Source organism: Colius striatus, chromosome 1, assembly GCF_028858725.1.
Source record: "Colius striatus isolate bColStr4 chromosome 1, bColStr4.1.hap1, whole genome shotgun sequence".
NCBI lineage: Eukaryota > Metazoa > Chordata > Aves > Coliiformes > Coliidae > Colius > Colius striatus.
The window spans coordinates 13,236,588-13,524,945 of NC_084759.1; the positions used below are offsets into that span (position 1 = coordinate 13,236,588).

At 37.9% G+C, this 288,358-nt stretch overlaps 2 protein-coding genes across 2 annotated transcripts; one reads left to right on the plus strand and one right to left on the minus strand.

Moving 5' to 3' along the window:
• The first annotated feature begins 12,804 nt into the window (after positions 1–12,804).
• On the plus strand, positions 12,805–167,686 carry ARHGAP42 (Rho GTPase activating protein 42). The gene is made up of 24 exons (XM_061991652.1): positions 12,805–13,329; positions 47,494–47,589; positions 64,572–64,633; positions 94,048–94,119; positions 110,351–110,452; positions 115,282–115,392; positions 122,627–122,731; positions 126,934–127,063; positions 131,041–131,141; positions 133,145–133,254; positions 136,857–136,935; positions 137,713–137,752; positions 139,371–139,433; positions 141,037–141,111; positions 141,691–141,775; positions 142,962–143,020; positions 143,809–143,914; positions 149,537–149,696; positions 152,494–152,638; positions 153,569–153,949; positions 154,508–154,664; positions 155,386–155,448; positions 162,192–162,271; positions 162,497–167,686. The coding sequence occupies exons 1-24, from the start codon at positions 13,176–13,178 to the stop codon at positions 162,583–162,585; spliced, it is 2,625 nt and encodes an 874-aa protein (XP_061847636.1). The 5' UTR covers positions 12,805–13,175; the 3' UTR covers positions 162,586–167,686.
• An 11,958-nt stretch (positions 167,687–179,644) lies between these two features.
• On the minus strand, positions 179,645–214,396 carry PGR (progesterone receptor). Its single transcript, XM_062020387.1, has 8 exons — positions 213,086–214,396; positions 211,728–211,879; positions 200,218–200,334; positions 192,472–192,774; positions 190,965–191,109; positions 187,701–187,831; positions 184,038–184,195; positions 179,645–181,878 (listed from the first exon to the last, which is right to left on the minus strand). Exons 1-8 carry the CDS (start codon positions 214,261–214,263, stop codon positions 181,723–181,725), a joined length of 2,340 nt encoding a protein of 779 aa, XP_061876371.1. The 5' UTR covers positions 214,264–214,396; the 3' UTR covers positions 179,645–181,722.
• Between the last annotated feature and the right edge of the window lie 73,962 nt (positions 214,397–288,358).

Genomic DNA, 288,358 nt, shown 5'->3' on the forward strand with positions numbered 1-288,358 from the left:
CTAGAAAGCAAGAGCAGGTGTGTGAAGATGCTGCTGACTCAGCATTCTGCTCTCCCCACGTTCCAATCCAGGCAATGAATCCTAACAAAATCCATAACATGACAGACATCATATCTAAGGTGAAGATGTTTAAGTACAACAAAAATAGCTGTCATGAGAGGGGAGAGGAAGAAAAATTTCCACAATGAAGCAATTTACTTTTAATGGCTTTTCTGTTTAATAGATAAATTATAGGATCTACTTTTGCCTACAAAGTTCCCAATCAACATTTTCTGTTCCACATCACATAGCAAAAGACACCAAGTCCAGAGCATGTACTTACTTTTAGAACCCACAGGCAGGCCTCCTCTTTGGACTAAGTGAGGAAGACAGCCTGTTCGCAGAAACATTGCAGATTGGCACATTTCCTCTTTGTTTTTGAATGAAAAATACTGTTGCTTTGGCATATGTCCACCTCTGGTTGTGTTTGGCCTCTATCCTGTTTCTCTGCCTCAGCAATCTGAAGCCTTAAGACTACACTTGCTTTTAAGAAAGGGTAAATTATGTGGTTGGAATATTATGCTACTGCCTGGAGGATGTTGCTTCATCATGGGCATTGCTGTTTCACTCAGACTTCAAACTGGTTTTCCATGTTTCTGTTATCACAACATTGTATGATTATTTCATTTTCTTTGTGCAATCATGGTTTTCATAAAATAAAACTCATTCTCCTTTAAGATGGAATTACATCAGTTTATTTAAGCAGATGAGTGATAATTTTACAATTTATCCCTAATACTAATCTCTTAACACAGAACTATGTTCACACAATCACTAACTTTACGGAACTGACCATCAGAACAACAGAAAAATAACAATTGTGAAGCTGTAGCTCTAAATCTGAACTTAAAAGACGTGAGTTAGCTCCATGCTCTATCCCAAGCTTACAGTGAGACCTTGAACACGGCATATAAGTCACTCACCTCTGCTCTCTTTCAGAAGGTTACCTTACTGTCTCGTAGCACAGATAAGACAAAGCTGTGTCTGTGTAGGCTGACTACCTACTACAGTCACTCTGCTTTTTTTCTAATATCCTGCATGACAGTTATTATCAAAGCACAGCAGTCTGTCCAGCTTTCAAAATAGAAGCTCTAAAACTGTGTGATCTTCATAAAAGACACCTGAACTTATTATATAGTAGCTTCTTAGAGATTTCCAGGTATGACCCTAGGATAAAAGAGCCATTAAAAGTATTTCTGTTGCATAAGTGAAAGACAAACTGGTGATTACACTACAAGCTTGCAAGTGTACAGGGTAAAAAATAAATAAATTACTAAAACTATTAAAAACTTTACTATTGAAAACATGCACAACAGGGAAGAGTTCAGTTACAAATGTGATTGTAGTTTTATAATTTCCCAGTCTTTGAAATACATAGATACTGGTAATGCTTCAAAATATTTTCTTGAAAAGACAGACATAATTTGCTATTGTGAAACTCCCTAGCTGCATGAAATCCTACCATTCTTTTCATGAGCTGTGAACACAACTTAAAGCTCAGCAGAATTTCTTCCAAATCAGGGTTCTTTCTCCTTTGCATCAGATTAAGACGTAGAAACTGAAAGAGAAAAAATTGAACTGTGATTTTTTTCAGCATTCTGCGTTCACTCTTTGAAGTGGCAAGGGTGTAGGAAGAGGAAACATACTTGTCCCCCAAGGAGCTATCAGTAGGAGAGAAAATGGGACAATTCAGAGACACGATGTAATCCAGGGATATCATAACCTGAAAAACAGGAGCTAGGCAGAACTTTGAGAGACTTCCAATTTTTCACACAATCGATATTACTTAGGGATGAGGATAGACTAAACAATTTTCCATGAAAAATGCAAATGCTCTATTACTTACAGCTTTTAAGAATAAATAAGACCATTCCAACATTTAAGTATCCTTATCACTAGCTATTTTCCTAGTCTAACCTGAATCTGCAATTTATATGAATTATTTTTTGTCCACCTAAACTGAGCATGTAAAACAGATACTCCTTTTTCGAGAAATCACTCCTTAGTATTCTCTCTGTGTACAACACACTGCCATCTTCTTTTGATTCATAGATCTCTGGTCATTATCATTGCTCCCTGCTTATCCCTCTCTACCTAGTCCACATCCTTCCTGAAACAGAAGAGGACAAAGCAGACCAGCCAAGACATTACCGTTATAATGGACCTGTTAGAAAATGTGCCTTTTCACAATGACATAAATTGTTAATTAAAGTTCATCCTGTGATTCTGCTATAACCTCAAGATTTATGTAAGACTTCTATTTGAAACAGTTGGTCCTTATCCTGTATTTGTTCATAAGTGTAGAATACTATACCTATTTTTATTGAATAAATACCTTTCTTTAGGCCTTTTTTTCTACAGGCCACTTCTTCATTGAAAATACAGACCAGTTTCATCCACAAGTTTAATAGAAATATTTTTTTCTTAAAAGAGCACTTAAAAAGTCGGTTATTTTTGTAAACTGGATGATAAATCTGTTAATTCTTTTGAATACATAAATGTCACATTTTCTTTTAGAGAGTAAGCTCATCTTTCATAGCACTATCTCTTTCAGATACAGTTCTGGCTCTTAGGAAAGAATAAAGAATTCTCTTCAGAGGGTGATCATTAAAGGACAAATGTTATTATTGCAATGAAACAAAGATTGCAAAAGCAGTTGAACAGGACAAAATTATTCAGAAAATCAGATTTTGGCAAACAAGGAAAAGGTAAATAAATTCACATTCTGAAAGTAAACCAAACTATTTCACAGCAAAAGACATTAGTAGGAGTAGCAGAAACTAGTATAAAGGCATCGAGGGCTATTCAAGAACTCGAAATAGTGAAGAATGAATCATACAAATCCTGAAAGCCATGATGAACATAAGAGATCAAAGACACATCTATAAAAGCTGTTAGGAGACCTAATGTGGCATAAAGTGTTATTATATTAAAAAGTTTTAGAAGAAGTAATGGGAAGACAAAGGGAATAGTCAGAATACTATTGAGGAAAAAAAAAAGCCAAGAAAATTAAAATATCTATAAGATTAAATACTAAATAACTGGCATTGGATTTGCCAAGTACAGAAGATATTTAGTTTGCTTAGTTTTCTCTTTCAATAGCATAACTGGTATAGTAAATACCAAGGTGCAATAAACTTTGACATTAGCATAATTTTTAAATATTGGCCTGCACACGGCTAATGTGTCTCAGCATTGGAAGGGTATATATGCAGTTAGAAAATGCACTTTCAAACAGGTAGTTTGCAGTAGCACTCTGTCATGCTGGGAAAAAATTGCACAACTCCCAGAGAGATCTTTCTAAATTCCAGCTTTCATTTATAGAAACCAGTAATGATGAAACAGAAAATGCTGTTGGTGAAAGGATCAGAATTTAAAATGATTCTGACAACTTAATAAGATAGCTAGCTTCATCTTACTGGGTTTCAATCAAATACAAAAACCCCAAATGACACATAATTGTGAGAAAATAAAATACAGAATGAGAAGCATTTAGCCAGATGGTGGGGACAGAAACAGGCTAGGATTACACCAGTTTACACAGCAATGTCCTTCCAAAAATCCATCTCTTTCTAGGATGCAATAATGGGAATGATAACTAATCCTAAAAATTCCACTTTGGTAAATCTTTGATAAGAAAAGAGCAAGAGTTTTAGAAGGATCAATTTTTGAATAAAGAACAAAAAGCAGTGAGTTTGTTTGGTCTAGAAAGGAAGATGGAGGAAGTATTGAAAAAATGTCAGAAAAAAATACTGTAATCAACTGTATTCATGTCCAACAGAGAAGAAAAAGAATAAATACTATTGACAACAACTATTAAGGTTGGAGAAGCTTTTCAGCAGGGTGGTGAAACATCACAAAATACTATCTGAAGAAACTAAGAAAACACCCCTATTGAGAACATTAATAGGCAGTTGAGTTCTCAGAGATGGTTTAGGTACACTTGACTGAGCTTTGGAGAAGAAATTGATACTGTATGTTCCCTTTGATCTTCTCTAGCCTTAGACTTCTTATATATTTACAGGAAAACATACTATTTTAAAAATGCGAAAAAGAAGAGGAAGAAAGCAAGTATCATTTGTATAACGGCAACGCTAGACAAGAACCACATGCAAGCGACACTACATTGAATAACAAAATAGAAAAAGCAGCAACTTAAATCTCAGTTTCTCATAGCTCTGAGTAACATCAGATAGCTTTGTGGGTCTTGTGTGCAATAGGTTGAGGAAATTTTAACAGGTATCTTCCCTCCCTCTCCTCACAAATATGAGTTTATCATTGAGTAATGTTTCGTTTTAAATTACCAGTATGAAAAAACAGTAGGACATCTAGATTGCTTTACACCACAACAAACTTAATTTCAATGCTTCCACACTATTCTCCATTCTGAGTCTTTCTCTACCATATGAAGAATTACCTAGGCTAGCTATAACAGTCTAATTTAATAGATCTTACATGTGTGACTTCTTTATTTTTAAACAGATTTGTAATATATTTGATACGACTATCAATATATTTCAGGTTACATTCTAAGGAAAAAAATGTGTAGTGGTTTTTTTTTTTTGAGAAATGCAAACCCAACAGGATTTTAACTCAAACAAAACAATCTTACCCTGTAGATTTTGGTGCAAGGAAACATAGCTATTTCATTATCTACAGGAGGGCTACCCTGTTGTTCTCTTAATGTAATGAAAACATTATAAATTACACAAAAAATGAAACAGTGATGAGAAGAGGACAGAGTTCAAAGAAAGTGCACACTTCCCTTGTTCACATGAAGATCTATTGTGCATTCATAAATGGAGCCATGAAAAACAGGCTTCACTTAGTATTTAATTTGGTTTTATATTAAAACAAGAAGCACTTTCCTACTTCAGTAGTAAACACTTCAATGTCTTGGAAATTATAAAGTAACTGTCATATTTCAGATGAAGAAGGGAAAAATCCACATCATAGCAGTTATCAATTATACAGTAAATGGAAAAAAAATGTTAAAAACAGAGCTCCTATATAAATAAAGAATATGTTTAGCTAAAATATTCTTGGGAAGTTTAATGTTGCACTAGATCTTTTATGCATTTTGAGATTTACTGAAGTAGTTATCCCTAATTTATTCTAGTGCAATCATTTTGCTGTAAATCCTCAAGGGGATACTGCTATTCTACAATAGGTATTTTAGTAAACTTCCAAGTTTAGACAAGTTTATGGAAGTAACTTATTTCTGGCCCATTAATCTGTCTCAGTTTCCCTATCTATAGCAAGAAAAATATATTCTACTATATGTATTTTGTTCTAAACCCGACCCTAGACACTCAGAGTCATAGTCTGTGTCTTTTACCCTAGGACTGCTACTCAATGGCTTTCACATAAATTGCTTGACTAGTTTTTAGAGAAGAGAGGGAGTAGAACACATCCTTGTAGGCTTTAATCACTAGGCACAGAAATCATTCTGCCCTTATTTGCCATAAATAATACTTTTTTCCTGGTTTCAAGCAGAACTCATAAACTCAAAACCACTTAGCCCTATCAAGACCTAGGCACTTCTGCACATGCACAGAAGGCAGAGCTTTAGGTAACACAGAGAGTTACAAAGGCATTCAGGTAAACAAATTACTGATTTAGTTTCTGTTTTATCTACCTCTGTAAACACATATTTAGATAAATGAAAACATTCTTAAAGATTTACTTAAAAATGGCATTTGTCAGACATTTTCTCAATCTTAAATTGCATTACTTTCTAAGTAAACTTCTCTAATTAAAGTCAGCTTTCAGGGGAGAGATCACTTTTGGTAAACCAGTAGTTGATGTGTCACCCAACATTTCTATCACAGTGTTTCACTTGGCCAAGTCCAGATTTATCTTTTGGAACTGAATCCAGTCTTTTACTTGGCAAAATGCTTTCACTGCTTAATGACTGCCAAGAAGCTTGTAAGACGTGCCCTTTGGCTGGGCATTTCAACTGCGTCCCGCTCACGTGGGGAGCTATTAGCAATAGGCCTACCCTCCTTTTTACAAACCAAGCTCTTTTTCCACTGAGTTTCATGGAATATAAGTTACAATTACTACTTAAAATTTACACATCGTGAGGTATAAAGATTAGTCAGACATTAACAAAAACCTTTCCTTTAAAAATCTTACATATCTGCAAATTATACTTTGAAATCACTATGTGGGGAAAATTATGCCATCTCATTGCTGAGTATTCATAGCTCTGATTCTGCTCCTGAAAACTAAGAGGCACAGCAAAGACCTTATGGATGATCTTCTACCATCTCCTGATGTCTGTTACCACCACACAGTATGGGTGCAATTGCTACCCATCTAGTTTTCATAAAGTGGAGGGACACACAATAAAGATGGCAGATGTCAGTCCACTTTCCCTCTCTTGCTAAACTTTTTGTGGCATCGTTTCTACCATGATCTTCCAAAGTGACTGAGCTTCCTTCACGTATCTTCTGTTATTCCTGTCTCTCAATGCCTATACAGTCTGTAGGAACCAAAGAAATCCACTTTGACCCAAACACTGTGTAAAGGTGTTAGTATAGGGCTGAGCTCAATACATTTTGCCTCTTAGCTCACCTAATATGACATGTTGTAGAGGTTTTGCCTGGGCCAGGTTTTTGGTAGGGGAGGGGGCTACAGGGGTTGCTTCTTTAAACAAATTGCTGCCGAAGCTTCCCCTGTAGCTGATAGGGCTAATGCCAGTCAATTCTAAGATGGACCTGTTGCTGACCAAGGCCTGGCCAATTAGTGACTTAGGTAACACCTCTGTGAATAACGTATTTGAGAAGGAGAAGAAGTTGCTGCACGGTTGATAAATTGCAGAAGCTTCAGGGAGTGAGAATGTGAAAACATTTCTGCAGAAATCAAGGTCACTAGAGAAGGAGTGGGAGGAGGTGCTTCGAATGGGAGGGTGCTGAAAGACTCCCCTGTGACCTGTGGTGAAGACCATGGTGAGGCAGCTGTGCGCATGCAGTCCATTGAAGCCACCTGTGAGCAGAGATCCATTTGCAGTCTGTGGAGGACCCCACGCCGGAGTGGGTGGATGTCTGAAGGAGGCTGTGACTCCTTGGGAAGCCCACCTTGGACCAAGTTCCTGGCAGGACCTGGGAGCTCATGGGAAGAGAGGAGCCCACACCAGAGCAGGTTTGCTGTCAGGACTTGCGATCCCGTGAGAGACTCAGGCTGGAGCGGTCGGTACCTGAAGGACTGTTCTCCCTGTGGGTGACCCACGTTGGGGCAAGGTGTGAGGAGCTGCCCCCATGGCAGGCCCCATGCTGGAGCAGTTTGTAAGGAACTGTAGCCCATGGGAAGGACCCATGTTGGAGAAGTTAGTGAAGGACTGTCTCCCGTGGGAGGAACACTGTAGCGGTGGGAAGTGTGATGAGGCCTTCCCCTGAGAAGAAGCAGTGGCAAAGTCCATCTGTAATGAACTCACTGCAACCCCCATCCCCATACCCTGCACTGCTGGGAGGCAAGGAAGGAGAGTCGTGGGAAGAGGAAGGGGTGGGGGGAGGTGTTTTAAGAGTCGGTTTTATTTTCCCTGTTCTTATAAGTTATTAATAAATCAAGCCCTTTTCTCCCCAAGTTGAGTCTGTTTTGCCCATGACATTAACTGCTGAGTGATCTCCCTGTCCTTATCTCGACAAACAAACTGCTCATTATATTTTTTTTCTATCCCCTGTCCAATTTAGGAGGAGGAGTGATATTACGATTTGGTGGGCACCTGGCACCTAGCCACGGCCAAACCACAACACATGCTCACCTAGTTCTTATCTGGTGCAGCCAGCTGAGTAGGGCAGGACCAAAATTTGCTTACTAATAATTTGGTTACAGCCTGTTTATTTCATGTCCAAAGTGAAACAAATGACAAGGCTAGTAAGGATGGCATCTACTTATGGAACCAGACTCTGGATGTGAAAGAGTAATTTTGGATACTAATATTAAAACTGAGTTTCGTGCTTTTCACCTTGATGATAATTTTTAGAGTTTGCTAACTTATATCCAATAATTTAAGTTACTTACAAGATAATACAGACAAGAGGCTAGAACAGAATGCCAGAATACGTGAATCAAATTGTAAGTTAAAATGTTATCTAACTACCTCTTAGCTGCTTTGCTTCCAGAGTGAAAAGTAAAGCATGGTAGTACTTCTCTACAGCACAGACAAAAGCAAGAATGATCCAAAGACTTTTTGTGCTTGAGTGGCAATCAAGTGGAGTCTTTATGAAAGACAGGTCATGTTTCACCAATCTGATCTATATTTGACTAATCTGATCTATGACAAGGTGACACGCTTAGTGGATGGAGAGAAAGGCTGTGGATGTGGTCTTTCTGAACTTGAGTAAAGCCTTCGACATAGTCTTCCACAGCATCCTCCTGAAGAAATTGCCTGCTCACAGCTTGGATGGACCTACTCTGAGATGGGTGGAAAACTGACTGCATGGCTGAGCCCAGATAGTCATAGTGCATGGAGTTAAATTCAGCTGCAGCTGGTCACCAGTGGTGTGAGGTTAGTGAGTCTTTTCCAACTGTAATGATTCTGTGGCTCTGTGTGGAATCAGTCAAGCAGAAATGTGAGGCAAAACACTGTTCGAAGTTTCATGCTTCTAGAGATGGACACTGTGAATCAAGACTGCAGGTACCTAACATCTAACTTTCCCACTTTGTAGGCAAATACTTTAGCTACTAAGATACATACGTGAAACTGGCAGTTCTTGTTACCTTGCTGTGATCATTAAGCTGCCGTACCTACTGCTTTATGTAGAATGCTGAGTAGTCTTCATCTGCTCAGTCACTTGTACTGAATCAGTCCCATCTAGGATTTTGGAGCTGCTTGTCTGTCTGTAACTCACATGATTTTAGGTACCTGTTGGACTAGATGATCGCTAAAGGTCTCTTCCAACCCCTACCATTCTACCTGCTTCTTCAGGTAAACATTATTTTCAGCATACCAGAAGGCAGAACCACAGCCAGTTAGGGATTATTCAGATTCAACAGAGAAGTACCCAGGAGGCTTAATCAAACATAGCATAAGAGTTACTAAACATGATTTTTAATTTCAGCTTTGAACTTCACTGTTTGATGCTTCTCCAAACCACATGGAGCTAGCTCATGTATTAAAAAGGCTACAGGGTTTTCTTTTCAGGAAATATTATTAATCTGTAATTATTGATTACAATCTGAAATACTGACAGGAATGCACATGTGAGTAGACCTTTGTGAACAGACACAAATACCACAAGATAACATGATCTGTACTTACTAAATTACATGGTTTGGCTTCTGAACTATGATTTTGGCCAGCTACTGTCCTCCTCTGACAATGTTAATGTGCAGTAAAAAAAACACAAAACAACAAAACAACCAGAACCCATCGACAGCTATATAATTTGACAACCAGTTAACAACACAGTGTATTCCAGACAGAGTAGTATCACTTTCATTTTATACACAAAAACAACTATCAAGCTGATACTTACTTCCCTCGTTTTTTTTTTTTATCACTGCTAGCCAGTATAAACTTAACAAGTAGCACTTTAATAAGGAGAAACAGAAAACTTTTAATAGCATTTATCATGACAAGTTACTGGGAATCTTGACAATTCCCACACAGAAACCAATGGGAAACTTAGATTTTTTTTAAAAAAAGGCCAAAGAGAAGCCAAAACAATTTCAAATATTCTGTAAATAACTGTCTGAGTGAAGTTTTCTACTCTATTAATATTTTCTGTGCTATATAGGCACAGAGCTAATCTTATACCCTTCAGCAGTTCAAATGGACTTGCAAGCATCAGTGTCCTTGCATTCTTTTGCCTACAATTCCACACTTCTCAAGGGAAAGCAGAAGTTTTCAGAAGAGAAAGCAATGTAAGCTTTGTAAGTAATTTTCCCATAATTGTGTACATTGAGGCAGAAGAAATAATACGGAATTTGGCAGAGTCTCTGTTCTAAAATTTTCCCCTCTAGGTAAGGGGACACTCATGGTCCGTCTCTGCTTTAACTGCTATCTACTTTAACAGCATCTAACAGAGCTACATAGAACCGTAACGCTGCTGACTGTACATGTAGCCTCACTGTATGAGTAGGGGACATTTGCTGCAGTAAGCAGGACCAATGCATACCCCTCCCTTCCTCTTCCCCAGCAACCAATCTAATAAGACCATAGTATAAGAATTTGCCCCAAGTATCTAGTATCAGATAGGGCCATTGATTGGAAATTATAGTTCAGTGTTCACATGTAAGATGAAGGAGAAATCTACAATAATTGATCTGACCTCACTGACGTTTACAATTTTAGGATAAGCTTAGAGTAACAAACACAGAAATGGATGAAACAGGATAAAGCTCCCCAGGGTGCAGAAAAAAAATGCTCATTAAGCTCACAGGTTAACTATAGACCTTTTATCCGCCAGTGAAAGATAAATGTAGGATTGCGTGTACAGCTCATCACATTTTGCTTTATAAAGCAGAGATCATTCTCAACAATTCTTTTCTTTAAAAAAAAAAAGCTTTTTGCGAGAAAATGGAATGGCAGTACATGTGGACTAGTAGGATTTTTACATGATAATTGATACATTACATGTTGGGAAATTCTCAGTCCAGCTAAGAAAGATATAGATTATTCAGAGCAACATACATAACCAGTTAAATGGATCATGGTAAGTTACTTAGAGGGAGGATGTCAGTCTTGAGGGAAGTTCTTAGTAAATGTTGCCAAGTACATTATTAGTATTGCTGTCATTAATATTTCCATTCATGATCTGATACCAAAAGCAGTAATGTGGTTACGTAACTTCCAAAGATGAGAACGTTACATAATAAGAAATTAGCCATCTTGATTATGGGAATAATTGCTCTGAACTAAAATGCTAAGTACATGCTCTTGCAACAAATGAAGATTTCTGCCCTAACTTTGGAATCTGATGGTGGAAAACAGAAGAAATACAATATCTAAATGACTTAGGGAAGCCACAGAAATAATTTCACCATGAAATAGACAAATACAATCTTTATCAATGGTGTTCAGTGCAGTAGTGTAGTCATTAATGTGGCTGAAAAACCTCTTGTGTATAATTTCAGTAATGATCAAGACTAAATCAAACTTAAAGAGATCTACACGTGAACTAGGAGAGTAAGGAAGGGAATTAAAATCTTATGACAAACAGCTTTGATTTATTTAGCTGTCATTTGAAATGCTTAGAGGCAATATTACTGCATTCTAGAACTACATCAAAGGATGATGCTGAAGGAAGAATAAGTATGCCTAAAATCACTCCGTGAATATATGTAGGCCAAAAATTAGGTCTATAATAATCAGAAAAATTCAATTTGGAACATCCTTCCAACTGGATTTGAAATGAGGTTTATTAGTTTACAAGTGAGATTACATGCTACTGCCTGAAAAGGCAAGAAACTTAACCCAACAGTCCTTTCCATTCTTACTAGAAAAAGTATTTGTCTTAGGCAACACAATGAGCAGAATTTTTAAATTATTGGGAATTCAAAGTGTCTTCAATGGGCCTACCAATACCAACATTGACAGATAGCTCAGAGGCTGTCCTGTGGGCAGAAAGTCTCAGTCTTGTAAAACCAAAGAATTACTAGTTTTTTAAAAAAAATGTGCCGGCCATATGGTTAGAAATTGCAGCCTTTCCTGTATTTCTGACACAAAAAATATATTAAGAATATGAAGGTGTGAGTGTAAGGAGCACAAATTGTGCCAAGGAACTACTACAACACACAGCAGCTTTGAGCCTCCCCCCACTTTCATGTTAAACTGTGTAAATATGGAGACTGTGAACAATTTGGTAGGAGCGTGCATGTCTAACAGAGAAGTATCACTGCCTCCTTGAAAGCTATTTTTGGCAAATGGTGGGCTGTTCTGATGTACAATTATTTTTATGGCCAGTCTCTAATGAAGTTATGGCTGACTTGAAAGTGTGTTTACACAGAGCTCTCCTCAAATCCAGTACCTATATTTTGCATACTGACATAATGCATCTGGAAAAACCACTACAGACAACATACAAGAATCATCCCAAATGCTTCTGTTTACTGAGATAAGCCAACTCATGTATTTAGAAAAGCACAACTTTGCTGTAGTAACTGGACATGCAGTTTCTTGATGCTCCTCTTTAAGATGGATTTGCCTCAGCTATATCCCCTCATTTAATGCCATGACAGAATGTGGCTGTTCCTACCTTTTGTAATTCCCTGGTCTCCATCTCCCTCTCTCCTCCTCCTTTTGTGCTGGTCTTTTCTCTCACTATCCACCTCCCACAGGCAGGCCAAGCAGGTTGACCTGAGCTTTGCTGGGCTGTCATGGAAGAGGCCTGGCAGAGCCGGCATACTTGGGCTGTCTCCCTCAGGCCCAAGCTCCCGCTGCTCCGCCAGCGGTGGCAGGAAGCACCTAACTGGCAATTATCTTACCCAGCAAAGGTGGGCTGCTCAACTTCACATCAGCCTCAGACATAAACCGGCCTTCTCCAAGAGCATGGTTTTAAAATACCCTTAAGCCTAACTGCTCCTGAGGTAGAGGCTCCTTCCCTGTCTTTTTCTGGGCCTCGCAATGCCCCTGGTAAAGAAGTAGCCGAGCACTGGCCCTCACTGTGTGCGTGCTCCTTCACCGCTGCCAGACATAAGCCAGGCCACCCTGAGGTCGCCGTCGTTGTGCCCGCGCCGCCGCTTGAAGGCCGGAGCGCGGAGGGGGCGGTGGCGAGCGAGGGGCGGGCACTACCGGGGCCGCATCCCCGGCGTGAGCATGCCGCGCCGGAGGAGGGCTTCCTCGGCCGGGCCGGGGGAGGTTCACAGTGGAGTTGGGGCCGGGGAGGAAGAAGGAGCGCTGCCGGAAGCGGTGGAGTGGTGGCGGCGCTGGAGCCCGCGGAGCACCGCGGGCAGCATGTAGCTGGGTGACAGCCGCCGGAGCGCGCCGCCGACGGCCGTCTGCCTCGCCCCCGGTGCGACAGCCGCTGAGGGGGCCGGTGCGACGGGTCGGGAGCCTCTCTGGGCAGGCGGAGGGGGCGGCAGCCGCGCCTCGCTTGTCCTCTTCCACACTTTCGCCTCTGCCCTCAGCGCCGTCTCTCGGCGCGGCCCGCCCTCAGCCGCCCGCCGGGGCCGCCGCAGCGGCTGCTGCCATGGGGCTGCCCACGCTGGAGTTCAGCGACTCCTACTTGGACAGCCCAGATTTCAGGGAGCGCCTGAAGTGTCACGAGATTGAGCTGGAGAGGACGAACAAGTTCATCAAGGAGCTGATTAAGGACGGCAGCCTTCTCATCGGAGCCTTGCGGAGTGAGTGGGGTGGGACAGCCGGGGCGCGGGGGAGCCGGGGGCGGCGGGCAGGGGCAGGGGCTTCTTTTGTTTGAATGGGCGCCGGGAGCGAGCTCCCCTGCCGGCAGTCGCTGAAAAACGCCTCCTAAACTTTCTACCCCACTCCCCCACCCCTCCGCCGCTTCCCTTCGCCTCGGCTGCGGCGGGGCTGGGTGGGTGTCCCGGGGGAGCGGGGGCGGCGCGGGGCCCTGCCCCGGCCCGCGGGCCCGGCCGCGCCCTCCCCAGCGGGGGCGGCGGGAGGCGCTGGGGCGCCGGTACCGCTGGGGGAGAGGGCAGGGCTGGGCCGGCCGGGTGGTCCCGACTTGGGATGGAGGGAAGAGCCCAACTTTGGGGTTAAGGGCTGGAAGCCCCGCTGTAGTTCGATGTATGGACCAGACGTGTAGTGCTGACCCAAGTCATCTCGTTCTGGGACATTGGCTTCTGGTATCTTTAGATAATGGAGGTATTCGTAATACGTAAAGCAAGACACTGAAGTGAATTTAGGTGAAGAGAATGCGTGTCTCTGTGTGTGTCCCCGGCCTAGTCTTCATGTAGCAGATTAACTTTTATGTATTTTGAAAGACTGGGGGAAAAAAAGAGAGAAGGATGAACAGTTTCATGTTCTTAAAGCTCCAGGAGCTGAGCACTGACAGCTTCCCAGGGCATAAAACGGCCCTCACACTTTGAAAAGGATGAAATGAAAGCTAGGAATTGCCATGATCATTACTAGACTCGGCTTGTCCTCTCCTCTTAACTCCTTGCCATCTACACTTGTCTTTAAGCAGCTCTGGATCTCTCTTACCTGTTGCCCAGAGTTTTCTTTTAGGTAGAGCGGAAAAGTAACAGCTTCTTGTGCTGCAACGTGGGATGTTCAAGGAAAAGGATCCCTTTAAAGGATTAAAGATATCTGTGGTATGCTAGTTTTTGTAGAGTGAATGGTAGCAGTATTGCTCTTTGTGGAACAGGTGTTACTATGACTTCCTTAGCTCAAAAGAAACCTAAGAGGTGCTGAGGCCTAAACCCAAAGTTGTTTCTCTACCTGGGATAGGAGGTCAAGTTATGAAGATTTTGTTTGGCTAACAGTAGGATTCAATGTTAATAGCACTTGTTCATATATCAATTGCATATAGTTTATTTACAGCATTGCATTTATGTGAAGCAACTATGCTGTCTTTTTGAGACTTTTTTTATACGAGCACGTGTATTTCTACACACATTTCTGTTTAGTGAAAAGCTGGATGCAAAGCTAGCATATTACATGAATTTGTATTAAATTCAGTAAATTCCTGTACTCATGCCCATGGCATATGAGATGATAGAATATATAAGAAATGTGGATGTATATACATAGCTAAAACCTCAATGGTATGTTGATTTGATTTCTTTTTTTTTTTCCAGAGCAAAAAGTTTGGGTTTTCATTATGCTTTTAAGTCTTTATCTTTGCTGAAAACATTTCTCCTTAAAAATAGGAAGTTTGGGCTTTTCTTAGAAAAAACGTGTTAATAAAACTTACTGTTACCAACCTGGTCCTATAAGATGGTGTGCATGTATTAGTAATAGTAATGACAAGTTAGAATACCAAATGAGTACTTTTTTGACCTGGACTAGCACTGGAAAGTGTCTGCATTTTGTTCCAGATCAAATACGAATAAATACAACTTTCTTCTTAAGTTGTCAAAGACAGACTGCTGCAGGAGGAATATTATTCTTGAGAAGTAACTTAGACTTTGATTCCGAAGTGAGTAATCCCTTTTTTTCTTTTCTTTTTTTTTTTTTTTATGAAGAATACTAGTGAGTCCTTGCTGGATTTAGCCACTATTTCTGCATGTTTAACAGTTCTCTTCCTCTTCAAGGAGAAACAATATTTCTATCTCAAGTAAAGATGGCTTGCAAGTTCTCCTCATTTTTAAAAAACTTTTTAGTTCAAGTGTTATTGTGTCTGACACAATGCTTATTGTATTCTACATGCAACTGTAAAATGCTGTGTGCTATAGTGTGTTTTAGCCTTGGGAAACTAAGGTCTGGTGTAGTACGGAATATTTTAAAATATTCTTTTGTTCATTTTGAATCCCATAGTTACAACTGGAGAAGTGTTTAGACTTTTCTCACTAGAATAGGAATCATGGCTTTCTACTGTACAGGCTCTGATGTGTATACTGCAAAGACAGTGTACCTTTTATGTCAGATAGCAGTATTGGATATTTCCTAGAGTAGAGAACTTACAACTTGTTGAAGCCCATTAGCTATTCCCTCTCAGCTTTAAAATCAGCGGTATGTATTGTGCAAGGCTTTTTAAAAATGTTTTTTTAATGTCTTTGAAAATCTAAGCAAACAATGGTGTGAGTAGCTGATTTCAGTGATGAACACTTACAATTTGATCTTTGAATATTTAATAGTCTAAAAGCCTCAGAGAACAACAGACAGTATTTACCATGTTTTATCTCTTAGTTAATCTAGGATTTTTCATTTGGAGGATCAGTTTGGTTGGGAAAAATCCAGACTATGCTGCAGAACTTCAGTGGAAATGAGTTTTGGAACATGTCCTTCCTAGCCGTGTTTAGAGAGGAGACCGTGAAGGTGTTTTAATGAAGTTAGACAATACCATAACCTTTTACATTGTCTAAATAGAAGACATTATCTGGCACTAGAGCATGTGCACATTTTTTTGAGGTGGAATTAAACTATGACATTGTAAAAGTTCCAAAGTATTCATTTTTGCACAATCCAGTATTTAAGATGTTAATGTGAAAATGCAATGTTTATAAATGCCTGACAAGAGGTTCCACATAAATTGAAGGTAGAACAAATATGCTTAATGTAGTATGCAAACATTTTGCATTTTAATTGGAGTAGCCCCAAGTTAAGGTCAGACTTGACTTTAATGTGGTTTTGCTGCATTCATTCTGGAAAGTATTGCTTTCCAAAGTAGTGTGCAAAGCTGTAATATTGTGCTCCATGAAGCAGCAGTTGGCTACTGTGAATGCATTGAGAGCCTATAATGCTAGAAGGGATACCAAATCCTCAGCCGTCTTTTCCTAGCATGGAGTTGATGGGATTTTTTTTCATCATAGTTCCCTTCTCTTTAGGAGAAAGTCTTTTTAGGCATTAGCACCACATTTGGAGGACCATCTTGCCTGTTTCAGCCTTGTCCTACAATTAGTATTTGCAGTGAGAAACAATTTCTTTTTCAAATCAAGTGAGATACTAAAATTATTATCTATTGAAAGGCTTAATAATAGGTGTCCTTATTACGTTAAAAATTAGAGATTTAACTCTGTGTTTAAGCACAATGAAGTGGCAGCATATAGTTTTCTTTGGTGTACCTGGGGGAAGGTTTCTTTGTTGTCAACCTAGGAAAAAAACCCCCATTTTAAAAATATCCCTCATCTGTTTCAACTGTCTTTCTTGATTATTAGGTAGTTGATGATTTTATAACTTCTTCAGGCACCTAATAGATCTTTCAGATGCATGTTTAAAGTACATCTGCTTAAATGCTTCATTTAGTGAGGTTCAGTTTGGACTCCTGAAGCAGAATTGAAATTTTTCCTTCTCATTGATTCCAGCTTTTTTTCAGTTAAAACATCAAGTCTATTTTTCCTGTATTTTTTTGCCAGTACTGTACTTCGTAATTTCTTTGTAGTTGCCTTGTGAAAAAGGAACCTGGTCTAGAGTCTGTCATATAGATTAGATAGGAAATATCATTATAGAAATATTTCTTTGCTTCCATAATAGGCCTAGTGTTCTGTTAATGGATATTGTATTAAACAATCAGAAAAAGTAACATGCATCTTGGACAGGTGATCTCACAGCATATTGCTGTGCAGAAACCTAAAGTTTTTCCCTCTGTTTTTTGAGGTTTTCTCTTTCCATTAAAGTTCTACGTAAGCAACAAGTCCATGTACTCAAAGATGAGAACTACATAAGTTTTGGTTTAAGTGGTTGAAAGATCAGGGGATTTGTGTCTGTTTTAAGTAACACTATACCTTTAAAAGTGTTTTAATATGATGCAGTAATGCAAAACTGTGGTGTCCTATAAATAAGATTTAACAGAGATCTTTAGTAATTTGTAATTTAGTAGCAATATTTAACATATTTTTAACACCTGGAGAACCAGAGAAACAGGTACATGTAAATACCATATTTTACTGAAGGTGTGAAGAGGTATTTTTTTAACCAGATTTTTTATGGAAATTCTACACAGAAAAGACTGTCATGAAACTGTTTTAACAAACAGTTTCCAGGGATGATATTCTTCTCTGATAAACCTAATTACAAAAATACAGTGATGAAACTGTCCGTATATATATATATATATATACGGAAATTTTGAGGGTTAGCAGACATGCTAAAAAAAAGGAAAAATTACACCGTAAGAACTTATGCTCTTGTTATCTCTCTTGGCTTCTTTTATTTTCTTCTTTTATTTTTAATGTAAAAAACATCCTTTTTATCTCTCTAGAGATGCATTTTCTAAGAGATCTTGGAATCACATTTTTTTCACGAGATTATATCTTTACAATGTCTCTTCCAGCTTCTAACTGAAGCAGGACTGAGCTCATTGAATAACAATGGCTGAAGTTTGATAGCAGTCTTTTATTAATTTAGATTCTAAATCAAATAACTGATTCTTCATATTCTTTATGTGATACTGTAATGGCGAACATGGAATTATGGAAGTATAGCTTACTAGGAAGAATTTCAGAAATACCCCACATTGCCTTTGAAAATTGATTGCTTTTAGTTGTTTTAGTCATATAGTACAAAAACGTATAACTCACATTTCATGTTAGGTTGAGTGAGAAGCAGGACATTACAACAGGTTACATTTCTTAGTCTCTAAATACATGGTTCCTTTACCAGTTGACAAGCTTCCCACTGAAGGAAAGTTTCAAAGTGGTAATTGGAATATTTCGAAGTCATCTGCTCCCTTGCTGTTTTTCTAATAGGCATTTATACTGTTCTGCTCAACTTCTTCCAGTAATCAGTGGATTATGGATGAAACTTTCAAAGCCAATTCCAGCAGTGTTTAGCCTTTCATGCAAAGATACCAATGATAAGCAGGTTCCTGTCTAGGGAAGGAGCTTAGTTGCAGTCTGTATCATATTATCTTTAGCCAAATATACATGGGAAAAAAAATACTAGTATGTAGTGGGCTATTACGGAGTGTGGTATTTTCTATCCATCACATGATGATTCCTTTTGAACCAAGAATCCCCACAAGTGAATTCCCATACTGTCAGTAATGACTACTGGTCAAAAACTGGTTTATGTCAGCCTACCAAAGGAGTGGGTCTGAATTTCAAAAGCCATATGAAATGCTATCTCTGCTTTAAGAAAATGTGCAGCTTTTTAAATTAGGATTTTCAAATGTATAAAATGATTTCTGAAAAGGTCAAATTGAATCTGTTTTTTAATGGACTAGTTGATTTCTTGTCTGTTATATTCCTCATTTGCTATGAATAAATGAATTCTATTAATAAGAGCCCAGCTTGTTTGTGAATATTGTCTTCACTACAATGGAAAATATGATGCTGTGGTCAGTGAACTTGTACAAACCTCTTGGGTTTTTGTGGGCAGAAGTGCTACAGCAATTTGTAGTTTCCTGTAATAGTAAATAACTTTATATTCATCCTGTATGAAAAATACAAAGGAGAATACATTCCTTGTTTATACTGAATGATATGTAAAGCAGTGCTATATCTTCGTTTTTCTGTTTTTCCCTATAATCTCAAAACTGTAATTATAAATACATTTTGAATATACAAGAACTTAGTATAATAGATTTCCTTTGTTAAATCAAACCTCCTAGTGTTACACATGTAATCTGTACTTGTCAAGCTCCATCTTAAAAACAGTTTTATTCTTAGTATTTGAATTTCTACAAGAAGGCCATTCTAGGATGTTGTTACTCTCAGGGTCAAAAAACTCATTAAAAATAAATTTAATCTGGAAATTCATACTCGTTTAAGCTCATTTTCCTTTCACTCAACATTTCTGCACTGTTGTTTACTGGGATTTGCTTAGGGAATAATCACATTCTTTTGCTAGACTTGAACAAGCTGTTCTCATCCTCTCGAGCTTCTCTGGTTTCTTGGTCATTTTAGTAGCTCTTTTCTATGTCTTGTTGAATTCACGTCTAAGGATTCAAGATATTAGAAGTAAAAGTGTTTTGCGGGAAGAGTAGCATAATAACGTTCACAAGTTTGATCTTCGCTCTTTGTATTCTGAGAGACCATCAATTGTTAAATGAAATCAATGTTTATGATCTTTTGACTATGGGGTGCTATGGATTCCTCAAGTGTGTGGAAAAAGTCTTGGGATGTTACAAACAGTAGCAATGAAGTAAATATTAAACTGAAGAAAAACACCTTGACATTTTCCTGTATTAATATGAGATTCAAATGTTTTTGGGCAGGAATCTAACCTCCCATCAGCACCCTGTGAAGTGAAAATAACTTGAAAGATAATATATTTCGCAGCACATTATGAACTCTGGGCTATGTTACACTATAATTTTTTAGATCAGTTGCAAGTTATCAACTTAAACTGCTTCCCTGTTCTGAATTACATTTCACAGGACACCAGGAGTTTAAACAATGTGGTTTTGCAATAGTGTTTAGTATAATTCAGGCATGTGAAAATAGAATTCTGTGTATCTTGAAGTCTTTTCTTTTTACTTTATATTCAGAGCAGGATGCAGGGTGCTGCAGTGCCTAGGTCATATGGTTGGTTCTACTACTGATGTTGCTTGAACAGAGGTTTACGTGTCAGATATGCATTGTCGTGTCTGTTTGCAAAGATACTCTTGTTCACTGAAAAATGTTATGTAAGTGAAAGTAGGTAGCACCAATAGGATTATTTTTCTTCTGTAAAGAACCTTCAAATCAAATAAACATCATGAAAAATAAAATGGTAACAACATGAAGAATTCATTTGCATTTTTGCCAAGAAAGGTTGGACAAGGTGATCCTTGAGGTCTCGTCTAGAGGTTGGACAAGATGATCCTTGAGATCTCGTCTAACCTGGTATTCTATGATTCTGTGATTTGGTCTTGTAGAATTGCAAGAACAAATAAGCCAGTAATTTAAATTAATTTTTGTTCTTTATGCCTTGGGAAAATCTTTCTTTCTTCCTTTGGTTTCCTGTAGGTGAGGACACCTGAATTTTTTTTTTCTCCTTTTTTTTTTTTTTTTTTTCTTTTCCCTCTTTTCCAGCTTTTCATAGATGAGAGTCCAGTGTTCTGTCATTAATGCCTCCTTGCTCTGTGGTAGCAACCAAGCTCTCTCAAAGTGTGTGTGAAAATGTTCAATCACAGTGACCTCACTATCAGTCCTTGATTAATATTATACAATGACATTCTTTTTTTAGGGTGGTATTTGCAACACAGCCTTTTTCCCAGTTGCTTTTTATCCATATCTGTTTGATCTAAGGTCTTATCTTCAGTGCTGCAATGATTAAACTACCATTGCAGCTTGATATCATGTGCTTTACTGGTGACTAGTTGATTAGATCTGTTGTGGCTTTAGGTTTTTTTGTTTTGTCTTTTTAAATAAAATAATTTTTTGCCTTGTTTAAAAGAGATACCCATTGATCTCATGCAGTTTACTGTTGATAAATTTGTATTGCCTTTTACCCTGTTTTCTATCAATTTCTAAGCTTTTAATTGTTATTTCCTTCAGACAGTGTTCTAAATAATTGCTTGATTTTAAGGCCAACCTAATGGAGCATTCATATTGGATCATTATCTTTTGTTTCTTAAGAATATGCCTATATTTGCTGTGTTATGAGAGTTGACTCCTTGATTCCATGAGTTTAAAAATCTTGGGTACCAATTCCTGTGTTTCCATGTGTTCAAGTTTTAGTGTTAAATAGTATCTGTCCTGATACTTGTTTCAGTTTATGGATCTCTTTCATATTTGTGTAATAGTGTGATAATTTTGTATTTTTAGTGTACTCATTGATATGATTTTTTCCTGTTGTTTTTACAGTGGTAGCATTGTGTAAAACTGAGATTGAATATTAATTTTAGCTTGGATCATACTTCAATCTTAAGGCTCTGTCTATTTATGTCGTCTTTACTGTGCACTGGACTTCTTTGCTCTTGACTCCCTTTTGACTTTTATGTATTAAAAAGCTATTTCTCCTTTGTAAACTCTATATTGATATTTCTTTGCCCAAAATGATGGTTCTCTAAGTATTAATGTGTTTATGAAAATACTCTGAATTAGACTGAAACTGCTCAGTGTGAGATGAAGTGTAGGCTTTACCCACAGCTGCAGGAGTACCACAGCACTAGGCTGGTAGCTGACTTAGCTCTTGTACTGTTGGAATTCCACTGTTCTCTGGTACCAAACCTGGTTATCTTATCTCCATATTGTATTTTGAGAAGTTATAGTTGAATATTGATTCCACATGCTCCCTCCATCACCTCCCATCAAGTCCACAATCCTCTGCTTGTATCTCTGTATAATTTCATCACTTAACTCTGATTTAGTTGTGGTTTATGCAGTTGTTATTCTTGCAACATGCTTGAATTGCATGTTAATTACACCTCTGCAGTTTCTCCATATATAGTCACAGCTAAATTCAGGTTCACTTAATTACTCAGATCTCGGTTTTCTGAAATGTAGAACTTGTTACAGGCATGTTTATTTCTCTTATTCTGCTATTTAAACAGAATGAGCGTGTGTTTACTTCGGTTATTTTGTCAGACAGGATTTTGTGAAGTCGTGTATTCATGAAATTTACCACAGTCTAGGTCAGTCCCTCATTAAAGTTGTGTAGGAAGAAAGGCTAATGCACAATTGGGATGTGAATTTGCTTTTTTCTCCCCTCTACTTCAGAATTGTGGTCATAGTCTGACATCTAGTAGACAAAACCTAATTGTGCAGTAATTTTGAATTCTTGTATCTCCTGTTCTAGCACCTTCATCTCTGCCCTCTCCTCTGAAGAGTGGTTGAGCTATCCAGTAGTTCTCCCAGAATTTCTGACCAAAGGAGATTGCTGGAAAGTGTCTATCTGAAGCTGCATTTTGCTGTGTAGTTTTAAGCCAACTCTTTTGCTAAACAAACAGAAAACCTCCAGACCATGCTCATTCCTTTTGTTTTCCTACTCTCAGGCCTTTTTTCCTCCCCTTTGTCCTGTAAGTGGTTCCTGAGCGTTACTATTTACTCAGCTCTGTGCTCTACCAGTTCAGGGAGCTAAACTAACTGCTAATATTTGCTGAACACTATTCCATGTGCGCCAGTTTCTTGTTCGGTTTCTTATAAAGCTGTGAAAGTGTTCATCCTGACAAAGCACAGAGGAACCTTGGAATGGAAGAAATTGTGGAAGGTGGGTAGGGGGAAGAATAGAGACAGGACATGAGATTATTGTTTGACAGCAGTGATAACTTGATTGCACATTGAAATATAGCCCAATTGGCTGTACAAGTTTCCAGTGACAGCTGAGTCACGTTTGTCTTGTCTTCTGTAATAACCTTATTCTTTGGGAACTAAAGAGATGTGACTTCTTAGCTGTGCTCTTGTGGTGAGTTGACCTTGGCTGCTGTCAGGTCCCTAACTCAGACACTCACTGCTGTTCCTCAGCAGGTCAGAGGAGAAAAAAAGATGAAAAGCTCATGAGCAGAGATAAAGGCACTTAGCAATTACTGTTGCAGGTGAACCAGACTAGGCTTGGGGAGAAAAATTTATTGCCGATTAACATCACAGTAGATAATGAAAAGTAAACACACAACTAAAACCATGTTAACTTCACCTTGCCTTTCTTACCAGGCTCAACTACACTCCTAGCTCCTTTACCTCCTTCCCCTGAGCAATGCAGGGACATAGGGAATGAAGATTGCATTGCAGTCAGTCCATAACACTTCATTTATGCCACTCCTCTCTCTTCACATTCTTCCACAGCTACAGCATGGGGTCCCTCCCTCAGGGTACAGTACTGCAGGAGCAGACTGCTCTTATGTGAGTTCCCTACACACTACAGCTTCTGCCAGAAAAGTTGTTCCTGCATGTGCTTCTCTCCGTAGGCCACAGTTTCTGCCAGGAGCCTGCTTCCTGCGTAGGCTGTCGACATGCTGCATCTTTCTTCAGGGCATATCCATGTGATATGGTGTAGGGTCCTCCATGAGCTGCAATGTGGGCTTTTGCTCCAGCATAGTCTTCCACAGGCTGCACATGGACAACCTGCTTCCCATGGTCCCCACAGGCTTGCGGGGGAATGTCTGCTTCAGTGCCTGGAGCACCTCCTCCCCTTCTTTTCTGACCTTGGCATCTTCAGGGCTCTGTTTTTCTTATTTTCTCACTTTTCTTTCATAGCTGCTGCACAGTGTTTTTGAACCTTTCTTAAATAAGTTATTACAGAGGTGCCACTCATTTCATTGATGGACTCAACTTTGGACAGTGACAGGTCTGGCTTGGAGCTGGTTGGAACTGTCTGACATGGGATCAGCTTCTGGTGTGTTCTCACAGAAGCCACCCCTGCATCCTCCTTCTTCCGCTACCAAAACCTTGCTATATAAAGCCAATACAGCTCTTTTTCAAGTACTTTCATTACTTGCATCTTTCAAAGACATAGTTTTTGATTCTTCTGACAAGCAACTGCCATCCAGGCCTTTGATGACAGCATTGTTTCTTTGTTGTTGATAGGGAGAAGTTAATTTATGAAAGGAGAGGAACAGAAGAATGAATTATTTAAAAACTGCTAAGGCCTTTAACTCATTATAAATCTTGCATGAGGTGGGTACTCAATGGACCTATTTTCTATTAAGGATATATTTTTTTAATGATAAACTTGTCCTGCTTTCTGCAGAAAACATCAGGGCAAGAACCTGTTTGCTTCTAGAAAGTACTCAAGTGTAAAAATCTTCTTAATTCTTCACTAAATTGTCACCTTTGCCCCTGTCTAACTGACTTGTGAAGAGCACAAATTCTGGCTTAAACAAGCAATACATAAGGTTGGGTTTCATAGTTAATACACTTAGCTTTTGACTAAGTTCTTTGTGAATTGGAAGTGCCCAGAAAGAGAACTGGATGAGTTTTAACCTTTTTTTTTTTTTTTTTTTGTCCTGCTGTAGTAGTTTGATTCATTTCAAGAGGTAGACAAATGTCAATGTAAACATATGTGAATCAGTTTTTAAAAGCTGAAGTTCTTAGAAGTGCAGGTCATTTAAATGAAGAACAGAGGTACAATGTTGTGGTGGTATTCAAAAGCCTTCCTAGGTTAGCAGTGAAATCAAGGCCTTAGGAACAATGAGGCTGTGCTGTTTCCCTTTAAATCCATTCCTTACATCTTTTCACCTTTTTCTATCCTACCTTTTTTGTCTTTCATATTTAGTTTACAAATGATGAGGAGGAGTGGAGAGAGGGAGGGAGAGCATGAGAACTCAGCTTTCTTGGGATGTACTTTTTGTGTAAACTGTTATTTTAAATCTGTGAATATTGTAGAGGGGTAGTTATTTTCCCTCTAAGGCTAAAATGACTTAAAAGTTGCAGGAAGCTTTCAGGAACTTGCTGCTTTATAAAAGATTGCTTCAAGCCTCAGGTTATCAATTAAAAAAAAAAAAGTTCCTTTATTGAACCTTTTATGTCCGTCACTGCCACTACCATTAAAATAAGCTGGATACTGAGGAAAAATTTAAATACCTTTCCTTGCCACTCTTGTGAATTACTTGTTTGTCCACATACACAGGGAAGCTAGAGAGTTAACTTCTGGGAAATTTTGAAATAAGTAAGTCTTGAGTTTTACTGTAGGAGAGATAAAATCCCCTTATTCTAGGGAAAAGCAGAAATTGCAAGAACATTTGAGAGTCTGCTACCGCTAAAACCAAAACGTGTGGAAATACATGCCTTCGTAAAGTATTGTAAAATATTTTACCTTCTAATAATAACAACTATAGCAACTTGCATACTTCTATAAAGAATCTAGTTTAGCGTAGATGAAGAAAAATGATCTAATGGCTACTTAATAAAAATTACAGTTAGCATATAATAAAAACTTTAGCTCTGTGTACCCAGAGATGCTTTTGTGAATCTTGTCCAGTAGTGTGAGCTATTCATCTAAAAGGTTATTAATAGCTGTCAGTCAATGCCTTCAATAGTCAGGGATTGGCATTTTGCAATATCTTACTGGTTGTATTCTTCATCTGAGTTGGGCTTTGAGGAGCCAGACAGTGGAGACCAGGCAAATGTCCAGTAGTTCAAAACAGACTTGAGGAAAAGAATTGCTGCCTTCCATTGGTAACAGATCTGATTAAACAGGACTTAGTTTAAGCCACAACAAAGTATGCAGGATTAAAATAATCTTTGGAAATATTATTTTATTAACCATGTGCACATACTTTGCTGAAATGTAATATGGCTAGTATAAATTTTTTTTTGTGTCATGGTTTAGCAAGGAGCCGCTTTTGGTTGGTAACAGGGGGAGTGGGTTGCAGTGAAGACCTGGCAAAGAGTTCTTGGACTTTCTCCTGGCTCTTGGGTTCAGATGCACTTCCACCCCAACTGGGCCAATCTGGCACCTCTGTGATCACTATTTAAGGATGGAAATTTGAAGTGCTGGTAGGAGGTTTAAGAGTGATACAAGATGGAGGCAACCACGCGGACCCCACAGTCAGAGGAGGAAAGAAGGAAGGAAGGAGGAGCACCAGACCAGTGCGGCCAGATGGGCGAGAGACTGTGAGGAGGCAGCCATGGTGCAGGCCATGCTGGAGAGCCTACACGCCGCAGAGCAGCCCCACGCGAGAGGCAGAGAGGAGCTGCAGCCTTTGGGATGAACAGACGTTGGAACTGCCCATACAGAGCTGCTGGGTGTGTGAGGTACCCCATGGAGGTGCAGGGAGGAGTGGTACAGAGCCCACCTGCCCTGAAGAGAGACAAACTGCAGAAGCCATTGAGAACAGACTGACTGAAAACCCCATTCCTTGCCCCCCTGAGCCATTCAGCAGGGGAGGAGATAAAGACACCAGGATCAGAGCTCTGAGCCTGAGAAGAGAGGGGAAGGGTAGGGAGAACATGGTCTTAAAATGCTGGTTGTACTCTTTGTCGTGGTACCACTCTGTATTGTTTTGTGTTTGCTATGTTTTGGGGTTTTATGGTTATGCTTTAGTTGATGTTGGATTAAATGATTTTCTGTTTTCTTCCCCAAGCCAAGTAGCCTCTTTTGTCCTGGATCATAAGCGGCAATTAAGCCCTCCCTGCTCTTTGGCAATTCTCAGGTCTTTGGTACTTGAAGCTAATCGTGGTCTTTTGTTCCCTGATGGACCTAAACCATGAAATTTTGTTACTCCTCACACTTCTTCCCCCCCCCCCCCCCCCCCCCCGTTTCCATTTTCAGCATAATATTGTCCAAGCCTGCTGGTAAAACTAGGGAAAAAACAGTGCAGTTTTGTAAGCGTCATGAATGCCTGAAGAGATGTTTTTTGACTGGTATATCTCTGTTTAGGAATTACTAACTGGGTATATTGTACAGATAAGCTTTTAGGGAATACTACCCTAATTTCATAAATTTGATGTAACTCAGTACAACTGAAGTAGCAGGGAAGTGAATGCACTTAAGTTTCTTAACATAGTTTTTCCTTTATAGCTGCTAATGCTTTGCTGTAGTTTTTAGAGGGAATTATCTTGCTGCTGCTTTTTGCTTTTAGAAAGTATGGTGAGACCTCTGTGTTGGAGAGCTTGCTTTTCTCATTTGAGTGTTGAAAATAAAATTACTAGAATCACAGCAAGTGTCACTCTATTGTCCTTGCATAATCTGTTTGATGATATTTTCAACAAGTCAAGTAGCAAATGTTCATGCCTACAGGGCAGTTAACACTGTCTATAAAGACTGATTTGTTGCTGGAGGAGGAAGATGACTACTTTTAATAAGCTGAACATGTGCTTGTGGACTGAAAGATGCGAGAAATACATTATTTTTGGAAGTGTAAGTTGAAGGGGTTTATGGATTTTGGCTGTATTTGTTGCATTTATGGGTGCTGAGTCTGTTCCTGCTGCTTGTTTTTAGGGGAATGGTGAAAAATTTTGAATGGTCAGAGAAGACTCTTTGAACATGCGAAGAGCACATAAAAGTGCTCAAGCTCCCTGGAAACCACAAACACTATAAAGCATGTGTTTTTTGCAATTGCTTAATCTTAAGGGAAAGTTTAAATATTTATTTATATCACATTGAAGAATCTTGATGGAAAGTTTCTCTAACAGACCAAGTCATACGAAGATCCAAGTATGGGTAGAAGCTGTACAGATTAACTAATAGCAACTATAGCCTTAAGACTGTGATGGACTTTTTATTGCTAGAAACTCTTGGATTTTTATATGCAGTCTCATTTACTTAACATCTTGGATTTGAAATATTAAGTCCTGAAACTCCTGTTCAGCAGTAGCTGGGCTTATCGAGTGCATCAGTTCCCTCTCACCTTAGAAAGAAATGTTTTCTGTCTACTTTGAAGTCTTCAAGTGTACATTACATATGTATATGTAACTTTGAGATTGGGTAAGAATACATCCTTAGGACATGGTGTGATGGTTGTCGTGTTTCAAAATGTTTTCATGTGAGGCCTCGTGGTTCCTTTCAGTACTGTCTTTCTTTTGGTGTCGTGATTATGATTTGAAATAGAGGTGTTATGTTGTAATAACCATCTTTGGGGTGTTTTTTGTGTGTGTGGATTTTTTTTTTCTTCTTTTCCCTGTTAAGTTTTGAATACTAGACTGGATGGATTATTTTAGTGTTTATACATGCATGTGCAAATACATATTGATATAAAACTGAACATACACTAAATAAATATCTTCAGTTCAAGTCACTATGGTATAAGCATGTAAAAATAGCAAACCTGACATTTTTGGAAGATACTTGTTGAAATGTCGATTGTCTAAAGTACTTCAAACATCTTAAAATTCTCATAGTTCTTGTATACACATTGTTTTGTCATCAGCTACCTTGACTGTTTTAATCAGAAAATAGACACACTGGTTTAAAATCACAGAAGTGTGTCTTCAAGCAAATTCCTATAAGCGTAAATATAAGGCCTGACAATAGATTTCATTAAGTTTTCTCACAAATACAATGGTTATGGTTAGCTTTTTGCTATGTGAACTTATAGCTGCTGCATCTTCGTGCTGTTTGGGAGCTGAAGGTCAAATGTGAAATCCAAAATATTTGATTTTATGAAGAGTTGTGTAGTCACAGCAGTACACTTCCTGTTTACATAACCAAATCTTCTTTCTAACTGAGAGATTTCCTCGTACACTCACGCAGAATTTTTGAGTGGTTTGCACTTCAGGCTGTAACTTTTGTTCCTAGCCATCATCAGCATCTTAGGCAATATGACACAAGTCATTGCCCAGTGGAGAAGGGAACTGAGATAATGTTTACCTGAGTCCTACCACCTTTTGTTTATCCCTAGATTGCAGGATTGAAGATTCAGACATTAAGGCTGTGTTTAATCATTTTTAAGCACTTCTTTTTTCATGTTTCATTGGGAAGTGAAACAGGTAGAATTTTTTTTTGCCCTGTACTGCAAGAGACAGATTGATTTCTGATCTAAGTAAATTTAACCCACGAATTTACAGTATACACTTCCTTTGGTTCTGTGAAATCAGAAGTTCTGTAGTTTGTTATATTATTGGACAGTAATGATAGCTGTACATAATGCTAATTGTTCTGTTTGGTACCTTCTCTATTTAGTTGAAATGCAGCGAATTAAAAATGTGATTATTCTTATTTACATTATGATAATGTAATTCTTTGGTTTGTTGATTTAATTTTTTAGTTTTGTCTCAATGCAACATATCCTAGATCTCCTTGGGAGTGGCAATAATCTTAAATTTATGAAAATAACATTACATATCACATCTCTTTTTCCACTAGTTGTCTGACAGTTTCCAATTAATTTGTAGGTAAAATATGCATCATGCTAACTGTCACAATTCCTATGGTCATTGGCACTCCAGAGACTCCTTGATTTGTCTTCTGTGAGAAGGTATAGCTTTCAATACACCTTGAGACTTTAAGATGATTTTATAGTAAAAACTCACTTTCATGCCATTTCTGTCACTTGTTTTGAGTTGTTTTGAAGCAGAGTGCTGTGTTGCTGGATTAAGCATCAATCTTGCAATGTTATCTTGAACGTTTAATGTAGCCAAAGGATTTTCATGGTAATTTGACAAACAATTCTCTTGTCCTTTTGTAAATTACAATGTCACTTAAACAATTATATATTCGTAACAACTGAATGAAATACAAGACAATGGTGTTACTGTAACTACTGAACACTAGTGGTTTGGGGAGTGATGTGTTAATGGCTTGATTTTGTTTGTTTTTAAATTTGTTTAGTATTGATTCAGATTTTTTTGTCTATGAGGTTTTGGGGTTTTTTTTCCCCTCTTTGTGGGTTATGTAGGAGGGACTGAGTGCAGTAAATAGGGACAGGGACTGTGATATGCATATCCCATGTCTGTATTCTTGGCAGATAAAAAAATTAGACCACTTGAATGTCCAATTCTTGGTTTCTTTTTGTCTCGGTTGTCTTGCGGTAAAATAAAACCTGTAGTTTTGGGGAATTTATCTTCTTTAACTTCTGCTCATCTTTGTATAGGTAGTAATTTTGTATGACCTGTCTTTTACTATGTATATGCAGATGTTGTGTAATTTAAGTGTCAATTAAGTATTATGCAGAATTTCTCTTCTGTTTCAGTTTTTAGATATAGCTTCATTTTAAAATAAAGAAACAGTATCTGTAAATGTGTTGAATACTGGTGTTTGAATTTTGTTTGAGTACTTCTAAAAGGGCATTTTTAGTGTAGGGGGATCTTAAAACAGATTCTTAGCTGTTTTTAGATAAAATAGCATAGAAGTTCAGCAGTTTTATTCTGAAGATGCACAAATTATTAATATGGTACTTAGTCCACTTTAACTTGTCATACTTCCGTATGTCATATTGTCCAGTAGAAATTTTGTCACGCTGCTTTTCAGAAATGGCTTTATCTAACCTAGGTTTGAATCCAGGTGTCCTGTTAGGCTTCACAACAGCTTGTCCCAGTAAGCAAGAAGTTTCATCATTTCACTACAGGGTCAAAAGTTCTTCCTTTGTTTATGCCTGCTATTTGGTCATTTTATCTATTCATGGCAATTTTGCACTAGGAGAATTACAAACTGTAGCCTATATGTGTTGCCTATAAAATGTCTGTGGGTTTGAATTTTTTTTTTTTCAGATCCTCCTTTCTTCTTCATTGCAGATTTTGTTCCCCAGTTACACTCCAAAGTTCTAGTCGAATCAGATTCTGCTTTTAAATATCAAAATATGTCCCTCTGATTGTCCTTTGTCAACACTTTTCATGTAAACTTTGCACATTCTGAGATGAGTTGCAGGAAACTTCATGGATTATTCAAGGTGTGAATGCATCAGATAATGATATTTTCTGCTTTGTGATTTCTTTCTTTACTAGACCTTGATATTTTTGACTGATGCTCATAACAGAGTTCATATTGTGGGACAACTATCTACAGTGATACCAAGATATTTCCAAAGTATGAAAACTAATGTCCCATCACTATGTGGATGTAACTTTTTTTCTATGTGCTTCCTAAATTTTATTTTTGCTCTATCTTCTTATTTCCCTGACATTTAAGTTTGTGACATCCTTCTGCTGCTTTTCAAGAAAAAAAAGAAAGCTGGTTATAAACATCTATATCAGCCGCAAAATATGTTTCTCGGCATGAACACCTTTTTTCCAATCTGACTATAATAAATAGTAAGGCTCCTTTGAGATTCAGAAAGCAATTATTTGATAGGAAAGAGAAATGTCAACAGTGATAATACAGAAAATCTACCAAAGTTTGATTCTGTTATAAGAAGCTGCAACTCAGATAAGTATTTGTTGCTGCCTTCCTGTATTGGCAGTTGTGAAACCAGTTCGGTAGATCTATCCTGTGAGATTCCGAATCATTGAGTATTTTACTTGCTTAAAGTCCACATCCTCTTGTGTCTCTGAGATGAGTTCTCACACTCAGATGAAATATGCTCTTTGCTGTGTTCAGTACTTAGTGAAACCGGATCTTTAAGAGATGAGCCTTCTGCTACCCTTCCTACATCTCTATTGCTGCCTTATCTTTTCTTAAATGAAAAGATTTTTTTTGGGTTGTAAGGTATTATGAGGATTATGTGGGTTGCTAATGAAATTTTCAAGAGTGTTGAAGAACAAGAGCTAAAAGCTCTTGAATTCTCACTGATTTGGGGCTTTTCAGTCTTCACTCAAAAAGCTGTTGTGAAGGCATCCCTTAGTATTCCTTTTTATCTGGTTGGTTGGTTACTTTGTTTTTCATTCAGGTGAATTATGTCCATGTCAGGAATATGTCTTTGCTAATGTCTCCTGGTTTCTGTCTATCACTCTTTTATGCAGACAATATACTGCATCTTTAGTATTTTCAAGTTGTTACAGCAATCTTCATTCTGTGCATTGTTTCCAGGTAATGCTTGGTCAATTATTCTGTTACTATACAATTCTTATTGAAAGAAAAAACTACCTTGTATTTTTAAAGAAATCTTTTTCCATAGCCTTCTGCAATTGGTTTTAAAATAATTTGTGTCTGGTTTTATCAGGAAGAGTTCGACTAGGCCCTGCTGCAGTCATGTGAACAATAGATATAAGGAAGTATTCAGGTAACTGTACTGTTTCAGATTATTGCAGTAAATGTATTATTTTTTTTTTTTCTTGCAATATTTTGCACATACACTTGAAAGTTATCAGAGCTTCAACCTGTAAGTCTTAAGAATCCAAAATTCTCTCAAGCGCTGCTTTGCTTATCTGGGGGGAGATGATGAAAACCAGAATCTGACTGTTATTCACACCCAGAAATATGTTCTGATTTTTCATTCTATAGTAAAAAACCATGAATTTTAAATTTAGTTTTGTTAGATATATTTTGGGAAGCTATGCACCAAGTAGTAAAGTTAGCAGCTGCATAGTCTGTTAACTGCTGGAAAATTCAATTCAAGAAGACTTATTAAGCTGAAATTATACTAAATTTTGCTGCTGAAGATGAAATTCGTGGTTTAATACTGGATTTTGGTTTTCTTTTGAGGGAAGAGAAATTTCATTTTTCATTTTAGAATAGAAGGAGGAAAAAAAAAAGGCAACCTGGGTGTCATTACTGGGAAATGTACTAGAAGTCCTAGGTTTTGTTTGGCTTAGTTGGTGCTCTTTTTCCTAGTAATTGTGTATGCATTTTGCTAGCTTCTAAAACCAATAGGAAGATAATACTCAATGAGGGTATTTATGTGAAATGTCATATTAATTATCCATTTTATTTATGATTAGAGTCTCCCAAGGTAATTTAAACACTATCTTTACCTAGTTTGCAATTAATATCCCACAGTGAATTTTTTTCATTTTCTCTTACAGCCATTACACAAGATTAATTTATATATTTAGCTTGAAGGTATGATATCAAATTTAAAGTTATTAGTTGTTTTGCATGAGCATGACCAGCTTATATCGAGATATCTCCGACTATGTCAGTGTTCTGGATTCTTGTCTGTGCAGAGTGGATCCTAGGAGCATTGTTTTGTATTGAAAGGTAATTGTAAAAGTGTTTAACAACCGTGTCTTTGTGAATAATTGGCTTGATAAAAGGTACATTGTATGTTTAGGGAGTTGGAGAATCAGTTCTTCATAGGAGAGCTATTAAAACAGTGAGCAGGAGTCTTCATGATCTCTCTTGACAATGTGTAGATTAGGAGTCCTTTTCAGAAACAGTTAACAAGTCACAGTTGATTTGTTGGGAGAAACTGTATTGTCCTGCATGTTAAATCCAAAAATAGCTTTAAAAGCATCTGCTTATTGGATGCTATAACTTTAAATAAAAGAATTAAAAGTAATTTTAAAAAAACGACCTTTTTACTGCTGTTTTTTTCTCCTTCTACAGAAAATATTTTAATATGCTGTGTTTGCTTATGTCAAGGAAGCTAACATTAATGTTTCAGGAAGAAGGTGTTTTACTTGGCTACTTATGCCGTCTCTTGAGTAATTCAAAGATAATAGACTGTTCATTGATTCGTATTTACTAACGTGTTCAACTGGATATGAAAGAGGATTACAGTCAATGCACATTGAACTCTGAAAGGACTATCCATGGCAGTTAAACATTTTACATGTATGAAAATTAAAAATACTACGTTTGGAAAGCAATATCTAGAATCCTGACTACCATGTTTGTGTTCTGTCTATTTTGTTCATGCTGCTCATTGTAAACAGTAAATATTGCCTAGACTAGCTGAAACTTTTTTCCTACAGAGAATTCCATTTCTATTCTAAAAAGTATTGATGATTTCAAAATTGCATTCAGTTACAGAACTTGTTTGGTTTTAATCTTGCTAAGGTTTCCTGTGTTTTTAAGAAAAGTATAACTTCATGGAAACATTCCCACTTGTATTAAATGGAGAGTAGAGAGACCAATCCCTTAACTGCTGCTGGGATTTTGAAATGAAATCTACAACTCCTTTAAGCCACTTTTCATTGAGAAAAGGGAGAGGAGGATATGTTGGAATGGAATAGAGCCAGACAACAAACTGTGAGTCATGCAAAGCTCCAAGTGCAACTTCTTATGGCATACTGGAGGGACAATGGTATTATCATGATGTCAGGGGCATTCTGCAGTCAGGCATTGGATAAAAATACAGTCCTACACTAAATTTTGCCTTATGAATACCTTATTAACAAACCGGTTCAGGCTCAGAGCATTTCTGTTTTTTTTCTTCAGCTTCTAAGTGAATTATTGACTTACTGACTTTTCCACAGTGTGTGGAAACCAAGAAGAGTTGATATTTTCCAAAAGCATTGTTATCAGCTGTTCCTATGTTGTTTTGTATCTTTCAAAAACTAATTTTTCCCATTTCTCCTGAAGGCGACTTGTCTGGGCTTCCTCTAGAACTTCTGTGCAAGCAAAGAAAGCTATTTTATTTCTCTCTAATATTCCCGTCAATATTGATTCTTGAGATTGATCTGTGATGAGGTCAGATTAATTCGAACTAAGATTTCGGTCTTAGTCTGTGAATTAACCTGATTTTGTGAATGAGAAATACAATTCTGCAGCACCTGAAAACTAATGGAAACGTTTTATATGTAAAACTTCTGTATTAAAGTTTGTAAACTGTTCTGATTGAGAAACATCAGAGTTTAATTGTGCAAACCTTAATTCTTCTGGTTTTGTTTCAGTATTCTTCTGTTATTTTTGTTTTGGGTTTTCTTTTGTAAAGATGCTTTAACTAAAGTTTAGCAAGTGACTGTTAAGTAAGCAAGCATATTTGTGTGTGGTGTGTTCCTCATTTTTGTGGAGACTGGCTTGGAACAGACACAGAGCACTAAGTGCTGTGGCAGAAGTAACTGTTGCTTCTTTTTCGTTCTTTCTTTTTTAAGGAAATTGGGGTTTTCTTATCTCCTTTTAAGAGAAAACTTTATTTTTTAAAATTATGCCCCTTTGGAAGAAAAGAAGTTCAAGCTTTTATAGGGACAGGAAAGTGTAAGAAGCTGCATTCTTTCCAGCTCTGGTTAGCATCTTCTGGTATAAAGGAATGGCATCTAGAATAACAGGCATGAAACAGGGAACAACAAGAGCCTGCCTAATCACAGATTTGGTGTGTGACCTTAGGCAGTCTTACTTTCAGCATCTCCATTTGTCAAATAGGGTAATGGTGCTGCATGTGAAATAGTAAAAAAACAAAAGATTTTTCTTTCTAGACTTAGCTTGCATGAAGGCTGAGGTAATTCTGTGTCCATTACAGGACTTGGATGGTATGCAATAAGCAACAGTGGGAAGAAAAGAGAAAGCCATACTGAACCCTAAGGAAAAGAATAAGTATTAAATAGCTGTCTGTGTAGTGACCATTCTCATGCTAAGAGATAAATTTGGAAAAGTTTTGAAGGAACAAGGTGAAGATAATATGTTTGTGCAAGCAAAGAGTGTGAAAGGAGTAAAACTATATAATTAGTCTTCATTGAAGTCATTTGAGTGTGGTAGCCCAAGTCAACTTTTGTCAGTTGTTTACTAATGCAGTTATTTTTACTAGTAAAAGGACTTAGTATACCTCGGTACAAATCACTAAACAAGAACTTGCTGGAAGAATTACAGCATTATAATGTAACTAAAGGTTTAGTGGTCAACCTTGTCTGGCTCTGGAGCAGTTAAAGATAATACAGCTTCTGTCTACCCAGCATTACTCATCTCCTGGAGAATATCTCCCTTGGATAATCTAGCAAGACGGAACATCTTCATGGTCCTAAATTTTACAGAATTAACTCAATTTCTCCTCCTTTGTTGATAAAATAGATGACCCTAAAGAGATGGCTAAAGAGTGCTTATCTGTGCTGGTGTACTGTCTCATCCATGATCAACTAATGGTGTTGAGTCATTCAAACTATTGCAAAACATCCATGTCCAAATATTCCTACAAAGAGAACAACTGTGCTGGGTCAGACCTGAGGCTTATCTGGTGTTATATCCTGTCTCTAGATAGGAGTGAATGCTGTGCTCTGAGTTGTGTTTTTCTCTCATGGGCAATGCTGACTGCCTACAGTAGTGAATAAGAACAGGCAGAATGTAATGATGCTTCCGCTGCCTCTGGTGGTTTTGGGTTTGAAGATTTCCTGAGCAAAGGCTTATGTCTGTAATAGCTCTCAGTGGATTTTTCTTCTGTGAATTTGTCTAGTCCTTTCTTGAACTCACATAAATTTTTGATACCCACAGCATCTGGTGGCAGGGAGCTTCACAATTTAACTACACATTTTGAGAAAAAGTATCTTCTTTCTTTGCTTTGAGCTTGCTTCTTGCTATGTTCAATAGCCTTTTGTTTTCACTTTGGAAGAGACAGCCATCATTTCTGTACTGTGTGTGATTTTTGTAGAACTCTTATGGCTCCCCAGTTGTCTTTTTCAGGCCGATGACCATGAATGGATTTCTTTAAACAAGATGTTCTTACCATTTTTTAACATTTACCTTTTCCTCATTTCCCTGTACTTTTCCCAGGTACTTTGGGACAGTATCAAGGAGCAAGACAAAATCTGTACATAATGTTTAAACGCATGGATTGATGGAGTGGTGTTGATGATGTTTCTGTTCCTTTTCCAGATATCAAATAATGAGTAATATTTCATTTGTTTCTTGACCAGACCTGAATGTAGAATAATGAAACAACATAGTTATTATTTATCTGTTTTAATGACAAGGTCTCATTCATGAGTGATAATATTTAGTTCAGAACTCATTACACATGCCATAATATAAACAGTACCAGTACTAATGGATGATAAGATTATTAATTAAAGGATACCACTCTGCCAGGAAGATAACATGAGGATGTTGTTTTATGTTCCCAATGACAGGAAAATAGGACAAAATTCCAGATAATTAAAAGTTGAAAAAAACAGTAGATGAAATATGTAGGAGCCTGGTTGGTCTTTCTTATGGGTTGTTTTTTTTCAGAAAAAAACTAGGCAGACTTCAGCAGAAGATCTCTTGAAGTTCCTTTTTTTGTCTCAAAAGTTAATTAAGAGTTAAGGAAATGGAATGTGAGGGATATTCCTCTTTCCTACAAAAAAAAGAAAAGCCTATTATTTGAAATAGTTTTATACCTGGAGAGAAACTTCCTACAATTTTTGCTTTTTACAGACTTTATTTTGTTCCCTCTATGACTGCAGTAAAACTGGAAAGTATGTAGGATACAAAAACTATTTCATAGCTGTGAAGGAAATACACACATGCAAATTGGAGTTAACTCTAAACTCCTTGGGAATACTTGATTCTTGAGCTGTACAAACAGGAACTCACCTGGTGAAAAATATTTTCAGTTGTGCACATCTTTATTTAATGAAACATATTTTGTTTGGCTGGTTTTTTCTCCATTATTAAGATGTAGATAATTTGATAACAGATTTTTTATAGTTTGGGATACTGCAAGTATTCTGTTTAAAAGCCTTAAAGATACATTTTTGAGGGTTTATGTGCTTTCATGGCTCTCATCTCTGCATTTTCTGAATTCATTTAGATTTTAAAGGTAAAATAGGGTCTAACTAGAATGTTTAAGCTTGTTTGCTATATAAAACAGATTTGTTTGGTGTCCTTCCTCACTACATATCAAGAAGTAGCTATGTAGCAAATGAGCTCTGGTAGACTGAGTACGAGAAAGTACTTCAGGCCAAATTTGGTAAAGACATTTAGCATCATTTAACATCACTGGACAAAATCCATGGTTTGGGGTCTCAGTTCTGTCCTCCGTGTCTGGAAGTGCGTATCTGACTCTCTAAACAAACATTACTTACATCCGTTTGATTGTCTGTCTGTGTTAGGAAAAAAAATCCCACACAACCCTGTTAACGTGAAATACTGAAGTTCATGTGGCCGTGATATTAGTTGTCTGATCAAAGGAATCTAATTGAAATTTGTATTCCTGTGCTCTAAGAGTCTGAAAGAATTTCATATAGAAAGTGTTTCATTTCCTTTAAAGCAAAGTTGTAGTTTTTTGGGATTTTTTTAATTATTTTTTTTAATGAGATAAATGTGTATATTATAATTTTTTCCCCCTTTTCTCCTCCTTCTCTTCTTACGAAACACTTTACTTTGTTGCCCAAGTGCAAAAAACTTTGCCAGGAAGAAGGGTGAGCAAAGCTTCTGTTTCCCATGACCCTCAACTCTAATGTTGTTCCAAGAGCTCAGTACTTACAAATGCCTTGATAACTGCTTTCATTCCTTTTCTCCCTCCCCCGCCATCCAGCACAGGCCAATGTGACAGATCCTTCTTTGAACAGCTCTCTTTTCTGAACAGGGGAATATACTTAATGTAAAAATCATGGCACATAAAAGCATTTAAAGATATATTGCAGAAATTTTACAGCTGAAGATCTACATGATGTTTGGTCCAGTGATTTATTCTTGATTTTCCTAGAAGCAGTTTCTTAGTAGCTCCCTGTTCATACCAGAACCAGATGACCCTATTTCTTTTTTCCCCCATTTGGGTATTTGGGTAGGGGTAATAGTTGGAAAATTGCATCTCCTCCTACACGCATGTATGCGGCACGGAGGTGGCAGAACGGATCTTGCCCAAATAGTCAGAACTGTGGCTCCTTACAAATGCATTACAACTTCAATTACATCGTGAAATTCTTGTATCTCATATTGCTTTGTTTCATTGACTGTAATGCATTTTGAAAAATTCTCTGGATGCTTTGTAAGATTAAGAACGAATGGAGGAAAATATTTCAAAATACTACCAAGGGACCACTAATACCTTAATGTTGCATTGGAAACCTGGGAATCCCCATGTTTTCTTTCTGGCAATTCCTTGTTTGCCAGACAAGAAGTCACTCTCTGCTTTTACAACCTCTGGCAGCATCTGCTCTTAGTTTCTCTGTCCCCTTTTTGTGGTGCTTCTCTGCCTGCTTGCTGTTTGTTGTCTCTGGGATGTGCCAGGAAGGGTATGAAATGATGCAGCAACCGTGATAAACTAGTTTCAATGAAAGAGAGTAGGGAGGACTGGGCTGTGGACCCAGCTACCTGGAAAAGGCTGACACTGTCTGGGAAATATAAACATCCATGGGGTGGGGGAAAAATGTGAAAGATCATGAAAGAGCATTTCAAATCCCCAGAAGGTGCACGAGAAAGTATGTTAAGGGTGAAAGAAAATCTGCAGGGAAGAAAGTTTAGGAGCTGAGTATGGATAATGAAGTGTTAGAAAACTATGCAGAAATTAAAGTAAAATGATATAGAAGAAGATGAAAATCTAACCCCAGAAAAATCGCAAACCTGTAAAGGAAAAACATTAATATTTTATTTTTTTCCAGTTCTTTAACATTTTTTATATAGTCTTACATTAAGAGTGCTGCTTTTGGTTGTTTCACTTCAAGTGACTGTCAGAAGAAATCTGAAATTGTATTTGAAAAAGGGAGGAAAACTGGCAGTGCTCGATGTTGGCCAGAGAGTTCCACAGAGCTGCCTGTCCTTGCATTGGATACCTCAGTATGCTATCTACATTAGTACTACAGATGTGGGAAAGATGTGCACCTGCATCTGAGACTTCAGAGTAGCATTGAGTTACACCAATGACGTATTGCACAACACTTTCACCATTAATAATGTGTTTTGTAGTGTGAGGATTAGTGTATAACAAAGGCTACAAGAACAGAAGATTCATATGTGACTCCCCTACAACATGTTGTGTGCCACCATGACCCAGACTCCTGGTGTACATTCTAAGTTGGACACCAGCAAACTGCATATTTCTGGAAAGTACAGCAAAATGTATTGGAAGGCAGTAGATTTAGGAAAAAAAGTGATATGCAGCCCTCAACTGAAGCAAGCAACATGAATGTCAGTTATATCTTTAAACAAGGAGAACAGTAAAGAGTGATTATTTGCCATATATCAGATGTAATTGTAGTTGCTACTTGTCAGGTATGTTCCGTGTACTGTACTGAGTGGTTAAAAAGTTAGACTACACAGCTGAGGTCTTGCTTATACAGAACTTTAGGACAGTTTTATCAATGGACACAGGGAACATATTGGAAGAGTGCAGGTGGCTGAGTACTGATTTGTAGTTAGCTGAGAATGGGGGAAAAGCAGGTAAATCTGCTTGTTCTCAAGGATTTATTCTTTTCTAAAAGAGAAGAAATGTTGGAATATTCCAGTATTGAAAATACTGGAATCCTTACTATGGATCTTGACCAAAAACCTGACATGAAAATAAACATATCCGCAAAACTAGCATTGTATAGAAATTCTTTTGGTTGAGTGTAATTTAGAAAAATATAATAATATGATAGAAGTAGTACTAACTTATACCCTACAGACAATCTTTATAATTTCAACAGTAAAATGAAACCAAATGCTTTCTGCAACTTTTACCCATCTTTGTGTAAAACAGTCACAAAATTGCGATTGGTAGCAAAGGAAAATTGGTGGATTCAGTGCTTAATCATAGAGAAGTACTAAGAATATCCAAAATACTGTATAAGTTTTTAACACAAGGAAGTTGAGACTAAAAATGTTAGTGAGTAACTATGAAGTGGGAATTTTGTTGCATTTGATTGAGGGGATTTCTCAGTGCTTATTAGAATGAGAAAGTAAATGGTCTGCTTTTCTCATGGAAATAGTCTGGAGTAAGAAAACAACACTGAAAAATTTCAAACTGCTATAGTGCCTTATTTAACCCCAGAGGAATGCAGCAATGCATGGGCTACATGTTGACATAATCTACTGATGTCCTATCCCTGGAGACTGAGAAAGAAATTAGTTTCCCTGAAATTAAGAGCAAAACATTGAGCCTAAGGTGGAAAGCTAATGTAGATTTGTTGGGGTAGAGGGTTGTTCATTTTAGTTGGTGCTTGTTGTTCCATGAATAGCAAATTGGCAAAGAATATGCAGCAGTGAAGCTAGCAAATAAAGGGGATAAGGAGTTCATTGAGAGCAACAATGAAAGACTATGTCAATACAGAGCAATGGGCCTTGTGCTGCAAAATCTTTGGCACTGGGTACTGGATTCTGTATTCCCTTGTGGTCTTTTCTTGTGGCTTCTTTAGAATGCATTATGGCAAGTGGCCAGAATTAGCTCTGTCTTCCCCTGCAGATAGCCTCTTCTCTGTGCCAACTTGCTCTGGATTTTGCCAAATTAAATTATTCTGCAGAAATTTGGAAAAAATGTGATTGCTTCTAAGAACAGAGCGTTTGTTTGGCCTCTTTTTGTTGTTGTCGTTGCCTTTTTTTTTTTCCTGTGACAATTAGAAAAGTTAACTTTATCCACAAATTAATGCAATGGAGAAATAAAGAATAACAAGTGTGCACGGATGTAAATAACTTCATCCAATAGACTTCTGAAAATAGAAAAGGACAATAGTCCTTGCAGAGGTATGGGTTGTGTACCTAAGCATGGTAGGAAAGACTCTAGTATTGAAAGCCACTTGAAACTGAAGATGGCAGAATCTGTATCGGATCGCTATACAGATTTTTGTGAATGTATAAAAGGCACGTGTCACCATGGTGATGGTTTATTAAGCTGGGGTTACCTAACAGCAAAACTTCGAATTCTTTTCATGTCCAGTTGAGGGAATTAATTGCAGTACTGAGGTATGTGCCAACATCCGCATGCTTTAGTCTAATTTTAAAGTCTGACTTGCTGTCATATTCTTGATGAAACCGGAAGATTTTCTATTTGCAACAGTTACCTACTGCCATTGAGTTTCATTTATATTTTCATTTTAAAGCAGTAGTGTATGATGAAGAGTGAAAAGAGATGAAAATTGTATAGAAACCACATTTTGGTGCTGTTTTCTGAATTAAGACCAACGACTGTGAAGCTGAGATTTTTAATGAGAATGCTTAAGACGAGGAGAAGTTTGAAATATAGTAGTGATATATGCAGTCTTCTATGATTGCTGCCTTTAACTGCTTCATCATTCATACTGCCTAAATATAATTGCACTGCTAGCTGTTGTGTTTACAGTCTATGATGTGTAAAAAGATGTCCTACTGTGACATGTTCTAGTTACAATCAAATTATCTGTAGCAAACACAGAAGCTGTTGAAGTTCAGTGCTTCTCAGTGGGGTGTTCTTGTTCCTCTAGCTTATTTCTGGCTGTTGATATAGCTTGCCTTCATGAACCCTGTTCTCATATAAAATAACAAAACTGAGGCAGTTCCCCATTCGACTTCACAGTAAAGGAGCGTGTCATGAAGTATTTAAGGAGACGTGTATCTCGAGTATTTTTCTGGAAAAATAGTGTTTTACAGATTTGTAATACTGAAAGCCTTTTTTTCACTTGTATGAGTTTTTAAACACTTGTTTCGGTAATTTGTTTCAGTAAGAATGCTCCAATGCATGCTGCTGTTTCACAATAATTATGTCTGTTATAAATCTACTTTTCCAAGTGTTTAGGTAACTTAGCCAGAAAAAAAATGTTTATAGGATGAAAGTTGCTTATGTAATAAATCAAGAAAATAAATGTATTTGTAAAGCAATTTAAAAAAACCTGAGGACCCCAATAGTTTTAATGAAGCTAGATGTCAGTGTGTCACCAAATGAAATAGCTCATCAGGCATGGCACTGCAATGCATCTAATCTGGTAGCAGAATCAAACTGCCCAAAGGTTTGAAACACTAAAGGTGACTGTACGTAGTCTCCTTTCCGGTCTTCAACTGTCCTGAAATTCAATGGACAGCAGAGTTGCCTCTAATGTCCTGCCAGCTCAGCCGGTGCCCCTCTGCTTCTGCTGTCTTTGAAGCCACACTGTAATAACTAGCTTTGTGTCAGATCACCAGATATGTTGCTGTTTGTATTTTAGCCAGAGCGTCTGTTGTTTGAAGTCCCACTTACTGCATTCCAGCTGGTGCTCAGGAGTTCTTTTAGGGATGTTTAATCTTTTCACTAGGTTTCAACGCTATTTTTCTTTATTAACCCAGTGAATGATACCAAGCTTTTCCAGAATGATTGACATCATTCAGGAAGAGTCTTGGTTATTGGAACTCCATTTGCTAATGAAGTAATCATTGTAAGCAAACAAGTGGAAAGACTTTGGCTTTGATGTATTTGCTGAAAACAGTTTCTTGTGGGCTGTTACTTAGGGTAGGGATATGGGTCCTTTGCAACTGTATAAAGTTGCTGCTTTTGGAGCTTAAGTCCTGTTAAAAGCCTTGACTTTTTTCTGTTCTTCCAGCAATCAGACTGGCAAAACCAATGAAAAAACCACCTTCTCACCCCAAACAAATAATTATTTGTGCTTACCACCTTGTAGAAATCAAGTTTCCTTATCTCTAGAACTTGATCCTTTTTGTGAAGGGCTGTGCCAAAACTAATACACTTGTTCTTTTGTCCTTCAGGTAATAACATCCATTGTTTCATAGCTTTGTTGCAAAGTATTGTTCTTTTCTCCTCTTTAAGGCTCTATATAAGAATATATTTTATGATCTGTTTAACAAATCTAGGGCAAGAAAGTTGAAGAACAATACAAAGAAACTGCATCATCCTATATCCAGCGTGAAAGGCTCTACCTGAATATATTACAGTTCAAATTAAATCCTCCTTTTTGGCAATTTGAAACAAAGTGAATCTTAAACCTGGGTTCTAGAGTAGTACCAAGTCTTTTTTTCCATATTTTTATTGGGTGAATATCAGTGAATAAGCAGATTGATCAAAAGTATAAACCCTCAGGAAGAAGTACAGTAGAGTAACGTGTTTCCTGATTTCTCTGTGACTTTTCTGAATTGATGATGTCTTCTGTTAATCTTCATTAGTTTTATGATACTGATAGTTGGTGTGACATGTATTCGTATTTAATATTGGTGTTATATTACTTTCTTGTGGCTAAGCTGCAATTATCCTTTCATTGTTTCTGGTCACACTGTAGTATGCTTTTTTTCCTATTTCCTCTGTCAGAATTCAACCAAAAAAAAACCAAAAAAACCCCTTGCTCTTGCTGGCCAATTGACTTGCTTTGACCTTTACTAGAACAGGCAACTCTTTCTCAGTTATATCCTTTTCCTGACTCTAAGTAGCACGTAGATGACCACTGTTGACCATATGCCTCACTGCAAAACTGAAGTGAATCATACTTTAGAGTTGGGGGAGAATGAAAACCAAAAGGTGCAGATGAATACTGAATACTAACCAAATTGCCAGTTACAAATTCTCTGGCAACAGATGGATAATAAGGTGCGTTTTCACTCTCTCACTGGCACCCAAAGAGATTACTCTAAGTGCCTCCAGAAGAGCAGGGACAACAACATTTATGGTAGCATTGAGACTGCTGAGCAGGTACCCTTCCCTGGATGGTAGTCTTTTGCTATCAGTCAGTAAAGCTGATAAGGCTTTTATAGTAACTTCGAAGATCAGTTGACTCTACTTGAAAAAGAATTTCTGGGCTGGGCTAAGTGAAATATTCTGGTTCATGTGGACCCCACAAGAAGCTGACAAGGAGTGATGCTTGTAATGCCACTTCTCTGGCAGATGAGAAAAAGGTGATATGTTTAGTGTCATGATCTACCTTCCTATGTCTAGAAGGAGGAGAATGTATTGAGGACTCTCAGTGACATTAAGACTCTGGGATATACAGTGATAAATAATGTCTGGTAAAGCTGAACAAGGTCTCTGCTCTTTTCATTTTTTGTCCAGATGGGATAAGATGGTAATGATCTCATTTACCTTTTCTTGATGGAAGAGGCAGTTGGTCTCAAGTCTGATTTAATTCATTTTGAATCTTCATACCTCTTAAAGGAAAGTACATCTTAAGAATGTACTTATTGCACAACCAATCCTTTCTGTGACTAGGTAAATTTTATAGTGAGGCGTTGTGATGGCCCTAAGAAATAAATTGATGAATGTAACTAATTGCACTTTGTACCATGTTGGTGTTTACTCTGCAATGTTGAGCTTTGACCTCTTACAGAGTAAATCCTATTAAATTCTCTAGGAAACTGTCCAAGTAAGCTGGAATTATCTGTAGAATATTTGTTAGTTTTTCAGGTAAAATTAACTTTGTCTGTATATTAGTGTCACGGGAAACATCTGTCCTTGGAACTTCATTTTTTTCCTTGCTACACTGAAGCTTTAACCTTAATGTACTGTCTTCTAACTATAGAATGGTTTGGTTTGGAAAGAACCTGAAAGATATCTACTTCCAGTCCCCTTGCTGTGGGGGATTTGGTCGACCATGTTGCACAAAGCTCCATCCAATCTGGCTTTCAAGACTTCCAGGGATGGGGCATATGCATCCTGTTCCAGTGCCTCACCAACCTCACAGCAAAGAACTTCTTCCTATCTAGTCTAAATCTCCCCTTTCTCAGTTTAAAGCCATTTCTCCTTGTCTATCACTACCTACCCTTGTAAAAAGTCCCTCTCCAGCTTTCTTACAGGCTCCTTTAGATACTGGAAGGCTGCTCTAAGGTCTCCTCAGAGTCTTCTGTAGGCTGAACCATTGCAACTCTTAACCTGTTTTCATACTTTGAAGCAATTACAATAGGTCTCATAGGGGCAGAAATCTTCAAATGGTATGATTCTGGGTAATTTTATCAGGTTATATAATGAGCTCTAACTTTTACTACATTCTTCATACCCATTCTTGTGAAGTTAGGTTAAACATGCCTCCTTCAGGTTCAAAACGTATAAACTATCTGATTTGCTGACACAGTGGAAGATGAATCAACATCTCCGAATGACTAGTCCACGATATAAAATGAAGACTCCACCTTGGGTATTTTTATCATTTGTTTTCCTTTCCTTTGACATTTGTTCCTCTCAATGCTGCAGATGTGAATGAGTGATAGGGGAGAGACCATGATCTCTCATTTCCTTTAACATTCACAGACATGCTGGTCATCTTGGGCAGATACTAGATTGTCTAGAGGAAATAAATCTGCATTTCTGTTAGTGATAGTTAATTTTTACATTTCAGTGTACTTGCATCTTTTTCATTTGGTTACCTTAAGGCCATACTACTCCTTTTGACATCAGTTGATATGCAACATTTTTATAGAAGAATTTAGGACTCGGTATGGTAACTTTGGGTCAAAGAGCCAGGAATACAACTCCATTTCTTTTCAAAGAATCCTGCTGTGAACAAATTCAAATTGAACTTCTTTCTAACAGCTGTAGAACAGTCATTAATTATATATCAAAGATGCTGTGTTTGTACTTCAGCTTATCTATTTTGTTTTCATTCATACAAGCAGTAGGAAACACTTGATTCTTAGCATCTAATTTGTTAATACATTTAATACATATAATCTTCATGTACAGCACAGTAGGAAATGTTCAGCAAGGATACAGTAATTGAGGAACATTCTTTCCTGTTTTCTATGATTTTTACCAAAAAGGTACAGAATTTGTTTACCTAGTTCTTTATACCCTATAGTTAAGCATATGGAATTCATTATTAATACAAGAAGAAAATCTTTCATATCTGTATCGTCTATAGATTGCTTGTTCTTTTGTTGGACTTATGTACTTTATAGGTACATGTAAAAATAGGAAGAGTAGATACAGGGGTAGGACAACATCCTGTGGTGGGGATTCAATCATTTGATAGTGGTTACCTTTAATGAAAACAAATAAATTTCAGTCCTCTCACTGTGTGGATTCTTATTTGGAGATGTTTGAAAGATTTTCAGCGTATTTGATTTAGGATTAATAGTTCTTAGTGTTGGAGACTTCTTAAAATTTAAATGATGGGTTTTTTTGCGTGTGAGTCAATTTAGGACATTAGGCCAATTTGTCTGGTTTTATGCATTTATTAATCAATATGCGTATTAAGCACTATTAGTCAGTAGCTTCAAAGTAGAAACAATATATATGTCTTCTAGGACACAGAGAATTATTGCTTGCTTGCTTGACTTATCTGAACTGGTAGGGTTTTTAACTTTTTACTGAGTTCCCACAAATCTCTCCATTTGCTATTAGTATACCTCAAAAAGAAAATAACAGATATATGTGATTCTATTGATGTTCTCTATTTATGAACTCTTTTTTTGAGTGTATGCAGTTCTAATTAATTGTTATGCCATGAAGTTTTACTTTGCCATTGCTTTGGTCTGAAGATCCACTGTATTTCAGTGAAAGTAGGAGTCATAATCCATGGACAGCTTAATTGACTGGGAAGCACTCGTGTTTTATTTTTTCTCTTCAATATCTTTTAAAAAAGCTTTTATGTTATACTGTATAAGATTTTAATGTGCTAAAATAGTTAAAATGTAATTCTCTTAGTGATGTTTACAAAAGAAACTGTCATGAGCTTTATTTTAATCTGTGAACTAATCTTTCAGTATTTTAAACAGCGGTGGTCTACTTACACAATCTATCACTAGACATTAATTTCTGACAGTAATTTCTTCTTTTTCAAGAACTATATCAGTTTTTCAATTACCAACATAATACCTGTGTTACTGTACGTTTGAAATCTGAAATCAGCATGTTTCATAGATTTATGGAGTATCTGAGGTAGTTTGATTTTTGAAATGGTGATGGGGATTTTTGAATGAAGTTACTGTCCAAAAAAGGTGCTAGAACGGAAACTTTGAAAAAAGAAAAATTATTTCATACAGAAATGCATGGAACCTTGCTCCAGTGAAGTTGTAGTGGAATAATTCCAATTTCCTTTCTTTTTTTCCTTGGATTTTAGATTTATCCATGGCAGTGCAAAAATTTTCACAGTCTTTGCAAGATTTCCAGTTTGAATGCATTGGAGATGCTGAAACTGATGATGAAATTAATATTGGTAAGTACATTCTGTGCTCTGATTACAGTAATTTTTTTTAATTGTTTCATATATATTTAATATGATTTCACAAATCTAGTGGGACAGTTAACAGGGATTTTTTTAATAGAGCATATTACAAAAATAGAAAAATTTCAATACATAGAATTCATGTAAGACTTAAAAATCATGTCAAAAAGCTATGTCTTCTTGACATAACCTGGCTCATTGTAGAGGGAACCATTTATTAGTACTTTGTCAACTAAGTTTTCAAAAATGTGCTGCTATTTTTATTTTGGAGCCAGTTTTAACTGGGACACTAAGTAACATAGGTCTGCAAAAAAATATTTAAGTGCCTAGTAAGACACAGGAAGTATTTTAAGGGTTTAAAACCAAGAATATGTTCTTTACAACTTCTGCATTCCTAAGTATATAGTTGTCTGAACTCTTGCCAGTAAAATTTATTAGCCGCTTAATGTTCTGTGTCTGCGCACACCCAGAAATCTGCATTCGCAGAGCTAAACAACTCAGCTTTTCTTCAACGTAAGCTTCTTTAATATCATCAAAATAGTCCTCCTCTGCAGGCTAATCTTGGAAACAATTCCAGGATTCAGAAATTCAACCACTCTTTACTGTAAGGCATCGCTGTGGTTGCAGTGATGGTTTTGGGCAGTAGGACAGCAGCTGGAATGTTCTATCTCCCGTTGGTGAGAAACTTGGATTATAATCCATCTTCAGAAAGGCTAAATTCAGTGTCATGAGTCTTAAATACCACATGGCCCCCATGTCTTTCCCAAAACATCTGAGAGGAAGGAAGATAGTTGTCAGAGAGTAGTTGCTTCTAAAAATAAATAATTTGGCAGTACAAAAGGGAACGTAGGACTTGTTAGCATTTTTTTTAAAAGATCTATGTAATGCAGAGAGGAAACTCAGATTTAGGCTTTTCCAAGTCTATCTCTCATTGCAACCTAACTTCAAGTTTCCTCTCCCTTCCATATTTCCTTTTCACAATGGAGTTACTAATAATTGGACATGAGATTTGAGCTGCTTACTTTTACTGGCAAGGTTTGCCTCATCCTCACCCTCCAACAACTAGGATATTCATCAAAGATGGGTAGTATTTAGTCATAGCCATAGTCTTCCACTAACCTTTGGCAAGGGGAAAGAGAGGAGGTTTAGTTTTACTGTTATATAAGAGAGTGAAACCACTGAGGTGCTTCTGTTCAGATATAAAACTTAATAGATTCTTCAGATCTATCAAGCTTGTAAAGAGACAAAAAATAAGTGGTTTGTTTGTACTCTTTGGCATCCTACATATTTCTTGGCTGTTAAAATTAGCTTCTACATATTTTACTCATTTAAACTAAATCTCAATGTCTCAGTTAAATGTTTTAAATTTGCTCCATCACTTTTTAAAGGAAATATGATTTTACATTAAAAATTAAGTTGCTGAGAATAATTATAACTTTCATTTTACTGTAATCTAAATGTGGCAAAGACTAGACGTTTTATTGTTTGGACATTAAACAGGTATTTAAAACTACTTAGAAAAAATGGAGTTCATGGAGCTTGACAGCTGCTTTATTTCATTTGGAGCTTCAAAGAAGGGATTTCTAGTTTCTAAAGGACCTATTGCCTGATGGATTGTCATGTACATCAAAGAAGCTTATGAGGGTATAAAGGTAAACTGACAGGAATCAAATTCAAGTCTAAGAGAGCTTGAATGATACTATGTGCTTTTACTGAGTAAGGCTCAATTTTTGATCTCCCTAGAGCAGGGATCTAGAAGTCATCCATGCCTTTAACATGCCCCAACAAGCTAGATGTTTGCTTATCATCAAAGACAACTTTGCATAGATGAATCCTGCTCTCTGACTCCTGCCTTCACCTCCTTTTTTTTTTTTTTTAACAATATCTATGATGTATCTTGTGTAGGCTACTGGGAAGTTTTACTTCAGTCTGCAGTGGTACTCTCTCTTGATATGGTTTTGTATAAAACCACTGTGTACATAGGCACTTAATACAGGGACTATATTCTGAAGATTTTAAAATACATTTCTATTTCAAGCTTAGCACACTACTCCACCTTAGCATTGAAAATTCACTCCCTGAATGGGGCTGCTTCTGTCAGAATATGATTAGTGCTGTTAAAAAGTTTCAACTTCTTTCAATATAGATTTTTTTTTTTCCCCTTACTAGTAATAAGTATTTGGAACAAATTAATTTGTGTTTGTTGTTTTTTTTTTTTTTTAAACAGTGTTAGAATTTAAAGGTCTCTCTTCAGTAACTAAGAACAACATTTTCTGGTTTTTTGTTTGCTTTTTTTTTTCCAAACTATAAGCACTAACGTCATTAATTTTAGTTGGGTTTCCTGTAATCTGTGTGTTCTTAGATCCTCTCTTTATGCAACTCATCTATTCCAATAAACCTATTATGCAGAATACCTGAGAAGTAGTTTTAGTTAAGCTCCATGACAATTCAGTACGAACAGAATTATGATGCTGTTCTCTACACATATTTTAATCCATTTGTTATTTAATCCAGTGATTTATTTGTTTTTGTTCTCTTTACTTCCTATCTTTGACTTTTAATTGTTGTGAATTCTTGTTATTTACAAATGTTTAATTCTTCCATAGAAGTATTATTCTTTGACAGAAAAGTCTGTGTCTTTTTGTGTCTGTAGAATGTGTTTTAAGTAATCTTTCCGTGTTGTTGCAAATTTCCCAAATTTATCTACATAGCCACTTTTATTTAAAGCAGTTCAGAGTCAGATATTTAGTGCCTGGGTTGTAAGCTATTCCCCTGACGTGCCTAAAAAAGCAGATTGGCTTGTTCTCTTTTTTTTATTTTTTTTTTTTTCTTTGAATGTGAACATCAAAGGATTCGTGCTATAAAAACCTTTTTCAAATTTTCAGACATTTTCAGCAAATTGGGTTTGGGAAGCAGAGCTTCCTAGCTTTACTAGCTTCTCTCATTAAAAAATAAACAGCTAGGAACAATTGTTAGTGTTGTGTCTTCCTCTGTTTTGAAATGCATGTGACAGCATGTGATCTGCAGGCTATAATATTTGATAGGGCCATACTAAATGATAGTAGAACATGGATATTAGCTGCAGTTGCATGTGATTCAGCCAAGCTGTAATTCCTTTGAAAAGTCAATCAAACTGGCATCTTTAGTACAAAAATAACATCATGAATTACAGGGAATCATTAATATAAAAAGGCATAGAATCATAGAATGGTAGGGGTTGGAAGGGACCTTTAGAGATCATCTAGTCCAACTGCCCTGCAGAAGCAGGTTCACAGCATAGTCATAAAGTTTTTTGGTGTAACTTACCCTTAATCTTAGGGTGTTACTTCTGCATTTTACTAACAACTGTGCTTTCCTCAATCTGAAATAGCTACAATCTGACAATGCTTGCCCATCCACACGTTTAGACATATCAACCTGTTCGGTTACTCTCTGACCCCTTTGCAATTAATATTTTAAGCAAAAATTAGTTCTTTTAGTTGAGAGTCAATTAATTTAAAGGTGAGTTGTTTGTCATGCCTTGTGAGAGCTTTATGCAAAATAGGTGAATGATTTTTGCATGTTTCAAACTTTATGGGTAGCATAGAATGTTAGAGAGATGGCATAGGTGCAAAAACCAATGTTTTCAATTGACAAGTGTCTTTTTCCTTACTTGGCACTGTACAGATATAAATTTTGCAAGTAAATTTTCCCAGCTTCTCCTATCCTAGTATTAGCACCTTGTGTCACCTGATTCCTTCCTCAAGAAGCTCCCTATTTTTATTCTTTTTTATCTGTTTATGTTGCCTAGACTGTGGCTGATAGACCAGAAAATAATAAACATTATTTAACTCAATGGAATTCTGTCCTGTTTCTTTAATAAGTTCTTGTCTATTCTGTGTTTTGGCTAATTATAGATCAGTGAGACTTTACATCAGCAGTATAAGACCGTGTTCTTCAGAATTAAAAGAAATTAAGACACATTAATATATTCTGGTATTGTGGGATTTTACTTCAGTATCTGTTTTTTATTAGTGTGTACTCTTTAGTAAGAAACACTGGAAGTTTCCTTCTCTTCATCCCTTATAACAATGTAAAAGGTTAACTAACATTAAGAAGTGCCAATTTCCAGGTTTGTAATGATAAAAACTACACATACAATGCTCTATTAAAATTAAAGCAACAAAGAAGATAATTTTAGCAGCTTTATGCCTGCTTAAAGTGCTTGAAGGCAAATCTTGACAAATCAACTGGGACACTACAGTCTGCAAGTTAGGAGGTTCTCACTTGGTGCCACTTGGAGGGTCCGTGAGAACTTTAGGTGGCAGGCTAGTTAGGATTTCAAGCCACTGTATTTGTATTGTTTGTTGTGTACTTCTTGAATTTGTCTGGCTGTTTTGGAATTATTTATTAGATGCCATTGAGCTACCTACAGTCTGAATCACTTGGATATCTTATAGGTCATCTCCTTAATCACTTGAGGTTAGCTTTGATGTTCAAGAAAATTCTTTTTAGGGTTAATGTTTTACCTACTTTGTACTGAATTCCTATACATAATCAGATTTCTGAATGGAATTACCCAATGCCAAATAAGTCTAAGTGAATTCCAGCAGCAAAGGTCTACTAGCTCCCTATCCAAACCAAAGAAAGAGAAGGATCTTGCCACCACCTTTAGGATAGAGTCTCGGGGGTAGATTTCATTTTTAGTGTAGTCATCATCCTAGTAACGTTTGTAGTGCTTGAGTTGGTTGACCTTGTGCAACATATTAGAGACAAGCATGTTTACAGAAGGCGGTTGTGTTTTTTAGTTGGGTGGGGAAGGGTTGAGTCCTGAATTAACATAGAAAACTATTTGCAACAGAGAGTGAATTTGCATAGGAAGATTGTATACTGTTTTTCCACAGTAATTACCTGCCTAGATTTGGCAGCTGTTTTTCTCCTTCAGTTGGAAGAATGAATTTTATGATTCAGTTTAAGTGACCTTTGTAACTTTGTACAAACACCATGTAATATCTGAAAATCAGGACAACATTCTTTGGTGCTCCTGTAGGACTATTTTAAGTACAAAAGTTAAACAGTAACACATTATGGGAGGAACTCAGCACAGTCAGGGTGTGAAATGCCTGAAATATTTGTTTAAAATCTGTTAAATTTGTTCCTATCATTGTTTTGAGTCCCTGTTGCATATTTAAACAAATGCCACCTGTTTCCAGAATGCTATTGTTTCCTGACTCCCAAGAAATGAGTGATTTTTATGCTAGTGATAGAATCCCGTAGAGGCTTCAAAACAGCGTCTGCACCAGAAGGAGAAGATTGTCTTCTCCATGTTATGGAAAGTCAAATGAGATTGACAAAGCAGGAAATAAAGTAATGTTGCAATAGACCTCTGTCTGTGTAGAAGGAAAAGATAAAATAAGATCAGCAGAGGCCTTGTTTTTTCTTCTCCAAGATACATGTCAGAAGGTTGTTACAATTGTCATGCTCTGTTGCCTGTTAAGGTGCATATTCAAATAAAAAAAATAGTTTGGAGTTACTCATGCAGTTACTGCCCTTCCTGTCTGTGGTACCCTTCTTCTGTGGCAGGAGTAGATGGATGGGAAGTAGGAGATCTCCTGAGTTCCTGCAGATTTCATTCTGGTTTGCTAAGAGAGCCTAAAATTCATGCTAGTTCGTTTTATTTTATTGGACTGCAAACTGTGGTGTCTCAGACTCCCAATTCTCCTGGAGCTCATGCTGTTTTACAGAAAGAGATTGCGGCAAGCAAAGGACAATAATAGCGTTGGTTGTCCTGGTGCGTTCTACTGAGGAGGCTAAATAAGTCTGAATAGCTGAGCAAACAGGTAGATAAGTTTTTGCCACTCATGGAGCAAGATGAAATCTCTTTTGCGTCCCACATGAAAAGTTTGGACTCCTTTGGACTCTTGTGGATGCAGTCTACTTTATTATCCTCATTTCATGTCTTCAACATACCTCTTCTTCCCTCTTTCATCATTTAGCTTTGATATTTCTAGAGTTAGACATTCCAGTGGAAGTATGAATGCCTGTGGGGAAACAATCTGAGGACTAGAGAATTGCCTTACTGGGTTGGTTTGAAAGTAATTATTACGTACTGTTTGTGCTTTATGTCTAGTAAAAAGTCATAACACTAGAGTTCTCAAGTTAGTATACTTCCTGAGCAACAAGCTTTCATTTTCAAAAACAGGTAGTGGTTTGATCAATTCAGTCTTGAGATACTAAGCTTCAGGTTTGAACAAATAAGATGAAGGATTTGTATTTTCTGAAATAAAAATCCTTAATAAAGATTGGAGTTTTAAACACAGGAATTTCTTGATCCCTTTGTAGGCCTAAATTCTATAAAGAAATTACATCAAACCTAACATTTATTGACGTATTTGGTCATATTTTTTCTAATTAAAGTGTTTCTCTATTCAAGTAATGCACTGAATGTTATCAATCTGAAAAATAGTATTAATGATTCTCAGCTGCATTCTAAATATGTTGCTTTTTCCATTACTTCCCATATTTCAGCACCTGCAAAGAGCCACACACAAATAAGGTTTGTACAGCTGGAAAGACTGAAATATCAGTTTTTTTTCCCCTTCATTTAAAGTATGGATGTGCCTCTGAAGAATCTGGGATTGCAAGCTGGAAATGTAGTCATATTTACTTTTAACTCCTTTGTTTATGGAGTGTTAGGATTGAATATTACTTTTGCAACTTAATATTTTCTATGCTGCCCAGTGGTTTTTTGCCACATTGTCTTGTTATTCAGCTGTTTAAAAAACTTGAGCATGAAGTAGCAATTGTTTTCTTAGAGTGAATTATTTGTATTCATAGTGAATTTCTGTTCTTTCTAATGGATTTATGGTAGTGGTAGGCAAAGGACAGCAGGAGAGTATTAGAAGAATCTGTGACTTAACCAGAGTCGAACTTTGATATAATCTGTTTTTGAACATTTTGTGGTTTTAAATGGTGTTCATCCTCTCACAGTCTGTGGATATCAGTCTGCTCTGGAGAAGTCAGATCTGCTCAAGTCAGAGGTTAAAGGTGAATTTAGTTAAGGTAAAGATTAATTTGATAAAAGGATTTTTACAGTACGGGAAGTTAATTTCAATGGACACCAATTCAAGTTGTCAGATTTTAAAGTACATCTCCAGAAACACTATAAGATCACTTCATACCTTTTGGAGAAAAGATGAAGTATTGGATATTGCTCTCCACATGTTACTGAGCTATGGAGCTCAGCCTTATGCTGTTCATGTGGCTCCATCAGCTGGAAACGGAGGCTGGTTAATCTTTGGTAGATACAATAATTTAAACTCTATTTTGTAGTGGCATAGAGATACAGTATTTCTTGATGCACACTTTTCTGAAATTTACCTCTTTATTCTGTGAGAACATGGTAAAAATAGATGATTTGTTGTCCCAACAGTCTCCACTGATTCACAGAAGTGTAGAAGGAAGGGGAGGGGCAAGAAAAGGGATTGATTAACTTGTGGAAGTATTTTCGCGTAGTGTGAGCTAGTATCTGCCCGGGTGACCTGTTCAGTCCAGTATTTGATAATCTAAAATGTTCTGCTGTCAATTCAGGATACAGCTTTTTGGGAGAGGTGCTATACACATAGTCTCGACTGAGCTTTTTCTTCTGTGCTAGTGTTGCATTGAAAAACTGTTGTGTTTAAGAATTTGAGCTGCAGAAGACAGGCAAATTTCAATATAGGAATATTTTCAAAATATTTGCTAGTTTTATAGTGAGAGTAGAACACTAATACAGGGTACATACATTGGAGCTGGTTTTTTTTAAATAAAGTATTAAAAATTTGGTGGTGTTATTTGAATTGTTGTTTAATGTGGGTTTGTTTTGGTTTTTACTGATACACTGTGAGATAGTCATTATAAACTTGAAAAACATTTCAGGACTCTAGGAAACATTTTTCCCATGTTTTATGCGTTTACAGTTTTCTACTTGTGTTTGGTTTATGAAGTTCTGCACAAGTAGGGCATGACAATTTACTGATATTAAATATTTGGGTTTATTTAAATTATGTAACATTGCATGTCTTAAGGTTATCTCTCCAAGTATTGTGATTGACAAGTGATGACAGTGGATCTAGAAATTCTAGATAGTCTGACTTTCTTGTAAGTCATCTTTTTGGTGTTTTGACTCTGGCTGGATGCCAGATGCTCACTACACTGCTCTATCACCTACATCCTCAGCAAGCCAGTGATGGGAGCAAAATAAGATGAGGGTCTCGTGGGTTGAGATAAAAGAAGATTAATAGAGAAGCAGCAAAGCTGCACGTTTGAGAAGCAAAAGCAAATAAAGATGTTACTCTGTACTTCCCATCAGCGGTGAAGTCCAGCCACCTTCCAAGAAGCAGGACTTCAATACGTGTAATGGTTACTTTTGGAAAGCCAAAAATGGATCTTGCCCCCTCCCCTGCTTCCTGCTCCTCTCCCCCAGTTTATATTACTGAGCTGATATGGAATATCTCCTTGGTCAGCCATCCTGGCCTTAGTCCCTCCCAAGATCGTGCCCACCCACAGCTATTGGTGAAGATGGGGGAAAGAATGCTGGAGAGACAGCCCTGATGCTGTGCAAGCAGTAGTCTTAACATTGATGTGCTATCAATACTAACAGTAAGCACAGCACTGCAAGAGCTGCTGTGGAAAATCACTACCATCCCAGACCCACTACATCTGTATATACAAGTGTAGCTTTTTTTTTTAATTGGCTTTTGTCAAAAAGGAGTGGAAAGTGTAAATGGCATGGCTCAAAGCATAGTTTTAACTTTTGTACCCAGCTTATATTTGTTTAAATATTTGCAACACAATAGCTACTTTTAATAACAAAGAATTCTTGAGTCTGATACTGTTTGTAATTTGATTTAGGTAGTTATGCTGACAAAGTTATGCTTCAATAAAATTCTGTAATAGGGAAAAAAGATTCTTACTTGTATCAGTGGCTCTACATTTTATGCTTTACATATGTTTAGAAAAAACCTTTTTAGAATACCTTGCTATATTTACTCATTAAGTTTTGCAAGATGAAAATACTTTTGAGTTAAAATTCCAGTTGCCTAATATGGTGTGTACATATTGTACTGTAGTTGCAAACACATCTTGCAAAGCTTTGGGCTTTGATTAAGCTTAAATCTTGAATTTTTGCCTTATGTTGTTCACATTCATCTGCACTTTGAAGCACATGTGTATTGCGGTCAGACAGGAGGTTCCATAGTTACTGTGAAACTTACTGGCCTCTTCCCCTGGTGTCTTGCCTTTTAAAGTGTGTCAAAACCCGGAAGACTGGGCAGGGAAGATGCTTGTGCCTCAGATCTAGCCAGCAATGGAAAGACTTTCAAACATCTGTTCATGGGGAACACTCCCTAAAACACATATAGGAATTGAATACCATAAACCAAAGGAGGTCAAGTAGGGAGATCGTAACCAAATCAGTGCTAGTTTTGTTGCTGATTTTGTCTTCATGGGGAATTTGGAACACTTATTACCATCTCTCAGTCTTAATAATTGGTAAAGTATGCTCTAAATTACGATGTAGAGGACAAAATATCACCACACTTACTCTATGTTCACTGTGCTTTAACTCAAAAGAAGTAGAGAAAAACCTTGTGTTTTTTGTTTACTTTTAGTGAGACTGATTTCAGTACCTGTGTTCTGATCAAGTTCTCTGCTTACCAGTATATAGTGGAAGATAAGATCATAGAATCATTATGGTTAAAAAAGACCTTGGAGATTATCAAGTCCAACCACTAACCTCACACTGCCAAGATGGTCACTAAACTAAACCATATACCTCAGTACTTCATCTACATGTTTTTTAATATCTCTGGAGATGGTAACTCCACCACCTCCCTGGGCAGCCTGTTCAACAATATGTAGTCTCTGAAGCATAAATTTTAGCATAAAAGTCTTAATTTTGTAATTTTTCTTGCTTTTTCGTTTGTTTAACTTCTTTGCAGGGGTTCTAAATCACACATTTTTCATCTCTTGCGTCTATTTATCTCTTAGCATACATGTCATTCCTGATGTATCATGGATTTTTTGGTAAGTTTTGCACCCTGAGAGGATCTAACTCTTAACAGCAATATGTGTTTTTCTTATGGGCAAGTCTGTGTTACGTCATTCTTGAAATTGGATGGCATTTCATCTATTTGTTTATTACTTTGAGTGAAAGCTCAAAGTCTGGATTAGGTAGCAATTGCTTCAAAATCTGTCAGGTTGTGGTATTAATTGATAAAAAGCTCTTGCAGAGTTTGCTTACCAGATTAACTGTGGAGGAGATAGCAGGAATGGTCACTTATTGAATGTGAAATTACTTCACTTTGCGCTGAATATGTGTTGTTTCACAGGAGCATTACAGACCAGAAAGAATTGCCTTTACCTTTGTGTACCTTCCCAGGATGGAAGTTGTGAAGGAAATTTGTGGTTAAAGGGCTGTGAAGCTGTGAATTTCAGCACTGTCTACTGGCAGAACTTGCTGTTGATTGGAGAGTGTCTGTCAGGGTAGTTTTGTGTGATTTTAATAACATGTGCCTGTGAATCTTTGTTTCAGTCAGTATCTTTTGCTACCAGAAGTACATTTTGTTGGATTATAGGAAGGTACAAATAGTTTTTTTACTCTGTTCTTATGGAGGTTGTGAACACAGACTGAAGGAATGCATGAGATCTTTATTGCAAATCCATAAAATCTGATACCCAGATTAGGGAAGTAAAAGAAGCCAAATGGAGGATAAGGCAGCTCATCCAATATTAATTTTCCAAATGTAGACAAGATTGAACGCCCATGAAAAAAAATGAACCATTATCTCCCTATTTTGTCTTTGCTTTCCCCAGTGGAATCTTCAAACATAATTAATCTTTTCACACCAATACTCAGCTTAAAGTTAAAGCACATCTGATGTGCCGTTAGCTTACAAATGGGAATTTACATATAATACCTAAGCAATATTTCCTTAAACTTAAACAAAAGATAGTAGTTACTCTATTTCCTCTAATATCTTGGGAGTGAAACCCAAAAGAGAACTAAATTGGTAAGAAAAACAACAGTTTCATATCCTGCACTCCACTTCTTACGTTTTCTCTTCTGCTTTCCCAGTAAATATTACTTAGGGTACTGAGCTCGGTCTTCCAAACCGAAGATTCGCTAAAAGTGTTGCCGCATGGAAGATGAGAGAAGCAGTCCTAGGGCAGAGGAAGTAGCAACAGTCAGTGAAAAATGGAGACCTCAGCAGTAATTGGGAAGATTTAACAGATGTACTTGTCCAAATATAGCTTTTCTGAATATCTGCTAAAAAAAACCCAAAACATGAAATAGTGAGTTCTGCAGGAATATGTTACAATTGTCTTATGCTACTGTTTTTAAAATTATAGCAATACTCCAGCCCAGTCAACATTGCTTGTGAAATATTTATAAATTGCATAAATTATTCCTTATTTTCAGTTTGCAGACTAAAGTGTTAATCCTGCATCTTGTTCTCTTTGGACTAAATTGTATATACATTTAAAGCTCTGGATAATTGTGCACTTTTAATGATTTGTAGAACTTTTTTCAGCTTTTATTAAAAAAGGGGGGAAAACCCAACAAATCAGTTCAGGTTGTGACGATGATAAAGGAAATCTCTATTATATAATGCTGTATTTAATACAGTAGGCAACATATTGAAAGACAAAGAGAATGGGAGACTTTAGGAGCTTTATTTCAAGACAGTCCTTTGAATTTACATTTTGGAGTGTTGAAAACTTCTGTGAGCTCAGAGCATGCAATAGAATGTCTGTGCTAGATATGACCCATGCTGGAGAGAGGATGTACTTGACTGACCTTCCTGCCCAAGTGTGTCAGGAGCAACATACAGCACAGTCCTGGCATTTCCCCAGTCTGATCAGGAAGATATAAGCCTGACAGGCTTGCACATTTTTGCCTCTTATACAACAAGCTGTCATAAGAACAAATGACCTCTGTACGTATATTTTTTTCATGCTGGCATTCATGTATCTGAAAATAGTGGTGATATGTGCTTAGAATACTATGAATGTCTGGTGTAATTTAGGGTATTTAAAAATAGCCTATGCATTGTTCAAGACTGCATGTTTAAGTATGAGTTGAACTAACAGTCAATTTCACTGAAAATAGCGTTAGTTTCATGTGGTCTTCCACATACATTCTATTCTGTTTCAAGTTGAATGTTACCTTCCAAATTTGGCTTTGTCTTTGAATTCAGTATCGATCATATAAAACTACTGGGTTTCATATACATTGATTTCCTTTTCTCATTAAATATAGATGACATCATACCTACTCTGCAATATTAAGCTAATTGCTAGAGGAGCTTCTATACTGTCCATAGGCATGCTGTTTTAAGGTGATAAAATCCTCTGTACAGGTATATAATAAAACTTCATACAGCTTTTTAAATAAATTTTTCCTCATATTAGCCACTGGTCTCATGTTAATGAAAAAAAAAATAGGATTCTGGAGTGTATATGAAGTGTATTTTTAATAACACATTCTTTAAGTTCAGGTCCATCTTAATCCTTTTTCATTTTTCCTTCCTTCACTTAATCCTACACTAAGCTTCTATTCTCTCTTGACTATGCAAGTATAGTTGTTTGTGGAGCCATACCGTATGTTTGAAGTGATAGGGATAAGAACGAAATTAAACATAAACATCTTGTGGAAAAAAGGATATCTACATTACTAAGATTTAAGCTGTTGGTAATTTTGGTTTGCTTCCTGATGAAGCAAGTGAATTGAAAGACTTTTCATTTAAAAGTAAAGACAGTTGTGGTTTGGGTTGTTGTTTTTTTTTTTTTTTAAAGGAAGTAATGGGAGCTATTTCTCCTGAACAAGGGAAATTTTGCAGCAAATTATTGCTGGGTTGGGAACACTTCAGAGAAAACAGCTGGTGACCTGTTTTAATTGGGATGAACAAGAGCACAAGTGTACAGCTGGGTGTATATACAATTGTTTTAACTTGTTGGGCATTGTTTTTTAGAGGCATCATTTCCGTCCTGATGCCAAGTGTATCTTAGAAGTCCTTTGAATAGCCGTTAATGTAAGTCAGGTTACATATTGTACGTTATGTTGTTGATATATTTTCAGAATTTATTTTTTATCAGCACAGTCCCGTGATATTTTATCTTATAAAATACTTGACTCTTCTTCCACCCACCTCTTTTTGTATTTTCAAACTTCACTTCTTCTATGCCTACTTTAAAGAGTTGCAACATTAGTAAGAGAATATTGTGAGTGCTACGTGCAATTCCCAGTCATCCTGACAGACAACGGTGAGCCACATCTGACACAAACGATTCTGATTTTAAAATCTTCTGGTTTTTAGTTGTACAAAAGCACCTCAGTTTATTATTATTGCTGAAATATTTGTTGGCTTCCTGTTGAGGTCTGGGAATCTAGAATTAGGTGTGTGCAACCTGTGCCTCCAGTTCCTGCTGAATTCCCGAGAGGGGCCTGGTTGGAGAGGGACCCAATGCCTCTGCTCAAGTCTAGGGCGATTTCCAGCAGCCTTGGGGACAAGCCAGTCTGGGGCAGCCAAGTGCCCCACAAATGTTTTATGCCTCTGTGTTTTATGTCTCTCCCCTACCCAACCCTGTACCCAAGTGAGATGGAGCTGTTGCCTGTCTGCAACCAGAGGGCGCTGTGGGGAAGGAGGGAAGGAAGAAGAGAAAAGTGTGCACTAGAAGAAGAGTAGTGAGGGCTGTCATGACTTCTCTTTAACTACCTCCTCCTGCAGCTTCCAGCACAGATGAAATTCTCTGTGGACAGACCCTGGCTGTTAATGAGGTCAGACTGAGTGGGGGTTGTATGGGAATAAGGTTAAAAACTTCTCAGGTACTGTGATACCCATAGGTACTGTATGAGTGCTGGCAGTAGTTGCAGCCTTTTTTGAGTCATTGCAAGGGCAGAGGAACCCATGGGGTTACAAGAGATGCCCACGTTGCTGAGACACCTCTGTGTACTGGGTGTGCATCTTGGTCTGAATTACATGATGCATTTGTTCTTCTCCATGTGTACCTCCTGAGCTGGGAAAGGACACTCTGTGGCTTCGTGGGTATGGACCCTCACCAAAAGGATGTTCTGAGTTGAGGAATGCACACTTACTTACAGAGCACAGTTTTATAGCTTTTTGTGTGTCATGGTTTTATTTTAATATGAAGCAAAAATTTCTAGTAGAAAACCTGGATTGGGTTTTTTTCCTCTCTACTTTTTTCAGTCATCTTTCTGCCCAGTTTCTGCTTCCTACTCTTCTTCCTTTACTCCCTTTTTGCTCCTAAAATGTTCAATTTTGCCTGACTAGGGCCGATTTTTGTTTTTTCATCGTGACTGCATTGCTTTTAGCTGTCTGTTCTCCACCCTTTCTATTTTATTTAAATAAAATTCTACCCATAGGAATAAAGTGTTTAGCTTCTCATAGCACACACGAAAAAAAAAAATGCAAGCTTGTATTATATTAAGGATGACTTTAATGATATGGGTAGGGAAAATTTATATTTCAGTAGATTTTGGATCAACAGGCCTCACAAAGATACAGTGCTTTGTATGATCATTTCTATTTGAAATAGTTCTGCTATTGTGAGTGACTCCACAGTAAAAAAGTGGGGGGAAAAAAAAAGGAGGAATGAAATTTTGATATGTGACTGCAGTAAAACATTATCTTTTGCTTACAAATCACCAATTATTTCATAATGTGGAAATTATTTATTTTGCTGGCTTTACTAGAAAGTCAACTGTTTTCTGAAGTGCATCCTAATTTGCTGAACAGGTAATAAAATTCAAACAAATAGTTTAAGTGAAAATATGTTGGTTTTTTTTTTTTACTGAGTAAAGAATCACATATGCAAAAGATGAACTGTCTCTGTGCTGTGTTCTACAGGCAAGGATAGTTTCTTTTTAAATTTGGGAGGATATGATTTGAAACTAAGAAATAGGATGTCCCTGTGTTTGACTCATTATTTTTTTAGTTTATAGGGTTTTGTAATGGATACCTGTATTTTCTTCAATATAACACCGTATTTCATATAAGATAACCTGTCAGGTTGTCATCGATACTTGATTTTTACAAATTGGATATATCAAGCCTACTCTAAGAGAATGAGTTAATTCAGTGGATAACAAACTAAGTTCTTGATGTCAGGATTTAAATGTGATAAAGACTGGTAAGTAACTCAAATTCAGTAACTGAAAAACTCAGCTAGTAAGCCTGTCAAAGAGTTGAGGAGTTTGTGCTGGAGGCCTAGAGTTTCTTTCACTTAAAAGGTAGCAAAATTTTCTGGTGTTTGTGCTCTTGGGGTGGGAGAAATATTACAGGAAACAGCTCAAGATCCACTGGATGTACGTTTAACTTATATGTATTTATTTGGTCTAAACAAAGACCTCATGGGCAATAATAGAGGAAAAAAGAGTTTATCAGCAGAGAATGACTTAGAAATCAAGATATACAGGCGTAGCATTAATAGTTGCAAGAAACAGATGATGTAAGGTCTTGCAGAAGAAATTGGAACAAACAGTGAAGTGTTCTTAAGCCATAAAAGTTAAAAGAGAGCAAGAAGAATGCAAGGATGACCTCTGCAAGGTCCTGTTAGGATAAAAGATAAAAATTATTTGAGTATGGCCCAAAAACCAAGTAGCAATTCATGAATTCTGACAAGGTAGTTAAGTCAGGCTACATACTGATTTCCTGTTAGAAGGTCCTGGAACACGGCAGATCATCCAGAAAACATGCTTAATTCCTTAAATCTTTCAAGGATGTTGAGAGAGGATGAAGTGATATTATTTGAGACTGACACATTTTAACAAACATAAGACAGATAATAGCTAAGAGAACAAGAGTTCTGTTAGCATGCCCGCAGCAGTGGTTAACAGTGGTTGTTGGTTAACTGAAGACTTTTAAAAGCCTGTTCTTTTGAGAAATTATACAGATTTACTTTCCTTGTTGGTTTTTTTTCCTTTTTAAAGATGTTTTAGATTCCATCAAGTTTGTTGCAAGAAGCTGTAGAATTTATCAGTCTGTGTTCTGAGCTTTAAAGTGTAAAACTTAGCCTTCTGTCATTGGCAGCAATTACTGCTAGATGCATCAGGAGAAAGTAAAAAGAGCTACTTGGCTCTCTTCACGTGATTCTTCCGGGCATTTTTTTGTCTGTGGAACCGTGATGCTGAAGTCTGAATAACTCATATGCCCTTGAGAAAGGAATATAGATGGAAAGATAGGTTTTTATAGAGAGATTTACACCACTTGCTTATATGAGAATGAAGCCTTAAGAGTTTTTGGAATGTTTTCCCTTTTGTTGCCCTCTTTTTATGGGTTAATACTTTTATTATGTTTCTGCTGACAGCTGCTGTAGCCCTTTGACTTCCAAGGCAGTTTTGAGCAAAGACTCTCTCACAGTTATAACAATTCAAAGATTGCTTATAAATCAGTCATCTGTTCTTGTCACCTGAGAGTTTGTCCTTGAAAACACAAAGCCAAAGAGCTGCTAAACCTAAACAGTTGGCATAAGTAACACATTTCTTCTAAAATGCTGACTTTCAGATTTTTACCTGAACATTTTTTTTGTGGTTCTTGGAAATATTTATTGCTGCACTTTAATAGGAGAAACTCAATATTTTTTCCTTGTGGTTTCTTTCTGTTTCTAGTGTGCTAAAGTAAATTTTGTGGACAATTGTAAAACTCTGCTTTGCAACTGATCTTTGTATGTTCCAGGAAAATCAGTTTGACATATTACATTAAAAAAATTATGTTTTAAATATACATTAGTCTTAAGTTATTTTGCTTTGTTTTTTACCTACTCTTGATCTGCTGTGTACTTTAGTCTGTCCCTCATTTAATAAGTACTGATTTCAGAGAAGTACTATATAAAACCAGTATCTTATTACTACAACTTTAATCCAGATAAGAAACTTATCTGGTCGAAAAATGGAATTTTGACCAAGACATTCTTTTTCTTTATTTTCTTTTCAGCCCAGTCACTAAAAGAGTTTGCTCGGCTCTTGATTGCTGTTGAGGAGGAGAGGAGACGACTGGTAAGTTTGCAGGAAATAGTATGTTGTGTTGGGCATTTTGTATAAAATAGCACACTCCTGTCCTATTCTTCCTGAAGTGCTATTTTTATATTTTAAAAAATGTTTAGTAGATGTTAACATCATTTGAAATTCTCCAAAAGCAGAAGTGTCCTAGAACAGACTGCAGCAATTCTTAATAGAGTATTCAGATAAATACATTTTCTTTTAAAAAATTATTCCCCACCTTGTCTCACTAGTCACAAGGAACAGCAATTAAGTGAACTCTGAATGCTTACAGTGGAAATGTATATCAGTAGTTATATTTAATGAAATACTTTGAGTGCTATCCAGTGAATGTATACTAGTAATCCAAGAAATATGATAAATAAGTGGTAAGAAAAGAAACCAAGTTCATGACCCCAAATAAAATCTTTCCAAATACATTATAGATCAGACTCGTCAGATTTGTCATGTGTTACAATATTATTCATAGAATCATAGTATCTTTCAACTGGAAGAGACCTTTAAAATCAAGTCCAGCCTTTGTTCTAGCCCTGTCAATCACTAATCTACAATGTGCTTTCATTTATCTTTTTATTCAGATACACCTTTGTTAAAGAAATTTAAAGTGTATTCTTGTACAAGTATTTTCTAAAAAAATCCATCCAAGCAATGACGTTATTTCTTTTTTTTCCTTGGAAGTCAATCATAAATAAAGAAGGTAAGGATTAACCTCACTAGGGGAATTTTTAAATCCAATGACTGTGTCTGTCGTGGTTTTCATTCCTCTTATGAGTACTTAGGGAGGTGACCGAAAGGATTTTCTGACTCAGATTGGAGCAAAGTTATTCATCCGGGAAGAATCTTACATAGAACTCTTTTATTTCTAGGAATAAGTCACTGTTGAATTGGTCTCCCACTATTGCTGTTTACATGAATATTTGGAAGTGACAAAATCATAAACATTTGAATGGTACAGTTAGTTAACATCATTTAAACCTATAAAGGTACAAAAGTTTGGCTTTATACTAAATACTTTTTCATGAGTAGTTGGAAAAGTGAGGTGACTGCTTGGTACTTCTGACCTTAAAAGACATTTAGCAGAACACTTATTAATTGCTTAGTTAAACAGTGTTTCAAATAAATAAGTTTCCAGTTAAGGTTAAAGTTATTTTAAGTTAACTATTAGAAAAAGGCAAAGGAATGAATAGGTTAATGTTTTATTTCTCTAACTAGTTAGTCTTTTATAACATGTATAAATAATTTCCCTTTATTGTATCTTTCTTTTTTTTGGTCAGAGGAGTCACTCCCTTCCTTGCCTTCAGAAGTTTCTGGCCTCTCTGTGATTTACAATTGGATCTTTCTGTGTAACATTTTCCTTTGTATATCACAGAGTAAAAGGTGGAAAAAATACTAAGTATGTTAAGTGAAGAAGGACTACTGAGAGATAGCTTTTGCTTGTTTCAGTATAATTTCACTGGAAATGCATGAATTGTATAGCTGAGGGGCTGCATGCCAGTGCAGGGTCAGAGACTTGGTTGAGATTTCAGTCTCATGGAAAAATATTTTACAAATGGCAGTAAATTTAGTAGAATGCAATAATCAAATCATTATAAACAAAGCAGCAAATTGTATTAATCTGTGGATAAGCTCTGTTTGATGGGAAATCATTTGCATCCAACTTTTCACTGAGTTTGAAATTACTCCATTCTGTTCATTATTCAAACTGAATGCTCATGCTGAGAGCATCAATGATACACAAATATCATGGCAGTGATATTTTAAGAGAAAAATTCACCAAACTTAGAATTTTGATGTTTTTAAAAACATTGATCTGCCTGTTGGTGTAATTTAATTGTTATTGGAATTAAACTTCTAAACTTCACCGTTGTCAAATGTGTTTGTTTTTTAGTCTTGAGTTCTCTTACTGCAATTTTCTGCGTGCCATCATAGAATCCAGAGGTCCCTTTGAGGATCAGCGGCCCATGCTGAGTAGATCTCTAGTAATAAGAGCTTTCTACTTGACAAACTTGAGACTTGAGACTGGGAAATTCTTAAAAAAAAAATTCTTATTTCTGAGGAAGTATGGAGCATTATTTGTACTCTTCGATTCCCCTTCTGGAAACATGTCAAGCCAGACAATTTGGAGATTGGTGAGGATTTTAGAAATTCTCATCTGACTGGAAAGCTTGAGACAAGACATGCTGATCTTTAAGTATTTAATTTCTTTCTGCACAGAAAGATAAAACATGCAGAAGTATTTGGTTTCTTTTTTTTTAAAAAAAAAAAACCTTGTTCTTTTTCCTATTTTGTGGAAAACTGGAAGAGAAAAAGCTAGTCAGTGTTGAGACTATGGGTATACTTCTTACAATTTACAAGTTAAATCTTGAAGTGTGTGGCTTTAAAAGACATTATATTACATCAGCAAATACTAGATGTATGGGAGTATGGAAAAGCAGATGTTAATTTTGCTTACTAGCTAACTATTTTGTTTCCTGGCCTTAAATTATATACAGGGGAGTTGGACTAGATGATCTCTAAAGGTCCCTTCCAACCCTACCATTCTGTGATTATTATCACTAATATAATAGTATACATACTGAATATATACTGAGTGTGTGTATAATATATATACTGAATATATACTGAAGTGTAAGGTTAAAGAAAACTGGGTATCACATAGATATTCTATTGTCTAAAGCTTTGGTGCCATTATTATTGGCAGCAGTAATAAAATGATGGTTATTATAAGTCAGATTCTTTTATCTTCATCTTTTTTTTCATGATGCTAAAAATTGACTAGTAGTCTTAGGAAAAACAGAGATCGTGCACCAAACCTTTCCCATTAAGAAGCAATTAAAGGAAAAAGCAACTCATGTTTTGATATACGGTCTGATGTTTGATATCTGCCATTTTGTGGTGGTACTAATTTAATGATGCTGTTGGTAAATGGTGCATTAAAAAACCTCAATCAAACAGCTTTGACTCTTGGGTTCTACAAGTAGTATAAATAGGATAAAGAGTTCAGTTCATCCCCACAGCCTTTCCAATGACTTCAGCAACAAGCCACCAGAGAATATAAAATAATGACCTCTATTTCCCAGGGTTATTAGGGAACAATAGAGATGCTAAAGCTTAATTTTATATGAATATTTGGATCTATATCAAGGGAACTTACTTAAAATAATTTCCTTCCTCTCTTGCTGAGTTTGCATTGTTTCTGGTAAATAAATGATGTGCTGCTTTTATTTTACAGATTCATGCATTAATTGTATTTCCTATTAATTTGATGTTGGTAAACTTTATAACAAACAGAAATGTACTCAGAGTAATTAAAAAATGCTAATTCCCTTTGCTTTCACAGGATTATGCTGTGTTGACATAAGAATGGATTAATTGGTTCATGCTACTGATTTCTTCTTCTGTGAGGTCCTCTATCACTTTGAAGCACTGAATGTGTTCTCAAGTGTTACATTATCTTGAATGTAACTCCCTGATTATTTATCAAGTTTTACTAAATACTAAACTGAAACAGACTTCTTAAGTGTTACATTCCTTGCTAGGAATGTGACCAATTTTGGGGGGATTCCTGTCAAGTGATGGATGGTCCTGGAGCTTTTCTCTTAGACATTGTGAATCAATGAGATGTGTGTGATGACTATGAATTCCTGACCAATATTAAATACTTCAGACGACAGCACAAAACATCTCAAGCAGATAGTTTTATACTTTACTTGAGTAATATTTTTCTTTCTAACATCTGTCTCTTTGTATCTCATAGTCTCTGTGCTTCAGAGAGTATCTTATTGTTGTGGGCTTTTTTCGCTTTTGTTTTTGATTCGCTGGATGTTCTCATTGAGAATCTTGTATTTGCCCTCATATAAGAGGTCCAATGCTATGTGCTTCCAGGAAAAGCACTAAGATATTTAGTTTCAAAACAGCACTTGAAGAAAAATAAATGAACAACAGAACCAGCTATCCATGGAATGATACATAAAATCAGATACTGAACAACACAGCATGCTATTGAGCACAATTAACCTTTTCCCTACAATGTGAAGGGTGTTGTAGATTCCATCAAAAGAATAAGCAGTCTTCTATCTGTAGGTGCTGCTTACTTCTCAGTTTATAAAGGAAGAAATCATGAAATCACATATACTAATACCCCGAGACTATAAAGTGTACAATATTAGTTCACATGAGCTCTCTTAAAATGACAAAAAAATAGCATATGATGGTGTTTTCACAAAGGGTAATGGAAAAAAGCTGGAACACAAAAAGTTCCATTTAAACATAAGGAAAAACTATTTTACTATTCAAGTGAGGGAGTCCTGGCACAGGCTGCCCAGGGAGGGTGTGGAGTCTTCTCTGGAGGTTTTCCAAACCTGCCTGGACCCATTCCTGTGTGCCCCGATCTAGGCGATCCTGCTTCTGCAGGATGATTGGACTTAGATGATGTTTAGAGGTCCCTTCCAACTTTTACCATTTTATGATTCTGTAATATGCTTGGTAATTGTTTTCAGTTCATCTCTCACACCAGTTTTGGTATTTAAATTAATTTTTTGGTAGGAACCTGTCTACAGGAGATTGATGCATATTACTGCAAGGAACAACAGGACAAATAAGAGGATTTCTTCTGTTTGCAATTAGCACTGGGTTTTTGTTTGGATTAGTTTGTTTGTTTTCTTACCTTGCCTCCTATTTTTTTCTGTTTCAAACTAATAAAAAAACACAGATTATTTTTCTGACTTTGAGGTTTTTTCTTACACCTAAGATGGCCTGTGCAAATCCTATTGAGCAATTAAGGTAGCTGAGCTTTATACTGAAGAGGGAACAGTAAATAAGCATGGAATTGTTTTATGTTGTTAGAAAAAGTATTTTTACTTATATTTTTTTCCCCTTTTCTTCCTGCTACTTTAGAAATAATGGGAAAACACTGTTTTGTATGGTTTTTTGGTTTTTTTTGTTTAAGTAGAATCATTGTTGAACCTCATGAGGTTCCTCTCTACCCAACTCTCAAGCCGGTCAAGATCCCGCTGAATGGCAGCACAGCCTTCTGGGGAATCAGCCAGTCCTCCCAGTTTGGTGTCATCAGCCAACTTGCTGAGGGTACACTCTGTCCCCTCATCCAGGTCATTGATGAAAATGTTGAACAAGACTGACCCCAGAACTGATTGCTGTGGAACCACACTGTCCACAGGCCTCCAACTTGACATGACTCCCTTGATCAGGATCCTCTGGGCTCTATCGTTCAGCCAACTCACAATCTACCTCACTGTCCACTCATAGAACCCTCGCTGCCTGAGTTTTTCAGTGAGCATGTACTGGGAGACAGTGTCAAAAGCCTTGTTGAAGTCAGGGTAGATGACATCCACTGCTCTCCTGTCACCTAGCCAGCCAGTCATGCCCTCATAGATGGCTATCTGGTTGGTCAAGCAGCATTTCTCTTTGCTGAATCTGTGTTGAATCTCCTTGAAAACCATCTTTTCCATATTATGTTTTGAAATGGCAACCAGGATGAGTTGTTCCCTCACCTTTTGGTTTTTTTAATTTTTTTTTTTTTTTTTGGGAACTCCCATTTTAAATACCTGAAATATGCCATTCTGTTCAGAAAGTATTATGTAGATCATAAAAGTTGCAGAGATAGGCAAGAATGAAGACTAGTCTTCTGAAAAGCTCAGGATGAGAAGAAACTGTCTTCTAGGAGGACCCTTTGAGGAGCTTTAGTTCATATAAAGTGTATCTATGTCATTCAGTGGCTTTCAATAATTGCAATTGACATATATTGCCACCCTTAACATTTTTTGCAAATCAGACCTACTAGTCCTCAGCAACAAATTAACACTTCAGCCCTTGAAATGAGACTTTTCTCTGTTGGTTTTTTTTTTTTTTTTTTTTTTTTGGTGATACAATTATCAACATTACTTCCTAACAAGTGACCAGAGCAAGCATTGCAAGTCTTACTTCAGATATAACTAAATATTTCTGTCATTATAACCCTGTTTGCTATCCAGTTCTGCCATTTGTCTTATATCAGAAAATCTTCATCTTCAAGTCCTGATCTGAGTCATTTGCAGATACCATGAGAAATTAGTGAAAAAGTCAAAATAAACACCATGTCCTTTATTCCTCTGTTGTTGAGTACATCATTAGGGAATTTATTCTGTATGCAGGGTAGAGGTATCAGTGCCACATCTATCTCTTCCCACCAGCGTAAGTTTTTCAAGCCTAAGGTGGACAGGAAAAGTCAGAGTAGAGCAATGAATCAGTAGATTATGTCCTATTCCTCTTTTACATTCTAGGCAAGGAAAGCTGGGAATCTAAAGGACTAGTCTGGGGAAAGATCTGCTTCTAAGACTCAAGAGTAGTTGCTTTGCTAGAAGAAAACCGAATCTACGTTTAAGGTCTGCTGTGCCTCAGAATGTAGAGATTGATGGTTGGTGTTTCATTTCCTTTTAGTGAAGATTACTCCTGGAGGTCTTTGGACAAGACATGGATACTTCCTAGTGTTGGAGATGTTAATAGAGTATCTTCACCCTAACTGTCTTTCTGTTTCCTTTTCATCTTCCTGGAATCTTTTTCCCAGATCCCTAACTGTGAGAAGAGTAAGTTTTGTCTATACAGGTGAAATTTGCTTAATATATGACTGCATGTATGTTGTGGTTGTCTACAGTTTTTCCAGTGTAAACTTACAATATCTAACCTGTGGAGAGAAATGGGAATTTTTCAGATATTGTCAACCTTAAGCACATGCTTGAAAAGTATTTTACTGACTGTATGTGTGAATGTTTTTCTTCGGGATGTGTGTGGTATTCTGGGCTTTTTTTATCTTCTAGGTTATTATTTTGGATGAATCTTCAATTTTGGTGGAAGATGCTAATTTATTCTATTTGTTTAAATGTATAGCATAATTTTTGCTTATGTTTTTCATTTTATCTCTTAGAGAAAAAACGTGCTTTGTCATGACCTTACACAATATATTCTCATTTTAAAAATGCATAATACTATTTTGTTGAAGCTTTGGCTTGTTAGCCTTGGAAACTATTGAAGAAGAGAGAAGATGTAGTCAGCAGCAATTTTTGGTTATGTGTTTTGATCTGTGAAATTATTAGAGGTACTGTGCTACAGGAACCTACCAAATGTTTTTTTATAACCAACTTCCTGCCCCAAATCTGAGTCAGCTCTGTGTCACAACTGCTGTCAAGGTAAAAACTGGGAGATAACCGAAGTAGAATTCAGCAACAACTAGAAGAATATTTTTATATTCATATTAATTGCATATTTTGGAGTATTTCTTGGACTTTCAATGTCCAGTGTTCCCTGTTGTGTTGGTACAAGTGTATATGTGACTGTGTAGTGAATATAATTGGAGAGGCAACACAGCTGGAAAAATAATTCCTTTGGCCCTGACTTTCTGTCAGCTTCTTCCTCTCACAAGGAGAATTACATACTATCAAGAAGGTAGTAATTTCTTTGATAGAATTGCTGTCAAATACCTATAACTGCAGTTGCCTACAGGTGTTGTGACCACTATAACTGATAAATGAAATGAAGAAGTGATAGGCTTATTTCTCTCATGCAGGCTTTTTAGAGAGCAGATCTGTAATGTGATCTTTTGGTGTGTTCTTGTTGAGGGAGAACTCTCAATGCAGCTTTCCCCCTTGCTGTGTCTTGGGTTAGAAGGAATCCTGTTTGCTATCCTTCTCTGCACCGCTCAAGTACAAAAATATACATGTTCACTGAATGTTTCTTAGCATTTGTGCTCATTTTAAAAAAAAAGTAAACAGCTCAGGTTCTCTTACCATTAATGTAGTTTAACATCTGACATATGTTTGTATGCACAGACATTTCTGAATTTCCTTCAAATAAAAAACACATATTAGGCCAGACAATTTGGAGTTAAAATTATGATTGCTCTTAGTACAGAGCATTTACTAGCTCTCCTGGATGTCGGTATGTCAACGTCCATAATTTTCACAAATAATGATGTATAGGAATGCATATGGAGCTCTTAGTGTTACTTTTCACTTTTATGCTTTATACATTCCTAATTTGTTCAAAGTATAGTTCTAATTTGTATAGCAATTTTCATTGTTTAAAATGATTTATTTTGTGGAAAAGAAGAAAAAAAACAAAGTCATTCTGTGACATTTGATTATAGTGGTATGTAAAAGGTGAAACTGATCTCACAAGAAACTAGTCCCTCTCATATCCAGGTTACCACACATCTGTTGGTGTCTGAGATTGAAAATATAGGTCTGTGTTTACTTTGCAGAAAATACTTCTAGAAGTATTTTCTATGACATGCCATTTACACAAATTTTGCAGTTTGCTAATGATGAAGTCAGTAGAGAACCTTACTCTTACACTGTGTCTCTGCAGCTTTCTCTTTTTTTCTTTTTCTTTTGAAGACGTTGGTTGTTTCCTGTTGATATGTTGATATGAATGTCCACAGTGAAGAATCATAGCATGTGCAAAGCCTTTTGCGCTTTGTACCACTGAACTTGGTCTAGATAATTCGGTTGTCTATTGAACCTACCAGTTGAGGGAGAAAGCAGTCTGACAATTTTGGACAAAGACTGCTGTTTTCCAAGGTAGTTGTCATAGAATTGAGTTGTGACATAATTATTTTTTTTATGGTAAACATCTTTTTGTCCAAGGTGTGAAAGTGTAGGAAAGTGTAGGTTGATTTCTGCAGATTTGTGTTTCATGATTAGCTGACATCAAGCAAAGAACACTGGTCTGTCTTGATGGGGCGAGGAGTATAAGTAGGGCCTGGAATGATTGTTCAAGAGGATAGGAAAGGGGAATGGAGATAAGGGGCTTCATTAGCTCTGGTCCATGTTTTACAACACTTCTCAACATTCATGGACCTATAAAATTTTGTGCAAATGGTATACAAAGCCTCAGTAAGAAGGCTTTGATAATTAATGTCCTTAGAGTATTTACTCTTTTTCAGTTTTCTGGAGAGAATGGAAATAAAGAAAACCTATTTACTTTTAAAATACAATGTGTGTTGCAGGAGTGCTATGCTGTAGATTAATGTAATGAGTTCAGTTAACTGTTACAGTTTGTTTTATAGTTCTATATTAGGAGTGCTGGTATTTTCATTTACCTTGCTACTGCATATCTGACTAGAAAGGTGCTAGAATGATTGCTCCTTATTACAGTAGAAAATGATTAAAGGGAGTCTTTAATCTTTGGTCTATGAAGCATTTTATTAAAAGATTTAACAGCTTGCTGTAAACAGTCCCATGACTTTTACGATGCCCTCATGAGTTGGCTTGGTGCCTTAGAAATGTTGTTTCTTAATTGATTAATCAACAGTGAATGCAATAAGAGTAGGAAGTGATTATTGAAAACCAGTCAGTAAAATAGTAACACATGACCAAGTTTATGAACATTTCTTGTTTACTTTGCAGCATTTTTCAGTTAGAAAATGAAGTAGGTTTCCATTCCCAATTTTGAGGAGTATCATTGAGAGACAGAGAGATGAAATCATCTCTTCTGTAAAAGTGCAAAATGAGAGGATAGTTGGAAAGCCACTTGCTACTTCCTATTTTATAAATTTGTTTTGTTCTCAATTTCATACACTTGTTCTGTGTTCTGTTTTGATGCATGTAATCTTACATTACAGGACAGTAACTTGCCAAAGTGTTTTGAGGCATTCACTGAGCAGTGTGGTTGGAAAGTTTAATGCCTTTTTAGTCTTAACAGAAATGTAGATAGTTGCTGTTTCATCTTGCAGATACTTTGGCTTTCAACACAATCACTGATCAGGTACCTTCTCAATTGACTGTTGGCAGAGAAAAGATAAAGATGTTTGCACTTGTAAATGATTATTTTTAAGGAACCTGAATTTTGTTGGCTCAGCCAACCTTATAGCCTCAGAGTTGGTCAGAGAGTATTAGCTGTACCAGCTACTAGCCTTTAATAATGTCAGAACCTGCTGTTACCTGGTAATCTACCACTTTCTTAATGAATTTTGAGTATATCTTCACTTCTCTCGGTAGTATGAGGAAAAGGTACTTAATTCCTACAAACAATTTCTTTTTGAATTTGTCTTCATTTAGTCTGATGTCCAGAATAGTTTGCAACTCTTACATTTGTTTTTCTTATTCAGTGTCCCAGAAAATGTAATGAAAATTGGATAACTACACAACTACTTTATGTACCATAGGATATATAGAAACAAAGATGCCTTTATTTGAAACAAACACCACCAACCCCACACACAGCGCATTTTCACAAAGAAGCAAGGTGTCCTCCTTGGGGAACCCATGTAATCTGTATGGGCAGTGTTGCATACAAAAATGGTTTATTTGAAGTGTTCCCATTAGGAGGTTGTCTTAAAGTTTGCAGAGCAGTTAAATTGTTTTCATTATTCTTTTCAAATGTCTGTAGGAGTAATTATTGTTACTTGTAATAATATACTTTGTAATATATATTATGTAATAATACTTTGTAGTAATTATTGTTGCTTTGACAAATTTTCTCAAATGGGTCTCACTGAGCAAGTGCTTTTACTAAGTGCTTTTTGAACTGAAACAGAATAGAAGTTTTGTCTGTTTCTTTGGCAGCAGTGCCAGTTTATTGTTCCCAATTCAGAAAATTGACCTGGCTAAAATAAACCAAAACAAACAAAAATTTTTCCTGGTTATTTTTCAACCACGTTGCCACAGACTGTCTCATCATCACAACAATAAAGGAAGAAGTCAAAGTGAGCTTGAAGAAGCAGTGCAAATTCAGCAAACTTTTCTTAAGTTGGCATCACTGCAAAAATGCCTGAAAATCTGTCTCTTGGTGCAATGTTTGATATAGGGCTGCTATTACAGCTAGCTGTGGTCAAGGAAAGGGATTATTTTTCTGGAAAAGGAAAATAAAGCAGAAATCTGGGAACTATGTCACAAGGTCCTGCAGAAAGTTTCAAATGATGGAGTCACAGACCCTTAAAGAGCCTTAAAGATGAACGTACCTGAGAGCTGCTTCTTTGGATACCTGTCCTTCAGAAGAGGGCTACTGTAAAAGAAAGCATGTGAGAGCTTTGTAAATTAATTGATGCTATATTAGTCATATTTACATGAGAGCAGAAAAAGAGACTAAGAAACCTATATCTGATACTGTTTCCTGTCCTTTGCTCTAAATGTCTTGTCACGACTCATGTTATGCCATGTCCAGCATCTCATTCTTAATTTTGTGTGCTTTTCCCAACATGCTTATATTGAACTTTCACCAGTGACAATTTGCAGAACCATCTCAATTGTAATTCATCAGCATTTGAGGCTTAAATAACCTCAGAACTTTTTTCTGTGATGGCAGCCATCAGTAAATCTTTGTGTTAATGCAGCTACAAAATTGTATTTCAAAGTATGAAATCAATCTACATTTTTTTGTAACTTCATATATTGTATTTAAGTATTGGCTTATTTATTGTTATACCTGGTTTATAAGGAACATCATAACCTATTCCTGTGGTTATGAGGAATTAGCCTGAACAGCTACATTACATGTTTCTAATTTACTCTTTAAATTTCAATTGGGACACCAGAACACTGTACATATAGTTAGTACTGTCAATAGCACGGGCATATAGAAAGATTTTCTATGAATCCTGTACCTATAAAGTGAATTTATCTCTGAATAGTTCAAATCTATGGCTAACTTGCATTTTTTCAGAAAATATTTCAAGTGTTCATACACGTGCTTTTGTTTCCTGAAAGGATACATACTTCCAATCTTGGAGTTAACAGTTCCTGGGCATAATACCATTACAAACAGCTCAGCTGACTTTGGCTTTATGCCTGGACATGTTCATTCATGAAATAGTTATTAAAACAAGATGCAATTTCCAATTACATTCATCTCGTTGAGTAGCTGTTTTCCTCAGCACAAACTTTTTGTTTTGGGAATTTTGTTTGTTTTTTTTTTTTTTTTTTAAATTACTTTGAGGGGTTGTCTTTGGTGGTACTGGAGAGATATTGAATAATAGATTGTTTGGATACAGCCGTGGATGTTGTATTGAGAATGAGGTATGGCACAGAAGCAAAGCATTTTCTGTGTTTTATTTCACAGGAGCTGCACAGTAAAATGCAAAGTGATTCCAAATAGTAATAGATAGTAGAGATTGGTAGCTATTTAACCCTGGTGTTGCAGCTACTGGAATTGACCCATGGAGACCTGCAGCATCTGTGAAGATGAAAGCTCGTTTTCATACTGGAAGGTAGCACAGATTGGTCACAAATAGTGAATGCAGGGACAGCTGTACTCCCAGCAAATCTGACCTAGCTGCTTAATCAATTATCAGCTTTATATTATGGCAGGTATATTATCTGACTGGTAGTACACTGGTGCATACATAGTTACTTAGTCCCCATAGCCACCACTTAACCACTGATAAAGCATTTTTACCTCTCAAAGAAATGATTGTATGGACTGCTAAAAAAGTAAGAAGTTAGATCAATGGTTAAGACCACTTGCCTTCTGCACATTCAGCTTGCTTGCCAAGGTATCATTCTTTAAATTCAAATGGAGCTCAATAATTAGGAGTTCCAAAATAAATAAGAAAGCAAAGGGGGATAATGTTGAAATTGTTGATGAGTGCATAGACCCACGTAGCTTTGCGTTGTACTCAGTTGTGTATGAGTCTGTTTTTACCTCACCATATTTGGCAACCAATTTTGTAACCAGCACAAATTCCACTTAAAGCACTTGAGATATGTGGTCAAATCATCTTTAAAAAAGGTAGTCACTTCTTAGAGCTCTGGCATGTCTGTAGATTGGTGTGTGTTAACCAAATACATATTCAGGTACATCCAGATTGTAAGCAACAGTAGTAACTTTCCATGTAATCCAGGTGAGACTTCTATTAAGGGACAGGTGAAATGAATTTCATGGGTCTACATTAGATATTTCTTTCTAAGGTGCTTGTTCCCAAAATGACAAACCAAGAACAACGTGTATTATGATAATGAGCATCATGAAAAGGAATAGAGTTTCCAGATGTTTTCATGTTTTTTAAATGATTAGAGGATACAGTTGTCATTATCTTTAACATGATAGCAAAAGTTATATTTGCAGCCCAGCTGCTAAGAGAAAACTTCAGTAAAGATTAGTCTAGCACAGTATCCTAAAAATGGGAAAAGCTGCTACAGGACCATCAATCCCAGGAATATGGGCCTTTTCAAAGTTGTAGGTACCTAAGCATATGTATAGATAATGTATGTACAACTTACCTCCTTTTTGTGTCTTTATATTTATCCTCGTGCTATTACTTCTGCATTTTTAGAGCTTGTTGAATGTGAAAAGCAATGAGATGATAAAAGAATGAGCTCACGATCTGGTACAGGTTTTTTTTCCGATGGTCCCATCCACATTTTTTCTGAATGAGTTCCTGAAAAGAGGGAATTTTCATGTCTCTGTCTTATACGTAATTAGCAGAGTTTTTTTTTTCTTTCTATGTGAAATGTTACATCATCTAGATAAGAAGAGATAATCATGTAACAGGAAGAAATTGAGGGAGAATTTAGAATGGATGTCAGGAAAACTACATTGTGAAATACTTTGCCAAGTAAAATAGAAGTGTCTAAGACACAAACTGAAGTTGAGCCAAGTGTTGGAAAATGTAATGTAAAAACAGAGTAAGTATATTTTGTAGTATTCAGTAACCATGCTTCCTTCTTAGCCTGAACCATGCTTAATCAGATTGTCCTTAATGAATTGTGTAGTAACTTATTTCAAAGATGCTTATCGTGATAATGGGCTAAGAATATGTTGTATGTCTCAAAAATGAGGTAGGGGTTATGGGGAAAATGGGAAACATTTGGAAGCTGGACAACCTCTATATGAATATCTCGTTTTCCAGGTGAATTTAAGAGTAGCATCATTTGCCCACACTCTAAATAGATTGATCTTAGTATTAGGAACCTTTCATTTCTATAGAGTTCTGTAAGTGGTCATTTTTTGCTCCTTTAAAGAAAAGGTAGGAATCATTATGTAAAATATAACCATTTCTGTCAAAATGGAAAATTTAAAACAAAATCCTAGCTCTAGTGAACACTTCTGCTAACATCTTGGCTCCTTTATTGAGTTATCCATTTGAGTATTTTTATTTCTCACTGTTAAACTTTCATTTAGGGTCTTTGTTTTATTTGAAGTTGTGAGGTGTTCATCTTTTATATTCGTAACAAGTTGCTGATGACACTTGGGCACTCAAGCTCTTAATCTCTTTTGGAATTCTTTTGCTAAAGAACAACTTGTCTGTCTGCCTTGATGTCTCTAGTTCTGTCTAGGAAGAGGGAACGTGCACTTTGGCTTTCCTGTTTTTTTCTTTTTTTTTTTTAATTTCCCTTTCCCTTTTCCTTGGAAAACATATTTAAATGTAGTTTCAGAAATGGTGACAAATGAAGCTTTTAAAAATAAATGCTGTGGTCAGTCTTGACAGCTCAGCTTCCCCTAAGGGATAATGTGTGCTTATTACATTTTTTTTTTCCTTTTTACTTTTCATAGTAAGTCAAAACATTCTTACTTTGATTAGCTAAGTGTTTATTTATTGTTATATCGATTTCTAGCCTTCCTTTTACATCGTAATGGACCTCACAAGGAGACCTCTTTGGAGTGCATCTACTTCCCTCTGGAGTAGATGTTGAAGTTTTGTTGACATCTGCACAGTGAGTGAAACAGACCTGGCCGTGAAAGTTGCAGATCAGGATTTGGAAAAGCACAGAGACAAAGTAATTAACAGAACTGGTTCAAGGTGACTCTTAAGTGGGTCTTATGGCCAGAGTGAAAGTGTCTGGGAAGGTTTAGAATAAGGACCTTGTAAGATAAGTTTTGTTGCTGACTTGCTAAGATCAGATAATTAATCTGGTTAATCAGATACTTTTTATAACTGTTGATGTGTTGGATTGTTTTAAAAAGTAAAAAGCACAAATTCTCCACTATTTCTTCCTGGGAAAAAAATATTTTCCGTGACATAAATGTTTATGAAGTAAAAGATATTTGTAACATAGCAAAAGATCTACATTTTCCAAGGTACTCAATAGAATAATTTGCCATTAAAAATGTTGTAGCATGGATATATTTGAATTCTGAATCTATTTTTTCTTAATTAGATCTGTGCTCCAATTATGCTGTTTCCTGTGTTTATGTAGCCATTTCCCCCTTGATAATATGTAATGTAAACAGTCAAGCTGAGGATTTTTTTTATTGCTTGTTTGGAAAGCCATAAAGGCAAGAAAAAACAGAAAAGTTTTCTTCTGCTGACTATCAGAATTGACATTCTCGAGCTCTCTTCTGCTTTCATTATGATTTGAACTCTTAGTCTAGTCAAGAGATATGCACTGTTTGCATTAATGGTAGTGATAAAAAGATAAATACCCAAACTTGTAAGTACAGAAGTGAACTATTTTTCCTTCATTGTGGTTGTGCTTGCGATTACTTTCTTGTTCACAGTTTTTGCTTGGTTATAGGCCATGGCCTAGGCCATAAAAAGAAATTGCATCTCTTACCAGATAATTAACTACCATGAACATGTCCATTGCTGATTTATGTCTGTCTTCTAAACATTTTCAGGAATTACCAAGGAAAAAAAAGAAAAAAGGGAATGGGGGGGAAAGACAAACTGGGTTTTTGTTTGTTTCTATGGGGTTTTTTTGTGTTGAGTTGCTGTGGGGTTGTTTTGTTTTAACAACAGATAGTTCTTTTTCCTCAGGTGATCTAAATAGTGCCAATATAGCGCAGATGGAATACATGCAGCAAAGGATTTGTCAAGTTAAAATTGTCCAAAATGCTCCATTCAAGTTGTTTTCTGCCATTCACCTCTGGATATGGATTAGTTGTTTTTGTCCAACACAATTTGTTGACAGACAGAAACTGATAATTTTGGTGAAAACCAATAGGATGAAAAGACTGTAGCTCTTTTAATTTCTTCATAGAATCAGAGAATGGTAGGGGTTGGAGGGACCTTTAGAGATCATCTAGTCCAACCCCCCTGCAGAAGCAGGGTCACCTAGATCAGGTCACATAGGAACACATCCAAGTGGGTCTTGAAGATCTCCAAGGAAGGAGACTCCACAACCTCCCTGGGCAGAAATAGACCTTCTGATTCATATACTAGAAGAGTTAAATGCATTCTTTAACACTGAACACTCGCCTACCGAAGGGAAAACAGAAATACAAGATGCAGAAAAATCAGAAGTTCTTTGAAGTGTGCCCTTGTAAAGTGAAGGATTTTTAGGGGTCGGGGGGGAATCACTAGCATGAACAAAAGCACAGGAGATAGGAAAATGTAGCCTCAGATGTATGCAGCACACTTGTAAGTCAGTTATGGTTTTCCCCTTTTCCTTTTAACTTATTTGCCATTAAATTCTGTTAATGTTTTTAAAGCTCCTACAGGATGTAAGGTGTGAATATTTTTCACATAAATAGAAGATAGTGGGGAAGAGAAAACCTTAATGCACAGTGCTTTCTGCATTTGAATTTTACTTTACAATGGTCAATGCTTGTAGTGTTGAGATACTCATAAGCAACTGAGTTCTTTACAGTATGTCCTTACAGTTCGTGCCCTTTCAGTGAAGCTCCTGGGTATCAATGTGCTCAGCACTTCAGTGTTCTTCACTGCTTGTTCAGGAATATGTGTTTGCTAACAGTTAACAGTGTATTATAATAAATCTGTCTATTTAAAGCCACAAGCTAAGGAAGCAAGTGAAGAAGAACCAGTTCATGCCTTTTGACATCTAATTTCTGAGCGTGCTGAAGCTGAGACACTTCAATGCCTCATTAGACTTTTATTATCAGTACCTAGGATAAGAATCTCCTTAAACATGTTCAGGTGAGAGTTTTCTAGGGGATTAATGCATCTTAGAGTTTGACTGTAAATGTATTTTACCTTCCTGTTGGCCAAGAACTGTTTTCAGGTTGTTGCTTCCATCTGTGAATTACGTGTAACTATATTAGACTCACTCTTCCCCATTAATCAGAGACAGAGTTAAACATCTTGCCGTTCAGATTCCTGACATTAACTCTGTAGCTGAGCCAAAGGAGTGATCACAAGTCACTCTGTAGGAACTCCCCAGGCACATTTGGTATTTTCATAATGAATTCACACACCATAGGTTCTGTGTTATTTTTTAATGTTAGCAGTCTTGAGTTCAGCTTTTTGCCTCTAGCCCACAACAGTAACCATGTTAGTTACAAGAAGAGTAGTCTGTGCTGTATGAACCCTCAGGCTGTTAAGGAATACTGACTCATGGAGACAGGTTTGTAGTTTTTCTTTTTAAGACTCAGTTTTTAGAACTTCTATAATAAAATTTCCTCAAATGGAACTAGATGTCCTATTTTAGATGTACAGCTCTCACCTCAGAACCTGAATTAAAGGTGGCTTAATAAATGTAGTATTAGAGGAACTTGGTTCACAGTTCTAATGATCCATAAGTTCCTTGAAGTAGATATGACATGCTTTGGTTTCAGATTGGTTCAGTAGTACTGTCAGTAGTAAAACAAATGTTTTATACTGTCACTAAGGTAGTAGTCCTCAGAATACCAGCAGGGAGGTTTCTGAACATCCCTGCCTGTAACCATTACACTCAGGAATCGGCAACACCTTAAATTTTGCTCAGAAGCTAACAGGGAGCATGTAAAAAAAGTTTGAACATGAAAACTCATTGCCTAATTCTATTAGCCTTCATGTGGCATCTCCTAGAGCACATTACAGAGCCTAGCTAGGAATTGAGAAGGTCTGAATAGCCATTGTAAGCTCCTCAATTGGTAGAGAAGGCTGATATATCCTAGGCTTTCATATCAGTGTATAGATGCTACAGATTTATTCCTCTGGTGTTATTTAAGAAACTGGGAGCAGCAGCTGACTCAGTAGGACTGGCAGACTGGGGCTGGCTTGCAGGCATGATTAGCAGTTCAACAAAGTACTTTTCCTTTGCTTCAGCAATGCAGAGTTCAAGCAGCACTTCCACCCTTCAAAGTTTTATTGCTGGTAAGAGCCCTTTATTCAAATTAGTTTCTTGGCAAGACACACTATGAGATGAATTAAGTCAATTTTGTTAGAAGTTACTGTGGGAGAGCAGTAAGAGCATTGTTAAAACCCGTGTCTGAATAATTCCCTTGATACCATTCTTTGCATCCTAATTTCCTTGTGAAACCCAATTAACAGTGTGTCAATGTTTCCATCTTTGTTCAGTACTTGTAATACTTGGGATAGTGTTTGACATTTGGAATAGAGACTTGACGTATGAGAAGACCTGTGTATTTCACTCACACTACCAAGGAGGAAGGGGGGAAATAAATGAAAATATTTGGGAGAAGTTGAATTTTGAAATAAATCATGTTCATAGGATATTATTTTTTAATTTTTTTCCCTTTACCACTCCAACTGCATTGTAAATCATAACCGATGTGAATTTATATTTTGTACACAGAAGTTTCGTCTGGTGCGTATATAATGTTTGAACAAACACGGGAAACCTTTGCCAGTCTGTATATTGTGAATGGGAGAGGAGAGAGAGGTTACATGCTCACTCTACAAACACTTTCAAGTCTAAGATCTGATTTCCTTCAATTTAACACATGTAATAGTGTGTGTTTATGAATGGTCATAAAACTAGCCATGTCCTTTGATAATTCCCTGTATTTTTTTTGTCTTGGTACCAACATCTGGCATGCAGTTTCTTGAGATAATTATGTATTACTATCACATTCATTTTTATTTCTTAGAATTCTTATCAACTGCTGTTTCTCATTTCTCCATTTCCTTGCTTATCTTGTAAAATGTGTTATCTTTCAAGAAGGTTGTTTTCATATGTATTATTTGCAGATAACAGCTAAGAGTATACATTTCATTATGTAATCTCTTATTTTAAAAGATGTTTTAAGTACATTTTTGTGTAATAATTTTATAAAAGATAAATATATTTTCAAAGTCTGTGGTAAAAGCGAGGATATTTTTTAAGGTTAGCTTCACATGGTTTTCTTGTTATAATCTGAGATTATAAAGTACGGTTGTTTATCTTGGTAGCAGGAAAACATGATTTGATGTTATTTGGGTCAATTATTTGAGGTATTTAACCTGTGTCTTCATTCATCTATCTAAAAAAATAAAGTCTAGCAGTTTTTTGGTATTTACAGTAAAAGAATTGTCAGCAATAAGATAATCATAGAATCAATAGAATGGTAGGGCTTGGAAGGGACCTTTAGAGATCTAGTCTAACCCCCCTTCAGAAGCAGTTTCACCTAGATAGCTTCATACACATATCCATATATCCATACACAAGTGTAGGGAACATGTCTATTTTCAGTAATCTGTTTTCTTAAGACTTTGTTCTGTGCATCTTGAAGATGTAAAATAAGCAACATCAAGGTGTTTGTAGCAATTTCACTTCAGCAGTTCAGAGTGCTTGAAAGGCATGTATTATTATTCCAAGAACAAATCTGCTTTCTCTACACAGATGGCATTGTATTATGTGGTGTAAACAATTTTTAAGACTGTTCATAAAACCCGTTAGACATCTCATTGCCAATACATGTTATCAGAAACATTTTTTTCACTGGATATGTGGTGAGTTTGTAGCCTCTGATTTCACTGCTTGTTGGACTTACTGATATGTACCTGCCGCACTGTGTCAAGTCAGCAGGACAGTTTGAGCATCAGCTATTAAAATGTCTTAAACAATAAATTTGATTTGTTAAACCATACCATTTAATAGAAGATGGACTGTTCCACATAGAAAGAGTGGGAACTGAGTAGCTTTTTGGAGCTGTTTAAAGTTGTGCTTGAAGTATTAGTGAACTGACAATGCTCAAGAATCTTATGGATTTGACTAAAATAGATTAACATGCAAACATTAAAACGTAAATACTATAAAACAACAAAAATTCTGGGACTTTTAATCTAATGACATTTTCTCTTTAAAAGTTTATACGGCAACAAAGACATTTTAAGCTTACTGCAAATTCCCAAGTGTGGAATTTAAAACAGATGGAGTGTATATTTAGCTTTTCTCTCCAGAGACATCACAAGCAATGAATGCATTGAGTGAAATGAGATAGTTAAAGGGAAATAGCATTAAAAAGAACTGTTAAATGAATGAGTTAATGTGTTGGAGGCCACAGAAACACCTGTAAATGGTCATGTGAGGGTCAGGACTTCTTCCCGTCAAAAGGGGGCCAAATCAATAACCCATCTGAAGTGCATCTACACCAATGCATGCAGAATAGGCAACAAACAGGAAGAGCTGGAAGCTGTTGTGTACCAAGGGAAGTCTGACATCGTTGCTATTATGGAAACATGGTGGGATGAGTCTCATGACTGGAGTGCTGCATTGGATGGCTACAAACTCTTCAGAAGGGATATGCAAGGCAGGAGAGGTGGAGGGGTAACTCTCTGTGTTAGGGAGTGTCTTGATTGTTTAGAGGTCAGTGATTGGAAAGGATGGGATCAAGTTTTTATGGGTAAGAATCAGAGTAAAGGACAATAAGGTTGATATCCTGGTAGGAGTCTGTTATAGACTGCCCAGCCAGTAAGAGGAGGTAGACAAAATGTTTTTTAGGTAGGAAAAGTGTTGAGATTACTGGTTCTCATTGTCACGAGGACTTTAACTTACCAGGTGTCTACTGCGAATACAACACAGCAGAGAAGAAACAGTCCAGGAGGTTTCTGGAGTGTGTGGAAGACAACCTCCTCATGCAGCTGATAAGAGAGCCACTGAGGGAAGGTGCCTTGCTCTCAGAGATGGAAGGTGGGGATAGGGGACAGATTGAAGCTGCCTTAGTGCAAGGGGAAATGATGTGTGACCTGCTGCTGTGACCAGAAGTGGCTCAATGCAAATAAGTTGATGGGGCCAGATGCGATCCAGTCAAGGGTGCTGAGGGAGCTGGTGAAGTGCTCACCAGGCCACTCTCTATCATCTACCAGCAGTCCTAGCTCACTGGGAAGGTTCCAGCAGATTGGAGGATGGCAAATGTGACCCCCATATACAGGAAAAGCTAGAAGGAGGATCCTGGGAACGACAGGCCTGTCAGCCTGACTGCAGTGCCAAGGAAGGTTATGGAGCAAATCCCAAGACATATACAGGACAACCAAAGGGTTCAGGCCTAGTCAACATAGTTTTGTAAAAGACAGGTCCTGTTTGACCAATCTGATCTCCCTCTATGACAGTGTGATGAGGATGAGTGGATGAGGACAAAGGCTGTGGATGTGGTCTTCCTGGACTTGAGTAAAGCTTTCAACACAGTCTCCCACAGCATCCTCCTGGAGAAACTGACTCCCCATGGCTTGGATGGACCTAATCTGAGATGGGTGGAAAACTGAGATGGGTGGAAAACTCTGGGCACAGAGAATGGTAGTGAATGGGATTACATCCAGTTGGTGGCTGGTAACCAGTGGTGTTCCCCAAGGCTCAGTGCTGGGGCCTGTTTAACATCTTTTATCAGTGATCTAGGTGAGAGGATTGAGTGCACCCTCAACAAATTTGCTGATGACACCAAGCTGAGTTGGTGCGTAGATCTGCTTGAGGATAGGAAGGCTCCTCAGAGGAACTTGGACAGGCTGGAGCAAGGGGCTAAGGCCAGTTGTATGAGGTTTAACAAGGCCAAGTGCTGGGTCCTGCACTTGGACCACAACAACCCCATGCAACACTATAGGCTTGGGGCACAGTGACTGGAAAGCCATTGGACAGAAAAAGAAAAGGACCTGGGGATATCCTCATCTGTGCTGGTGAGGCCACATTTCAAATGCTGTGTTCAATTTTGGGCCTGTCACTACAAAAATTACATTGAGGTGCTGGAGCTTGTCCAGAGACAGGCAAAGAAGCTGGTGAATGGGCTGTAGAACAAGTCTTACGAGGAATGGCTGAGAGAATTGGGATTGTTTAGCCTGGAGAAGTCTGAGGGGACACGACACGATCACTCTCTCTATCAACTTCCTGAAAGGGAATTGTAGAGATGTGGGGGTCGATCTCCCCAGTAATGAATGATAGGACAAGAGGAAATGGCCTGAATTTATATCAGGAAAGGTTTAGATTGAATATTAGGAAGTATTGAATATGAGAGTTGTTAAGCATTGGAACAGGCTGCTCAGGAAAGTGGTGGAGTTTCCATGCCAAGTGATATTTAAAAGATGCATAGATGAGGTGCTAAGGGACATCATTTAGTGTTGGGCTTGGCAGTGTCAGGCTAGTGGTTGGACTCAATGATCTTTAAGGTCTTTTCCAACTGTAATTAGAAGCTACTTTGCCCAGTCCCGGATTTCTTTGAATTATTCCATAAAAACTTCAAATGGTTTTGCAGTATCCCTGAGTGAGAGCCCAGTGGCCCAGACAGTGGTTTGCTTTATTCTGGAAACTTTTGAAGTACATTTTATTTAGGCTTTTTACATGTCAATCAGTTTTGTGGAAGCTGAACGGCAGATTTGAGTTTGATTACAGAGAACCTGTGAATTTCATGATGTGCATCTTGTCTGGAAGGTGTCCAAACAGGTCACAGGAATTGTGTGCTTATTTCTTCCCATTGAATGGGAAAGGAGGCTTATATGCAGAGACTGTGGCAACTGAGTTAATTACCTAAGTTCTTGAGACTCTTTCTATTCCTATCTTAACTGATGTGGTAGTGTCCTCTGTCAGATCTTGCTATTGTCAGTGCATGGACTGATTGGTTAGAGGATACTTCAAGTTCCCTGGTTTTGTGGAAGAGCTATTAGTTGAACTCAAAACTTCTTTTTTTCTTTCTCTATCCCTAGATTTCATATTTCTTTGTTGTTATTTGGCCCAAAGAAAGTTAACAAGTGTTGGTACAGCGTGGTTTCAAAAGTCCAGGGTTTCAGCATGATAAGACAAGTCTGGTTTTCTGGGAGGAAGAAAGGAGTTTCTGCTTCACCGTCATTGCACACATGGAAGATACTGGTCACCTTATGGAAGGTTGTAGTGGTCCTTGGAATCTTTGAGTACCATATGAGTACTGTAAATATTGTAGTTATCCATAGAGATGGATGTACCAGAAAAAAAGGCATTATGTGTGAGAGTGGCTGGGCTGTATTTGATAGATATTCATTCATCTTGAACCCTCATCTGAGATGGAAGAGGTCATATTCACCTCATTTAGCTCAGAAAGCATATGCCTCAACTTTGAGACTGTGGGGTGTAAATTGAATGAAGTGTGGTTTATATAAGCACTTTATTTTCATTACATCAGTACATGGATCATTAATATTTTGCACTGAATTATTTTTAACTACATACTGTGCTTAATAAGATAGTGGGTACTTTAAAAATAGAAATAGAAGAAAACTAGTATGATGGGGGAGTATTCCTAAAATTATGTGTACTCCTACTAAATTATGTGTATTCCTACTAATGAGCTCACTAATGTATTGACTGCAAATTGTAACATTTTATTGCTTGCCTGATACTTGAGAGGAACAAAGGAAACTACCAAAAAAAAAAAAGAGAACCTGAGAGGACCTTCCTCAGCTTACAAGATGAGGTCACATCTGGTTAGTGATCACAAAGATAACTACAGTACTCTCTGCAAGTTTTGCTTGTTTTTATACCGTGCTTAACAATTTTCTTAGCATGAGTGGGATTGTTTGTTCTCTGATTTTTAATTCTTTTTTTTTTTCCCTCCCCTTTCAAGTGCAGTCCTGGGAGTAATCCTTGGTTTGGCTTCTATCAGCAAGGTCCTTGGGTTTTCTTTGTTTCATTAGTACACAAAATGTTACAAGTAGAGTCCTGGTGCTTACTGTGCTTTCAATAATGACAAATTTCAAATAATGCAATTTCTTTCTCTTAGCACTACTCTCAGTTACAATTGGTGTGATAACTCTATACCTAACTTGCCCTGTAGCTTACCTTAACTGGAGATGGAGTTAAAGTTAACATTAGTAGGATAATAAGTTTGTGAAGGGTCTTAATCTGTTTGGAAGAGAGGAAAAGTGTTTTTTCATAAAAAGAAGTGAAAAAAGGTTATAAATATATGGGATCTCTTTGTATGGAAGAGCATTATCATTACCTTGATGTTTGTGAAAGATGTTTCATCTTGCAGCATGCACAGTGATATAGATTTCTACAGGAGCTTGCTCAAACTGGAAAATTTAACAGAACTGAATCTCTGAAATGAAAAAAATAGCTTTTTTTTTTTTTTCATTTCTCCTTCAATCTCTGGTTCAATGGAATGTACCTCTTGGAACCTTTGGTTTCTTTTTCCTTTTAAATTCCTGCAGTGTCACCATGGTTAAGCATTGAGTCACAGGAAGGGCAGCAGGTCAGATTGAATACTTGGCTAATTGTTGTGGGATTTGATTATATCAGGGAAATTAAGTGTGGAGTTGTAAGTCTCCTGCTTGCATGGAATTTAAGGTGTAAAAAGGAGGAAAGCCGCATGTGTGGAGGAGAAGAATCAAGGCTGTTTGAGGGCAGGAATGATGAGTCAGTACCTCCAGCACAGACCCACCTGCATGAGTAGAGTTAAGGCAAAACTGACTATGAAAGTGGAGAGCTCCAACAATGTTGGGATCACTCTTTTGTGCAGTCTCTACAATTTTTCCCTACTTGAAAGATTTGAGCTTTGCAGTATAATCTGGTTTTGGTTAAGATATGGATTTGTCAAAAGTCCATCAAAATATAGTAAACTGTCTCAGTTTTTAAAGTCTCAACAAATGATCTGCTTTCCAAGTATATATGCCAAGTATATCTAGTGGCACTTGCCTCTGCCTCAGAATCACTCAAAATATTGGATATGCCACAAGTTTCTCTTCAGATGAATCGTAAAGGATATAACTTCCCATATGAAGTTCAGAAAGAGGCATTGGTCAGAGCAGAACAGGAATCAATTTCCAAGTGTACCAAGTACCACAGGGTCACTAGAGGACAGAGATAAAAGACTGTTCTTTCTGTAGGACATTTCTCTATGAAATACAGATACTTCCAACAAAACTCTGATCTTACTTCATCTCTCTGGAAATCAGTATTTCTAGACTAGTAAATACTATTGAAAGTGATAAAAAACCCAGGATAGAATCTGATGACAAGTACTTGAAAGATAAGCTTTCAAACCTAGTTTATCCACTCACTCATAACTAGATGTCCTCAGGAACATCATCTATCAAGAAGCCTTATTTTACCGAGTAACTGCAAAGTGAAGACACACAAAACCTGAAATTATTATTGTAATATTAAGTTTAAAATATTTTGTGTGTATACCATATTATATCTTTCTGAGTATATATACACACCTCATATCAAGGTGTGCTTTTTAGAATAAAAACGTTTAGGTTACAAAGTTGATGGTAGAATCTGAGGTACGAATATTCTTCTGTTTACTCTGTAATCAGTTCAAAGCTTGTAAAGTGCTTCAGGGCTTAAAATTTCTTTGTCTATATTGTTAGCATTTAATAATGAGTATGTAGCATAAACAGTGGTTTAGTTAAATTTCTTTTTGTATCCACTAGTCCTACCTAAGTAAAAGAAGATGAAGAATAATATCTGCATATCATACACTATCCCAAATTCAGGGCTAGAAAACTCATTCAAAAAATTATCAATGACTTAAATTTAAGAAAATCTAGAAATGGTAATGTTCAGATGTATTCTTCCCTTTCTAACATAGTGTAACAATTGACTCTCGTAAGGTTATGTTCTTGATGTTGAATTTTTTCTTAAATCTACTGTTGTTTAAAACTTTGAGTAAAAAAGAGAAGTTTAAGAGATGGTAAAAACTGCCTCCAACTATAGATGCAGAGTTTCTCTGTGATGTGTGAAAAACAACTTTATCTTATTATTGGTACATTAATTCAATTTCACAGATAATTTCTGGAAGGAAGGAGAGTGAGTTGGAAAGGTGGAAGATGATGAATCAGAAGAGACAACTTAAGGTGTTTCACTGTGTTGGCTCAAAAGGTTGTTAGAGTATATTGAAATATTGCAGTTATGTAAGCAGAGAATGACCTTATAAGTTGTCAGAGCTGGCTCTGAAAAAATATTTTCAAATTTTATATGTTTCTTTTTTCAAGTTTTTTTTACAAATTCAGTGTGTCTTTAGTGGTACTTCTTTTAATGAGATTTTTATCCATAATGCTGAAGAGAGAGTTATACATAACAAAGTTAGAAAGTTCTTTGGTTTAGAAAAATCTGTTTCTTTTTTACTAGATCTAATTTAACTCGGTAAAGTGTTTTTCTGCTATGTCTGCCTAATATTTGTCTAACATCCTAATTAAAAAAAAAGACTGATGAACTGACACTAAGTTAAAACTGCCTGATTCAGTTTTTCTGGAGGAAGACCAGTGCTTTTGCCAAACAAGAGCAACAATCACATTTTTTTGATTGACTGCCACATATTAACGATGCTGGGAGCTATGTAGCATTCAATAACTATTGGATCAAGAAAGTATAACTTCTCCTAAAGATGTGACTAATCTGAGTAAAATTTTAAGGGAACATAACATAGATTTCTGAACTTGCTAGTTACAGAAACTGTTATAGTCTTTTTGACATTGTTCGCCTATTCCAAGTGTCTTTGATTTCAACCTAGAACAATAACTAGGAGAGATTATTTCTTGGCAGGAAGAAAATTATTTTATTATGACCACACATTGAAAATTTCAGATTATGTAAAGCAATCAAGTTTCTATAGAAATGGCTGTGGGAGGACTAGTTTCCTACTTTGGTGGCGAGGCTGTAGACTAATTTGTAACTCTTAATAAGGAAACTATAACATAAAGTATTTGCAGTGATAGGAATTGCTGATGAAAGGAAATGAATGTTCTTCTTTATAATTTTCAGTTACCAAAAGCTAGGCACAGACTGATAGAAACCAATAGGAGTCTTAACTGTGAAGCATTTGGCATCTTGTAATACCTTAATATCTTGAAATGCCTTTGCTGCAATTCTCTCTGGTATTTTGCTGGTGTGTTCTTCCTTCCCAAAGCCAGTTACTTACCTAGCTCCTAATTTTGCTGGAAGGTGAATTACCACATCAGGGCTCTCATCACTAGGAGCTTTCAGCCTCAGGGATGAGCTTGCAGGTTGTGGAGGCACAGACCCTGTCTAGACAAAGTGTGTGACATCTTTTAATTAGCCATGCAAATTCCCACCATCCATTCCTAGTTGCATATGTAACTGTGGGAGTAGTACTGTGCTTCAGCTGAGCAAAACCACTGACTTCCCAGATGACTTCTGTCAGTGCCATATGCTTCCTATGAATATCTTCTTCCACAGTGTTTGAAGCAGGATTCTTTTTCTCCAAGATACTCTGTTTGCTTTGCAGCATTGAGTGAGACAGATAGCAGTTTTAGTAACTTTCAGGCTGTCAAGAGGGCAATATATGAAGTGAGGTCTCCTGGTGTGCTGTGAAGGCTGCCTAAACATGATAGCATTGAGCAAAGAGCCATATTCGGCTCCATATGAAGTTAGTTTGACTGGCAGTGACTAGCAACAGGACTAACAGCAATTGCTGCATCAGTAATAACTACTTCAATAATATGAATGTCCCTCTTAATTGAATGTGATATATTAAATATGTTATTAATCTATATAGCAATGAATCTAAAAGGCAGAGAGAAAAAAACCTTACTTTTATACAAGAAAAAGAAAGAAAAAATGCATCCACACTTCTGTACCAGTGACCCCAACAAGTTTTTGTGATTTCTTTATGTGCCAGAAGCCATGTACATACTCTTAAATGTTGCTTCCAACTTCCAGTGGCTGCTTCCAGATGTTTGTACTGCAACTCTGCCTGACTGTCGGCAAGTCATTTAACGGTTTTATACCACTGTTAATTTTAATATGCTGTACTTAGTGATCCTTGGGACAGAGAATATCTTTTGTTAAGTGCACGTCTTTTGCCTTGTAGAAAGTGTTGAGTCTCATTTAGATTGCTAGATGATGCCTGAAAATCTAGATAGATTTTAAAGAAAGGACAACATAACTTTGTTCTGGCAAGACTGATCGAGGATGTAGAATGCAGTGAAAGTTCAGGGAATGCAGTGCAAACATTCCTTCTCATTCTCTGTGCTGCTTGAATTTTAGTTTTCAATGTAGCACATTTTGATCACTGTGTCATCGGACGTGCAAAGTGTGACTTTTGTAGTATTGTACTTGGTTACATGAGGATGTCAAAGAGAGTCTCAGCTTTTCCTGAAACATTGTCCCACTGAGAGATGTGATTCTGTGGTCTTTGAAATTGTAATGTTAGGTTTGGAAGGAAAGAAAATATCTTTGTGTTTCAATGTGGGTTTTTTTCTATATGTTTATTATTACAGCCTTTTGGGAAGTTTTTGTGCTTAGCTGACAATGTAACTTATCAATAATTGTTATGGAAGAGTCACAAGAGCTGTATTCATTTGCATTTGGCTTAGGTTTGTGGTAGCTTTGCCCAGACCTCCAAACCTGCCAAAGCCCAAACGTGGAATGTGATGAGTATGGTAAAGACTGGACTAGTGAGGAGAGAAAAAATAACTTTAATGCAGAAAACCTAAAATTTTACTTTTAATGAGAATATTGTAATGCGCTTTATCATTATTTATTTCTGATGTGTTGGCAGTTTTTCGTTTCTTCTGATTTTTCTCCAGTAAAGTCACTTTAGTTGTTTTTCTGTCTGTCCCTAAAAAGTACTTGGTGAAATCATGCTATCTTTTTGTTTTGTTTTGTTTTGATGAGTGGCACAGTGGCAAGCCTGGCATTTGTATTTTACTGTATATGTGTTTCAAGCCCAAATGACTTGGGAGTACTTTAGGTGGTCGCTGCTAAGAATGGTTTTCAGAGAGGGATTCACAGGATTAGATTTACACTAAATGAGCAGAGGCCGTGAGGGGAAAATTGTGATTCATTAGGAACCCTGGTTTAGGTTCAAGTGATAAAAATAGCTGCAGGACATCTTAAATTATTTTGGAAACTAGAAAAGTGAAGGGATTCAATCTAGAATGTTTTGTAAGTTATCTACTTTTATACAGTTTTCTGCATTACTCTCCTCTCTTCAGTATATCTAGGTATGTCTTCCAAAGAGAAAGCCAGAAAGATTACTCTGTCAAAGATTCAGCTTCTGTAAGCACAAGCTTTTTTAGGGAGAGCTGTCAGTACTACTCAAATGTTTATCTTGTCTGTTCTGCCAAAACATGTTCCTGGAAATTTCCATTTTCAATTCTGGTTTTAGGCAAGATGAAAGAAATGGAAGCAAAATACCAGAAAACCATTCTGTATAGTTCAGATAAAGTTACTACATCATTCGTTACAATCACTGTAATTATTCATGGAAATGTTCCATAATAGGTTGGTGAACATGCGTGTTCTATGTTTTATCAAAAGAAGATGTAATTATCTGACTCCTGCCATTATGCTCTTACCAGACATGAATTTTTCAGTCTCGCACACTGCCGGAGTTATGACTCCACTTTCTCTAAATATTCTATTTTTGAAAGACATGCTTTATGTTTGATTTTGCAGATCCAGAATGCTAATGATGTGCTAATAGCACCGCTGGAGAAGTTTCGTAAAGAGCAAATAGGAGCAGCAAAAGTAAGTGGCTGTGGAAACACATTTCATATTTATTTGAGTTTATCAGTGTGTTTTGAGGCTGGACTGAAAACTGGCCATCTTCATTAATGTGTTAGTAAATTATGCTGAATTCTTAGCTTCAGAGGAGGAGATGACTTAGAAATTGAGTTTAAAGACTGATTATATGCATAGACTACATCACTTGCTACTGATGCACATGGGGAGTTCTGTTCATTTTGTGATGTCTGCATTTGTGTTAGGTTGTATCTTGTGTTAACTCAGAACCACATAGACATTTGAACAGCTTGTACTGGTGCAGTGACCTTTGAGTGGTTATTGTAGAAAGCCTGAAAGACGTCCATATGCTTTTAGCAGACACTCTTTTCATCTCTGCTTTCGCTCTCTACTTTGCATGACTGATGCAGTGCAGTGACGCATATTCACTTTGTCAGAGTATTCATTTTCATATTTTCCCAGAGGTTTTCCTGTGGTAGGAAGGGCTCCAGTTGGTGATTTACACCAGTTGCTTGGTATTGTTGCATCTGTATTAGAGAAACAGTGCAGGTTGTCTATATCAGGGTTCAGTAGCCAGCCCAGGAAATGAGATATATTGGGGAAAAAGATGTTGGAATGAACTGTTAGTCCGGAAAAGCTATTTTTAGTCTGATCCAGGAGTCTCAAGTGGTTATCAGTGATTGCTTTGATCACAATCTCAGAGAGATGCATAACGGCTGCGGTAGTCAATTAGAGGTATGGTTAGTAACCATTCCTTCGAACTACATAAATATGCTAGTTCTGAAGCATTTTGCATCTTGCATTAGCGCTCATAAAATTTTCTGGGAAATCTTCCATTTGTAAGGTTAAACGGGTATGAAAAAAAGTCTCTCTTTGATGTTGTAGCAAAGGTTACACTTGTGTTGTACTCAAACAACCTCAGAAGAAGAACAGAGATACTGGAAAGGCAGACCAAAGATTTATATTTTTTTACTACTATTGTGACTATGTAGCAAACAGATGAGACTACTTACACACAGGAACTAAGTAACTGCTTGACAAGAATTTTTACTGTGAACTTGAGGTCAGATTTCTCTGAAATGGATGTTCTTTACCCTCTTACTGGATATGTCTTTGTGTACAACTGCATTCTTCTCTTGTCCCACCCCTCTGCTGCTGTGAGATGCAGGGCCAGGAGTTTATTTACCATGCTGCAGAAGTCTGAATTAAATCCCAGCACAAAATCGAGTTTACTTTTCTTTAGATTTTAGTTGCATTGTTCAGTTCTTTGTGTTACCATTTCATTTCATATTCCTATCGTTTAAAGGATATAATTCTTCTCTGCAGACCTGTTTGAAAGCCTAACCTATGTACTATTAACTGTCCTGGTACATCAGAGAGATGATCCACAGGCATTTCAAAGGACTTTCTGCAGAGTTGTATAAGACACTCATGTCTCCTTTGAATATATGGCTTGAGAGATGTCAACACATATTTAAGGGTCTAATTGAAGATGACTGCTTTGTGGGTTTTTTTTAATCAGCAACATAATTTGACAATATTTATTTAACATTAAAGGCAGGGCACTACAGGAAGGGTTGAGTGCTCTCTGATTGGTATACCACAACAGGTTTTTTTCCATAACTCTTCCAGATAAAATATGAGCATTTGCCAATTTAACATAATTTGTGGAGACATTGAATCATTTTTACTTGTCTGTCTTCACGCAACAGTGTACTCAATGAGTTCAGGGGAGAACCTGGCTCAGCTAACTTTTAATCCAGTGTCTAATGCACTTTATTATGTATTGCTACGTGTGTTTTGGACAGTCCGCGATACTAGTTGACACATTGATACCATATAGAGACCTCTGCCAGCTCATTGTATTATAAAATGTCAAATAAACCTGCATAACCCAGATTGTGGTGCAAACATTTGCCTCTACATTGATTTTTATCAGCGGAAACAGTTACAGTTGGCCTTTAACTAAATGCAATAAACACAAAGAAGTGAGAGATTAGTTACATTTAATACTGTTTTGCTGGTAATTACAAAATAGCAACATGTGATCTAGGGATAATAAGACCAGTATGAAATAGAATACAAATTTGGTCTTTTTGAAACTCATTGTTAGTACAGAACATGGTCAGATTGCTTACTTCCACTTGCATTTGCTGGACTCAGCCCTTGAGCATTTATGAACTCTCACAGATATAGGATAGGTTTAGCTTGCTAGTTATTGATTTGTAGTTAATGAAGCATTTGCACAGAGGATTGAATCTTTGAACTCCTCTGGGCTGATCTGAACTGGCAGCCAAACAAAAAATATAGACGCTTTCTTTTTACTTGGATTTCAGCAGCAAGTTTCACAGAACGCTGAGAATGTCACTTTTATTTGAGATTTTCTGTAAACATATCAACTGTATGGACCACGTATCAACCACTACATTTTCCTCTGAAATATCATGCTTGAGCTGTTTTTCCTTTAGTATTAACTTACAAAGGTATGTAGGATTGTATTCATATCAAGCCCAAAATTGCTTCTTTTTCTCTGTCATCCTTCTCCCTCTAAAATCCCAAGACGTATCTGTCTCTGTGTTCCTCTTCAAAGAGAGGCAGACTCCACAGCATCGCTGAGAGTTATGTCGTATTATGTATTTTTATAACTGTGAATTAATTTGCATCATAGCATCTTATTGACCAACGTTTGAAGAGATAAGGTATAGCAGTATAGTTAATTGTATATGCCTTTTGGCATGAGCAATTTCAGCAGCAGTGAGAGATGCAATCAGTTAGTGTTTGTGATCAACCTTACACTGTGAGAGCATATTTTAAAAGCAGTGGTGAGTGGTGGATTCTCTCTCTTCTAATTGGGCTTTGAAATTATTGATTTTAGTACCCGATTGAGCTGTGTCTCCTGTTTTTTTTAAGGGGTAAAAAAGGTTTGATAGTTGTGTTATTATTTCATGTTATGTATATTGGTACTAGGAACTACTGTCAGGTTTCAGTAACGGGAAGATTGTCACTTTAAAGAAAAAAGCCCAGTTATCATTTTTTTTTTTTAACACCAGATAAAATTCATCTGGAGACAAAAACAAGCAGTCCCCAGCACTGCCACACACATATAGAGAAAATTCTGGTTTTCACTCTAACAATCAGCATTTTATTTTAATAAGTAACTTGAAGATTTTTACTACCATGATGAACTATGTAGGAATATTCTTCTGCATCAATCCCATATAGAGAATGAGAGTACTTTATTCTTTCTTCAAAAATTTATTAAATTTAGGCAAAAAAAATTACAGAAATCGAAGAGAATGTAGAGGATAATGTATATCCCATTGATGTTACAAAACTATATTTCAAATACAAGGACAGCATAAACTCAGAGTGCAAAGTTCAAGTGTTTTTGGAACATCATAAGAATAATACTATAGACAATTCTTCACATGCACTTCAAAAATCTGAAAGCACCCAACAAATTGGTGAAACATTTCCCATAAAACATTAGTGTTTGTAGCCAAACTTGCAGTACACAAATCTGCATAACTCAGTCTTCTCAATTTATACTACTTGCTCTTCTGTTTTTATTGCACATATTTCAGTTCTTCCTTTTCTATGCACACTCAGTTTAAATAAAGCTGAGTTCTCTCCAGAGACTACACAAACCCAGCTTTGCATTGGATAGCCTGTTGATTTACTCCATCTGAGTTTAAAAAAAAAAAAATGACCTCTGCAATTATTGTAGAAACGCGAGCAAAAGCCGGGTGAGGTAACTGGGAAAGGATTTCAGGCACGAAACATTTTGCCTTATTTGGTAAATGTGGTTTGCAAGTCCCCAGCTGGTAACTTTGGTGAGATCACTGTGTGATGTGTTATGTACAATAAGGCCAAACTTTCATGTGTCTTTTTATCCATTGAGTACAGTATTTAACAATATTTGTTCCAATGTTCATTGACCTTTAGTACAACTTAGATCAAAGACAACAGAAGCAATTCTGGTTTTAAGACTTAAAAGGAGATATTTGTTTCCTCCTTAAAATTCCATCTGTTTGTTTCATAAAATTATTTATTTTGGCCAGAACGATTATTTTTTATTATTATTTACTTTCATTCATTCAAAGCTGTGAATTCCTGTCTACTTGGGAAACAAATCCCTGTTCACTACTGGCATCTACGTCCACATCTATACTCACATGATGTAGGCATGCAGGAGCTGACATGCTCTCTCTCTGTTTTAGTTGTGTTCTGTCAAAGTTGAGAAGCATAAAACAAACCATAAAAACCTCATTTTTTAAAAGTCTGTCAGAAAGCTGCCAAACCAGAGTTATCGTTAGGTATCTAAGATTAGTTAGAAATACCAGAATGCCCATTTTGTGAACAGATTTCCTTGGTGTCTAATGAAATTATAGCATTGTTGTCTGTCAACTAAGAAAAAAAAATGAATGACCTGACTCTAGTAGGTATGGTGGAAGGTGTTTCGTTATGACTAGCATCTATTACTCAAGGTTTGTTACTTGCATCCACTAGTTCGACTAGATGATCTCTAAAGGTCCCTTCCAACCCCTACCATTCTATGACTCTATGATTTTAATGTCAGTCAGAACTATAGGGGGATGAAGGAAGGAGGCAGAAATAGAGGCCAGGACAGGATAATTGATGTCCAAATGTTTTGAGTTAAAATGCACCAGTTTCCTCAAAAAAATTCTTACTATCAGAGTTACCTGATAGGTTTTTTGAGAAGACAACTTACTCTCTAGGCAAGAAAATGTAGCAAATCAAACCTACTTTGATTTCAGCAAGGCCTTGAAAGGATTCTACAGTAGACATTATAATTTTGTTTAGATATGGGTTAGTATGAGAACCTGATCTGTCTGGGGAACTGGCTAATGGGGAAAGGGCGATGGTATGGGATTGTTTATGGGAAAGGTTATCTGGTTAGAGAGAAATTGCTAACAACAAGATACCAAGGGCCAATTTAAGGCAGATCTATTGTTTTATTTTTAGTAATGGTCAGGTGAAAAAAAATCTGGTGTTGCTGACATATCTTGTGATTGCTGTACATTGGGGATATTGCCAAGATAGAAAACTAGAGGATTTCAGAAGACAATGTAAGAAGAAATGACTGAGCATGAGGAACTGAGGCTACTCAGTGGTCCCAACACAGCTGCAAATCAAAGAATATGCTGTACCTCTAAAAAGCTCAAGTGACAATGTCTTCAGATAGCATAGGCTTTTAGGGATCTATCTCTGGTAGATAGGAGAAGTACAGATTTTCTGTAGGTTTTCTCTTATATAAATCCTCCAGTTTTGCATTAAGTTTGTGAACTATAAAAGAGTTGTAAATTGCATTTATTGAAACATTTAATTCAAAAGTGTTGATCCTAGATAATTTTAATATGAAAAATAATTCAGAATATATTTTCTAATTTGATATCTTATTCAAACTAATATTGGCAAATGGAAGAGCTGAGGAATTAGGAGGCTAAACAGAAAGAAAATATTGGTTTTATAATAGTAAATTTTGTTTGTGACAATTGTAATAAAAGCTGAAAAATTGAAAAATTCTTCAGATTAAATATTGTTAAAAATGTTTGTTATTTCATCTCAATTTTTGCTATTTCCCTCTGGATTTCAGTGGCTATGGATAAAGCTTTCTATGAGTTGACAAAGACTCTACAATCTGAAGTAGCTAGATCGTTGCTTTATCCAGCTACAGCTATCTACATTTCACTTTGTAACTTGCACTTAATGAAAATGTGTAGTATAAAAATTATTTTTAAAATAGATCAAATGTATTTTTACTTCAAAATAGATCTATTCAAATAAATTTATGGAAGTAGGAAGCTGTGAAAGGCCTGCATCAATTTGGTAATTTCTATTCATTTACTTTCTTTTAAATAGAAAATAATTGTAGTGCTGTGGTATGACTGGTCACTGCTACTTTTACGCTTCTTTATGTGAATTTTCTGGGAAGTTTCAAAAATACTAGTGAAGAGCCCAGTATGCACACATTTCATCTTTTCAGGCAGTCTCATTTTCCTCAGCAGAAAACCAAAACATTAAGCTGAGAGATATCTCTGACTGAGCCTGGACCCAGAGGATTTTTGAAGCAACTAATCTACTTGGGATAGCTCTTGTCATTCTGCAAATGCAGCAAAATTATTTCCTTATTGCAGTTTACTGCAGTTCGATAACCATTTTATTCAAAGTTCAGAAACTTCTAGGAAGTGAATAGAAAAAAAGTGAACAATCCTAAAAGCTTGTTTCCCTTCTAGTTTATTATTTTAAAAAGCAAGAGGAAAAACTGGAATCTTATAACTAAAAGATTTTGGACTCTGTAACTGCAGATATCTATTAGTAAACCTGTTAATATTATGTGTAAAGTCTGGTTTAGTAAGTTCTGTTAAATGCATTCTTCCTGTTAAAAGTTAGTATGATAACTATCTGAATAAAACCAGTTTCTGAAGCTATTTTATTCTGCACTCCAATAAAATTCTAATATGCATCAAAAAGAAAACAGATACCACAAATGTACCAAACATTTAACAATTAAATCATGAGGCTTTGTACATGGTTATAAATTAACCTGTTAATTTTAATTGTCACGTGTTGGGATTTTCTCCAGCACTCTGGGGAAAAAATAGGATCTTTTTCTCCATTGCTTACCCTTAATAGGTGGTATACTGAAAACAGCAACATAAAAATGTATGTGTTCTATGTGGACACTACTCTGGTTATGTTGAGTCTATGGGTCTTTATTCCACACCTGTGATGGAGTTGCATTTCCATTCTAAATAGAAAATAATTTGACTTTAACTCTTGACTGTATTGCTGTAGATTTCTCTTCATCCAGTATTTTGCTCTGTTTGCATTGGGTTCTGCAGAAGCCTGGGAGTATACAATCTTGCACTCTCTTACCATTGTAGCAATTTTGCTTTTAGCAAAGGGAGTATAAAATAGCTGTATTACAAAATGGAGTGGTTGACAATAGCTCAGGGATATCACTTCTGTACTGTAACAAAAGATGGGCATCATTAGTTGAAGCTTTAGTGTGTCTTAGTGTAGATACAGGAGCACCAAGGGCTCTGTCTTTCTGCCAAATAAACCAGCTTCATTATTTCAGGCTACAGTAGCTACCACAGAACCATTTGTTTCTGTGGAGCTTGCCAGGAAGGGGTGGTCTGAGATGGTTGTTTTGATGAGAAGATCATCCCTCCCTGAGAAGTAAACTGAGAGCACTGGCTGAGCTTAGCAATGCCATTGAGGAGACATGACTCTTCACCCCAAAGTGATAGTTTGTGTTCCTTTATCAGTGTTGTAAGAGGGACTCTGAAAATAGATGCTTTCAAAGCAAAACAAAATCACTTCTGACATTAACCCTGGACTGATTTTTTTTTTTCTGTCTATAAACAGCACATCTTCCAGTTTGGTGTGTATTAATCCAAAAATATAATGTGCCTCGAGTTCTTCCTCAGATGAACATTGTGGTCCCATTGCAGTGACGTGGAAGGTGGCACGGGACCCTGAGCTGTGCTGAACATGCTGCTGGCAAGCTTAGATCAGTGATGTCAGTGGATTGGTTGGCATAGACTGGAGAGAGATTCCCAAAGACTGTTTAAAAAAAGAAATTACTACTTAAGAAAGATATTTTTGTCTTCTGTTTTTAAAATAAAGCAATGAGTGTGACATTGTAAGCTAGTGTGTCAGAATTGCTGAATTTGAATGACATTTTGTTCTTTGCAGCTTTTTTTCATTTTCTTTGCTTTAAGTGCACAAAGGAAGGAAGATAGTTTCTAATTGTGCAGATGCCTTGGCCACCTCATACACGTTCTAGTTTACTACAGGGAGGAAGACAAGTGAGGAAGGGAGCAACATCAGGTGCAGGATTGACAGCAAGGCAGCTGCTCCAGGAATGGGTGATGACCACTTAGGGAGATGGAGGAAGAGACAAAGAGAAGCAGCAATGGCAGGAAAAGGGCAGTGGTGCAGACCAAGGGAAGTTATTGATTAATGTAATACAGTTTTTAAAAAAATAGATATTCTTTTTGTAGTTGAGAAGTTCACCACTTTCACAGATGCCTGGAATCAAACACAAAATGGTAAGGATTGGAAGAGACAGCTAAAGATCATCTAGTCCAACTCCCTCCTAAAGCAGGTCCAGCTTTGACTATTATGATGAAAGTGCAAAGATCATGCTGCAAAAGCTGTTACGCCTGTAGCAACCCTGTGCTGTGCTCCATGCAGCTGGATACCATATCTTTAACATTTTTGTGTGCTCAGTTAGTTGCAATAGAGCCAACACTGTCTTCTCTGTCCTTAGTATGAGAGCTAGAGAATCAAGAAAAATGAACCTTTTTTGCTATTGGCACAGCAGTGGATGACAAGTTGGTATGGCTACTGAGCAAGAAAGGCCAGTTTCTATCTGTCTAAATAAGAGTGAAGCTGAGAGATTTATCATTGCTTAGTTCAAGTGCTGCTATGGAAGCTTAGGCAAAAATAGGAGCTGATTGTTCTCCATGAAGAAGGCCAGTAAGATCCATTACTTTTCTTCTGTCTGTGTCATCCTTGTGTGGCTTTGTTTGCATTGAAGAGTTGACTACAGCACACCGGACCTATGCAATGGTGGTGTTTTTTTCTGCTCTTCTGTTTGTCCCTCTTTGTCATCTGATCTGAACTGAATTTGGTGTTTATGTAAATGAAGAATGTTGGCTTTTTTTTAATGAACTCTAGGAAACTCTGTAAGTTCATAAAAAATACAGCTACTTTCTGCTTTTGTACAGAAGGTCTCCTCTCCGGTTTGATTTTGTAATTGTTAGTGTTAACAGGTTTTTGTAGATAGTGTTGCCAGTTCAGTGACTTCAGCATTTTGAATATGCTAAATCAAAACATGTGTTATTGCCAATAGACTTCTTTATTTTTCAAAAACAGCATGTCTCAAAGCTGTTCTGGCTTCTTCCCTTTTATCATGGAAGCAATGACTTAAGATTGGATTGTATCTTCAGTTGTCGTTTACTTTCTACTCAACATTTGTAACTATATTGAATTTTAAGAAATGTCTGCATTGATTATGACATGAGCAGTTTATTCTGTGTGACTTCTGATGAGGTATACAGTTAATTCAAGCTTCTTCCTGAATTCCTAAAGAGCATGAGTAACTTTCTTTTTTAAATTGATTGAAGTCACAAACTTTTCTAAAGGAACAGGAGACCCTCTTAATGTTATGATAAAACATTTTCCACATCAGAAAGCTATTCTAAATCTGCTTCAGAGAAGAGTCTTAACTGTGTTTCTGCTATTCTAGGGAGCTTCTTATTATTTAAGCAGTAACATGCTAATATCCTGAGTAAGATATTCCAGCAAAAATACTTCATTTTTAGTAGACAGTAAAAACAATGAAACTAGATTACGTGTGTAGACTTACCAGTCCTGCTGTTTGGGCAGGGATTTAACAGATTCCCAGACATCTAGCAGCTACTCCTGGAATCAGCAAATGCCAAATAAACTCAAGACAATCCTGCAGCTGAGTAACAGGGAGTCTAATGTGTCCTGCTTTGTGACCTGCCAATATTGGCATGTTTTCATGTCTTTTCACAGCAGTGCTGGGAACTTCTAATATTTTCTTCCATTTCAAGACAGAATTTTCTGGAGCAAAACAAATTGCATCCTTCAAACATGTTTATTCATTTAATAATAATTAATAATCATTACTTTTTCATGCCATTTTTAAAATTTTTGTTTATTTCCACTGGCAGGTACCTTCTGTCTGCACATGTCTGATTGAATTACATAGGGAAGTAATAGGAAATGTCTGTAGAATTTTTCTCTTCCAGGAAACACTTTTGAAAATACCTCATATTTGTCTGTCTCAAGGTATTACAGAGGGAAAAAAATTTTCTTCAGAAGTTTATGAAGCTGAAAGTAAATTATCTCTTGCAGGGTTATTCAATATTTTAGACAGATGTGAACTCTATCCTAAACTTAAATTAGTTTTGGATTGTTTAATGTATGTTTTAGTTTTATGCATATCCTACCTATTTTTTAAACTGCCAGTTTTTAATATCTGTCTTCATAGCTTTAATACTGCTAAACACTCTTGTACTCCCAGGTTATTGCCTTATTATATTTCATAGTTGCAATATGTTCTTTTTATTATAATTATTTGTGTGTTAAAACAATCTTTTCTGGATATTCATGGTTTTCATACAGTTGTTCTTTTTTAGTAAAGAATTGATTTAAAGATTTATAGTTGTTAGGACATTTAATTTTCTACATTATGAATTCAACTTCAATTTGGAAGTGTTTTCACTAGCAGTTACGAGTAACATAAATCATAATTTATCACTGTGTTAACCCTGTTTTATATTGAGCAGCAATCATTTCTTTATAAACTACAATATAACTTTGTTCCACTTCATATTATTTCCTAACAATATATGCCCTTTCATCTCCTAGCTTTCTTGGAGACTTGGAGAAACCCTATAGCCCCATGACACTAGTTGGGCAGATGAGGAAGAGGGAAGTAGTTTTTTATCCCCTTGTCACTTTTCCTTTTGGAAAATCTCCTCCAGCATTATCTTGGAAGTGTGAGCATTCACATAAAAAATCAAAATATCTACCAAAAAGAAATCCTTCCCTCCAAGATATCTATGAAAAAGTGCAGTCTGTGGTCTCAGATGCTTAGGATAATTTCAACTTTACTAAAAACAAACGAAAACCACCCCCCACCCCACCAGCCACCTCCCTGAGAATGCTAAGCAAAACTTCAGACAAAATACAATGGAAGGGGAATTTGTTTCTTTTCTCCTCAGAAGTTGGGAGACTCTGAGATCTCACATTTTCCAGGAAATCCATGGGATCTAAGCTCAAATCAGTCTTCCCAAGACTAAGTTTAGTTTATTTTCTAGCTTATAGTTCTGCTTTTCTTTGTCCTGCTACTTAGTAAGAGATGATTGCACAAATATGAAACTCCAAACAGAATTCCAATAACTTAGTAGAAATACATTTTGAATTTTTGTTGGAAGGTAATAAAAAAGATGGCTTTGAAAAATGTATTTAAAGTGTAAAATTCCAGCAATGGACTGTCTCCCGTGTGTTCTTATATGGGCACTTTTGCATTTGTTGTCAAGGAGAAAGAAAGGGGATGTGGCTTTATTGATCTCAATGGAGTTTACCATTGCCTTTAGTTTCTTCCACTGACAAATGTGTCTGACTTGATCTATATTCAAGTCTTACTATTGCATTTCTGTATCAGTTTATTTTCTGTATGAGTAAGATATGTAATAATTTTGGATGGAGAGAAGAAAAAACAACCAGTTGTGTCTCACAATGTTCACTTATTTCCTAATTAAGAGATTCTCATGGATTTCTTTTTCTCCAAATAGTTTCTTTGCAATATTTTCTATTTTCATTTCCTTTCTTGATCCTTTTAAAATCACCTCTACAAAACATGTTTATTTTACAGTTGCACAAGAATATTGTTGTTGAAAATGAAGCTGAACTAAATGTTCAGGATATTTGTGTTAAAGTTTAAATATTAATTGTATGACAAAGAGTAAAAATTCTGTTTAGGAAGGGATGTAAGCTTTAGCTAAGACGCTAATAGATAAGCATAGCAACAGAAGTGGTTGCAACTGGAAAAAATGGAAAGAAATGAGAAGTTTGATAAAGACTCTTTATGAAAATTAGAGGAATAATTTATATAATAATTTTCAAGACATATACAACAATTTTGATTTAAAATACTGCATGAAAAGTAGTGGCAAACAATTTTTAAGAACACAATTTCTCCATGTACCCATTGAAAAGATAAGTGAGCTTCAAAATAAATTAATTCTTGTTTATATTAAAAAATACAGCTTGTGGTTAAAATTTATTGGAAACGAAATCTTGCTGAACAGGAAAAAAATTACCTGACTCAATTGAGTCACCTTTTTACTTTACTAACGTTTGATGTTTTCACAGCCATAGATGTCTATTAAACAAAAGGAACAGGAGAACATAATTTGAGTTAACTTCTAAGTGACATGTCTATAATTAGTGGTATCTTGAGCAGAACTTATTTCTGAAAGTTTACTCTTTTGGGGGATTGTCTAATTAGTTTTGCAATATAATTATGGAGGAAAACTAAGCAGAGAGACAAAAAGCAGGAATTAAACCTGGATCTGGTATTTCGTAACTTCACTCTATCATGAGGATGCTGGATATTAACAAAGCTCCATTACATGCAAGAAGCTGAGTGTTTGGTTAAGGGCTTTCGTAATGGGGTTCTTAGAAATTTCAAGTATTTAAAACTGTAAATATTTTTTAACTGATTTAAGGCTTAGTGGTCTGATACACCTGAATGGTTAAATGACTATAGAGAGACATATACAGTGCTCAGAATTGTGCAGAACTTGGTCTATACAAAGAATGACTTATACATCAATGTAAAATACATAAAAAAATTAGTGTTTAGTAATTTCTACTTTTCTATTTATTTTTTTTATTGCACCCTCTTAATTATCTCAAATGGGTTTTTATGTTTTTGCCAATATTTTGACAGAAATTATTAGTAAGTTTCTAGGGCAAAGAAGAGGGATGAAGATTACTTGCAGGAAGTATATGCAAGGAAGAAAGGTAGCTGGAGGATGAAGGGAATAAGAGGCATAGTGCCAAGGTCAGAAACAGCATCTTCCTAATAGCCACATACCTTATGTTTTGTGTCATGGCTGGTGCTGTCTTTAACAGTACAATACAACTGTTCTTATACAACTATACTAGGGTTTGATCCACTGTGGAATCTAGAGACAGAAGCAATCTTCTCTCTCATAAGCTTTGAGGAGATAGTTTTGCATGGAAACTTTCATTGTAAACCTCCTGGCCTATGGAAAAGGAGGGTTCTCAGTCTCAACAGTTACAGATTACTGGGACCAGGATTCAGATGATTAATTTGGGCAGCAGCTGTGTATAAGAGAGTGTTTTGCAGAAAAGTCTAAAGCTGGAATGAGATAAGTCTGTGACTCCACTTAGGATGTGTCTGTGCTCTGTGAGTCACCGGCTGAGTCTGCGAGGTGAGAGTTATCTTGGCATAAACTGAAGTGTTCTCTTCCAGAAAATGAATCACCTGTTTCTGAATGTATCTTTTTTAGTTAATTTTTATGAAGTAAACAGTTTTCACAGGCTTCAGTACAGTCAAATATGTGTGTTTTACTGGCATAGCAGAGGACCTTTCAAGCAAAGGGAGCTCACTCACCTGTTGGGGCCAATATTTTTTAGACTTTTCCGAGCAATTTGTCTGAGTGATCAGTACAGTGCCAGAAACACTGTCCTGCTGGCACTGCAGACTTATTCCCAAATGTATCCCCAAGTAGGGACACTAAGAGAACTAAATCAGATCTGCCAAATGATCTTTATTCTCAGCCTACTTCTGTTTATTCTCCTTACTTTGTCCCCTTCTAGCTTTGAAGTGAGAAATTTTGTTGTGTTAAAACCTGGTGGGGGGAAAGAAAGAATAAGCTTTTAGGATGTGCTGTCCGTGGAAACACTGTTTGGACCAGAAGTTGTCCTGGTATCGAGGAAGCTCCATGTTACTAGTTTTCTTTTTAGCTTAACTAGTGTAAACACTATGAAGATAGTGGTTGAGCAGATCAGTTAGAGCAGAGAAGTCCAGTTGGCGAGGGAGCTGGCAAGAGATCAGCAGAGCCTTCAAATTCTGCGTGCCCTCATGAATGGTGCCACAGATATCTTCATGAAGCTTCACATGAGATACAAGATGCTTTGCAACCACACTTAGGGGTCTTGTTCTTCAGGGAGTTTTATCTGTTTAGATGTGGTCATCTACTTTCTGTTTTCCTTTTTAAATGCAAAGGTAATAGATACCATGACACATAATTCAGAGGTTTTGTTGCAGATGTTAGTACAAAATACAAGTGATTGGATTTGGTGCATTGAGAACCAACATTAGATTTGTAAATGTATCCCTCTTGGCATTGGCATACATTAGACATGCTATATTATAGGAGACACTTCAGATGGCCAAGTCACATTTACATACCTTTCTCTTTGACTCTCACCAAGCAGCTTAGACTTCTACTCTTCCAGCTCTTGTTAGAGTTAGGTTAACGTGAGCTCATGTGGCTGGTCAGACTTCGGGTCATCCATTACCTGTACATCAGCTTCAATCTGAGACAAATAGTTCACAAGACAAGAGGAATTTGTGTCATAATTCTTACAGAGAAGGAGTTGTTGCTGACCCAGCTGAGCTGATTGGGTCCCTGTCTGACACAGGTAATCCTGCAGGAGCTCCACCCGTGGCTCCACATCTCATTCCTTTGGTACATCCTCCGAGGCAAAGGCAAACACAATGTCAGGCCTAGTTGTGCAGCATTTGACATCTGCATCCAGGCCTCATTGTCAAAGCCTGTGGCAAGTTCCTTCTGAAGTAGATGGCCTGCTATGTAGGGTATCCCCTACTGAACCTCCTCTGGTTGGCAACAAAAACCTGGCGCTTAAATGTTCACCAATAAAACTGTGGCTGTGGAACTGACCTTTAATTTCAGTCCCACAAAAGTTGATTTTATGATTAGTCATGTGGTGAGTCCTGCCTTCCCTCTTTCTTTTAAGAATATTTTTGGGAATGATTTTGTAAGATAATTTGTATAGCTTCTTTTCCCTTGCTAGGCAAAAATACAAGCTTTTATTTTTTCATTTCTCCCTTTTGCCTTTTTTTTCCTCACGTCTTCATAGCTGCAATTCAATATAGAAGGCATGGGGAATTTTTACATATTTTTAGTTGATATTTTGTTGGGTCAAGTGCCTTTTTTTTTCTTACAATGTTTTTTGAAGATGTTTCTGTTGTGAGATGAGAACATTAAATTGTGTATATTTTTTCAAACTAAATATATTTGAACTTTTCACAGGATAGAAAGTATATTATGTGTTTTAGATTCTAGTATAATTACCATTATGAACTTTAGTCACTGGAGCTAATCAGTGAGTGGTTTGTTGTTACAACTGGTTGCTAGGTTTTTATTCATGGTAGTAAATTTCTTCTGTTCCTTATTTCTCTGACTGACCTGAATTTCTCATGATATGTCAAAGGAAAACAGGGTGGTGCTGCAGTACAGGCTAGTTATTTGTTTTTGTATACAACAATTTCTAGGGAGAAAAGTGTCAGGAATCACTGCAGTTCTGAACATGACCTGATGTTACTGCTGTATGTCCAGTAATTAGTTTTTCCACCATTAGTGGCTTTTACACATGTGTAAGTAAGACTGATTAACTTGAATTTTGTTTTGGCAAAGTAGTCAACTTATAATTGTAAAGAATCAACAGGACTTAAGATTGTAAAAGTCACTATCAGAGAGTTGCTCATAATTAGAGTACATGTAAATTTATAATTAATTATATTTGTATCATTAATAATACTCTGATGGGGTATCTAAGTTCTATTTCTTGTCATTTGATAGTTCTTTAATGATGGAAAAACTTTTGAGAAAACTTTCTTTTAAAAAAATTACATTTCAAAATAGTCATTTTAAATTTTGAAACTTAAAATATAAATTAGATTACAGAAAATAAGATGTTTCTTAATTTACCCACAGGTTTCTTTTGTATTATCTATTAAAGTAGTCTTATGGCTTGTCTGCATGTGATGAGAAAAACTTGAGTGGGAAAAGAAAAAGATAGAATAAGTCTTTTAAATGAGACAAGCTTAAATATTCAGACACATCAAAACATTATTGGAAACAGAGATTTGGACAAATTTCCTCTTGCAACCACATATGTACTTTTCCGTCATCCTCATATTTTAAGAGTGTGGGTGGAAAATAAGCATATTAGTCTCAAATGCAAAGGATATGCCTATATCATCATCAAATTTGTTATACTCACCTACCTTTTCCACAATGTGTTTATTCAGCAAAGATAGTGTGACAGGTAGGTACATTCATAAATCTAGGAGAAGGTTATTTTTCATTAAATATCTGCTTAGCAAGATAACCACTTGCATAAAACCTCATGTGTATTTATTATGGGAAACTGTGTGAGTGTGTTGTATAACTTTATTATTTATGGAGAAAATTCAGCTTAATATTTGATTTAATAATTGAATCAACCCTCCTAGTATCTTGAAGCCCAGTTCAGAACTAAGCCATAAAAACATCAGAACCAACAGAAATGTGTTTATAATCAGGCATATTTTGGCACTTGTTCTTCTATTTTAAATTAACTATGGTATTTAGTCAAATACTTTACTTGGCAATGTTTTGTTTTTCAGGATGGCAAGAAGAAGTTTGACAAGGAAAGTGAGAAATATTATTCCATCCTAGACAAGCACTTAAATTTATCAGCAAAGAAGAAAGAATCTCATTTGCAAGACGTAAGCACTAAACAAATTCTTACCCAATTTCACATTTGCATAGAGATTGTGATAGCAAAATTGTTCTTCTCAAGACATACTGTATTTTGGTAATGCAAAACCGTGGTGGTACTTTGTAATCATGCTTATTGTGAATATAATTTCTTGAGTGGGATTAATATGACCCTAATACTAGTTAAATATTTTAACAAGACAATGTTCTACATGTCCACCTTTGTGTATTTCAAGTACAACTAATGTTTATTAGTTCCAACAACAGAATACTGCAATAAAAATGTGGCTTTTATAACTTACTTGTGAAATATTTGAAGGTCAAATAATTAGTTACTTTTTTGCTATTCAGTTTATTACTTGATGAAATTATGCTTCTGTTTAGCATAAATTTTAATATGGGAGGGTGAACTGAGATCACTTTAACAATGCTTTTCTTTATGCTTCTTTTTTCCTCTTTTCTCACCTTATTCTGAGATTGCAGCATCAAACTGTATGCACAAATTTAGCTTGGAAGAGTCTGTATGGCTAATTCCTTTCTGTGAAACTAGAAGTCTTCATAGTTTAGGGTTCTTTTAAGAGAAGGATTCCAGGGCTTTTCAGTATGCTAGTAGAAATGACTATGATTTGTCTTTGAGGCAAATTACAGTAAAACTAGCAATTTGATATCAATGACACTTTGGGATGTCTGCCAAAAGCAGTTAAAAATTATTTTCATGGGATTACTCTTGTCATGGTGGCCCTTAAGTCATGGGGATTAATTTGCAGATGTTTTTGCAGAAGATGTGAGCATCACTCGGTCACAAACTGTAGGGGGCTTTTTTCATGTTTACCAATAACATGAATATATATAATTCGACTTAAATGAGACTTAGCACTTAGAAATTTGTAATTATTTACAAATATGTTTATACTTCTGAATTGCCATTGCTGCCTATATAAATATCAGTCTAGATGAAACGTTACTTCATAGAATTGTTAACGTTTGGAAAAGACCTTTAAGATTATTGAGTCCAACTACTAACCTCACACTGCCAAGCCCATCACTAAACTAAACCATATTCCTCAGCACCTCAAATATGGGTCTTTTATCTATAGGGATATGACTCCACCGTCTCCCTGGGCAGCCTGTTCCAATGCTTAATAATGCTCTCATTGAACAAGTTTTTTCTAATGTCCAGTCTAAACCTCCCCTGGTGCAACTTAACCCATTTCCTTGTGTTCTGTCGTTCATTACTGGAGAGAAGAGATCGCCCCTGACTCACTACAACTCCCCTTCAGATAGTTGTAGAGAGTGACCATGTCTCCTCTCAGCCTCCTCTTCTCTAGGCTAAACATCCCTACCTCTCGTGGTCACTTGGCATAAGACCTGTTCTCTAGACCCTTCCCCAGCTTTTTTGCCTGTCTCTGGACACACTCCAGCACCTCAGTGTCCTTGTAGTGGGGGGCCCAGAACTGAACACAGTATTCAAGATGTGGACATGGTATTCAAGGTGTGGATTTATGTAGGATTGATTAACTGTTCCACTTTTACGTCTAAGTTGTATATGTACATCTTTTACTTTTCCTAAATATCCTGTGAACTGATGGAGCATTTCTGTTAGAGGCTAAGCACAAGCTGAGAAGGAAAGAAAACAAAAATTTTATGTCAAAATATGAAAAAGTGAACTTCTCTAGAATAAGAATAAAATAAATATAACAAAATATTTTACTCTTGAGACATGATAATAATTACAGCCTAAAAAAAGCAGCTGTAGTGAAAAATAACAACTATGAATCTAATAAACCGTGGTGGAGTAACAATGGATTTGGCTTAAGTATATAAACTAATGGAAAACCAGAATAAATTTTTCCACTGTGTCCTGAAGTGACATCTCTGTGTTTAAAAACCTTGTAACTGAGGCTGAGGTTTTTCTAAATTCCTCACTTGTAAAGCATCTACAGCATAACTACCGTAAGTAGAAAGTGCAATAACAAATCACTACCAAAAATGTTAACCAGTGAGACTTTGGCGTCTATCTGTATTGTAAATAAAAGGAAGCCAAACACCAATTCTTTGCCTGAAATCCAGGTGGTAGCTTTTGCAGCACATACAGAGTGGTTTCAGTGAGCCTGATTTATGGCTCCTGCGAGCAGGAGAGTTTATTGGAGCAGCCCTTAGAACAGCCAGGTTAGGAGCAGAGAACCAAACAATGCTGGTGGCTGAAGCTTTGACCGAGTGAGCCATACTGGTGACTGGGCTCAATGCAAGTGAAGGGAAGTCCTTGCTTCAAGCCAATGTCATCCAATCAGTGAAATGGGAATACTAGCTTTTGATTGCTACTGTCACACTGAAAAATACTTCTTTAACTCAATATTTCTTTAATTGTTGAAGTTTGTTGGTACCTCATTGCATTGTGTGATTTTAAAGAGGACTGGAATAAGCAAAGAGTAGTTCTTGTACTGTATTGGGCTCTTTTAGATATCTCATAAGTCCAATTGAGAGCACCTTAATTAGACATCTAGAGTTTTATAGTTGAAAATATTCTATAGAGTGTGTATATTCATCTAGTTAAGATGTACTGGGTATTTTAAGAGCCTGCAAGACTGCTTATGTAGTTTACATAGATGATTAGACTTTTTTTTTTCCTTTAGCATCAACTTAATACTGTCTTTTCATTGTCTGTGGAAGTCCACAGTGCAGCAGATAATGGTCAGAATTCACTGATGTGAAAAAACTCCTGATTTTTTTTCTCAAAAACCTGTTTCAGACTTAGGCATAAATATTAGAGGAAAGGCTTCAATCTCCAAGCTTATGTTATGGTATGCATTTTAGCGGTATCCTACGCCAATGAAAATATCATTCACTCTAAACAGATATCATACAAGTAGAGACTCAGAACCACATCCATCAAATTTTTTTATTTTTCTTACATGCAGTTTGAATCCATAGAAAAATGTGGAAAGTCCTTTCAGTTTTCAAAACTTTTAAATCACGTACAAAGTGTGTCTCACAAATTTGAATCCTCTGTGTTCACACAAATTTATACATAAAATTATACAGAAAATCCATTTTGGAAATTATGGTTTAGTCTCCATATACTAGTGGTGATTATGGCCTTAATTTAGGAACCCATCCCTATTTGAGATGGCACTTGGTTGTCATATCATTACAACTACAGTCTGTTTAAATGTGTTCAGAAGAGATATGGATTTAATTAGGTATTTAAATATTTTTTCTGAGTCAAAGCCTGAAAGACCTCATTTCTAAAACTAGATTCTCTTATTTGCACACAATTAAATGGGAGAACTGAAATCCGTCTCAGGTGCTCATTGATGGCACTTCTGTGAGTGAGGACTGCCAGATGGTGTCTCAAAGTGGTGGCGCTTGGTTCTGTTCAACTTGGTAGCATTACCTTTGTGATATATTTTTTGTGAAATAATATTAACAGAGTATCAAAGAAAACCATAGCCAAATGCATTATAAGAATGGCACATGGCAGTTAATTTCATGATACTTCATTGCTGGAGTTTGAGTGCTTGATTTCTGCTTTATAAGGTTAGTTTCTGTATGTAATTTCCTGATTAGTTCCTTACAGGCATGGGAAAGAAATGCTAGTACTGAATCTTTTGCAATTGTTGTTGAGGTCCATGCTTTGAAGTAATGTTAGAGCACTGTGATAGGGAAAGTGGATCAATATTGTTAAGTCTGCAGCTAGGTCAACGATAGCAGCATGTCCTTGCCTAAAGAAGCAATGTGAATTATATATGGTGTTACTGAAGACCCAAGTTCTGTCTGAAGGAAAGAACTGACCTTTTACGTTTTTTAATGTTAAAAGTACTAAACTTCTTTTATGATGTGTTTGCTGGTTTAACATTTACTGTCAAAGGAAGGCAATGTCGAGCTTTTCCAGTTTTCCCATATATGTTATTTTTAACTAGAGGATATATGGAAGTATACTGCTATAGTTTAACTGGTATACATCAAAAATAGCTGAACCACTCTTCCTCAGGTTGTCAATACTTGATAAAATTTCTCTTAGACCTAAAACCAAAACCTAACTAATGCGTTTCACAGGGATTTGCTTGAGAAAAAGATTCATTACAAAGAAGGATGAATTAAAATGGAATCTGCATCTCTTCAAGAATTATTCATATACTACATTGATTGTCTGTTAAGTCCTCCTCCCAAGGCTTGTTTAAATTGAGGATAAAAGCCTATTACTCTTTATCAACTGATAAGAGTTAATTCTTCAGCTGTTCAGTCAGAAGACGATGTTTTGGTACTTGATCTTCATGTCGGATGGTATTATTCAGGCACTTCTGACAAGTATTACCTTGCAGTTCTGATGTTTGAAAATTAAAACATGAAGAATAGTTGATTTATGAGGTTAAGGACTTAAATATGTTTATATTCCAAGAGCATGTTACTTGTACTATGGAATAATGTTGCAAAATGTCATTGTTAAGGAGTCCATTTAAGAAAGTAAATACCTTCCCGGGACACTATTTGAAGCTGAGAAATAGATGCAATTTCATTGCATGTGATACTCAAACATTTCAATAGAAATTGCTATCTTTTTGTCTCTCCTTAGTTCCTATCCTACTCTCTTCTGTTTCTTTTTCTAAGCTTTTCATACACCAGGGACAGAGTTCCTGCTATCACTTTTCTTTGATTCCCTCTAAGCTCTCCTAAAATCTAGTATATTAAAGTGTAAACAGGAAGAGGAAACAAAAAAAAGAGGGAGGAAGAGACATGAGGTTAAAATATGTAATGTTAGCTTTGTTAGTGAAAAAAGCTGTTTTTAAAGCAATCATGAGAGTAATTAATATTGTCTGTACTTCATTTTGTCTTCCAGGCAGATACACAAATTGACAGAGAACATCAAAACTTTTATGAAGCATCGTTAGAATACGTTTTTAAAATTCAAGAAGTGCAAGAGAAAAAGAAATTTGAATTTGTAGAACCTGTAAGTTTCATGCTTTATTTTCTTTAGAATGTATTCATTTAAAACTGAAAATTTAATTTAAAATATCTTTTTTACACCCTTTTAAAGTAGTGGTTGGAGACTGTATATAGACAGACATTAAGATCTTGACTTGTGTTCTTTCTATATTTATTAAAGGATTACGTAAGAGTATCATATCTACTGTGAAGTGAAATGTCTGGTGACTTTGGAGTGTGCATAACATTTTAACGGGGCAACATGTGATGTTGTGTCTGTGCAACACATAATGGATATTTCCTAATACCATGATTTCATGGTTGAAATTTTAAGTACTCTGTTTTGGCAGTGTACACGTTTTTCTAAGTTATATATGAAATAAAGTGAAAAAAAACAGTTTCTCTGTAGGATAGGTAAGTGTATTTTTTTCTTGCAGTCATCTGTCTTTTGTTTACTTTGCATATAAAAAAGCAAAATGACATAAAAGAGGAAGATAATGTTATATGTCCAAGTCCATATTTACATCTGGGATTTTCTCCTTCACATTGTTTGTCCCCCCCTCACTAACCAATCTTCTGGGTCAGTCAATACTGAATGCTGGCTCAGTGTGATGTGCTAGCATATTTCTGTGCCACAGCAGTAGCATTACCACTATTTATGTCGTACAGGACTAGCTTGCCAGTTGCCTTGTTTAGTTGGTATTGGTAGCCCTTGACAGAGAACTTCCAATGTCATCTGTTCCTTCCCATTAGGCACATGGAGCATTGCAGAGCATCATTTATGAAAAAGAAACATGACAAGTGTAACTTTTTCTCTCTCTCGCTCCACACTATCTTCCTGCTTCCTTGTAACTAACCAAAGCAGCACTCTTGACTGTGAAGCAAGTGAATTACATCTCTAACACCCAATGTCAACCAAGAAGAGCTTTTCAATGCCTCCCTTCTGTGAGATGAGAATGCATTGTATAGTGAATGTTTGACATTGATGCAAACTAATGAACCTGGATTCAGCAAGCAGTACTTAGAGAAATCCTATCTTTATGGCATACAGCTGCCAAATCTTAGAGACTAAAACTTTACTCAGGTTCCTAAATAAGAACATTTTTCTACCTGTCAAAGATTAATCCAGAGTGTCTCTCTCTGTCTACTTCTGCAAAACTCTCATATATTGGAAAATCTAGCAATCTTGACCTCACTCTGACCCTGGTATAGGAGACTTTATGCTCATTTAAAGGAATACAAACTTTCTGTATTAAGAAGACTTTGTACATTGGGAAATACTGTGCAATTGCATTTAGTTAATATAGGCTATCTTTCATCCTGTGTGCTAGACAGAGAGGAAAATAAATTTAATTGTATATATTTTAGCTGGAGTGACAGGGATTTATCCTTTTGACCATGAGCTGTCCTCATACTCTGTCAGCCATCGCAACAGCAGCTATGAATTACTAAAATTAAAGAGCAATTTAATCTATTCATCAGTGCTGATACTGAGCAAGCACTCAGGAGAGGTTACTGGTAAGCTCAGTCCTTTGGACCCGGGTGTCTGTCACCAAGTGTACATGTCCAGTAGGTAAAATTTACTTTTTAGTGGATGAGTTGCCATCCTGTTGCCGTCCAGTATGCATTTTTGCCTAGTATGCTGTTTGCTGTACACAGGTCACAGAGGAAAGTAGAAGTAGTACTCTAGTAACTGGGTAATGATAGCAGTTGCAAGCAGTGACTTCTGGTTCTAGGTGTGAACTTCTTATAATCAATCTGAATATAAATAGAGCATAAATTATAGCATCAGTTAGAACATTTTTAACCTTCAAAATTCTTATTTTTTGGTTTCCAGTCCATTGCATACAACATGCTGGAATAAAAGCATTTACTAAACTCATGAGGCAAAGTATGTCAAGGTTAATACACATCATCAGTACCATGAGACAAGGAAAAAAACCTTTTTAAAACAGGCGTTCTAAAAATGCATTGTTCATGTAAGTGACATTGGAAGTATGAGCATACACTCCTAGGTGCAAGTAGGTAAGGACAAGGCATAGCACTGCAAAATCAGACACCAAAAGAACTACCATGTTACTCATTTTCCTCTGTGTGTTCTATGGATGTTCAGATGCTAGAAGATGCCTGGTGGTATATCTATATAGATATTCCTTATTAGGAGCTCTGCTGGTTGTTGGGTATTCTGGTGTGTGTGCTGTTTATGTCTGATTTATCAGCTCAGTGTCATGTCTCCATATAATTCTCAGTCTGATGTGTTACTAATAGACTCTTTGAAGGACAGTTTAGCAAAATAAAAGCTGTTAGTGCAGTAAAGGAGTAAGTATGATGCCTATGTGGAAGAAGGATAAGTTCATGACTTATGGGGATAAAACTTGAAAAGCAAAAGGTCTGCTGGAGCTTCTTCCAAATTTGTCTGTGCCAAAAAAAAAGGATTCTCTGGGAAACAGAGATTGCCAGGGTGGGTTACACCTAGGACAGTAGGACACTGGAAGAGTGGAGTATGTTCCTTCCTGGAGCAGAGTGGTGAGAGGTTTTAAGGTACAAAATGCTAGACACACAAACTCTGAATAAAAGATGTTAATATTTAGAGTAGAGTTTTCCAATTGCTCCTCAGGTCTGGATTTCTCTGCTTCTCTGTCTGTATCTGACAGGTGCCTATTTGTGATCCTCCTAGCTCTTCTTGTTTTTTCCAATGGGAAAAAAACCCAACAAACCAAACAAAAACCCTAAAGTTTTTCATACAGATCATTAATATAAACTTTTTCTCCAGGACAAATTAGTGTTAGAATTTACTTTATTAGAGCAAGTTAAAAACAAAGCAAAGTACGTGACAATAATCTCTCATCCTTACCTTGTTCTTGTGGGCCCAGAGAAGCTAGGCCAAACCAACATTGCTTTCTGAGGAGGTTATGCTTCTTAGGAGAAATACAGATGCCTTCCTAGAGCTCCAATTTGTCCATCAGCAATGCCAGGACTTACTTGGCCTGTAGAAATCCGAGCACAGAGTTCATAAGCAGTAAACCATTGGAAATGTGAGGGGTGGTCCCTTAAATGTCACAAAGGCCCACAAGTGTTTGTTGTTAAAACACAAACCCAATATGAAACAAACAGCAAACCTTGCCTGTACTTACACAGAGTTCCATGTGACTTCACTGTAGATGTTAAACTCAATTTTCCCTTTCCTGAATTTTCTACATTATTAACTACATTCATTTTAATCTTACGAATAAGTGCTATCTACTTATAAATAAAGTGAAACCAGGGAGACAGGGACTTCTGGCTGATGTGCTGTAGGCCAAAGGTTAAATTCCTTCTCTATTCGAAACCTAAGTACAGTCTTCTTCCTGTGAGAATGAAATGACCAAGCAGTCTTGAGGTCACCAGCTCTACATAAAAATAAATAAAGTCTCAAGATGTAGTTGTATTTTGTTTCAGGTTCTGTGTTGAAATCCTTGCAGCACTGGGATAGTCAGTAGCATTGTATTACAGAGTTCAGACCTCTCTCTTTATTGATGTGACTGATTAGATACTCAGAATGTGAGGTAGTTACAAGTCACTTCTTGAAATTAAAAATTGTTGATATGAACACATGGAATAAAAGAATGGTAGGGAATGGAAGGAACCTCTAAAGATCATCTTAGTCCAACGCCCCTGCTCAAGCAGGTCTGCCTAGATCTGGTCCCTCAGGAACGCATCCAGGCGGGTTTTGAAGACTTCCAGAGGAGACTCCACACCCTCCCTAGGCAACCTGTGCCAGGGCTCCATCACCCTTACAGTAGAGAAGTTTTTCCTTAAGTTTAAGTGGAATTTTTTGTGTTACAGCTTTTGTCCATTAACCATTGTCCTATCACTGGACACTACAGAATAAAGTGTTGCCCCATCCGCTGGACAGACACTTTTTAAATACTTCTTAAGTATTGATGAGATCCCTCCTTAGTCTCCTTCAGGCTGAACAGTCTCAGATCCCACAGCCTTTCCTTGTAAGAAAGATGCTCCAGTCCCCTGATCATCTTGGTGGCCCTAAACATTGTGTATAATGTTTGGTGAAACAAAACACCTTTTTTCATGTGAAGACCACTTCAAAACACATCCTGAAAATCTTATTTGAAAGAAAAAAGTCTAGTTTTCTTTTCTTTCTTATTTGATATAGAATAAAATTTTAAATTATAAGCTTGTTTTTAGCAGCAGTGCCACTTCTACCAATAACAAGAAAATCCCTCTGTGAGCATAAGCCTAGGGCAAATGTCCTTGACTTTTATATCTCTTTCATGCAATGCTATGGTTGTACCTGTCCTGATGGAGGTAGTTATGAAGATGCCTTAACAGCACAAACCCACTGGGTACAGAGCGTTTTCTAATCCCTGTTCTTCAACCACTAGTGAGACATACATAGAAGCAAATACCATCCCTCAGTTGTTTCAGCACAGAATTTGAATAAGCTAGTTTAGGTCTAGCATAAAATAAGCATATTTTTACTTTTATTTTGTTCCTATTTCTCTAAAGAGCTCAGAGTATTTGATGAAGAGAACCTCAAGGCCAGCTCCTCTGTAATGCACAACTGCCAGAATACCTGAAGAGTGTTTTAACTAAAATGCATTCAGATATCTCTGAGGTTTTTTGCTGCTTTTTTTTTTTTTTTTGCTTTGTGATAAATTCAACTTTGCTGCCATCTTGTGTTAAATGTTTTCATGCTCAGTATTTTTCCATAACCGTGTTGGAGCTGAAATTTAAACAGTTTGTAGTTCATTCTTCTGACATGTCCTTTAACCTGATTTTTCAAATTCAAGCATAAACCAACATGCTGATATTTCTCCTAGTAGTTCTTTTATTGTCATTTTGGTGTGTTCCAACTTTTTGGTCTGGTTGCAGTTCTACTGAGCACTCGCATTACTCCTACAGTGTGTCTCTAGCTGAAACCAGTGAGTTTAGCATCAGGCTCCTAATTACAAGTTGAGTTAATCTATGTCCTTTTGACTGCACCAAGTCAGAGTAAGCACAGGAGTTACGCTACTGTATTTGAAGGAGCTGCAATTGAGAACACTGATGAGTAACTGGATCTCAACTGGACATTTGATTTGCATATCTGGAGCTAGAGTAGAGTCTTAACTATAATTTACTTTTATACTTTACATACATATATATCTATAAATTTTATACTTAATTCCTAAAACCAAAATATTAGTTTCCTTTCTTTTGTGTAGTTCTTTCTAGAATTACATTCTAAAACCTAAAATTATGGAACTCTTGTTATCCATTTATGTAGTTAGAGCTTTTTAAGATAAATTGTTGTATTTGGACCTTCCTCAGAATCACTTGAATAACCAGTAAGAGACTTTCAGAGTCAGGTCTCTAGCTGAGATGATGATTTCAGATGAATGGAGAGCCAAACTGAGACAAGATGTGGAGCCCTTCACTTGACTATATTGCCTTCATTATTTCTTTGGTGGTGGAATTCACACCCATTGTAGAGGCCCCACAAAAAGTGGCTTTTATGCCCAAGGATCTTCTTAGCTCTTCAGGCTTCATGACTGACTTATAGGTGAAGTCCTTCTCCAAGCCATTCCTTCATGCTTCTATTTGTGTCAGTGCTGATGGTCTGTAAACCTCAAGCCGTCTTAACTATGCAGCAAAACAACAAGCTTCCAGAGGCAGAAATGCTCAGTGATAGCAGTGTTGTCACAAGGATCCTTAAGGTGCATGACAAAACTGAATGGGGAAAGAGAGCATGAATGAGAAGGGGAGAGCAAGACTTCGGTCTGGTAGCAGCAAGTCATGTTAAGTCCTCTGTCCACAGTACTGTGTTCTTGATCTCTCATCTGTCAAGCCAAGGACATTTGGTTGTTAAAGGGTGTGCAGTGTCTTGCAGTGGTGGAATGAATGGGGCTCTAAAAGTGCAAAATGCCATTTTAGCTAGTCCCCTGAAAGATATGTGTTACCTTAGTGCAGCAGTCTTGTAGTGAACAATAAGAAAGAGCGAAGGAGAACAATTTAACTACATTTCTTCAAGTGGGACTGAGTGTAAATGTAAAGAAAATATAAACACTGTAAAAGCTACATTTTTAAGCTGCTTCACGAGAATTATCTATGACAGGGGTAACACAAAGAAAAGTGCATTAAATATGATTGATGGTATTTTTGTTGCCCAAGTCTAGGCTACTTCAGTAGTCAATGGAGAGAGATAAATGTTTTTATTGGCTCATTCATCCCATCCTGAGAAAGAAGTCTGAAAAAGGAAAAAGAATTCTGCTCTTGAATACCTGTGGGTTTTTTACTGAATTAGGAGGCAGCCTGGACAGCCAGTCCCTTTTAGCCTAGATGATTAGTTTTTCAATGACTGTAATATACTGAGATAAATCTTTCCTACCATTATAGCTTTTGTTGTTGTACATCCATTGTACATTTTATTTGTTTTCTTTATGTGGTTCTTTTAAGAAGCTAAATTATCTATACAAAGAAAATAGTCCATAATAAAAAGTGGTTATTATTTAATAACCAGTAAGACAGCTTATTAAAATGTCAAAACATTTTTAAAATCTTGAACAGAATGAGTTAGAAGAGTTTTAAAACTAATAGGTGATATTCAACAGCTAAAATTAAGTTGTACTTTTTACTGCTTTAAAGCAAACTTTAAAAAGAATTTTCAACTGGATACATACAGACTTCAATTATTCTGTTGGAGGCAGTCACAGATGTACCAGATAGAGTTTGCATTTTGTCTAGAGCAGGAAGAAATAGCCTGGATTTCTTGTGTTATATTAAGCTGTCCAAAACATACTTTCAAGAGTCTTGTTTGTAGAAAATAGGTATTAGCCCAAGCATTTACTATGAAGACTTTGAAAGTATGAACTTGGAAAATGCAGCTGAAATACTTGATAAAACGACTAGGACAATGAATTAAGTGATTATGGAAGTGACAACTTCATGATGCAGAAACCTGTTTAACATTTCTCTTTCTTGAAACCTGACAATGGATTCCTTGCTCAGCAAAGCTTTGCAAATGAAAGCCTAGAATGTTCCAAGAGCTAAGACCCAGAATGTTTTTTTGCTGATGATTTCCTATATTTTGATGCCAAAAACTGTCCTTAGTTTTGGTTTTCTAATATTCACCTGAATAGAAAGAACATATAGCAGTTGAAAAGAACTACTTTTCCACTATCTCAGGCAATACCTAAGTGTATGTTCTGTTATCTTTGCATTATATAGCATTAAGAATGCATGTTAAAAATATATAATGCTTCTCAATTTTACCTTTTCAGCTCCTGGCCTTTCTTCAAGGATTATTTACGTTTTATCATGAAGGATATGAACTGGCACAGGAGTTTGCACCATACAAACAACAACTGCAGTTCAATTTACAGAACGTAAGGATGATTTGTGTTTACAGCATTTTGTTTGCTAATTTAATTTCAAGGTACTAAAATAGACTCATAGCACGTTATTAGAACCCTAAATCTTGTAATGTTTTAGTAAGAACGAAACCAAATTAATACATGAATAAGTGAAAGTTATTTTTTGGAAGGTTAGTCGAATTAAGATTCCTGTCAACAAGTAACTTTGAAAAAAATTAATCTGCAGATAGTTAATTTGTAATTTTCAGGTCAAAGTTTTAGGAGCAAGAACCAGAAAAGCAGGGCAGCAGGCAAGCTGTGATTAGAAAACACAGTAGTCCTGATAGGTTTAAACGTGTAAAATCCTTTCTTGAGAGTGGGACCTTTCTTCTGGAGTAAGTGACTGTCCCAAAACAGCAACTGGTGTGAAATGATGCAGTTTGTTTCCTTAAGATTGCTACAAAAAACTTGTTCTGCTTTCTGCTGGCTTCCCACTATATGTAAAGCATACTTGGGGAGCCATTCTCTGGCCAGTTTCTGGAGAATCAACTGTTGAAGCTATCTTCCATGACAAGCATCCCTCATGAGCATTAAGTTCCACCACAAGAACAGAACTATTATTTGTGTAGAGAGTTGCTTTCAACTGATCAGATGTTTCTGTTAGTCTGAATTTGGTAACTAACCGTGCCCAAAAAATCCATAGCATTGAGAAATAATAAAAATGCATTTAATCAACATATTTTTCAGTATTTAACTGCTGCATAAAAGTGTATATTTATTTCACTGTGTAACTCAGATGTTACACTTCCAAAGATGTACAAATAAGTAGATACAAAACATCTTTCCATCAATGTGCACTAGAACTAGAAATAGTTAACTTCAACATGTTAATATTGGGCCAACATTGCATTTTTCATAACAAGTAACATCAAAGTACAGAAAATATCTAAATGATGAATGTCAGGAAGTTGGGACATTGCTTTTTTCTGTTGTATCTGATGTCAGGACAAGGGGTAATGGAAAGAAGCTGGAACACAAAAAGTTCCTTTTAAACATAAGGAAACCTTCTTTCCTGTGAGGATGACTGAGTACTGGAACAGGCTGCCCAGGGAGGGTGTGATCTTCTTCTCTGGAGGTCTTCAAAACTCACCTGTTGGTGTGTGACCTAATCTAGGTTGACCTGCTTTAGCAGGGGGATTGGACTAGATGATCTCTAAAGGTCCCTTCCAACCCCTACCATTCTATGATTCTATGAACACATTTTTGAACAGTGAAGGAATTCTATCATTCTGTCATTTACTCCAAGCCCTGTCTCTTTGGGGTGATTCCATTTCTTTTCCATTTCATTCTTTCAAGAAAAGATACTCAATATTTTTTTTTTTTATCTCTACTGGAGTCAAAGCTACAACATTTCAGAAGATCTAACATCATTTTTTGTGGATAGTACCTTGGCCACAGAACTTAGAGAATATGAACAAGACCTGGGAGTACAAGAGCTCCTTACTGTGCTCAAATGTTATTCCCTCTGTTATTCCCCTTACTTGAAAATAAAATTCTGGCGTTTTCCCTGTAGCATCGTGCTGTTAGAGATATGTACGTTGGCTCAGAGCTGGAAGACAGACGTGTCTCAACACTGTTCACATATTCTGAATTCTAAGAATCTGCATTCTTAAGAGCACTGTATGTTTCCAGGTTTTACTGCAATTAAATATGTGCAGCACACCTCCCCTTTTATGTCTGCTGCTCATATCTAGGCAGTGATCCTACTTAAAATACTGCTTGGGAAAATAAGGCAAAAACTCATAGAGGATTAAACTTTTGCTTTTTGATCCAAATGCTAATATTCTTCGTTGATAGGGCATCTCAGCCCTGTGAACTTTTGAATTGTAGGTTTTCTTTTAGTTTGCTACTAAGACTCTCAGATAAAAGCACAAGGGGTCAGTGTTGTTGCACAGCACAGTTTCAGTGAAAGGGTAAAAAATGTGCTTCAGTCCAGAGGTTTATTTACTTCAGTATGGCAAGTACTGAGAGGAACATGAGCTCATGGCACAGACCAAAAGTGGCATTTTAAGTCAGAATATGCAACTGTCTTCTGTGAGCATATCTATGGAAACACAATTGTTAAAGATCTTTTTTTTTAATTTCTACCTTAATTAAGAAGTAGTTAAATATAATCTCTTCTTAAATGTTATATAATTACAGCTTGAACTTGTAAATAGATACAGAGGTAGAAGCAGATGTGAAGTTAGGCAGAAAAAAATGTATTGTGATATGTTTATATGTTTATTACTAAATTATGTTATATCATTATATATTTATATTATATTATTGTTTTTAATATTATATTTCTATAGCAGAGAAGCATATAGTGGGATACTGTACATCATTCACTGATCTTATGCAGATGTTTGAATTCTGATTCCAGATTTAGATCCACAGCTTCCTTTTACTAGCTGGGCTATCTACTGACTTGTCACTCAAAGCATCACCCAACCTCAGATTTGAAGTGAAATAATTTATATATAGAAAAACAAACTGAGAATGGTGTTCAGGGAAAATTATGTTCAGCCTGTCTGTTGTAGCTGTCAGAAGTACTCTTCTGCATTGAAATGTGTGTTAAAGTCTTGGAGAAAGTTTGGTCTGAACTGCTGTTTCTTAAAATTGTGCTACAGGTTAGAGTAGGAGCAGAAACAGCAGTATGAGTACCAAAGTAGTGGCAAACCAACAAGCTCTTAACAGGTGACCATGTCCTGACATGACCTCTTGTCACTTTCACTGTTTCAGGTGGCCAATGGTGTACTTTGTATGTCCATTTGGATTTGTTTCCTATAATTTGATTAAAAGTCCTGGCTGCTTAAAAGTAGTAATTAAAACTTAATAGACAGAGATAAGCTACCAATGGGGACATTCCTCTCTTCAATGGCACATCTCCCTTGAAGGTCTCAAAGTGACCTCTGTTAAGTTTGGTCTGACCTTATACTTTATCATAAGGTTATAATCTGAATAGTTCAGGGAAGAATTTTACCTCCCTCTCTAATACCAATATTTGTCTTCAAGAAGAAGATTTAACGTGTAGTATTTTGCTACTGTGCAACTCCATGAATGGCTCACAGAGAAGAGAAAGTATTCACCAGTGTGTAAAGTTCTGAGTGTATCTTTCTGACTAGTCAGAATTATTAAAGTCCATAAGATGACTTTGCAGAAACATTTTAAAAGCCTTCATTCTTTCTTATTACATACAGGAACAAAGTATTCAACATCTGATATACTAGTAACAACCTATGAAATCTCTGGCACCTCAAAATAACACTCCTCTAATAATTCTTCATGCTAGGTATGTGGGGGGGAACCCTGGCCTCACTGAATTTGGTAGGAAAAAGTGCCCATTTACATGCATATAGATATTAGCCAATATGAATAACTCACCTTTGTACCCAGTTGTTTGCTTGGCGAAATGCCTGGTTACACACATGATACTTAGAACAGACACAGTACTTCCATGCTTTTGCCACAGTTCTGCCACTTATGATATGTTTTTTACCTACCATATTTATGCTGAACTGTGATGTTTGCATAGTCCTATCAAAAAATGCTCATGACAATGCCAGTAACCTGACTATCCTGAGTATCAGCAGCTGTGATACTACCACAGATATGGATACACAGGTACATTTGTCTCTAGATCATACACAGGTACATCTCACTCTCTCTGGACCATAGCTATCTAGAGACATGAAAATGCCATTAACCCAAACTTTTCTGCACTGTACTTCAAGTAGTTCAGTGGGACTTTCTACTTGAGATTTGGGGCTATATTATCAGCAGCTTCTAGCTTAGACTGGTTTCTGCCTGTGTATCCTAGAGTACACAGAGAGAGAGCCCACATCTGTCTGCATTATACTATGTAAACATACCTAAAGTTATGAAACGGCTTCCTTTCTGAGCTTAGTGACTCTGGGGAAAAAAAAAAGTTATTTTCAACTATGTTTCCTTCACACTTCTGTAGTTAAGTTGAATTCTTCATTACTATATTATTCCTAGGCTTCTAGGACAATGAAGAGTAGTGTTCTTTGTTACCTTTATTTTTTCTTGTGGATGTTTGTGTCTCTGGCAAATGCTTCTGTTGGTCTCCAATACAATCTCCTTGACATTCTTAGTAATTAATTCTTCATTATTGTTTTAGAACTTGTATGAGATAATGTGGGGTTTTGTTTGTTTCCTTTTCTTGGTATTAGACACGGAATAACTTTGAAAGCACTAGGCAGGAAGTGGAGAGACTCATGCAAAGAATGAAATCAGCCAACCAGGATTACAGACCACCGAGTCAATGGACAATGGAAGGCTATCTCTATGTGCAAGAGAAACGTGAGTAAAACAGATGTACCTTTTAATTTTATTTGAAAGACACAGCAACAATAGTAAGGACAAGGAAATTGTTTAGTTGTCAGGACAACACAACAGCTTCATGTCTGAATGTGTGCAGGTTTCTGAGGTTTCTTTTCAAATTATTTCTTTTCAAAAGAAAAATAAGTGTTTGACTTCAGAGTAGCTATGGTCAGATGGAATAGTGATCAAAACACTTGTAAGCAACTCAGCTTCTGCTACCTAGGTCCTCATGAGTAGGTCTCTGCTGTTGGCCACCACAATGACCGACTGGTAGCAAGCTCTGCACTAGTTGCCTGCCTTACACTGCAGAAGCTCCCAGAACTCTGTGGTGGGCTATGCTTGCCAAACCCTGCTGTCTCCTGTACTTTACCTGCCTGAACAGAACAACTTCCACCTTGTACCAGAGATGTCTGCTGAACCAGACACCTTAAGAGTAAAACATGCATATAACAGAAAACAAAGGCATAAGAAGAAAAGTCATCTAAATGCAGTCTGTCAGCTTCAAAATAGCTGTAAATCTGTTCCGGTGGTCTATTCACTTGATGAGACATGAATGATGAATTAAATGAAAGAGCAGAACTAAACTTCTCTTAAGTTGTCAGAAACTACTTGAAAGAGCTTAGCAATACCTCATGTTATAAATGAAAACAGAACCATGAAATATGTGAAAAGTCAAATGAGAGAATTAAAAACTCTACGTCACCTGAAAAATCAGCTGCCACTGTTTTACACTCTAACCAGTATAGACAGCAAAGGCAAACTATCTGTGTTAGGCAGGATCAGGTGAAACTCACAGTAAGAATACTTTCCATTGCATTAAGTAAATAGATTTATATCTTTTATTTGGTTTTCTGTTTGCTGTGGAATCAGCCTGATGCTAGAAAAGCGTATAGCAGTGTTTTGAGATAGTTTGTGCAAGATAGCTTGTGCAAGTTTGAAGTTCACACAAAAATTATTAAATACAACTTTGCACCTCATCTGTCAATCTGAAAATAAATAGAAAGCATCTGGATATAAGATTCCTGTATCAGACCTGAGCTCGTTTTTAAGGATACCTTCTTCACTGCTTTTCTTTTAGATGATGATTGAAGAGACTGCACGGAGTTATAAATAATCGATTACATTAATCCTTATTCCATATGTAAGCTGAAAGAAAGAAACCTCAGTGCTTATCATCATTACTCTCAGACACTTTTACCCTCGGTAGCACTGAAAGTTTTAATAAGGCCTTCTATGTTTTGATTGAGTAATAATGATAAAAGAAACCTATGTTAAGTGGAAATTACACTGAGCCCTGCTAATAGGGGAGAGAGATAAGGAATGAAGCAATGGGCACTTGCTGTACTTCATTAAATAGTGAGAGGCCAACTTGACATCCTCTCACTGAAAGGAAATTTGTTCATTAGTTTATTCTGGAGGAAGAGTAACAAGATGTGTAATATCAGTGTCAGTGGGGAAGGTACTAGTTATATATTTCTCTGTCATGCAGGTTTACTCTGCTACAACCATCATTCCATAGGCTTTTGTCAAATTATGGTCAACTGGGTTAAATGTTATTCTCGAGAGTAAATACTGTATATATTTATTACTTGTATGCATGGTAGTAAATACACTTTTTTTTAAAAGGCAGTAGAACTTAAATTGTTTTCATTTAGGTGGACAGTCATGAGTAACAAAGTTATAATGTAGATGTCTAGCTACAACTCTTTAGTGAAAAACAGATGACTTCTAAACTCAACTAAAACTGCTTTGAGAGTGTTCGTCTTTCTTATATATGCTGTAAGAATTAGTAAAATGCCATCAGAGGAAAACTTAGTTTAGAATAATTATTTGTTTTGCTAAGTGAGAATAAGTTAAAACAGGAACAGAACAGCTAGCTTCTGAGGGTGAATAACCAGTTGACTTCCCAATTCATGATGTTACTTTTCTGCAAAATGTCATCAGTGGAAGAACTTTCTCCCAGTCAACATAGCAGACAGTGTAAATTTCCACATCTACATTTCTGGATTGTCAGACATTTGCCTTAAATGACAGATGCAGTCTTTCATATATACGACTTTTGTGGAATGTTACATTTAGAAGTCAACTATTTGGTATTGTAACTATAGCAAAACTGCTGGGTTTAGTTTTAACACCTTCCATTTTAACACCTTTCTATTTACGTGTTAATTTTTTTTAATGAAAACCACAAAACCTGTAAAATACTTTTTTTTTCACTCTGAGCTCTTTCATTTTAAAAACAATTAAAAGGTCCAGATATAGTGCACTTGGAAAAAAATCAATATCATATTTTTTCCATTAGTAACTTCTATTGAAATGAACTGAAAAATCACATCTGGGTTGAAAGTATCATCTGATCCTTTCCTACTCTGAATTTAGGCAGTAGTTACAGTGCTGCATGTTGTAGATTAGAGATGATAGAGACAGAGACATGATAGAGGTAGATATAGATATAGATATAGATATAGATATAGATATAGATATAGATATAGATATAGATATACCTTGCTTTAGTGCCTACATTTGTAGTGTCTCAGCAGGGAAGGGCCTTTCTTGAATGCCAGACTCTGAACCAAAGTGCTGTCCATAGAGATAATTTTCCTTCTTGGTACGTCTTCACACACACAGCTGTTGTGTTTGGCCTTTGCATCTGAGTACCCAGAAGCTATGTCAATGTGACACTGCAAAAACCTGAATTATCTTGTCCTCTGCAGTGCACCACCCTTCCAGATGTACCTGTTAAAACCCAGGAACTAGTTCTCTGTGCTACAGTAAACATTTTTTTTTTTTCCAGAAAACTGTGGGAGATCTTAGCTGTACATCTTGGATGCAGAGAGAATTATGGAAATAGTGTGAGGATTTACTCCATGTGCTCATAGCAAAGAGCACATTATAAACACCTGTACCTAAGCTGGGTTAGTAGGTGAAGTTTAAAATATCATTGAGTTCAAGCTTAAGAGGGTTTTGTGTTTAGATTTGCTAAAAGTTCACAGCAATGCCTAAACAAAGCTCTGAGTAATCCAGGAGTGAAAACATCTTCTGCATCAGAGATCTTATACTTTACAGTAGGATTAAGAAGTACTGTGGTGTGACCTCTCCAGGATAAGGCATACATCCACTTCGAGTTTGCCCAGATTTCATGTAAAGCTATCTAAGTGGAAGACTAGTGAATCCCTAACTACATTATACTTTCTCACTGTCTGTGTGCACAATTGTCTGTTTGTGGATAGTCAGTTGTGCACCACTGTTGGAGCCACCTCTTTCCCAGCAGGACCCCATACAAGGAATAAAAGGCCGCTGTTTGGTGCTGAAGAGCCACCTCTGCCAGCCAGCTTTTTATCCCTCATCTCTAACCACTCTTGTTTTATAGTGCACTGTTCCCTTCATTCCTTTCCTTTCACCTAATGAAATCACTCATGGGTGTTAATGGCATAAGGTTAAATCTGTCTCTAAGCCAATTGCATTTTAATCCCTTAAGGTAGCACACAGAGTAGCCTACCTGTGATACTACCAGAAGCATTTGTTGACTTTAACAAGAACTCTGAAAGGAAAGGGAAATGCACTCTGACTTCAGCACTTCATCCATTTCTGTGTCTAGTATCAGACTTCAAAGTTTCCCCCAGAGAAAGGATCCAACTCTCAATCCTTGTGCTTCACATGGGTTCCTATCTTCATCTTATTTCCTAGTCAGAAAAATCCTCAAGATCTTGCCTGTCTCCTGCCTGTTTACCCTTAGTAAAATGCTGTTACTCATTCTGTGCCAAGGAAAATCAATCTGCTGGAACTTTGGACAATCTTATCAAGCTGCAATATTTCAGAATTATACCTGAAAAAAAATAGAGCAGTTCATTATTTTGTGGGTTCTATGTAGATGCTGTTATGTTTCCTTTATTCCAACTAAAACAGTCATAGAATGTCAAAATAATTACTTTTAAACCTATCTCTCTCTAATCTAGGACCTCTTGGATTTACATGGATAAAACATTACTGCACTTACGATAAAGGAACAAAAACATTTACAATGAGTATAGCTGAAACAAAATCTGGTGGAAAAGTGGTGAGTTGCATATACATGAGCACATATATGAACTGTACATTCTGTCTTTCATATTAAACATTCAGGAACTGATAAAAGAAAAAAATGTGGTGAACAAAGATAAAGCTGTTTCCATACATGAAGCAGTGCATGTCTTATATTACATAGACAAATTAAGTGTTTACATAAAAATCTTTCTTTTAAAATGTATGTTTAAAATTAGATATCTGCAAGGATGGAGACCCCACAGCCTCTATGGACCGTTTCGGTGTTTGACCGTCGTAAAAAAGCTTTTTGTTAAGTTTGCATAGACTTGGCTATATTTCAGTTTGTGCCTACGGTCTTTTGGCCTTTCACTGGACACCACTGAGAAGAATCTGATTCAGTGTCCTTTCACAGAATCACAGAACAGTAGTCCCTTACTCCTTCCCATCAGGTATTTATAGATGAATCACTGAAACAATCCTCCTTCTTGAGACTGAACTGTCCAGCTCTCTCAGTCTCAACTCATACGACAGGTACTTCAAAACCTTAGTCACCCTGGTAGCCATAGCTGGAGTACTATACTGTGCTTAAGGTGGGATTATTCATCCTTAATCTGGAGGTCATCTCTGGTCTAACCTCTCTGCTCAGGCAGGGCCACCTAGGGCCAGTTGCCAGAATCATGTCCAGGTAGCACTTGAATATCTCCAGGGCTGGAGATTACACCACTTTCCTGGGCAACCTGTGCCAGTGCTTGGTCACTCTCACAGTAAAAAAATGTTTATTGATGTTCAGAGGGAACCTCTTGTTATTGCCTCTTGTCCCATCACTGGGAACTTTTCTAGGCTAAACAGCCCCTGGTCTCACAGCCTTTCCTCATAGGAGAAATGTTCCAGTCTCCTGAGACAGTCCATCAGTCCAGTTGTTCCAGTTGTCTGATCCAGTGTCCATGATTCCCCAGTCCACCTCACCATCTATATATCTAGCTTCTACTGTGCCAGTTTGTCTGTGAGGATGTAACAGAAACATCCTACTGTAATAAGATGTAGTATCAAAAGCCTGGCTGAAGTTGAGATAAACTATATTCTTTGTTCTTCTGTCATCCACTGACCCATCTGTCACATTGTAGAGGGCTGTCAAGTTGATCCTGCATGATTTCAATTTCATTAAATTGATGTTGACTACTTCCAGTAACCTTTCTGTCCTTAATATGTTTATAAATGCTTTGCAGGATTATTCACTTCACCTCCCCTAGGATCAAGGTGAAGCAGATTAGCCTGTAGTTCCCCAATAGGATGAGAAAAAAAGGCCTGAAATTGTACCAGGAGATGTTTAGATTGGATATTACAAAAAATTTCTTCACCAAAAGGACTGTCAAGCATTGGAACAGGCTGCCCAGGCAGGTGGTACAGTCACCATCCCAGGAGATATTTAAAAGACATGTAGAGGTGACACTTACGGGTATGGTTTAGTGGTGGCTGTGGCAGTACTGGATTAATGATTGAACTGGATGATCTTAAAGGTTTTTTCCAACCTACGTGATTCTGTGATGCTGTATCTTTCTCCTTGTTTTTCTTGAAGACAGCAGTGGCATTTACTTTCTCCTGTTCCTCAGAAACTCCCATGATTGCATCAGCCTGTCCATCATTATAGACAGTAGGCTCACAAGTATGGTGCCCAGAACTGGGACTTAAGTCTGTTCTATTCTTTAGAAATTATTTTATGATTTTACATGTAAGAACTGACAGAATTACATGATATTCATTCTAACATGTAATCATGTTATACATGCAGGTGCTTGTAAAGTTTTGAATTTAAGGAGTTATCTGAAACATAATGAGTAAATAACAAATATGTGACAACTATTATTGTAATCTTACTTTTTACATACAGAGAGATTATTGTATGTGTTCCTAAATAATTTTAATCTCTTTCTTAAAATATGTACTTTGGAGTGATTAAACAGTTAAATTTAAGATGTGAAGCCAAGGTATAGCAGCATTCTACTAGTGCTAATCTTGGTTTTGTGGTTTTTTTTATAGAATGGCCTTGTCACAAGCTCACCTGAAATATTCAAGCTGAAATCTTGCATCAGGAGAAAGACAGATTCAATTGACAAACGGTTCTGCTTTGATATTGAAGTATTTGAGAGGTTTGGTTTTTTAAATTGTCTTTATAAACTCAAAATAATTAAAAAGTAGAAGCACTTGCAACCAATATATAACAATGACTCCTCTAATACAAACACATATTTCTCCATATACTTGTATCCTGTACTTTATATCCTATACATGACAAACTAGGCTTTCAAGACTTAGTACCTATTTATTCAAACTTGTTTTTCTAACAAAATTCACTATATAGCTTCGATGTTGTCTAAATTACATTATATTTGCATGCTGATACAAGATGGATTCTTATAGAACCTGTAACACAACTACTACCCTCTTTTAAGAAGAGATCATAAATATGATAAAAAAACCTTGTATTAGTATGCATATTCTATAGCAAGCTGTTTCTTTCAGAAATGTAAAATAGCACATTCTTTTTCTTTTTTGAAAATCACTTCTACAATGTTTTTCACCTAGTCCTGGATAATTATATAAGACAGAGTAAAACAACTTTTCTGAGCTTAAAATACACGTACATTCGACTTCATAAAAGGGTTTTTTTCAGGCTTTGTAATATTGAGAAATATTTAATTACTTTTTCTCATTAAAAATGATAAATATACTAACTTTCATACTTATTCTCTTAAGAAATATTTTATGACTGTTACTGTCATTTAAAATTCCATTCAGAATTACTGTTTTTACATGTTAATTTAGAAGCTCCTTTACTACTTAAATATGATACATTATTTTCTAAAGTTGGCTTTTGAGTGAGTTCAGGTTGAAGAAACAGAAATTTGCTGTGAACAAGTGTAGAGGCTGATCAATCTCTTCAAAGCTTTAAGCTTGAAGTGATTAAGTTTGAAATTGGTAGTTGTTTCTTTCGAAGTAGAGTTACATTAATTAGACACATCTGTGGCAATATTGTATTCACAAGTGAATGTTCTCCCTTCTCTCTCCCTCTACACCACTTGGATGTCCACAGTTAAGCAAAACTGCACAGAACAGTTAGTTCCATATGGACATCTTCAGGTTCTCGTTAAAGACAAAGTTATAGGCACTTTTTACATGTTATTGATTCCTTTTTCACAGGCTGGTAGTAAGTGCACTTTTCCAATTGATGCAGTAGTCATCAGGGAAGTAGTGAGGGTTTTTTAGAAATGAGAGAGGAGATAAGTAGACAACAAAATACACAGAAGTATTTGGTGGGAGTTTACCTACAAAGGCAGTGTTCATCTCTTCTGGATGTTGTGTTGGTAAAACTTGGGCTTCCCCTAAGGAAGAAAATGCAGTGGCCATTACTGATAACAGTAATGATTAAGAATGTGACTGATTTCATATAAACACAGTACTGGAAGACTGTGCTAATGATTACATTTAAACTAATTTAAGCTAATTTAAAATTGAAGACTTAATATTATTTACTTGGACACCACCTACAAATACAGAAAAAAGAAGTTAAAGTCATTGACATCACTAAAATACAAGATTCCTTAGTTATGTGAGGATATAACTTTTCATTATGAAAGAGGATTTTTAAAAATGTGTAGCTACACTCATCTTCAAAATTTTGTTGAAGATTTTGTCTCCAAACACTTTATTCCACAGAGCTAATTACCTTCCTGCATTATTATATGCAGCATTGAATGAAAAGTTATATGTAGTATTATTTTATTAAAACATTGAAAACTGCAGACTGATATGCACATCTCATTTTATGAAAGCCATGTTAACTGAGAGAAACCCTTGTGAACAACTAATGGAGGAGACACACTGTGAAACTTCCTAAATGACATAATTAATTAAAATTTACTTTGGTGTTTTTCACACCTACATTCAGCTCAGACCTCTTGTAAAAACTGTATAAGAGGTGACACCATCTTATTTCTACTGGAGCTATATAATAAGTTAACATCAAGAAACGTGTTTCATCTTGAATGTAGTTTTAATTTCTGAGAAATGATTAACTATTTCAGAAGCTAGTTAGTCTCAGAACATATTGGAGTTGGTTTGGGGTTTGTTTTTAGATTTTGTTATTTAGGGGGTTTTTGAGGAAGCTAATATTCAGGGATTATAGTTTTAGATATTTTGTATGTGCAAGCTTCACCAACAGCTTAAGTTAGAAACCCAGAGCTAAACGCAGATATCACTACGGTTGAAGTAAAATGACACTCGGAAGGTTCTATTCTTTCTGTACATGCTGACCAAGGGACTAGAAGTATAAATAATAATCTCAGACTGAAGTGTTAAGCAGTAGCCACAATAGAAAGACAAACAAATAATCAGTTTCTATTTCTAAAATGTTTGTATGATAAGATTTCATAGGTAAGAAATTATGGGTAGGTAGCAAGATAGCATATAAAAATGGAAAGAAATTTAAGACTGCAAGATAATAGAAAAAAATTATACCTCTTATTCTGGATTAACTCTATCTTTTTTTACTTGTGATAGTAGATAGCAAACAAGATACTCAGCTTGGCATTTTTACATGTAAGGCTTGTTCTTCCTTGAATGGTTTGGTGTTTGTGTGTGAGCCCACATTTTGATATTTTATATTGTCCAGTTGCTTTTTTACATGCTTTTTAAATGCAAGGTGACAGTGTAGGTCTTTTGGAGGAAGAGGGAAATGATGCTAGGGTTTTTATTATTTCTTTTTATGGTGGAAGATGAATACCTAGTAAAAACAATAGTGTCCTTAATTTGTGAACCTACCATGGGAAAAATAGTTTTGGACAATCCTCTGAAAGTTTTGAGCAGAGATACAATACACTGATGTGGGAGCGGGACTTTTTAAAATGGACTATCTCAAGGACATTCTATGTTGGTACATCAGTGAATTAACGTCAAAGCATTTCTTAAAGAATTCATTCACCCATGATCACAAATAGAGACTACTTCTTTCTGTTTTTACTTCTGTTCATATAATTATTCCAGGAACAAAGATCAAAATTGGTTCCCTCATTCCTTCACAGGTCCCCTTGATGCTCTTTCTATGCAATGTCAAAGCTTCATCAACAGATAAAATATACCACTTTTTCAGCTTCTCTCATGGCAATTAGAGCACAGCAAGCAGAAAAATCTTTCTTTTGTATACTTTCAAGTAAAAAAATCTTGCACCATATCAGTACTGAGGCTTTCCATCTCCAGACTTGGGATACTATCTCAAAGTGCTCTTTTGAGGCAACCATTTAATGGCTCATTTCTTTTCACTGACTTTGGATGGCTGTTTTGAGATATGATGACATCTGAATTAAAGTACCTGCTTCACTTTGTTTGATATGAAAGATAGATAACCAACTCAGGCATAGACATATTTAGTCAAATTGAGCTCATATATATTGTCCTTAAGTTTTCCACCCTAAGAATCTTGCCACTGAATAATGGGTGTGTGGCATCCCGTTTGCAAGTTTATCTTAGAATATGAAGATGTGAAAATTTACATGTTGCAGTACCAAACTTTTAAAAACAGACCTGTTCTTAAATCTAGATCAAAGTTACTGTGTTATGTCAGAGGCTATCAACTTTCTTTAACTTCTCCCTGTCTTTTATGTATTCACTTCATGTCAATATACATTTGGATTCAGATTTTGGATACTATTTCAGAAACTTTAGTGTAACTTTAGTGTATCTATGTTTTTGACAGACCTGGAATCATCACACTGCAAGCTTTTTCAGAATCCAACAGAAAACTTTGGCTGGAAGCCATGGATGGAAAGGAACCAGTATGGATGTTTTTTCGTTGTCTTTTCTTTCTACAGTCTTGTGGCACACATATTAAGGAAAGAAGCTAGTATGCAGTTCAGATATGCTGTTGCAGTAAGACAAATACAGTTCTGTTCTTTGTGAGACATTATTACAAGTACACAGTGGAGGCAGGAATTTAAGCCTTTTCTTTGTTAGACTAAGTAAAATGATAGCACATTGTCTAATGACATTCCTGATTCAGATAATATTTCTGAAGTGGTAGTTCCTGCACTGTGAAAGACAAACAGTATTTTGAGCAGTGTAATAGAGTAATCGTGTAGCACCATATTGAAGGGCACTGCAGAGTGCCTAAAAATATGTCAAACGCTACTAAAAGTTAGACTTGTCTGGGATTTCTTCCCACCTTTAATCTACTCTTAAAATAGTCATTGAATGAGGATAGTGCCAGACCTGTATCCCAGGGGGGAAAAATGGTTGATTCATTTTATGAGATAGATGAGTGTTTTTAAAGCTTCTTGCTTGACTGAAGCCGTAAAGAAAGTAGATCAGTAGTTGTATCGAAATTTAACCCATTTGGAGTCTGTAAATCTTGACTTTTATCACATTTAAGTGCCTATCCTGGCACTGTTAACCTGGATGAATGCTGTGAGGGTAAAGGTTAAGAGAAGGTGAAAAACAAAGATAGCTCACCCCTTAGAGCAGGCTAATATACAGCATGTTGCAACTACCAACAAACCTGGCGATAAAGAATTTAAAGCACAAATACTAACCTGTTTGGGTGGGGTTTTTTACAGATCTACACATTGCCAGCCATTATTAGCAAGAAGGAAGAAAGTAAGTTCTTTCTTTATGTAGAGCTATCAAATACTGATAGATTTCTGTAATGTCCAGTTTTCTAGTTGCATGTGTGAGAGAGAGATGATTTTATTTTTTATTTCTACTTTTTCAGTTTCTTTCTAACTGTTCATTGGATTATATGATTGGTTACACAAAAGCACATCCTGAGCTATGTAAACTGTGAGAAAGCCTTCAATTTTGTATTACTATTAAACATAATTTGGGAGAAAATGTTATTGGCTCCAAAGTCACAATATATGTAACCAATCAGTAAAATTTCTGTCAGTAGTCTGTATACGTAAATGTAAATACATGACAGTGCATTGAAATAATGCCCCTATCACAGAATCATTTAAGTTGGAAAAGACTTTTAAGATTGTTGAGTCCAACCATTAACCCAGCACTGTCATATCCATCAGTAAGCCGTGTCCCTAAGCACCTTATCAACACATCTTTTAAACACCACCAGGGATGGTGACTTCATCACTTTCCTGGGCAGCCTGTCCCAGTGCTTAACAACACTTTGGTGAAGAAATTTTTCTTGATATCCAATCTAAACCTTCCCTGGCACAAACTGAGGACATTTCCTCATGCCTGTCACTTCCTATTTGGGAGAAGTGACCAACCCCCACCTTGCTACAACCTCCTTTCAGGGAGTTACAGAGAGTGACCATGTCTCTTCCCCTCAGCCTCCTTTTCTTCAGGCTGAACAACCCCAGTTCTTTCATCGGCTCGTTATAGGACTCTTCCCCTGCCCTGTACCAGTGCATGGGATTGTTGTGACCCAAGTGCAGGACCAACCTTCTAGCCTTCCTTAGTCTCATGCAATTGGCCTCAGCTCATCACATCTTTTTGTGTATTAGGTGTATATGCATCTGTTACACACACGCACTTTTTATTACTGAGTGTATTTAAAGATACTATGACATCTGTATGCATAATTGTATGTTGTTCACATAAAATTGTATTAACTTAAATGCGTGTATGTGTCTCAGAGAGATGTCTCAGATATGGACATACGTGTTCATAGAAGGTATATTTGATACTGGAAATCTAAAATTCAGGCCCCTACCTCTGTTTTTTATACAATGGTGGTAAATGTGCTGCATTAAGATAGTCTTTACTGAGCTCGTTAGGGCAGTGAGTATTGAAGATACAAAAGTAAATGTTACATTTGTTTGAAATGAGCTTCACTAATTGAAGTCAATAACAAAGATTATTTTCCTGTGTTACCATTTTATGAGCATTTATGTTCATATGCAAGGGGAAAGAATGTTGTTTTATTAAAACCAATGAATATATTGTGTTTATGATACATTTTCCTCAGCAGCGGGGAGGGAGTACAGTAATCTTTTAAAGCATCAAGCTTTCAGCTGTTTATGTATAGAGGGGCTACTGATATATGAGAATGATGGTAGAATATTCTGCTCCTAATGATTAGAAAGTTGAATTTTGAGTGATAAATATATATATATATATATATGCAAAAATACTATTATAGAATGAGTATCATAATCTTGTGAATCAAAGCTTCTTGACTAACATGTGAATAGAGCTAAACACAGATTCTGTGCATTGATAAGAGAGAAAATAGTTACCATTTTTCTCTTTTTAGTGTTCTTAAACGAAGCAGGTTTCAACTTCGTGAGGAAATGTATTCATGCTGTAGAAACAAGAGGTGTGTATTAAATCACAAATTATGTATTGTTGTATTTTTTCTCAAATATTACTTCAATTAATTCTACAAGTTTTGCAGTTGTGCTTTGGAGTGTGTCCATCATCTGATTTGCACTTTCCACCTTTTATCTGTGTGCTTTACACTTAAAACTGTTAATACAAGTTCCAGCAACAGTTCTTGACATTTCATTTCAGTGGTTTTTAAAATAAAATCTGTAATTTCATGTTATTTTGACGTCTTAATACACAGTTGCACACAGATTTAGGCTATTATTTAGTCTATTTAGTCACTTGTGCTTTCTTATGGTAAAACTGGAGAATCAGCTCCTATTGTTTGTTTCTTTGTGAAACCTGAAGACGAGAAAGTGGCATGAATATTGATGGAACATCTTTACAAAGTGTAACTCCTGTCTTTTTATTAACTCATTTTCCATGTGATATATCCATTTTTTTAAATGTTTATACACTCATTTTTGGTAATGGAAATACACAAATATAAAATTAATCATCACTCTACTGATGAAATGATATCTTGCAACTCACAGCAAGTTTTTAATTACCCCCTTCCAAATTAAGAGATATGGCTGTATTGTCTGCCATAAAAAGAGATAACCTTACTTTTCCTGACCGTGTCCTGAAGTGTCAATGTGAAACTCTTTTCTAAACTGAAAGCTGTGTGGTCTACATGTGCAACATTGCACTCAATATGAATTCAGTTGTTCACATAATTATGTTATGTAGCTTTTGAGCCCTTGCTGTTTCAAATCTTGCATTTTTTGCTGAGGGGAAAAAAAGAAAGAGGAGAGTTCAAAACAAACCAGCAAGATTATCTAAGCAAGATCAGACTTTGGAAAGTTGTTTTCTAAGAAAAAGTGGACAATTTTAAGTCATGAGACCTGAAGTGGGGAAAAGGGAAGACTTAAGTCCTGCTGATTTTAAAAGGCAATTAAACCCCCAAAAATTACAGAAATCCTGTGTTGAGGATGTCACGCTTGAAGCACTAGTTGTTATTAGTATCTGTGCTATTAAATAAACCACAACAGTTGAGAACTGAGTAAACTGGGACTTGACTTGTCTCTATTTTGCATGGGGATCCATGCATAACATACATTCTCAGCTGCAATGTTGCAACAGTATAGAGTATATGTCTTTAGTTTGAGTACAATTAATTCTCCTATAAGTGTCCATCAAATCTTAATTGGAAGCAATGGTGGTCTAAGCAAATATATACACATAGTAATTACACTGAAGCACAGATGAGATAAACTTGTTGCTATATAATGTGTTTTAGGACTGCTTTTGGATCTTTTTTTTCACTTTTGCCAGCCATCTGTTTGTTTGCTAATGTGAGTCACTTCCAGTCAAAAGGGTTTTGTTAATGTAAAATTGTGATTAATGTGTAGTATGGTGTGGATTCAATAGAATGCATTTGTTAATATCCCCTAAGAGAATTCAGTAGGGTAAAGCAATACTCAGCAATGTAATTGTACAATTTTCCATAAATACATTTAGATGTTTTGAAAACATGCACCAAAGATGCATCAGTGTATATTGAAATAACTGTATTTTCATTATTTTCATTGTACTTGTTTTTCCCAATGTAGGTATTACAATCCTGGGGCTCTACAGAATAGGTGGTGTAAACTCCAAGGTACAAAAGCTGATGAATACCATATTTTGTAAGTACCTGAAGTGAACCTTTGTAAGCGTGCAGTGTGTGCACTGTGGTCACTTTTGCCTTAACTGCTATGCTCAGGAGAGTGTGTTACAGCATTTACAACATTCAATTGTTGCATGTAATCATTCATATATATGAGCAAATTACTAATAAAATGCATTTCTTCTTTCAGCTTTAAAGTTCCGTTTATTAATATCTATTTGGTGTGTTTCATAAGTGTTCCAAAGCTTAGTTCTACAGCAAAGCATAACACAGTTTAATAGACAGTTGTTCTAGCCTTTCACTTTTCTTGCTAATTAGGCTCTCTGATACCTGTGAATGTCTAAGCCAAATACATTAATAATTTTCTTTTTCATTTAGCCTTACTTTACACTTTGATACAGTGCATATAGTTAATGTTTAGAAGTACTAAATATGAGTGCTAAACTCATTTTTGTAATACTTTGGCAGAAATTAAAAGATTCAATTTGATCAGATAGGTAGTTAATTTGACTAATAAGTAATCATATGAGCTAGTTGACTGATCTATTAGTTTCTGTTTTACTGCCTATAACACAATCATAATTCAAATTTCTACTAGCCCCTAAATCTCCTCCTGATATGGATATTGATATGGAACTTTGGGACAATAAAACAATAACAAGTGGACTAAAAAACTACCTCAGGTAAGTATGATGCTACACAAATCTCAGTATTCCTTTTCTGTCCCATTTATTTTTGCTTATTAAAATCATGTTACATTTCTCGTACCCATTAGCATGGTAATAATTGAGTATATTATTATCTTTCCTAATATCCTTGCAGTTAGGTGTAATAATAAATCTAAAATTTATCACATGCTTTCTGTCTTATTAGGATAGTAACTTCTTATGTAGCCTTAAGTTTGATAGAAGTTAATTAATTGAATGTTAACAGAGCATGTTGTACTCAGTCTTCCTTTTCTTAATCTCTTAAGCTGTCTACCATGAGGTTTCATAGTATCATTGTTAGAGGTTTTTATCCTATGCTGTTGGTGTCTTCACAAACACAATAGCCTCCCACACTCTCATTTTCTCTTAAAATTTTTCTAATACAAGGCAGAATTTTCAAGAATTATGGTACTTCCAAGATAAATCTTTTTTGGGTATCAATATTTAACATTGAAAAGAAACATAATAAAAAGCATTGAATCCAGATGGTGGGTGATCTATACTTCTAAAAATCTAGATTTGTTAAACCAGTCATTTAAGAAAAGGCAGCATAAGAAATCCTTATTCATTCTGGGAACTACGCCTAAGATTTATAGTGGAATACTCATGTACACTTCATTGAAAAGACTGTCTTTGGTTGAAGAAATTTATAGTACATCTTCAGAAACATAAATCATTGTAGCTACTGTGTTTGGAAAATTAGAAGTTGAGCTAGCAGTAGCTGTGTATTTGTCTGTAAGTCACTTCACAGTCTGCCTTTCAGAGGATGACTCTTCTAAGATGTCTCAGATCAGAAGCTCAGTCCCAAATTTCATCATATTTTTCCCTTGGTCAAAAAGATTGCTTTTGCAGCATACAGTACCGTGTTCTATAGCTGTATTTATCACCATTCTACAGTATGGAATACAGAAAACTGTCTCTGTGCTGAAGTCAGCACTTGATAGTATTTCTTATTACTTACATGGTGACACTAAACTCAAAGAGATTTTCAGACTATATGTATGAGTTGCATACTAGTTGGATCAGTCATCACTGAATTGGGTTTCCTGGGACGTACACATTGTGCAGATGTTGAGGGCCATCATAATCACACCCATAAAACTTGAAAAGGCTTTAGTAATGCTTTTGTTTAAATTTCCTTTTAATATTTTTTTACAACCAGGTGTCTTTCAGAACCACTGATGACTTTCAAGCTGCACAAAGATTTCATTGTTGCAGTTAGTAAGTAATTAAATACACTTTTGTGAAAGTAGTGTTGTTTTTAACCCTTCATCTCTTCCATTACTGTCCTTACTTTTCTCCATGATCTGTTATTCAGTGATCTAGCCATGGATCTGAGTTCTTCCATGTCACTGTATGTAGCAGTACAGTGCCACATGAAAACCCTCAAAACTGAGAAGTCACACTGGATGAAGCTATTCTGTAGTTTGTTCTCATCTTTATAGAGGGTCTGTGTGACTGCTTTCTACATGAAATTTTGAACCTCAATTTATACGTTTGTTTGTTTTGTATGGACTGATAGTTCATTTAAATCATTTGTTTATGTCTTTCATCCAGGGACCCGTTTTTTTCCCATCTTGCCTTGAGAAATTTGAGAGGGTGATAATTATCTCTTCTTCTCAAAGGGAGTAAACGGAGATACTAAGATTATTGTTCTAATGACTCCAGATAAGAATTTGAAGTTATTTCCCCAATTCCTATTGCCTTGAATAAAAGACACTCAAGATTTCATATATTTGAATTTCACTGAAGTGGCACATCAGGTCAACTTTGCCACTAATTATAGCAATGACAATTTTGATTCCAGTATTGGTGGTAACTGCTTCTGGCAAATTACCTGAAATACAGATTTCAGAATATTGTGATAAATATGATCAAATTGGCCTCATCATTGTAAAGGTTCATTGGGTTTTGATCCTTGTAATGTGTGTGTGTTAGTGTACAGGCATTGGTGCCATTTCTAATCACATCTTAGTGCATGTTAATAGTATTTGTTTTCTGTTTAATAGAGTCAGATGATCAGAACTACCGAGTTGAGGCAGTGCATGCACTTGTGCATAAGTTACCAGAGAAGAACAGAGAGATGCTGGACATCCTTATCAAGCACTTGGTCAAGTAATTCTTATTGATTTTTCTCTCCAGTATCGTTATAAGATGTGAATGTTTTCTGTTTTGTCAGTTTCTAAATCCATTCCCTGTATTGAAAGAGTGTCACTTGAAATGATTCTAGAATGTTCTTCTGATTATAGCTGAAGAATACTCACTGTAGAAACAAAATCAAAAATAACACCATGAAGAGTCACCAAGATGACCACCAATACATTTGTAAAATAAACTCACTTAAATAATTTCATTCATACTTGTACTTAGTACAAGATTTGCCACTAATTAAAACTTTGCTAAGGTTGATACATTGTTTTGAGTCTGACTGGAGGCCCCATGCTGTTTCAGAAATGGAGAGTAGACTCATGTGATAATATCTGTCCATGTTTGATCTTGTTTTTCTGTCTTAGTAGCTCTGAAGTGTAATATTGTTTGAAAACACTAATTGAAAATATTATTAATTGTATTTTTGATATCTATATAAATGTCTAAACCCAATCCTGAGTCTTCCTTGTTTCATTAGTTTCTCTGAGTACTAATTAAATAGCAGATGGAAAAGGTTTTTCATTTCTTTGAATGATGATCTTTTGTCTTCATTGAATTACACTTAGCACATGCTGTGAGATAGAAACGACATGAGCTTTTTCTGTCTCTATCACTAGCTGTGGTTACATACCATTATTACATTACAATTTATCCTATTTCTGCATTAAAGACTAGTCATGTAAGTTTTAATGAATCTTTGATCAATTGATATTTTCCAAATACTCTGTAATATGTATTATTCTTTTCATTTAGGATGCCATATACTTTTAGTAAATTTTTCAGTGACCTGGGAAGGTAAATACTGAAACAGCAGTTGTCCGAGCTTTTTTGCTTTTTTGATCACACCTTGAGCCACAGCCTGCAGTAAGCTGTCTACAGTGACGCCTAATGCAGTTTTACTTCCTCTTGGAAGGAAACATTGGAACTTTGAAAATTTCTTTAACAAAAAAGTGTTTAGCCTTAAAAAAATATTTTTAACCCTTTATCATTAGCCACTGGGAATCTAACATGACACCAAGCTGCTGTGAGTGCTTCCATTGCAAAAACTAATTAGGCAGACCTTGTGTCTTGTAGCTCTTGGAACCAGGTGAAAACGAGGATTTATCTTTACATTTATATTTTAAATTATATATAAAATACAGTGTTCATCAATATCATATATTACATTAATATAAATATTATATGGTTATTATATTTCTTAATTATACATAGATATAAATTATGTCATAGTATTATTGCTATATGTATAAATTATATATATTTACATTTATATTTACAGAGTTGTTTGTTTGTGTATCTAAAAATTATAGCTACAGCTTTCTAACCCTCTAAAAAGTGAATACATTTAATTAAGCATTAATGTTTTTATAAGAGCTACTAGTCTGGAAACCTCAAATTCAGAAATACTGCATAGGAACTGATAAATTTATAAGCAGAATGAGTTATAAGCAAGCATTTCCTTCTTGACCTCTTTTTGTGGCCTTTATTTTTCCTCCATGTGACCTCAAACTCATTTCCAAAGAAAAGCACACCTGCAATACTCCCTGTTTTAATTGTTCTCTTTAATTTTTGTCTGTCTCATCTTTGATATGATTTTTGGTTTTGAGAAATGTAATCTTATTGTTCTGTATTGAAAACTTACAGTTCTTTTCATTCCAGCATTTGTTTACCCTTTCTCATTTGTCATATAATTTGCCAGCTGTTGTTTATGCTAGCAGTTCTAATGAGACTGAGTTCAAAATCAGCCTCTTGAGTGTACTAGCTATCTTCCTTCCTCATCTTTTTCTTACTGTATTTGGAGATTTTTCAAGAAACAAATGACAGATAAAGTGCCTGATTTTATGAAAATGAGAAAATATGAAAAAAACCTCAACCAACCTCCTGTTTCTTCATTCTTTTGTTTAAAATCCAATCTAAAAATGTACATCCTTTCCCTGAACTTCTTTTAGTTGTTCAGCTTTTGTGTCTAGGTGAAAATACTACACTTTTAACTAGGGGGTATAAAATAAAGACAGTTTTCTTTTTCACTGTGCAAAATTAAATATTATGTAGATGTTGTGGGGTGCAGATCATACTGAAAAAAACAAAGAAACAAACAAAACCAACCAGTCCTGAAAAGCACTCTGCAGAGAGATGATACTGCATGAGTATATATACTCAGCAGCTAGGCAAACACTGGCAGCTTGGTGCTATTTTCATGTAGGTAACTGATTTTTTTTGTTTTTAAACTTCCCTAGACAAATTACCTGTGTACTGTAGAGAATGAATCGTTCTTTAGCATGATTTAATAACATCACACTTTTCTAAGGTGGGTGGTCAGGAGTCTGCAATCTGGCAGTATCAAAAATTTACTGGTGATAGATCAAAGAAAGAGATCTTGAGGGGAAAGTAACTGCACCTTAATGAACGCCTTACAGCTATCTGAAATGCATTATTACCTTGGCCTGTATCTGTTCAGGAGCCCAGCAACAGTAGGACTAGGTCAGGGGAAATTGGCTATCAAAATGATCCATTTACAGGCCTGGGTTTTTTCTCTCGTGCAAGAAATTGAGCCTTTGAAATGCTTTGTAGAAAGTCCTTTCTGGTTACAATGTTATTAAATTCACCATTCCTTTTATTAAGCAAGCTGGGTAATGTGTAACCAAGGAAACTCAAACACAGGACAAACACTGCTTTCTCTCTTATGCTATAAGACTGTAATGTTTCTGTAAGAGACGTTAACAGTTACTGTGCAGCACAGAACAGAGTAACATTGCAAAGGGGTGATTTTTTAGTCTTTTTTCTAACAAACCTAGAGCTGAGTAATTCAAAATTCCGTTTTCATTAAAGTACTAGTGCACTTCCCAAATAGCCTTTAGTCACCGAAGCCAAACGTGAAGTCTGTTAAAGGGAAAATTTGGTTAAGATAATTGGCTAAAAATGTGCTTTAACAAAGCCGTCATTTTCATGATATGGCTTCCAAATAACTGTGATGCTTTAGCCCTGGCAGGGTGCCAAGTGCCCACCAAGTCATAATATCACTCATCCTCCTAAACTGGACAAAGGACAGAAATATAAAGAGAGGTTTGTGAGTCGAGATAAGGACCGGGGGATCACTCAGCAATTAGCATAATGGGCAAAACAGACTCAACTTGGAGAGAAATGGTTTGATTTATTAAAGGAACAATAAGAACAGGGAGATGAGAAATAAAACTGAATCTTAAAAAACCTCCACCCCTCCCTCTTCCCAGAAGTCTCCTTCCTTCCCCTCCAGCAATGCAGGGGATGATGGATGGGAGTTGCGGTCAGTTCATTACAGATGGATTTTGCCGCTACTTCTTCTCAGGGGAAGGTCTCCTCATACTTCCACTGCTACAGTGTGGGGACCCTCCAAACTTCTCCAACATGGGTCCTTCCCATGAGCTACAATTCATTATGAACTGGTCCAGCATGGGGCCTCCCACAGGGGCAGCTCCTCACACCTTGCCCCAACGTGGGTCACCCACTGGGAGAACAGTCCTTCAGGTACCGACTGCTCCAGCCTGAGTCCCTCACAGGATCACAAGTCCTGACAGCAAACCTGCTCTGGCCTGGGCTCCTTTCTTCATGGGTTCTCAGGTCCTGCCAGGAACTTGCTCCAATGTGGGCTTCACACAGAGTCACAGCCTCCTTCAGGCATCCACCCACTCCGGCATTGGATCCTCCATGGCTTGCGAGTGGGTCTCTGCTCCCCAGTGGCCTCCATGGACTGCAGGGGCACAGCTGCCTCACCATGGTCTTCACCACAGGTCACAAGGGAGTCTTTTTTTCCAGGGCCTGAGCACCCTCCTCCAACTCCTTCTCTACTGACCTTGGTGTCTGCGGAGATGTTTTCACGTTCTCACTCCCTGTTGCTGCTGCCGTTTAGCAACTGTGCAGCTACTTCTTCCCCTTCTCAAATACGTTATTCACAGAGGCGTTACTGGGTCAACTGTGGGATCCATCTTAGAACTGACTGGCATTAGCCCTGTCAGCTACAGAGGAAGCTTCTGGCAGATCTTTGTTTAGAGAAGACGTACCTGTACCCACCCTGCTACCAAAACCTGGCCCAGGCAAAACCGCTACAGTAGAGATCTCTGACAATGTGTCTTTCTGAAGTAAAAATTCATGAAGTTTTTTGGCATAACTTAATGAACTGACATAGGAAACATGTAAAAAGAAAGGCCTTTCTTTTCCTGCAGATTGTAATAATTTATCCAATACAAATCCCTTCCTCATATATCTTCTGCTTCTCTATGTAAATGGGATGCTAAAATGTGCCTATTCCAAATATAAGGGAAATATTTAATCATTAAAGAAGTAATTGTACAGTCTGTCTCACCTCTATACCAAGACAATTAGTGCCTACTCAACAGTGAGACTGAGAGAAAGGGTAGATCATGTTGCTACTGTTTGCATAACATTTCGAGAACAAATTAAGCTATTTGAGAATATTATTGGAAGAAAAACATAGCAGATGTTTTCATAAACATGATTAATGAAGACTGTCAGAGAAAAGCAGAAGATGAAGTTTGCTCCTACCTGCTTGTCTTATGTATTTTATAGATTTTACTGATTCTTAATTTTAAAAGATACAAGAAAGAAATGATTAAAAATGCTCAGCTTGACAATGGTAACAGGTAACAGAAGAAAGAGGAAAATGTGACCAAGTACTTCAATAACTGATTCTGTTTGGTAGCAGATTCAGTAAAATTAAGTATTAAGGCAACTATAAAATCTTTACTTGACATGCTGTTTCTCAGACATGAGACAATAGGGCAGCTGTGACTGGCAGTTGGATTTATGATGATGTGGTTTTTATTGGGCTAACCTTATTCATAAGGAGAGAAGAGGGAGGATTACTGATAGATGGGTTTCATTTCACTACCTGATACATTTTTATAACAACTAAGTTTCTGAATTCAACATTAAGAAGAAAAATTATTAAAAACCAGATAAAATTATAAGAGAATATACGGAAGTAAGAGTAATATATTTTAAAGCTAGAAGATGTCATGATCATTTAGCATTTTCTATACCACAGAAACTATGATTTCATTCACCCCATCTATTCCATGCTTTCAACATATCAATAAAGAGATGCTATTGCAATTTGAGTGTTTTCAGTAAGTAATTTTCTTTCCTTTACGTGAAAAGCTCAGATACATGATTGACTTCCTTTATCTCTGGTATTTTCAATCAATTCAACATCAAGTATTTAAGGTCCTGTATAATCATTGGAGATAGGTCCCTGCCCTAAGACTCATAGACTTTAGCCGGTCTGCATCTCTCTGTGGAGACCTTCAAAGGTTGTTACTTTTCATTGTCAACTATGTCAGGAACTTAAATACCTTCTCCAGAAAGATGTGCTCATTAACCATTAAGCTATCCCAGGATGGCACCTTAATGGGAATACAGTAGTTGTACTACACTGTGTTTTGACTCTAGTAAAATGGGAAGTTTTAAAAATTGTTTTAAAGAAAAAAATGAACTTGGGATCTTGGTAAAGAACTGGTCTTAACAGGCTTTTGCCTGTCGGAGTTGTAGTTCGACACAACAATTTAATTGCGTATTGTTTGTGTTCATTTAAAGGGTATCATTACACAGTCAGCAAAATCTAATGACTGTATCCAACCTTGGTGTTATCTTTGGACCAACTCTGATGAGAGCACAAGAAGAAACCGTGGCTGCTATGATGAACATTAAGTTTCAGAATATCGTCGTTGAAATTCTGATAGAGCATTATGAAAAGGTAGAAGGACATTATCTGTGACTGTTTTGTGACAAAGTGTAACTCGAATCTCATTTCCATTACCATCATTAAGTTCTTAAGAATAAGAAATCCAGCATTTGTAGGAGGTCACTGATAGAAGGAGTGCCTTCTTCCCATCCCATGCTATCCTTGCCATATTCCTAGCCAGCCTTTTGTGGCTGTGCAGGTACAAATCCAAAGCATAATCTCCTGTGCTTTGAAGGAGTTGCTCTGAATCTTCAGCTGCTTTCTGAAGATTACTGTGTTCTTCTAATATCTAGAAAAAGAATGGGAAGGTCATAACTTTACTCCCAGCTTCTCAGTCTCTTTCATGTTAGCAGTGTATGAAGATATGAAGGTTCACTCAGGGTGAATACATGTATTCTCCTCTGAGTGCATCAGGTCAGAGTCTTTCTGACCATTGCTGTCCTTTGGGGATAAGCAAGCGGCACAATAGAGAATAATCCTTCCTTAAATCATGAAGCCCCAGCCTTCCTTCAGTTCCTCTTGTTACAAGCAGCAGCAATGTGGATCCCCAGTAGAATTCCCCATTTCTGTGTGGTGTGTCATTTTTCATTTGTGTAGATACTAGATGAAAAGGCAAGAGGAAAAAATAATATGTCTCAGATGAGAATCATAGAATTATTTCAGCTAGAAGAGACCTTTAAGATCATAGAGCCCAGCCTGTGTTCCAGCCCTGTCAACCACTAGACCATTTCCCTAAGTTCAACATCCACCCATCTCTTAAACACCTCCAGGGATGGTGACTACACCACCTCCCTGGGCAGCCCATTCCAGTGACTGACAGCCCGAACCTCTACATTACAGTTTTTAAGCCCACCATGTCTTTGTGATTTAAAAGTTCTTGGGTATTCGGGAACATGCAAACTTCTCTAGGAACTCTAGGCATGTATGTGCTTGCCTGATTTGTTTTGTTTTCCCAAAAAGATTGGTGACAGCAAAGGTCCATCTCAAACTCTTTACAGGAGCATTGAATATGAACTGTTTCAGAGCTTGAGAGGGAAAGTCTATGGAATCTTAAACCCTTTCAGTCACTACCATTACAGGTATCAGCTTCACCGAAAAACTTCCTCAGATTTTACTTTATTTTAAACTATTTGATTTCAGATCTCAGCAGAGCAGTCAAGATTTCCTTTACTTGACCATAAAAAAAAAATTATTTTGGATATCTTTTCTTGATATATATCCCTGATGACTAACAAACAAAGGGAATAAACTTTGGGTTTCTCCCCTTTGACTTCACTCAGCTAAGGGGTTGTTCGTGCTCAATACCAGGATCCCCTGCACTGGTTGGTCAGTAAGTGTTGACAGTACTGCTTAGTATCATCAGTTGTATTTCACAGAGACTCCTCAAAATTGATATAATACCGATAGCCTTCTTGACTGTAACTCTAAAACATATATATTGCATGTTTCCAATGCTGCATTTCCCCACCGGAAAATTACAGCCTTATTGAATAAAAAGAGCTACACAATACAAAGACTACACAACCAAAATCACCCTTGCTCTATTTCTTTGTCTACAGACATGATTTTGTATTGATGTGACACTCACTATTGCCTAATATAGTATTAAAGTACAAGATGTCCATTAAAGTATCTTCTGCTGTGGTAGTGCATTTGCTTTCTTCCATTCTGTGAATGGCATGAAGAGGTATCTTTCTATTGTTCCCTTCATCCTCTTCTGGGAGTGCCCTGTTGATAGAGGGTCCAGAAATCCTCGCAGAGACATATTTTGATATTGCATGGTACTTGACCTAACATTTGGCCCTGTGGAGACTGGACACTTCTTATTCCTTCAGTAGCTTGTTGAGGAAGTCTTTTCTCTGGAAAACCTTTTCTCCATTCCACAGAACTAATTGCACTTCCTCCCACCATAAGACATACTTGATAGAGTTTACCGTCTACACCAGGAGGAATAAGTGCGACAAAAGATCAGAAATTAAAAACTGCAAATCTTTTGGGTGAATTTTTTGCTTTTTTCATCCTTTAAGGCAGTTGGCAATTTTACTAGAAGTATCCAAGAAGGTTTGTAGGGACCTTTCAAGATCTCTGCTGCACGTAACTTGGAGTTTGCAGAACAAGTGATTCAAATGAAAATCAAGCAAGTGAAAGAACCTTCTACATTGTGCTTTTTGGCAGGCTTCCCAAACATCAGCAAAGAGTTCTTTAAAACCTCACATGTACCTGTGTCAAATCACAGGAGTCACAGACTTGTAAAGGTTGAGGTTTTTCTGCAGCAATGAAATGCAAAATTGACCAATGGTGACAGTGGTATCTAAAAGATAAAAACCAGGAGATGCTCCAAACATAAAGATGCTCCTCATCAATTTGTTTGGAAAAATAATGTGGGTTTCTGCGATACAAACTGGATTGTAGTAAGTTACGACTACGATACATTTCATATGGCACATAGAAATTTTTCACAGAGAAAAATTCCAATCTTTTTATAATATTTAAAAAAATTTATTACTTCTTGGGCAGGAGTTAGTAGTAAGCACCTATGTTCTTAAGAAAGGCTAGAAAATAAAACTAAATCAAATACTTTTAAATAATGAGTATAAATTTTAAGTACGGCTCAGTGTTGTGCTTCTTGAATTGTATAATGATATCAGAGCAAAGCTTACATTCTGTGAGTTTATTCTTTTGTAATGTGTGAGACTGTTACAGGATTAATTTTGGGCACAGTGGTGAGGAAAACAAGTGGATTAATATTGGAAGCATAAGAGAGTACCTCTATTGTTTATGGGGTTTTTTTCTCCTTATCTCCTTGCAGATATTTCACACTGCACCAGACCCCAATATTCCTCTTCCCCAACCTCAGTCCCGATCAAGTTCAAGAAGGACGAGGGCGATTTGTCTCTCCACAGGTTCACGTAAACCCAAAGGAAGATACACACCCTGTCTAGCAGATCCTGACAGTAAGTTTTTCCTTGTTGACTGATTATCTTCCTTTTTACGTCTTGTCTTTTAACTTTCCTGTATAGTATCCAATAGGTATAATATTCCAAAACTTGTAAGCATAACGGATGGGGTTTCATCAGCCTATTGAATGACTGCGTTTCTTGTAGGAAGAATATTTGGGTTTGGGCAAGTCTTGTATTGCATACAGTGTTCAAAAATCATTTAGACTTTCTATTCTAATCTTAAGTGTAGTCTAATTCAAAACTCAGAAGTTCATTGGATGAAGTTCATCTCATTTACTTGTAAGATGATTAGTAAGGTTGGGAAACTGTAAATAGATCTTCCGTCCTGTAATAAATGTATTTCAGTCAAGGTCAGGAGATCAAAACCATTACTCAGCTTTTTTAGCATGGGTGCAATTGTGGTTGTTGTTTCAGAGTCAGACACTAGGTAGCCAAAAGCACTGAAACTTTGTTAGTTTCTCTGAAACAGAAACAAACTCTAATGGTTTTGAGAGAAACAGTGTACTTATACCGTTCAGAGTTAAACAGCAGAGACTTAAGTTTATAATTAACTGCTGCTTAGACTGCTCATTCATTTTCTTGTAGATCTGACTATTAATAAATTTAACATCATTCACCTCATAAGGATCATTTGTATTGCAGACAGGTCTTTTAAAATGAAAATTTCTGTGTTAAATAGTTTAGCCTGTACCCGATTATGTTCATCATCTCTAAAGAAATAATCACAAAGGGCAGCACTTCTGGGTTAAAGAAGGGAATATGTGTGAAATTGAGAGTACTTAAACAGATATTTTGTCTTAAGAATCATTGCCTCTGAAACCACAGATTAATGAATTTCAGGACAATAAAGGTACAAGGGGTAAAGGTAGCATGAGAGAAGTATAAATATATTTTTTCTTCTCCCCTCCTCTCCTACTTCCCTAGGTGACTCGTACAGCAGTAGCCCAGACAGCACACCCATGGGCAGCATTGAATCTCTTTCTTCTCACTCTTCTGAGCAAAACAGCACCACCAAATGCACACCCTCACAGCCCAGGGAGAAATCGGGAGGGATTCCATGGATCGCCTCTCCCCCTTCTTCCAATGGCCAAAAGAGTTCAGGCCTCTGGACTACAAGCCCAGAGTCCTCTTCAAAGGAGGATGCAACCAAAACAGATGTGGAGTCAGACTGCCAAAGTATAGCTTCAGTCACTGGACCAGAGAGTGCCTCTCCACCAGCAGACCTGACCAAAAAGAGTTCTTACAGTCTGTCTGCACTGAAAAGGTCTTCAGCATCTTCCCTTAGGTCAATTCCATCAGCTGAAGGTAATTTCCAAGGTCTTTCAAGACATCAGTATTTACTGTAATACATCAGAAAACAAGAGCTACATTTGGTATTCATTAATCTTTTCTGTTGTGGTTTGATTTTTTTTTCTAATTTTGTGGTACATTCTTTTTATTTTGTGGTACACCAGTGTTTCTCAAAATTTAGGGAATTCTATCCTGCTATACCTTTATCACTGAGTCAAAGGAATGAATGCTTGCAACATGATTGACAACTGATCAAAGCCAGCATTTACATTTAAAAAGCACTAGGCTTTGTCAGTGACAAAGTGACAGTTTTGTTATTCCTTGTCAGTGTGCCTGCCTTTTTTTTTCTTTTTTTTTCTTTTTTTTTTCAATGACTGCATCTGTTAAATTGGCTGAAATAGGAGACTGAAGGAAAGGTGGTTTGGGATTGGAGGTTCTTTTAGTTAGTTTCTATTGATAATGCCTTTAGTTGAGGTAGGGCTGGACAACAATAACAAATTGCTTTGCATGTTACAGACGTGGTGAAATTATTTCAAATTTTCTTTACTATTCCCTGTGATTTTTTTTCTTTAGGTAACAAAAGCTGCAGTGGATCTGTACAGAGCTTATCTTCAACAGATACCAAAGATACACCAAAGGTTTCTCCAAACCCTGATTTGCCTCCCAAAATGTGCAGGAGGTTAAGATTAGATACTGCATCAAGTAACGGTTATCAAAGACCAGGATCAGTGTAAGTCAAGGCCCTTTGGATATTTCTGTTGTTACAGTATTGTGTGCCAAAGTGTTCCTAGAGAGGTACATAAGTAGTCGAAAAAACATCCATAAATACTTGATTTAAATATTTCTGTATTTGTGGCTTATCTATGTAGCTTCAGTAAAATTGTAAACAAAGGAAACAAAGAACAAAGTCTGTTGACATCAGTTGGGAGGTGTTTTACGTTGACAGGACAATAGTTCTAAGAAGTAGAGGTTATAATTTAGTCTGTTGAAATTTGGCTTAGCCATTTTTCTTAGCACTTTTAGCACAAAGAGTCACAAGATCTTTGCTGTAGTCCAAACCTTGACTCAGAACTACTGTCTCTCCATGAACAAGTGATTTCTAGGTTTACAGAGCATCAAAATGTTCTCCAGATGCTGCAGGACTCCATTCAGCCTTTCCATTTTTAAAGTGAAAGGGATCACTCTAGTCTTTCCATAGACTGTTGTCTTACAACAGAGAATCCTGCACAGCTCAGAGTTCCAGCATGACAGTGAGAGGCCAGTGCCAGTTAAGTTATGGCCTTAAGGATTCTGTTGAATAGGGACTTAAATTCAGCTTTTGAATTTTCTCTTAAGTGAATAATTAAAACAATTTTAATAGAAACATGTCCATGTCTTTAGATGGTAAAAGTGAAACTAGTCTGTTTAACTAATGGACAAAGTATAAAGCAAGGGGGTGCTTTTATTTTCAGAGTGGCTGCACGGGCTCAGTTGTTTGAAAGTGCTGGTTCACTTAAACAAGTTTCTTCAGGACGGTAAGTGCTTCACACTGTTTAACAATTTGTAAAATCCTTTGTTTTGCTGACTTCAAAGACTGAAATAGAAGTGCTGGAGCTTTGTTCTGTATCTTCTGGATAGCATTATGTGTCATGAAAAATATTTGTTCTTTATTAAACTCCTACTTTTACCAAAATAAACCATAATCTAATAGAGAATAACAGCCAATCTGACTATTCTGTCACCTGGGGGAGTTGCAATAGAAATGCTCAGGATACTGGTCACCTTAAGGAGACAGCTACAAGAGCAAATTAACAGGAATTGTGTTAGGGTGAGAGTTCTATACTTATTCCATACAACTATTTGTATGTGCATGCTTTCATCAGAGTAGCAAACATGCTTGTTTATGATAATTTGCTGTTCAGAATTTCTGTCTTTACTGTCACACCTTCCATGCCTCAATATCTGTCTGGAGAAACAGTTGCCCTCTCTTCATGACAGTGTGCAGCAGGAATTACTAATATTTTCTTTACAATTGTTTGCATTTATTTGGTGATTTTTATTTGATTTTATATTAAATGAATTCAGAATATTCTGGTAAGTGTTCATCTGGGAAGCACTATCTTCCATACATTACTAACCCCCTGACAATTAATAGACTAAAGCAGATAATCAAACAAATGGATGTGGGAAAATGTCTGTCTTTTCACTGTCCCTGAAGTTCTTTGAGACAGAATGTAAGTTTTTGTCCATCACTTTACTCACTGATACCAGGGTCTTACTGGAACTGTTGAGGAGTGAGGGGAGTCAATCCATGTATCCAAAAGTGGTAATCTAAAGAAGCGTAGCTGTAAAGGAAGATGGTAGGATATGTGGCAATCAAATAGGGTTTTCCTCTTTGACAGATCTAGCAGGGGAGGGAAAGAGAAAGCTGACCTGCAAGGTGTGCTGATTTTAAGAGACGTGGCTTACAGGAATCAAGGCTGTTCTCGTTGTGTACTACATGAACTGTAAGGTGACCAAAAAAAAGGGTGGCAGAGAGGAAGGGGATATGAAAAGAACAGGCCAATAATTTAAGGAAGAAAAGTGTAAAAAAGACTGGAATGTTCTTAAGCCAGTGCTGTAAGCAGAGGACGACATCTGCTTCTCCAGACCTGCACCATTTCATCTCCAGCACTGCTCCTTTTCTTATTCTGTATTAATCCTTTCTTGTAAACTCACCCCTCTTGTTCTCTTAGAGCCTATGCCACCTCTATCTGTATATAAAAAGCATGTTAGAAGCAAAAATCTGTCAAAGGAAAAATGTGGCAGTTTGATAATGGATATGGAGAGCAGATAACAAAGCCGAAAACGCTGAAAGGCTTAACAGCTCCTCTACTTCAGCCTTCCTAAGAAGGAAGCAACAATAACAAGGAGTATGGAAAATGAGAGGTCAGCAGGCGAAATGAGGAAGAAATAAGAACTCAACTGTTCTTTTAGGTCTGCTTAAGTCTTGAGTACAATTTTACAATTCAAAGACGGCTTTTTTTTACCTCTCATGCATGTCAAGAACATGAAGGATGATTTAAAACCTTAGGATAGTCTCTTTGTTTTTTTCTCTGAAGTATGTAGAAATCATGGTAATTACATCTTGATCCACTCAATAGAAAGGCCATCTGTGTTCATCAAAGTCTAAGACAGAAATTATTTTTAAGCTGACTGGTTTGATACCAGACATATACAAGTCAAGACAGTGTTGGACTCTGCGCAGGGATAATTTACCCTGCTGAAATCTTTGAAATCTTATGTTGCTGCTTACTTTTTCATAATACTGTCCAAGTAGCTTCCTACTTGAAGCATCTGTTGCCTGCTGTGGTCATTTGTACAGCAGACAGATCGAAAGTACCTGTTTGACTTTGCAGTCTCTCATTGTTTTCTGTATTCCAGCAGACAATTTTGCACTTGAAGTCTCCTCGTCTTACTGAATTTCAACTTACAAGTAGTCTTTGTAACCCTGCTTTCTGACTTTGTATGGTACAATTTCTCTATTATTAGTGTGTGTGTCCCCCTTGTTTCGTTTTTAATGCTGGGACATTATTTGACCTGTCTGTTTTCTGTCCTTGTGTACATGCATACATTCCCCAACTTTTCCTGTAAGTGAGAAAGAGAATGAGAAGCCACAACACATGTTTTAGAATTGGACAGGGAAGACGAAAATGTTAGGCCCTGTCCAACCTATGCTCGCTTTTTCCAATTCTCCATCTTTCCATTCCTTCCCTCCTGGCTTTGAGTTTGTTATTCATCCATCTCCCTCACTGTGGTATTAAGCTACTTTGTACACTGAGACCAATCTCGTATGAACTTCAAAGAGGCAAAGGAGTTTTCTTGCCACTTGCACAAATATTGTGGTTAGATAACTGTCTTAGTAAGGCCTGAGGTCTCTTTATGGTGGTCCGTGCAAAAATGCACCAACACGTAATCCCCGACTCTTATGTTTTCTTGACTTTGATTTAGAGGTACACAGAAAGTCAAGTCTCTGAAATAAGAAACTACATTATCAGAAGAAGGATTTTCATTAGAAAAAGGGGAAGGAGGAACTGATGACAGCATGCAGCTCTAACCTGGCAGCCAGGATCTCTAGGTACAAGGCTGGGGCTTTAATAGGAGTAGGCTGACAGTATGAAGCCCTCTAGACCCATACTCCCCTCTCAGCCATATGGTCAAATATCCTTTCCCAGTCATTCTTCTGTTTATATTCTCATGCTATATTTTGCATCTTCTTATGCACCTTTCCCAGCCTAGACCAGTGTTTTCTGCTCAGTTGGGCTCGGCTGTAAGTCTGTCATCTCCAGGAGTCTAAATAATCAAATTAGGTGTGGAAGCAATAGCCAGGGGCTTGAAAATTGCTCAAGAATTATAAGTAAATATTTTTAGACTCTGTCTCCCATTGTACCAGTTTGTAGATAACACTGGGATGTAATTGGCTGTGTCAGGAGCAAGATAGAGGGAAGAAGTAGTTCATGAGCTCTTGAGAAACTGACTTACTTTATCCTTTGTGTTTGTGTATCTGTCTGGATGTCCAATGCTAGGAAGCTTTCTCTTTCCAGAACTGAGCAAGTCAGAGTCCAGACTTTCTTATCTTCTTTTTACTTTTAAGGTAAACATACTTGTGCCAGGGAAAATTGGAAGCTTAAAGCAGAATAGTATAGTAGACATAAGAGAATATAGGGGAAAATTGCATTTATTTTCTCACTTTTTTCTAAGGGTGCTAAAAATGTTATATTTGAAGAAAAATAATTCTGCCTCACATTTAAGTATTGCTGTTCTGGTTTATTATTGCTTTAGATGTTGTTTATCACAGTACTACTTGTGTGTCTTATTCTTAATATGAGACTCTGACTTGATAGTCATGCCACTGAGGTGCTACATATTAATCAGGTTAAAAATCATCCCTTTGCTTTAGTGAATTCATTACCAATTACCTTATATTCATGGCAACGCTGATCATCATTAACAGTTGATTTGCTGTTTCATGCGTAAAATCCATGATTATACCAGACAGGTGTATGGGGTTTGTGTGGTCAGGTTTTGGTAGTGAGGGGGCTACAGGTGTGGCTTCTGTGATAAGCTGCTGGAAGCTTCCCCCATGTCTGACAGAGCCAATAGCAGACACCTCCAAGTTGGACCTGCTGCTGGCCAAGGTCGAACCCATCAGTGACTGTGGTAGTGACTCTGGGATAACAGATTTTAGAAGCAGCAGCAGCCAGTAGAGAGGAGTGAAAATACCTGAGAGCAGCAACTTCGTAGATGCCCAGGTCAGTGAAGAAGGGGGGGAGGAGGTGCTCCGGGTCTGGAGCAGAGGTTCTGCTGCAGCCCACAGGATCCCTCCCATGAGAGACAGTCCTCCATGAATTTCTCTAGTGTGGGTCCTTCCCATGGGCTGCAGTAATTCACAAACTGCTCCAGTGTGGGTCCCCTAAAAAATCACAAGTCCTGACAGCAAACCTGCTCCAGGCTGGGCTTCTCTTTGCAGGTTACAGATCCTGCCAGGATGTGCTCACAGTCTCCTTCAGGCATGCCTTGGCTACAGTGTGGGGTCTTCCCTGGGCTGCAGGTGGATGGATCTCTGCTCCCTCAGAGCTTTCATGGCTGCAGGGTCAGGGCCTCACCATGGGCTGCACACTGGGAAGAGGAGGAAAGAGCATCAGAGACAACATGTGATGAACTGACCACAACTCCCATTCCTTGTCCCTCTGTCCTGCCTGTAGGGAGGAGGTAGAGAAAATCAGGATCGAAATTGAGCCCAGGAAGAAGGGAGAAGTGAGGGAAGGTGTTTTTAGATTTAGTTTTGAGTTCTTATTGCCATTCTCTGATTTGATTAGCAATAAATTAATTTCCCCAAGTCAAGTCTGTTTTGTCCATGATGGTAATTGCTGAGTGATCTCTCTCTGTCCTTATCTTGCCCTGTGAGCCTTTCATCATATCTTTGTCTCAGTTGAGAGAAAGTTTCTGTCCAGTTGAGGAGGGCAGTGATTGAGCACCTTTGGTAGGTGCCAGGAGTTCAGACAGGATTGACCCACCAGCACAGAAAAAGCTGTTTTGTCAGACTGTTACTGGTCTGGGTCAGTATAATTAGAACATTTGTAGTGCTCTTTGTTGTATAGACTTTGAGAAAAAGTGATCTTGAGATAAGGTACTTCAGTTGTAGTTTATGTATGACCTTCAGTAAAGTCATCTAATCTCCCTCTATTTACTATATATTATGTAGATTATTATGTATAAATTTGTATATGTTACGTAAAAAATTTTACGTGTGTCTTGATGGCAAGTTCTTCATAACAGTAGGCACCAAGAAGTTGTCTTGGAAAACACCTAAACAGAGCAGTCTACAGTAGGGGTCCAGTACTCATGTCGTTCTAGTTAGCAGTGGGGATCTATCCAGAATTACAGTACTAAGAGTTAGAAATGTTTTCAGCATCCTGGAAATAAGGTGCCCTTGGATATTGTGGGCACAACTCAAAATTCTTGACCTGCCCTGGAAATCTCAGCCTGAGAATGCAACCCTTAATAAGTCAGTGGCTCACTTTAGGTTGAAGGCAAAACACACAATTTAGTCATAAATCAGCAAAGCATAGGAAAAGCTTTTTCTTCAGAGGGAGGGATTATTTCTGGAAAGCTCACACATGCAAACTTTGTGGAATATGTCCATCTACTCTCCTACCTTTTTAAAGATTCAGATGAACAGTGGTGTGCTAGTACTGATTGGCAGCAGGGTATGAGGCCAGGGTAGAAGGGTGCTCTGTGCACCTCGTAGGAAATCTGTCCTTGCTTGTCCTCCCCAGGGCGGTGCAGAGCTCCAGAGGTGAAGTCCTGTGTCCCCATCAGCAGTACACAAAACAAAATAGACTTCTTATGCTAATGCTTGTGACACAGCACTGTTATTAAGCCAACTTACAATTCAGTGTTAGTTTGGGACCAAAGTTACAATAGGTTACATGTCACTTGCATATACACTCTCAGCAAGTAGGCAAAAAGGTTCAGCTTCACCTCGGGTCATGTATTGGTCATTGAGAGAAATCCTGGCTAAAGGAAAGCTGAATCAGTAACATCATACCACAGTGAAATAACCAAGTTCATGTGAACTTGATGTAATGTAAGTTCCCTGTGAGTTTAAAGAAACTCAGAAAAACTGACAGATCATATAAAAATGGCTTTGAGTGTAGAAATTAAAGTCAAGGTATTAGGTAAAGCTCAGGGATGTAGCGAGAACTCCTGATTTTTACCTTCCTGTTCAAACCTTCATTTTCTAGATTGCAGAATCGTAGTTCTAGCAGTCATATCAAGAGGTGACCTGATCTGTCCTCTTTTCTCTGGATTAGAATCATTATATATCTGACTTTTACAGGTATCTGTGTAGTGCCTTTTTTTCCTTCTTTTAGGATTTTTTTAGTGATTTTTTAGTTATAGGAATGCTTCAATTCATGGATTCTCCAATTCATGCCACTTCCAGTGCTTTGCTGTTCTAACCAATAGAGGGATCTTCCAGCTACAGATTCAGAAATGTACTTAGCTGTCTGCATGTAGGTGTCCTCATGGCAGATATTATCTAAGGAAGTATATTGTTGAACCTAGTGAACTATTTGTTGCACTCTCAAGTTGGTGTCTACCATAGCAGAAGCCAGGCCTGTGGAGCTAGGCATGTAGGTTACCTAAAGGCATCTAAATTGAGGTGCCTGAAGCTGAAGCACACTGAAGACACTTAATTTGAATCTCTCGTGCTGCAATTTAAATCTGTTTAACTCCTTGTTGCAGTCACCCTGGAGAACTAGTTACTCCTCGATGCCTCATGTTTACCTTCAATGTATAATTCTTCTGTAGACTGATCAACTGTATTTTCTCACAAGTTATGTTTATAGGCCTTGAATGATTCAGTGATCACTTCCGTATTGACTCCGGGCAGCCCGTCATTTGCTTCAGGCAACATGCACAGTTCAGTATTCGAGTGACAACTTCCAACTAGAGTGAAGGAATAATTAAAAAGTTATAAAATGTATTCCTGTTTAAAAGTCTAAAGCAGGATGTTGGTCTCTTTTCTGCAATGACATGCTTGTTATCACCTGTAGGCTTGAAGTTATTAACTGCTGTAATTCTGCTGTTCTGAACTGCTGTGTAAATATTCATTACCACCTCCATTTGTGCAACTGGTTATTCCTGTGCTTCACAGATTTTATTTCATTTTATTTTATTTATGTGTTTTCCCTTGATATCTTATTTATTGCAAGCCTATATTTATTTCTTTCAGGCAAGCAAAAGCCATGTACTCTTGTAAGGCTGAGCACAGTCATGAGCTGTCGTTCCCACAGGGGGCAATATTTTCAAATGGTAAGATTTGCTTTACATTGTCTTTTTATATAAATACATATATATATATAAAACAGAACTGTATCCAGAAAATAAGAGCCTAATTCCTTTATAAAGTCACAGTTTTTGCCCTGATTTTTCATCTACTTTTGAATAAATAGTATCTAAATAATTATATGAAGGATATTCTAACAGAGTTCATTCATTCTAAATATGTGGTTTTTGTCTGGCTGGTTTTTTTTGCAGTGTACCCGTCAGTGGAACCAGGCTGGTTAAAAGCAACTTATGAAGGCAAAACGGGACTCATTCCTGAGAATTATGTTGTCTTCCTCTAGTAATCTTTAGTGGACAGCAATATCTTCATGGTATCCATGGTAACAAATAATAAGCACTGTGATTTTTATCTGACACAGATATGGGATCAGCCAGTTAGCTGAGTGGTAGATCTCCTTCAGATACTGCAGCTGCAGGTTACACAGCTCCCTGCCAACGGAACAGAATGTAATGAAACAGTTAACAGTTTCTGTACTGAAGAAGGTACTCTGTTTAAATAACTTTCATTGTTTGCAAAAGGTTGTCCTGTTCTTCTTATAAGGGTAAGGAACACTAAAGCAATAAAATCAAAAAACTTGCCGTTTAGCTGCAGACTTTCAGGTCCTAGGATGTTGCTCACAGAAGTGTGACATTTAGAGGCAGTGCACTCTATGGCATTTCTTCAAGCTATGTTTATTAATATGGAAAATTGGGATTTTTCCATAATGTAAGTAATGCTTCTCTTGTGATCTGAATTCTCCATTAGAAAACCTCATTCTAAAATTAGTCCTTATCATTTCAGATAAGAACTTAGTTTTTCATAAGTTTGAACTTCTCTTCTGTTGAGTTTACAAAATGATACAGGATTTACACAACTGATAATAAAATCAGTTTATACACTGTCCGAGCTGTAAGTGCTCATACAAAATGTGATATGTTTAATCAATATTTAATTCAAATACTCTTTAGATTTATCTCCTTATTTCTCTATCAGTATAGATGATATAAACAGCTTTTATTTCTATGATACCCTTCATCTGGAAGATAATCTCGGTGTATCTCTGAACAATATCTCTAGAAAACAAAGAGATGCTGTATCTGGGATGATTGGTAATCACGGGAAGTGAGCAGTGAAAAACAGTAGTGTGCTTCCAAACCTGAAATAGATTGTAACTGAGTCCTTTCCCAACTTTCCCCTTTGCAAGTAAGACAAATGGCCTGTGAAGTAGCTAATTTTGTAAGCTATGAATGCTGAAAACTCCATGTAGCAATAGTAGCGGTTAGTATTATTTCTCCTGACTTCTGCTAAAGGATTTGACAAAGATCTCTCCCCTTCCACAGAGTAAAACAGCCTTGCTTTTGTAAAGTTTTGTAAAGACCCCTTGATTGGTCCTGCTAAGACTAAAAAAAAAATAAATCCAAACTCAAAAAAAGCCTCAAACCCATAAGTAGCTTTCTCACTCAGAGAATCTTTCTTAAACATCTTGAGGGAAAACATGCACTGCTTGCTTGGCTGCTTTTCAGTCATGACAGATTGAATACCAAGATACTTAAGCTTTATGTTAGTAATTCTTCAACATTAGTGCTACAGAAAGAATTCATGGGTTTGTAGATGTATCAAAGCTTAGTTCTTTCCTCAGTAACAGAAGGTAATATATAAATCTCCTGTTGATTTCTAAGTTGTACACTAGTTACAGAAAGTTTAAGGAAGAATTTCTACTTGGACTGAAAATATCAGTAATGTTTTAATTGCTTCTTTTTCCTTTCCATTGCCTTTTTCTTGTTTAAATTAGAAATTAAGCTCTATTGCCAACATAGAGGCACATCAGAACCTTCTTTACTTGTATGTAGTACATGATTTCTGCAGAGCAATTCTCTGTTGGAATTCATGGTGATGGCAAAAGCCTGTAGGATCCTTCTCCTCGCTAGTTAAAGGATCAAGTGGTGATTAGGGAGAGATTTAGGTTGGAAGAGGATTCTCCTAAAACTGGTCTAGCTTTTCTGAGGAGACTCTGGGCAAGACTCTGGGCCGTTGAGGACAGACTTCAGTTGAATTACTGACTGAGTGATCTGGGATTTGTCTTCACTCTGAACAGTCTCATTAAGTCATTTCACCTTAAGACCATTGTGATGAGGAGTTCATCCAGTCATTATCACACTGAAAGAAGACGTGTGTGTGCTCATGTAACTTGCCCAGACCAAATGTAAACCTAAATGAAGACAAGATCTTTTCTCACCAGATTGAGCCTTTCTTAGTGTTAAGGTAAGCCAAGTTTCCTTAGTGTGAGCTCTGCCTCAAACTGCCATTGCCCTGAGAAGATCAACATGGTTTTGTTTGTGCTTTTGTTGTATTTCACAATGCAAAACTCACAGTCTGCCAAAATCTTACCTCTGGTGACCTTCCTGGGAGAAGTGCTTCTGCAGGCAAAAAACAACAGAAAGGGAGGCAGAGAAATGCAGTGGTCTGGGGAAAAATCCCAACTTCTCTCTCTTGCTGAGGGGTCAGTGGCAAACTGTGCTAAACATTCTTTGATGACTTGTTATACTTCTTAGGAGCAGTTTAATTGTTGTGAAAATCTTGAGGAACGGTGAAATGGCGAGTGCTTGCTCTTGTTTTGCTTTAGCCTGGTTTAAAAAGAAGAGGGGAAAAGCTAACCTTAGGTATCTCAAAGCCTGTGTACATGCTTGTCTGTTCTCCAGTATTATGTGTTGAAACCCGAGTGCAAGCTCGAGGACTCAGAAGTGACCAGCTCATTAAGAATTTCAGAAAAACACGAAGTTCAGTTACAGATTAAGTAAGTAGAGCATGTAAGTGCCGAGGGAAAGACTGTAGAAAGACCTGGAGGAGTCCCTGTGGAGAGGTGTGCTGTCTGTTGCCATGCATCCATCTCAAGCTAGGCAAAATTGTGGCAGAAGGCAACTACATAAGAAAGTGCATCCCCCTCATTCTGCTGCTCACAAAACAAATCCTGTGATTTCACCTGTCTGCAGACTCAGCACTCCTCAGGCCTTTCTTCTCAACAAGTCATGATGATCACATAAATAATTTTAAAGTAGCTCAGCTTGAAAATGCCTTTTTCACCTGGAACAGGTTATGCCCATTCTTAATTACAGTTACCTACTCACTCCTAATGAGTAGGGGTTTTCATGTTTTTGAAATGCAATTTTTTTTTCCTCTCTTCTGTGGTACATGACAAACACTTTCTGTATAATCTCACTGCTGGGCTGTGTATGTCCCAGCTCTTCCCTGGCTTTCCAAGAGGGAGTTTATCTCTACAGAAAGCTGTACAAATAACTGGAGAGTTAAGTAGCTAGTTTCAAAGACTGAAATAGAGGAGAGAGCAGGCATCACCAAAACGTGTTTAGTGATGAACCCTCAGGCCTGACAAAAAATCCCTTGTGATTATTGCAAAGGATCAGAAACCTACATAACATTTAAATGAAGATGTAATATCTTGATAGTACCTTACCAGAAAACTTAGGCAAGCTGAACTAAATTAGTTCATAGTATTGATTTACTGTTTATGAGAGTCAGATTCACTCTACGAGCAAAGGTTGTGCAATGTTTTAGCTGTTATTATCCTTCCTAAAATGATGCAACATGGTTCTTTCCAAGTACCACTGTAGGTCTCAAGGTAGATGACACGTTGTGGTTGCTGTTAGTCTTGTGGAAATAGTGCCTGTACCCACAACTTATGTAATTAGACATGTTTTTTCTTAAATCTTTCGATACGTGTTGCAGCACAACATGAATCAAATTAATAGCGTGAAGGACTGATATATTGTATGATACATATGTAAAGTATATTAATATTTTGTATTCACACTTTTTATTAATGATGATAAAGATGAAAAGATATTTTTTGTGTAATTCCTATGAGTTCAGTATTAAAATGTCCTTGCCATATTTTGGCATTTAGAGTTATATATAAGAAAACTCTTAAATTAAACCATAGCTATCACTTACGTCCCTCACTAATCTGTAACGTTGTTTGATTATTTCTGGGGGAAAAAAAAAGGATGCATGGATCTGCTGACCAGCTCTATTCTGTGATAGTAACTTATTTTCCTTTTATATATTTTCTGGTGCTAATCTCTCTTCTTTGCCTTCAGTTGGATTGAATTGTAGTGTGCCTTTAGGAAAGACATGTTACAAGATGAAAAGTTGTGAAATTCAGCAGTTCAGAGCAATAATTACAAAAAAACAAAGGCATTGTATGGCAGTAACTGGATATTTTTTTTGTAGCTACATTTCTCCACTGGTCTGTTTTCTACTTAATAAAATTGCATCAGAATAAGTAATAAAACTAAAAAGCATATTATTCTTCAAATTCCCTTTTCCTAAGACAGTAGTTTGTACAATTTTGGATTGAGCAGCAAGAAGAGAAATCCCAGCTGGGGACCACATCCCCAGACTGGAGTGATGGCAAGTCTCAGAGCTCCAGTGAAGTCAAAGACAGACCTTTGGCAATTCATAGTGAGGTTTTCCTAGCCAGAAACCCCCAAGAAGTAAACGGAGTATTCTGTTAATGCGGTAATACATGCTATGGCTTGGCAGTATCCTTTCTCTCAGCAGAGGTCAATTGCCAGAGCCCAAGCTATTGGCAACGTTCAGTCTCGTTCTTTGTGGTCACACAGCCCTTCCAGTTACTGCTTCTGCTAAAGTCAGGCTGTTGATCAGGCTGTTTCAGTACAAGTTGGGAGGTCTCTTTTTTTTTTTGGATAGGATTTTGCATGGACTTGGGGAGTTTGCTTTGTTTTGTTTTAATATGATGCTTGATATCCAAACAGCTGCTAATTCAATGTCATAATTCAGTCGATGAAGCATTGTTTTTCTTGTCCTGTATGTGGCAGTGTTTAATAAGCCATTGGATTATCCTCATTAAGTATAGAGAATAGTGCTTCAACCCTTGGATGTTTCAGCCAAAAGCTATTCTGCATCTGAGCTTTTTACTAGTGTTTTCTTGGGAACTGTCATTCAAGTTCTGACACTAAGGACAGCACTGCGGTCTCAGCACTACAAAAGTTTCTGTTATAGCAGAGGGCAAAGCAGCTGAACAGGACACATGGATAGTTTCAGTTTTCAATCATATTTATGATCATTTTCGAGGTATTAGAGTTTATAGAGGTTACTTTAGATACTATATGGTATTTTAATAGGAAAGTATATGCAATCAATAACTATATATATATTTAATAAATTCCTACTAAATTATCCTATTGAACTCTTTGTTTATTTTGTAGTTTGGTTTCAATAATTATCTGCACTCTGTATATATCTACATGTAAATAACTGGCATGACATGCATAAGCTGACTTTGCAGACCTAATTCTGTGTTGTACTTTACACTGTATTGCAAAAATCTGAAAAAACTGTCAGAATAAAAAGCCTTTCTTCACAAAGTGATTTCTTCATTATTTTTCAATTTGAGCTCCGATTCAGCTTTTTTCCCAAGTAACAATACCTGCATTTTTGAGTGGCATTTCAGCCATGAGGATGCTGTACATGGAGGACATTGTTCCTAACGTTAAGCAATGGGCATGTGTGTGAGTATTAGACAATAGTGTGTCATCTGCTGTCCTGGTCATGTGAAAGTCACCAAAGGTGTGGCTTTTGAGGAAAAGAAAGTGACAGCTTTGCATGTTAGGCAGCAAGAAGTACAACCCTAGTATATCAAAACATTGTTGATGAGGTCTCTGCCTCTGAAAATTAGCAGGTGGGAGGCTTGCGGGAGCTGGGTTGCTGACATGATTCCTGCAGTGTTGCCTGGGAGTGAAGTACTGTGAGAGGAAGCATTTCTGCAAGTTTCCTTGCATCTCTTTCCCATTTTTTCTCCAAGGCTTTTTGCCTCAGGGACTTAAAGCTTTTCTAGCCCTCAGGAGAGAGTTAACTTCCATTGCCAGCTGTGCCCAAGGCAAGGGGCACAGTGAGGTGGCCCGCCTTGCCATCCTCCTGAACTGACTTTCCAGAAACTCCAGAGGCTTTTAGACCCCTGAAACCATCAGGCCTTATTACAATATTAACTTAAAATAATGATGTTCCTCAAACATTCATAAACATGAAGCTCTTTCCCTGTTCCTAACCGCCCGCATGGTTAGGCTGGGATGGTGCAGAGAACTGCTGCCTGAGCCCTGGGGAAGATGGGCCGTCCTGCCACACGCCTGGCTCCTGGCGGCCTGGCCTGGGCCCATGCGGCCACTCCTGCGAGCCCCAGGCCTCACTGCAGGGCTTGGCTGCAGCTCTGCTCAGGGGCCACATCAGGTATCCTGAAAACAAAGCATGAATAACATGACCATAAATATAAATGAGATAATTGGAGAAAGAAAACAGCACAGGTGAGATGGAGAAACGGTCTTTCCCTTGCATTGCTTTCTAACAACTGCTCCTAAGTGAAACCTGTGCTTTACAGCTTTCCCTGATTGAGGGTTTTAGAGATAAGGGGTCTGCTTCCAGGAACCAAAAAGTCACCTGGAGCCTGTGGTCACTGAACATGACCGTCCGTGAAGTCCTGGGCATCCCATGCAATCCAGGGCACGGGGCAGGAAAGGCTCCCCTTGCCAGGGAACAAGGGACAAGTTGGGCTTGCAAAGCTGCTTCTGGCTGCGTCGTTTGTGCTGGGAAAGCCTGAGAAGGAGAAGGGCTGCAACGAGAGCAGAGCTGGTAGATTACTGTCCTTCCTTAAAGCTTATAGAGCTACACCTGAGGTAGGGAGTCATAATTTTGATACCAGCGGAATCATAATTTCACCCAGAGGAAATATCTGGCTGACTCTATCACTACTTGCTCCCTGAAATGCTGCTCGGCACCACGGGGACTTCTGGAAAGAGAAATGCAGGGCAGCCACACAGCTGAGAGTGGATGCCAGGAGATCCCTGCCGGGCCCAGCTCTGCCTTGCCCTGCCCTGCCACTGTCTTGTGCCCGCAGACTGGGAGCAGATCTCAGCCTGTGTCTGCATCAGCCACACTGACAGCTCAGTCTGGGGCTGCCACACACCGCTGGATTCACCTCTGCTCCCGTGGGGGACCATGAAAACCTGTGGTAAGAGCTGCCACTGTAAGAGGAAATGAAGAATATGCACATTTTGATAGTTAACCAAAAATGATAGCTTATCATTGATTTTATGTAGAAAACCTGAAAATAAATTGCTGTTTTTTCTGTTAGATTTTTCTGCCCTTTCCCATGATGCAGGCTCCTTGGCTTTCAGATCCTCTAATCTGCAGGAGTGAACATAGACTAGTTTGGGGTCTAGAACAAGCCCTAAAATGGATCCCATCACATTTTTCCCAGTGTCTATAGGGCCATTTTACTTGGCATCATGGAACAACTTAGATTTTTCTCTATTTCTGGGAAACAAATGTTCTGGCTTGCTATATTTTGACATTTCAGTGAGCATTTAATCATAAAAATACTTTATTTCCTGTTAAACTAACACAAGTTTATGCCCCTGTATTCATCACTGGTGAGGCCACACCTTGAGTGCTGAGTTCAGTTTTGGACGCCTCACTCTAAGGGGGATGTTGAGGTTCTGGAGCATGTCCAGAGATGGGCCATGAAGCTGGAGCACAAGTCTGATGAGGAGTGGCTGAGGGAGCTGGGGTTGTTTAGTCTGGAAGAGGCTGAGGGGAGCCTTCTCACGCTACAGCTACCGGACAGGAGGTTGTAGTGAGGTGGGAGTTGGTTTCTTCTCCCAAGTAACGAATGATGAGACAAGAGGAAATGGCCTCAAGTTGCACCAGGGGAGATTTAGTTGGAGATTAAGAAGGACTTTTTCACTGAGAGGATTGTTAGACACTGGCACAGGCTGCCCAGGGAGGTGGTGGAGTCACCATCGCTGGAGATATTTAAAAGCTGTGTAGATGAGGTGCTGAGGGACATGGTTTAGTGATGGGCTTGGCAGTGCTGGGTTAGTGGTTGGACTCCATGATCTTAAAGGTTTCTTCTAACCAAAACGATTCTATGATTCTGTGAACATTACAATGTTACCAGCAAATTGAAAACTCCCAAGGGACCAGACACCCCTGTTTCTCCTGAAAGGGCAAAGAATAGTTTCTTTTGAAAGAGTGAAGAGACACTTGTGCTTATTAAATGTGGTAAATAAGGTATTTGCACTTTATCTTCTAAAAGTGTATTCCCCTTTTTAAAATCTTTTCCTGTGGGATTTGGATTAATTGCTGATACGGAAAGAAAGTATTGAAAGATATTCTTGGCTTCTTTTGCAACGGTTGGCCGCTTTTCTATTGTATTTATGGCAACAAGCTCAAAAGCTGAACTAACCTAGAGCAAGTGCCTTTGCCAAAGATCATGGTGTGCTTTTTTAATGTAAACATGCAGGGATTCATGGGAACATTGAGTGACCTCCACAGCCGGTACAGAAAGGAGTCTTAATTCACTTGAAAGTACTTTGGTAATTGGAATACATCTTTCTGCCAGTATAATTGAGGAACTGATTAGTTAGACTTAGCACAGGTGTATTTCATTTAAAATTACTGTTAATGGCTCTCGGGTGCCCTTAGAAGGGATCAGAGTCCCATCTGAATGAAAAACATCAGCGATTTATTCTTGTTGATGGTCATTGCTTTTGTCTTCTTAAAAAAAAACCCAAACAACAAAAAACCCCACATTTAAAGTGAAATATGCAGTGTATCTGGATTTGGGGTACTTCAAAAATGAGACTGAAAATGGCATGCTTTGTGCTGTGGCAGCCACGAGCTCCATCCCCACCACAGGCTGGGGGGCTGAGAGAGTGGTGGGCTTAGCCCTTGGAGGACTCAGTGGGGTAGATGAAGGGTATATATGGTGTTTCAGCACAGTAGAGCTCGAAGCAGAAGCCACAGGCTCCAACCAAGCTCATTTTGGGGCTCTGTAGTCCATCTGTGACGATATGCTCACAGCATTGCTGGGGAAACATCAGCATAAGTCCATAGGCAGGTGAGCTGGATGCACAGTCAGAGGAAGCCCCATGAGAAACCTTTCAGAAGACAGTTCCCAAACCCAGGCGGAAGATAGATAAGAAACCTGAGCTTGACCAATCTATAGAGTGTTCCTCCAAATGAATTAACTGGCGCACAGGATACAACTGGTTCCTAGAAACAAATGCTGTTTGCAAGGACCTCGTGAGCAGATAACAAAGATTAGGGTTCGGTGTGCCTGAGCTGGGGAGCTGAGCAGAAAGCGCTGGAAATAGAAGCTGTGAACGTGGTGACAACTGCGAGTCCTGAATTGTCACTAAACAAGCAGGACGCCTGTCAGCAGGGAGATTCCACAAAAGCCCCGCACCTAGGGGCTCTGGCAGCACCCTCCAGGGACATCTGAGGGAAGCGGGTAGATAGCAGGAGACCCGAGAGGGATGCAGCTGCAAACAAATGGTGTTGGGCAGTGAAGATGCAGATACATCCTTATGTAAAACTGCAGCTTAGTCATCTGAAGTTTGATACTTCTGCGGTTGCTGTTGGTTGAGGGATGTTTATGTTTGGTCCTGAAAAGTGCCATTTCTTTTCTGTAATTACAACAGACTGTGCCTGGATGGGGCAAATGGTCGTTCTGCACAATGCCCTGCCTCCTTGGCTGGAGGCATCTCCCCAGGCCTTTCTTTGAGGAATTTGCAGTGAATGCCACCCAGCTGTTTCACCCAGCTTCTAGCTGCGATTTGTAACACTGTTTTGTTTTGGAACGGGTCCTCTCTGTCCTCCCTATTCCCCCATAGTTCAGATGATGCAAAACAAACAAGCAAAATTAATTTTACCTTCAGAGCAACACAGAACCGTCATAGAATCACAGAATCTTTGTTGAAAAAGACCTTTAAGACCATCGTATGAAGTAGTTCTGGTTTTGCCACCACTGAAGCCTTTCCCTAATATATTCTTTTCTCTTCTTTGTTGAAATGATCCCATGAAACATTTCCTGACTAAATGAACTGAGAAGCCATATGTCCAGATATCTCTAAGTGCATCAGCATGAGAAACTGAGGTGAATATTGTTGTGGCTTTTTAGTTAACACAATTAACTCTGCTGGATAGTTTTTATCCAGAGGGAGAAACCAAGGAAGCGTTTCTTTATCACAATGTTATTTGCATGCATCTCATGAACAGCTCCTCTCCTGATCACAGCAGGAACAAACACAGCTTTTTGCTCTTCACAGTTTCCAAGGCACTCATTTGGGTCAGCCTTCCCCTGTGGGATGCACCACATTTGAGTGTAACAGTGGTAACACAGAACCCATTGCAGCGCAGTGGGTGGCTTAGGACAGTGGACCTTCCCATAATGTCACCTCAGCCTTGGCTCACTTTTGTGCCTTCTCTAGCACCACAGCATCTTCATTATTGACATATGAAAGGATGGTTTCATCATTACCAGGTTCTCTGTCAGGATCTCTGACACTACTTCTTTCTTTCAATTAGATACTAAAAAAATAGCAGTGCTGTCTGCCCTGTGAGCAGCAGTTTATTGCATGAACTCAGTGTATTTAAGTGGAAGTTCACCTGCACTGTGCAGAGATGAGTCAGTCTCAATAGCATCTGTATCTGTATCGTTACAGAGTCTGAGATGTTACAATGAAAAAAACACCTCGTTTAAGCAGGCTCTTACTAGCTAAAGATTAAAGCAAAAAACTTCTATCTCGAAGGGTTTAAATAGTGAATTTCAAATAATGAGTAACATTTTATTCTTTTTACCCTTCCATTACCATGTCTGTTAACAAAAACAAAACCCAAACTCATTTTTGAGCAAAAGAGGTATGCACTGAGAGTGAATTTGGATGTAGCAGATGGATAAAGATGTCATCCCACTCGATCCAGAGGAACATCATTGCATAAATAATTTATTGAGGACTAAACACAGGGACCAGTGCAGATGTAACTGAATGCATATTTAAGTAGGAGCACAGTCTTAGACTTTGACATCTTGTGCCTCAAAAACTTTATTTTCTTCTGTATGCTAGCAGCTAATAGAACTTACACTTTAAAGATATCCATGCCTTCCACTAATGTTTAATACTGAATGGAATGTTTTAAAACTAATGTGGAGAAAATCATCTATGTGGTAAATCCCAGCTCTGTCAGCCTGTGGTGTTCACATGGAGTACTGATAATGTCTCAGTGATCAGTTCACAAGGATATGGATATTCAGAAATGACAGTGAAACAGCACTTACAAGGTGAAATAAAAGTGGAGTAGTATGGTTGTTGTTGGCACAGTTAATGCTTCTCCAAGACCACATTAACAATACAGGTATATCCTGAGCAAGGGGCAACATCCAAACCAGGGGTCGAGTGCTCCCTAAAGCAGCCTCTGTAAAGCGAGGGACAATTTACTCTCAAATCCTGGCTATAAAATATATCTATAAGTAAATCATTCCCCAATGTGTAGGTTGCTGTGGTGGTTGTACTCGGATGGATTGTTTCTGATACAGGGAGGCAGCAGAGTGCTGGGGCCTCTGCCCCCATGACATGCCCATAGCCTGTGCTGTGCAGGCACCTGCTGCAGTGTGGGTCACTCTTGTGCAGAACATCTTCCTTTTTATGCTGGAAGATCAGGGATGCATTGCAACTTATCTGTCTGGTTTTATACACTAGCAGTTTGACGGTTGCTTTTGATTAAAGTCTCTGCCTTCCACTTAAGTACCAGAAACCACCCCCAAATTATTGTTCTAATAATTGCTGATGTTATTGTTTCTTGTTCTTTGAGTCTCAGAGAGAGTTGGAATTGAAAACAAAATGGAAAATAATTCCCCCTCTGCCATATAGGTTTAGTTAAGCAACAGTTAAGCAGTGAGTGTTGCCTTTAACCTGCAGCTGCCAAAGTAACGGACTTGAAGCGAGGCCCTGGCTGCTGCTGCCCTGTAGGGCTGCATGGGCCAGTGGCTCTGCCAGCCTGGCACTGGCCACCACAGAGCCAGGCCCAGCCACAGCCCCGGGCTGCAGCATGGATTTGCCTGCCTTTTCGTGGTAAAAGGAGGCTTAAACACTTCTCACACACAAAGTAAGCATGTCTCTGATTTATTGGACATGACACAATGCAGCCAAACACCTCTACAAAAATACATGAAAGCTTAGTACAAATATATAGCTGTGAGTTCCCCTGCACGAGAGGGAAAGACAGAAATCTGATACAAGTCTCTTCTTTAAAAAAATAAACACAGTAGTGACAAACCATGAATTACAGCCATCATGATCTCAAATGTTTAATTCAGACAAGTATATCAGTCCAGGTAGGTCTCAAAGTTAAGGATTACTTGGCTTTCAACAGAATTTTCCATTGAAGATAACAAGTGCTATGCATTACATGTTCAAGTAATCCTTGGGAAAGAAAGTGTGCTGAAGGCAGGGGAGGATACATTTGAGAAATACAGGAACTGGGATGTAGAGGTTGTGTGAAATTCAGAAACTGCAAGCAATCGTGTAGGGCAGAAGTCCCCAGCCTGGGTTTTAATCCCCAAGTTCTGCTTTTCTCTCTCATGTAGTTTCTTTTAAAATGAATGCCTGTCTTCAGGGAAGGGTTGAGGAGAAATCTTCCTAAAGTAACATTTCCAGAATTTCAGAGGTTTGGATTTTAGGCTTTTTTACTGTCAGATGTTCATAACCTTTCTTTGTGAGCAGACAAATAGACATATGCCCTGTGTTACGTAGCTTGGGAAACGGCAACTGTTTGTGACTCTGAGTAAAACAGCAGCTGGTTGTAGCCACCACTATAACCTGCACACATCAGCCAACACTATCCCAGTGCTTTTGTGTGCAATCACTGCAACGAGTGAACTGGCCAGTGCACTATCTGGCTCTGTTGTGAGCTGACCTTTGGGATACAAAACTTCCCATTCAATTTTTCAGTGAAAGCCTTGTCATCCTCAGCAGCCTGTGAGGTGTGGTGGTGGCAGCCCAGAGGATGATCTTCTCACCCACTGTGTGTAATGCCACCAGGACAGACCCCAAGCCACCAGTGGGGCCACAGCCAACACACCCCCACTCCTTGGCATTTCAACTAGTGTGAAACCTTGTGCTGTCACGTTTCCTGTCTTTAGCAGTGCATCATTCTGTCAGGTGTGTTGTACTTTGCCTGTAAACGCTTACGGGGACAAGCAAAAACTTCAGTTTATGTTACAAATGTTGCTGGAATCTGGGAAAGTGACTGGGGACATATTAATGGCTCTGCAGACATCTCTGTCACTGTTCTCAAAGGGAAACACCACATCTCAGATTCATGATGATGCAAGCCACACACACACACAGATACACACAGTTAGACAGCAGCTGGAGCTGGATGCAGGTGTTAGTGTCACAGTGTTTGAGTGTCTCCGTACGTGTGTGACCTGAAGCCACTGCAGCTGTGCCTGCATGGTGTCCAGCAGCTGTAGAGGCACTGCTGTGGCAATCACTGCTGCTCCTGCTGCTGGCTCTGACTTTTCATCTAGATACATTTGGCAACAGCCTTTTAATAGGTGTCCACTTGAGGGAATTTATAACGTGTGGATTTATGTTTTTCAGAGATTATACAAGACTTTGGAGCTTCCTTTTTGCTGGAAATGCGTTAAGAGATCCTACTACATTTTAGTATACCATCAGCTTTATTCAGGCCCTATATAATGTAACCTTATGCCCCTTTGAAACAAAGCTTACTTCTACAGCTGTACAGTGACTGCAGGTTCCTGGGTGTTTCTTTGTGAGGTACTCTAAGCAAAAGCATGTACACACCTTTCTGAGTGCACACTGCCACATAAAGGTCCGCTTGGTGCTCTCCTTGTTCACGGCCCACACAGCTACAATGGACTTGCCACAATAAACCACGTTTTTTGGAACAGTGCTATGATGAGGACACTGTTCTCAACTGGAGCTGTTGCAACTCAGAGTCTCAGACTGGACATAAACCCATGATATCGGGTATGACGTGTAAAAGCATTACCGTTTTTATCTAGTGTGTGAATGACAGGTGGATATGTGCAAACTGTCCATCCAAGGTGGAATGAGCAGCTTATGGTGGTGCTCATTAAAATCTCACCCACGTGACACAAAGGCCTCTGTACTGGTCTGCCCCTTTATTTCCAACCTGGTGGCAAAGATCCTTATTATGCCCACTAGATGCTTTTTACCCGACCCAGCCCCATGTCTGAAAGTACGTAGTTGTGGAGTTGACTGATGCAGAGCTCTGGATTCTTCTGAATTATGTATTTCTTTTTCCTCAACATGTTAGAAAGAGATTTTAGTACTGAAGTGGTCAGCTGGATATTGAAATCGAGCTGTGGGAAAATGCAACAGAGTGAGACTATTGAAATGACACTGTGAGAACTTCCTCACTGATATGCCTGAATGCTAAATTGGTGGAACTATTGTACCTGTTGAGGTGAAAGGGTAATTTAGTTTTCATGGCCAGAAAAACATGATCTATGACTCATGATGGTATTTTTACAATGAGCACACCTCACACTGGCAAGAAACTGAAATGTTGCCAGTTTTAAATGATAAACTAGAATTAAACGAAAGCTCACCACTCCTTGATATCCTTTATATTCTTTAAATACAGTGCACTCTGGGCCAAACCCAGGGGGAAAAAAAAAAGCCTAAATGTGAGTGCAAAAATACAAGAGAGCAGCATTGCTCACGTACTTGAAGTTATGCAACTGCTACATTAGTTCCAACGGCATTGAAGGATTCTTTTCAGAGGGTTATTTTCTCTTTAAGGTAAACAGACAGCTAAATTTTAACTTAGTTATTATCCATGCAGCCACCTTTTACTGCATGCTTCTGTCCAAGCATCTGAAGAGCTACAGCACCGTTCTGCATGCAAACAACGTCATTCTAACAAATTAATAGCACTTGTCAGAATAAACCCTCCTAAATTTTAATATAAAAAACACCTAAAATATGACCTTTTTTTCCCTTTTCATCTTCCAAGGGGGGAAAAGAGAACTAAATTAAAAACAAACCCTCTGTTCAAGTCAGGTCACCATGACACAAAGCAGTACAAACCAATAAATCCAGCCCTGTGGACAGCCAGCCTGGCAGGGAGCACACAGGCTTTTCAGCCATGGAAAGTTGGGAGGGCTTTGGAGGTTGGCTCTGTGGCTGCAAACTGACTGATGGGGAAGGAAAGAAAGGTCAGCGTGCCACAAAGAGCCTGTAAGGCAGGAAACGTGTACTAGGGGTACAGCGCAGTGCAGCCCCATCCCCTGCTGCTCTGGGGAGGAACTCATCTGAAGATTGTGCAGGTGGGAGAGTGCAGGGAGAAAAGATCCCTGCAGATCATAGAATCCTCATAGAATCATAGAGTGGTAGGGTTCAAAGGAACCTTTAGAGATCAGATATGACTGTTCATCCTACCAATACACCATCAATGACTGAAACGCAAATGTGGGTTTAGATAGGAACACAGGAAAGCTGCTGAGCTTCCCAATAAACACAATGGAGAGAGACATCAAATAAACCAAAAGTTAAGTTCTAATGAAGCTTTGACTGATAGGAAAATGCAAACTGAACTCTTCTCTGCTGTAGATATATCACAAGAAAACGTTAACTGCAGAGCACCTGAAGGAACAGTTGGAGTTCAAACCCACCTAAGCTTCAGTTCAGCATGCACTCATATAACCAGCCCATCCCAAAGCGCCAGGAAATCGACAGACAGTTTCTCAGACTGTGCTTCCCTCCATCATGGACATCACCAACAAACCCAAATTTCCCCTTTCCCAAAGGCTAGGCAAAACTGTTGATTCAGATAAGATCTTTGAAAGTAAGAGCCAAGTGTTTGGCCTTTTGCACAGCCAGTACAACTGTGAAACTGTTGATGTGCAAGAGCTTGCTGGGGCTGCAGCTCTCATCTCTGCACTGCTTTGTCACAGCTCTCAAACAGGCCTGGGCTGCCACAGCCAGGCACTTCAACCTCCAAAACATCTTGAAGATTATGTGATACCTCTACAAAGATGAATGGTGACAGCAGAGCTCAGAAGAAACGGCAGACTTCATGGGTTTGCTTCACTGAAGTACTAGCAGGAAGTGATGCTTAACGGCCTTGTGTCAGAACTACAGAAACTGTACAGAATAGGAGTGGCTTAGCTTCAGGCACAGCTTGTGTGATTTGGGGTAAAATGAAGAACTATTTGTGAAGGCTCAAACAAAAAGTTGCAATCATCTGCAGAAGATGGCAAACTTTCTAATTAGTACAACAGGTCTCACACCTTTAAAAGGTAATCAGGCACATCATAAATGTATTAACACTAAAAAAGTCCATCTGCAAAAGCTGTTTATTTCTAGCGTACAAAGTGCAATACAAAAAGATCCAGCAATGTGATGCCTTGTTAGGTGTACTGAGAAGCACTACAAGATGTTTCATTCAGATCTATTTGTAAAGCTCAGTTCAAAAAATACCTTACTCTTTAAACAAGTTTTGATGCAGAAAAATACAGACAACTAAAAAGCCTTGTACCCTCTAAAAAAAACCCAAAAAAACCTAGTTGGCTGATGGCTTTCTGGATGTTGCCACAGTGCTGAGAATCACAGCACAAGAGATTTCTCTAGGGAAGGAAACCTGTGTGTTGATCAAGGTTCATGGTGTCTGTGTGATCCAGAGCAAATGATGGCAGCAAAACAGTGCCTGGACACGTTCCTATGCGACCTGATCTAGGTTGACCTGCTTCTGCAGGGGGGTTGGACTAGATGATCTCTAAAGGTCCTTCCAACCTCTACCACTCTGTGATTCTATGATTAACAGTAGTTTTATAAATTGGGCTCAGAGAAGTTCTCAGACTTGAAGAGGTTTTTTTTTCAACCTTCAGACAATCAAGACACAAACACAGAACTTTCAAATCCCTACAGCAGCGACATTTAGCCAAACTTGTTCTGTCTTATGTACCACATTTATTATGACCATGAAGTTCTGGGAATCTTTTCTGTGAGTTAACTAAGCAACACAATTTGAAAATTTTTTTAACCTTGGTTATCTGTTCCAAAAGATGTCTTTTCTTCCTTCTTGATTAAGCTTTTGAGACAAATACAGAGCATTTCAGAGTAATCTGCCATATTTATGGGACACGGTGACACAGCAGCCACTTGGAACAAATTTCAGGGATTTAAAGGCAGATGTAGGCTGCTCCAGAGCATTCCTAAGGCAAACATACTGCCTGCTCCATTTTCTAATTTCAGAATTAGGCCGTTAAGGAAAAATTTTCAGTGTGGGAAGTTTCTGTAAATCTAAACAGTAAAACAGACAGTCTGTTTATTCTACGGTAAATCATGTGGCAATGCTTAAACTCCCGAAGAATGCACGAAAACATTGTTACACAGAAGTGAAATGGCTGAAATGGACTTTTTTTACTAAGTTCCATACTTACTGAATGCAAATACAAAGAAAAAGAAAGAAAACAAAACTTCGGTGTGTAGAAATGCAGAATTTTGTGTTATTTATTGAAACATAATTGCTTTAAGGATCACGGTTAATATCAGACTGTATTGAATATGAAAGAAATTGTCTCTGGGCAGTTAGACATGACAGAGCTAGTCAACTGACACAACAATTTGCTTATACCATTTAATCCGGGGCTGCATCTTTGCAGGTTTTGTATTACTATGTGGGAATCTCAAAAACTTTGTATCCCCTAATGTTTCCTTTCCAACCCCTACCATTCTATGATTCTATGATGTAGCTGCTTCATCACTGGCTTTAGGAAATGACAATTAGAATATCTTTAGATTTAGTTGTTAGCTGTCTGCATTTTCTCAAAATTCAGGACACAACCTTTATGAACAAGCCACATCAAGCACTGGCACAGGCTGCCCTCGTAGGGTGTGGAGTGTCTTTCTCAGGAGGTTTTCAAACCCGCTCTTCCTGTATGACCTGATCTAGGTGGACCAGATTTAGCAGGGGATTGGACTGGATGATCTCTGGAGGTCCCTTCCAACCCCTACCATTCTGGGACTCTGGAATTCTGTGATCACTTATACTTTCAATGAGGGGTACCCTGATTTAATGAGGGACACTGAGCTGCTGCTCCACAGGCCTTTGTGTGTATGAGAAGGGCTTGTCAGTGCACCCCATCAGCAGGGCAACGGACCCAATGGCTGAGGCCAACATGTAACAGCAACGAGCAAAAGCTAACAGCCAGCAAGTACCCAAGACAGACTCACCATTTCCTACATTGTTAGAGAATCTGAGCAGCAGTTTAGTGACTGGCAAAATTTGTCGTATTTTAATAGGCTGATAAATTCTGCTTGGGCTTTATCTGCTTCTCTATTGTTTGAAGCTATCAACAATTTGTGGCCTTCAATGCATGAGTTGCTTCATATCCATATCAAAGGAACAAACACATCACAGAATAATTTTTAAGTCAAATATGCATTTCCATGTTAAAACATGCCCTCTTCTTGAATCTATCAAGCTAATGTAGTCCAATACTTCTTTTAGTTACCCCGATGATAATGGCATGCCTTTAAAATACGAAATGTGTAGCTTCAATAATCGTACTGAAATGAGCCTGATGTGTAAAATGCTTGTAGTCATATTTTCCGTTTCTCTTTGCAGTTAATCTCACTATAATTTGATGTTAATGGCTGTTTGAGTATTCAGCATCGGAATTCAAAACATTAAGATTATTCAGAGTTGTAGTCAGTGAAAACATCTCTACTTAAAGCTTGTGAAGTATGGAGTTTAAGTTGATGAATCAAAGATTACAGCTAAGTGATTTAGCTTTAGTAAGTGCAGAACTTTTAAGGAAAATAACACAAACCAAAGTTGAGTGGGTTTGCATACACATTACTTCTGGTGTAATATGCACTGAAATCTTCCTAAGCTTTCCAGTTTGTGAAGGAGAGCTGCACAGACTGGGGCAGAAAGCAGTACGCTGAATGCAGTATGAGCACAGCCAAGAACAGGAACGGGTACTTTGTGCCCGGCACTTCAGTTACTCATGAAGGTATTGAAGGGATGTGTACTTAATCCCAGACAGCTGACTTTGAAAGGATACTTCTGCAAGGCAGATTAGTTAAAAAAAAAGTAAGATATCCATGAGAAAACGTGGGCAATGTTTCTTTTAATTCCTCCAAAATCTTGCATTCTGCACACACCTATATGTACCCGTGCATACAATGGACTGAAGTAGAAAGTTTACACCATATTCATATCAGAAATTTGAGAGTGTGTAATATGTAAGAAAAATGTCTAAGATAACTGTTCTTACAAATCTGAAAACTCTATTCATTGTCATCCTTACGCATATCTAAAGAGCAACCTAGCTGAGTTCACAAAACATTTCCTACGACTGTTGTGATTTCTGCAGTTAAGGAATCAGAAACTCACAATATGTACATCAAGCTGAAATGGCTTGTGTATGGTACAAGTATAAAGCAGAAGGCAGGTAAAGTGTGACAAATATACTGAAGTCCTGACGTTGCAAAATTTTGAACAAAATAAACAAACAAACAAAAAATGACCCAGAAATCATCTCTGTGATAAGAGAAAAGGCATTTCACTTTTTGTGAAAGAGAAGAGGTTTCACCATCCCTGCCAGAATCTTGGGTAGCTGGGCAGCAATCACCTCTGACATCATCTCAGGGAATTCAACACTCAGTGCTCGGGACTGGAGAAATGTGTTCAGACAGAAGAGATGGAGCTGTTTCACTAGCTGGATTTAATAAAATACAAACATGACAAATCAGGCTAACAGTAATGCAGTCAGATCCACATGCTGCCAATCACTTATCTCACACATCCACCAGCTGACATCATATACACCCTCCTCTGCCATTCCTTCAGTCAACAATGAGGGCGCTTGTGATTCCCTATTAAAATATCCTCCCGTGCCAAAATCAATGGCATGTCACATAAAAACAACACCTCTCTCATAAAGTGTTACCATCCTCATTCATGACATGCACCTCAACAATGGCAGCTGCTAAACAAGTGTTCAATCGTTCTTTTTATTCTCACGTTCAACACACATCTCGGCTCCCTGGATCAGGAGATGCTGTCCAAATACTGCTCTGAGGGACAGCATTGACTAGTCACTCTATGGTTCTGATTATTACCATGGCTGGATATGCTGCAAACATGAAACTCCATTGGCTCTTGTCCCTTGAAAGCAACTGCTCAACATATATGACTGTTTCATCTCTTCTATCTTCTCTGAGGTTCCAATTTTAGAGAAGTTTATATCTAAGACTTATGTTATCAGATCCCATGCTACTTCTGCCCTTTAACAATGCGCAGTCTCTCCAGTGTGATGATCTATCTTTTCTTTGTATCTCCCACCCCTTTATCAGCCCAAGCTCAAACAGGGACTTGAATGAAGATCCTCTATGGACCAAACATTACCCTAACCATCACCTTGTTGGGTATTTGCAGCAAGCCTCACTTGTTATTACTAAGGGTATTTTACTTTATGTATTTGAATTAAGACATTGATTCTACAGCCCAAAAGAGTTTTCCTCTGGACACTATGACATTCAGACTGCAAATTATTACTCCAGGTAAGGCAGAAACACCTTTTATCCCAAGCAAGACTGTTCCAAACAGGTTCCCTGAGCTAGTATGACTAGTATACTGCCCAGGACTTGTTTTTGCAAATAAAATGTGACTGGCTGAACCCCAAGGAAGGGAGTAGCACTGACAGTGCCAAGTGATGACTGCAATCTGACTACCACTACATAAAGTTAAGCTGCATATCCTCCCCTCAGAATTTTCTATTGTCTACCTTCACCTGTAAGGATGCTTTTCATCATTGTCTCATTCTCCCTTGGCTGATATCATGGCAGAAGCTGATGGGGAGGTTTGTGCACTGGATTAAAAGACTCAGCCCACTGGTGAACCTCAGAATTATCCACAGTCATCTCTCCTAACTCCCATAAATGGGCTCTTCAAAGGTTTTCTCTCTCACGTGAAGGAGGAATTAGTGACAATGAGAGCTTTTAGATTAATATGATTCTATGATTAATAAATGAACTTATTCCCAAACAATTCGACTAAAATGCAGATTTGCTGAGTGCAGAACACAAACATGCAAAGATTCCCATCCTTCCCCTAACTCCCTAAGAGCTCCTCACAAGCACCGAACTCAAATATGCTTCTCCTAAAACTACTTCAGTGCTGCTCCCTCAGTGCTTGCTAAAACCTCTCCTACTGAGACACACAAGCCATGATAAAATAATATTCACGTGGACAAAGGTTTATAAAAAATGTCACTCTTCTGTTTTAATGGATGTTAAGGCAATAGGGTATGTGCTAGATTCTCAGAGATGCGGAAAGGATTCAGCTGCATCTCTTACAGCACTTATGAATCTTTATGATATCACCACTAGAGTTCTCAAAGATTACCCAGTTCCTAAATATAGACAGATACTGAAAAATGGCATAGAATATGCACATAGAACTAGTTGAATGATTCTTGGCTGCCTTTCTCCAATTCTTAGTAGCCTGCCTTTGCAACTTGAATTGCCTATTCTTTGCATTATTTAAATATTTCCATGAACATGTATAGACAGATACACACATACATGCTGTCTCCTACTGAAAACCTGCACTAGTTATGTTACAGAAATAATGAAACAAAATGGGAGCATTCAAATGCCTATTTCTTAAATGCTTGTATCTGATTTATCATACAATACACGCATAATACATATTGATGCTGAATATATGGCTATCTGTGACAGAAACACACACACCAAAGGAAAAAAATCTTTTCCTGTTTAGAAATGTGGACTAGCCTCTTTCCATAAAATTGTTTTTAAGGAATACTAGTTCCTTCTTACACAAAAAGCAAACCACATGAACAAATAAACTTACATCGTGCATGGAATCCATCAGCTTTGTAAGTTGATAGAAGCGCTGTGAGTTGGCCACAACACCTTTCTGCCGCAGACCAATCGCCTTCACCAGCTCTCTAATGTAACTCGTCCTCATCTCGTCAAACTGGCTTTGACTTTTTAGACCTTCCAAAGGAACTAAAAAGAAAGTAGCATGTATGTTGCAATTTATTCTGAAGGCAATGAGAGAAATTCAAAGTACAGGAGCAACTGGCAGTATTTGATGCTCTGCAGTGCAGTTCATTATTTCCTGCCACGTACTTCTTCCCGTTGAATGGTTACTCCAGAAACAGTGATATAGGTAGTTAAAAGGATATACCGGCAACGAGTCACTCATGCTAACTGCCGATGCCTAGAAATTAGCATTAAGCTTTAGCTACACCTGTCTGCTGAAAAGATGACCAAAAGGACCACTCCTGTCTTTGAGGAAAGATCTTATGGACTGGCTCATATTTACACTTCCAAGGGTCGTCCCTCTTCATAGTATGTTTACCTCAGAGAGATCTGGCTGGAGTGCTTCAAAACTGAGTTAAGGAATGAATTAAAAACTCATAAATAGCAAAAATGGTAAAGCAACTCAAGCTTAGGCTTCCTGTTTAGACCTCTTTCACTTAACAGAGTAGATGCGCTATCAGAGTCTTAAATGTGAACACTTCTCTTGAGAAATCAGCAAGGAGGAGCAAATGGCTGTACTCTTTCTTCTTTTCACATAACGACCAAAATGAGGACATGGAGGGCGTGCTGAGAAATTAACCTGTCAGTGATTGCTGGTGATGTATTTGATGGTTCATGATAGGTGTTGGTAGCATTGTAAGGAAAGAGGCATAAGCTCCAGACTCTACTTTCTTTGATATGGCAAAGTGCAACAGCCAGGTCTTATCATTTATGTTGTCAAAGGCAACTAGAAAGGGGTTGTCAAATAATTTATGTTGTCAAAGGCAACTAGGGGATTGGACTAGATGATCTCTAAAGGTCCCTTCCAACCCCTAACATTCTATGATTCTATGAAATTAAAAAACTGAAAAAAGTGATGTTCTGATGAGATTTAGGGTTAGGTGGACACTGTCCTTGACTTACGGCTCTAAACCAGCAGTAAAGTCCTTACATTTCCCTTGTGAATTAAGTTAGATGTCTTCCAGCAATGCACGGCCTGCTTCCCTACAACTCTGCAAAAGCACACATAACCATCTAATTGCAAAAAGTTCCACTGAGCTACTTATATGAGAATTACAATGTCTTACATGGAAAAATGCAATTTAAACACGGGTAGCTCAAATGTTCCTTCCCCCTGAACATATGCAAAGAATGCGGATGCCTTTATTCAGTAGCCAGAACTCACCCAGAATCTTATGCAATAAGATTTTGCAATTCCTATAAATCAAAAGTCTGGAAAGTGTCAGAGGTAGAACTGAACTTGCTATAGGCTCATTTATCATCTTTTTGGCATAGCCCTGCTTTCTTAAACCATAGTGTTTCTGGTCAATTTATAGTATAGTTTCTAGAGCTATGTGGCCTCTGGAGGGTGGAGCTCTGTTTATAACTTTCAGGGCACTGAAGTACAGTATTTACATGTAGTAAACAAGGACCTGTAAAATTGAAACAATGGCAGGAAATAAAAATGTTGGTCTCATTTTTGCAAAGACCATTTCTGCTTTCAAGACAGCTTTAAAACCGACAGAACTGCAGTATAAAGAAAACAGTCTAAGGCACAGCAAACTCAATGGAAAAACTATAAAATCAAAAATAATGTTGTCTGGGGTTTGTTTCCATTTAGAATGAGAAATGTACTCAGTCTGGCACTGAGTTATGTTTAATTCAAATTTCTGTTTCTCCAAAATTATATAAAAAGTAAAAAACGGTTCACTTAAGTAAAAAGTCAAACACAAGACAGAACGACAGACTAAAAGTTGGGACTTCATTTACTGTTAGGATACCAAAGCTTGAAATGGCCATACTTTCACGTTTGAGAAGAATTAAGGTAAATACCATGACTTAAACAAAAGTAGCCTTAAAAAACACTTTATGACAACAATGAGGACATATGGGTTTCTGAAAACAGTTTTGTGGAATCGTATTTATACAGTACCAAATGTTTAATAAATGTCTCAGCAACAACAGTTAGGTGTGTTCCTTTTCCCAAAGATCTGACAAACTGTTTTTTCCTATAAGACAATAAGTGCAGGAGAGAACAAAATGCAAAACTCATCAGCACAGGTAGAAATTCTTCTTTTTTTTTTTAAGCTCATTTCTTACAATTATATAAACATATCATCTTAAAAATGAGTATCTGAGGGCAATGTATTTGATAAAACGGTGGCTGGATGAATACTGTTAAACTGACATGCTCACAAATGAGAGGGATTGGACCATTGCAATGGTTTTTTGAATTTGGTTTGAACTTTGTGGGATAGAAATGAGAGCTGGAATATCACAAATTTATCTAAATTTCAGTGAAATTTAAAACTACTTTCTAATGTTCAGATAAACAACAGAGTTCAGCTTGTGATGAAAAAAAGGTGTAAAACATTTAAAATCCAAATACATTCAAATTCCATGTAAGCAACCGGAGTTATATGAGAGAAGGATTTTTGTCCATATTATTTTTATTGCTTTAGCAGACTATATGGTATTTGGCTAAAAATTTAGTTATTTTTATGTTCATATGAGCAAAATTTCATCATTATTCCTTATGCCCTGCTGAGATCAAGGTGTTTTTAAGCATAAGCTTATGCAAATATTGGCCAAGTACAGCTTAAGAGGAAATTAATTTTAGTTTCTTATCCTTTACTGAAACTTTGTAGAACCAACAAGCAGGTTATGCAGGATTTGCACATCTGTTCTACTTCCAACATTTTACAGTTAGATTTCTCAGAGGTGTTCATTCTTATTTCTAATAGCACCTGTATCATTTTCAAACCTTCTATTTGGGTATTCATAAGCAACAATTATGGCCTCAGCAGATGTACATTTTTGTCGTTTTAGAAAGCGTTTTGGAAGAAAACTTTGTCAGCTACTACATTTCTCATTTAAAGTGGACTGTAGCTGTGTGCTGGATTCTTTAGAAGATGTGTATGATTAAAAGCAACCATTGATTTTGTTGTAGAGAAACAAGCCAAAAAAAACCCCATTTCCTTTTTTTTAATATCTGTGCTAAACTTGACCAATTTCCAACTATAAAAAGCTGAATAAGTGCTAATATTGTTTACCAGGTCCCCCTGCCTAATTGCTTTGAGTAAGCACGCTTTAAGATGCCAAGATAAAGTCCTCAGTCCCGACAACTTATTAAATCTTTTTAATGTATTTCTAATGCTTGTAAAGTGGGGTTTTTTTAAATCTGTGTAGAGCCATTTAACCTGAAGAGCTTCCAGGCACAAATACTGCACACTTGATTTGAAGCTGTATAATACCGCTAGGTATCAAAAGAGATCCAACACTTCCCCTGTGTCTTTATACAGACTAAACCCAACAATAAATCACAAGTTACTTGTTCCTTACAAACACTAGAAAAAATCCTGGAATACTAACATTTGTCCTAAAGAAGTTTCCATTTGTTAAGCCAGACAGCTTAGCAATTGTCAAGTTATACAACATGGTCCAAAACCCCTTCACTCGTGATAGGTTACGAAGAAATAAAAGAACCTACTTGTGTTGAGAAGTAACAGTGCTTTCATACATAGGAACTCTTCTTGGCTAACTTGAAGCCTGACAAATTCCTGTGGGAGTTGCCACATGGACAGACACAGGGAATAGAACGATGATTCTTTCATCCTCTGTCTTACACCCAGAAAAAGAAAAAAAAAGATTTAAAAACATGAAAATAAAGAAAAGGAACAGCTCTAATTGCTTGAAGGAAGTGCCCTGTTAGCAGTTTAATTATCACATTATGGAAATGAAACCAAGAGGTTATACACAAAATTTTCTGACTTTTTTGTACCTACAATAGCTTTTTCATCTTAATGAATGTGCTGTTATTTTGGATGTTTAATCTACCACTACTGCCTAGAAAAATACTTTAGGGACTATCAAAGCTGAATGCTAACCATCAAAAATGAAGGGGTTTTATTAATTATTATCATCCTAATAATTAATCTAAAATACTTTCGGTTTTCTTTTGGAGATGGATAAGACTTAAACGTACTCTGAGAAGATACCAAAGCATAAAATTGAAGATAAACCTGAAATTTTATACAAAAGTTGTTCTTAGGTTGTGCAAAAATGTCTACATCAAAACACTGTGTTGCAGTTTCATTGTACTGTTAACAGCAATGGTATTATTTCATAGCTTTTTATGCCATTCACTATTCAATGTAAATATGAAGAAAAGGTAATTAAGTAACCTCAGACATTAACACAGCCTGATCTGAAGTCCTGCAGAAGTAAATATGACAAATCAAAGAAGTTTCATTTTTTGCAGCATTTCAATCTTAGTTTTGTCTTTGAGATTTTGGTATATTGGGTATATTTTATTGCAGATATTTATTGGGAAGGCAGTTTTCAACAGAAATTTCTGCACTAATAGCAGAAATAGCATTTCAGAGTTTCTGAACTAATCTGAATTCATTGTACATTAACCTGAAGGTCCAGTAACATTCGCTGTTTTGGAAAGCTGCATCCAGATCCAGATGAATTAGGTACAACAATGATAAGATTAAATTTTGCCCACCCCCCTTACAAAGTTCAGATCAGCTTTCCAACCTGACTGCAGATAGCACTGCCAGCAATGAAAACAAAATATATTTTCTGTGAATAAAACTTCTCTCACTGCATTGAGTTTTTTTCTTCTATTTAACGTGTGTTATCTTAAATGAAAATTATTTCAGCTTTATTCAACATCTGATATCTCACTCCAGCTCCTAAATGACTTAAACACAGGAATTTAATCTGTTAGATCTGAAAGGACTCGTTATTTCTATAGCTACTTTATCTCTCCCTTCCTATTCCTTTCTGGTAGTCTCTGTTCCTAAGTGGTGTCTATTAAGGGTGAAGGCAGCTTTCAGAGTATGCATAAATGCTGTTCTTAGTCACGGTTTCAGATATTGCAAAGTATAAGTAACAGTAGATCCTTGTAGGATTTCAATATTAATTCATGAAAACATTTTCAAATTAACACTTCTGGCTTTATTAGTCTGAAATTGATGCCTCCAAACAAGCCAATCTAAGGAGCACTACAACTCAGTTTGCTAGATTGGCTGTGAAACACTCTTTGGATTGTGGTTTCATGGTCATTTTGAAACAGCTCAGGTGTGTGTTGCCCCTGTAGAAGGAAATTCAATTCTCTCTTTCCACCTCTAGGTTCCTACTCCTGCTACTCTGGCACTAGTGCCTGCTCTCCTACTTGGTGAGTCAGATCAGGGATTACTTTCATCTGCTAATTAATGGCTTTTTTCTGTGGTATTTCTCAAGCATTTAATTCCCTTATCTGCTTGACAATGCAGCCAGATAGTGTTTCACCCAAGGAGATGCACCACCAGGGGAGGGAAGCAGGTGGAGTTGACATTTTTGGCTGTGTTCAGCAGTTACCTTTTCTTCAAGTGATCATAAAAGTACAACCTTAGACATCAGAGACAAGGAATGTGCTTACATTTCACGGATCTAAAAGCTTCTTTATTTCCCAACAAATAGTTGCAGGTATGATTTAGTGTGCCAGTTACTTTTCATGCCTAACTCTTTGTGAAATTTCTACTATGACTCTGACGAGGTGTTCTACAACCAAGAGAATGGTATGTTGTCAGTCCACCTCCTTTTCAATTTACATGGTCTTGAATTGCAAACAAGACACTGTCTCTCAGGGTCTGTGATCAGGATTCATAAATCTCAATCCTTAAAATCATCTCATTCTGTTTCTTTTAACTGCAACCATGAGGTACTTCACAGACTATGCTGGGACAGAATGCAGTAAGAAGTTCTCTCAATCTCACTCCTTTAAAGTACTTAAATTTGTACAGCATAATTAATACACATGGGAGAGGAAAGAATTCATTACTCTATAACCTCACAGTGATTTACAGTCATCTGGAGGAGAAAAGGTCAGGAGCTACAAGGACAGCTCCACTGAATACTTCCTCTGAAGAACTTCTCTGGCAAGAACCTGTATATGTATACATTTTCAACTAAAGTGCCTTCTGCAAGTCCACCTCTTAGCTTTTTAACATATATGTCTCAAAAGAAAACTTGTTTACCTTTCTTCTCAGTTCATCGAAAAGTAAAATTAAACTGAGAATTATGTTTTACTGTTCCTGGAAACCTCCCACACATTACAACCAATGTATCTAAAATTACAGCTTAATTTTCAGAGCTGAAAAACTGACAAAGGCTGAAACAAAGATTATCTGAATTCATCAGCATAGTGAAAGAAAATCTAGGCAAACAATCTCCCTTCAAACAGGAAAAGAGCCATCTCACATATTTTATCCTTGATATTAAAATTTCTTCTTACTAAATTACTCCAATTTTCTATGTACTTTAGAAAAGCAGAGTTTTATCAGAAAGTGTAAAAATCTAACAAAACTCAATATTTTAGACTATATACTTGGAAAAAACAACTGAAAAATAACCAAAGAAAATTCCACTTAGTTCTATTTATTAAAAACTAATTTGAGATTAACTCAGCTGATTAAGTTGGATGAATTCAGGTAAATCTTCACTCTTTTTTTAATTATTATTTTTCTCTTAGATAATTAAAATAGTATTTGAACTCCTTTTGTTTGACCATGTTAACAGAATATTTGGGATCCCCACAAAACTCTTCCCAGTTACTGAACTTTACCACGATCAGAAGACTTTCCTCCGCTGTAGATTTTGAAACAGAAGTAATGAATGAAATCTTGGCCTCAATGAAGTCACATTCTCACTGACACAAATAAGTTCAAAATGTCATTCGTATTATGCAACAGCAGAGTCTACTTACTCATTTAGAATCAGATCTGGTGCAAAATATAACATCTGACCACTGACATGTTTGTAGGACCTCCATCCCATTGCAAAAACCATGAGACTCATCCAGGAATACTGGATGAGCGTTATCTGATCATCAATATGTAAATTCCGAAACCCTGCAAATGAAATTAAAAGTTCAAATACTTTATCGTTCTCATTTAGACAACAGCTGAGTAGGTGTTCTGACATTACAATTCTGATCTATAAAACTGAGAACACCTAGAAAGACAACCACCTTTGGAGATGCAGCTCTCAGAAGCTGGTGAAGTTAGTACACTAACTTAGATTGACACTTAACCCCTTGTCTTTTTGTTCCGATCTAATATTTTGAAATCAAAAGATTAAAATTAACTTCAGCAGTCAGAAGTGACTGCTTCAGAGAATAGGAATGCATCTTATTTTCCTCAGGTAAAAACAAGACAGTTTGTAACACGATCACTATAGCCCACTCTAATGTAATATAAATAACTTGGACTTCAGTGTTCTTAACAAGAGATAAAATTACAATGCAACAAACACTCACATATTAATATCTTCCTTCCATTTAACTAAAGAGAAGCACATCCAGTTGTTTGTGTGCCTTGACAGCTTTAAGGATTGTTATAAATTAGCTGAGTCAATCTAACAGCTTCCTGTCACTAAAAGCAGTGGTCCTGTTACTCATTACCCAGTCCTGCTACTGCCTTCAAGCCAGCTCTGGCATTCACTCTACCCCTCTGGTTCAGCTCATGAAGCTCTCAGGAAACTACAGAGGTTGAAAAAAACGTTTGTTTTCTTCTCACTTAATGAGAAGAACCATTTCAACCAAGAGCTCTCATAAGAGCAAGCAGCAATGGGGAAGAGCGGTGGTAGTAGCTACCATTTCCTGCAGCAGTGAAGTGTTCAACCAAGCTCACATGACACTGTATTTTCCAGGCTTTCTGCTCAGTATATAGATTTTTAGCTATCCAGAGATCAGGCCCACATGACCAGACAACACACATATACATACATAACAAGATTTTTTTTTCCTGGGGTCTTCATAAATTCAGCTACTTGTCATTACCAGACTATTTGTGAGTTGCTTACTCCTAACTGATATTATTAATTACAATTTTCCTCTGTTGCTTCCAAAAAATCATTTTAATAGGAATAAGAATAATTAATATAAAGAAATTTAAACACTATTTTAATACCAAAAAAAGAATAATAGAATAGGAGGGATTGGAGTAAAAAGCCTGCTATAATGATCACGTACAAGAACTCTCTGGGCTTCTGTCGTGTTTTGGAGTGAGTCTAGATATTTAGATGCATTCCTTAAAAAGTGCCCTCCTACTAAAATGTATTTGATGAGATGTATTATCTGATAAAGTGGAAGCTCGGTAATTTCAGAATTTGTGAAGAATTAATTAACAAGCAGACAATAACATTCTTTTGGTGGCTGATCCAATGACATATTTGCTTAACTAGAATTCATGACATGAAAGAAATGGTATTACCTGGTAGCAATTTAGACCACTTGACCACACAGAGAAGTTGCCTCTCACAGAGATGATTTAGACTGGTCAGCAAGGAACTTGGTGTTTCAGGTTTTGTGTTGTCATAACCAGCATAGACTACTTCTGGCTCAATGCCTCGTAAAACACTTATCATTGGGGGAACAAACTGGATTTCTTGATTTGGAGAAAAGGACAGCCTTTGGCTTAGAGTCTGGCTTTCATCTTGAAGGGTTGCTGGCTGCTGGAGTGCGACATCTAATGTTCTCACAACCTTAATTTTGTTAAACTTTTTGAATTTTCGACCTAAAAAGGAAAATTGTTCCGTTTAAAAGAATTAACCAGAAACATTAATATGTTCCATTAGTGCTGCATTACACTTTTAATCTATACAAGGAAATGAAAAATGTCTTTGGATAAGTTTTCTATTTTTTGACTGTTTATATAATTAAGAAATAATCATGGAAAATTCTTAAGAGTTTCTCTCCCTGTATCCTCCTCCCTTCACTAAGAGATGAACGGCACCCACCCATTAAAATTATTGCCATGAATTCTAGGTTACAGTAACCTCATAAAGTTGTTTCTGGTTCAGTTCCCACTGTTCTATCATATGCTGACAGCTGAGCCAGTTGGCTCTACAATTCAGTTTCTACTCAATGTTAATCAAAGACATTGTTTCTTTTTTATTCTTAATATTTAGAAACAAAACCACTAGTAATTAATTACTACCACAGAAATTCCTTTCCTCCAGTACCATAAAGGCATTTCAGTCTCATGGCTAAATTCAGTTTTGACAATCTGTAATGTTAGTATTTTCCTCCTGTTTACCAGAAAGAAAATAGAATTCAGGGGATGAGCAAAATGCCAACAAATACTGTAAAACCACATGTCAATACTTACAAAACTCTTCACTTTCTGATGACTAATTTCTCTGTTTCAGTATTTGCAATTCTTATTTCCATAGTGCAGTGCTTCAAAGAACGCTGACTAAAAAAAATTAATAGTTGAATTGTCTTCCCAAAACAAGCAGAGCTGCTGCACCTGGTATGGCCATGGAAACATACAGACCTAGATCTAGGTAGCAGCTCTTCAAATTTCTCTTATGGAAACAGTCAATGAAGTACATAAGTCACAGAAAATCAAACCTTCAAGGGTTCAAAGATAATAACCTTAAGTGACATATCACCATATTACAGGTTTCAATGAAAAGACCAATCCATGTAGAGGAGGCTGCACGGAACACATTTGCTTTAAACAGATCCTCAAAGGTGATGCAAATTCTGTTAGAGAATTAGTTCTGCCAAACAAGTTTGGCTTAGTGAAAAGAAGGATAAAAAACACAGTAAAGATACTGATGGTTAAAGATATTGATAGAATCTATGATTCTATCATTCTGCAGTTATCTGATTTAGATGACAGTGGAAAACTAACTGCTAACCAAGGAAGATAAAAAATTTTACATGTTTAATCCTTAAAGAAAATAGTAAGGAGGAAGGTTTTGCTCCAAAGAAGCATACAGAAATCACATGGATATTTTTACATGTTGAGCTGTTGCATACTTTAGCAACAGTAGAAAAAGAGATGAAAAGAAAATCCATGCCTACTAAACTGCTGAACCACTGCGAAAGTGCCTTATAAAATGGCAATATGAATAAAGAAGCATAACAGGATGTATCTCATTGCCTGAATTAAAATCCAGTTCATAACATGCATATCAGATTGTCTTTTGAAAAATGGTACTGCTATTTACAAGTGAAAGATTAGACAGGGAACCGATCACATCCTAAAGGAAAGGGACAGACTTCTCCACCTCATAGTTTTGTTTTAGCTAGAAGTAGTGCTGTGCTGTCAGAGTGCACACAGTGCACCAAAGAGCCCTGGACACAGGAGAAGAGAAGCACACCTAAACTTAAGCACATGCTCTGAATCCATTCTCAACTACTGATGGAAGGAACTGAGAGATGCTAACATAGTCAGACTCATCTATTATTTTCCTACTCTGAAAGTCCCAAGCTTCCAAACTACATGCTAAACCAGAAAGGTTCAATAAAAATGGCTTTACTTCAGAACTTGTCTATTCCATTTCTTCAGGTATTCCCATACCATACAAGATAGCAAATTTAAAGAAAATCCAATGTCTCCATTCTGGAAGATTTAGAATGTACACTTCAGAGAACTGAACTGACGTTTTCCAAACACTCATTAGTACATGGGTAGTATAACTTAAGTGAGTTTCATACATCAAACATGGAAAGATTTCTTACATAATTTCTAAACATTTTATACAGAAGAATTCTATTACTTAAATAAATTATTCTTGATGCACACTGGCATAATTGAAGGCAGAACTAATCCTCTTTTTTTTGAACCTGACAGGATTGAGCTGATGAACACTATAATTTTGCATTATCCCATCATAAATATGCATGTTCATGCACTTCACATACAAGAGTTGTACACAAAAGTGCAAAACTTCAATTTAAATTAAAACAGTATTTAAAATCCAAAGGGAATACACTAAACAAAACAGTATTAATATGAGTGATGGGCTCTTCAGTAGCATTCATCATCCAATAAAGTCAGGGATCATCCTCCCAGTAACATAAATGTGAATTTAATTAGCTGTTTAAAATGCGCCAACAATCTTATGCTCATTTTATCACTGGTGGTAACAATATAAATATTTGTGTTTAGTGACTCCTTAGTAAAGAACCAAACACAAACTTAAATCTTATGTTACAGCTGAAGAAAAAAAAACAAAACAAAACCCAAACCTGAAAGAATAGACAATATATTATGACAAGAGATCTCTGGCCAATTCCTATCCTAACAAAGCTATACATAGCCTTAAACATGCTGGGAATTTCCTACCAACTATTGTTTAGGCCTGAAGGAAAACAGAAGGAACAATGCTTATGATACTTCATAAATAATGATTTCAGATATTTTCTGAAATAATGGCTTCAGATACTTTTACAGTTCAGAGAACAAGTAAAGAAAGAAACCAAACAGAGTGCTTATCACATGTAAATGTTACTAGTTAATAAGTACCCATGTTTCCAAGTGATTAAAGGTATCAGAATTAATGTCACAATGGTTTGCAGAATTGCTTATATGTTTATTTCTAATTATGTTGCTTGACAGTTGACAGTAAAGCAACTCCACTTGTTACCTACCTACTGCAGAGATGACTACTAACAACATACAGTAACTTTTCCCATCTACCACTAGGAGACTATGTCACATTAATGCAAATTCTTAAAGACATAAGGAAAACAAGAAAGATTTTGCAATAATTTTTCAATATACACAGAAATTCCTGCTTTAAGATATCAACTGTCTCTACTTTAGTCCTTCAATGTATAAAGAATACTAATCCCCTCTGGCAACTATTCATTTCAATATTAATACCTTTTTGTACATCTTTAGACAGTACATCTTTTCTTTGCAATGTTTTCATTAATTAGTTTTAAGATAGTCAAACACTCAAGCAGTTTCTTAGTACTCACGGTTCCCTTATCCGCGATTGCTACAAACAGCATGTGTACAGTGTTTGGGTGCTACACGCACCCAGAAAATGTAAAGAAATGAAAAGAAAAACCAAAACTTAATCTCACCATCAAATACACTATGATTTTCTCCTTAATACATAATTATTTCTTTTCATATTCTGTTACGAAGGTGTACAGACCATATTACCAATCTCATGTTACTGATAGTAGATATTTCATATTAAAATGGCTGGGTTTCTAGTAAAAGTCCAACATCTCACTATCCTTCTCCATACCCTGTAATCAGGTGAAAAATGTCCATAATTAATTATTCTTGACACAACACTATGGCTCTGATTTTAAGGTCACTATGCTCTTGCATTTTGTACAGGAGAACAAGCTGTGTACACTTAAGGAGAGTGTATAGAAAATAAACTAACAAAGTAGCAAAGTCGAAGGAATACAGCTTGAATTCAATAAACTCTTTGATGCCAACTCAGAAAATATTACCTTGAAAATTAATTAAAATTTGTCTGCATATAATCACTGCAATGTGGACTGAAAGCTGACTGAAGCCATGAAGAAAGTGGTAATTCAACAACACAGCTGAGAAGGAAATCTGTGATAGCTGGGAAAACTAGAGCCTCACTGACAGGAAATAAAAAAGCTGGTTTTTTGTTTCTTCCCGAATCTGCTTCAGCTACATGTTATCCTGTTAGGCAGAAGATCACAAAGGGGATAGAGTAACATGTCCAGCTACAAGATTATAAAACTCAAAGGCGATCAACACTCTCATAGAGAATGGTAATTAAGGAATTACAAAATACATACATTCCTTGATATTTTCCTTCTACATATTAAGAGAGAAGGAAAAGTGCATGTAGTGAAATTGGTTTCTAAAACTATTCATTGCTATTTTGTAATTTACTTACAACTGGCTGCAATTTATTTTAGAGCAATTCAGTTTCATTTTACTGCTCTGAAATTAGGATTGGGAAATGCAGCTGTTTTCAGTGTAATTTTTATTCTCTAAAAAAAAAAGTATCATAAGCCATAAATACAAAACAAATATCTGAAATACTAACAATTCTGATTTGTTTAAAATATCCAAATACCATATCTCAGTATGTAATTTCTTCCATGGACTAGAAATTTGTCTATGGACATTTCTGTCCAGAGGAATATTATCTAAGCCTGGTAGTATCTTGCTTATGAATCATACTGTGTTGGTCAGCACAGCAAGTCATGGGTAGGAAACATTGCTCATGTGATACAAAAAATGGAGTATAAGAAATGGCAGAAGAAAGAGGACAGTAACAGTAGAAAGGGCATTATGGTTAAACAGAATATCTTGAAGTTTTTACTGTTTAGAATTTTAAATCCTTATTTAGAAATCATATAATCTCACTCAGGTTTTCATCATTTTTTGGTCTACTTTTGTCTTCTCTTCTCCTTTCAGTATTAAGCACTCCATTTCAACTTGCATAGAAGAGTCGGCTTCCTAATCCTCTCAGAACTGTTGATATTATTAAAGGCACCTGAAATACTGCATTCAAACTGATACAGCTGAGAAAAAAACAGAGACGCCTGGGTCAGTTTGGTATTTCCTCTCTTACATTGCCCCACTCTTCTCTTATCCTTCTGATTTGCTGACAGTTCACTTCTTTCTGGAAGGTGAGGTAGATGGGGATATCAGGGCAGAGACATGATGAGATATCATGCCTCTGAGAACTAGTGGAACTAGACTGGCATAGACTCCTCAAAAATAGAAGATAGCTTTCATTAGGTATGTTTAGAAAAAGGCTAAGCAACACAACTGACTAGACAAAACAACCTAGCACTAAATACAAAGAAACTATTTGGACTTGATTAGTAATAGCTGAGAAGAAAAGGTAATTGAAAGAGTATGTTTTTACTGTCTTCACACATGATGGCAAAGAATGAAGTGTCATGGCACCTGAATTTTGTTAGAAGTATGACAATGTAACATCCTCATACAAGGACACACTACTGAGGACATACTATCACATCAATATTGCCAGCAAAAGCATCCAGCTTTTTCCATTTTAGGTACCTACACCCAGAGAAAAACATATGCATTAAAAACACTAGGAAAACTAGCAACCATAGTACATGCAAAATGTACAACAAAGTCCAATCTTCTGGTTACTCTTCCTATGTAGAAATACTATGCAGAACAATGCTGAAGCAAAACGGCTACACAATGCCAGGGAGTCATCATGCACTCTTCCATTCATTGAAATAGTGTTGTCCGTGATGTTAAAACACATGGGGCTTAGTTATTGGTGTTGCCCAGGCCATAATCATGAAAAATCAGGCAAGATCATCACCAAACTCTTGGCTGTGCAAAATTCACAACCAGGAAAGAATTTTCACCTGTATTAATTTACATCGGTTAGAATCATAAAATGGTTTGGGTTGGAAGGGACCTTTAAAGGTCATCTAGTCCAACCCTCCTGTCTTAGGTGAGGACATCTTTTGAGAGTAACTTATATTACAAGACAGTGTTTACAAGTTGTTCTAAACCTTAAAACACAGGCATAAGATCTCTTCCTTTCCTGGGTCTCCATTCTTTTCACATATTTTCCATAGTCCACCTGAATCCCTGCCTCTTCGGTTTTCTACTCTTCCAAATATGGGCAAACAATGCTTCAGGTTCTGCCTTTGTAGTAACACTATTTCTCTACTGCATTGCTACCCCAGCTTTAAAACACGATTTCTCACTGAGAAAGATGCAAATGACATGGGTTTTTTTTCTTTTTGTCCCTCTTCCCCCAGTTCAGTGCCAGCAACATCCTTGGTAGCTCCATTTTTTTTCCTGGAGGTGCCACTGACTGACTAATGCACATGAAGGAGGGAAAGACAGTAACAACAGTCAGATTGATGGCTCTCATTACTCTGTCTCCAGTGTTGTGAGGTGAGAGGGATGCAGTTTGGAGAAGATGACTCAAAGGAGAGGCAGTGCTGAAGGTCTAGGGAGGTTCAGGGTATAGCAGAGAATATGGGCCACACTGCAGCCTGTCCTCTCCCTCTAACCATTGGCTGTTCCCTGGAACTGCAGCACTGTAGCTTACAGAATAGGGAAGTACCAAGAGCTAGCAACAGCTGCTCATTGTTTGGGAACTACCAATTCACATCATCAATGAAAGCATGAAGTGTAAGAATGACACAATGGTCATTGTGCAGAATGCTCCAATTCCATACAATATTAGAGGAGCTAAAAGCAAGCAACTGTGAAATACAAATACCAGTCTGAAAACTACATACGCACTTTAACTTATGAATGAACGTAGATTAGCAAGATAATAAAATTGTGCAGGGTATACAATGTCAGTTCTTCCTTCAGGGAAAAAAAGAATACATAAAAAACAGGGAGAGATGTCCGTGGCACTAAAATAAATAATATTATAAACAAATCAGACCTTTAACCTTCCTTCTTTTAAATTCACTTTGAGAACATACTATTTTTATTATTTTTATATAGGCATTTTTTAATAATGATAGCCATACATTTTCATGCTTTGTGTTGATCCAAAACTTTATATAGTTAAAAGTCTCACGAAAAATATGAAAAAATGCAGGAAAAATACACATCATGGCTGTATGTTAATACTGTAAAATGCCACATGATTACATGATTGTGCACCATTTTTTCCCCTGTAGGTTTTCAAAGGCACAGTGACCAATTTTGCTTAATGTTACATTAAAAAAGACAAATCTATTACAGGAAGAATTAATATAAAGATGAGAATTCTCAGCATCTAGTAAGTAAAGTCTGTAGGTTTGGTGCAACTACTGCCTGACCCTATTAGGTAGAACAGGACATAATTTTATTGACATGTACTCAAAGTAATGAGGAAGAGCACAACAAAGATGAGGGGATACTACTGTTTCTTGATTTTAGTGTAAATTGCAATTTGTTTCTTTATTTTTAAACCAAGTCAAATTTTCTGTTCCAAAATTATTGCTAAATACACAAATAAAAAATAAATAAATACACAATCCCTCCCCTCACAGAAAAACAAGTACAAGGGTACACAGTAGGACAGAGAGAGAGAATCCTACAAAGAGGGGTTTTTTTTCAGGACTTCTTAACTCATTAAAGAATAATTAGAAGGAATTTTAAAACATCAGGTAATTCTTCCTAAAATTAGATTTTAATGTGGTTCTTTACAGCATCAAACTAATGTTGTTTAAACTGTTTCCTTTTCTGAATCAGACTTGAATAGCAGCTCACCTCCCAGGACCATACCAGCTTGACAGCATTTCCTCAAGCGACACGCTGGACAGTTCTTCCTACGAATTTTATCGACTATGCAGTCGTTTCTTCCAGCACATAAATAGTTGTGTTGTCCTGTTGGCAAGAGAAGTACAGGATAAATACTATGTTTTCTAACATGTCAAAATTATTTCTGTGTATAAATGTTCCAAAAGTAATAGGATTAAAGAGGTATACTTGAACCATGAAAAGACTGATTCCTTTTATGCCAACTTTCAACCAATCGTGTGTTACTATTCAATGGTAATAAATTTGGCCTCTATAAAGTAAAACTTCCCATCTCCAAAATTACAAAATAATTAGCAAACAGTATGTACTGCTTAGGTTATTGTACTATCAGTATTTCTGAAGTAAATCAAGTATGAGGACAGATCAAATCCTTTCAAACTTACTTTAACTTATTGTTCTTGATTTTAAAAGACTTGAGTAAATTTTGCTTGGATTCATGTGCAGTTTCTGACAGAAAAATGAATGAAGAAGTTGAGGCAGTCCATATAACCCATGTCTATTGCAAGACCAGAAAGTGAACTATGTATTTCCAGTATGGCAGTGAAGTCAGTTCACAATGTTATAGGTATTAAAGTTGTACTATTTCTTCTATACTGACACAGGAAAATGCCGATCTACCAAAGCCAATTGTGAAATACTACTCTTCAAACACTCAGAGAACACTGTTTATACATTCTGTAATGATGTCTGTATTTAGAATTCACTCTGATAGGAGTATGTGATTTGCATACTCTACAGCAAGTGCATGCTCTAACTGTGAAAGCAGGCTGAGGAGTTTGAGAAGCAGCAATGGTAATGATGTTCCTGATGAAACAGGAAACAATCTGGAAAAACAGAATAGCTTGATTTCTACTGATACATATTTAATGTATTTAGCCTGCATTATTTATATAACATTGTTTACATATTTTGCATCTCAGATTAAGCATTACAAATCCAATTGAAAAATTTAAAATTTAGTTACACATTTAAGTTTAGCCGGAGGTTTTAAAAACCTCTTCATAACTTTGGGGTTACCAGTAGATGTAACTTCCACTTCAACTGAAAATGAATGAATTAGTTCATCATTACATAACAACTCACAAACTGCTTATTATAAACCAAAGACTGAACGAAATTTTTCACATTTTGCAAAACAAACTGTAAATTAATCACAATTATGAAAATTATTCTTCAATGTTCTTATGTTGTACAGTTAGACAGGATTAAATAATTTCTCTGTCCAGTGCACATCTTTAAAGAAAATCAGTCAGTTAAAGGAATTTAGACACAGTAAGAATTTGCTTCAGTCTTCAAAAAATTAATATTTCATTCCTATTTATTTCATAAATTGTATTTACAAATCTAATAATTACCAATGGCCTAATCTTTATTATATCTTCACTTAGTTTATTTCTTCCATAAAGTCTCCCTAACACTAGCATAAAAATAAAAAAGAAGCGAGAAAAAAGCAAAACCCTGCCAATCCAACCCTCCCATGAGATTATGGTGATAAAATCTCAGGCAATTCTTGATTCTTACTATCAACCACTTCCTTGTTTTCAAGATTATAAAACAGCTACAGTCATATCCTGGGTCTGAATTACATCTTCATCTGAGTTTTCTACTCCACTCACCTCTATCCAATCTCTCTCCAACACCTCCCATCACAAAGTGTATTTGATGCATTCTGATTCAGCTGCAACTTACTTGGAAAACATATAAGGTTCACTCATATAGTATTTTTCATAGGCTCATCTGTCAGAGATTTTTTTTATTATTTCAGTCATCTGATTAGATCTCATATCTACAGATAAATCTGAGTAACTGTTCTCATCTGAAACCATTTCTATCACTGTGCAGAGCTGGATTCTGAGAAACTGTTATTTGCTTGACAATAATATTTAAGTGGCAGCAACCATCTGAAGGACAGATTGTGTAAGAAATGGAAAACATTCCAGATATTTGGTTAATTTCAAACTGACGGGAATGTTCTCAAGGGATACTAAAACATTTATTTGAAAATACATTTGCTGTATTTCAGTCTTTAGGATCATCTATGTTTTCAGAGATTGGCTGCAATATGTTAACATTGCAGTTACATTAAATGCATGTAGCAACAAAGTACCCAAAGATAAACACAAAATTGAAGACAAAATTTCTGTTCAATTGGTAGCTTGTCATTCACTATCTTTTATGACTACTGTCATTAAAAACAGGAAAAATACTGGGGAAAAAAGTGCAAGATCTAATCATTAGAGCACAAGTCAGAAAGACTGATATTTGTGTTTCTTACAAAAATATGAATCTGGAAGCTCTGGCAACTGCCACTTTCTCAGAAGTCTTCACACAATGTTAAGTTTCTTTTATATGTTTACTTTTCACCTCTTCTTTTTTTAAGTCCACACTGTAGCTCTCTCTCAATATATCAATGCATCAGCTTGTGACTTAAGACTCAGCTGTGAATATAAAGCAAATAAAAGACAGTTTCATCTGTTACTCATATGTCAAGATTGCTGCAGGACAGCATTTTTCTTAACTTCCATCAAAGTCCAATTGTGTTGGCAAAGGTGGAAGTCCTAATGCAAACAGGCAAACACAATTTTGAGCAGTGTAATGATTATTGCTATATTGTCAGGTTTAGAAGAGAAAGTGGTCAAAATGCCAATACTTCATGCACACAAACAGGATCACAGGTTTTGCTATCAGTAAAACTGCACAGATTCTAGTCCAGTGTTGAGAATTTTTAACCCAGGTACTGATGGAAATAGCACATAGGGTGTCTTTCAAAGATACATTACTAACTTACTTCCCTGACATCCTCTAAGTCATTTAAAATCACTTGACTAAGCTAATGAGTTGCAAAGATTTTGCAGATGTGCAAAATATGGCAAACACATGGCTTTATCTGCACCAGGGGTATTAGACACAAGCAATCAGTTATTTGGGTAAGTGCATCTGTGCTGAACTGCTGCCACCCTGCACAGAAGCAAAGCACTTGTTTGCAAACTCTCAGTTCTTCCTGTCTGCAAATAAAAGGACTTTTTCTTTTTTTTCTTCTCTCCCCCGTATGTGGTTCTGCCTTTCTGTGTCACTCTTAACCAGCAATGCCTTCATATAAAATCATCCTATCCCACTCCACTGGAGGACTGTTCTTTGCAAAACATGTCACAGTCTTTTACCTAGTCTAGTTTTAGTTTTCTGTCTAAAAACTGCAAATATCTCTTGCATCTCTCTGTAAATTATTCTATTGCCAAATGTCTCCCAGTGTTGGTTTTCTGTTTCTTGAGCACTGGCCTCCAGGTTTTGCTCAATAATTTACCACCAATATGCTTTACTTCTTTTTCAAAAGTGCTATTTAAACAAATAGATTTAAAACCTCAATGGAATGACTCTTTTAACATAACTAAATTTGGAACTCCTTGTCAGGGATTCCCGTGGAAGTTGATAATAAACACATATTCATAATAAACAAAATGGAGAACAGGTTCACCTGTACACCTATACTAAATATAATCTGCAGGTGCAGCTTTTTAAGTAAAACTTTGACTTCTGCAAGCTAAGACAATATAGCAGGATAAGGATTACTTCATACTTGGTCTGACCTTTGCTCTTGACCTATGCTACTTGAAGCATAGAATTGCTTCAACATGCAAAATAGCAAATGTGGGTTGCATTTACCCCTCACTTTGTGGGTTTATGAGCTTTGGTCTTGGAGTACTGAGAACCTATACTATACAGTTTGTAGCACTGAAAATGCAGCCTTCATGTCCCTGTATGCCATCACAGTCCATTGCAATCTCCAAGATTCCACACACTTCAAGTAATGTTTCTTAATTATTTAATACCAATTTAGTTACCGTGCTAAGATTTTCTCTAAAACAAAAAAAGTCCCTGAAGTGGGAATTAAGACTCTAATAACTCAACAAAAAACACATCCCCCCCTCACCTTACCATGCATAATCTTACAAAAAGCCCAATAGTTAGTGCGGGACTTGCTTTTAATCTCCCCACTTTACCCATGGAAATTAAATTCTCCTTCTCCAACTTAGGGAAAAGACTAGTACTTGTGGAAATGGTTTAGTGGTTGATAGGGCTGGGACAAAGGCTGGACTCAATGATCTTAAAGGTCTCTTCCAGCAGAAACGATTCTATGATTCTGTAACTCCTAGGCAGATGTCCTAACTACTATTCTGCAGTCCATACTGCAATAAAGACCTGCTACTGATGCAAATTTGCTTCACAGCAAAGAATTTAGGATTCAATGGACCAAAGTGGGCAAAGAGTGAACAGCAAAGAAACCTTTGAGTTTGTTCCATCCTGGAATCTTCTTCTAGCTGAAATAACAGGGAATTCCTTTCTACATAATGCAGTTCAAAGTGAAAACAATACAGAATGACTGCATCTCAAGATAGCCTGGTGGTCAGGGATAAAGGAGAGAAAGGTGTGTCTGACTCCCTTCAGGCATTGGAGAAGATGAATATAGATCTCATATCCTGCCTTACCTCGTCTATGTACTCGGTGATGGGATTTGTGATTATAACAGGTACCAGTAACTCCTTCATGTTTGGGAAACTAGTCTTCCACTCCTCTGCCTTAACTACATGTGATGAAAAAGAGGGTTGAGTAAAAATATTTTATTCAGAAATAATATAAAACCATAAAAATCTTAATTCTTAAGTGAAACCTAGTCTTTTTCATGGTGTATTTTGCTTTAGTGAACAGATTTACAAGTTATTTTTCATGAATTCTACTTAAAACAAACTTTTGGGTTTCATCCATTTGGTTTTAAGTATGTAATCTTACAGTCCTCTGTCGGGATTTTTTGCTAAATGAACCAAGCACAATTGGTTTCTCTAGAAGGGAAACACCCCTTCAAAACCGCCATAGATCTTGTATTGCTCTCCCCTTCAATAAATCACTTTCAGTGTTTGCAATGTCCTTGACTGACTCTTTCCTCCTCTTGTATCCTGATCTCAAATTTTCCTGCCTTTTGCTGTGAATTCTGCAATGCCACTGTCTTTTTCCTTCCAAAATCACTTCTCCAGCCAACAACCTGAGCACACGGGGTTTTTTTATCTACAAAACAGAACAACTATATGTAGGATCTTGTTTTCAGTCATGTCTGGATAGAGCTAAAAGTCACAATCTTGGGTTTTAACCCATTTAATTTCCCTTCCTGGTCCATCATTTCCAACAATAACAAAAATAAAATCCCAGAAAAACAAAATGAAGCAAAACTAAGTACTATTTGACAGAAATGATCATGAACTGCAAAATCAGGATTATCGCTTCATATTGATTTTTAGTTGCTTTACCACCGTAACATCTTGAAAGTCACAAAGTCTTCAATCATAAATATGGGAACTGACAACAGTAAACATTTTCCACAGCTAATATCTTTCAGAAGGAGATGTTGGATTCTACAAGTCAGTATTTCCAACTGTTTTTACAGCACTGTGTCAGAATTGCTCCTTGGTCATAATTTTCAAGTAACTAACTACATCAGTGGTATGAACATGTAAAATGATGGAACTGTCAGGTTTTTTGACAGTAAAGGGTCTATGCCTTATAAATACAGAACCCAGGATTTGAAGACAAAAGTTATTTTTAAAATAGTACAACTATTTCAGAGGTATACATCACTATATATCACTTTTTCTTATTCTGATACCTGAGTGCTATATTCTTCTGCCACCATAAGAAACATTATATTTCAGTCACTGACATTAGTGAAAGTATCACTGCACATTGCCATGATAATTTTTTTAATACACATTTTCCTCTTATTATTTGCTTTGTCCAACAACTGAACCTGTGGGACAGGGTCACTCACCCCAAGAGTTATAAAGAAAGAAAAAACAGAAATAATAATAGCAGCAAAAGGCTATGTGCAAGAAATCAGATTTGCTGCCCATCGATCAAAACACCCATCAGTCAATAAACTGCTGAAAAAACCTAAAAACCATGTTCATTTAATTGATTATATTCTAAAGTACAGACAATCACCAAAACAAGTAGCATACATTCCCTTCTTGGATATGAGAGAAAAACAGGCACTTTAGGATGCAATGTATCTTTAGTTGCTAAATTTTGGTTCTTTAATAGGCCATTGTTATCCAAAGGATATTTAAAGTGATTAGTTCAAATATGGATGTCCACATTGTAAATGCCTACAGCTTGGTGAAACAAAACTCACATAAAATGTTGTCCTTGAGGATAAGAGAAGATGGTTTTATAACAATAGGACAAGGATAGGGCGATATTCTCCTGGATCTCAATGTCTGCATGTAACTCCATATTTTAACTTCAAAAGATTCCAGGCTGTCAAAATGTGCTCAGATATTAATTGATATTAGGCAACAGCCACTTGTGAAACTGCAGGAGCTGAGTAGGTATACCTACTTAAAGGCTGGAAACTTCTGAAGAGCGGCCATGTATCACTACATATAAGGGCAGACTGGAACATACCATTTCTTAAGTCTTTCCATTTGGTAATTTCTAAAAACCCCCTCTTACTAGTATATCATCAGTACTGTGGCATAGATACACAGCTTACAGAGACACTGACAAACCGTAACATATTTTTAGCAGATAATAGTTTGTCTGCAAATACACGTTATATACTTATGTTATCTAATTTATGAGTATTTTAATACTTTAAAATGCATTATATATATTAAAAATTATATAGAATACTTTCTATAGATAATACTCAAAAATAAGTCACATGAAAGAAGCATTTTAGATACTTATTATATTTCTTTTATATACTACAGATATGTATTAGCTGCTTTGGTGATATGGGTGGGATTCAAATCACCAAATACAGACAGCGTACATCCTCACCTGACATTACTTTATACTCAGTGCTGAGAAACAGCTACTGTTAAAATTACTGTTATATGCACCTCAAACAGATATTTAAAATAAGTCAGTGAATCACTTCCTGAATGTTCTTGTTTCCCTCCTTTCACTGTAAAGTGAACTTAAGATGAGCAGCTCAGGTTATTCACATTGTGCACAAGTGAAGTTAGAACAGACGGAAGAGCAGCAACCCTGAGCAATCAGTTGCTGATGCTCTTTAAAGCATGCAGTTTTACACTACCGGAAATAGCTTCTCTTCCATCTGAAATGACGTTTAACATAATATTCAATATCATTTCTAAAATCCTAAGTCAAGCCTGAAATTTTAGTAATTCACATTTCTGCAGCTGATTATATTCTAAGCCATGTAACAACTAAAACTAGTAATAAGTCCCAATGAGCACAGTAGGAAGTCTAGAATAAGCACAATAGCCAAAGCACCAGAATGAATGCAATCTTAGCTCATTCAGACGTTGTGACTCATACAAATCAATTCATTAAATTAATGTTTGTCAAATGACTGAATAACAAATGCTTTTGAAGTCAGAAGTATGATGAAGGCATGCAAATTCTGCATCAGTACAGATATTCTTTCTCTTCTTATTATGCAAATTCTTTGTTCTCACAAAAGTGACATTTCCCACCTGAATTTTAGGACTCTCAATGAACTAACTTGTGTGCAGCTTACTGTACATTAACATAATTTCGTCATAGACAGCCTTCAATAATACTAAATCTCTCACATTAAGGGGAAAGCATCACCTCTCAACTTGCCATATGTATGCTTTGTATGTTTGTATGTTTTCTACTTCATGAAACTTTCAGCCCTGTCAGGTTTACAGTACATGCTGTGCCAAATTCTGATCCTAATATCCAGCCTGGAAAATTGGAATAAAAATTAGAAATCCCTGCAGAGTATAGAGAAAAAGAAACATCTGCCTCATCTATTCTAGAGTTGAAAGGGTCTCTACAGTATTGCATTTCACTCTGTTTTCAAAGAGAATTTTCTGTTAGTGTTTGGCATATTTGGCATGCTGTGCCATTTTACATTCTTAAGCTATGGAAAAGCACAACTGTTTAGACCAGTGATTTCCCTTATGCATAGTATCTTACTGCTTACATAGTGAATCACACTTATCACAAAACTGCCCGTACATAACACAAATCAGATAAACTTTATCAGATAGTTTGGTTGAAGTCATGGTCAGCCTTCTTACTGTGTAGACATGGGTCATCTTTAATTCCTCCATGGTACCTCTCCATATACAGACAGTGAAAATCTTTGTGGAAATTCTACTTGCTGTAAGGTACAGTTTACCAAATTCAGGACTCAGGAAAAGGTCATAATTTTTCAGTTAAATGTTATCTACTAAACACAGTTTAGTTTATGTTCCCTGATGCTATTATCTGCACAGAGCTGTTGAACTGAGCTTGAAGCACATATTAAAAATAGAAAAATATTCTACAAGTCATTGATCATTTTTTTGCAATAGGGTCCCAGCTATTTAAATGAACCAAGAGTTAACTTCTGACCCATCTGCTGTAATATAATGCACTTATGTCAGCTTCAAAGTCTTTAGGTTTGAGTAACTACTTTTCAATAGATGGCAATTCTATAAACAAAGGACATATATAAATAAAGAAAAAAAAAGAGAATCAGGCGTTTATATACAGGGAAAAGAGAACTTGATTAAATCATACTTAGTACAGAAACATTTCCAGGTTCAGCTATACAGTTTGAAATGTATAATTCTCAGTCTAAGAATTTAAAACAAATGCTGGTTTTATTTCAAAAATATCAGAGATGGAAAATTTAGTTTTCTGCATAAGGCAATGATCCATTTTATCCTAAAGGACGCTTTTAACTAATACAGTGTTTTCCATGAACCAAAATAAATGGTGCATGTATGAACAGGATGATTTCTGTGAAAATAAAAACACGTAGGCTATTAGATTTGAAACAGACAACTTATCTGAGATGACAGACATAACTGAAACAGAAAATAGGCATTTTCCATGAAATTCAATACTATTATGTTATGTATCTTGTTATATATGCACTTGGAAACTTTGCAACATACGAAAAGGATCTCAAAATACAGAAAATCCAGGAAGTAGCAAAAGCCATCTATTTCCAATCATGTTTTAATTTCTCATAGTGGCCAGTACTTTATGGAAAGTATATAAAAATTAGAGTTTTAATCATGAATCTGCACTGATAAAGTTTAACATTTTATTTGCATAAATTATTGTTTTAAAAACATCCTCGTCTATAGTAGCTCTAAAAATTTAAAAGGTAAATAATGGCTTTGCACTTAAAAAGATAATGAGGGGGGACATTTGCATATTAAAAAAAGTCTCAAATTTCTACAGTTCCCGGGATGAATGTGTTCTATTGCATTTGAAATAAAAAATATTCTGTTTCTTCACACAGAACAGTAATTTGTCACCTTTATTTCTGATAAAAAATAAACGGAAAAGTACTTTCAGTCTAAACAAAATCAAATCTCTAACCATAAACTGGATTATTTCAATGCTACTAATTACTTCCACTACACTTCCACTAAAGTAAGAAGTTCATCACTTTAAGGAACTCTTCAGAGACTTGCACTTTCTACAGAACAAGAAGGAACTGTGTTTGCTCCTCTTGGTGATTCCTTCTCATAAGACTCAATAACCTCTACTTTTTCTTATTATAGTCAGGTGTGTGAGGTAGTTGTTCATTCTTTCAACATTCGTACCACAAAAGCCAAACACACTTCCTCATCACACTGTCTTTGGAATCATTTGAAAATTGAATGTATGAGGTTGCTATTTAAAACCACAAGCTTTTTGTTGTTGTTGTTGTTGTTGTGCAACTGTGTTGATCTCTTATTTCTCTGAACCTCTACACTCTAAATCTGGAAAGAGTCTGCAAACACAGACTTTTTAATAAGTTAATAATTATTTAGTGAAAATTACTTTATAATGTTCCTAGTACCGATTTAGTACCAAAATATGCCTTCTTAACATTTATCATTAAAATATTTATGCTGAGCAGTAATAACATACGTTTTTGAGCAGGTTCACCTGGTGCACAAATAATTGGAAACTAGTTTAGGAAAGAGATGAAATTCAAAAGTGAAAGAATCAAACTCAAATAAAAAAAAATAAATATGATTGCAGAGCTGGAAAGTAAATAATAAAACAATTTAAATATGACACTCCTGAATTACACCACACTCATTCTCAAAACTGCAGTTCCCTGTTTTTTTTAAAAAAAGTATACGTCTCATTTTCTGAAACAAATATAGCAAAAATTGTGAAGTCAAACCCAGACATCATTTAGCATAAGTCAGTGAAACTTAAATGTATTCCTGTAAGTGAATTAAAAGCCAAGTGTTTTCTTTGCAGTCTAACATGTTTGTTTCTAATGGCTTTCTCATGACTCCCTTTAAATGTATTAGAGAAAATGTAGCACTAGCTCAAACATACATCTACCACTACCACTTTGCAGGTATCTAGTATGTTAAACGAAGAACATGAGCATATGCTTAAAGTGGAAAGTAACAGCACACTAAGGCAAAAATTCTAACTGCATTATTTTACTAAGCTTTTGATATTCCACTGTTACCCTTTTCATCTGAAGAGCAACAAACTCAATAAAGTTGAATAAACTATCACAGCAAGAAAATACATGATGCGTTTTTTTTATCACTTTAAGGAATCCTATAAAATGTAACACGGGTTTTATTAAGTATATGGAGCAGAAAGTTTAATATGCTAGTTCTGACAGGATCAGATAAATCAGAAAAAAAGAAAAAAGCATGCGACCTGATCTAAGTGAACCTGCTTCTGCAGGTGGGTTGGACTGGATGATCTCTAAAGGTCCCTTCCAACTCCTACCATTCTATGATTCTATGAAATGCAGAAGGATTTTAGTTAAACTAAATGCAGAAGGATTCCAGTTAAACTATACGAAGCAATCTGCTCTTGTGCTCATATTTAAAATCTCAGTGGGAAAAGCATACAATATGATCCTAAAAGAAAAAACAAACTGAAGCATTGCTACTGATTTATTAAATCTGCAGCTTGACTTTGCAATTTACCACCTAATTGAAACGAAAGTCAAACCCATTTATTATTATATTATTATTATTAATATTATTATCACTTGACATAGTTCAGTGAAACTTGAAATACTTCCATAATACTCAGGAAGTTAAATTCTGCATCCTGCAAGCAAAAAAAGTTCAATAAGAAAATTAAGCCAAAGTAAATTCATACCTGCATATTATTAGTTCATATCCACACAAATTTCTTTTGAATACCATTTACAATTTGTAAATCAAATTGTGCCACACACAAAACTTTTATGAAACTCTGTCTACTCAGAAAGACTAACCCATAAACAATAAATAGCAAGTAATTAAAGTAAAATAATTAATACTAGGAAAATCAATTAAGAAATAATTTAGCCAGTATTCACTCTAATGTTTAGATGGTCACTAAAACAAAAAACTTGACTACAGTGATAATATTTTTAAAGTTCAACAATAAATAAACAGTATGTCCTTAGCAGTACCTAGAAAGACTTAATTCAGACAATTAGGCATAATGGCATCATATAGTACCTTCCATTGCCCTTTTAAAGAAGACTTTACAACTTCCACAGGTAAGTACTCCGTAGTGGCAACCAGAAGCCTCATCACCGCAAATTAGACAAATCTTCTGGGGTAGCGAATCAAAACTGTATTGAGAACTTTGGCTGGTTTCTGTATCTGGTCTTCAAAAGAGAATGAATTAAGAGAAATTAAATATCTAGTTTTGCAACAGTTAACTACTTACCTGTATTCATTAAAAACTTCATTTTCAAATTTGTAATCAAGCTACAGAAGGACAAGGAAAAAAAAGTATGACTGCCTTGCTGATTAAGGGTTTGTGTCTACTAGGACAAAAGGCACACTTGTAACATCTGGCTTTAAACATCTTTAAACAGGAAACTGGTGGCCAAAAAGCTTAATTGTGTTTTGTTTTAGCTAAAAAAGGTACAATGTAAAACCTCTTTGTTAAAATGTTCATCTTTCTCACATTAACAATTTGCATTAGTGAAATCATACTCACTGATGCTCTTCTTTCCTGTACATGGAATGGTACAGAGGCAGAATCAAATAGAAGTCAATTGAGTTTCAAAAGCCCCGTGCACTAAGCTTTATCTCAGCTATAAAAGTCTTTAACTTCTCACTTCCCATTCAACTGCAGCGTTCTCATCAATAACTAACTACGGTGGGCAGACTGAGGAAAGTGAAAAGTACTTTCAAATGTGTCTTCAAGAAAAGAAACAGACTAACCTATTTCATTACTATGTTTATGAAATTTCTGTTGAAGATTGCTATTGAAACTGTGGCATTGCATATGCATAGTTTTGCATAAACATCTAGATCATGCACAGTATCTTAGCAAAGCAGTCATTTCATTCTAACAAATCAATACACGACTGCTTTGACATTAACTGGGGTTTATTTGAATAATGTTTAGGTTCTGAGGAATGTTGTCTCACTATCAGAGAGGACAGTCTGGAGAACACTCTGCTTCCTCTCTCTGGAGCCCATCAGTTGCTCGGACAACAGATGGCACTGAGCCATCGCACCGATAAAAACTCAACTTCTCCCGTTATCCTGCCAAAAAAAAAACCCGAGAGCTGCCAGCGGCAAAGTTAGCACTGTGCCGGTCTCACACGGACCTGGGACACCCATGCGGGCACAGACCATGCAGAAAACGCAAACGTGGCTGTAGAAACTGCCTGAAAACTCCAATGGGTCTTCGAAGAGCAAAACTTCGCGCACCTTAGTGTCGGCACGTTCCCAGAGCACCAACCCGTACCCCGCGGCTGAGCCGCCGTCCCTGGCAAGGCGCGAAGCTCTACCGCCGGCAGCCGGACCCCGCAGCCCGTCCCCACAGCTAGGGGCCCGACGACCCCCGCCCCCCTTACCGAACGTAGCCGAGGTAGGGCGGGCAGAGCTGGGGCAAACCCTCCTTCAGCACGGCCGCCGGGAAGCCCAGGGGCTGGTGCCCGTTGAGACCCAGGGGCGGGTAGAGGCCCGGCGGCGCGGACGAGGTGGAGGGCAGGCTGTCGGGCGGCGCCGGCGGCCCGTAGGCCCCGGCCAGGAGGGTGGGCTCTGTCTTGTAGAGGACGCAGTCCAGCGAAGGCTCCTGCGCGGCCCGAACGGGCGGCGGGTAGTCGACGCAGCCCGCCGCGGAGGAGGCCCTGCCGCCCGGGTACGGGGCGGCGAGGCCGAGACTCTCCTCCTTGATCTTCAGCGCGGGCTGGAAATCACCGTAGGTGAAGGGCCCGTCCTTGGCGTCCGGCGGCGGGTAGCCGTAGCCCGCCAGGTCCGGGGCGGAGGGCGAAGCGCGCGGCCCCGCGCCGCCGCCGCCCTCGTACTCGGCCACGTCCAGCAGCTGCCGCGTGCGCGAGGCCAGGTAGGCCGAGTTGAGGGGCAGCAGCGGCACGTGCAGGTACTCCTGGCCCGGGTCCGCCGCCCCCGCCTCCGGCCGCGCCCCGCCGGGCAGCGCCGCCAGCGCGAGGGCATCGCCCTTGGGCTCCACGGCCGGACCTTCCGTGCCGCACCCCACTCCCGCCGGCCGTGCTTTAGCGGCCGCGGTCAGGACGTCGCCGGCCGGCCAGTGTGGGGCGGGCCTCGGCGGGGGCTGCGAGGGGCCCGGCGCCCCCGGGACGGCTTCTCCCGCCTTCTGCGAGGGGCCGCGGCTCATCGGGGCGCCGGGCGCCTCCGCGGCCTCCGCCCCGAAGAAGGACCAGGGCGCCGCTGCCACAGCGGAGCTGGCATGAGCCGCGGGCGCCAGGAAGGTGTCCAGGACGGTGTCCAGGGAGTCCTTGTCCGTGAGGGAGCCGCTCCCCGGTCGGTACGAAAGGGAGCCCTGCTCCTCCTCCCCCGGCTGCTGCTGCGGCTCTTCCTCCTCCTCTTCGTCCTCCTCCTCGTCCTCGTCCTCCTCGTCGCTGGTCTTGGGGTAGAGCAGCCCGTCTAGGGAGATGTCGATGGCCTCTGCTTCCCTGCGGAAGGGGTCTCGGCCAGGCTGGCCCTGCAGCAGGACCGCCCCGTCTCTGGCGGGCGGAGGCGCTCTGGGTTCCTTGGCCTTCACCTCGGTCATACTGGCTCAGGGCAGGGCTGGGCACCGGTGAGGCTCCGACCCGAGGGGGCGGACGGGCGGCGGCGGCGGGGTGCAGGCGCCCGGGCGGCTCTTCACATCCTGGACGTACCCGCTGAGGCGGCGACGCGAGTCCCTCTCACATGGCGCTGCCTTCGGGGGGCGGCTCAGCCCCGGGCCCCGCCGCCGGGAGGGGATGAAACGGAACCGAGGGCGGTGCAGCCTAGAGGGGTGAAACGGGAGCGTGTGCGAGAAGCGGGAGGAGCGAAGGGCGGGAGAGCGGAGTCCGCGCCGGGCTCCGGCGGCGGGCGGGCTGCTGCTCGCAGCCCTCCCGCTCTGCGCTCCGCTTTTCCCTCAACTGCTTCCCGCCGTCGCCGCTCGTCTCGGGCGGGCGGGCCAGCTGCCCCACGTACCCTGCCCGGCCTTCCCCGCCCCTCCCCGCCGCCCGCCCATGTCCTTACCGAGGGGATGTGCTGCTGCTGCAGAGGACCAGCTTGCCTCTCCCGCCGCCTCCCCCTTCTCAGCTGCCCGCCGCTCCGCTCGACCTCCACAGGGCAGCCGGTCTCGGGCTCTCCCAGGAGCTTTTCCACCGACTCCTCCTCAGCTCCGCCTGTCCTGGCCCGTCCCTCCCATCTCTCGTCGTGCTGGCATCCTCCTTCCCTCCTGTCCCTCTCCCCGTGCCTCAGGTCTGCGCTTTCTGGTCGCCCCCGACTGCCTGGCCTCTCAGCCTTCTCATCCCTTTCTTCCTGTCTTTTGTACAGGTGCCCCGTCCTCACGCTTCACTACCCCGAAAAGTACAACTCTGGTCTAGGCACTGGCTACACGCAGGTTGAGTAGGTTTGGACAGCTGAGGGCAAGACAGGCTTTACTCACAGTGACAACAGTATAGTCTTCCATGTGTCTGTTTTTTCATTGTACCCTTCAAACATTCACTGTAATTTTTCAGGATTAAGCTCTGCCTCAATTCGTCTCCAGATACAGTATTCATTTTACAGTAGCAAAGAAATCACGACATTGTGAAGTGCTTTAAGTTACATTCAGGGAACTCAAAATATCTTCTACACCAAGAAAGCAGAACTTTTTTTTTTTTTTTCCTTACAAAATGTTTGGAAAATGGATCATTCCTTGCTTCTGTTTTCTTTTAATTACTTTGTCAGGGTGCATGAGAGGGCACTGAAAATGTTTACAGGGGCTGACTGGCCAGCCTGCATATAGCAAGTTACAGTCTAGCCCAAGTTAGTTCTGACCAAGAAGCTGTCACCAGCTAATTGCTGCCTGGTGTTTTGTGCAAAATCCTGGCTTTGTAGCAGAACCCATTCAGCTCAGTAAGACAATTGCTACTTGAGAAAAAAAAAAAAAAAACCTCTCAGTATAATTTGTATTATATGAGAGTCTCAGAGAAGAAACTTGTGTTGAAAGATAGAAAGAATAAATTAGTGTAGAAGTAGTCTTTGTGACTTTCAGTAGGACTAGTGTGTTTTTGATTCATAAATAAATGTGCAGTTATGTGCTTGTTTATGCTCTGTAACACACTTTTCAGAAAAGACATCTTTTTTGAAAACCTGATCATCATGAAATAGTTGCTTTTGTTATTTTTCCTTTGAAATATTTTCAGACTGGCTTCTTAGAGAGAAAAACAGTACTTTCTGGAATTATTTCTGTGTTTTGACAACTAACATCAGAAATCATAGAGAGCAAGCTTATAGAAGCAATGGCTTCACATAAACTATTCCAATGTGCTTTGTACTTTCTGCGTTATTTTTGGAAAAATACTACTGGCTCATAGATTGCTTTGGGAATCTGACTTTTATTTCTTTAAGAAGTAGGAGAAAACACTACATTTTAAGACTCAGACGTCATATGGGCATCTACATACATTCAGTAGTTTCAACAGAATGCTGCACATCAAAGGATACTTGTTATGTGCAGGAACATTTCTTGAACTGCAGAGTCTCACACTGTTGATATTGCAAGGGAAAGAACTGTTTGACCAGCAAAGAGCAAGAACTGAAGGTGTCTTCATAAAACCTATCAGCAGAACCAATAACACTTTCAAAAGGTGATATCCAGTTCTGTTATGATGTGACCTTAAAACAAATAATTTCCTGTGCTTCTATGGCTACTGAGTTTCTGTTTTCATTCTACCTTCTCCCAAGCCTTTCTTTTCTAAGAAGAGACACAACTTGATCTCCATGCTTGTTTTGGTTTCCCCCTGATGTTTTCATGCTTTAGTCATGCCTTTTTATTGCCACTGCTTTGCTTTCTTGTTTCTACTCCCCAGATGCATGCAGCATTCATGGTCTGCACCTTTACAACCATAAGCTCTAAAGACTTGTTTCCTTACAATGGCTTGCCTTCTTGCTATTGCTTCAGGGCTGGAAGAGGTAGAGAGCCATAGATGGCAGGAATGGAGGGTCCTGAAAGGAAAGCAGCACAGAGCAATTGCCACAAGATGAACTCGCTGCTAATGACTTGACTGCTAAAACTCTACACTGACAAGGCCCTGTGACTGTAAATACCCGTACATTCACCAGACATATAAATGTTTACTACTTGCATCTAAATGTTAGCAGTTAAATATTGTCCAAGTTTTCTGTTGTTCTGCCTAATTTTCTGTCAAATATACTCAGTTCTTTAATGGTGACAGTAATTATCCTTAATTGTCATTGTTTAAGGAAAATGTTTGGGTTCTTTACCTTTAGAACATTTATTGGGCTTCAGTTTAGAATCATCAAATTGTTTCAGTTGGAAAAGACCTTTAGGATCCTCAAGTCCAACCACTAATCTCACACTGCCAGGCCCATCACTACATTATACCTCAGCACCTCATCTGTGCATCTTTTGAATGTCTCTAGGGATGGTGACTCCATCACCTCCCCGGACAGCCTGTTCCAATTCTTAACAACCCTCTCAGTGAAGAAGTTTTTCCTCGTTTCCAATCTAAACATCCCCTGGTGCAACTGGAGGCTGTTTCCTCTTGTCTTATCTTTCATTACTTGGGAAAAGAGACCAATCCCCACTTCACTACAATCTCCTTTCAGGTAGTTGTAAAGAGTGATCATATCTCTTCCTAGCCTCTTCTTCTCTAGGCTAAACATCCCCAATTCCTTCAGCCACTCTTCATTAGACTTCTGTAAGTATATGCAGGAGGGCTGGACTGGATGATCTCAAAAGGCTCCTCAATCCCTACTATTCTATGATTCTATGATTGTTCTCCAGACCCTTCACCAGCTTCATTACGTTGAATGAAGAACATTTATAAATATCTAAAGAGTGGGTGTCAGGAGGTTGGGACATCCCTTTTTTCTATAGTAGATAGTAACAGGACAAGGGGTAATGGGATGAAGCTGGAACACAAAAAGTTCCACTTAAACATAAGAAAAAACTATTTCACTGTTCAGGTGATGGAGCAGTGGCACAGGCTGCCCAGAGGGGTTGTGGAGTCTTCTTCCTTGGAGGTCTTCAAGACCCGCCTGGACATGTTCCTATGTGACCTGATCTAGGTGACCCTGCTTCTGCAGGGAGGGTTGGACTAGATGATCTCTAAAGGTCCCTTCCAAACCCTGCCATTCTATGATTCTATGAAGCCATTTACATTGGCTTCTTATGATTTCTATGAACTTTCACTGGAAACTTTTGCCATTTTCTGTATATTTTTCTATCCATAAACTTCGTGCTGCATCCCTAGAAGTGTTGAAGACCAGGTTGGATGAGGCTTTGAGCAACCTGGTCTAGTGGAAGTTGTCCCTGAACAAAACAGGGGGATTGGTACTCAATGACCTTTATGGTCCTTTTCAACTCAAATCATTCTACAATTTTGCAATTCATTTGTTTGCTTTTGCTGTCATATTTTTTCAAATAATTTGGAAATTTTCCTTGATATTGCCATGGTATCACAAGTTTTTCAGTAAGAATATCAAATTTATTGACCTTCTAGTATTGTTATCACCTGTTCATTTTGATTTATTCATTTTGTTGTTGTGACAATCACCATTACAGAGAACCAGGTTTTCTTATGGTATTTCACCAGCTAGTTTTCATTTACAAGCCATTAAAATTGAAACTGACATTTTCAATTTACATCTGAAAACAACGTTTTAAAAAGTATTCAGTACTCTTTTAAGATTTGTACTTTGGAATAGACGTATTTTGAACCAAACAATAGAATACTGGAGGGTTTGATTGACACTGTTGCACTCTTTAAAAGTCAGCCAGAAACCTGCTACCTTAAATTATTTTTGTGTCTATTTCGTTGCTCTGTTCAAAAACTGGGGATGACTAAAAGCTGCACTTAGCACAACTTCTCAACTGTCTTTGCAACACAATTTATGTATAAAATGTCAACAGGAATAGTAATAGAACTGTAGAATAGAACTGAGGACTCTCATAGTAGTGCTGTAGATTTGCACTTTTAAGTAGTTCCTAAGCATTTGTTTGACCATTCAGACATTCAACTGTACACTTTTAAGCAGTAAAAAACTTTTAAATGCCCTTCAAAATATTTCTCATGTTGTTGATTTAAATAAAAGTCTTCCTCAAACACTGCAAATGTCAAAATCACAAACTTTTTATATGGCCACTTTTTCTTCAAATAATCTTGAAGCATAGCCTGAAGGCTGACAAAATATAAGTTGCATTTCCCCCTTTAAAGTGTTCCGTTTGTGTCTCAAGAGCACTCCATGTAAATAATGACATAAAGTTAGTGACTTAATGCTTAAAAATGGGAAGAGACAGATTGATTACAGCAGAAAACCAGGATTAATGCCTTAGTCCATACAGATCTTTCTTACATTGACCACAACATTGTTGTGCACAGGCTCCTTGAGAACAGAGCTTAGAAGTTAAAAACAATGTGGAGAGTTTTTTCCCACAGTTAATAAATGTCTGAAAATTTTGTACTAAAGTTGTTTAGAGCATGATACAACCAAAAAGATGATTCACTTTTTGTAAACAAAGAGGAAGAGAGACTATTTGCTTCAAAGAGCTTATGAACTTATGGTCAACAAAAAAAGCAGCTTGCATAAGGAGAGACCTAGAGGCCCTAGGAGAAAGTTAGAAGCTTCTGTTTCTATTTCAGAAATAACATTTTTCTTTAAAAATTTAAAAATTTACCCCTGTAACTGCATTTTGAAATTTGTACACTACAAAATCCTCCCCATGTTTTCAGCTTGTAGGGTAGAGGATTAAAAAAATAGCTATTTCATACAAATAACAGCGCATTTTTTGAATGTTACAGATCTTGGAGACAGGTTTACGGGTGGTTGCATCACTGTTCTGTAAATATTTATCCCTTTAATTAGGAGTTAATTAAATTTTACTTAAATTAGGATGCTTATGGGCATTAAATTTCAACATCTTCATCAAAGACTTGATTGAGGGGACCTAGTGTACCTTCAGCAAATTCCCCGATGACACCAAATTGGGAGGTCTGTCTGACTCTAATGGTTGACAGAGATAGGATAAAGGCTGGACTCAATGATCTTAAAAGTCTCTTCCAGCTGAAATGATTCTATGATTCTCCAGAAGGCTGTGCTGCCATTCAGTGGGATCTCGACTGGCTTGAGAGTTGGGCAGAGAGGAACCTCATGGGGTTCAACAAGGGCAAATGCAGAGTTCTGCATCTGGGAAGGAACAACCCCTTGCACCAGTACAGGCTCGGGGTTGACCTGCTGGAGAGCAGCTCTGCAGAGAGAGACTTGGGAGTCCTGACTTCTAATAAACTAACCATGAGCCAACAATGTACCCTTGTGACCAAGAGGCCAATGACATCCTGGGATGCATCGAGAAGAGTGTGACCAGCAGGTTGAGGGAGGTTTTGCTCCCCCTCTACTCTGCCCTGGTGAAGCTTCATCTGGAGTCCTGTGTCCAGTTCTGGGCTCCCCAGCTCAAGAGGGACAGGGAAGTGCTGGAGAGAGTCCAGCACAGGGCCACCAAGATGATCAGGAGACTGGAGCATCTTCCTTATGAGGAAAGGCTGAAGGAACTGGGGCTGTTTAGTCTGGAGAAGATGAGACTGAGGGAGGATCTCATTTTTGCAAATATCTAAGTGGTGGGTGTCAGGAGATTGGGACATCCCTTTTTTCTGTTGTGTCTAGCAACAGGACAAGGGGTAATGGGATGAAGTTGGAACACAAAAAGTTCCATTTAAACTTAAGGAAAAAATGTTTTCCTGTTCAGGTGAGGGAGCCCTGGCACAGGCTGCCCAGGGAGGGTGTGGAGTCTCCTTCTCTGGAGGTCTTCAAAACCCTCTTGGATGCTTTCCTGTATGACCTGATCCAGGTGGATCTGCTTTAGCAGGAGTGTTGGACTAGATGACCTCTAAAGGTCCCTTCCAAGCCCTACCATTCTGTGATTCTGTGATTCTGTAAATCTGCACTTTTCAGAGATCAGAATTTGGAAGAACCATCTAAGTCACTAGAAATGTGGTTTGGTCATAAATGTTCAGATCTGAGCCAGGTGATTAAGCTTCTGTAGACAGATAAGAGTTACAGACATTTGTAGGGACAGTTCAATTCATCTTCTGGAGCTCTTCAGAGTCACTTAGTGTTTGAGATATAACAGACTTTGGTTAAGAGTCATGATTTATTGGTAGTGCAATGTCTAAGATCAGTGCCTAAAGTAAGAAGTCTGAGTCACAAATCCTGAAAATGCAGCATCAATATGCTCTACTATAACAATGACTCTATAAGTATCATAATGTTGAAAACTGAAAGCATATTTTCTTTTCCCTAAGGAAGAGCTTACCACAATGTAATTAATCTCTGTGGTCTGTTATCAGGTGTTTTGTCAGCTTCAGTTAAGCTACCAGAGTTTTAAAAAGCTATCAAATTTCTTGTCTTACTAAATACAATAGTGTCTTAAAACAAATGTAAATGCAAAAAGCATCTGCAAACAGCAAAGTATGCAGCAAAGAAAGTAGGCAACAGATTTATAAAAGGAGAAGAGGCAAAGGAAGCTAATCACAGAGCACATCACTTTATTTCTTTCTCTCAGGTGCTAAAGTTGCCACACGGATAATACTGATATGGGAGGTGGACTCAGGCACTTTTACCTTAATAAATCTTCCAAATATAGAAAACAGATGGATATTGAGTTATATTCACAAAAGTGATAGCTGCTATTGAGACAGAAGTTGTATATTTTACTTATTGTTCTTTGTTTATACTTTATCTAATGCATACTGAACTTTACAGAACAAAGGAAATAAGCTTTGAGGAAATAAGCAGGAGCATGAGAAATGAGAAATAAGGGAGGAGAGAGATGCTTTCTGGTTTTATACTTTACAGAGAATGCTTCTGCTTGCTGGTTGACATCCTCAAAAACTTCCTTTAATGCATTTGTCCTATGACTTTCAATAAATGCATCACTTTGAGGTTTCAAAGGACTCATGCTGTGCACCTCTCCAAGCCTAGCTAGGAGACCCTTACCCAAACCCTCCATCTTCTTCAAAGTGGCTTTGTCTATATTGTTTATCTTGTCTAGCCTCAGGACAGAAAAATAAATGTTGCTTTGTATAAAATATGGTATTCAATTACCTGTATATATTAAATATATATTTCATATAAATATGTAAAATGACTGTCTACAGATAATTGAACCCAGTGCTGTTAGGTGGAATGAGATGACTTCCAGCAGTTTAACATTCAAGATAGTGAATGTATTGCAACAAGTCTTGTTTGTTGGCTGGAGAGTAGGAAGTGGCAACCAGTGGTACTAAACAAACATTAATGTCACCGAAATTCAGAAAGAAGCAGACAAGAATTCTTCAGACATATTAAAACTAATAACCTGACTAAATTCTGAGTCCTAAATAACTGTAGAAAAGAAGACAAAAACTGAATAGGACCTCAGGAAATTGACAAGTAAATTTGGAGATGTGAAAATGTGTTTTTTTAACACGGATAAAACAAGGGTGGAACATAACTGTGCCACTTCCTTAGTTCGCAATCTGAATGAATTACAGCCAACCTTGGAGTAGAGCTGCACTGTTACTGGAAGTAGGCATGATTTATTTTACTTTTGTGTAGCCTTTACTGACAACTTTAATTTCACAAGAGACATCCTTTCTATGCAAATTCAAATTCTCTTAGCAGAGGTTAATCCTGTATCTGTTTCTTATACCCCCAAGTTTTTCTTTCCAATTCCACTCACAGTGGAATTTACCACCGGGGATTTAGTTGTCCCATGATGTCTACAAGTTGACTCTTCAGCCTTAGAATATTCACAAAGTTCTCTGAATTATCAGTCACTTTTCATAAGTTCAAGTTAAAGTTTATTTCCCTATGGACTGCAATATTATTGATTGCATCATACTTAGCTATCCCCAAATGAATTGGAAATGCCTAAATGGCATCATATCAAACATATAAAAAAACCTGAGTTTTTTATCGTGCTCTGTCTCATCACTACTATAAAGACTAAAACGTTGCTTAAAACTCCAGAGAGTTTTGATTCTTATGAAGTTCCTGATAATTTTATTTACTCTTTATCTCTTTTGTGTCATTCTGGGTCCAGCTTTATCTGCCTCTACCTGACAAACCAGGCAGCTTTCCACAGATGTACTCTAGGAAAGAAGAAAAGCCAAATGTACTTGTACTTCAAGTTGTGTGCTTCTGTCACAATGATTTGTGCAACAGGTGGCAGGCAGTAGCAAACTTTCTGTCTCAAAACAGTGGCACAGGTAGGATAGGCTGGTCAAAGCACTTGAGGAGACTTGAGTGCTTGCATTTCCCCGCTTCAGCCTCAGCTGGAGTTTCAGTGATCCAGGCTCATTGTTTTTTCACATATGTCTAGATGAACTGACTTAGATTAGTCCTAGGTGACAAAGATCAAAACTAAAGGCTCTGTTAAAGTTTAATGTTACAAAAATCATGTGAAGTCAATAATTGCAATACTACTCACAGCAAAAAAAGGGGCACTGCTTTGCATTGATGTCACCTGAGATCTAAATCTTTTGTTTTGTTTTTATTTGGAGTTCTTGGATTCTTCCTTTAATTATATCCCTTGTAATTTTATAATTCAAGCTCAGTAATAAAATTATGCAAATCTACCAAAATATAGCTTTACTTTTCCAAAATACAAATGCCCCTTTGATATAGTTGAATCTATGGAATCAATGTAATAGAATACATATCAAAAGTTGTTCTAGCATTCTACAAGATCAAATTTTGTAACAGAATAATATAATCCAGGAAAGAGAGAAACACAAATATGTCTTTCAAGGAATTCTTCAAGTATTAAGTTACATGATATTATACCTCTGCTGTGAAACTTCATTAGTTGTGGGACTGCTGAGTCCTATAAATGAAAGGTTCTACATGAATATGTAAGTTTTAAAATGGCATAAATATTTTCCATTTCTTCTCACCTTTACCAGCTTCTCTATCAAAACTGCTTAGTTTAAAAACTTAGGGTTTTTTACTGGTCATCCTTCCTACCTAAAGGTCAGACCAAGCTACTTTCTGTCCATGAATGAGCTACATGAATTAACCTGCTGTGAGAACATGGGACTACATCAACAACAGGACTGAGGCTCTAGACTCTGCATCAAAGCTGTCACACTTGATGTGTATATAGACATTCTTTAGCCCACGTCAGATCTTGATATGGTAGTAATTTAAACTTCCTGTTGTAACACTAATCTCCATTTAGCTTTTATTTGGTCTTTCTAGGATGTATTGTTATCCTAAATTTGAGCCCAGAACATAAAGGCTAACTCTTGTCTTACTGAATTATTCATCATTATTAAATTCTCAATGGACCAATATTATTTCATTCTCCCAGTTCTAACATTCTCCTAAAGCTTGCTTTAAGGATAATAAATTTAAGGATAATAAATGCCAAATCATCGTTTCCCAAGAAACCTAGAAGAACCTCACATTTGTACCATTGGGCCTGGATACTTATCTAAATTACTCTCAAGGTGTCAGACAAAACCAGTGTTGTACATTTGGCTGATTGAAGGGGCTAAATTATTCCAGATTCTCAGGAAAGGAAGTATGACTCCAAATTAAGGTCAACAAAAACATGGTCAAGGAACCCAGAAGTGGAGATTTGACACACAAACACTCAATTTAAACCTTAGCCAATTTTAATTGGAGTCCCTCAACTAGGCATGGACAGATGTAAAAGAACTGCTTCATGATGTTTTATGCTGACTTCAGAGAAATTTTTTCATGACCATCAAAGAGCAAAGGCTTTCTAGTCCTTGATTTTCAGAAACTCTGGCTAAAAATATTCCTTTGTCAAATAGCCTGGTTAATTATGCTATTAGTTGTAGTTACTAGTGGTGTGTTCATCCCTAGAGGTGTCTGTCATTGATCAGAGCTCCAGTTTTATGTTAAGTATTTAACAGAACAAAAAGTGTCCTGAAAAACCTCTCCCAGAAAAAGATTCCGTTTATCTCATGTAGAACAAAATATAAATGTTGAAGTGGTGGTGTAGTTTGTTGTAAATAAAATAATTAGAAATAGATGGGTGTGAGGAAGATGTTCAGTTAATCAAAAAAGACAAGATAAAAACTAATAAACAACATAGTGAATGAGTAACTAACTAAATAAACAAATACATAAGGACCCCAGAAGGCTACTATAGCTGTTAATTGCTCTGCTCTAAAATTAATCTCCAGATAAATACTGGCTTTGAAATTCCAGCAATAAAGTGTCGTTACAGGAATATTGTAGGGTGTGATTTGCTCATGGGTTCTTCTACTATCCTGAAGCTATAACGCAATAGCTACATTTTCACAGGGAAATGTTACAACAAAAACATTGTACAGTGAGGTACTATCTGTAGTGCTGTTTGCCAGAAAAATTTAAAAGAAAAATAGATTAATGAAGTAGGAACTAGCTTACCAGAGATATCCACAGAGTGGTGACAGTGGGTGGTAGGAGGAATGAAGGAAGCAACACATAGAAAGGAGAAGGCCTGGCAGTTACGCTGGTGCCGTGGTTACATTTTGGGCACCAGTGGGAGCTTCTGCTGCAGAGAGATGTCTGTCTGGCTTTGCTTTGTTATAGTCTGTTAGTCCTATTCTTCTTCATTACTTATTCCCCACAAATCTCATGTTCAGCCAGAACTGCTAGAGTTCTGCAACATTTCTGATAATAGAATGCAATTAATAAATGAATATGACTCCTGTTATGAGCTACTGGAAACCACCAGAAAAAAGGGGAGAGGGAGGATGAATAATACAGTATGAAAATTAAGATATTTTTACAAATTACATTATGTAAACATGTATCATAATTTTATATAACATTATATTTTAAAAAAATATATATATATAAATGTATTAAGCCCCTCCCCAAAGTCTTACTTTGGATTTAAGAATGTTACTGCTACCATAACTCCACCCAATGATGTCCAATCTCTGTCATTTGTTCTAGGAGCTAGGAGAAAATTTTCCTCCTAATCTCAAATGCCAAATTCAGAATAAATGAGCAATACACACCAATTGGTTGCTTTAAAATCTAATAGCAAAATGGGGAACACTTAAGGCTCAAAAATATAAATCAAATTTTTCTTATTTTACTTTATATCTGCTGCTATATTGTATATATTTCTCCCCAGTAAGCAGCATCCTTTCTTTTAGTTTGTAACCCTAGACTATATTACATGACCACTTCTGCCATGTGTTATATTTAGTCAGTCTTTATATGTTTGGTTTTTGAGCCCATTTCTCCTTTCCTTCTCTGGTCTTTCAAAACCCAATATTCAGTCCTTATGTTTAAGTAATGGAAAGTCATCAACAATGTATTTGTGTGAAGGTGCTCTATCACAATGGATGGAAAATAAAAAGCATGATGAGAAACTGCTGTATTTGATATTACAGTTACCAAAAAGTCATCTATGTTCTGGAAAATCAAGTGCTGCAGTTTCCAGGATAATATATGATCTTGTTTACAAAGCACTTGATCATGTATCTAGTTATATTCATTCTTTTGCAAGCAAGTAGGGAAAATGAACACGACCAAAGCCAACATGTCTGATCCAAAAGGAAATCTGAATTGGAGCCACAGCTCTGTGCTTTGGATATCATTATGAAATCAAAGCAAAAGCGAAAATACAAAGTCAATATTAAACCAGAAAATGATACTGACATGTATTTAGATGCCTCTTGTAGCTTGATACATTTAACATGCTCTCTGTTACTAATGTAGGACTTCGCTGGTCAGAAAAGGTTTCTGATATAAAACTCAGTCAGTAAATGTTCCAAAGCATTAGCAATCTTTCTGAAAGGATATGAAGAATGTTCCATTTTTCCAGAACATTAAAAAGCTTTCAAATAGTACAGAATGCAATTACCCAAATAAGAACCAGGTTGCAGCACTAGACCTGCTGTCCTGACCCGTGCAACAGCAGCAGTTGTTTTGTTTAAAATGGTGACTGATATTAAAGATGTGACACAGTGACTCAGATATGTGCATTGTGCAGGAGGGAGCTGGACACAATAAAAAGGTTATTTTTTAGGAGAAAATGGAGAACTTGACTTAAGGCTTGCACTTTTTTTTTTTTAGTATATTTATTCTTCTTAGGCTCTGTACAATAAGGGATCCAAGAATTATAGGATAAGGAGCATGTAATCAAGCAGTAATTTGGTCTGTTGTAACCATAAGGACGTGCAACAGAGAGAGCAGACCTGAATTTTTTCCTTGTTTTCCTTTCAATCTGGTGATGGCTCAGTGTAGGCCATGGTCTGAGTTTTGAATTTGTGACAGTTTCTGGCAATTCAGAAGCAACAAGAATTTTTTTCTTAGATTGACCTTGTTGTTTTAAACAGACAAGAAATTCATCTCACTAGAAACTGCACTTTCTTTTTGAAGGCGATTGTCTCAAAATTGATCTGAGCAAAACTACCCAAACTTTTTGTTGGAGGCTGTAGTTCCCTTTTAATTTCATATGTTTAATGGTGTAAAGCTTTTGTCACAGCTCACCCACTTTGAGATGTCGGAAAGCAGCCTGATGGTTATGGAAATGTAACTCGTAGACCAGTGATGATGTGCCAAGGGTCACAATGCATGTTGAAAAAACGCATATACTCTAATGGAAATTATTTTTCTTCCTTTGAGTAATTGACTGAATGGATTATTCTAATTTTAAAGTTTCCTATTGATCTGAAGAGAGAAAGAGAAGGAAAAAACTACCATTCACCTGCCCAAGCTGGGAGCAGGTCTGAAATCTTTCATCAAAACATATTAGGAGATGAGGATGTAGACTGAGCTGCAGCAAACTCCTGCACTAATCACAGAACCAAGAACATTCATGAAGTATGTTCTGTTTGTTGAAATAATGAGTGGAAATGTATCCTCTTTGTCTGCCAGTTTACTGAACCAGCTAGAAATTTTTCTGAATATCTTTTCACTCTTCATAGAAAGGAATAGATACCCCATCAGAACTCTTGTAAAATTTCATTTCATCTGGACTGGGATAATTATGCTATAAAAAACCCAGAGAGATGCATTGATTAGTTAAACCAAAAACAAGGCTACCTCTTTAAAAAAAACTGTGAATGACATTGTTTTCAGGGGAGATACTGCCCTTGAGGCAAAGATGCTGAAGTCATCTGGGGCTGTATGAGAGTGTAGCCAGCAGGTATAGAGAAGTGATCCTTTTCCCCTGGTGTGACACAGCTGGTGTGTTATGTCCAGTTCTGGCCTTCCCGGTACAATTAAGACATGGATGTGATGGAATGAATCTAGTGAAAGTCACGAAACTGGTCAAGGGACTGGAGTACAGAACATACAAGAGGAGACTGAGCAGATGTGTTTGTTCAGCCTGGAAAAGAGAAAGCAAAGGAAAAAATCCTATTGCTGTCTACTATTGCCTGATCAGAGGAGATCAAGAAGACATAGTTAGACTCTCCTTGGATGTGCACAGCAACAGGAAGAGAGGCTACGAACACAAACTAGACACAAAAAAGTCCAGTTAGTTTTTTATTTTTTAAATACCAGAACATTTTGCTCTGAGAATCTGTATATCCTTGGAGGTCTTGAAAGCCAATTGGACAAGTTGAGGGGCTTGGTGGTCTCCAGTTGTTCTTTCTGAGCTAAATTATTCTATGATTCTGTAGTTCTGTGACTGCCCTAGAATCTATCAGGTGGGGGTGTCTACTTGAATGTAGGTAAACAAAAGCTTGTATTTCTTTAAAGGGGTTGTATTTTGCATATATGTAGCTTATTTAGACAGCTTTTATATAAAAACATATAATACATATATTTAGTATATACACATATATATATATATATATTCTAGGATAGGTAGAATTGCAATTCTGGGTACAAAATAGGTACAAAAGGAGTTGCCACAGTATCACTGTGATGGATAATTTATTTTATTTTGCTACATAAAATTAGTCTAATACCATCAAATTCCTGCATCTCGGGTGTTCCACAGCATAAAGTACAGCATCCAAGTTATGAGATAGAGGGAAATGTGTGAAAGGTGAAAGGTTAATTGGTTGATCAAACCAAGGTACACCTGACCTGTGGGGTCCAGAATAATCTTCCAGCTTCTTTTATGAGCTCTAAATACATTCTGAATTCATGTCAGGGTGAGACTGTGTACCATGACTCACCTGTACCCTTTTTCTATTGGAAGGAAACAGGAATGTGAGCATAGCCACAGTATGTCTCAGAAACTAGGACTGAGGGGCATACCATGGCACATTGCAGTACAGCACACGGCACATAAATACCAGTGCCAGAAATGCCAGGTCTAAATCAGCATTAATAGACTTTTCCAACTAGTGACATGCCTGGACTACCTGGTGTTTTTGAGACTTAAGGGAATGGTGAAAAGATGTAAAATAACCCCAGAAACTTTAGTTCGCTTTAAAGTTTTATTAGGGTACTTATGTTGTGTTTAATAATGGAGCACAGTTCTAACACAGAAATCTATTCCTGATACTTTTACATTAGCATCTTCTGGCCCAGCCTCATTGCCTGTTATTATATTGCTTGTTATTGTCCTGAATTAGCCTAATTTCTCTTTCATTGAATCTATAGTCAATGATTCTCACCTAGGTATCTCTCTGAATTGCACCACAGTATTTTCGTACATTTGCAGATGATAAATTATTATTTGCTTTTATGTCTTTGAAGCTAGCCAGTGGTTATAGGGCTTTTTGACTGCTCCCTTGAGTCTCTCAAACAGAGTAAGAAATCCCGAGTACTTCTTATAGAAACATCTCCAAGTGAAAAACTGAATTAGAAATACCTTTTCAACAATGCATTTTTTATGTGATTTGCTACCTATCCCAAAACAAAATATAAAGGTAGAAGTGTATCTAATAAAGTAATACAAAGGAGAGGGTAGAAGTCAAGATGTCAAAGGGAAACAGATCTGTCAATGCAAACTGGAAAGATCCTGTCCTTCCTAACATCAAAATGAATGATACTCAGTTAAATTCTGCTGATTGTTCACATGAAACCCAGTGGTCTGGTTTCACTTTGTATTGTTCAGAATCTGTGCACCATCCAGGTGGTGAATATCCTTGTTCTGGGAGAATTAGACATTTTTTTTCCTGCCTTGTTGAATAACAAAAGGATCACCAACTTTTTACATGGACTGTGAGGAAGTTCACACCTCTTCTGTTTTCCAGAGTAGAAAAGTGCTGGCAAAGTAAGAAATTAAAATTCTGTAATTAAGCCCCTGGGAATAATTGTGCCATTAAATTAATTAACAACATTTCTGATTGATGGACCTGGGAGTCTGCAGAATTATTTGTAACTATAAATCATAGACAGTGTTCTTCCCTATATTAACATTTCATTATTGTTTTTTTAAAACTTACACAGAAAAGTCCAAGAAACGACCACTAAAAAGCTCTTTAAAATGTTAGATTGAGATATTAAACGTTCTTTGAGCAAGGAATCAAACATTATTCTTAAATAATAAGACTTTTCTCAGAAATAGATTGCCTGACATTTTTAATGACTGTTGCCTTTCTCATTTGATTTACTTCCCAAAGTGGAGAAATACTAAATGAATCTTTTCTTTTTCAATGCTTATATTAGAGAGCCTTTTGTGGCTTAACAGGCAATGTAGTTCTCCTTTCCCTTCTTTTGCCAAAGGAAATAGTTGAAATTTTTTTCTTCTTTTGGTTCTTCTTCCTACAGATGACCTGTTTTTGCCGTTGTACACTTCTCTAAGTCAAATCGTGCATTAGAGAGCTGAAATTGTTTTAGCTTGCAAGAGCATATGACAGCACCAGAAAAGACTTTTTTTTTTTTCAGGTGAAGACTGGACATATAAAAGATTGATAGACATATTACTGAACAGGATATGTTTTCCCCTTTATAAAATCATGAGTTATCTGTAAGCACTTACATGCTGATAGTAAATAAAAGATGAGAGGAGTATTAAATTTTATGCAAACTGCTTCACCTTTAGTCTTGTGCATAAGACAGCTTAGTTCTGAGAACTACTGTCTGTGTCTCAGTTGCCATGTAACCAAAAGAGATCTTTTATTGCTAGAGGTTTGCATAAAATATACTCTGAAGTAATGTGCCAAATTCTGTGTGCTCGTCAAGATTCCGGAACATGCAATATCAGAGAATGCACATGATCTTCTAAAATTCCTTGGTACATACTCATCTTGTGAATGGTAAGACCTTCTAAAGCTTAGAAATGAAATGCTTTTGCAATCTGCTGTTTTCTTTTTTCTGTTAGCCGCTTAAAAATAATCTGGTTAGAACTGTAGGGAAAAATAATAAACAAACAAAAAAAACCCCCAAACTATGCTTCCAGTAGCTGTGGAAGTCATCAGTTCAACAAATGCTAACCATAGGTGATTTTGCAGTCTGTCTGCATGCCAGTAATTATGAGAATATGTAGGTGTTTTGAACACTGACAAGATGAAATAAGCCTGTCAAGTTTTCCAGTTTTGAATATGAGAAAGGTAGCTTGGGGTCATTAAAAGTTATTCTTATTTTCCGTTTGTACATCTGACCAAATTAAGGATCTTCTGCATTCAGCATCTTTTCCATAAGTCTCATCTGACTCATATCCTCTCATCTGATAAGTGACACAATCCTGATTAGCAGATCTTTTACTGCAGGGGCTCAAATCTTCAAAAAGACTAGTGTTGCAAAACAATTATATGTGTTCTTGCTCTCATCTCTCATTAGTCATAAAAGTAAAGTTCAAGTATACTAAAGACACACTCTTTATACTGGAAATAATATGTCCTTGCTTTATTATATTGATTTAGGTTTGTTATTTAAGGTTGATCTTATGCTTTTACTTTCTCAGTTTTTAAATATGTCATTGGTCTCTGCATATTGTGCAGTGTACTGTGAGCTACAGCTAAAATTCTGTACAGCCATCCATCTGATGTTCTGAGGATTGGATGTTCAGCTCACTTTTACCCGTCAGCAAGGGCAGAGATGAAATATCAAGCATAGGCAATTCTCTGCCTCCTGGATCAGCCTGGTTCTGCAGAAGTACCACCAGTTCCAGCAGTATGAAGCCCAGAGTCATAAGCCCTCCCAGGATGTACCTGGCCCCACACAGCAATTACAGTTTTAGCAACTGAGTAGAAAAGATGGGAGACTATCAGAGCCAAAGGAAGGAGGGCTTAGGGTTTCAGGATACGCAGACGTCCCTCTCTCCTGGATGTCAATGGCACTATCTGGAAAAACCCTGGCCTGTCTGCTCCAGTGTTTTAGCTCTCACTGCCAGGCTGTGTGTGACTCCACACAGCAATTAGTACTACACTGTAAAAAAATCAGGCTTCATCTAGTTCTCTTGAGTGTACACAGCCTACAAGCATTGTAGTAAAGATCTAGCATACTCCACAGCACCTAGTAGCTAGCCTTGGCCATCTTGGCAGCCATCACTGTCTTTGATTCTGTGCTATTTTGATTACACCTGCATAAGCTGTAGTGATACCTTTATAAGCACATGCACAGGATGAATATATATATAGAGCGGGGGTAGGTGCCCTTTTTCATTTTCACCAACTGGACAAGCAATATATGCATGTCTAATTCAGATATGAGGAGAAAGAAATCTTTAAATATGGTTAATTTTATGATTTGGAGACCTTGTCAAGATATATTTTGTGATTTTGGAGATTGAACTTTTCTGGGGAACCCTTCACCCAAATTGCGAGATACTTTTGGGGTCAAAAGATATCACGTGTTTTCAGCTGCTCTATTAGAACTGCTGTTTCCACTGTTTCTTGACAGCAAGAGCTTGCCAAACTCTTTGGATCTGATAACACTAACTGAGAAATTGAATAAGACAGCTAGGTAGGAAATGAAGTTATAAATATTTGCAAGGTACATATTTGCAAGTAAGAGCAATACTGCCTGCTTTGGAAGCAGGATAGGCAATACACATACAATGGAGCATTCTGTTTTCTTAATGGAGCGTTACACAGATAGAAATCAAATCACCCATTCCCACTTTACTATTTTTGCACCCATCAGTCTAGTTCACTTATATTTTCACTCCATTTTAAGAAACAGAATGGAACAATACAACTGCTGTTAACCAGGTCATGCCTTCATCTCCATGTCTGCCAGAACATCAGCATCATTCCGATGCTCTGCTCAGACCTGCATGACCAAAATATTTATGTAGCTTCAGAATATATTTCTCAAATGTAAGTCATGCTTTTATCTGAAAGAGTCCCCAAAAGCATTCTAAAACCCCAAACAACCATACTAAGTCCACATACAGATTCCAACACATACTGCTGTGCAACATCCCTTTATCAGACTGTCTCCATAATTCCCACTATCATAGAATGGTAGGAGTTGGAAGGGACCTTTAGAGATCATCTAGTCCAACCCCCCTGCAGAAGCAGGTTCACCTAGATAAGTTGTATAGGAACTTTTAAATGTTTGCTTATTTATTTATTCATGTAAGTGTTGCCCTAATATCCTGATGTGAGCTCTGATGTGAGCTTGTACTTCCTTTCTTTTTAATGTCAACATGAGCAGGGAATCTGATCCTGAGAAGAACCAGATGGTTTGTGCTTATAACTGAATAGGCCTTATTTTAGAAAAACTTACCTTCCTCATTTTGAAATTAAGGACTTACTTTCTTCACATCGTTTGTTGTTTTGTGTATTGTTTTCCAGTGACGAAAAAAGTCTAATGCCATCTCTTGTAGACAAACTGTTGTATTTTATTTATTGTTATTATTTTCCATTGTTCAGTGTTCCTGTGAACTTTGAAAAAAGTTTTTCTCTCCTCATTAACCACTCCAATAAAAATATTTCTCCCATAATGAACAGTAACGATTAGCACTTTTACATGTTAGTTTTCATATTTGGAAATTGTGAAAACATGACTGAATATCGCAGAAAGGAAACCTGGAACAGGAGAGGTTTGCAAGTAGTTTTTTGCCACTGATGGTAGTACCTGGCAAATTCAGAAAACTCCTGCTGTAGCCAAGTTTGTTGTGATCACTGTAACTCTTGCCTCCTGCTACCTTCTTCTGTGTGTGAAAAAAGGTTGTTTTTTCTTTCTTCCTTTCTCTTTTACCTGATCTTCTGGCTGCTGCTTTCTCCACCCAGGCAGCCAGCCTTTTGCATTGGCAATTAACAGCCATTCTAGCTGCTTTTGGGTTTAATGGAATTTTTCAGGCAGTGATAGTGATTTCCAAAACCTCAGGTATTCTAAGTAGGAAATGATAAGAAAAGTATGTAGGAGAAGAAAAATTTTTGAGAGCAGGATCATAAATTTGACCGGGCTCCAAATTCTCTTAAAGACAGAGAACATTCTTTATTTTCTTCTTTCTTCAACAGAGAAATGGAAGAGAAATGGTAGAGACCAAGGTAAAAACTGCAAAGTTTGTGTTGCCTGATATTGGTAGATAGGTTGTTATCTTACTCTTTTGTCTTTTTCCTTTAAGGTCAGTCCTTGACATGTGCTCTTTTGGAGTTGTGTCTGCCCATACACACAAGGCTTATACACACTATTTTCTCCATTTCATAACTGTGATCACCTATGGTTCCAACTAGTGTTGTAACATAAGCAGATAGTGGTAGCATGGATGTCACTTGTTAGCATGGAATCATAGAATCATAGTGTGGTAGAATAGTTTGGTTTAGAAAAGACCTTTAAAGGTCATCTAGTCCAACCTCCCCTGCAATGAGCAGGGACATCTCTCAGTTGATCAGGTTACTCAGAGCCCCTTTCAGCCTGACCTTGAATGTTTCCAGGGATGAGATATCTATCAACTCTCTGGACAACCCGTGGCAGTGTGTCACCATCCTTACTTTAAAAACTTTCTTCCTTATATCTAGTCTGAAAGTGTTATTTTATCAGTAGCATTAATATAAGTGCCACATAAAGAACATCCCTTCTACTGACTACTGAGATAAATGGGACTATCTTGTATATGCACACTGGAGCAATGTGAGCTGAGTGTGGCCTGGCTCCTGGCATTCACCAGGACTCGAGGAAGAGCTGACAACTGTTACCACACACACAGCACAAAAAAATCAGATCACTTCCTATGGAAAAAAATGTTCTTCTAAATAGTCTTTTCCTGCTTTTTGACATCTTCCTTGTCTACATATCAGTGGTAACAGGTTTCTTGGAACATACTAAATATAAATCTATTGCTTATATTTGGTGTCCTCCAGGTGATGTCTTTTGCCTAGCTGGTGCTGTCATTTTTCAGAAGGTAAGAGAACTCCAAAACAACACCTAGAGTAAAGATAAATGTGAACTCTACACAGGCAGTGTCCTGATGGTCAGCAGTACTCTGCCATCTGCTCCGAGCCTGAACATAAATTTTGTTCTCTACCACTTGTGTACTTTTCCACTTGTCAGAGGAGTGACCTGAAGCACTGGCCAAGCTGGCTTTGTTTCATTTGTGGGCTTGTTTATGCACTAACAACATTGATAATGTCAACACGTCTTTAAGAACAGGGTTTGCTAACTTGTTCTGGCTCTGACATAACAGGTCATAAAATACTGTAGCATTTTTATAAACCTATATTTCCTTATTCAGCATTAGATTGAGTATAGTGCTCACTATACACTCCTCACTAAACCATAGAAGTGTTAAAGAAAACTTGCTTAACTGTCAAAGGTAGACTGGGAATCTATTTGAATATTTGAATCTATGACCAGTTCATATACTGACTATCTTTTTCTGAGCTATATTTAGTTACACCACTTTTGTTCACTCGTTCCAGAATGCAAAACATACCTGTCCAAAGAGGACTGCAGGTAGGGGAAGTGTGTAGGTATCATTTGCAAGAGTTTGTAGGAAAAGGTGTTATTGAATTGCAAGATATTAATAATGTTTCACATTATCTGTGAAGCAAGTTCAGATATTATCAATTTGGACCTCAACTGATACTTGTTTTCTTTATTTTTTCACAGGAAAATAACATCTACTTACCTATTTTCATTACTTTGACCTTGCCTGTTTGTTACATACACAGTAACAGTGTAGTGAAACAGTCTTCAGCCAGCAAGGGAGGGAAATGTTCTGAAAATTTAAGCACAGATAGCATTGGTTATCTTAACGTTTTTTTTAAGTTTGAGTGTTATACATTCATGTCATTGGTGTTTTTTTGTGCTTTGCCTTACAGCAGCAGCTGTATGTATATGCTGCAAAACATATCAAGTGTGCTGATCAGTTTTGTGAATCGACAGCACAAATGAAACCAAAGGATGATGTTACTTGTGTAAAGCGAAGACGATCTTAAGGTGAGGCAGTGAAATGTTGGTTTCAAGAGTGTTCAAAACTTCCAATTTATTTTCCTTATTATTTCTGATAAGTTTTCTAGAGTCTTGGCATGATTTCTAAGTAGGAAAAACCCGCTCCAACAAAACAGAATGAATCACAGAATCCCACAATGGTGGGGGCTGGTAGAGACCTCCACATATCATCCAGTCCAATCCTCTGATAAAGCAGGTTAATAGCAACTCTCCCCAGCTCTGAGCCTGACCCACTTCTGGGGCTGAGCCAATGAGACGCCTCCACGATCACTTTTTAAGCTGGAAGAGGAGGCTTCTTCCTCCATCTTCCTCCTGTTTTCTTCCTTCTTCTGTCCCTTCTTTTTCTTCTTCTGGCTGGTGGTGTTGCAAGGAGTAGGAAGAGAGAGGAAAAATCATGCAGACTCGAAGGTCAGTGAGGAAAGAGAGGAAGAGGTGTGCTGGAGCAGAGACTCCCCTGCATTCTATGGAGAGGATATTTGTTTGCATTTCTTAAAGGCTCCGCATCAGCGGTAGAGACTCAATAAAGCTGACCCTGGAAGGCCCCAAGCCAGGGACAGTGACCATGGCTGGAGGAGGCCGTGTCCTGAGGGAGGGACTCAATCACTTCCTTACAGACCCTGCACCAGGGGCAGTGATTTTCTTCATTAAAACTATGGCCAGAGCAGGCCATGTCCCGAGTAAGGGACCCAATATTCACAGAAGCTGTAACTGTGAGAAGGAACCCATGACAAAGCAGCTCATTAAATGTATGCCCAGAAGAGGCCTTGTCCCAAGACAGGGACCCTGTAACTGCAGAAACTGCAACCATGGCAAAAAATCCACACCAGAGATATTCACTAAGGACATGTCCCATGTGAGGGACCCTGTATCGGCAGAAGCCGCAGCTGTTGGGAGCAACCCACACCAGAGAAGTTCGTTAAGGACTGTGTCCTGTGGGAGGAACCCCGTATCGGAGCAGGGGAAGAACGTCAGGAGTCATCCTCATCTGAGAAGAGAGAAACGGCAGAGCCCATCTGTGAGCTAGCTGGGCCAAACCATGACATCAGTTTAAAATAGGATTTAAACTGGGCATTTTGAGATAGTGTCTGGGTAACAGAGTCTGTGGGAAATTTTAGGTAAGTATGTATACTCTGCATAAATTCTTGCCAGCTCATTTTTATTTGCACAAGCAGAAACATGATGAGCTAGTGGAAGATGTTCTATAAAATAATTAGATACATTTAATTTGATCATTCAACAAAGCTACAGAAATTCTAACAAACCTTTCCAACATGTAAATTCCTAGATGGTCACTTATTTTGTGGATGCATTCATCTCATTCATGGAGTAGACATTGCTCTATGTATGGTTATTTTCTCACACATCTCAGAACATGAGGTTTTATGATGTGGCCTTTGTTACACTCACTATACACAAGTATAAATGTTTAATTTCTGTGACAGAGTATTCAGAACTTCTTCTTTAGCACCAGTTTACTTTGTAACCATCCAATATCAAATATCCAGCCTTTGAACACTAGTGCCAATCATTATTCAAAAAAACCCAAAAAGATGTGGCAGCCTGTGCTTCTGTGCAGTACTCTGGAAGAGAGTCTACAAACTCTTCACACAAAAGCTTAAATGATTCCAATCCTGCTCTAGTTTGTTACCAGGAGAAATAAAACGGCCAAGAGAGTGGCTGGGCAGAAGAGGTGATGGCACTTGCAAGCCAAGTAAACCATTGCTTGCAGGGATCTGAAGGGCATCCCAGTCTTAGAGGAAGGAACCTGGTTCTCGGGACAGGCCTAGTGTAGAGGGAAAGGTGCAAATGCCCTACCATTTGCTATTTAATTGATCCTTAGGGTGTCTAGGGGACTGCAAAAAGGGACCTGGCAGATTACGTGAAGGTGGCCTGGGATTCTTGGACCTCTGCTCAGTATTGGACCTTGCAGCTTCCTTAGCAATCAGAGCACTGCATCTACATCTTCTTGGTCTTCTAGGAAAAACTTCTGGGAACTTTGCAGAACTTCTGGTTACAGTTCAAAGAACTTTGGAGTGTTAAGGGAAGGCCACTGAGATGGTGGGATTAGAGCACCTGCCCTGTAAGGAGACATTAGAGGAGCTGTATGTGGTCAGAGTGAAGCAGAAATGGCTTTGAGGACACCTAACAGTAGCTTCACAGTACCAAAGAAGAAATTACAAAGAAGACAGAGACAGTCTCTTTACTTAGATGCCCAGCAGGGGAACAAGAGACAACATAATGCAGACTGGAGAAGTACAGACTGGATATAAAGAAAATCTTTCACAGTGAGAATAGTTAAGCTCTGGAAGGGGTTGCTCAAGAAGGTTATGCAGTCTGCATCCTCAAACGTTTTCAAGACCTGACTGAAAAAGAGTCCTAAGCAACCTAGTTTGAATACAGTGTTAAACCAGCCTTGAGCAGGAGCCTGGCCTAGAAACCTCCTGAGGCCTTTTCCAACTTGAATTATCCCATGATCCTAAACCAAATCTCTTTCAAAATCTCACCAATACTGTTTTTCATGTTTCATATTTCAAATGAAATAGTACCACACTTAGTGTCTTCCAGGCCAAAAATAGAGGGTAGCGGGTGATGGTGGTGGGGGAATGGAGTAGTTTTGCAGCTGAAAGTGGCAGTAGGTTAAAAATTTATTTTCCATTCAGAACAAGACTATTCAGACATATAAGTGCTCAAGCAATATAATCGATATAACATTGAAATATGAATAAAAATAGGCTAAAGAGATAAAACATAAATAAGTTTGCTTAGACCATATCCTATTGTCCAGACTGTAGAGGTACATTTCCAAGCTCAGCCCTTCTATTTTCTTCTAAAAGAACTGGAGCTGTTGTCACACACAGATTTCTGGACTGGATGAACAGATAATCTGCTTTCTAAGGCAATTACTGTGTTTGTAATTGAGCAAGGTTTCAGAGACCCAGTACAGTATGCTTACCTTCATATAAATGATGCTGCTAGACTATGCCATCCTTGTATCATCTCTGCATGTCTGGATCAATGTCTACTTTGTGAAAAATAAACAACAAAGAATGTTGTAAAAATGCACCATTGCCTTGCAACCACATAAACTGCATTGATTGGGTTTTATTTTGGTGTAAAATAACATAATCTACTGACTTCTTGAAGTGAATCCAGTTTATAATCATAGTTTAGCCTTAGGTTTCCACATACTTGTCCCGTGCTTTGTCTAACTCGTCCAAATCCGGTCACATTTCTAACATGTTTATATCCTTCCTATGACCTCCCTACTTGTGTACTTGATGTATACTCCTGTTTTTTCCAGGTCATTTCTCAAAACTAGCTTTTTCCATGATGCCTTTTCACAAACCAAGAAACATTAATACACTTGGAAGAAACTACATGCATTGTTTGAATACTATGCCTTTGATCTGTGGACCTTGGGCTTTAGTAGTCTTCTGAGAGTTTAAACACACTAACACATTGACAGCATTCAGCAAATAATTCAGGTGGAAAGCTTCCAATTAATTATTTTACTCAGTGAAGTATCAGCTTTGAATTACAATCAATTTGGTCTTGGTTAAGAAAAAACAAACTGCATACTAGTAATATTCTGACATCAGATGATAGTATTTTACTCCAGTCTCTAAATGTCATACTTCAACTATGGCCTTGTATTTATTTAAGCATATATGTGAAGGACTGCACACTATGTGCTTATGAAAGGATTAAGATAAGAAATTTTTAGTGTGCAAAAGGAACCTTTATGTTGAATTCTGATTAGAAAGAGCATTTACATTGCTTGTGAAGTTACTCCAACTCATTTGTTACATAAAAACTCTCTTGAAAGAGTATAAACAAGACATAAAAAACTGGACAAAGCAATTTCTGTTTGTTTTCTTGTTGATAAAACTACACATAAAATCACTCCTGGATTTCAGGTGGACATTTCAGTTATTCACATGTTTTCTTTAAACAGAATTAACGATAGTGATAAAATTACAGATGTTTTTTCACTTGTGAGAATGAATAGATAATCTTCATCAAGTATGATTCAAATGCAAATTTCCTAGTACTATGTAATCGGCTGGCACACTATCTTGTACTAAAGAATCCTGCTTGTCTAACCTTGACTTAATTGTGCTCTGTGCATAAGCTCTGACCTCACTTGGGTCATGAATCGCTGAATCAATGGAGCAAAAAGTACCACATTTGACCTTGCACTAATGGCAAAGCCTTAAAGACTGCTCTATTATGTTCTTTTATGTAATATGTATATTTTCCTGACAATATTAGGCAGCCTTCATTTTTGAGAAATAATTTTCAAAACCACAAGTGACATTTTAGGTCCTGCCCTCTCCCTCCCCTTTAACCCAACAGGCAGTTCCTGAAAAAAAAATCAATTTCATTAATTAAAAGCTAGGATTCATAGTTTTTTCTTGGAGTTTTGATTGCAATACTGCATGTGATAGGAGCTGTATTAATAATAGAAGGTAATGGCCACTTAGCATATCTGAAATTGTAGTTAAAATGTTTAGTCTGTTCAGCAGTTTTACTAGAGTGGAATTATATAGACATATAATGTGAGTATAAAATTCAGCCAGCTGACAACGGGGCAGCTGGGGGATATAGCTGCTGCTATGTTTGTCCCTTCAGAAATAAAATTATACTTTAATGTATAATATACTTTACTTACACATAGAATGCCACTTGATCTTCATCACTGTCTTTCCTGTGGCATTCCATGGTGTCTGAGACCTAATTTTTCTCTGCTTGTTTTTCACAACTCACAGTAGTTAATGCAAATGTAAGAGTTGTTGCTTTGTATAATCTGACCATCAGAACACATCACATGCCTTGGGATATGGCATGGGAGCACACTCAAGTGTCTGATATGTTTAGATAAAGCTGGAGGGCCTTGTAGGGGCAGCCAGTGCCAAATCTGGAGCAGTCTTATCAATGCTGTCGATAGAGAACAGCTGTGAGGGAGAAGTGGCCCTATAAACCATCCCAGGATTTTGCACTATTGGAAGCTAGGGTTTCACCCTAAAAGAGATCACATGGTGGGCATGGTCAGCAGAACTAGCCCCAGAAACCAGCACAGGAGTTGTTACAAATGCTGTACCCACCCCTAACATCCATCCTGCATCATACTGTGGTATACTTTGTTTCTTTTACCAGAGTCAGATGCAGGGCTGAAAATAACAAAAGAAAATGTGCTGTTATTAGTTTACATTTATCTGATTACTTCAAATTGTGTCTGTTCTTTTGTTTTTGGATGGCCCAATACCATGTTTGGGAACTGTGAGGACATTCAGGACGATGTGACAGTGACATGCTGTGTGAGCGTGACATTTCCTATCAAATATGCAGCTGATCAAAATGAATTCCCCTCCTGAGTGTGAGTGCAGTTGCTTTTCTTTGTCAGGACATAGACAATGAAGTGTGTTTTTTGCATCTCTGTTTTGCAGGAAGATAAAGTCCATATCACGTGACCCCCAAATAGAGCAGCTTCAGAGACTTTTTCTGATTGTTATTATGAAGTCCAGTGCAGACAGTAGGTTTAGATGTTTTCAGTCTTTGAGGAAATTTGAAGAGCTCTCTTTTCTCATGCAAGAGTTTGATCTGTGGATACACTCTTCCACAGGTAAGCCTTTCATAGTGCAAATGATTCAGTTCTGGTCATCCCATAGGCTTCCTGCATATCATGACTGGAACAGTGATGTTATAGTACTCTTCTCCCGAGTTAAATTCTAATGACTCCTCCTGGGTTTTGTTTCCTTCTTACATGGTTGCTTCTAGTACCATTCCACTCTGCTGATTTTATCATCTGAATCAGTTATGTTAAAATATTTGAACCTAAAATGGCAATAAAGTAGCTCTCTGACTCTTTTTCAGGAATTTTATCCAGAGTGAGTTGCCACGTTCTTTTATCATGGTCCTTCAGCACTATGGTGAGCAACCCATCTGAGACAAAGTGCTGTCTCAAAATAACATTATTGTACCATACCAAGAGAATGCATAGTTCTGACCAAATTAAAACCTACTGAGCTGAAAATGTACTGCTGAGAGCCAAGAAACAAGAAAGGTTTTCTTCCCCGCTTATTGTTAGATGATACTAGCTGTTACAAAGGGTTCTTTGTAAGTATAATACCCCTAGCCCCTCTTTATTCCATCTTATCACTTTAGAAGAGTTGAAATGAGTAGAATTTTTCTCCAGTAGTTATGGGGAGCAGTTCTATTTTGAGGACTTTTACTGCCTTGTAGAGGTCATGCTGGCATTTCTAAGAGCTACTTCAGACTTCTCAAAAAATTTTTCATTATGTTGTTTACTGTTGGGGACTATAATTCTTTAAGCTAAAACCAGGCTGACATTAGTGGTCAAGTAATAAAATCATGGGCACAAATTTCATGTTTTTACAGTAGCTCCCTGAACAGCAGAGTGCTCCACTGTGATCTGAAATGTCATTTGAGAGAAGTTTACTGTTATTCCGTTCAACTTCTGCAAATGTAGCTCTACTGTAATTTTGTTGTGAAGTTCTTGTTAGGTTTATTGTAATTATCACTAACTACTTGCATCACTAAACCAGAAGTGATTGAAAATGGCATTTTTACATTCAGCTGTACATTGTAATTGGACAATTGGACTCTGTAGATAGAACATAAAAGTCACTGGAAACTGTTTCTTTTCAAGATGAGTTCAGAAATGAAACTTCAAAAATTGCTAAAAGCATCATTAAAAATTTACAGACTGTCTGGAACCCTAACATTATTTTCTACAAAGAGACCAAGTAATTTTCTCTCACTTTCAGTCTCTCTTTTTAGCTAACAAAATCTGCTAATTCATCTGTGCTGCCAGGCAAGTACAAAGTTAAGGCTTCAGGATTGAACATGATTGAGCAACACGGTAGCTTAGAATTGCTGGTATGTGTTTCATTAGGAGCAGGACAGTGGAGCAGAAGGACTTTTTCAGGACATCTAGTGATCACAAACACTTGATGATCCCAAGCTAATAGGTCAAACAATTTAGAGCTAATGATATGTACATAAAATTCCCTCTTTGCTTTAATTATGCTTGTGTTTAAAAGTTTTCCAGCATCCCACTTCAGCTCCTCCATGCTTATCTAGCAATTTCCAGCAGTGATAGTAAATACGCATCAATCCATTTATAGTTTTATTCTTTATATATTAACTATATCTAAGCTATATTTAGACTTATAGTATGTATTTATCTTTCAGGAACTTACATAGTATCATCTTGAATCTATTTCAGCTTTAATGATCTGATGTCTCTTCTGACATATTACTTCTTGTATAAAGAGAATTTTGACTGGAATTCCTTCCAGCTTCATTTGATGCCCCCCATATTCTTGTACTGCAAGAAAAAAAAAATGACCAGTGACTCTCTACTCCCTTTCCATTACACTCATTGTTTAATAGACATCTATCATACACCTCTCTTCTCAGGTCATTTTTTCTCAACTTTAGTAATTCCTTTGAGTGAGATGTAGCATCCCTTCTCAAAAACAGCAGTGGTAATGATTTACTATACTACTCTTTTTTTCCCCCTTGTTAGCCTGAGAAAAACTTTGAGTACTAAATTCCTGCATTCCAAGTTCCTTTGTTCTTCTTACCAGCTTCTGATAATTTCAGCATTCGCAGGTATGCATTCTGATTTATTCTGTTCATAAAAAGAAAGTAAGTAGTCAATGCTATATATGGTTTTATTGTTTTGTTAAGCCACTCATTAAGCACAGATTAAACAAAAAATCAAAATGAAACCAAGCCATAAACTCAGAATCCAAAGATTTTCATATGCGTGCCTCCATTCCAAAATGTCAATTTGTTCCTGTGTGCTTTAGCTATGAGCATTGGAAGATACAAGAAGCAGAAGCTACTAAGACCAAGAATTTCAGAAGTTGTCAAAGAGAAAATCTGTTCCATATCTATTACCATGTCACTTTCCATTTCCAAAGCTGCCATTTAGCTAAATCAAAACAAAGGAGGAAGAAGAGGATCCATTCTGAAAGGTTTTGTGACCCAAATCCTGTCCTTACATTTAGAAGTGCAATTTCAGTGTCAGTGACTAGGCTCTCCCTTTTGCTAACTAGAAATCAACATTGAGAGTCATTATCAAAGAATGCTTAAAACTGGGGTGGTAATAGAAGGAAAGTCCTATTTCTCATTTGTTCTTTTCTATTTCACAAATGAATCCAAGTTCTTGAGCAAGTGATCCCCTTGGAAGGCTCTATCCTACTCTACAAGGGACTAATGAAAGAACATGGAAAACATTGGATAATTCAACATTGGTTTCCACAGGCTCATTTATACTTCAGATTCACTGGCTGGAGGGTGGGCTTAGTATGTGGTTATAAAAATTGCATCCTGACTCAGGTCTGTCCTTTGGCATTCATACTGAAGCAGAGCTGTTACAGCACCCTATCACTGAAAATATCCTCACTCTCTGGGATTCACAGCTTACTGAAGAGTGCTTTTTAATCTCATTTGATTAGTCTTTTTAGATAAAATCTCTGTTCTCCCTTCCTTTTCTTAGAAAGGAGAATTTAGTGTGATAATTTCAGTAATGCATCTGTGAACTCTGTATCGTGGGGAAAAAAAAAGTATTGCCAAGAGGCAATGACAGAGGATCAGCAAAGAAATTATGTGGCAAATATATATGCCTCTTCGAGGCACACATTGATAAAGGTTCCCCTCGATCAAAAAGATGGTTCTCAGAGGGAGTCAACATGGCTTCAGCAAGGGGAAATCCTGTTTGACCAACTTGATAGCCTTCTATGAGTACATAACCAGCTGGCTAGATGAGGGGCGAGCAGTGGATGTCATCTACCTTGACTTCAGCAAGGCTTGTGGCACTGTCTCCCATAACATCCTCATCAGAGAGCTCAAGCAGTGTGGCTTGGATGAGTGGACAGTGAGGTGGATCGAGAGCTGGCTGAATGACAGAGCCCAGAGGGTGGTGATCAATGGCACAGAATTGAGTTGCAGGCCTGTGGCCAGTGGAGTTCCACAGGGATCGATTCTGGGGCCAGTCTTGGTCAACATATTCATCAACAACCTTGATGAGTGTACCCTCAGCAAGTTGGCTGATGACACCAAACTGGGAGGACTGGCTGATTCCCCAAAAGGCTGTGCTGCCATTCAGCAGGGTCTCAAAGAGCTTGAGAGTTGGGCAGAGAGGAACCTCATGGGATTCAACAAGGACAAATGCAGAGTCCTGCATCTGGGAAGGAACAATCCCCTGCACCAGTACAGGCTGGGGGTTGACCTGCTGGAGAGCAGCTCTGCAGAGAGAGACCTGGGAGTGCTGCTTGATAATAAACTGAACATGAGCCAGCAATGTGTCCTCTTTGCCAAGAAGGCCAATGGCATCCTGGGAGGCATCAAGAAGAGTGTGGCCAGCAGGTCAAGGGAGTTTCATCTGGTGAAGCCTCATCTGGAGTACTGTGTCCAGTTCTGGACTCCTCAGCTCAAGAGGGACAGAGAACTTCTGGAGAGAGTCCAGTTGCAGAGCCACCAAGATGATCAGGGGAATGGAACATCTTTCATATGAGGAAAGACTGTGGGAACTGGGGCTGTTTTGTCTGAAGAAGAGGAGACTGAAGGATGATCTCATTAACATTTACAAATATCTAAAGGGTGGGTGTCAGGAGGTTGGGACATCCCTTTTTTTTATCATAGCTAGCAACAGGACAAGGAGTAATGGGATGAATCTGGAACACAAAAAAATCCATTTAAACATAAGAAAAAACTGTTCAGGTGACGGAGCAGTGGAACAGGCTGCCCAGATGAGTTGTGGAGTCTCCTTCCTTGGAGGTCTTCAAGACCCACCTGGACATGTTCCTATGTGACCTGATCTAGGTGGACATGATTCTGCAGAGGGGTTGGACTAGATGATCTCTAAAGGTCCCTTCCAACCCCCACCATTCTATGATTCTATAATTCCAGAAAATTTTCTCAGCCTTATCACAAAAAACTTATTGCTGGGGCTTTGAGAAAGCAATGTGTGTCTCACCAATGAACCACTACCATTTTCAGTGACAATGTTGTTATGGACCCAAAAAATTGCTGTTGCTAATGGTTCATGGCTTTCAGTGATAGTAATATTACTATTAATAATTACGAACAGATTTAGAAATATGAAACCATGAAATGTTGACCTAAACCGTGATGAATTTTACTACTACTACCTGTAATTAGAGGGTTTTTCTGTTGCCTGAATACCGAAGTCTTTTGGTGTTTAGGCTGCAGAGGAATTCCATATACAGGGGAAAACTAACTCTGTGTTCATTGTCAGGAGAAGAGAGGTGCCTCAGAAAGGCTGTCTGAAAAACTGGCACACTGAAGTTTTCAGCATGGTTGATTTGGCTGGGCATAAAACTACCAGACATAAGATACACTAATATGGGAGAAAGTCTTGTCTGCTTCTTTATATTTGAATAAAACAACAAACCAGGCAGTTGCATGTGCTTGGCATAAAGTGGTACTTGGAACAGAATTCAGAAAATTAAATAAATATCCATTATAAGAGGAAAATGAAGTGACATTACAGTTTCCTTATCTGTTTTCAATTCCTTTTTTTCTTTTTCATATTAAATGTTTTCTCTAAACATTACAATTTTATCACAATTAAATTGTGCTCTGTTAATTTCATCTTCTTGCCATGGTTATAGTTAATGAAACAGTTTGTCCTAAAGGGCATCTACTCAAATTAATGATGATTGGGCAGAAAGAATTAGTATGCAACTATTTTCCTCTAAATTAATAATTACATTTAATTAGAGTTGATTAAATCATCACCTCCTGTTTAAAACCTTTGCTTTTAAACCCTGCCAAGATTAATGCTTTTAAGAGCAATTGGCAGCTCCTATAATTATTACATGCAGTATATTAAATAATTGTAATAATATCCAAATAACTAGTAGATCTTTGGGCAAAGTCCATTATCAGTTTGTACAGTATCCAACAAGGAAAGTCTTATTTTATCTGAGATGTCTAGGCATTACTGTAATAAAATGATAAAATATAGTCAATGTTGCATTATTTTATCCTATCCACACTGGAGTGAAAAAGCACATTTTTGGGGAAGACTGCACAATTGTAAAGGTCTACTCACCTACCCTGGTAGCAGTCAGAATCAATGACATAATGCAGGGGTTTTTTTAGGCAATATAAGCCTACAGTTTAAAAACAGGATATGTTAAAATGTACTACAGGTGACTTTGTTCTCTGTTCTTTGTTTGTTGAACATCTCCATCGTGTTCATTGACAAGAAAATTGAAAACCAAAAACTATATTACACTTAGAGTATATGGACTTTCCAGCACTGTATAGACTGTCTGTCAGTCAGTTTTTCAGTACACAACAAGTTCAATTATAACATGTAGTAAATTCCAAAATTACAGATGTTACCATGCTGTTTTGTTTTTAACAGCCAATGCCAGTGTGAGGAAGGCTGTTTGTGGGGACTGCAGGCTTCCTCAGGGCTTCAGTAGGGTTACAGCTTTCTGCAGCAGGATGCTAGTGATCCTTCACCAAATCAATGATTGAGTAGTCTAACTATATAAAATATTGATTGCTGTTTATATGACTTCCAGTATTTTATGCGTGTGCTGTAGGTTGCTGAGGTTTAGACAAATTACTTACTGCTCAACTGTCCTTATCTTAGTCAGAAACATGGGGGTTTGCCATTGTCTCTGTGACAAAAAACCTATGAACTAGATCTGAATCTTTCTGGAACATTCAGCTGAGTAAAATGAAACATTGCTGACATTCTGGCAGTCTGCAATCACAGCATTCACTACATCATCTTCTGGCAATCATCATCCAGACCTAAATATTCATCAGAAACAAGTATTGATAGTGCAGTTGCTCTTGTGGATGTGAAACTCATATGCACTAATGATTATTTTTGTTCTGCCTGACAATCTGTAACAGAAACACTGAGATGTATAAATGGTTGTTCATAATAAGCCACTAATACTGTCTTCCCCCTCCCCCCCTCCCATGTTTTTTAACTGCAGATTGTTTCTGAAGTAAGTAGGGTATTCTTCTGTGATTTCTTGGTGCAGATGTGAATATAGTGATGGAGTTGTTTGCTTCAGATGTTTCCTAGATAAAAGTGGAGACAGAGTAGTTCAGATATAAGGACAATCATATTTCTGGGTAAAGAAATAGGAGCATAGAGTCAGTATACAAGAAAGCTTGAAACTTGCTAAGATATTTTTAAATAATGTACCCCTTGTGCTTCAGCGTTACCGGTGATATTCAACAGCCATGGACACAAATGGTAGAGTAAATACTTGGTAGAATCAGTGTTTCTGAAGGCATAGTTTTTCTGGAAATGCCTTCCTTATTGCAGTCTAAGACTGCTCTCTGTGCTGCATCGTCTGTTTCCTGACAACCCTAGAGCAACGTGGAGGGTTTGATTTAAAATATTTTACAAGGGCATCTAGAATTAAAAACAAAAAAATTAATAGCTCTGTTCTTCCCTGGGCTGGGTCAAGATAAAGGGAAAATCTGCTGTGTGATTGTTCTCTATCAATCTAACAAGATTAAAGTCTATCCTCAAAGACATTTTCATTTCAGATCCCAATTACCAAGATTTTAAGCCCATCAGACAAATTTGAGTCAGGATTGGAAATCAAAACCAAGGTCTTTTGGTTTTCACTCTTTTAATTAGTCAAGAGGAAATTTATAGCAAACTGTTTATGAATATTTTCTTTATGGAATATGAATAACATTACAAAGTAACAATACTGTAATGGTGATGTTTAAATCTGTGTATCATTAACATTCACTTTCCCAAGGCATATTTTGACTACAAATCCAGCTGAATACCACCACCAGTAATCTTATACCGTTCAGCTGTAATACAAGACACATTATTTTTTTGTTGGTACAATTATTGAAAGTAAATAATCCAATCTACAGAGAAAGCCATAGGCCAAAGATTAGAAAAAATTATGTCTGCTTGTCCCTCTGTTTCAATGTAGAACTGTAGCTTTTGTGACTGAAAGTTGTTCAGATCATCAGTCTTACAATTTCTCTCATTAGCTATTTCTCAGATGTTTAATTGCATGTATTCAAGAGTTAGATCACAAGCACAGGTCCCTTTTTTCCTCTCTCCTCATCTCAGGCCTTTATTCATATCTGAGTATTACCAGCATTATTCCCTTTAAAAAAATGTTCATCCTTTAAGAGATTTAAAGTATTTTCATTCCTGTTTTGTCACCTGCAGCTGTTTTGCAAGATGAAGTCACTCTGCCTCACAATCTGATGAGTACAGAGAGGTGAACAATTCATGAGCCCATTTATTTTTTCATACTCTCTTGTCCATCAAAAGACTCTCCTCTAAGATTCAGTCAGTATGAATGCTGCTGCCAGATGTTTCTAGAGATTTATTTTAGACCTACAGTCTCGCTTTTCTTTGGTAGCATTTTCCAAGTCCAGAAAATGTGAGATTAGGATGATTTATCACAAGTTTAGAAGTGTTTTTTGAAGGGAATTTTACTGAAGTCACTAGTATTTGCTAAAGGGTGTACAAGGCAGAGATTAAAGACAGGTCCTGCCTAAAAGCTCAATTTACAAGTCAGAGTGAAGAATCTTAGAAAAGCCTGGAAATCTTGTTTTAATTTTGTATATCACTATCCAACTGCAATGCCTTAGAAAACTGAAGTGAGGGTGGAGTTACACCTCAAACATACGTTACAATAGAGTTAACTTGTTCAAATGAGAATCACAGGCAGTTTTATCTGAGCTACTGAAACTTCATCTTATGTTGGTTCAAGGACAGAAATAAGCACATTTAGGGCATCTGTCGTAATCTGAAACTCAATCAGCCCCCAAGGTGCCAGCTTCTTTCTATTGATTACGGAGGGAGCCTGAAGTGACTGCTCAGGTGTCACTTTTTCCCCTGCTGCCATTTGAAGTTAAGTGAGATGAATCTCAAACCAAAGTAACAACTGATCCTTGCAGACAAAATTTGAGAAGGGACACAAAGGTGTAGAGCAGTGAGATGATGGCCCAAGTTATATGTCAGAGTCAAAGCCTGAAGGGAAAACCAAGCTTTGCTGAACTTCTGTTTCATCCTCTGCTAATCAGCCTACCCAGAAGACTCCATAGTCATCATTTGTTTCCTCTTTCTTGCAAGTGATGGGAAATACTTCATTTTTTAAGAGAGGGCTGGTAATGGATAGTCACTGAAACCACTGAATCAGACCATGGTCGTGATTCATTTAATATTCTTCATTTTGCAAGAATCTTGATCTACAGATCTAAAGACATATTTGTCTTGATACTTTTCATTTTCACCTTAGAATCTGGAATAGATTTTACATGAGTCTGTACAAAGTAGAAATGTATGTCACCTCAATAGTACTTGATTATCATTTTCTATACTCTGCTATTTGCTTTTTTCCCCTTGTGGCTAATCTTCCTATGCTTGCCTTGGAATATGCAACTGTCCAGTATAATCTCACCATTAAAAGCCTCTCCTTTATGTCTTGCATTGCCTCACAGTGATGATAATGTAAATCTTAATAATACCTTTGAAAGGCACCTTTCCATACTTTCTTTTCAGATAATTTGATAATTTATTTTTAGTTGTTTGCCTTCAGGTATACAAACTTACTGTTTGAAATGGTTTTACTGTTACTGTTTACTGTTTGAAATAGTGGTTGTATCCAACTACAATTGGATATATTTAAATTTTTGTACCTGTAAATCATATTTAACTGAATTATCTTGTGAGCTTAATTTCCATAAAATAGTTATAATCTCAATATTCTTTTAAAAACACATTCTAATTTGATCTATAGCCATCTCCTAACTCCATACACTGAATAAAGCTAAATTATTTGTTTTTTGAGTGGAGTGTTGAAAATGTACATTTGGCCAGACAAACTAGAAAAAAGGAGAAGGGTCCTCATGTTATTTTGTAACTCTGTAATGTACATGTCCCCGTGTACACTTTTCCTCAGCTGGGACAGAGAGATAGTCCAGGCACCAGCTACCATGGACAGGCAATGGAAAACTATTTTCTTTGTCTGCACTGCTTTCTATGCCTGCCCCAGAGTGAGAAACACTGAGGACTGATCAAGGACTTAGACAGTGCACAGACAACATGAGCCCATTGATGGGTCAGGAGTGGGTTTGTGTAGGAAAAACAAATTTTCCCCTTGTTTCACTTCTTTCTGCAGGTAGAGACTGCATGGTGAGATGGGTTTTGCCTTGTGCCACCCACCCCAAAATGTATGACTCCCTCAGGACAGCAACTGCAGAAGATTTACCTCTTAGAGGTGAATGTGGTGGGAAAGTGAAAAATCTCCTAGGTGGAAGATTCTGGCATACTCTTACTGTCACAGATGTCACCTATAAAGTGCCATAGAGGCTGGGATGAAACTAAATGGTGTCGTGGAGCCTTTCATAGGGGAAAAAAACAGCTGGTAATGCCCTGTTTCACTCCCTGCCAGCTGCCTGCTTTTAGAGGCAGCTGCTTATATTACAGGCACCCTAAGCTGTAATTACGAGCAAATACTTACTCATTTCCCATCTACTTGCACCATTTTCTGAAGGATATTAATACAATCCATTTCACTCCTGTCTATATTCATAATGGTCTGTAAATACAAACGGGAAAATTCAATTTTAGAACAGCAGCAGGGCTTTTCATATAGCCCATCTTTAGGTTATTGCACATCTCAAGTGGTTGATGTCACGTCGCCATAAGCTCCAGAGCTCATAAACCTGCCAGAGCTACTCTGTAATTACCTTCTCATTTCCCAACAGCTCCATGCACAGGCACTGTCGAGGCAGCTGCCTGAGCATCCTGGGCAACTGGTCCAGGGGTGCTAGAGACCTGTGGGGAGCCTCGACAGGTGTCCTGCTGCCTAGCAACGGTCATGGTGACCTCCTCAGGTTGCCGTGGTGACACCTCCAGCGTGAGTGTCACTGGATAGGGGATCCAAAACAATTTGCTCCTGAGAAATAAAGTTCTGGTGGTGCCGACTTTGAGAAATGGGTAATTTTACTGTTGTCCTCAAGGAAATGTGCTTTTTAGAGACAAACCAGCTTACTACATTTCTTGGTAAGAAGTTGTAAGTGCTTAAACAAATTCAGATTTGGGGATATCTCTGCTGTGCTGAAAGTGGCCCATGGCCACAGTGCTTCAGGGATATCCCTATCACAGCATGGGTCACCCACAGCCATGGTCCCTTAGCACTATCCTTGCTCCCTTGGCCTGAACTGTCCTCAGCAGGTTGTCTTGAGCCCTTCATGACTGCCCATCTCTTTCTGCAGTAAGTGTGAGCAGAGGCACTGTGTACATCTCTGACTGGCTGAAGTTTGGCACGTGATGGGTTTTGTTTCTGCAAGGTACAGCCCTGGCTAGAGCAGCTCTTGACTGGCACCCGGTGGATTGTGACTTCTCAGTCCACATCAGAACTGCAATTTCTCTCTACATTTTTTCACCTTTGCACTTTACAAGTGTGTCCTGGTGTGACCCCAGCTGGCAACTGAGGCCCACCTAGCTGCTTGCTCACATCCCCAGTGGGAGAGAATTGGAAGCATAAAGATGAAAAAACTTGTGGGTTGAGATAAAGACAGTTTAATAGCTCAAGCAGGTATCCTATGATACAGGATATCCCTGAGGTCAATGGGGCCAGCTGTCCTGCCCGTGTCCCCTCCCAACTCCTTGTGCATCCCTTGCCCATCCCCTACCCTGGTGGGGTGAGATGAGAGGCAGAAAAGGCCATGACTCTTATGTAAGCACTGCTCAGTAGTAACAAAACCATCCCTGAATTATCAACACTGTTTCCAGCACAAATCTGAAACACAGCCCCCTACCAAGTATTGTGAAGGAAATTAACTCTATCCTAGTCAAAACCAGTGGAAAGTGAAAGGCTTTCTCTTTCTTTCCATCCCAAGTCTTTGTCTTGACCATGTCTGGGCCTTCTGCAGGTTCCCAGCCATGAAAATCTTGAACAAGTTCTCAGGGGAGGTTTCTTCTTGCAGTTCAACCCTTGTTCATACCCTTTGCAGACCCCCTCCAGCTGGAACGCTAGGACTTGTCATCTAACTCTGACCTTAATGCTAGTCCATATCTGACTCTAATCCTAACACAAATCCACAAAAGCTGCAAAAGAAAAGGATGGGCTGCAAAAAGGATTCTCTCTTGAGAACCAGTTTATGAGGGCTGTGGCTGAAGGATTGGTACTAAGCCTCAGCTGTTGTCAAGAATTAGGTTTACATGTAAGGTTACAGTAACAGAAGATTCAAAGGGGCTGAAAGGAAAGAAAATGGTCTATGGTCTCAGGAGAAATCTCCCCTGAGACCTTGGTCAAGAGTGCCAGAACTAAGGATCAACAAATACCAAGACCCAGGGAGATTTTTACTGTCAGGTTTATGAGAGAGAACATGCGTGAGGCTCTAGTTGGGGTGTCAGTGCAAAGGATGTGCTAAAGAAAGAGCTAGGCTGCAAAATAATCCCCCCAGGGAATCTGTACAACAGGGCAATGGCTCAATGGTGCTGGGGTAGGCTTCAGCCCAGGTCAGGACCTACAGTTAGGGTTAGAATAAAAACAAAGTCTCAGGCTCCAGGTGCAGTGAGGCTGCAAAACTACTTGTCCAAGGAAGGGGTGGGATGCAAAGAGAAATCTACACTGATAACAAGTTCAAGAGGTATATGACAGAGGATCTTGAGATATAGCTGAGCCAAGGCCAAGATCTAGTGCCTTTGGTTTAGGATTAGTATTTTGAGAGAGGCAATATGAATGGCTTCAGCTGGAGTGCTGTTTCAATGGGGCTGATCAAGGAAGGGATAGATGGCAAAGCCAAATCATTCACAGGAATTTCTTCAACAGCATCATGGTTGGGAATCTTGAGATTAGATTCTTCCAGGATTTTAAGGCCAGAGTTAGTTTTAAGATTACGTGAGAGATAAAGCCTAAGGCTGTAGCTGAACTGAAGCTGCAAAGGAGTTGCTCAAGGAGGAGGTGGTAGTGAAAGAAAACCCAAAAAGCCCTCTTAGAACTTTGTTAAAGCAGGGAAATCTAGAGGTCTTGAGCTAAATCTCAGTCACCTCCAAGCCTAGTTTAGGGTTACATTTAGAGTTGAAGTTAAGAGCTTAAACCTAAAGCCCAGGACTTCAGTGTGGGAGGGGCATAATGCTACAGATGGAGTAGGGACACAAAGGAGCTGCCAAAGAATGGAATGTACTTCAAGAATAGTTCTTGGAAACTTGACTGAAGGTCTTGGGGTAAGACTCAGTCACTGACATATCATGGCATTATTTTTAGGCTTAGGTTTTAGGTTTAGACTATGGTTACTATAGAGACAAAACCCAGAGCTCCAATTAGTGTGGGACTGCAGCAGGGTTGCTAGGGTAAGAGGTGGACTAAAGACCAAAATCATTACTGACATTTTGTTCAAAACCATAGTGCTGGGAATCTTGAGCTAAAGGCACAGCTGAGACCAAGAGGCTTCTGGTGTCAACTGTGCGCTACTCCATAACCCACATGAAATTGCCCTCAAAAAAGTTTGCAGAAATTATTTCTTTGTGGACCCCTTCCCTTCCTTTTGACAGCCTCACTCTCACTGGAGCCTCGGGCTTTATCTCCCACTAACCATAACCTTAACAGCCTTAACCCTGTCCTAGTACAACCTTAGCTAAGATTGATCAGTCGTGGCCCCATTTAAGAAAGCTTCAGAGGAGTGTTGCAATGCCATGCAGTAGTATTTGTGTTTTCTGAAGATTGCATTCAGGGTATTCATGGTATTTTTAATGGTGGATATCTCATCATGCTATTTTATTTCGGCAAACATAAATTGTTTCTGACCATGTCTGTGACCTTTGCATTCCAGTGGTGTAAGGATGCAGCTTTTGGTGGATTTTTGCCTAGCACAGTAAGAACAAAATACAGAGCATTTAAATAGCAGTCAACAGCTTCACAGAGACCCAAAAATGTAAATCAATTAATATCTCTCGTGCTAACTTTCCTTTAATGAGATACACTTTAATGTTTTATCTGACCAACCTGCACTCTGACATTAATGAATGTGAGTGTAACACTCCTACTCTAATAGTCTCTTCAGGGTAGGTGCTGCTGCTGCTCTGAACACTGTATCTGCAAAAAGGCCACAGTGTCTGTGGTAGCAGATGAAGCAGACAGTGGTTGCAGCAGCTGGACCAAGTCTAGGAAGATAGGAAGCAAATGGAAAGGGAGGAAGAAGAATTGCTATATAAGAGGAGCCTGGGATTTTGCGGGGGAGAGAGAGGATCTATGAGAGTCATGGGCTCTAAACTGTATCACTGAGGTCCTGGACAGTTACATTATACTCATTTCCTCTCACAGGAAAGTACTAAATCCAAATATAGTTGTTTCTCATTTAAATTAGATATTTGTCTTCTTTCTTGACTAGGAGATAACATTTTTTAATCATTCCACTATGCTCTCTTTTTTGTTTGTTTGTTTTATTTTGTTTGTGATGTCTTCAAATGTACAATGAAATATTTCTGCGTGTCTGCATGATTCAGTCATTTGCCCTGGCCTGAGAGCAGATGATTGCTCAGTGAAGCAATGTGCTTCTACTCACACTTCTGGAGGTCATGCCTTGCTTCTGCCATGTATTTCAGGAAAAGTGCCAATGAAATAGCTTGAAGAAGCAGTCAATGGGTAAGCACATGTGCTGGGTTAAAACAGATTATAAGCCAAGACAGGAAGAAGATAACAGAAGCAATAGTGAAGACAAAACCACAGCAGCAACTAAACTAAAAGAAATAGGTTCATTCTCTGGGAAAAAGAAAAAGAAGAGCAGAAAAGAATAGTGTGAAAAGACAGAAGTGGAAAGAAAAGGATTAGGTAGCAAGGGAGGGGGAGGTGAGGGAAGCAGGTGGCAATTGCACAAGACTAAGTAATGATTAAGAAAAAAGAAGCCATAGGAATGGTGAAGACATTGCTGGGAAGAAATTATTTGAGAAAAAGTGACCACAGAGAAAAAATGGGTTAATTATTATACTACCAGTCACAACTCAACTTGGACATTTGTATCATCATCTCTGATGTATTTGCATAAGAACTGGCCTTAGTTTGACTTCTATGCACATCTCAAAAATATAGTTCTTAGCTAGAAGTTCTTATGTTAGATTTTTTTATATCTGTAGGAAAGTTACAAGAGAAATCCCATCTTGGAACTCTTACCAATGCTTATGGTAGTTTATTGTTTAGACTGGCTATGTAAGGAATTTTAAAGGCCAAAGGTACCTCCAGTGTGAAGTTGCATTTTGTTTCTGGAAAGTCATACATGAAGTGAGGGTATTCTCCTCAGCCAATGATTTCTTCTCCCATTTAGAATGATAGATATAATTAAAAAAAAAAACCCAAAACAGAACACTTTCTGTTTCAAAGGCCAGATTCCTGAGAAAACACAGTGCAGTTCCTGTTCAGCTGAGAGGATGAAAGGCTGATATTTTTAAATGCCTCTCTCCAAATATGTAGATTTAAGTCATTAAAAACTGATAATTCTGACAATTCCATTTATTGAAGATGCTAAAACATGAAGGTGTCTGACAGTCACCAGGTTTAAAAATGTGATTTTTTTTTGTGCTTATTGCAACATTATAAGTATAATGCTGTGGCATGTCCCGGTGTAAAACTAACCTAAACTGAAGCTGATTTCTATACACCAAACTGTGTTTTGTCAAGATTACTGCACAGCAAAATAATTGACACATATGTATACACTGCATTTTATGGACAGATTAATGACACAGGTTAGTAACTATCGTGTCCTGAAGCAAATTATTTTCAGATTAACTTTGCAAAACCCTTCTTTTATAGAATTAATATTTTAATAACACTAAATTTCTGTGGTTCAAATACTTAGTGGTTTGACAAACAATATCTTCTCTTCGTTAATCCAAATTCAAGCAGCAACTAAATCCAATACACATTTTAAGTCCAATGTAAGATCTCAACAAGTTCCTGTGTGACTGTAGAAATTTTGTGATGAGATGTACTCACAACTCCGATGTACTCACAGCTCCGATGATCAAAGTCTGCAAACCAGAGTCTTCCAAATGTATCTAATGTTTGTCCCAAGTACTTGAACATGGCTTTACACTTTTAAGAAGCAATTAAGTGTTTTCTGTTGGCTGATGGGGACTATTCTGGCAGGATATGCACTGAAAAGTAGAAAATGCAGTCAAACTGCACAGGCCACTGTTGTCATATCAAGAATGCTTCTGGTACATGAGCTGGTTTGTTCGAAACTGTCTCACACATCTCTGTTCTACCCTGTGGCTTGCAGGATTTGAACATTCTTAACCTCATGTGGTAGAGGAAAAGGAAAGGAAAGAGGAAATGTATGTAGCTTCCTGAGAATGTGACACTGGGCAGTGAAAGCCTGGGAATAGTCCTAGCATAGAGGAGGTTTGAACTAATCATCTGTTATCTTTATATGTTTCATTAACAAGTACCAATTAAAATTTAAAAAACACATGCCAAGAAGTGAATAAGTTTGTGTTCAACTTAACATGTGGTCTGTGCTTGTGGATTTGGAGAACTACTTTAATTATTGTTTCTGGACTTTTAGAGATTCATTTTTTAAGATGTGAAACTGAAGAAAATCTGACATGGGTGTTGAAATGGCAACAGTAAGTTTACTGAGAGTTATAAAGCAGCTGCAAATGTTGGCTTCAGTCCTGTAGAAACAACAGAAACTGTTCCAGCAACAGATGGTCTAGGGGCTTTCATTTATTTGGGGACTGCTAGTGTGCACCTGCCCACTTCTGTCTGCAGTGTAAGGATGTCATGAGGACACAAGAACAATTGTACTGGGTCAAAGATACATCCAGCCCCATATCCTGTCTCTGACAGTGGTCAATACTAAGATGAAAAGCAGAAAGAGCAGGTCCAGGAGCAAGAGCAGTTTCTCAGTAACCTCAATTTTGGCTATACCTACTGCAACAATTTACCTTGAATATTTGTTGTCAACTCACTCTACCAGCTACATTACTCCAAGTCTTAAAAGCAGCTTTTTTGTGGACAAGCATATTATATTCCAGTGAAAATCAGAATGAGTCTTTATTCTAACTGCCCTTCTAGACCAATGGAGATCATAGCACTGAACCCACTTGTGACCCCTGGACTATGTAAATGACCACCTGGGAAAACAGCTGTGGATTTTCAGTTGTCATTAAATGCTGTGCGTGCTCTGAGATGCCCAAGAGTTTGCTCACGATAGCTGTCACCCCAACCAGCTTCCCAGAAGATGCACAGCTCACAAGCAAAGATACAAATCTTACCAAGCCCATGTAACTCTTCTTGAATTGCACTCAGCTGAGGATGAGCTGACAGAGTTTTGGTTGGTCTGACCCTGTAAGTATTACTCTGCAAGAGTGAGAGTTTTCGAATGCGATGTGTAAGCTCCAATTCAGCCAAGCATTTAGGAACAAATTTAAGTCCTATTGACTGACATGAGAAATAAGTGTGTGTTTGAGAGAGTTGCAGAACAAGAAATGTTATCATTAAACCATATGCTAGGTTCAAAATATTTAGACAGCATCCATTGAACAGAGTTGAATGGAAATATAAGTGTGAGTTGAACCTACACTAGATAGTTTTAATCACCATTCTGAAAAATATGTTAAATAATCTACTACTCTTCAAAGTGACTTGTATATATCCACCATAAGCAAAATATCTCTACTGTTAAGCCTTCAAACTGTAAATAAGAGTTATTTGTCTATGATTCTATGATTTGTTGTCTTGCTAAATTGTACCTTGAAAGAGTTCTAGCACTTGAGCCACTGAGATGCCTGAAGACACAGTTTTTCATAAATTTTGTATGGACATATACCTATTACCAAAAGAGCAACACGTAGACAGTAGTAACAGATGCCCAGAGTAAGATATAAAAGTGGTTTCAAAACTTTCCCACTATTTTAGACACAAAGATAAGGAAAATATGCATAGCATGTAAGAAATATCCATACATGGGAAAATAAGTGAGTTATAAACATGGGTAATTAAATCTAATTAAAGCCATCTCACTGTATTCATTCACATCGTAGCTCTGCAAAAAAACTCATTCGACTGAGAAAAATGTAAGTTTTTATGGTTAGTTTATTAAGGTTTCAGTAAAACAAAAATTAGTAATAACATAATTTACCTTTCATGTTCTTAGCATTGTTAATCTGTTAGATTGGCTGGATAAGCTGTTCTCTCCAATTATTTTGAGAAGCAAGTTATTAAAATGACAAGGCAGGAAAGACATTAGTGGTCAATATCAAATTAGTCTAAGTGACTAAGGCTGTGATTTCATTAACAACTGTGAGAAACATCAACATTACATAAGGGAGGATTTGACTGTTGCTGAGTTAGAGAACAGTGCTTTCAGCTTGACATAGTGTCATTACTCATTGGAATTTCAGCACTAAACCATCCTGCGAAGGGTTTCTAAGAAAAGTCCTCATAAAAACTTGAAACATTGTTGGATTCAATTTAAGTAGAAAATGACAAATAATTTTTTTTCATAGTTCAGCTCAAAGTGGGTGAAACACCTTATAAAAAGCCATGTTGCTTTAACTTGAGTCAGAGAACATCTGAACTTGTAGGCAGTAGCTGGTAAACACAGAAATGCAGGAAGCACTCGAGCACTCTGCAGTTGGGCAGCTTGCAAGATGTGCCTCATGCAGGACAAGAAGGGCAGTAAAACACATTCAAAGGCTAAGAGCAATTGCACAGAAAGAAGTGATATAGACAGCTCAGCTCGCCCTGGATGGAGGGGAAATTGGTGAGCAGCCAGGCAACTGTCAGAATTGGGTGCAACCTCTGTCCAGTGAGGCTGACCACAGCGGCTGGTGAGATCCCTGCCTGGTGTATAGGGCTATCCTTTCTGCTACTCACAAGCCAAAGAGGTTGTCCAGCTGGTCCCATGTGTGGGCCATTAGTTGTGCATCCTTCTGTGTCATATAGATCCCTTGAAGGACTGTGACTCAGTGGCAAAATATTTTAAATGCTGGGCAAAGTGCCATGTGTTTGTAGTTGATGCTGCGCAGTTACCAGAAAAACACACTGTGAATTATCTCTAACGGCCTTTCTCAATGTGGGAGCTAAAGGGCAGAGGGGAAGATTGGCAAGTGACCTAACCTGTATGTGCAGCTGCTGATTTATCATTTTGTGTCAAAAATCAAACTCAGGTGGAACCAATAGCCAATAGGCAAATTCCTATACATGCAAAGCTAGTACTGGGTGCTGTACTGGATAACTCAGGCCAGCATAGCAGAGGGAGAAGTAAAGGGCGCAGCTGCTGTCACTGTGCTATTGAGAGTGTTTCTAAATTACTGTTATGAAGATCACCCAAATGGTGGTGTAATCTTCACCCTGGAGTCAGGGTGGTGAAAGACATACAGAAGGAAAATAAAATTATGGAAATAGCAAAGGCTGAGACTGTGGAAAGAGAAGTGGTTGTTAATTCAAATACCCCCACAGTATCACCACCACAGTATCAAAACAGGTAAGAGGTTTATTTGTCAGTCCTGTTATTAAAGCAGCTGAGTAGCTCACAGATTAGACTGATACTATCAGCTCTACATACAGCCCAGCTCAAACTGGTGATTTAGTGTTGAATTTAGTTTCTCTTCTTCCTGATCCCAGTCCTATCCCAGGTTGAATCCATTGCAAACAGCTGCTGGATAGTGGTAACTGCTTTTTTTTTCTTGCAGTTTTTGGAAGCTGACCATTTAACACACACATCAGCTTGTTAATTCTTCCCTGTCCTGCCTGACCCACACCCTGTGCATCCTCTTCGGTCCTTCAGAAATCTAGCAGCTTTAGACAACTTTTGTACCATCCCTTTACCCAGACTTCTTTTGATGCCTTTTGAGGTTCTAAGAAAACACTGTTTCTGCTTTAGCTGAACTTCTTATGTGGGTTTAACATTTTGCTATCAAAATACCAAGATGTGGATGTATGCAAGTAGGTGGCTACAGATAAACTTGTTGTCTAGGCTCCCCCAATAAATGATGGAGATAAGAATCAGTCAGTGTAACTTGGAGGTATTTCAGTAAAAGGTTGCCTATTGGGTGTTCCTATAGTAGACACCTTATGGATGGTTAAACAAACTGTTCTCTAGAGAGAAAAGAATGAGTAGAGGGTTAATCCATTAACTAGGTGCCATCCACAGGTTTTGCTTTTCTTGAATGGGATCATGACATAAAGAGACATAAAACTTCCTGTTACAGACTTTTTCCCCAATAGGGATCATGGTAAATACAGATTCACCCTCAGGGGATTCTTTCAGTCTCAGTTATGACTGCGTTCAGACACAGCACCATCCCCTGTCCATGACAACTTTAAATTGCCGCTCAGATCTTCAGAGTTTGCTACATAACTTACTATTTCTGACAGATAGGCTTAGCTGACTCTAGACAGAGATATTTTCCTGAGTTTTCAATTACAATGTTTTTGTGGCCATACACAAATGTTTTGCCTGTGTTGAAAGTACATGCTTTAAATCAGTCACATCATCCCGACTTATAAATGATTTAAAAAAATTCTCAGCTCATTCTAGTATATTTTATAAAATATTTGATCAGAGAGCAAGGACTTTTGGCTAGTGATTAGCCAGGAGAGCAAACATGTTTTGGGGGAGTAATAAAGTGTTAAGAGTAAGTGATGCCTAAATATGGTTTACTGGAACAATGATAGACACTGTACTTTGAGGCTGGGCAGTGGTTATAAAATAGCTATACCTACTTATTTTAAGACGTCTTTGGTGTATGAGTATTGCTGGTTTCGTAAATCTTTGTGTTCTTTTTCAAGAAATGAATGAAAATAGCAACATGTGGTGAGGTCAGTACACCCTCATATATTTTTATATTTTCTCTTTACGTACATTGAATGTAAAAATATTTGTTCTGGCTTCCATTAACTATAAATGTCATTCTGCCCCTTAAAAACATGCCATAAACCATGCTCAAATCTGCCTGACACTTGCTCAGTACAACACATAGAAATATTTCACTATACAGTTTACATTAATGAAGGAATACTGCATCTTCTACTCTGATCTGTGTAATTGTAAGTCATAAAGTTTTGCACAACTGTTCTTTTGTAAAGACTTAGAGTAAAACTTCAGTTGTTAGGATGAAGATCTGTGTGTTACTGGCTGACAATATAGATGCCTAGGAAGTTACTAGTGTGAGGCATCTAGAGAACAAATAATCTGTGCCTTGCTCATCACAGAGGAAGCACAGAGGAGAAAAAAGATATTCTGAGATCTCAGAACTGAGAAAGGCATTTTTGTAACCCTGAAACTTAACAACTGGTATATGTTGTGATATTAGAAGCATGTTTTTAACAGGGAGTTTAACAAGCATTACTTAATCTCAGGTAACCTGCACACATACATGTGTGGATATACATTAGACATAGAATATCTTCCAGCAGAAGTCTCTTCTGAAAAACTCTGACCTTATTTTAAAGATTAAATGTTGGTAAATTCACCGTCATATTCTTATTCTGTATTTCTAGGCTGAATTTCTTATCTTTGATATCTAGCAACAGCATTTTTTTTATGCATCTAGTAGTTAGTTAGGTTGAAAAATCCTACCTAATCCATGGGAAAATACCTGTAGAGTAGGATAGAAACCGTTTCTCAATCCTTTCAAGAAACAAATAATATTGTATTCTTCAATCCTTGCATCGGTTTCATGGCCCTCCTTTGTATTCACTCAAGCATGTGGACATTGGCTACATAGTCTTCTTCAGCTTAAATAGGTAAGAAAAAAAAGTTCCATTTTTTCAAACCTAATTTACTGAAAACAAATAATGGATTATAGATAAGATAAACAATTTATCTGCACAACAAGAGAATGCAGATATTCACAGAGTTTCTACGTGTCCTCAGTTTGGTTTGAAATGTTAAGAAGCATTTCCAAACATTAGTGGTATTTATTTCTTACCTTCCAAATTAACACAGTACTTGAAAAACAGTTTTACAAATTAAACTTTGTTCTTTGAATTTCTTAAGTGACTGGAAGTGGTTTTCTGTTTGTTTTCCAATGTGATTGAATTGCTTTGTTTAGAGAGAGTAGAACAAGGTTTATCATCTTATTTTTCTTGCTTGCTTTACAAATTTAAAAAATGAAAAGTGGAGTTCAAAATCTTTCCCTCCTTTTGCCTCTTGCAGTCTCCTGCATAAATTAGAAAATTGTAACAATAAAGCAGTACATAGATTTAAATTATACATGGCAACTGTCAAATGTATGTTGAGATGAGTCAGACTTAGACATGAAACTCTGCTGTGTGAACTTTCAGTCTGATTACACAGAGCTTTTTCACAAATTTATACCTTCCAAATCCAAATCTTTTAAAACTTGGAGGTATATCCTGTGTGCTGAGTTTTCAGACATTTTATCTAACCTCTCACACTGAATTGTTTTTTACTTAGAATCATAGAACCATAGAATGCTAGGAGTTGGAAGGGACCTTTAGAGATCTAGTCCAACCGCCCTGCAGAAGCAGGTTCACCCAGATCAGGTAACGCAGGAACGTGTCCAGGTGGGTCTTGAAGACCTCCAAGGAAGGAGACTCCACAACCCCTCTGGGCAGCCTGTTCCACTGCCTGTGCCAGGGCTCCCTCACCTGAGCAGTGAAATAGTTGTTTCTTATGTTTAAATGGAACTTTTTGTGTTCCAGCTTCATCCCATTACCCCTTGTCCTGTTGCTAGCTACTATAGAAAAGAGGGATGTCCCAACCTCCTGACACCCACCCTTTAGATATTTGTAAATGTTATTAAAAACTCCCCTCAGTCTCCTCTTCTCCAGACTAAACTGCCCCGGTTCCTGCAGCCTTTCCTTGTATGAAAGATGTTCCAGTCCCCTGATCATCTTGGTGGCCCTGTGCTGGACTCTCTCCAGAAGTTCTCTGTCCCTCTTGAGCTGAGGAGCCCAGAACTGGACACAGGACTCCAGATGAGGCCTCACCAGGGCAGAGTAGAGGGGGAGAAGAACCTCCCTTGACCTGCTGGCCACACTCTTCTTGATGCATCCCTGGATGCCATTGGCCTTCATGGCCATGAGGGCACATTGCTGGCTCATATTTAGCTTATTACCAACTAGCACTCCCAGGTCTCTTTCTGCAGAGCTGCTCTTCAGCAGTTCAACCTCCAGCCTGTATTGATGCATGGGATTGTTCCTTCCCAGATGCAGGACTCTGCACTTGTCCTTGTTGAACCTCATGAGGTTCCTCTCTTCCCAACTCTCAAGCCGGTTGAGATGCCGCTGAGTGGAAGCACAGCCTTCTGGGGAATCAGCCAGTCCTCCCAGTTTGGTGTCATCAGTGAACATGCTGAGGGTACACTCTGTCCCCTCATCCAGGTTATTGATGAAGATGTTGAACAAGACTGGCCCCAGAACCAATCCCTCTGACATGTCTGACTGGGAAAACAGCAGGACAAGGGGTAATGGGATGAAGCTGGAACACAAAAAGTTCCGCCTAAACATAAGAAAAAACTATTTCACTGTTCAGGTGAGGGAGCCCTGGCACAGACTGCCCAGAGGGGCTGTGGAGTCTCCTTCCTTGGAGGTCTTCAAGACCCGCCTGGACATGTTCCTATGCGACCTGATCTAGGTGAACCTGCTTCTGCAGGGGGGTTGGACTGGATGATCTCTAAAGGTCCCTTCCAACCCCTACCATTCTATGATTCTATGACCTATGTTATCTCAGATTAGAATGGTGTCTCTTACATTGCTTTATCTGCGAAGTAACTCCCTGATTTTCTAATTTATGAGACATCAAAACAAATGCATACATCAGTTAAGAACAATGTGATTTTAAAGACTTTTGCTGTGCAAAGTGAACGGAAACAGGATGATTGTGCTTAAACTCAGTGTTGGGTAATCTCTAAGATTTGTGAAGCACATACAAGAGATGCTGAAAAATATCACCAAGGCCAATGATGAATTAATATTTTCTCCTTTGTTGGAGTTTTCTTTAACAAAAATGTGTCGTGGTTTAGGCCCATCAGGGAACAAAGGCCACGATTAGCCTCGAGTACCGAAGAGGCTGAGGATTGCTCGAGGGCAGGGAGGGCTTAATTGCCGCTTAAGGTTCAGGACAAAACAGACCAGGCTACTCGGTTTTGGGGAAGAAAACAGAAAATAATTTAATGCAAAATCAACCAAAACATAACCAAAATGAAACAACCCAGAGTAATACATCAATGGAGAGTCCAACCAGCCTTTTTAAGAACACCTTCTTGCCACCCCTCCCCTCTTCCCGGGTTCAGAGCCCTGATCCCGGTGTTTTTACCTTGCCCCCCCCCGAACGGTTCGGGGGGGCAGGCAGTGGGGGGTTCAGTCAGTCGGTTTCCGAGAGCTTCTGCCGTTTGTCCCTCCTCAGGACGGGTGAACTCCACACCAGTCCTCCCTGCAAGTCCGTGGGGTAACTCACAAGCATGGCAGACTTGCACGGGCTGCTCCGATGCCCACTTATTCCAAAGGCTGCAGCTCCTCTCTGCCTCTCGTGTGGGGCTGCTCTGCGGCACACAGGCTCTCCAACACGGCCTGGGCCATGGCCATCTCCCCACACAGTCCCCCGCCCGTCCGGGCTCACCCACACGGAGCTGTTGGTGGCTCTCAGTCTTGCCACGAATCTCCATAGGTTTCAGGGGCACAGCTTGTATTCTCGCCACGGCTTGCAGAGGGGTCTCCGGTCTACTGCTTCTCGTTCCTTCCTCCTTCTCTGGCTGAAGGGCCCGCGTGGTGGCCTCCATCTTGTATCACTCTCCACCTCCCGACTGGCATTTCAAATTCCCGTCCCCTAAATAGTGATCGCAGAGGCGCCAGATTGGCCCAGCCGGGCCGGAGGTGGGTCTGAACCTAGGAGCCGGGGGAGGGTCTTCACTGCAACCCGCTCCCCCTGTTACCAAGCCAAAAGCTGCTCCTGGCTAAACCAGGACAAAATGAAATCATGTTATTTATCTATTCTAATTGAAACTGACCTAGAAACAGAAAAACAAACCCCAACAAAAAAATGAGATTCTCCTTCTAAGTCCAGACATTTTTTTAAAAAAAGCTTTTAAAATACTTCAAAGGTTTCAAAACTAAACATAAAATTAAGAGGTTGGGTATGCCTCTCCGAACTGAATTCCCTACAAATCCCATGTTACAGACACAGTTAACTACCTGTGTAGTAGCATCTGCTTAGTAGTCATTTAGAAATTAGGCTTAGATTCCCTAAAGGTCATTAGTCTGTCAAATCATAGCTACATGAAGTATAGTAAAAATTCAGAAGTGTATGTACAGACATACACATCAGCCAGGAACTGATGAGTTCAGATTGACATTAAGGTCTTTTTTTGATAAATAAATACATAAATAAATAAGTAAGCTACTGTTCTTTCCAAAAATAGGGCAGCCATTGCAGTTGATCTACTCTTGAGATGAAATACAGATATACAGTGAATATTCTAGTTTTGCCTTGTGAGAGGCCAGGGTGCTGCATACATCTCTGGAAACCACTTTTTCCAGGAAAAACCTGAGGATGGAAGCTGTGTACAATGCCTCACATAGCAAGACAGCTCTGGACACAGCCTGGCTTGTGTCATCTCAAAAGGCAGAGCTTTTCTGAGCCCAGTGGGCTCATCCTGGTATGACACCAAAAACAGTGTTGTGGATTCACAAAATGGTAAGTGCAGAAGGAAGGCTTGAAAGAACTTGCAAAAGTCCTGTGTGGTAGTGCCATGTTGTGGGTATGGAGAGAAACACAAATTCCACCTAGGACTCAGTCAGCCAGCCTTGGGAAGTGAATTCACAATGCAGTATGGTTATGCAGTTATCCAGATGTAATTAAAATGTAATAGCAGTATGTAAGTAATGGAGAGCAAGGCTCAAAGGAAAAGATAGTTTTCAAAATAATGTTCTTTTCATAGATCATGTAGATCATTGGAAAGGCAATGGGAAAAGAGACCAGCAATTGCTCTTATCTCCCTGTGCACACAGACGGACTTCTGTCAAAACACATGCATTGCACTCTGCTTATGGTACATCAAGGTACTGAGCTCCTTGGGTGCTTCACTTTGCATTTACAATCATCTTCACTGTCATAGTATAGGTGCTTATAATAATATAATTAAAAATAAAACATTAAATCAATTAATTATAGTGGCAGCTCAGTTTTCTGAGATCATATAAATTAATCACTTTCTCATCCTTTGCTGACCTTGCTTCAGTAAATAGGTAGGATGGGTTAGTTTGACATTTACTCTTTGCCAACTTTACTTCCTGAACATCCTCTGCAAATCAGCAGATTAATTCTTCAGGGTTAAAATGTGATGTAGACAACAGGTGAAACCTTTCCACATGCTCTACCATCCACCAAAAAATTAACAAGACCCAGCAAACTGTCTCCCTGCCAGACTTGATTGGATGGGAAAGAGGGTGACAGCTGATTTCAGTTCTGTCTCTGACGTATCATGGCTTAAAAAGTGGGTACATTCAAAAGCACATTGCTGTTTTCCTCCCCATAGCTAGCTTTGGTGTGGGGATGAGGTGGCAAGGGAGGGCAGAGCCTTTGAAGGATTGTTATACACAGATCATTGCTCAGCACTTTCCCTAACCTCAGAACAAACATTATTCACATGAGCATGACTTGAATACAACTTGAAATTAGAAAAAAAATACCAAAGAGGATTAATAGAAACCATTCTAACAGAAATACTGATTGGATGTCACTTTAAAATTGCTAAGACTCATCATTTTGTCTTTCTGATATTGCTTGGGAGAGGAACTCTAATAGGTAATAAACTATTAATGATACAGAGGGAAGAAAAAAAAAACACCACCACCCACTCTGTCTGATGTTTTGCCATGAGGATCTACTGGCTACCAACGCAAAGCTTTTCAGGTCACTGTGTTCCCTGTTTTCCTTGTGAGACATGCTGTTTGCTTCGGACACTTGAATAAATCTGTGTATGCAGTTTCCTGATAAATTTTTTATTTTATTGCCTAATAAAAGGGACTTTAAAGACCATGTGGTTCTGTAATTGAAGATTCTAGGCCTAAAGAGAGAACAATTTTATAGGAGTACAAGGGACATGGTATCTGTTTTGAGAATAGAGCTGCCCACATCATAATTTCTGCACAGCAGATGTGGAACAAAACAATGCAGAGAAATGTTTGGAGACAGACCCCAGATAGCCCTGGATCGGTGCTGAAAGAGTAGGAAGAAAACCAAGTATAAGGAGCCTTTCCCAAGTTTTGCTGTGTGCGAGGTCGGCTTCCGTCCAGCCTCACGCTCAGCAGGGTCACCGTGACTTACTCACCCTCTCCTGCAGCGGGAACATTGCTCACAGCTCTCAGCAGCCATGTTGGGGCAGCACAGGCATCTCCCTGACTGAGAACAGACCCAAAAGGCTCCTCTCAGTCTCAGCTTCCACAGCCTCAGCTGAGCAGCAGCTGAAAGCTGTGCCCTTTCCTGATCCCACAGGTGAGCACCTTCACCCTCTGGCTCCAGCAGAGAGAGAAGGGGGATCTATGGGAAACCCTGGTGTGAACATTGTGCTCTGCAACAGGAAGGCTCATTTCAGGTGTAGGTGTGAAACACATTTCGATATGAAATGACACTGTTTCAAAGGTGCGAAGTGCTTGGCCAAATTATGACAATGCTCTGCACTATGCTCTCATAAATAACACAGAGATGCTCCCTCACTCATAGAATCATAGAATAGTAGGCCTGAAGCCTTGCTGTGGAGGCCAGTGGATTCCTCTGCATCTTCCACTGCTGGACAGAGGCTTTATTCTGCCCTTGGCCTGCACAAGGCAAATGCTTGAAAAGGGATACTTTCAATAATGGTCTGACAGTGTGTGAACTGCAGATTTCACGTGATATATTACTTAAAATGCATCAAAGCCAGCCCGTTCTGGTTCCTTCCATTTCTAGGCTTTTAGATGTTTTAAAGATTCTGCAATCCAGTAGAGGCTGATTAACTGCAAAGAGTAGTTGATGGATAAAATATTCATCAAGTAATCTTCTGTCACTGAATATCTAAATTTGCTAATAAAAGTATATTACAGCGGTCTATGACTACTTGAAGGACGAGAGTTAGTGTTGTTTTCTTTTTAGAAGGAAACTGTTGTCACGGTTCAAGGCTGGCCAGCAATGCAGCACCCCTAGCCACACACCTCACACTCCACCTTCCATAGGATGGCAGAGGCCCCACTGAGATGGGAGCAGAAAGATAACCAAGGGCCTTGCGGATTGAGATAAGGGCAGGGAGGGCTCACTGCCAATTGTGGTTCCAGGCAAAATAGACTTGAGTACTCAACTTATGGAAGAAAGCACAAACAGTTGAATCCACTACCAATGAGAAATAAAATAAACAGAAAGCAAAAAGAGCAGGATAATGAGAAAAATCCAGCCAGCACTTTAAGATCTCCTTCCCCCGCCCTCCCCTCTTCCTGGGCTCAGCTACTGCTCCCAATGTCTCTACCTTCTCCCCTTCAGCAGCATGGGAGGATGGGGAATGGGGGTCACAGTCAGTCCATCACAAATGATCTCTGCCACTTCTTTCTCTTTAAAGGAGGAGGACTCCTCACATTCTTCCAATATGGGGTCCTCCCAAGGCATATAGTCTCTAACAAACTTCTCTCTTGCAAGTCCTTCCTTGGGGCTGCAGCTTCTTACAAACTCCCCCAGCATGGATTTCCTCTTCAGCAGGAGAACTCCAGGCACATTCTGCCCCAACACCACCTCCCCACAGAGTCATGACCCCTCCGGGCACAGCCACTCCTCTGCTGTGGGGTCCTGCGTGAGCTGCTGGCAGAGCTCAGCTTCACCAGTACTCTTCACAGTTTGTAGGAGGACAGTTGTCATCTCACCATGGGATGCAGGGGAGTGCAGGTGTGCTCCAGCATACCTCCTCCTCTCTTCCCTCACTGGCCTTGGGGTCTATGTGGTCACTTCTTTCTCATTCAACTCCTTCCACTGTCACTCAGAAAAGAAGGAAGAATCTTCCTCTTTCGGCTTCTTCTTCTTAAAAACTGATGATGGAGGCACCTCATTGGCTCAGGACCCAAAAGTGGGTCTGACTCAGAGCCAGGGAAAATTCAAGCAGCATTTTAGAGCCACTATTACAACCCCTTCCCACTTACAGAAACAGCTCCACACAAACTCAACATACATGTCATCTTGGTTTTAATTAAACCATTATGGACACGGGTGCTTGGGGCATGGGGTGTATTTATTCCTGTGATCATACATAAACAATGTATTTCCTATCAATCCATAATTTCTTAGATTGTATTTATTATTTTTGCTTTTTTCTGATAAACATTACCAATAGGATTTTTCTATCAGTTGCACGTTTGAAAAATGGACTTAGGTTGTACTCAGTTCTGACAGAACGTTTTTCTACCTGATATCTCATTCGCCTTCGTAATTTATAATATAGAACAATCATGGTGTTTATTGTATCATTATATTTTATGGCCTGGGTTCTCTGCACTTGTCTTAAAAAAGAATCCCCAAACATCTGTTTTGGTGATCCAGTTTACTTCCTGATAAAATACATTGGCAAAGCTGTAGAAGTGGGACAAGCCAAGGGAGGAACAAGTAGCTATAGAATGGAAGTTCTCCTACTAACATCACTTTGCAGGCGGCATGTTGTAAAATTATTTGTGGTTATTGTTGCTTTTACCGTGAGTTTTCTCTGCTTCTATGCCAAGGAGATAAATAAAGACAACAAACTGTCTCACCTTCGCCTACCACCTCACAGCAAATTGTAATGCATGTCCAAACACTCCGAAAATTAACATATTTCATCTCAAGTCAGAATAACTGTTTTCAAAGTGCTTCTGGCACAAAAGTCACCACTTCAGTTTCAAGCCTAATGGATTCCTTGAGTAAACACTTGTCTATATTTACTGACTGGGATAATTTTTTAAGTATTATCTCTTTCTGCAAGCTTTGTCTTAAAACTTATGCTAAGAACCTTAAGAATGAGAAGGCAGCTAAAGTGAGCAGAAATATACTTATGTGTGACACTGCAAAAAAAAAAAAAAAGTACAACTATCAGCACTAAAATGGTCACTGGCCAAAATCATTTGCTGGTTGTCTCATCTGCCCCCACTTCCATAGCTCATAGCTGGCAATGCTGGAATGGCATTTACTAGGTCCCTGCTGATATTACTTACCATTTACAGTGATGCACCCATCTTCATCCTTTCAAATGAGAACAATCCAAGCTACAAAGGCAATTTTGAATTCCTGAATGGTGCTTGGGCTGACTCCCTAGCCTTGCACTGGGTTCTGAAAAATGCCTGTTATGAAGAATTAGAAAGACAGCACCAGTCTCATATATTCAATGCAAGTTGTCCCTAGTGGTGCATTCTCCTGTGCCTCCCTCTGATTCACATGGGCTAGGTTTCATGCTCATACGAGTCTTTGCAAAACAAATTTACTCAGTTTCCCACATAAAGCCCTTCTCTGTACTGCCAGCTTCAACATTTCCTGGACATTATCTCAAAAAATACTCAAGTTGTTCAGTCCGGGACCATCAACTAGTCTAAAATCACCTTCAAAATCATTCTCCAAAACCCACGAAATTTGAAATGCTGAACATGAAACTGAAAAGTCTTAAAGAATTTCTGTTCAAGGAACCAAACATAACAAAGTGCTTTGTCCAGGCTCTGTAAAAATGACTCGCCTTCACTGAAACAAGTAATCCAATGTTGCTTAAATGACTGATTTGCCAGCAAGACCATATTATTGTCTCTGCTCAGTGAGCCATGTGACATCCATATAGTGAGTAAAATGTGAAGGATCCTGCAAAAATGTATCCCCTTCAATTGAATGTGAAATCTTCCGTTTGTTTATCTCTATCTCTTGCATATATCATAGCTATAACTTACAGTCAATGATCTGTTTGAAGTGTCAAACTCTACATCCAGGTAACTTGCCATAGGAAACGAATTATGCTACTGAGGCAACATTCCCAGAAGACATCTTGTGTGAAACATATTAACCAAAGTAATTTCAGCAGTTCATGAAGGGCAGCAGACTATACTTCATCAAATATTGCTCAAACCAATACTGGCATGTGCATACTCTCAGCTGTGTACACAAGGGCAGCTCTCACAATTTTAGCAGGTAAGGAAATGGCCAACTGCACAGGGTGACAAAGATGGGGTGCTCTGATAACGACATTTCCAGTGAACTTCAGTTTGTCAGAGATGTTCTTTTCTCCTTGCAGAGGAAGTACTATTTGAAGGCCAAGTAAGGTGCTTGAAATCTGCACATTGTATCACATGAGATACAAGAAGGAGAATGTGGAAATGAAACTAGATTTGTGGCTCATTGAGTGCCACTGACCTTAAAATGCACATGCTCCTCATTCAGGTTTTGCTGCCTGACTGTGCCTCTATGCTTCACTGTCAGCGAGAGGATGAGTTCTCTGAACTCTCTCCATGAGGCATTCACTTTGTCCACTTGGTAATAATTTCAGAAGTTATTGCCCAGAAATAATTTATAGTAGTCAAATAAAATAAGGAGCAGTGAATAACACTTTCACAAGCTACTTTTTCACTGTCACTTTGTGGTTCTGTGGCCTGTTACGCATTTGGCAAGCAAACATTTACCCTTAAAAAAGTTTGACTCTTTTACCCACAGCAGGGCAGAACAGCAAGGTTTACAGGCTCCTAAAAATGCTGCAATGGAAGAGCTGAGGTACATAAATTATCCTTATTTACACTCACCCTCATCATTTTGTAGTAGTGAGATGAAGACAGGCATAGTTCAATCAAAGCTAACAAGGCACAGCTTATCACATTCAGGCACGTGACATATCCAGCTGGGCTCATTTTTGCCTTTTCCTGGTTGTTTTCTGCATGGAAATTCTAAAGCTGCTTTTTCACATCCCTATTTTTTTAAAAAGAGATTATAAGATTTAGAACAGTTAAGTGCTTTAACAGTTTGATCTAACTTCAGGTTATGTATTTATCTTAGGTGGCTAAAATGTCTTATTCTACAGCTTCTCAGTGATCAAGGCAGTGGGTAAGATCCAAACGCTTCTTTATGGAATCTTCCTTAATAGTTTGAAGCAAATCATAAGGTATCAGGTGGAAAAAGGGATGATTTAACTTGTTGCAGTCTTACTCTCACTGTAGATTTAAGACTTACCATTTGGATCCTCAGGTCACCCACTGGCATGGAGATGTACAATTTTTTCATAGATAAGCCTCTTGATCATACCTGTCTTTGAGAACATATTTATAATTAGGAGGATTATAGTGTCATACTGAGGCCCAAACCAGTTGGACTGTAGAGCAGATTACTTCTCTGTATTTCACCAAGGCCCTGTAAAATGTGCCACAGGAGATGAGGAACAAAACCAGTGCCATTCCAACTCCAAAAGATTATTTTCATTTTTTTTCAGGCCCAACTACTGATATCAAAACAAATAGTACCTGGCTAATTATTCTTCTTTCGCTGACTGTTACTTAGGTATCAAGAACCAAGTTAGCTTATTGAATCTTCATTTTGTAGGTTCAGCTATGAGAGTCACAAGTTATGCCACATTGACCTTTACCTAAAGACATTCTGAGTCTACAGCTTAAATTTTTGAATCTTATACCACTATTCAACAGAAAAAAGGATTGACTCGGATGCAAATATATTGTTTCTGAGCCTAAACCATGCAAACCCCCCGCTCTGGACATTTTGTTATTCATTAAAATCAGCAAAACACAGCATTTTTTCTACTAGCAATATTTTCACAGAATCAGAGAACCATAGAATGGTAGGGGCTGGAAGGGACCTTGTAAGTATTAATGAAGTCTCCCCTCAGTCTCCTCCAGGCTAAACAGCCCCTGTTCCCGCAGCCTTTCCTCATAAGGAAGATGTTCCAGTCCCCTGATCATCTTGGTGGCTCTGCACTGGACTCTCTCCAGCACTTCCCTGTCCCTCTTGAGCTGAGGAGCCCAGAACTGGACACAGGACTCCAGATGAGGCCTCACCAGGGCAGAGTAGAGGGGGAGCAAAACCTCCCTTGACCTGCTGGCCACACTCTTCTTGATGCATCCCAGGATGCCATTGGCCTTCCTGGCCACGAGGGCACATTGCTGGCTCATATTTAGCTTATTATCAACCAGGACTCCCAGGTTTCTCTCTGCAGAGCTGCTCTCCAGCAGTTCAACCCCCAGTCTGTACTGGTGCAGGGGGTTGTTCCTTCCCAGATGCAGGACTCTGCACTTGTCCTTGTCGAACCTCATGAGGTTCCTCTCTGCCCAACTCTCAAGCTGGCTGAAAAGCCTTAAAGCCTTTCAAATTTGTGAGGCTTGTAGTCTTGGCTGCTTTTGAGATTTCAAGTACCCTGCTTCTTTTTTTGCCAATTTAACTTTCTTTTAAGAGAATCCTAAGTATCTTCTATTGTAACTGATCTGTATATATTTTCCTCTGATTTCCAGAAACCATGTCAAGATAATGTAATCAAGTATGAAACTGGATTTTTTGCAATATCTCTCTGTTAGAAAGCATGCTAGAATTTTCAATAAGTATGGTTTCAAACTCTTTTTGCCCTCAAATAAATGTAAGTGATTTTTAACATGAACACAGTGCCCTGTGATACTGAGGCAGATCACTCTATAGTATCTGCCTGTCCGCTTTTATCTCCATTATTAGAGTAACTGACTTATTCACAAGCACTGAAGAGTGCATTGTTCCTCAGAACACTCTGTGGCTTTGAATTGGGAACTTCATTATGTCTGTGGGGAATGGATGGACAAGACAGATTAAGGCCTAAATGTCACAGGTACTTCAGACTTGCAAGACCAAGATGAACAACATCTAGAGGCACTGAACCCTGGCTATTGTCACCTCCAGGTCAGTCAGCCCTGAGGAGAATTAGGTGCTTGTGGAACTGATCATGAGAAACCTCTGAAAGATTTCATTTCAGAAGGAGGAGGTGGAAGTTAAATGCCCCGAAGGTTCCTGTTCATGTGAGTATCTACAGATGGTGCAACAAAAATAACAATGATGAGAAGGCATTTCAAATATCTGAAAAGTTAGGCTATACCTAAGGTATAGGAGAAGGAAACCTGGGTTGAAAGGACCCAGTTATACAGAACGGGGATCTAAACAAGGTTCTCTACATACCACTTGCAGATCTACACTAGTTACAAGAGGAACTTTCTTCTCTCCAAGTGCTTGTCTAGTTTTTCTACTTAGCAAGATTTCTAGTTAAGCATTTCTGAAGTCCAGAGTGGCTCATTGGCTGCAGGATTGTAAAGTGCTTGTAGCACAATAGCTTCATAAAATCTTGGATATTGTGTGATCAGAGGCCTTCATTGCCCAAAAAGAGAAATCAGCTGCCCCTTGTCTACAGGAACTGAACGCAGTCTTCTTGGTGTGACTGACTTACCCCAAGCACATTTTCCTAATTATCTGTGACAATAGAGGTCATGAAAAGGAGAATATAATTTTCCTTGAACTTGTTATTATCTTTCTCAGTACTAATTGGTGTGAACTGGTGCAGCCATGTTCTCCAGTTGGGTGTTTCCACTGGGACAGGAAACTGAGAATAATTTAGAATTGGTACAATGTATTTTCATTCCTCACATCCTCTGGAAGTGCTTTTTTTGCTGTTCAGATCTAGGAATCATGGAACCACTTAGGTTGTAAAAGACCTTTAAGATCATTGAGTCCAAATGTTGACCTGACATCGTCATGTCCACCACTAAATCATGTCCCACTAAGTGCCACATCTACCCATCCTTTAAATACCTCCAGGAATGGTGACTCCACCACTTCCCTGAGCAGTCTGTTCAAATGCTTGACAACCCTTTCAGTGAAGAAATATTTCCCAATATCCAATCTAAATCTCTCCTGGCTCATCTTGAGGTAATTTTCTGTTGTCTTATCATTTGTTACTTGGGAAAAAGAACCAACACTCACCTCACTACAACCTCCTTTCATGGAGTGGGAGAACCTGAGAAGTTCAAATTCAGCAACAAAGATACTGAAATTTAGAGTGATGGGAACAGCAGGTTCAATATGTGTGGGAGCAGAATAGGAAGCAGGTTTAAAATTAAGAGGGGACAAAGTAAAAAATGACCATTACTAAAGGACACAGGATTTAGAACATATGACTAAAACCAGAAGCCTGAAGTCTTACCTTTGTCAGTAGTAACTGTGAGATATCCTGGCAAAAATCCCTACGTAGATCCTTTTCTTATTTGGCTCAGATAGCTTGTTATTTCCTGTCCATAACATTATGAGTTTCCATGCACCTGTGTCCATACTGTTGAAGCAGCATTAAAACTTGATGTGACAGTAACTATAAGGGTATCTATAACCTGGAATTTTATTTTTTTACTCAAGACTGTCTTAAAATGTGCATGCAAAGTCATATAAGAAGCTTCAGGTTTGTCAATGACCTTTTGAGTATTTTTGATCCTAAACCTTTAGTATTCCCGTTGTCCACAGGGTATTTGGCCAGAACTCAAGTAACGCCTTCACCAACATCTGAAAGTGCTCAGGCACAGACATAACATACTAGCTACAGTTCCAGAAACACACAGGAATTCAGATACTCTCAAGGAAGCTGCTAAATAAGAATTGATCCTAGAGTCTCAAGGCATTCAGATTCACTAGCATTAAAGATCAAGCACAGTGAAACCTAATAATATCCTGGTCATAATGCTGTCTCAAAACACCACATCCATTCCTTGCAGAGTTACTTTTTCTTTGGCTGCACTCATCCAACAGTTTTTTCTAGTTTCCTTGAAGTCAACTAAGGCATGAACAGATGTAGAAGCACAAATAGGTATCAGTGTCAGCTTTCCTCTTCTGAAAATTTTAGAGTTTTTAGATGAGGATAGTAATGTCTGTATTTGTGACATTTCACTCCCTGTAAGTTCCCACAGTGTAACCCCTCACATATCCCAGACAACTCCAATAGTATACTTCTCCCATTCGTTCCCTGCTCTATAGTTTCACCTGGCATCATCCACAAACATTTTAGCTGGCTATCTTGTTTCTAAGAAAATTAAATTAAGTCTTGAACTCAAAGAACAATATCACAATTTGCTGGAGGAATCACTAATCAAGCCTCTTAAACAAATAATTTATTAATAATTAAGACACATTGTAGCCAGAATTTATTACTGGTAATTGTTATGGAAAAATTAGACATAATGTTACAAGCTGAACATTTACCAAAGGGTTTTTCCTTTGCAAACAGGGAGTCAGCTGAAGTTGAATCACTTCTAAATCATGAAAATATAGTATAGAACATATAGCACTAACACTTAGCTAGCAGACACTGCTACAAAAAAACCAACACCAAAAATTACACACAAATTGTTTGAGGGACCCTGCCAAGCCAACCAACCACAGCAGTGGGCCACAGAGGCCAGGATCAGTCCTTCACACTGGTAAGACAGCCAGCTCCCATCACAATCAAAGATGAAAGTGTTAAAAGGCTTCTGAGATGCTTCTGTATGTTACAGCTGGAAAAAGGAAAACATTAAAGCTGTATATATCTTTTACATAGCTTCTGTGCAAAAAAGTAACAGAAACAGTTAACTATGAAAACTATTTTAAGCTTTTTTTCCCACCCAAAAATATGAGGGAACATAAGGAAAACACTTCTTCACGTCATCAGAATGATTATATACATTTTGCTAAGAAATCAGTGTGTGATGCTCAAAGACAAAAAGACAATTCTCATATACATCACAATCTGCTCCCAAATTGGGAATCCTCAAAGATGGGCCACAGGGAAATAAACATCAGATTTGCAGCAAAAATGTTTCCTCACCAATTGTATCAGTGTGCTATATTTATCTCTTCTTGAGTGATCTCACGCCTTAAATTACCTTTTTATTTTCTGTAGCAATGCTTGCGTAGTCTTTTCTGCCAGTAAATGATCTGAATTTGTAAAAAACTAACCAGGCTAGAGCTTAATAGGGCTTCTGGCCTCAATTCAGGGTGCACAGAAGGGCAAAGAGATTGAAAAGTACTGGTAGAGATAAGTATCTTGTGCTAGTTCACTTCAAGTCAAGTTGAATGGAGGGCACAGACAAATAGTATAGAACATGATGGGATAATGGCTCTAAATATAGCTTCAAGGAGAGGCTGGGCTTTACTGCAGAAGATTACAAGATGTATTTGAAGGCAGAAAGCAGAGCAGAGAGAACTCCACAGAGATGGAGCAATACACACAACAGGCTCTGCAGCTCACTGCAGAGTTAGTCACGTTGTGATGGGGCCAGTCAGTGGTGAGCATCCTGGAAATTATTAGCTGTTTCCCTGTAGAGAAGCAAGAATCCCAGAAGATGAGATGGGAGGGTACTACACACAGTAAGACAATTACTTACACAGCTCACACAGCTTCTAGTGAGGAAGACGTTACACTCGCAGTGATACCAGTGTTGCCTTTCATCATTACTTCATCTGCAAACTATTTTGTTTTCCATGTTCAATGGGGAAAGAGAGAGGGTACTGTATTTTTATCTCCTTGCTATACAAGAAAATTACCTTTCCCAGAAACTGCAGGAAGACTGAGAAAGACAATATATGAAGGTAGTTGGCAACATCAGTACTAGAAAAGTCTCCAGCAGTCCTTCTTGTGGTCAACTGGCCGGAAGAAGGCTCCGTAGCAGCTGGTTGCTGCTCCCACATTGTTTCCGGATCCTCATCTTCCCTGTTGCCCAAAAGAAAAGCCAAACACAGAAAGTTGTCTGCACTCCACCACTGAAGTTGCGGAGTGGAGACAGCCTTTCCCCTCATTGCCTAGACAGCAATTCCTGCAACCCAAACATGAGGCTGTTAGAAACTGCATGAAAGGCTACATTGCTACTATTACCAAGTATGATAAAGTATGAGCAGAAACGCACATTTATCTGTGGATTCATGCTGGGAAGATCAAGTAGGAATTCTGCCCCCAAAAAAGTAATCCAGGGTTTATGACAGACTAGGAATGAAATGAAAGTCACCTGTAACATGCTCTCAAGAAAAAGACCAACAAGGTAAGCTTAAAGGTAAGCTTCTAAGAGAAAGTCACACTACAGCTCTGTTTTGTGTTGGCAAGGCCTCAGCTGGACAGATGTGTTTCATAGGGGCCATAAAAAAAAAAACAAGAAGAAAAAGAATCTTAAATGAGAGGAGTCTAAACCCCATAAATTTGTGGAAAAGAATTGAAAGAATTGGTGTTCAATCTGAAAAAAAGTCCTCAAATACATAGGAGTCCGTGTCAAAGAGGAAGAGAATAATCTGTTCTAACTCTCTGTGCTGGGATGGTATGGCCTGAAAATATAGTGAGAAAACTTCAGATTGCAAAAAGAAGGGAAAACCTAGCTTTAGAGACTGTAAAGCGGGTATATGGATTATGGTTGCCATGGAGTCACCAGCATCTGAGTTTTTAAAAGCAGACTGAGACAAACTATCTATAAAGCTGATCCCATGTCAGAACAAGGAGTGGACTTTGGAGTCTATGTGGTTTAGAAGACCAGGCTGACTCCTGGCTGTTTTTGTTGACCCATCAACATAGATAATATTTTACAATACTTTCAGGTCATTTTCTGCCAGAATGCACTATTTTAAGGCAAAGCTGATCAGCAACAAAGTACATAACAAACTGGTAGCAGTCTAATCCCATGGGAGTAGGTTTTTTAGTATTTCAAAGTTTTTTACCAGTCACATTTTTACTGAACTCTGCAGAAACTTGTGGGTGTCCTTACAGATTTCACAAAATAGGTAAAGCTTATATTCATGCAGGGAGAAGCAAGAACTGGTAAAGATCCTAGACGAGGCCTGGAACACAGGAAAAAAATACTTCTGTTTAAACATTCACATCTCTTCCCATAAAGCCCAAAGGAGATATACGAACAGAAAGCAAATCACAGACTGAGAAAACAAACTTCCCTCTTTCTGGCTTAGGACTTCTCTGACCAGATCTTCACAGGGATTGCTGATACAGCTGCCAGCGATTCCTTCATCCTAGCCTCTGTAAACAGCTTGGAGCATCACAACAGGAACAGAGAAAACATATAAGCGGCTTTTTTGGCCAGATGGTTGTCCTGTAACAGCATTGTACTTCATTATTTATCCCTATTTTTGTGGTTGTTGTTTGTGTTATTCCAGACCCACAGACTTCCACTTGTGTGAGACACAAGAAAGCATAAAATAAAACCATCTCTGGAGAGTTTATAAGAGACAAGGTAGGAGTGAAAAACAGGCTATTGTGTGTCTCATGCCGACAAGAAACAAGCACAGAAACACTAAGTCTCTGCAATTTTCCAAGTGAAACTCTGCCAGTGGTTTCCAGAGTGTAAGTGAACTCCTGAACCACACAGGGGATCCACAATGGCAACTTCACCTTGAGGTGATTGTGGAATCAGGGTATTTGCAGCTGGGGTGAGATACATCAATACCTACACCTGCAGAGGCACTGGGTTTAGATTTACCCTCTCAATTTTGGAGATGACAATTAGCACAGACAGGCTTAGGGTGGTAGTACATGCCAGGGTCTGCAGCAATATGTCCATCTTGAAATGTATATTTATTTTAGCTGGATTAGCACAGCAAGAGTTTGGAATATAGACACAGTCTGAGAAGAGGTAAGAGGTCTGTGCCAGAGCTACAGTGAGACTCTGCTTCCTCTCCTTGGCATCTTGCTATGTGATCATGAGAGCATCTCTGACTTTCTTAATTTTTGCCTTTGCTGTTCTGTTAATTTCCATGGACTTCAAAGACCTGCAGAACAACATATGTGTTTGCCAGGTGATCTGAAAGACCCTCAAGCAGCTTAAGAATGGAAATGTCTTTCCTGCTCAATCTCATTTCATTGCAAACAGCAGCAGATCAGCCACTTCTTGTTTTTCTGTTTTGAAAGCAAAGCTTTGAAACTGTTTCCATAAAAACCACCACAGGTAGTTTAATCCATAAATGTATTTTTTATCCTGTACTGGGAAGAGTTAACTTCTTGGATGCTTTTTCCTTAAACATTGATAAATTTAAGAGTCGCTTAGAGGATTTCTTTGAGCATGGCAGTGATGCTATGGATGTCACTGGGAACTGATCAAGGAAAATTTTTTAGGACATTTTAAGAAATTACAGGATTTGAGCTTCAGACCAGAGAAACTTGCTTCCACTTGATTTTTCAGTTGCAATACATCTTGCAATACTTTTAGAGTGAGCTCAAAGTGTGACCTATGTAGTACCCAAAATACAGAGGCTGTGGGTGTTTTTGAAAAGTTAAAGACAATTTTTCTGACAGAGTCAAATATTGCATATCTTGTGGATCTCAGTCTGTTTCAATAACATCTCCAAACAGAAAAAAGAAAAGAGATTTATTTTGACTGGATATTTATTTTGCTCTTGGAATTCAGCCCTTTAGTTGTGATTTATAGTGATGGACTGGGAAAAAAAAAAGTTAGAATTCTGTTTTTTAGTTTTAAACTCCATTAATAGCACATGACCGTGGATGAAGTCTGTACAGCAATGCATCCCAGGTTTAGGAGTGTCAGAGTCCTGTGAGCCAAATGTCTTGGTGACATTTCATGTCTAGAAGGCAGATATATTTTTCAAAAGCCTTTACTCACAGATGTTCATTTATTTTATACTAAAAATGGAAAATGTGTTCTTTTCCTGGGTCTGGATTTACCATAAAGTGAAGACTCTTGCTAGTTAGTCGTTGACAACCATAGAGGCCATTGCAGTGATTTTTAATCAGAGTATTATGTCCTAATATTTTGAGTCCTGCAGACATTTGATTAAATTTGAAATGTGTATATGTGCACATGTCCAAGCATGCATATTCATATAGAATTTTACACATTTTATAAGTTGTCTTTATACAAATATAGATGCACATATTCATAAATAAATTACATTGTATAGACGTATATGTACAGAGACCGTACATAGGATGTTACATAGTCACAATCTCTTGTATAGTTATTGCATATTCAAATTTCTGAACAGACAAACAATGTAAAAATATGAGAAGACTTAAAAAGGAGATTTGGCAAAAAGTGGAGTTTTCCCTGTAAAGAGTTTGATCTAGTATAGTTATAAATTTCTATATAAGAAAGTAAAGTTTCTGACTTTTCTTACACAGAAGCAAGAGGAAATGGTGCTGATCAAGAGGAGAAAATAAATATTTCTTCTGATAAAAAAGAGAAATAAGAAATCTTTACTCTCCCATTTCAGCCTACTTTATCCATTTTCAGGGAAAAAAAAATACATTGTGTGTTTCTAGAACACTGACAGGTTGTCACTTTTGGTGCTTTCTGAGGTCAAACTCCAGGCACTTCACACAAAAGTGCAGTAAATCACCATGCAGTGAGCAATAATGTGAATGAAACTAATAGTATTTTTCATGAAAGTATACAATTTTTTTCCCATCACATCCAGTAAATGGGTCTAGAAAAAGAAAGTTTGGTGTGGAGCTCTAGGTTGCTTGCTAGCGTTCCGTAAAGAAGCAACTGGAGCTTTGGTGCAAAGTGTGATGGATGGTTTCTCACAGGCATAGACTTCTCTGCTGGGGGTCTTGTTTGGAGGCAAGGACATACAGACACCTTCCCAATGCATTTTTCATCCAGAGGTGCTCTTTTTAATGCTAAAAGTCAGACAGCTATATAAGCACTGACAGTAGAAGCTGGTGGCAGCACTATACCTAGGGCTAAACCCCAAGTAAGTAGTGCTTGCTTACTTATTTCCTTTAAAAGCAGGAGCATATCTTTTACATCTCAGCAATGAAAGCCTTCTAAAACCCATTAGTTTGCCCGTTACAAAGACTGTCAGCAAATTCACACAAGTCAGCTCTGTCTCTGTGTTAAGGGAGGCTATAGCCTTGCTGTTTGTAGCTGCAAAGGAGTGATTTCTTATGAAGTGTTTCCTTACTAAGCATGGGTGTTGTGCAGAACATGCAGCAATGAGACATTAATGTCTTGATCTACCTGAAGTAGACTAAAAAAGGTAGGATTTTTTGCCAAAATTCTAATGAGCAAACTGTTTTGGTCATTTTTTCAGTGGTATGACAGGTGCTTTACCAGATATTTGTTCCACACAACCTCTTTTCTTTAGGATTTGGAAAGCAACTGTGCAGATCCTTCAGATGACTTTAACACCTACATGTCCTCTAAAAAAACCCGGTAAAAAAAAGACTCTTTCCCAGACATAAATATATACATTTATTCAGTTCTTCTGACTCCTCCTGAGTTCCTATATTATTTCACAAACCTTCTTCTCTGCAGCTAGATACAAAACTTCTGAGGAATCATAACTCCCAAAGTTTACCAGAAAGGCGACCTGCTTGGTTGGACAAATGCCACTAAAGCTCTGAACAGTCCATGTTACTTTCTATGCCACAATAAACAGATTACAGCACTGGCTTTAGTGAAAATTACTTATGACCAAAAAAAGTATTAAAATGTAATACAGTAGTATAGTGCTGTAGGTCTTCCAGGTTAGCAGCAGTCTCAGCTTAGCTTCTAGCAGGCATTGAACGCTTGTGGTCAATTTACTCATGTCACTCCTCAGTCTGTCAAGGCTCAAGAGCAAGAGAAGGAGGAGAATAGGCACAAGGCTGTGTCAGCTTATTACTCTTCTGCAAAATAAACCCCAGTGAATGAAGTAATTCAACCCTCATGACTCTGCCAGGATTGGGGTCGTGCCAACCCCAAAAGAAGAAATGAGACATCAGACCAGTAAACGTAAGTCACAAGGACAGTGAAGGTTAGAATGAGATTTTGTGTATATAAACAAAGCAATGGACAGTCAAGTAGCAAGGATAGAATAGTGTGAGTGAAAAAAACCAAAACACAGCCTGGCAGCACTGCGGTTTTCAGTGTCTGCTGTTGTAGCATGACCCAAGCAAGTACATCCATCCCAAAATAATGCAGTCTGTTCAAGATGTGACGGTGCTGTGGCTTTCTGTGATGCTTCAAGATGGTGGGACAAATGGTTGGAGTATTTTTTTATGGGTAAAAACAAGACAGCCTTTAGACCATTCTGAAACGAGAGCTGTTGAAGAGCCAGTAAACAGCTCTAACATGGGAGACCCAAAAAACCAGAGCTGAGGATTTTATTCCCATGTGCCTCTGCAGGCTCAGTCACTGTGAAGTCAGAAGAGCTGAGAATTGAGGCAAGGAGCAGCAACTGCCATGCATGTGGGGAGCTGGAGGGAGCATCAACGCTGGCGTTTGTGCTTCCTTTCCCTCCCATCCAGGCAGCACAGATCTGCAGCCTGCACGGGGCAGAGGCCTCAGCTGTGTCCTGTCCCTGGGCTGTCCCACAGGGCTGCAGGGTCAAATTCCCTGCTCTATTTGCAAAGCTTGTACATGCCCAAAGAGCCCATTTACTCAGAGGCATATATCAGAAACATCTGGCTCCATCCTATTTAAGTGAGGAAAATAGAGCACAAGCCATGAGCAAAACTCTGACACTGACTGGATGTTGGAATATTTGTTGGAATATAATTGGAGTAGTACTACTCCAAGAACAAGGGAAAGAAGGAATCAATATATGTCTTTTATTTACTGATAAACTATTCAAGTTGATCCATGCCAACTAAAATACAGAATCACAGAGTGACAGGGGGTTGGAAGGAACCTGTAGAGATCCCCTAGTTCAACCCCTTGCTAAGGCAGATACATCTCAATCAAGTCACACAGGAACATGTTCAGGCAGGTTTTAAAAATCTCCAGAGGAGCCTCCATAACTTCCCTGAGTAGCATGTTTGAAAACCCCCTCATTTGATCTTCTGGATCAAATCCAGAGCAGGTTCTGTGCTTCTCTCCCTCAGCTTTTCCCACCTCAAGCCAGCTCCATCAGCCTCCCACCTCCACCCTGCTGCTGTTCCAAAATTGACATTGAAGACTGATGACCAAGGGTTTGTTGAAAAAAATGGTGCAAGGTAAGAAACAAGAGAAAAAGAACTTGGAGTTATGTTTCTAGAAACAGGATAATATGAAAATACATGAAGTAGATTGAACACAACCCATTTCATGCTTGGAGTACTAGACTTAGAGCTGACAGCAGTTGTATTTTAAGACTTAAAAGCTTCCATGTTCAGAGATTTGAAACATTCACCTTAATATATACCTGAGATGCGACTTCTTTTCTAGACCTTCATTTTGATGATAGTATAAAGAATTGATATAATATCTATCTAAAGAATTATTAAGACAATTTCCTAGACAGCTTTTAAAGTACTACATCAGATTAGAAGAATATTTCTTTCCTGCTACATAAAAAATGCTGCATTCTGCATTCTGCAGCCTTCCCAAGTAGGACTGGGTGTATATTTGTTTGCCTGTATTGGTTTGTCTGCTTGGGGCTTTTGCTTGGCTGCTTCTTCCTCGGTTATTTTCCTTGGCTGGAAAAATAAAATAAACAAATACTGGAAAACTGCTGTGTTTAGATGAGAGGGAAGTGATTAATCATAGACCTAGAAGCCACACATAAAAATGGATAAATTTTCCAAACTCACCAAGGGAAAAGTGAAATGTTGAAATCTCAGAAGATTTCTTTCAGCCCTCCAATTACTGGAACACAAACCAGAGGCTTTACAAACCAGAGGTTGGCCCAGGGTCCCAAATAGTCGCTTTGGATAAATACAGATAATGCTTTCAAGCATTGAGGTTTGTAAATGCATTCAAAAATATCCATAATATAATCAGAGAGCTATAGAATTATAGAATAATTCAGTTTTGTAGGAAGCTTAATACATCATCTGGACCAGTGTCCTGGTCAAAGTAGATCCAAAGCCTGTTAAGATGGTTCAAGGCTTCATTCAGGCAATTTTTTAAAGCCTCCAAAGACAGAATGCACGATCTCTGTGAGCAACCTGTGCCAGTGTTTGAGGATATCCAGTGGAAAAATACACTTCCTAATATCTAACCTGAACTTGCTCACTTGCAGGTTGTGTCCATTGCCCCTTATTCTCCTTGTGGGATTGCGATGCATACTTGTAAGTCTGAAACATTTTCCACAGCATTGGCTGTAGCCTTTGAGAGGTTTCACTGTAGCTGTAGTTTCACTTGACAGTCTGCTTTGTAGGAAATGTTGTATGGAAATGCCCAAGGCATCTTAAAAATGAAATAAAGGTTGGTGCATGTAGGTGTGTGTATATATAATGTATACATATAAATAGTATGTATATACACGTATATGAGTATGTATGTAGCATGTCAATTTTTATGTGCATACGTACTTGTGTATAAGACAAAGTGTGTGTGTTCATGGCAATGTGAACGTGTTTTCCCAGCAGTGCCCAGTGGGATGAGATGGCAGGGTTTGCAAAGGCTGTGCAGTGTCACCTGCGTTTTCAGCAAACCCAGGGAGCTGCTACCCCCATGTGGTGGATCGTGGTCTTGCACCTGCCTGTGATATTGTATGTTCTGAATTCACGGAACCTTTTATTTTGGCCTTAAAGCTTTGCAACATTGACACAGATTCAGCGTTTTGGTTTACATTGTACTTCAGTTTGCCTGAATCTTAAGTAAGTTTGCTTTTTAATTAGGTAGCTCCAACAGTGCCATACTTTCCTCTTTATTTAAGAAGTCACACACACACAAATATACTGCAAACAGATTTAAACAGTTCAACACAGATTGTTTAGAACATTTGTTGGAAGGGATGTCTGTGACTTCCCGTGGTTTGGTCAGGCATTCTGTGGTCTGAGAGACCTCACAGAGGTACTAGCTTTAGTCACACTACATTTTCCTTTTTTGTTTCTTTAAATCCAGAGTAGCAAAGTGGTGTCCTAGCCCTGTATCACCCAAAGCATGCACACTGAAATGCTCAGTGTGGCAGTACTGCCCTTAGATGGCTACAGTCCTTGCACCTGCATAACTGACAAGTCCTTACTGCACTGGACTTGCAGGACTCTAGGCCTGTCTTGAATCAGCCATATGGGGCCAAATAATGGTATTGTGGGGATTGACCTCAGGCCAGGAACATCCGATTCCATGTCAGGTTCATATACACTCTAGCTAGGAATGCTTTTGAACGTGCTTTGAAGGTACATGTGTGCTCAGCCTCCATGCCTGGCTTTTTCTTAACACTTTCATCCAAATAATCTAAATGTGAGGCAGGTTTTAGCTTGCATTAAAGCCTGTGTTAATGCTCAGCAGGCATGTTACACACACATTCCCTGGAAAACAGAGCTCACAATCGTAGGAATGGAAAGAGAGAGACATTTGACCATCAGGGACTGGTGTATTTTATTTACACCCAGCCAGGATATCTATTGCATTCACTGCTGCTACAGCCTGAGGGTGCAAATAAAAATGAACAAGTCTACAAAGTCTGAATTTTATAGGGATGCAACCTGCTGAAGGGGATTTATCTATATTACAGTTGCTTACAGTTGCTAAGGATAACTTCTTTCAGTAGAAATTGGGCTTTTAAGGGCCTGTTTGTAACACTCAAATCCTTTTACTCCATAAAGAAGAAGAAATTAGAATGAGGATAATGGTTCTGATTGGTAGAATTGAGTTTGTTCAGACAAGTGGGGTTCTTTCTTTCCCCTGCTTTTTTATAGCAAGATTTCTGGAAAGCTGATGCACTTAATGCAATTAGACACGACCTTGATAAGTGAACTGCACAAAGATAAGTAAATTATATTATAATCATTACTGAACCAATACATCCATTTCTTAATTGTACATGTTAATTCAAACCTCTGGCCATGGCATAATAAGTTTATGTTGGCAGGGAGAAGGCATTACTATAAGAAATGATGGTTTTCAAGTTCATTGTTGCTCAGGGAAAAAGTAGATGAAGGAATACGGAAATTAAAAGACAAATCCTTAAAATATTTGTTTTACTGGAAAGAGAATGATACTTCATGTATTTACATACCCAGTTAAGACATTTACAGGCACAGACTTAGCAGAAGATAGAGTTTGTTGGGACTTGGGCAGACTGTGTTAGCACAACAAGAAGGAAAGTAACTCCTGTAAACTGGAAAAAACATGGTATGCTTCTAGGCTGCATCAAATCCTCTCTTTGGTCCAGAGACTAATTACATTTATTTTGCATAGCACTACAAAAGGAGTGTTGCTGCATCTCAGGTAACTCAGTGATGAGTTGTCAATGGTTTCTTCACCCGTTGTCCTCATGTGGACACCCACTACCTTGTGGGTTTTGACAAAGAAGGAATTGTGTGTCAAACTCTCCTGAGATGTCTGGTGGACCATACATGTCAGAAGCTGTTACAAGCTGTCTTTCAGACACTACTACTGCAGTTATGTTGGAATCATCCTTAGGTTTCACTTTGCAATTCTGGGGACTAGAAATTTAAGATTATTTCTGAACTTTGTCATTAGAGATTCCAGAATGGTTCTTGCTGAGCTTTGGGAGCACACCCAACCATAGCCCTGCAGACACTTCATTGCAAT

Coding starts and splice junctions, on each gene's coding strand:
- ARHGAP42 (XM_061991652.1), top strand. CDS start 13,176: ATGGGGCTGCCCACGCTGGAGTTCAGCGACTCCTACTTGGACAGCCCA. Junction 136,936..137,712: donor CCATGGATGGAAAGGAACCA/GTATGGATGTTT, acceptor GGTTTTTTACAG/ATCTACACATTGCCAGCCAT. Junction 155,449..162,191: donor AAACAAGTTTCTTCAGGACG/GTAAGTGCTTCA, acceptor TATTTCTTTCAG/GCAAGCAAAAGCCATGTACT.
- PGR (XM_062020387.1), bottom strand. CDS start 214,263: ATGACCGAGGTGAAGGCCAAGGAACCCAGAGCGCCTCCGCCCGCCAGA. Junction 211,880..213,085: donor CCCTACCTCGGCTACGTTCG/GTAAGGGGGGCG, acceptor TCTCTTTTGAAG/ACCAGATACAGAAACCAGCC. Junction 192,775..200,217: donor AGCTGGTATGGTCCTGGGAG/GTGAGCTGCTAT, acceptor TTTCCTTTTTAG/GTCGAAAATTCAAAAAGTTT.